Here is a 215,000-nt window from a genome sequence, read left to right on the forward strand (position 1 = left end):
GACAGAGGCCTGGCAGAGCCCCTGGGGTTGGCTCTGCTCCCGAGGAGGCCTTCAGTCAGCCAGCTGAGGGCCCTGGGTGGGAGTGAAAGAGCTTCTCGCACTACGGGGACCGCTCCCGACTCAGCCCTGTGGAATGGCCACTGTCTTTGTTGATCCTTCACAGATGTGGACACCTAGGCACAGAGAGGGTAAGTGAGGTCGCCCAAAGACACACAGCCAGGAGGTGGCAGAGCCCGGCCTGGGCCCAGGCCAGCCAGCTGGGCCCCTGCTCCTCACCATCCTTCTCCTTGATCTTGCAGAAGCCTCTCTGGCAAGGCCTACGTGACTGCAGGTTCTTTTCTACCAGACACAGAGACGATACCACCATCTCAGGTTCCTCAGTAGAATGTGACTCCCTCCTCCGGACAGAGCGAGCGGCGACTTCATCCAATAAGCATGCTACTAAGGGCCCAGACGGACCTTTGCTGTGAACTAGGAAGATGTCATGTCTTCCATCTGTCAGAAAGAGGCCACACGTGCCTTTCATGGGAAACTCACTTGACCCCTATCTGACAGGAAGGCGTCATAACAGGTCGCGTCTGTGAAATCGGAGGTGAGTGCAGCCCTGGGGGTTGTGCAGTGGACAACCTGAACAACTACACATGGTGGCCCCACCCTCCAACCTCAGCTAAGTCACAACAAATGCAGCCTGGACAGTGTCCCTGAGAAAACAAGGAGAGCAAGGCAAGCTGCGGGGAGCTGGTCCCTGGCGTCACACCTCACACTCGCTCTTATGAGGTCACACAAGAAAAGTGCTCCCAGAAACTGCTGAGCGGTCCTCAGCTGCTGCTCTCTTGGTCCATTCGAGCCACTTCCTCTCCCCCTCTCGTCCCCAGGCCCACCCCTGGCAGGCTGCTTCTCTCCACCCAGGCCCTCAGTTCCAGAAGAGCCTGCTCCCCAGGCTCTACCCGGGGTCTGCCCACTGGCTTTGGTCAAACTGCCCGGAGCTCAGGCCCCGGGCCCTGGTGGGAATGTGGGCTGTGGACAGTGAGGTGGCCTGACCTGGGCTCTGCTCTTCACGCCCCACACACGGCTGGGCACATGGCGGAGTCCGGCGACCCTCCAGGCAGCCGCCGGGCTCGAGCCTCACCCACCGCACAGAGGACGGCCCAGCTCAGCGCACTCCCTGCCCGGAGCCCAGCGGGCGTGTGCAGCCCCTCACACTTGACCTCCTCGCAGCTGCCCTCAGCCCAAGCCGTCAGTGGGCCAAAACGAAGCCCTTTCACCAAGTTCGCAGACAAAGCCGACAGCAGCTGAGTCTCAGCCCTGAGGCCCGCAGGGCAGACGGCCATGCTACAGTGTCTCCCCTGCAGGACCCACGTGGCCGCCGTCCAGGACCGTTTCACCCGAGTCCTCATCCACTGCAGGAGTGTGGACTCCGAGAGGCCGCGCCCAGAGCTTCCGCCCTGTGGCCGCCTCTGCCCCAGGACCCGCCCGCTGCTCTGCATGTTCTCTGCGAAGACTTGCGGTCAGTGGACAGCAGCCGCCCTCAGCTCCCGCTGCCGTGTGCCTGAGGGGCGGAGGCCGCTGCGCCTCCGAGGGGTTCACCTGAGCCCCCGGCACGCCATCCCCCACTTCCCCCAAGCGCATGGGGGGCTGGAAGGGAGCCCACCTCTAGGCTACCCGAGGAACTCGGTTGCACAAATGAACGGCCTCCTCGGCCTCCCTCTGGCCCTCAGGGCCACGGAGACAGATGCCAACCTCCCTCAGCTTCTTAAGCCCACCCAGAAAGCTCAAGGTGCCACAGAAACCCTGTGGTGTCCAGCCGCGTCCCAACCCTCCTTGTGGCAAATTCCGTAATGGAGGGGCCCCATGTTGGAGCCCCGGAAGGGACGGTCCACCCACCAAGATTGGTTAGGACATTCTTCTCTGAAACGGGAGGCAAGGGCTGGGGAAAGGGGATGGTCAGAGTGCAGGTCCTGCGCAGACCTGAGGACCTGGCCAGCCGTGCAGGACACAGACCTTGGTTAGGACAGTTAGATGCTGTTATTTTACGACACATTGAATCCAGTGCCTTTCAGACAGACAGCGATTCATCATGAAATCATGATAATGAAATATAACTTAAAACCAAAACTTCGTTACCTTTGGTATCACCCCAAGATGGCTGAAATGAGGTCCAGAGGATGTCCTCAAGGACGAGGTCCTGGGCAGGAAGGTGAGGGGTCCCGGTCAGCGGTCCCAGAGCTGTTCACCCCTGAGAGAGGACGTGCGCCCCAGTCTGTATACATGACCGAGAGCGCTTCCCATGTGAGGTGCTGCCACTGGAGGACCTGGTAATGTCCCCATGTCCCACCCACCCTGAAAGGGATGTGGCCGGGGTGGAGCCCAGCGGCGGTGAGAAGGTTCCCACTGGAGAGTCTCGGGTCCCCTACTCCCTGACAGGACACAAAGGTGAGCAGTCTTCAAAGGATCTTTCAGGTTCATATAAGAAGCGAGTCTCCCATCTGTCTGGAGCTGCTCTTGGGCCACGCCACGGGAATCCCAGAGCACGTGTGGACATGCTGACGAGCCCTCTGACAGCGTCACCCCAGCAGAGGCCACGGCCCCCACCCCAGCAGCTCAGTTCCCCACTCCCCGGGTCCAGCCTGCAGCCTCTGCAGTCCCCTTCCCGCCCCCAGAGCTGGCCAGCTGGGGACGCCCACAGAGCTGCTGCCCTGGCCACAGAGATCTACGTCCCCAGCACCGGGGCCTGCAGTGCCAGCCCATGTCAAGGCAGGATTGTGGCGTCCGTCTGTTTGTCGAACTTGGGCCCAGGAAAGGGCCTCAGCAGCAAACTCCCGGAATGTGCACGGAGCTGTGCCAACGGCCCTGAGAGCAAGCTCAGGAGGCCACTGCAGGGCGGGGCCCACGGACAGGCGGACCAGGGACGAGGCCCTGACAGTCCCTTCTGCGAGGCTGCCGTCCTGTCCTCTTGGTTGCGGCGTGAGGTGCTAGTCACCTTGGCCAGCAGAAACCAGGTGGTGAATGTGGATCTGTGCACTGGACGCCCAGAGTGTCCCTCCAAGTAGAGCCGGACCCTGCTGGGTCTCCAACGTGTGAACCCCCGTCTTAAACAACAGCAGTGGCCTTGGTGACCGTGAGCCAGGGGCCGCTGAGGGGCCCTCACCTGCAGGGAGACAGGAACACAGCCATCTGCGGCTCCGGGCAGCCGTTCCTGCACAGAACCGTCCCAGGAGCCCTGCTGCGTCGGCCTCCACAGGCCTCCTTCACAGGGACGTCACGGGGGCCGGCTTGGGAAGAGGAGGGAGCCCGAGGCTCTGGGCAGCAGTTACCTGCAAACAGGGGTGGGCAGAGTCCAGTACCTAACCACAGCCACCAACCGTGTCTGTGTCTTGTCCCTGAGTGTGGGCACCTGTGCACAGCCATCTCTAGACACCTGCTCACACCCACACAGAGACACACACACCTGCACACACCCACATGCCTACACACACCTTACACAAACCCCTACACACTCCCACACAGAGACACACACACCTTCACACACCCATGTGCCTACACACACCTACAACACCTACACAGAGACACACACACCTCCACACACCTGCACACACCCACACAGACACACACACCTACATACACCCATGTGCCTACACACACCTACAACACCTACACAGCGACACACACACCTGCACACACCTGCACACTCCCACACAGAGACACACACACCTACATACACCCATGTGCCTACACACACCTACAACACCTACACAGAGACACACACACCTACACATACCTGCTCACACCCACGTGCCTACACACACCCACACACACCACACACAGATGCACAGCCCCCCGCCCCACCACGCCACGCCAGCTCCCTGCACCCCGAGGCCCCGCGGCCCCTCAGGCGGCTGTTACTGCGGCGCTGGACGGAGCCCAGCGGGGCTGTGTGCCCTGCCCCTGCCCGGCTACATGGCGCAGGCTTCCGGAGAAACCCAGACGGTGGGTAACAGTAGGGCCTCCTTCCTGTCGGCACTGATGGGACTGGGGAAAGATTCTTTTTCATGCTGGAAAGTACTTTTCCACCTCTGCCATGAGATTTCCCAGCTGTGTTGATTAGTTATTCAGAATTAAATATCCCACCTCAATTCACGGCAGGAGAAGGTCCCCGCCGGCCCTCCCTCCCCTCTTCAGGGTGATGCAGGCTCAGGGGACCCACCGTCCTTCATGCTTGGTCGGCCCTGCCTCCTGCGGCCGGTCCTCATCCTCCTGCCCGGCTGCCCTCTGGCCAGGAAGCTCCGGGCAGTGCCCTTGCTCCCTGGGGCCTCTCACCAGCACCTCTCCTGGCCCGAGCTCCTGTCCCTCCTCCTGATCCTGTCTAACTCAGTCGTCCCACACCTCCCATATTCCTGCGGACACCATCTGTGTCCTGCAGTCAGATGCCCCCCCAGCGTGCCCAGTAAACAACCCCATTCATCCAACGACGTCACCATCTTGCAGAGGTGAAACTGGGCCATAATGTGTAACCAGGGGGTGAGCCCAAGTAGCCCGAGGTCAGACAGAGCCCGTGTCACACACCATGTTGGTGATCAACTGTCACCTCACTGGCCACAACTAAGAAAGGGGGAATGTGGATGGGCCAGGTTGCCTTCAAATGGCGCTGGAGAAGAAGACCGGACCTTCAGAGTGGATCTCGGCCCTGGACAGGCATGGGGTGGCATTGCCTGTGGCAGTCACATTGACAAAACATTCTAGTACCCATTTTGGTGGCAGCACAAGAATCCTAAAGTTCGCCCAAAGGTCTGACTCAATGACTCCAGAGATGAGAAGATGTAGATGCAGGTTTAAGCACAAAGACACTTGCTCTGGGCATGGTGGAGCACGCTGGGGATCCCAGTGCTCAGGAGGCTGCGGCAGGAGGATTGTGAGCTCAAAGCCAGCCTCAGAAAAAATGAGGCGCTAAGCAACCCAGTGAGACCCCGTCTCAAATAAAAACCAAAACAGGGCTGGGATGTGGCTCAGTGGTCGAGGGCCCCCGAGTTCAACTCCTGGTACCTGCCCCCCCCCCCAAAAAAAATAGGCATTTGCTGAGCGCGACTCCAATGGTGAACCTGAGCCGCTAAGTGGCAGCGACCGGGAGGGGCGTGGAGACCAGCTTCGCCTCCCAGGCTCCAACCGCCCCCCAAGGAGTCCCTTCCTGAGCAGGAACACCTCCTTAGGCCAGGCAGGGACGTGCCCACCTCCTGCTGGACAGCTGGGCTGGAGGGCGCTGGGCAGCTCACCTGCCAGCCCTGCGGTTCCCCAGGAACACACCCGACACCCATCCTGGCCCCGGCAACGCAAGCCCTCGGGGTGGGCTTGTACCGCAGAAGATGCAGACCACCTGGGCGCTGGCCAGAGGGGCCGGTGCCCAGAGGGTGCACCCACACAGGGGAGGCTGCCCGGCCGCAGGAGAACGGAGCTCCTGCAGGAGGACCGCAGGGCACGTGACCAAAGCAGGCAGTGGCCCTGGGCCTGCAGCGTGACCCCCGGGGTATAAAGAAGCACACTCCAGTCACTTAGGACCACCCTGGAAAGTCAGGGAGGACACGTGGAACTCAGCCCACAGTGACGGGGGGACACTGAGACACGAGCAGCTGTCGCGTGTCCTTAGCCCCCTGCTGCCTGAGTCCTGTCTGGAGCACCGTTGCCCTGGCCAGAACACCTGTGCCACGCGGCCACCACGGGAGGAACTGCCGGACCAGCAGCCCCCACCCCGTCCAGCTTGAAGGCCAGCGCACTGCTGTCCAGCCAGCTTGGTCGCTAGCCCATGCTCCCAGCACACAGCCCGGCTCACACCAGAAAACAACAACTTCTTAAAGGGAGCAAACATAGTGCCACCTGAGCCAGGTACAGAGCCTCCTCCCACAGAGCCCAGCCTCCACCTGGGCCAGGTACAGAGGCTCCTCCCACGGAGCCCAGCCTCCACCTGGGCCAGGTGCAGAGGCTCCTCCCACGGAAACCAGCCTCCACCTGGGCCAGGCCCAGAGGCTCCTCCCACGGAAACCAGCCTCCACCTGGGCCAGGTACAGAGGCTCCTCCCACGGAGCCCAGCCTCCACCTGGGCCAGGTACAGAGGCTCCTCCCATGGAGCCCAGCCTCCACCTGGGCCAGGTGCAGAGGCTCCTCCCACGGAGCCCAGCCTCCACCTGGGCCAGGCCCAGAGGCTCCTCCCACGGAAACCAGCCTCCACCTGGGCCAGGTACAGAGGCTCCTCCCACAGAACCCAGCCTCCACCTGGGCCAGGTACAGAGGCTCCTCCCACGGAGCCCAGCCTCCACCTGGGCCAGGTACAAAGGCTCCTCCCACAGAACCCAGCCTCCACCTGGGCCAGGTACAGAGGCTCCTCCCACAGAACCCAGCCTCCACCTGGACCAGGTACAGAGCCTCCTCCCACAGAACCCAGCCTCCACCTGGACCAGGTACAGAGCCTCCTCCCACAGAACCCAGCCTCCACCTGGGCCAGGTACAAAGGCTCCTCCCACAGAACCCAGCCTCCACCTGGGCCAGGTACAGAGGCTCCTCCCACGGAACCCAGCCTCCACCTGGACCAGGTACAGAGCCTCCTCCCACAGAACCCAGCCTCCACCTGGGCCAGGTACAGAGGCTCCTCCCACGGAGCCCAGCCTCCACCTGGGCCAGGTACAGAGGCTCCTCCCACAGAACCCAGCCTCCACCTAGGCCAGGTACAGAGGCTCCTCCCACGGAGCCCAGCCTCCACCTGGGCCAGGTACAGAGGCTCCTCCCACGGAGCCCAGCCTCCACCTGGGCCAGGTACAGAGGCTCCTCCCACGGAGCCCAGCCTCCACCTGGGCCAGGTACAGAGGCTCCTCCCACGGAGCCCAGCCTCCACCTGGGCCAGGTACAGAGGCTCCTCCCACAGAACCCAGCCTCCACCTGGGCCAGGTACAGAGGCTCCTCCCACGGAGCCCAGCCTCCACCTGGGCCAGGTACAGAGGCTCCTCCCACGGAACCCAGCCTCCACCTGGGCCAGGTACAGAGGCTCCTCCCACGGAGCCCAGCCTCCACCTGGGCCAGGTACAGAGGCTCCTCCCACGGAGCCCAGCCTCCACCTGAGCCAGGTACAGAGGCTCCTCCCACGGAGCCCAGCCTCCACCTGGGCCAGGTACAGAGGCTCCTCCCACGGAGCCCAGCCTCCACCTGGGCCAGGTACAGAGCCTCCTCCCACGGAGCCCAGCCTCCACCTGGGCCAGGTGCAGAGGCTCCTCCCACGGAGCCCAGCCTCCACCTGAGCCAGGTACAGAGGCTCCTCCCACGGAGCCCAGCCTCCACCTGAGCCAGGCGCAGAGGCTCCTCCCACGGAGCCCAGCCTCCACCTGAGCCAGGCGCAGAGGCTCCTCCCACGGAACCCAGCCTCCACCTGGGCCAGGTACAGAGGCTCCTCCCACGGAGCCCAGCCTCCACCTGGGCCAGGTACAGAGGCTCCTCCCACGGAACCCAGCCTCCACCTGGGCCAGGCGCAGAGGCTCCTCCCACGGAGCCCAGCCTCCACCTGAGCCAGGCGCAGAGGCTCCTCCCACGGAGCCCAGCCTCCACCTGAGCCAGGCGCAGAGGCTCCTCCCACGGAACCCAGCCTCCACCTGGGCCAGGTACAGAGGCTCCTCCCACGGAGCCCAGCCTCCACCTGGGCCAGGTACAGAGGCTCCTCCCACGGAGCCCAGCCTCCACCTGGGCCAGGTACAGAGGCTCCTCCCACGGAGCCCAGCCTCCACCTGGGCCAGGTGCAGAGGCTCCTCCCACGGAGCCCAGCCTCCACCTGAGCCAGGCGCAGAGGCTCCTCCCACGGAGCCCAGCCTCCACCTGGGCCAGGCACAGAGGCTCCTCCCACGGAGCCCAGCCTCCACCTGGGCCAGGCACAGAGGCTCCTCCCACGGAGCCCAGCCTCCACCTGGGCCAGGTACAGAGCCTCCTCCCACAGAACCCAGCCTCCACCTGGGCCAGGTACAGAGGCTCCTCCCACAGAACCCAGCCTCCACCTGGGCCAGGTACAGAGGCTCCTCCCACGGAGCCCAGCCTCCACCTGGGCCAGGTACAGAGGCTCCTCCCACAGAACCCAGCCTCCACCTGGGCCAGGTACAGAGGCTCCTCCCACGGAGCCCAGCCTCCACCTGGGCCAGGTACAGAGGCTCCTCCCACGGAACCCAGCCTCCACCTGGGCCAGGTACAGAGGCTCCTCCCACGGAGCCCAGCCTCCACCTGGGCCAGGTACAGAGGCTCCTCCCACGGAGCCCAGCCTCCACCTGGGCCAGGTACAGAGGCTCCTCCCACGGAGCCCAGCCTCCACCTGGGCCAGGTACAGAGGCTCCTCCCACAGAACCCAGCCTCCACCTGGGCCAGGTACAGAGGCTCCTCCCACAGAACCCAGCCTCCACCTGGGCCAGGTACAGAGCCTCCTCCCACAGAACCCAGCCTCCACCTGGGCCAGGTACAGAGCCTCCTCCCACGGAGCCCAGCCTCTGAGAGACATGTGGAGCCTTTGCTGGGGATGGCGCAGGCCTTCCAGGAGTGCTGTGCCGCCTTTTGTCTGTCCTTCCCTGCTCTGGTGTGTCTGTCGTGGTGGGTGGTAGGGGTCCTTCACCTCAGGGGGGTGGGTGCAGGGTGACGGGGAGAGTCCAGGTCACGCTAGCCCTGGATGACAGTTCTGGATGACACCTGGTGACCACCCGCAGAGCCGAGTAGAATCTGACCCAAAGGTCACGGTGACCAAGGGGACAGACGCAAAGTGAAGGCAGAGATGCCATGCCTCTTCATCCCAGGCCAGCCACCGGGGGCCACCTGCAGGCTCGAGAGAGGAGTCCGTGTCTTCCACAGAAGCAGCCTCAGGCCCCTCAGGAGTAACCTAGGCCACTGTACTCAGAGCCCCCACGTCAGACGTGATCCACAGCGAGGCCAGCAGGAGACCCTCAGTGCGTTGCCCGGTCACGTGGCCACCGAGACCAGGGGTTGTGAGTCCCTGAAGAGCAGGAGCTGGAGGTGTTTGGGCGTCTCTGTACACAGAGTGGGAGCCTCTGATTTCCAACCCGATCGACACCAAGAATCATCCCTTAACAGTTGTCTGAATCAGATCCAAGTTCTGATGACCTTAGTCTTGTATTTTACACTTGATTTGTTCCCCTCAACACACACACACGCGTGTGCAAGTGTGTGTGTAGGAGAGCGGCTCTCCAGGCACTCGAGCGTGCCCGTGGAGGACCAGGTGTTGAGAGGCTGCCTTGGTGCAGCGGGCCTCCTGCTGTTCCGTTTGGCTGGGGCATCTCATGGTGTCCTCTACTGCCCTGCCCCGGGTGCAGCCTGGGTCAGCTGGGTCAGCAGACCTCCATGTGCTGTCCTCAGAGCCTGCAGCACGTGTCCCTGCTGACACGCCTCGTGTCCTCTGGAGACGCGCAGCCCCCACACACACGCCTGCTCAGCCCGACACCAGCTCCTCTGGCCTGAGCAACAGCCAGCGCTGGCCGCTGGGCCCGGGGAGCACTGTGCTGCCTCGGTGCCCTGCTTCCGGCTCCCGTAGGTGACTACACACCAGAGGTGGGGGCAGATGGCGCACCTGCAGTCAGCGAGCCCTTGGCCGGCCACCCAAGCCTGCCCGAGCTGTAGCACAGGACGGCACCCCCCCTGCGCAAGGCTCTGGAAACGGAGCCGTGGGGAACACGGAAGGAAGCACTGATGTACTCAGGCTCCCACCTGAAGCAGCTCAGCCCCAGGCCAAGGCAAGGCCACTTGGCCTCTAGCCACGGCCTCCCCGTTTTTGCTTGTGAGGCTGGGCAAGTGACCTGCCTGCTCGGCATCACCCTCCCCCAGGCCAAGTGTCGAAGCCGAGCCCTCACCTCGCAGGGCCTGCAGGAGCCCCGTGTGCCTGGCACGGCTCCCGCTGCGGGAACCTGGGGAGCGCGGGCGCATCAGCAGGCGGCACCTTGCGCATCCGCTGTGGGCTGTCAGACTCGCCCCGTCTCGGAGATGCTGCTTCCTTGGCTTTGTGACCCAGGCAAGTTGATTGACAGAGGTGACTCCCCACCTTGGCTTTCAAAAAACGGGGCGGTGTGACACCCCAGCCTCAGAGGGCTGCGGCGAAGGTCCAACAGCCTGGGACGCGTAACGCGTGGAGCCGGCATGAAGGGAGGTCTGTGCCCCTGCCTTGGCCCCCACCATCAGCAGCCCCGGGAGCTGGCCAGCTTTATCCCCGTAGGGTTTCAGCACTGGGCCAGGGGCAGGGCTGTGGCTCTCCAAGCTCCTCACCTGAAACTCTGGGGCCAGATGTTGTTGGAGCTCAGAGTCTGGGGCTGGGGAAGGCATCCCAGCACCTCGGGGTGTGGGCCTGGGAAGCCCCAGCGGTCAAGTGCGTAACACTTCCACAAGAAACACGAACATCGCCCACTAAGTGGCATGAATGAAGACCTGAACAGACTTAGGTCCTAGGTCACGCAAGTTGTGGCACCTGATGAGAAAGGTCTCGGTGCTCCGGTCTTTGGGGTTGGGTGCTGCAGACACCGGCTGCCAAGGACAGCGTAGGTTCCAGGAAGCCACATGTGGGCCTCCCAGCTGCAGCGTGGCCCACCCAGTGGGACCAAGACCTGGGCCCCACGGAGCCGTGGAGGCCTGGCCTTCACAAAGAGATCCCCGGGCCCCAGGCTTGCAGTCGGGTGCACTGTGGGGTGGACGTGGGCAGTACTGGGTTCAGGAAGGCCAGGAAGCAGAAGGGACCTCTGGCCATTCCATCCACACCCTCGGTGCCGTGGGCCCAGGCTCGTGGAAGCCCTGGGATCCACACAGTGGCAGGACCACGCTAGGGCAGAGAGTGGGCTCCCACCTTATCACCAGCTCCCTCATTCCTCCAAATGCACCCCCAGCACAAGCCGTGCCCCTCCCGTCTCCCTCAGCCCCACCTTCTAGGGGGATGGTCCTTGCTTCCATGACTCCACCCCCACGGTCGCAGCTGATTGGCCAGTGGAGAGGCATGATCCAATCAGAGTCCTTCCCTGGGACTTTTCCTAGTCAGTGGGCAGGGCCTGCCTCTCTCCAGGACATCCTTAGCCCAAGGAAGGAGCCCAGGGCAGCTCAGGGGCTGGTCCTCTGCACTCGCGGGAGGAACTGTCTGGAGGGTGCAGAGCTGGCAGGCAGGGAGAGGCAGGCGTGAGAGGGACAGATGTTCTCGGGTTGAACTGTCATGGGGACCAGCTCTCTCCTGTCCTCTCTGTGGTCTGGACTTCAGTGGAGCTGGGGAGGGACGGGGGAGGGAATCAGGGTCCTAGTAGCTGGCCAAGCCCAGCTCTCCTGCTGGTCAGTGGCACTGGGTGACAGGAAGCCCCTGCTTCTGTATGGGCCCAGGGGGGGTGCCCTCCCCACCCACCCAACCCCTGTCAGGAAACACTGACCCTGTTGCAGGGTCTGGCTTTACGCGGACTCCGAGTCACAGCTTGTAAAGAGCCCCTGGTGCAGGAGACTAAAGAGCACCATTAAGTAAGTTGTTTTATTTCTTCTGCGACTGAAGGCAAAGCTGAAAATGTGCACGGAGATGGTGCCGAGTAATTCACCAGGCTGAGCATCGCTCCCCGAGGCTCCCAGACGGGTCCCAGCGGTGGTTTATCAGGTGTAACTCTTGAGGGGGAGCCAGCGCCATCCTGGACGGAAGCCAGCGCAGTCACACAGGTCAGGACGGAAAGTTAGCACCAATAAAAGCCCACAGGCCAGCTGGCATCCCCGCCCAGCAGGGCCCTGGAGGAGGCCCGCGCAGTCCCAGTGCCAGCTGCCCTGGCTGGAATGCGTGTCCAGACCCTGTCCCTTGGCAGGGCTCCGGCCCAGTGGAGTTCTGCAGGCCCTCTCCGGAGCGTGGACATGTGTTCCCGGGGCAGGGCCTCACTCCCGGCTGCGTGGGCTCAGGGAGGAGGGGGTGCTCCGGGAACGTCACCCTCGTGGCCAAGGCCAAGCTGCTCCAGGTTCAGCCTCTTAGTGGCCCTAGGAGCAGAGCCTTGGCAAAGCCCTTGGGGCCATAGAGACAGGAACTGGGGGGAACTGGCTTAAGCCACAGAGAGGGATTGGTTTCCAGGTGACAAGGCAGTGCAGAAGACACTCAGGGACTAGACCAGGGACGGGGACATTGTGGGACCTGGTGGGCACAGCGCTCTCTCCTCTTCCCGCCCCTCGACAAGTCTTCAAGCTTCTGTCTCTCACCTGGGCTGTGCCCCCGCCTGCCCTCTCCAGGCCGGCTTGCCCTGGTCCCCGTGCACCCACTGGCACGTGAACACCCCACGGCTCCTGTGTGGTGCCCACCCCGAGGGAGCAGTGTCCTAGTGAGAGGCTTTGGGGGGCCGACCGGAGTTCAGTGTCCCCTAGGCCAGCTCAGGATGGCACAAGGAGAGTCCCCACCCTGCTCCTCTCTCCTCCTAAGGCCACTGTCTGTGGAAAACAACACACTCAACACTACCGTGTGTCCAGCATGGTGCTAGGGGAGAGGCCATGAGAGTCCAGAGGCCTGGCCTTTGCTCTCAGGTTTCCGCCCACCCCATGAGGGAGGGGGCTGAGAGTGTAATGACAGCTGGGTCCTGGCCTCTGGGAGTGCCCCAGAGAAGGACCCCGGGTGCAGGGAGCTGGCAGTGCAGTGGGCGCCCGGGCTACGGAGTCAGGTGAGTCCGTGGAGCTGCAGGTAGTATGGGAGCGCCTGCCAGAGGATGGGTGCAGGCAAGGGCCGGGTGGCCCCGGGCAGCAGTGCCAGCAGTGGGCAGGCCCAGGGCAAGGCAAGGCAGTGAGCCCCACGAGGCTGGGGGCGCCCCACCTCTGGGCAGCAGTGGAGGGCTCCAGGATGCCTCCCACTGTCAGGTGTGGTGTGGATGAGCCACCAGGGGACAGTGCCCCTGGGCCTCCTTCCACGTCCCTCCCACGTGCAGGAGTACCGCCCTGGAGCCCCCACCCTTGGTCCGGGACGCGTGCCAGACTGGAGAGAAGCCCATCCCCAGCAACGGGCCATCCCAGCCCAGGGAACCCCAGACATCAGGACATCCGGTCCCGTACCAGGCTCCAGCTGGGGCCTCGCCCTGAAACAGGAACCCTAAGGCGCCCGTCGGCCCCGGGCAGGTCAGCTCCTGTGCCAGTGCAGGGAAGGTGGGTGGGACATGTCTGCTCACCCAGTGGCCCGTGCTCCTGCGAGGACCCGCTGGCCACAGCCGTGCGGGGTACACACCTCTGTCACTGATGCAGAGGCACAGTGAGGAGGGGGCCCCGGCCACCACGTAGCCAGCAGGGGTGCGGCTAGTGTGGCCTCTCTGCTGCCCCTGCACCGGCAGCTGGGCATGCTAGGTGGCCATGGGGCTCCTGGAGCTCCCTCCGACCTCCACCAGCCCAGATTCCCTCCTACCCATAGGGGCCTGCGAGGCCCATCCTGCCCTGGCCACGTAGCAGGCCTCCGCACCACCCGCCATGCTCACGGCCAAGGCCAGTCCCCAGCCCTGCTGCCCCCTGAGGGGCGTCTCTAGAGTGGCCGTCTCAGTCCCCGGTCTCTGCTCGCGAGCCCGGGGCTTCAGGGGATGAGCTTCCTGTTGGCTGCTGAGTCTCCGCAGCCACCGGATGGCTCGGCCCACAGAGATGTCCACAGGCAGGGGGAGGGAGGCCCAGCAGCCCATGGCCACACAGTGCCCGTGACGCGCTTCTCACCCTCGATGCTGGCTCCTTCAGATGCCCTGGCCCTTCTGAAATGGACGGGTTCTCAGCAGGGATCCAGCAGGATGAGGGGCAGAAGGCACAGCCCAGTTCCCTGCAGTCCCTGGGGGCCCCAGCAAGAGACAGGCCGCAGCCCTCAGCCCTGCAGGGAAGGGTCCCTGAGGCATGGACGAGCCGGGAGCCTGTTCCCTGTGGAGAGCAGAGGACCTGCTCACGCGGAGGCAGGTGGCAGGTGGAGAAGCTTGTGCTGGGGTGAGAGGTGCAGGTGCTGGTGTGTGACCCCCCCTTGGACAAAGCCCCTTGAGAGGGGATTCAAACCCGTCAACCACTGTGTTAGCCCTGGGGCCGCACACAGTAGGTGCTCAGGAAGTCTGAATGCAGTCCACGGGCTGCAGCTGTGTCCAGCAGCTGTGCTGCCCAGGGAGTGGGATGGGTCTGCACCAGCCCCTGCCTCCAGGTCCCGGTCGGTGGGACAAGGAAAGTGGGGTTTTCTGCAGATGCCGAGGCCAGGAGCAGGGCAGGGTGGGTGGGTCAGCTGCCTGGGCCAGCCCAACCCCTTCTGAGGGGACACCAGCGGTCCTGACAAATCACCTAAGGGCCGCCGGGCAGGCTGGTCACTCTGCCCTCTTGGATCCAGGCCAGAGGCCTGGGACGTCCCCACTGTGTTGGGTTTGTGAGCCACCTGCCATGGCCAGTGTCATTTTAACGGGTGCCGCCGAGGACTACATGCATGTCACGTCCAGGACGTGGGACGCTCCACGCCACAGGGGGGCATCCGGAAGCGCATGGAGGGGAGCCACGGGAGGTTGGAAAGATGTCCCCCCGCAGGCCTGACTTTGTTCTCCTCGGTGTCTCCTAAATGAGGTTTGGAATTGCCGTCCTCCCACCTGAGTATCCAGAGGAAATCTACACGGAGAGTGCCCCCTACTAACACGGCGGAATCCTTGGAGATGGGCAAAGAAGAACCCTGGACATCAGGGGATCAGGAAGGTTGATGGCTGCTTGGGACAGCAGGGAAGGGTGCTGGGAACCCCAGGAGGACCTGCAGGGCCACTGGTCCCCCCGGGCTGTGTGACTTGTTCTTTTCCAAATGTTTTTATCAGTGTTGGCGCTGAACATAACAGTGGGCTGCGCGATGATCCAACTGTCACGTAGGCGCTTAACGACTCTGAATATTGCCCGACCCTGGGAGCAATACCAATGATTCTTTTTTTTTTTTTTTTTTTGGTACCAGGGATTGAATTCAGGGGCACTAAACTAAACCCCTAAGCCCTTTTATTTAGAGACAGGGTCTCACTGAGTTGCTTAGTGCCTTGCTGTTCTGAGCCTGGCTTTGAACTCACAATCCTCCTGCCTCAGCTTCCTGAACCGCTGGGATTACAGGCGTGGCCATTGTGCCCAGCCATCCAATGATCCTTGACCACAGAAATGCAGCTCCTTACCACCCCCTACCACTGGATAGCTCCCCCTGCCCCAACTCCAGCTGCCTCCCCCCCCACTGTGAGGACTGATGGGACCATGCCCCAGACCCCCTCCCGGAGACTCCGCGAGGAACGGAAGTCCTGTGCATGTCGGTGAGCGCAGAGGCTTGCAGCCAGGTTCTGCGGCAAGGGGCTGGGGTCTCCCAGTGTTGGCCAGGGAGTGGGCTGAAGGCACTGGGCATGAAGCCATATCCTCTGGAACTCCTCCTCACGGAGGCCACGAGGCAGAGACTGGCCGCGGTGGCAGTTGTGTGGCACCATGGCCTGAGGACGGTGGGCGGTGCTGACAGTTATCCCCAAGTCTGCCTCCCAGGTCGCCAGTCTGCCATCTTGTCATCTGAAGATTGGAACAAGACCTGGAGGAGGCAGGACTGTGACCCCAGCATCACAGCTCTGGCCTCCCACGTGCCCACGCAGCTCCGCCCTCCACAAACCCACGGCAGGTGCTCTCCTTGCCCCACTTGGCAGAGGGAGAAACCAAGGCCCAGAAGGGCAAGTGCCCCTGCCGGGGGAGGAGTGACCAGCAGGCCAGCCTGGAACAGGGTGTCCTCTTGCCCCCGGTGCAGGGGGATGGAGACGGGGCAGGTGGAACCTCACACAGACCCAGCCACCTGGGCTGGGCACGGGCCCTCGCACAGCAGGCCCTACAGGCCCTACAGGCCCGGCTCTGGGCTGAGCGCCGTCTCCAGAGAAGCCCCAGCTCCTCCCCTCCCACTGCACGGAGAGGGCCTCTGTGTGGCGGCCAGAAACCAGCGCCCGCTCCGTGGCACGGGACTCCCAGCCTCCCTCATCAAGAAAGCCCCGGTGCAGCATGAAGCTGCGGTGCCCCGGCTGAACAGGGCTGAGTGCCGGTGGACACAGAGAAAGACAGACATCTGCGTCCTGCCCGGGGACAGCCACGCCAGCCGCCAGGTGCGGGACCAATTAACTCACGAGGCCGGCGGAGGCCCCTGGCAAGGCAGCAGCTCTGAGCCTGGTTTTCCGTTTGCGCAGGAAGCCGAGCCGAGCAGGACCAGCCAACTGATTTTATCGAGGTCCCCCCCAGCCTGAGTGTCCCCGGGTGCTGCCCAGGTCACGCTCACCAGTGCCTCAGGCCCCTGCCCACCTGGGGGCTTGGGGAGAGCCAAGGGGTGCCTGGAGCCAGCACAGGAAGCACCCCAAGGCTGCTCGGGCACAGAAGCCACCTCTGTATGGCGCCTGCGAGCGCCGGCCGCCCGCCCGGCCAACAGAAGGACCTTTCATTAGGCTCCCGGGAGGCCCTCAGCAGGAGAAGGAAGCAGAGCCTTCAAAGGAGAAAGCCCAGCTCTCGGCAAAACTCTGCTTTTTAAAAACATAAAATTTTAATCAATTTTTGTGGTTTCAATAAAAGCAAAGGATTTTGTGGTTTCCCTCAGATTTGTCACCATTTTCCATAGAAACAAAAGCCAATGTTTGAGACCATTTTTCCCGTGAAAGCAGCGGCATTTCTGCCCAGAGACAGCTTCTTGGAAAGACGTCCACAGCAGGAGCCCCGCGGCGTCACCCACATCCGAAGGCCCAGGCTGGGCTCGGAGCAAGGCTGAGTGCCCGGCGAGGAAACGCCCTCCTGACCCCACTGCAGACCCCCAAGCTCAGCGCCACAGCTGGGGTCTCAAAGCCGCGTAGCCCTCTGCTTTCACAACAAGGAAACGGAGGCCTGCGAGGCAGGGCCTCCCCGAGTCCCAGAGGCCATCGGCAGAGCGGTGGCTCAAGTCCAGTCTCCCACCCGTCTGCAGCCCCTGCCCTCCCTCAGTGAGCTGGTCTTTGTGGCCCCTAATGCCTGAAGAGCATCTTCCCTTTCCCAAACTCTAGCACTTCCTGACTCCCTAGCACTGAACTTCCACATCCCTCCGCCTCTCGGACTTGAACTTCAGCCAAAGACTCCACACTCTCACCAAATCTTCCTTTGCAGAATGGGATCAGGATGTTCCAGGAACTTTTGAGGGCTCACTGTGGACAAGCACCCTCTCCTGGATTTCTGCTTCCCTGTGTTTAACACCTGAGAACAACACTTTGCTGCTCTGGTCTTTGCTTTGGCTGCCAGGAAGCTCAGTGCTAAATGGTGTCTTTATTGCTGTGACTGCTATCAGTCTAGGTCCTCGTATCATTTCCGTCTCTACCCTTCACCTCTTTCACTCTCCCTGACTCTCTGGATTAATGCTTTTTATGCTCTGCATTTTTAGAAAATCATTTCCAATTTTTTTATGAAAGTAAGTAAAGAATGCATGCTCTCTCAGATCCCAGACCAAAGTGAAAGAATCACTCCATTCCAGATAGCCAACTGCAGGGAAAACTCAAAAGAAAATACTTAAAAGAACTCCCCTCCCCCCACCCAAAAAAGCCCATGTTAATGGTCAATCTTTCAGAAAACCCAGATTGTCCCTGTGAGCCTTTCCCTACTGGTGACCGGTGATAGCCAGACAGTGGCAACAAAGCATCTCTCCAGCTCTGAGCCTGAACCTGCAGGTCCACCCCCTGCTGGCCCCAGAGTCAGAGCTGAGGGACCCCAGAGAATCCGCCCCAACCCACCGCCCCAGAGAGCAAGTGGCCTATGGCCACAGCTGGAAAGCGGTGAAGTCCTTCCCGGGGCCTCATGTCCCCAGCACAGTGTGCTGGGCTCGCCAGCCTCGCGAGACTCAAGACTAAATCACCAACAGAGGACGTTCTTCCTGGGCCAACCGACAAGCTAAAGGAAAAGGAAAAAAGTATTTCCACTGACTGATCCATGACAGCCAGCGAGCCCAGTGTGCACGTGTGTGCATGTATGTGCATGTGTGTGTGTGTGTGCATATGTGTATATATGTGTGCAAGTGTGCATGTGTGCATGTGTACGTGTGTGTGCATGTCCATGTATGTGTATGTGTATTGTGTGCATGTGTGTGCACATGTGTGCATGTATGTGCATGTGTGCATGTATGTGCATGTGTATCCATGTGTGTCAGTGAATGTGTGTACATGTATGTGTACGTGTGTGTATGTGTGTTCATGTGTGCATATCCTTGTGTATGTATACATGTATGTGTGTATATGTGTGCATGTGTTTGTGTGCACTTGTGTATGTGTCCGTATGTGTATGTTGTATGCATGTGGGTCCTCTATGTGTGCACATGTGTGTGTGTGCCTGTGTGTGTGCCTGTGTGCGTTGTGTGTATGTGCGTGTACAGGGATCTGTTAGATTGGGACAATCCCTAAGTCTTCATCGCTTAAGTCTGGGAACTCATCAGTAAGACAAGCTGCCACCCATCCACAGACGTTTTCTGGGTTCAGTGAATCCTCGACAGGAGCCGGCTAGGCACCAGCACCCAGGGGAGGGGCAGAAACGGCAGGACTGCTGGGCCTGGGAGCTCGGTCCCTCCTCGTGGCAGGGGGAGGAGCCCCGGGGACCTTACTCCTTTCTGACTGAGAGGACGGCTTTGCTTCTGCACGTGGCTGTTTCCGTAAGTGGCTGGAACAAGGCCACCATTCACACTCTGCACGGCACCTGTGGCATCAGAGGCACGTCCTGGGCAGTTGGAGGGCTGGAGGCCACCGCTCCCCTGGGCACGGAACCTTTGCTTAGGCATCCGCTGGGGCCGCGGAGTCCAGGGAGACGGCCTCGGGGACCCGGGCGGGCAGGGGCAGGAGGGGACTGCAGTGCCCGAGCTCTCGTGTCCGAGGAGCCCACTGACTTCAATGAGCTGAGAAGCCTGGTGGGAGAGGGAGCAGGGGTTTGTTTTGTGTGTGTGTGTGTGTGTGTTTTTTTTTTTTTTTAGGAAAATTTTATTGGGAATCTTTTCCCCTTAGGTGTGAGATTTGGCAGGTAGCTGCATTCTCTGATGGACTGTTGAAGACTTGGTTAATTAGAAACGAGCTTTGGGTCCAAGGTAAACATCTTGAGCCTGCTAAGTCTTCTTAGGATGTTTGTCTGAAATGCTTCTGAAAATAGTCCGGCTTTCCATAAAGAAAGATTAACCCTGTTCACAGACGGAGCGGACTCCCTCCAACCCAGCCCTCGCTGCCTGGGTTAGAGGAGGGATTAGTCTCTGACTTTATTTGAAAATCCCAAGAGGAAAAGCCGCTCCAGCCCCCACTTTCTTATCCATGTTTAGGAGAACGGCCCCCAGGCCCCGCCACGGCCTCCTCTTTCGTCAGAGCAGAGGGAGACCTTAAACCAGGGCCGCTGTTGTTGGTGCAGCGTGCCACAGGGAGGGGACGGACAAGAGCGGCCACCTGTGCTCGGGGGACCAGAGCTCAGCAGCCACCCTCCCCTCAAGCAGGTGAAAGGGCCCCGGGCACTTCTGACCACAGAGCCCCACACCGGGCACCCTGCAAGAGGGGGCTGCCGTCCCCAGTCTCCGAGAAGCATTTTGAGAGGGAGGCCAGCCCGTGGGGGACAGGGAGACCCGGCCCTCGGCGTCGGGACCCACAGAAGACCTGGCGAGCGAGCTGTGGTCACCAGTGGACGGCACGTCGGAATCGGAAAGCACACCTCGGGGAGCAGCAGCGAGGTCGCTGGAAGAAAGTCAAGAGTTCAAGAAACGGCCCCCCAAGTCCACAGGGAAAGAGGCCGTTTCGGGCGGGGGCTGGGCCTCGGAAGTCCCCCTCTGACCGTCAACATTTCCTGATCACATCATGTGTTCTAACGCTCAAAAGTCCCCCAGAGACCCCGCGCACGCTGCTGGTGGGAACGTAAGCTGTGCAGCTGCTGCGGAAAGCAGCAGAGTCCTCGGGAAATTAAAAATAGGACTTCTGCAGGATCAGCAGGTCCACCACCCCACAGGAGCTGACGTCAGCACCAAGGCGTCCACACCGCGTGTCCACAGGCAGCCGTCAAAAGGCCAAGACGAGTGGACCCCAGCACCCACCTCCAGGGCAGGGTGGACGGGGGAAGGCGCTGCAGAGCTGCTGAGAGGCGGTTAGGCCTTAAAAGGGAAGGAAACCCTGCCATCTGTGACCACAGGGGTGGACCTGGGGTGGACGGGGCCGTCTGCCAACCGCAACGATCCAGGCACCGAAGGACAGTGACCCACCATCTCACCTGTAAGTGGCATCCAAAACCCTGGTGTTGGTGACACAGAGTCGAACGGTGGCCACCAGGGGCTGGGGTCAGGGAGACTGGCAGGACAGCCACCCGAGGACACTAAGTCTCAGTTACAGGGGAAGAAAGGGCCATCCGCCACAGGACAAGGGGCCTGCATTGGTAGCCATGTCATTAACCCTGAGGTTGCTCCCAGGGCACATACTAAGTGGCCTTGCCCCACACGAGGAGTACACAAAGTAATGCACCCGTCACTCAGCTCGACCCGGCCACGCCACCAGGTGCACAGGCTCCAAAGCATCAGGCTCTACCCCATGAATATATGCAATCTGCACTTGTCCACTTAAGTAAACCGTTTTTGTTGTTGTTGTTTTATTAGTTGTTCAAAACATTACGATGCTCTTGACATATCATATTTCATACATTTGATTCAAGTGGGTTATGAACTCCCATTTTTACCACGTGTACAGATTGCAGATTCTCATTGGTTACACATCCCCGTTTATACACACTGCCATACCAGTGAAGTAGACCGTTTTTACTCTCCTCCACGACGGCACCAGGGAGCTCCCTCTGACGATGGTGGTGCTACGCGGATCTCCAGAGGTGACGTGCACAGAACACGCACACGGACTGGTGAAGTCTGTGCGAGGCTGGAGCCCAGGGCTGTTCCCGTGTCGATTTCCTGGTCTCGCTATTTTACGGCAGTAAACCTGGGATGTCACCATGTGGAGAGCAGGCGGGGGGGCTCAAGCGACCTTACACTCTGTCTTTGCCACTCCCTGTGACTCCACAGTCCTTTGAAGAGTAAGACAGAAAATAACCCCTTCCATGCCCTCCGCTCCCACAGGTCTCCCTCCACGGTGGGCTGTGCACTTTGCACCTTGGGACACTTCCAACGTCACTTGGGTATCGAGGCGGCTGGGCCACGGGGTCTCCAGTGTGTTTCAAGAGGGTCCACGGAGGAAGGCACAGGAAGGGTTCCCCAGCCCTGTCTGCAGGGGAGACTTGCCCAGAAGACGGAAAACCACAGAGAGAGGGCCCCCAGGACAAGGCGAGGCGCCTCACAGACTCCCGGTCCACCGGTCCTTGCTCAGGGGGGCTCTGACCCTGGGACCAAACTTGGACTTGGACTCCTCACTTCATGGCTCTGGATTCAACTTCTCCAACATCAGGGCAATGAGAAAACCATGGGACCAACCACACCAACAGAGGAGCCTCGGCAGGGGACCTCGTACCCGGCAAGCCCTCCATGGCCAGCAGAGCTCAGCCGTCTCAGCATCCCCACCTCCAGTGTGACGCCGGCACACTTCCATAACCCTCGACAGGTATCTAAACATACCTATCAGGTTACATCTAATGAAGTGAACAACCTGATTTTACCAACGGGATAGTCACCAAAATTAATTTTCAGTATATACTTAGGCCAAAAATATGTCGAGCCGGGCACAGGGGCACGGGCCTCTCATCCCAGGAGACTGAGGCAGGAGGATCGCCAGTTCAAAGCCAGCCTCATAACTTTAGCAAGGCCCTAAGCAACTTAGTGAGAGGCTGTCTCAAAATTAAAAATTTCAAAAAGGACTGGGGATGTGGCTCAGTGGTTCAGCAATGCTGGGTTCAAAATTCCCAGTACAGAAAATAATGATGACTCCATGATATTGAGCCCTTCTTAATCTGGGGAATTTGGGAGGCTGGGATGTCTTGGACACATCTCTCCTCCTTCAGCCAAGAACGCAGTTGGGTCCTGTGAAGGATACAAAATAGCAATTGTGCAGAAGTTTCTAAGCCAGCGTACAAGGTGCGGCACATGCGTCAGTAAGGGGCGGGGGCTGCAGTCACAGACCCCGAGGGCTTGGTCAGTGCAGGCTGAAGCCAAGCTGAGCCGCGCCTGGCCTAGCAGGGCAGCACAGACCAACAGACCCTGCAGGAAGCACCCAGCCCGTCCAGCCTTCCGAGCCACACTCCCCCGCGCCTGAGTGGGGCAAGGGGCCCTGTCCACACCCCCACACTCAAGAGGACTCTGAGGGGCGCTGGCCTCCGCCCCAGGGCACAGGAGCCTCCTGCCACGTGCCGCGTCCTGCTGGCCTCTCCTGCTCCCTGAGTCTCGGAGGCTGGATCTTCAGGAACAAGGAGCGTCCACCAAGGCCTCCTCGGGATCAGAGAATGCAAGAGCATTAGGAGACCCACACCCGGAAGCAGGAGGCGTGGGGGGCACGGGAGGCCAAGGAAGGCGGGGCCAGCCGTGGGACCGCCGGTGTCATGCCGGTGTCATGCCGGTGTCACTGCCGGCTCTGCAGAGAGGGGGCCCACCCCGCCCGTCTGCCTCCAGGTCCCCGATGGTAAAATAAGTGTGACCGTGAATCCACTGTGGACACTAGCCGGGGACATCCCGATGAGCTGGGGCCAGCTGCACAGCAGAGCGCCATGGGGAGCTGTCCCCGAAGCCCTCTCTCATCTCCACGTGGAACCAGCAACGCCCAGGCACAGGGTCACCAAAGAGAATGGCTCTGGGTGCCCAGGGGATCCCCAGGCCTCCACCTGCCCACATGGAAACTCCGCTGGACAGTAGAACCTCCAAGTCTGGCCCATGTCGGAGCCAGATGAGAAGCAGGCCCGGTGCTCTCCGGTGGGGGTCACGCAAACCAGGAAAGGGTCCACATTAAAGTAGGAAACACAGGGCCAGGAGAACAGAATGGGCGGATCACGGGTCTGTGGAGTCATTAGGGAAACAGGCAAGATGGCCAAGAGGCCAGTGCGTGGTGACCATGCCATGGACATAAGTCAGATGGGCCCTGAGAACACGGCTTGGGGACGGAGCATAGCAGGCCCCTCCCAGGCCCCAGCAGGGACGCCCTATTCATGAAGTCGATTTTAAAAAGCCACCAGTGCGTAAACAGCTGGGTCAAACAGCGCACGGCCTAGCTCCACCTCGGGGGAGCACAGGAGGAGCTGGGATAGGGCTGTGAGCACAAGATGAGACTTGGAGAGGCCTTGGTGGCCAAGCCATCGCCCCACCACCCTGAGAACCGGCTGGGCCGACGTGGGAGTCTGGCCGTGTCTGGCATAGACAGGGCCGGTTCCTCCTGCAGCCACCAGCTCCAGGAAGCAACCCCCGGACGGGACTCGGAAGGTGAGCCCTGGGAGATCTGAGGGTCAGCCTGGAGCCAAGAGTCTCACGTTCACTGCCTGATTGCACGTCCAAGCCTCACAGCCCCCGAGGGGCGCCTGCCATGACACTGGGCTGATGTTGGCTGTAAAACAAAGAATAGAGAATTGGATATGTCTCCAGCCACACGGCGTCTAACTGGCTCTTTTAGCCAGAGGACAGGTGTAGAGGTGTCCATCCAGCCAGTCAGTAACGTCCAGTTTCTGGGCTGTCTATCAGCTCTCCCCTCGTGGGATAGAAAGGCCACCACTGCTCCGAGCTTCAAGCAATACCCCAAGACAGGATGGAATGGGGACTCCTGGTTCTTACATGGCCCCGTTGAGAGAAGGGAGTGGGATCTTTCTCGGAGGCTCCAGGAAACTTCCCCTCAGGGCTGCTGGCCTAGAAAACAGCACCCAGTCCACTGCTAGACCAACCCCAGCAAGAGGGACGGGATTGCAGTGAGTGGCTAAAGCCAACCAAGGCTTATCCCTGGGGCCAGGAGGGGTGCTCCTGGGGCCACAAGTGGTGCTGCTGCGGCCCTGAGGGGTGCTGCTACAGCCCAGAACCCAGCCAGCTCCGGGGCTGGACAGAAGGGCAATGGGGAGCCTCCTTGATCAAGACGCTGCAGGTTCGAGGGCCACACCACAGGCTGCGGGAGGCTCAGACCCACCAAGACCAGAGACGTGAAGAGGAGAACCCCCCCAGGAGGGAGCCGCCCGCACCCCCTCTGGTGGTGTCACCAAAATCCACAGATTGGCTGGACGCGTGTAACCGGCAGGTGTGAAGGACAGTGAGAGGCCAGGGCCAGCTCCACGTGAGGCCCAGCCCTGAAGCTGCCCACCAGCAATGGCGGGTGAGGGCACCAGCAGTCTCTCACCGTGGATGCGTGACAACAGGAGGAGCCACCAAGCCACGGCCCGCAGCACGGGAGCCACGGACGCGAGGCCCAGCGGGGGAACCAGACGTAGAACCAGGTCTGAGCAGGCACCGCTGCGGCGCTGGGCGTCCAGAGAGGGGGACTTGAGTGGACACGGGGTCTTCAGGGTGGTCACTACTTTCAGACCTGGGGCTGGCCTCACAGGGGGTCACGCTGGGAGAACCCGGTGACCTGGCACAGTGACTGGGGAGCCATCCGCAGGTGTTCGAGTTCCATAAAAGTCTGCTCGAGAGACACTGAAGAACTTGAATCTGAACACGGGGCAGGGCCGGGTCGGCTCGGCAGCGCACACCCCACACGCCCCAGAGTCCAGCCCCAGCACCACCAAAAAAGACAATTCACAAGAAGGGAGCGAGTGCGAAGGCCAGGCGCTGTCATTCCAGCTCCAACATTCCGGAACGGGCGGAACCGTGCACACAGCGGAAAGATCCGTGGTTGCCAGGGCCTAGGGCAGCGGGGACAGGACGGCAGGTGGGCAGGGCCTGGAGCGCACTGGGATGGAGGAGGCCTGTCCTGGTGTGTGGTCAGACCCAGGGATGCTCAGCACCACGGAGCAGTCGCTGGTGCACGGATCCGGTCACGGGGGACAGGGGCTGGAGGGAGTGTGGGAGGTCTCTGGCTCTAAAAAACTCGGCTCTAAAAAACAGTCTATTCATTTAAAAAATAGGATCTCTCCTGGTCGGTTCAGAACCTGAAAACCGTCAGCTAGATCACAGTCTCCGCCAAGGGAACCAAATCAAAGAAAGAACCATCTATGTATCTGCAACAAGCAGGCCCAGGGAATGAGTCGAACCTGAAGAACTCTCAAGCCCCCTAACACGGGTGGGGGCACCGGGTCTCAAGGGCAGGGCCAGGGGGGCCCGGAGCAGCCAACCAGCCAGTGTGCCTCGTGCCACACCCCTCCCGACGGCACCACGGGCCCCGCGGCGCTGGTCTTCACACGGAGCCGGCCTCGCTTGCTCCTGTCCCTCTCTGTGCACGCAGCGCTCTGACCAAAGGAAAATCAGACAGTGCAAACATTTATTCAGAAAAACGGTCTCCACTGTTACCTCCCCAGAGTGCTTGGCCCTGCATGAAAGCCTGGTACACAGGCCCGCTGCCGGAGGACAGGAAATGGAACCCTTTGCTCAATATATTTCCAGCCTTTATGAGGCGGTGTGGGTGGAAACGTGTCAGCTCCTGGCGGAGGCCAGCCTGAGAAGAGCCCCACCCCTGCCGAGCCAGACCAGCACCCAGGGCCCCGGGAAGGGGCACGCGGCCTGGCCAGGGGTCTCGCGGCCAAACAAAATTCTTTGTGACTTTCCTCTCAGCCTCCCAGGGTGGGGTGAAGGCCAGGGTGGGGAGCAGGCAACAGAACTGGGGTGTCAGGAGAGGATGGCTCACTCCCGTGCTGGCCCAGGCCACCCACCAGAGCACATCCCTGCCGGGCCCCAACCACACACCGCAGAAGCTGAGAATGGCCGTCCCCAGGCCTGCCTGGGCCCACTGTCGCACCTCCCCACTTGGTTTGTGTGCTCCCAAAAGCTGTGGCCCCTTCCTGGCCCCGACCTGTGACCGTGGCCTTATTAGGGTCAGGGTCTCTGTGGGCATGCTCAAGATGAGCTCATACTGATTACGCAGGCCTGACCCAATGACCAGTGCCCCTCCAAGAAGGGGGAGACCTGGACACAGGTGCAGCGCAGCCCCACGGAGGCGGAGGTGGAGACTGCCCGGCAGCACAAGCCAAGGGACACCAGAGGCCGAGGAACCCTGGGCTGGCTCTCCCCTCCCAGGCGGCAGAAGACGCGTGGTCCAGCCGACACCTCAATCCCAGCCTCTGGGCTTGGCGAGTGAGAGGAGGCCCCGCTCACCCTTTGTTACCACAGCCCCAGGACGCTGACCACAGCGCACCTGCCTGCGTGGAGGCCGGGGTAGGCCTGGATGATGGGGTCCCAGGTGGATCTCAGAGAAGCTCAGCACAAGCCTTCGTGGGCAGGACAGGGCAGGGCCTCCTGAAACCAGATTGGAAGGACTTGAAGCAACAGCAGGAGAGGCCACTGGCAGGCACGACCCTCCTCACCGACACCCTGGGCTGGCCGTGTCCACCCAGCCCCCCCCACAGCCCACCCCACAGCCCCTGGTGCCCCCAGGAGCTCTCCGCACTGAACAGGGACCGCCTGAGATGCACCTGGATTTCCAAGGGATCGTGACAACCAGAACCCAGCCCCACTGACACCTCCATTCTGGACAGGACACACAGGGTCGCAGGCCACCCGGTGACACCCCAGCCAATGACAGATTGTCCCATAGGATGACATTGGCTAGTGACACATGCCATCTTGGTTGGTGCAAGAGCACTCTGCAGAGTCAGCACACAGCGTCTCAGAACACACCCTGGAACCAGGCCACGTGTAGCTGTGTGGCAAGTCTAGATGGGCACACGTGTGCACTTCCTTACACACGCGGCAGATGCAAACCCAGAGGGACGGAGACATGTGTGCGCGTGCGTGCGCGTGCGTGTGTGTGTGCGTGTGTGTGTGCGTGTGCGTGTGCGTGTGTGTGTGTGTGCGTGTGTGTGTGCGTGTGCGTGTGCGTGTGCGTGTGTGTGTGCGTGCGCGTGCGTGTGTGTGCGTGTGTGTGTGCGTGTGTGTGTGCGTGTGCGTATGTGCATACCCGTCAGGATCTCACCCCCCAAGGAAAAGCCACGAATCCTAATTTGTTTGGGGAAAGGCTCTCCGGGGAGGGCTCCTGGTGATCTTAGGAACAGATGACCGACCGGCGTTCAGGAGCACCCTGGGCAGAGAGGCACCAAGTGTGACGTGTTCCTGGCAAAGTGTCAGCTATACATCTTGGAATTATTTTTTAATTAATTTTAATAATGAAAGGATAAGCTATTGAGTAATTAAATTCCCTGCCTCTAAGCATTTTCACTTAAATGGATCCATTTATTTCATAACTGACTCAATAGAAATTCATAGGCCAAAAATATGAGACCTGAGCTGGTAACCGGCCTCCGACCACAAACCTGGCTGCCGAGGACTGAGCCAGGCCAGCTCTACTCCCCCTGTGGTCCTGGGCAGCTCTGGGCCCCTCCCTCGTTCACAGCTAACAGCCCGTGGGTTTTGCTGGTGGGACTGGCCACAGCGCCCGCGGCGAAGCCCGCCAGCACCGGGATGAGGTCAGCGCTCGCCGCCACCCACCTGCAAGAGCGGGAGCTGGAGGCCGATTCCCTCTGCTGTGCCTTCCTCCTGGACACGCTGGGCACAGGAGAGCACCGCCCACAGACAGAGCGGGACTCCTGGACGGTCGTGCAAGGCCCCAGGGGGGAGCCGGCAGCGGCTTCTGCTTCCCTGTCCCCGCAGTCCACAGTCTTTGACCAAATGGTGAATTCTGCGGGCCTTTTCCCTCCGGCAAAGCCTGGTTTTGAGTTGTGCAGTGGCCACCTTTATCGGGCACTGCCCACACACCCAGTGCTCAGCAGCCTCACAGCCCGGAGCCTTCCAGGGCCCCAGGGGCCGGTGGCGTTACTCCCCACAGGCAGAAGGGGGAGCGAGGCTGGGACGCAGGACTGCGCACCACGTCCTGCCCTCCCAGACCAGCTGCATCTGCTGAGAAAAAGCAGCAATGGACCAGGGGTGAGCACGGCCAGTGTCCAGCAGGAATCGGTGCTGTGGGCCTGCTGCTCCCCACCAGCCCTCAACGCCAGGGCCCCGAGTCGGGACCCCTGTTGGCAGCCAGAGATGGCGGGAATCCTGGTGCCACCTGACAAGCTGGTGCTCACGTGCCCTCGGTTCTGTCCTCCTTTCCCTACCTCCAGGAGCTGTGGGGAGGAGCTGAAGGAAGGCTCACGGCGCCCGCAGTTCAGAGAAGCCGCCTCACGCCCCACACGGCGCAGCCTGGGTCTGCCTCCAGCTTCCGGGGCCACCGGGACTGAGCTCCACGGGGGTCAGCACTCACCCTTCACAGAGGACCCTCAGTGCGGGCTCCTAGGGTCCGGTCCACCCCTCAACTCAAATGCTGCAATTCGAGGACAGGTGCCTGTGGGTGGGCACAGAGGAAGCCCCCTGTGGCTGTGCTCTGCACCTGACACAGCCGGGCCAGGGGCCTGACCCTAGCAGGGCCTCCATGAGAGGAAAGGACGGGGCAGTGGGTAGCGAAGCAGCCAAGGGCACCGTGACCTCCGGGCAAGGCTGCCTGCCAGGAGCTGCAGAGCGCGCCTGAAAAAGGGGCCGGCTGCGAAGAGCCGGGGCTCAGGGCGGGAGTGGGAGGCGCTCACCCGGAAGCCCTCCTGGAGAGTCTCCCTCTCTCCACGTCGTCCCACAGACCCTGATGCAGTCCCAGGTCTGCTCTCGCCTGGCACCACACAGGAGCAATGGAGGTGCTGAGCCTGGCCATTGGGCAGTGGGGGAGGACAGGGCCTCCGTATGGCTCCCTCACTGCTAAGGACGTCCTCTGCCCACTTACACCTGGGTGCAGATTGGGTCAAACCCACCACGCTCCTTCCAGACTCAGGGCCTTTGCACATGCTGTCCCTCACCAGCTGCTGCTTCTCCTGGCCAACACCTTCACCTGGCCAGCTGCTTCCCTCCACAGGTGCACAAGCGTCCCAAGGACACATTCTCTCCCCAGACACCAACCCCACACTCCTGCCACCGAGGAGACCCCTTGCAAACCCCCACCTGCCTGCACCTCCCCCTGTGGTCTGGCCGTGTGTGGCTCCCCACAGATGCCAAGACCTGTATGCCCAGGGCCCTTGGTGGTCGCATTTCCCAGGGTTTCCTCAGTTCTGACACAAATATTTGTTGAGTAAATTACTAGAAAGAAAACAAAATTTGCAAGTAGACGTCTCCATTCCAGAAAGGGCGTGAGACTGGGCGTCATGGCAACATTAGAACAAGAAACGGGCTCCAACCACATTTCTCTTTCCATGAATTCTCCCACTTTCTTGCTTTCTGAATTTATAGACTGAGGTAAAGTGAGCTCACATAAAGGACGAGGCTCATTTTTTTTTAAAGTTTTTCGGTGACTGATGTATTTAATTAACATAAAAATATAGGTACATTATACGTTTTATAAAACTACTAATCCACATGTGCGCAAATTTGCCTCTAAGGACAACTTACTGTTTTACGATACGCTTTCTATATTTCCCCATTGTTCCAAAGTAATATTTTCTGCTATTAAAATATATAATAAAGTTCTCGAGGAAGGGAAAAAAAAACCAGGTCACTCTAAGCAAGTACGAGAGATGAGAATTCCTGCAGCCACCTTCCCCTCTGTCTTCAACTAGGGAAAGTCTGAAATTAATTTTACCTCCTTGATTAAAAAAATACCCTGCAACCGTCACAGACAGGCTTTAAATCTAACTGTACCTGTGGCACCCCCTCAGTTCTCTGCTCAAGACCAAGGTGCCCGGCCACGCAGCCCTGTGAGGACACAGTGGCCCACAGCCCCGAGCCGGCCGGCTGGAGCAGGCAGGGGCCTGGCTCAAAGCTGTGCCCACCGCTCAGGTGGCACGACCCCCTGGCAGCTGCCCCCCACCACATGACCAGACGCACGTGCTCCACACCAACCACCAGAGGGCACCCCAGCACCCAGCTGGCTGGGCAGGGTGGGGCGGAGGCCAGGAGGACAATCCTGTGTCCCTCTAGTCTCCCTGACGGGGAGCCCGGAATGTCTGAGAAGGGGACAGGAAAGCCATCGCATCCTGGGAACCACGGAAGCTCTGGGGCCTGCAGACCATAAAGCAGGAGCAGGGGACGGGCCAAGGGCAGGCAGCCTGGGACTGAAGGGCTTCGTCTTCTGTGCCCTGCACGTGTGACCCTGGGCTGGCCATTCAACTGAGCCTGGCTTCCTCGCCATAAACAAAGGGAAAGGCGCGTCCACAGACCTGTGGGGCTCAGGAGAGAAAGGGAGGGAGACTCAGCCCGGGGGACGGCACTGCCGCTGGCAATAGCACTTCCAAACGGGCCTGTTCCCCAGGGTGTCTGCTGGCCTCCCCTGCAAGTCCCTCAGCTCCTGCAGGCCAGGAGCGCCACGCCACCTTGGTTGGTGAGGACTGATGGGAGGGGACACCAAGTAACAACAAGCACTGGCCCGCTCTGTGGGGACAGAAAACTAAGACCAATGGGCAGAGGCACCTTGGAGCCGCCCAAGCTCCGCCCGGCGGGAGGGAGAGCCAAGGAGAGACAGGCTGCAGGAGAGGGGCTGCCAGGGGTGAGGGGAGCTGGGAGGGGTACAGGAGGAAGGGGCCGCAGAGGAAGGCCCACTGCGAGCAGGTCTGGGTGGTGCAGAGCTCAGGAGGGACAGGAAGAGCCTCCGCATTTGGAAGTCACTGTGTAAACATCTGCACCTCTCAGAAGAGCAGGCAGCAGTGTCCAGTGCCACTTCTCCACCTTCTGTTTGCAGAGCCCATCAGCCTCTGGACCCAGCTGGCCAGGAGGGGCTTTCAGCAGCAGCTTCACCAAGCTGCAGGAAACATCTTGACCTGGCTGGGAGAGGGGGCTGCTCCACTGGGCTCCCCCCTCGTGCTGCCCTGGCTGGCCCCAGAGCTAGAATGCAAGGATGGTTTGTCCACTGCCCCTGGAATGGAACCAGCTGGAGCCAGCTCACATGGGCTCCAGCAGAAGCCGCGCTGTGATGGACAAGGCCGAGAACCTGCCGCTGGCCTGGGGCCTGGAGGCCAGGCTGCACTGAGAGCCCTGAGCCTTCCAGGAGGAGGGGCCAAGCTGACCAGCCTCTGTGGCAGGGCTCCGTGGCACCCAGAGGCTCTGTCTGGAGCAGGAGGAAGCAGCTGCTCTTGCAGAAAGAGCCCTCCGTCCTGCACTTCCAGCAGGAACTTTCTGCCCCACACCCCTGCGGAGCTATGAGGTCAGGGCAGCATTCACCTGGCCCTCAGCTTAGAGGGACCCTGAGGAAGACCCTGCCCAAGGCAAGCTAACGAAACCTGGCCCCTTCCCGCTGCGCTCTGCTCTGCTCTCTGAGGCCTCCACACTGAGCACCACCTTCAAAGGAGACGATGCCAGCCAGAGAGTGTCCCAGTGGGCACTGCCCTGAAGCACGCGGCACCCCCTCCTGCAGATGCCTGGCCTTCCTCCTCCCCAGCTCCACAAGAACCTCCCCCTCCCCTGCTCCCCTCACCCCACAGCCCCTCTGCTCTCTCAGCACGATTATTCCGGCTTTGACTCATCCGCAGCGGGCTGCCAGCTCAAGACCCTGAGCACCTCCATCTAAATAAACCAGCAGCCTTGCACACTGCAGAGGACGGGCCGAGAGAGCGAAGGCACTGACAGGCCGACCAAAACAGGCGAAGCAAACCGTTCAGAGTGGTCTGAGTCCCCCCTGCTTAACAAGGAGCACAGGAGTCAGACACCAACTCCAGAGCAGTGGCCGGCTTTGGAATCCTCGGTCCTCTACTGTGTGATCATAGGCAAGTCCCTTCACACCTCTGTGCGCAACGATGCCACCTCACAGAGAGGGAGCAGCCGTGTAGAGCAGAGTCAGACACGCAGGAGGACAGGACAGCAAGTGGCTTCTGCTCTGACTGTGTCCTTACAGGAAGCAGACAGCAAAGCCTGCTGGAGAACTCTGGAGCACAGCCCCAGCCTCCAGAGCTCGTGGCCTGAGAACAGAAGGCAAGGAGTTAACCCTCTGGCCCCAGGAAAAGGGATTAGCAGCTTGTGTCTGTTCAGTTACTCAGCTCCCTGCCTCTCTGGAGAAAAATATCTTGAAAGATTAGATTATGTGGCGTGAACCACGGGGCCACAGTGCAGGGGGTGGGCTCTGTCACCGCCCAGCTGGGCTGAGGCCCGGAGGACGATTTCCCGTAGGTGGTCCGGGCAGATTTCCTGGAGGCCAGGGGACAGGCAGACAGCCTTTCGGATCCCCCAGGATCACAGTGTGAAAGCACTTTGTAAACCTTAAATTAAAAAACCGAAAGGCCGTGTCCATTCTGCAGACTCAGGCCTGCCTGATTTCTAAAACAGCAGCCCACTGAGCGCTCTCGGAGGAGACGGACCTCCCCGCACCGTTGAAAAGTGTTCGCCATCAAGGAAAATGACCCGGTGGAGAGACAAGCGCCCGAGGAGGTGTTCCGGGCCCTTCCTCCTCTGGACCATCTCCTGTCCGCAGGTGCAGGGCTCTGGGACACGGGAGAAGGGACCGGCCCACACTGCGCTCCCTCAGCCCTCCAAGGCCTGCTCGGGGGCCTGGGCAGGAAAACCACCTGCTCCAAGTTCAAAATCAGCCACTGGAACTGGGCAGACGGGAACGCGCCTCCTGCCCGAGGGCACAGGCTGCCGTCAGGTGCAGGGAGCCCAGGGACACCCGTGTGGGCAAATACAGGACCAAGCAGTGTGGCCGGTCAGGATGGCCAGTCCACGGGTGAAGCCCCCCTCAGCCGGCCTTTGGGGCTTTCCTCTGCCCCTTCAGAGCCATCTGGCCCTGGGCAGCCTCATGGCCCCTCTGGCCTCAGTGTCCTCGCCTACAAAGTGGCAGCACTGCCCCTACCTGCCCCCAGTCTGCCATGAGGGTCCACAGGACCTGGCCCTGGAGGTCGGTTTCCTGTAAACTGTGACTGCGCTCCAAGACAAGCCCTATTGCTGCTGCCCGCCCAGAAGAGGGGTTCTCTCTTCCTCTTGGGGTGCAGCCATTCCTTCACAGGCCCCTGGGTCGCCCAGCGCACCACCCACCTCTCGCCGACTGCTGGAGAGGGTGAGACTTCGTAGGGAGGTCCGCCCTGCTCTGGGCCTGGCTGGACTCCACCCCACCTTGGTCAGGTGTCTCATGGGGTTTTAGGAAACACCGTCTGGACCCAGTTTTGAGGTGCAGGCTAGAGGCCACTGGTTCCCCTTCCCAGGCCTCTGGCCTCGCTTCCCTCTCAGGCTTCCATGCTCTGCGCCCCGTGCATCTGCCCCCCGTCTCCCCAGGGCCAGGTACCAGACAACCAGGGGCAGCCCCGGGCCCTGGAGCTAGGTAGTCCATCCAGTTAGCCCACCCACGGGGGCTGGCAAGCCCACCCCTCGCCACACCTGCCGCCCTACATCTCCAGCTACGGCCACCCTGTCCCCAGTGCAGCCCCTATGTGGCCCGCTGGAAACTTGTGTCACCCGCAGCCTCTGTCCTGCTCCCTCTCAGTGCACGCTGCGTCTCCGGCAGCACCCAGGAGCCCCAGGGATGGACAGGACCCCGCTGATCCATCGCTTACACTGTCCAGTGAAATTCACTGCTGCCTCCGGACACGGAGGAGCAGGGGCAGACGGGCAAGCGAGGACCTGAGGGACAGGGACAGGGTGGCTGTAGCTGGAGATGTAGGGGATGCTGTGTTCAGTGGGAGGAAAGCCAGGTCCTGGCGCCTTGTGCCCGGGCCGTGAGCTCCTCGGTGCTGGGCCTGTTTCTGTTCCCCAGGGATCCAAGGCTCAGGCACCACACCTGGCACATGCACCTCTACGCAGGTGTTGCGATGTTGGCTGACCAAGAAGGCGTGTGCGCGGCGACTCCATGGCCGGGCTGCCACGGGGGCCGTCTGGCTCTGCACACCCGAGCGGGAGGGCCATTGCCTGCAGAGGGAGGGCACCTGGGGGCCGAGTGGTCTCTGCGAGGTTTGCCTGATCTATAGGAATCTGCAAGGTAACAAAGATCGCTCCCCGAAAAGGAGACTCTGCCTCAACCCCTCTGCCGAATCTCAGGAGCTCGGGACGCATTAGAAGAACCACTGGTGACCCGTAATTGCAAAGTAGAATTTTAAAATCCCAAGGACAACGTGGCCCATGCCGCCCTCTCACCTACCAGGAGCAGGGGACCCATGAAACAGAAGAAAGTGGACTATTGTGGATTCTGGTAACAAACCCATGGCTGACGGGAAGGGGCTGGTGAAGGAGGGCCGAAGCCCCCAGTCAGAGCCCCGGCAGCGCCTCTGGGTGGTCACTCGCTGAGATGGTTTGGGTTAGTGATTAAAGCCCACGGGTACAGTTAAGGACAGTCTGGTGTGGAGCCCCTGCAAGGACAAGGACAGGTGGCCCCTTCTCTTCTCGGTCTTTCGAAGCCTGCGGGGACAGGCCGGCTGCCTCTCTTCCCGGGCTGGCCGCAGGTCTGTAAGCGCTGACGTATGCTCTCCTCTCCCCCCACACGCACCTCACACCAAGGAACTCCAAAAACAAGTTGATGCCGACTCGAGGCCGGGAAGGAAATCCCCGACGCCAGCCGCCTTTGAAGCCGGTCCCTGTTTGTTTGTTTTAAAGCTCTGACGGCTCTTCCCTGAGCAGCGGTGAGCCCGTCTCCTGGGCTCTCCATGGGCTTTGGGTCCAGCTGAGCGGATGCCACATCGGCACCAGCACCCAGTGAGCCAGGCTGGAGACCCGCCCCCCGCCCCGCCACCTCCACCCCAGAAGGTGGCACCTGCGAGCCCACACAGCCTGGGACTCCTGTTCAGGGCCCACTTCTCCCCGGAGGCCCTCTGGGTGCAGGGACTCCTCCTGTGGGGACCTGCTCCGTTGTCTTGCCCCGGCAGGAACGGGAGCTGGAAAAGCACCCGCTGTCATCTTAGAAGCTTCTCCATCACCCCATCCCACACTCGGCCACCCAGGACACCTGTCCCAGGTGTACCTGATCCTTATCCACCTCCCTCTCCAACGCACCCCCTTGCTGGGGTTCTGTCTTGGCCGCATCTGCTGCCAGCTTAGGAGAGATCCGGAAGGCTGTCGGGGGCGGGGATGAGAGTGGCTCTGTGGGGACCCCAAGGAGACGCGGAATTCCACGGAAGGCTGGGACGCTCACTCCCGGCAGGCACGGGCCACCAGTGAGGAGGGGTCCGTGGCTCTGGAACGTCAGCTGTCTGCTGGGGACGGCTGTGGCCGCCACATGCTCCGGGAACCACGCTGCACCCTGCGGCCTCGGCCCTGAGGGCTCCGGTGGCCTTTCCATCAGCCAGAGGAAGCTGCTGAGGGCTATGAAGGGGCGCTGCCGGGCAGACCTGGCGCTGGCTGCCCCACCCACCTTCACTCCAGCCACGAGCTGACCTTCTGCCACGGTCTTGTTTCTGCCACTCACCCACGAAGAGTCCCGTGAAATCGGTGTTCTTTTTGTTATTATTATGGTGGTGAAATACAAAATTTGCCATTTTAACTACTTTCAAAGTTTGCCCTTGGGTGGCATTTAGCACATCCCAAGTGGCACAAGCACCATCTGTTCTAGGATTTTCATCCCCACGAAGGGAGCCCCATCCCCTCCAGCAGCCACCCCGTGTCCCCATTCCCCCAGCCCCTGGCAACAGAGGCTGCTGGGTCTCAGGACTCACCTAACCAGCACCTCCACAGACGCAAGTGTGCAGTCTGCGGCCTCCTGAGGATGCAGTACGGGGATCCTGACCAGCGTGGCCCCTGGGGGGTGGCCTCCCTCTTTCAATAGAGGTCTCCCCCAGGCTCACCATGGCCCTTTGCCAAAGGCCGCAGAGTGGACCCCAACAGCATCTCAGTTCTCTCTCTTCCCCTTCAATCGCTGAACATAATAAGCATTTATTCAGCACCTGCTGTGTACCAGGTGCTGGACACAACTGCGAGAGATAAATAAGGTACAGTCTCTGCCTTCCAAAAACACAGCACCAGGGGAGACTTGGGTAGGGCTCCATCTCTTTGAGCCTCTAGCCCATCTGTGCCATGGGGCTACCCTTGACCTTTACGTGGGGCAAAGCGCAAGGCCAGGGCCAGGGTAAAGCAGGAGAGGTGCCCCAGCGAAGTGGAGGGAGAGGCTCCCTCGCAGGTCATGCAGTGCAGGGCCAGCGCCCAAGAGCAGGCCTCACCTTAAACCGTGTGTCTGGGCGCCTGGCTGCCCTCGCCTGGCCGGGCCTGGGGGTGTGCCACACAGAGAGTGCAGGTCAGCACAGGGCACTGCCAGCGCGTGCGACTTCCCAGACAGGCAGAGAGGTCAGGGCCACAGAGCCTGGGAGTGGCAGAGCTGGAGCTCACGTGCAGCTGCAGGCAGCTCAGAGCAGCTACTCGTCCTCGTCCCAGTCCTCGTCCCCGTCCTCGGGGATGAAGGCACACACCCTCAGTGGCCTCCCAGAGTGGGGCATGGCTGGGGTTCACCACCCTGCACCTGTCCCTCCCACAGAGCCCCGACCCACACTGTTGTCGGGTTGTAGCAGGTGCCCACCCTGCTCAGGGGTCAGTGCCACTCGGGGCTGATGTGCCAGGAAGTCATCAAAGGCACCGGAGGAGCTGGGCACCCCCCTCTCACCCAGGGGGCCACACCATGGCACGTCACCTGCTCGCCCTGTCGGGGAAAGTTACTCGGGAGACCCTCGGATGCAGAGGTAAAGGGTGATTGACGTGTGTGACAGCAGATGTCCTGAGAAGATCCAGCGTGACAGTCTCGGTTCCTTGGTACTTGCCTGGCCAGATAGCTGGGAAGGTCAGGAGCTCACTTCTGCTGAAGGCTGGGAGAGGGGTGGGCTGTGGGGCGTGGGCGCCTCAGGCTCTGCCCCGGGGGCGGCCGGGGAAGGCATCTGGGATTAAATATTGTCATCAGGGTGGCCACTGTTCAAGGCCAGGCAGTTCTGGGAGCACGACAACCTGCCACCCCAATCTTACATTCCGGCCCCTTTACAAAAGCCCCCTGTGAGGCCCTTGGAGACCCCTGGCCCGGGGGCCGTGGGCAGGCTGCAGGTTTCCTTCCACTTTCCCGTCTTCCCAGGGTCCACTGTGGAAACTAGGGGCTTGGCCAGGCCTGCCCCTCCCAGCCCTGGTGGAGGGGTCACCGTCAGGGACAGTCAGATTGTGCCCTTGCCCAAGGTGGTTCCATCTCAGGGCCCTTCCTGTCCCCAGATGGGAACAGCAGCCGACAGCCCGATGCCATCGCCTGGCCATCCCGGGTGCCGCGCCTCCACAGGAAATCCCCCGGCCATGCTGACACTGGCCTCTGGACAGATGGACAGATGCTAGGGGCCAGAGACCCAGCTCCAGAGGGGTCCGTGTTCCTGCGCTCGTGGGGGCCAGGGAAGGCGCCGGGGGCCCAGGGCCCCACGAGCGGCAGCCCTGCTCGCCGACTCTGAGAAGCAAGGGCGACCCTGAGTCGGAGCCCTTGCACCTGCGGGTGCAGCAGCATCACCAGGTGGGGCGGGCCTCCAGGCAGAGCCCAGCTGGGGGCTCAGCAGAGAGGAGGTGCAGGAAGGGCCTGGCCCCGACCTCCTGCAAGGAAGGAGCGCCCCAGGCCCCCGCCCAGGTGGCCAACAGCACGCAAGCCGGCGGCAGAGGGGACCCAGGCAGGAATGGAGGCAGAGAGGAGCGATCGGCCCAGCCTCCGGGGCTGGGTGGCTCCGTTCTCCTGGGAGTGGGACCAGGGCCGTGGGGGTAGACAGGCAGCACTCCGCCTGGAGCCCCAGCCCTGCCTATTATTTTATTTTGAGGTGGAATCTCTTTAAGTCGCCCAGGCCGGCCTGGGACTTCTGACCTCCTGCCTCAGCCTCCGGAGCAGCTCCCCACAGGCGTGGCCCACCCCGGGCTCCCTTTTCCACAATCTCAGTCTGAGGCTCGGGGGGTGCCCTGCCTGCGCCACCATGTTGGGGGGAAGATGAAGGCCCCGAGCGGTGGGACTGCATCCTTGCTGGGGGGCTTGCTTCAGCCTGGTTTGATGTCCTCCAGAGCCCCAGCCCAGGGCCACCGCCCCACCTCAGTAAGACCCTCTCAGTGGGCCCCTCCACACCACCCCTTGGGCCCAGCCAGGGGGCCCGTCTCACCCTTGCCTGGCCACTCCCTCTGCTCACAGGCCCTTCCCTGGAGAGGCCCTACAGTCCTCTGATGCCCAGCTCAAGGCACCTGCTCCAATGCTGACACCACAGTCCACTCAGCATGTCCCCAGGGGACCCTCCAGAAAGACTGTGGCCCCATTTCCCTCAGGTCTGTGAGGCAGGCTGGGTCCTGTGGAAGCACCACCAGTGCCCCCCGCATGACAGAGGGCACCCGCCGTTCTGCAACCCCCAGGCCACCCACAGCCGCGGAGCAAGCATCGGCTGAGCCCCTGGACAGCTGTGGCACTGGACTCCCATCTCTGCCTCTCGGGTGAGGAAACTGAGGCTCAGAGTGGTCTATAACTTGCCTGGACACAGAGCACAGGGCACAGGGCACAGGGCAGGCCTGGCGGGCAGGGCCAGTGCCCACGGTCCAGCCCACCCGCCTTCCTGCAGGTATCCTGGGGTATCTAAATGAAATTCTCTTCTGGCCTCAAAACTCAGTGCAAAAACCTGGGTGGAGACCAGGTGACCCCCCCCACCCCCCCAGTGACTGGTCAGGGACACCGTAGCCCCTGGATCTTGAAGCCCCATTCGGAGACAAACCCGGCTTCCGGCGCCGGCACCTCAGGGCCATAAAGTGTGGGATGGCGCCACCTGCTGGCCAGAAGGTGGGACAGGGTGTCCAGCGTGGCCAGCAGACCCACCTCGTGGCCTCCTGGGCTGCTGGGCCTCTAGGTTCCCATGAAGGCTGGCGCAAACAGAGGGCACGAGACGTGGGGAAAGGGGGTGGGCTGGCCTCCTGGGCCTGCTTAGCTGCCGTGGGCATCCAGCCGCTCAGGGCCTCTGAGGTTTCCAAAGGGAGACAGCCAACTGGCCCAGAGAACAGAGGCTGCGGGGCCACCCGGCAGCTGGGGGGACAGCACTGCAGAGAAGACCCTGGCAGGGGACTCCCAGGAGGGGACCCCTGGCTGAGGGACCCCACCATGAGGAGGTTGGGGGCCCCCGGGAAAAAATGGGAGGCTCAGGAGGGGCGGACGCTCAGCACCTGTGCAGGACCAGGCATGGACCAGGGAGCTTGTCACCGAGCAAAAGGAGCAGGGCCCATCCCTGTCCACAGCAGGCCCGCGGGCGCTGGAACGTGAGCCGTGTGCACGTGGGGACACGGCCTGAGCAGCAGGCAGGGGCCTGCCCAGCGCCCGCCCCGGGACACCGAGGAAAGGTGCAGATGAACATGACAACGTGACACATGGCTTATTAAGTCAGGTTGACATTTCCTGGTAATCCCCCCAGAGCTTCTAACAGACGCTGCGAGAGGATGAGCGGCCCCCGAGACAGGCCACTGGAAACTTTCTCTCATTCTTCCCTGGCTTTTCGTGCGGTAAGTATGGATCCAGCCCCGGGGCCATGCCAGGCCCTGCAACAGCCCTCCGCTCTGTCTGACGGTGCTTCACTCTCACGCCCGAGAGGCAGGAGTCAGAGTCTGCATGTGGAGGTATGGGAGTTTGTCCCAGAGAAGTTAACCCACTTACCGCAGGTCACACAGCTTCTCACAGCAGAGCCACAATTCAGGCAAAGGTTCGACCCCAAAGCCCGGGAAGTAAGTGCTAGCTTCCCTGATGGCCCTTCACCGGGAAGGTGGTCATGGGCCCCTCACAGGCAGGCCTCCGGCAGGTTCAGGGGACCCCCGTGGGCAGGCAGGGCGAGCAGGGTGAAGAAGCTCACACGAGGGCACCAACGCCTGCTCCCAGCGGGGCTCCGCTGCCTGTTTCCTCGCCCTGCCTGGCCGAGGTGGGGGACATGCTTCCCCTGCACACGTCACCACGCTCATCCTGAGGACGAGTGGCTCTTCCCAGCCACCGCAGCACCCTGGAGGTCAGGCCTCGGCTCGGATTCCTGTAGCTTCCTGATCTGAGACCTCCCTGGGATTTCACCAACTGCCACAAAAAGCCCTTTAGACCAAAAGCCCTGACCCACACGTTGCCTGCAGCTGTACCCTGTGGCTCTCCGTGGGAAGGTCTCTCCGTCTTCCGGGCCCTTCTCAGGCAGTTACTTTAACGCCCTTGGCTTGGGCGCGCCGGCAATCGCCTCGTGACAAGACTCAGCCTGCCTGACGGGGCAGGACCTCGGGGGGGGGGGGGGGGGGGGGGGGGGCTGTGTCCTCTGGGCAAGGCGTCAGGAGGCCTGCAGGTGCGTGTCCACTACCGGGGTGCCTCTGGCCCGCCCCCGGAACACTGCACTTTCCCTACCTGACACCTTGTGTGCGTGTCCTGTGACTCGTGACGTTCCACCCGCTGGCTTCGGGACCCGCGGGCACTCCTGCCTAGAGCAGTCTCTGCTGCGGAGGCTGCCAAGTGCTGGGTCTGTCAGGCTCTTGAACATCACCTCCTGGTGGCTCAGGAACCCTTCCTTGGGACAGATGGCCACGCAGGACGGGAAGCTGATCCCCTGCTTCCTCCCTGCCCTGCGGTCTGCCCTCCACACGGATGTCACAGCAAGCCTTGATACAAGGACGTCACGACGGCACGGAGCAGGAGTACAGCCAGATCCCTACCTCACACCGCCGCAAAAACCACAGGAGACCAGACCCACAAGGTGGGACTAGAACCTCCATCGCCTGCTGCTTAGCGATGAATCTCCACCACCCTGAGGTTTCAGCGGGCTCTCGGCGGGGCACCAACAGCAGCAGAGATGTCAGACTTGGTCAAACTTAAAAAGCTTCAAAGACACGACCCAAAGTGAACAGAGACGGGGGATATTCACAAGTCAGGCGTCTGGAGGATCCACGGGGGACTCCAACGGCTCGAGGGCTGAAGAACACGCAGGCCGGGCTGTGGCTCTGTGGGACAGCACTTGCCCAGCATGTTCGAGACCCCGGCTTCCGTCCCCAGCCCCACAAGAAAGAAAACCAGAACCAGTGCCCAAAATAAACGCTGGAGGAGGACCCGAAAAGGGATTCTGCCAAGAGCCGACGGACACACGTCAGGACTTCACAAGACCGGCCGTCAGCAGCGGGCCCAGCGAGCTCCACCTGGCGTCCCGCAGTGCAGGGCTGGGGGGACACGGCGCCCTGGAGCCCCACACGCTGCGGCGGGAGGGAAGGCGCCGTTCCCTGGGAAGGGGGGTCACCCAGCCGTCCACTACCCTCACCCTGGGCAGATAATACTCACGAGGACCCCAAAGTGCAGACAACCCAGGTTCCCATCCACCCAGCGCACGAGTTGAACTGTGTCTGTCCTCATGAGGGTGACACCCGCCACCACACAGGTGAGCCAGGAACACGAGGTGTGAGTGACTGCAGCAAGACACGATGCAGTGCTGCAGGTGCGTCCAGAGACGCAGGGAGGCCGGGCGCGGCTGCAGGAGGTGCTGGCCAGGCAGCGGGAGGCGGCTCCTCTCAGGCTGTGCTGCGGGTCAGAGGACTAGGGCCTGCTGAACTGCCCACTGTGACAGGCGACGTGTGTGACATCAGGTCTCCAGGAGCACAGTCACGCGCGGGCCTGGCAGACGGGGCGTCCGGGATGGAGCAGAGGGCGGGCGGTGGCTCTTCCAGTAGGGCCCAGGGGCCATCTCGGAGGACTAGACAGGCCAGGAGGGCTGCTCTTGCCTCCAGGGACAAGGCCCCAGGGCTCCGGGGACTAGGGACGGGCATTTCCGGACATGCCCTGCACTTTTTTCTTTTTCTTTTTGAATATTTTTTCTTAGCTGTTGATCTTTATTTTACTTATTCATATGCGGTGCTGAGAGTCGAACCCAGCGCCTCACACACGCCTACCGCTACAGCACTACCGCTGAGCCCCAGCCACAGCCCCCCAAAAAGACCTTTTGTCCCTGCCAAGGGTGGCTCTTCTCCCGCTCTGTGATTTGGGGAGTGACAGGAGGTGGGCACAGTCTCGGGGACACAGAGCTTCCTCTCCGAGGCTCCCTTACCCTGCGGGCTCTCCCCGTACCTGTGCCCAGCTGTCCTTGCCCCCTTCGTCCCTGCCAGTGGTGCAGATCCCACTTGGGGTCTGCGTGAGGCTGCTCATCTGGGCTTCCGGAAACCTCAGGGTGTCCACCTGAGGAACAAGGTAACAAAACCTGCGGTCACAGCAAGGAGTGGGACGTGGACTCTTCTTTGCGGGCCCAGCACAGGGCCCAAGCCCCTGCTCCCGGTCAGCGCAGGGCTCTGCCTCCTTGCGCCCACGAGACTATCGGAGGGGAGGAGCTGGGGGCAGGCCGGGCACTGCTGGCCAGTCCTTCCCTACCCTGAGTTTGCTCTCTAAAGTGGCCATCTGGAGAGGCGGCCTCTGGAATCTCGTGCTCAGCAGAGCTGGACTCCTACCCTCTCTCCAGGAGGGCCAGGGCAAAGACAGGAAGTGATGAGAAGCTAGTTTAGCCGCGTAGGAAAGGAGGAGGTCAGAGGACGGTCAGCGCCAAGTGAGGTCCACAGCGTGGCGACTCCTCGTCCCTCCCATCTCCAGTGTCCTCGCCAAGGATCCCAGGGGCCGCAGCACCACCCATGTCCAGCAAGGTCGCAGGAGAGAGGGGGTGGGATGGCACGTGAGAAAGAAGAAGGAGAAGTGGCCGCTCTGGCCTCACGCTCACCCGGGCCCCACCCATGTTATGGTCACTGCTCGCTTCACAGACAGAGACCACGGCTCGGGGGGGTTAAAGGAGCCATCTGTGGGCACATGGCCAGCAAGTGGGCAAGTGAAGTCTCTTTCCTGACCCGAAGTCAGCTCCTCCTGTTGGGTCCCAGGGAGCAAGTGGCCCGCCGTGCAATGACAGCTGCAGGAACCGCACGCTCCAGCTGACCCCGGGCAGCATGGAGCCCAAGGTCAGGGCACAGAGCGTCCCAGATAACAGATCTCAAGGACAGCACCAGCACAGCAGGGACCAGCTAGCTGTCAAGATGTCTCTGAGACTGGTTCCCAAGGACACCATGCCATCTGAGGCCTCTGTCACCTTGGGTGCACCTTCGTGTGGCTGCCCCCAGTGCTGACCAGGAGGCTTCTCGCTCACCGTAGGGCAACAGGCGAGGGTGGTCACGCCAGCACATGCACGGGCTGGGCCCATAGGCCTTCCAGGCAGCCTGGGCGGTCACCTCAGATGGCCTCATCAATGATTTAAGGAGGAAGAAGGTGGGACTGCCCACGGGGCTCTCTGCGCCCACGGGGAGTGCAGAACAAGGGAGAAGCTGGACCGTGGAACACACTCTGGGTGTCCTGGAGTGAGTGGGGGAAAGAACCCGCGTTGAGGAAAGCCGACCGAGACGAGGGACCTCAATCTGGTCTTTTCACTCCTTCCAGAGATAGGAAGTCCCAGGCTCTGCTTCCTCCCAAGAGAGCCCTTGAAACCTGTGTCCAGAAAGACCCCCAGAGACCCAGAGGAATCACAGGGACTCAGGTACCAAAGGGCAGGTCCAGGGGCCTGGGCTGCCCAGGTCACACGTCACTCCTGCATCGTGCCCCAGAGACACCACACCAAGTGACAGGGCAACGTGGAATCCAAACAGGTGAGCCACAGGTAGGACCTGGCACCGGGGAGGCTTGCCTTGGTGCTACACGAAGCACACGGACCTGACGGTCGGTGGGCTAGTGGTGGGTGGGGTGTCAGTGGTGGATGATGGACCAGTGGATAGGTGGTCGCTGATGGGTGGATGGATAGGTAGATGATAATAGGTGCATGGATGGATAGATGATGGGTAGGTGGATGGTAGGTGATGGGTAGGTGGATGGATAGATGATGGATGCATAGATGGATAGATGATGGGTGGATAGATAAATAGATGATGGGTAGATGGATGGATGAGTGGATGGATGGATATATGATGGATGGCTGAATAGGTGATGGGTAGGTGGATGAATAGATGATGGGTAGGTGGATGGTAGATGATGGGTAGGTGGATGGTAGGTGATGGGTAGGTGGATGGATAGATGATGGGTAAATGGATGGATAGACGATGGGTAGGTGGATGGACAGGTAGATAATGGGTGCATGGATGGATAGATGATGAGTAGTCCCCCATACACACACGTCATTGGAGTTCTCTGAAATCAACGTCACCCCATGCCATGCCCATGAAGAAGGCAGTAAACAACATGGAGGTGGAACAGCTCGTCACCCAGGTGTGAAATGGCAGGAAGCAGCTCTGAGGACACCACCAGGGACAGAGGAGAGAGGCTGTGCACTGCGGCTACGATTTTTGTGTGTTGTTTGTTTTTGGGTTTGGGGTTTGGGGTTTGGTTTGGTTTGGGTACTGAGGATTGAACCCAGGGTGTTTGACCACTGAGCCACATCTCCAGCCCTTTTCATTTTTTATTTTGAGACAGGTTCTCACTAAGTTGCTGAGGCTGGCCTTGAACCTGAGATCCTCCTGCCTCAGCCTCCTGAGCAGCTGGGCTTATAGGCATGCCCCACTGTGCCCAGCCTGTGGCTACGTTTTTAAAGACCTTTGTCCTTTGATTTTTCAGATTCATAAACCTGTTTTTATACATAAAATGGTTTCTGGAGGGAGGAGGGAGGGGTGGGCATGGCTGGGACAGAGTGGCAGGTGGAGGCAGAGGCTGCTGAGGCACACAGGTGGGAGGCTCTGCCTCACCCTCGTCTCTCAGGGACCATCTGCCTAACCCTGGCCTGGTGGCCCCAGCCCCAAGCCCAGGCTGTTTAACATGGGGGTAAACTCAGGACTGAGCTCGGGCCAGGTTGGCTGAGGACCCCTCATTCCCCGGGGCCCAGGGGCCCATGGCTGGGACTCCCTCAGCTGTGGGCGTCTGAGAAGACAACTGTCTCGCTGGGTGGTGCTCACCGTAGGGCAACAGGCGAGGGTGGTCACGCTCTGCAATGCCAGCACCTTCCTCTGCTCACGGGTCAGCCTAAGGCTTCCTGTTCTAGCATTAGAAGGTGCCCCAGTCAGGGCTGCCACTCTGGGAACGGAGAAGTGAAAAAGTGACATCCCAATCCCTCCAGGGGGTCCCCAGGAGCCCGAGTAGGACACCCACCAGAGACAACAGCGATCTCCAACTCCACAGGCGCCCGGCACAGCGAGAGTCACAGGTGGGCGGGTAGGTGATCAGGTGGGCGGGTAGGTGAGCAGGTGGGCGGGTAGGTGAGGAGTGGGCGGGTAGGTGAGGAGTGGGCGGGTAGGTGAGCAGGTGGGCGGGTAGGTGAGGAGTGGGCGGGTAGGTGAGCAGGTGGGCGGGTAGGTGAGGAGTGGGCGGGTAGGTGAGGAGTGGGCGGGTAGGTGAGCAGGTGGGCGGGTAGGTGAGCAGGTGGGCGGGTAGGTGAGGAGTGGGCGGGTAGGTGAGCAGGTGGGCGGGTAGGTGAGGAGTGGGCGGGTAGGTGAGCAGGTGGGCGGGTAGGTGAGGAGTGGGCGGGTAGGTGAGCAGGTGGGCGGGTAGGTGAGCAGGTGGGCGGGTAGGTGAGGAGTGGGCGGGTAGGTGAGCAGGTGGGCGGGTAGGTGAGGAGTGGGCGGGTAGGTGAGGAGTGGGCGGGTAGGTGAGCAGGTGGGCGGGTAGGTGAGCAGTGGGCGGGTAGGTGAGCAGGTGGGTGGGTAGGTGAGGAGTGGGCGGGTAGGTGAGCAGGTGGGCGGGTAGGTGAGGAGTGGGCGGGTAGGTGAGCAGTGGGCGGGTAGGTGAGGAGTGGGCGGGTAGGTGAGCAGGTGGGCGGGTAGGTGAGGAGTGGGCGGGTAGGTGAGGAGTGGGCGGGTAGGTGAGCAGGTGGGCGGGTAGGTGAGCAGGTGGGCGGGTAGGTGAGGAGTGGGCGGGTAGGTGAGCAGGTGGGCGGGTAGGTGAGCAGGTGGGCGGGTAGGTGAAGAGTGGGCGGGTAGGTGAGGAGTGGGCGGGTAGGTGAGCAGGTGGGCGGGTAGGTGAGCAGTGGGCGGGTAGGTGAGCAGGTGGGCGGGTAGGTGAGCAGGTGGGTGGGTAGGTGATCAGGTGGGCGGGTAGGTGAGCAGGTGGGCGGGTAGGTGAGCAGTGGGCGGGTAGGTGAGCAGGTGGGCGGGTAGGTGAGCAGTGGGTGGGTAGGTGATCAGGTGGGCGGGTAGGTGAGCAGGTGGGCGGGTAGGTGAGGAGTGGGCGGGTAGGTGATCAGGTGGGCGGGTAGGTGAGCAGGTGGGTGGGTAGGTGAGGAGTGGGCGGGTAGGTGAGCAGGTGGGCGGGTAGGTGAGGAGTGGGCGGGTAGGTGAGCAGTGGGCGGGTAGGTGAGCAGGTGGGCGGGTAGGTGAGCAGTGGGCGGGTAGGTGAGCAGGTGGGTGGGTAGGTGAGGAGTGGGCGGGTAGGTGAGGAGTGGGTGGGTAGGTGATCAGGTGGGCGGGTAGGTGAGCAGGTGGGCGGGTAGGTGAGGAGTGGGCGGGTAGGTGATCAGGTGGGCGGGTAGGTGAGCAGGTGGGTGGGTAGGTGAGCAGGTGGGCGGGTAGGTGAAGAGTGGGCGGGTAGGTGAGGAGTGGGCGGGTAGGTGAGCAGGTGGGCGGGTAGGTGAGCAGGTGGGCGGGTAGGTGAGGAGTGGGCGGGTAGGTGATCAGGTGGGCGGGTAGGTGAGCAGGTGGGTGGGTAGGTGAGCAGGTGGGCGGGTAGGTGAAGAGTGGGCGGGTAGGTGAGGAGTGGGCGGGTAGGTGAGCAGGTGGGCGGGTAGGTGAGCAGGTGGGCGGGTAGGTGAGGAGTGGGCGGGTAGGTGAGCAGGTGGGCGGGTAGGTGAGCAGGTGGGCGGGTAGGTGAAGAGTGGGCGGGTAGGTGAGGAGTGGGCGGGTAGGTGAGCAGGTGGGCGGGTAGGTGAGCAGTGGGCGGGTAGGTGAGCAGGTGGGTGGGTAGGTGAGGAGTGGGCGGGTAGGTGAGGAGTGGGTGGGTAGGTGATCAGGTGGGCGGGTAGGTGAGCAGGTGGGCGGGTAGGTGAGGAGTGGGCGGGTAGGTGATCAGGTGGGCGGGTAGGTGAGCAGGTGGGTGGGTAGGTGAGGAGTGGGCGGGTAGGTGAGCAGGTGGGCGGGTAGGTGAGGAGTGGGCGGGTAGGTGAGCAGTGGGCGGGTAGGTGAGGAGTGGGCGGGTAGGTGAGCAGGTGGGCGGGTAGGTGAGGAGTGGGCGGGTAGGTGAGGAGTGGGCGGGTAGGTGAGCAGGTGGGCGGGTAGGTGAGCAGGTGGGCGGGTAGGTGAGGAGTGGGCGGGTAGGTGAGCAGGTGGGCGGGTAGGTGAGCAGGTGGGTGGGTAGGTGAGGAGTGGGCGGGTAGGTGAGCAGGTGGGCGGGTAGGTGAGGAGTGGGCGGGTAGGTGAGCAGTGGGCGGGTAGGTGAGGAGTGGGCGGGTAGGTGAGCAGGTGGGCGGGTAGGTGAGGAGTGGGCGGGTAGGTGAGGAGTGGGCGGGTAGGTGAGCAGGTGGGCGGGTAGGTGAGCAGGTGGGCGGGTAGGTGAGGAGTGGGCGGGTAGGTGAGCAGGTGGGCGGGTAGGTGAGCAGGTGGGCGGGTAGGTGAGGAGTGGGCGGGTAGGTGAGGAGTGGGCGGGTAGGTGAGCAGGTGGGCGGGTAGGTGAGCAGTGGGCGGGTAGGTGAGCAGGTGGGTGGGTAGGTGAGGAGTGGGCGGGTAGGTGAGGAGTGGGTGGGTAGGTGATCAGGTGGGCGGGTAGGTGAGCAGGTGGGCGGGTAGGTGAGGAGTGGGCGGGTAGGTGAGCAGTGGGCGGGTAGGTGAGGAGTGGGCGGGTAGGTGAGGAGTGGGCGGGTAGGTGATCAGGTGGGCGGGTAGGTGAGGAGTGGGCGGGTAGGTGATCAGGTGGGCGGGTAGGTGAGCAGGTGGGCGGGTAGGTGATCAGGTGGGCGGGTAGGTGAGCAATGGGCAGGTAGGTGAGGAGTGGGCGGGTAGGTGAGGAGTGGGCGGGTAGGTGAGCAGGTGGGCGGGTAGGTGAGGAGTGGGCGGGTAGGTGAGCAGGTGGGCGGGTAGGTGAGGAGTGGGCGGGTAGGTGATCAGGTGGGCGGGTAGGTGAGCAGGTGGGCGGGTAGGTGATCAGGTGGGCGGGTAGGTGAGCAATGGGCAGGTAGGTGAGGAGTGGGCGGGTAGGTGAGGAGTGGGCGGGTAGGTGAGCAGTGGGCGGGTAGGTGAGCAGTGGGCGGGTAGGTGAGGAGTGGGCGGGTAGGTGAGGAGTGGGCGGGTAGTTGATCAGGTGGGCGGGTAGGTGAGCAGGTGGGCGGGTAGGTGAGCAGTGGGCGGGTAGGTGAGCAGTGGGCGGCCGAGTGGGCCGAGGCCCTGAGGCAGACCTGGCGACTGGCCCCGAGCTCCGGGCCAAGCTCAGGGCTGACTCCGTGTGAAGCCCACCCCTCTGCCACTCACCTGCAGGGGTGTGGACAGAGTCTCCTGGGGAAGGAGGAGGTGGCTCCAGGAACAGGAGGCGGCCTGCGTGGGAGGCGGGAGGCCCAAGTTCAAGTCCTGCCCTGCCAGCCGCCTGCTGTGAAGCTTTGGCTACGACACCCATGGTGAGGGGGGACGGCGAGTCCCCCACCCTCCCAGATGCCAGGTCTCCAACACGGGTACCTGTGGGCACTCTGAAGGGCCAGGCAATAAGAGCCGTCAGAGGGTCCCCAAGGACGGGGTGCACCAGGCAAACCCAAGCTTCCGCCCTGCCCCAGAGGCCTGGCTGAGCCACCGGGGCTCTTGCCCACCCCAGCCCTGGCATGAGAACCCATCGCAGGGCACTCCCAGGTCAGTCCTAAAGACCTGGGAAGCTGCCCAGGAGCTGGGCAGGCACAGCCCGCCATCTGCAGGCCGCCAGTGGCCCCAGCCCTCACCCTGTCCCTCAGGCACGCCTGATCCCCCATGGCCACACGGGAGCCCAGCTCCTGGTGCCCGCTGGTCAACAGGCCACCCCCACAAAAAACAGCATGGTACTTCCCAGCACAGGGCTGGAGCTCTGGAATTCACTCACTCAATGAAGCCACCATTGTGTGCCGACTGTATACAAGCTCCTGCTGAGCAGCCAGTGGACTCAGTCCAGAGGAGGAGCTGGATGGTCTCAGCAGACCGAGGTCACTGTGGCACACCCAAGTCCAGGAGGGAGACACAGAAGTCCCCAGACCAGGACCAGGAACAAGATCCCTTTGCTTGAGGTGGGTGAAGTGGGGTCTTCTGCCACCAGAGTCTTGACGGGGCTCCTGGGAGTGGGATCGTATGTGGCCACGGCAGGGGCTTTAGGACCAGAAGGGGCTGTTTTGAATCCAGCTCCGTCACTTGGCTGCGTAACCACACTCCTCTCTCTAAGGCCACTTCCCCATCCTTAAAGCAAGATCCACACACAGACGGATAACCCTCTGCCCGGGGCCCACGTGGGACCTCCGCCATTCTGTCCTCTGCAGAGACAGAGCCCAGTGAACACCCGTGGGCATCAGTGCCCGCACGGCAGGACGTGGCTGCTCACAGTGAGGGGAGGAATGTGCAGAGGGTCCTGGGAGAGGGAGGTGGGGAGGCCCAGGTAGCTCCTGACCTCTCAGAAGCACCACGGAGCCTGGACACCAAGAGGTCAGTCCGGGAGGATGCAGGGCTTCCCCACTGGCCACTGGTGTCCTCCACGCACCGCTGGCCCTGCCTGAGGCCTGGGCGAGGGTATAGTAGGTGGAGCTGGGCTCTGGGCCACACTCCTGCTTCATGACCTCTGTGACCTTGGGCAGGTTCCTGAACCCTCCCAAACCCTCATTCCCTCCTCATCCAGGCCCCCGGTTCTCTCCCACACTGCCCAGGAGGCTCGGCCACCCCTGGCTGGTCCAGTACAGCCAGGCCAGCATACCCGAATCTCAGCTCTGCCAGTTCACAATGTGGGGGGGACCACTGCCCTCACCCCAAAGCAGGGATGAGGTTAGGAAGGACAGCATCCAGACCGGCATGTCCGCGGCACCCACCAGACTCATGGAGCATTCTAGAAAGCCACAAAGGCTTGGCGCAGGGCCTTGGTCCATCTGCTGGGGAGGGCAGCCCTGACCACCAAGCCTCGTGTGCACCATCACACACGCTGGCCTCTGGGCTCCTGGGGCTGTTTACACATAAACCTAAGAGGACAAACGCCCATTAAAATCCAGATCTCCAGTGGCCGTGTTTCAAGGGTCCAACAGGCACATGTGGCCGGTGGCTGTCTTGGGAAGCACAGGCGGATATTTCCACCATCAGAGTTAACTGGACAGGGCTGGGCTGCGCACCATTGCTCAGTAAATGGTGGGGGGCAGGGAGAAAGAGGGAGAGGTAAGGGAATGGACGGGTGGACGGGTGGGGAGGTAGACACATGGGTGGACCAGGAGCAGGAAGGTGGGTTGGTGTGTAGGTACGTGGGGGGACAGGTAAAGTTAGTGAGTAGGTAAGTGGTGGGGGGCAGGTAGCAGGTAGGCGGGCAGGCAGGTGAGTGGGTGGGCAGGTGGGCAGATAGATAGGTGCATGGGTGGGCAGATAGGCAGGTAGATGAGCAGGTAGACACCTGGGTGGGCAGGTGGGCAGGTAGCAGGTAGGCGGGCAGGCAGGTGAGTGGGAGGGCAGGTGGGCAAGTATGTGCATGGGTAAGTGGGCAGGTGGGTGTTCTTTGGGCTCCCTGAGGCCCAGTTACTACAGAAACGTGTTTCCCACCCCTGGACAGTCACACCACAGCCACTCCACAGAGACTTTGAGACTGTGCCCTCTCTGGCACCGCAGGCCGCACCCGACAACGCCCGCAGGCAGAGGGTGCAGAGACCAGGTGTGCTTCAGCGGGGACCATGGCGAGTTCGTCACTGCATTGGACAGGACAGTGGTGCGGCCCCAGCGTCACATCCCTGGAGCACAGGGGACAGACCTAGAACAATGGGGCCAAATGCTCCCAGGGTCCTGGAGCAGAGCCGTGACCACAGGCCTGGACACCACCACGTCCCCCAGGTCTGCTGCTGATGACAGAGGGCAAGAGGGCCACACCCACAGCGTGCTATCACTCAGTCACCAAGAGGACTGGCATTGTGACCCACACTCCACCGTGGATGACCCTGGAATCAAGACACCGAGTGAAGGGGCCAGACCCAGCCACGGAGGGCCCGATGCCAGTCAGACGCAGGGTACCCAGCAGGCAGCTCAGAGACAGAGAGCAGACTCCTGGTGCCCAGGGAGGGTGCCCAGCAGGCAGGTCAGAGACAGAGAGCAGACTCCTGGTGCCCAGGGAGGACGAGTGCGCGGTCGGATGGTGACACAGTGAGACCACTTGGTCGCAGGCCTCGGGGGTGGAAGTTACAACACGTGGATTGTGGATCTCTAAAAAGCCGAGGCTGAGACCCACCTGAAGCAGGCCCTCCCCCAGTGGACGTGCTGTGCCTTGGCCGGGGGACGCAGAACCGGCTCTCCTCCCAGGACAGCGGTGGAGAAGGAGCCCTCCTTACTGAGGGAGCCACGGTCATCACTGAAGAGGCCAGCCTAGAGTTTCTCAAATAACTTTTATTGGCTGTGTTCACACCAGAATCTCACCTGATTTCACACCAACTCACTAAATAAAGTCACCTGACCAGTCCCGTGGACGGAATCTGGCTGTGAACTAGATGAACAGGCAGACAGTGGGGTCACAGGCCGCTCCCGACTGCGCAGGTGGCGGAGGCCGCGGCTGGTCTTCTGTGGGTGTGCTGACAGCAGTGGACAGTCCAACTTCAGATCCAAAAATAATGGCTGCAGAGAGAGGAACTGCCCAGCCTGAGACCGCAGCCTTGGTGCCCTCGTCCAGGCTCTCGGGCGTGGACAGCCCCACTGTGCTCAGGGACTCGGGAGGCGCAGCCGCAGAGGAGCAGTCCTGGCTGCACTGCCTTCCGGCCGCCGGGCAGGGCCAGTGGCTCAGCCTGAGCAGCCCGCGCCCGGGAGGGCCGAGGACCCAGCCGCAGGCTGCACAGGGAGGGGGAATGCAGCTGCCACTCCCGTCCTGCTCCCCACTCCCTGCTGGGAAGGCTCTGAGCCCTCACGCTGCCCAGTGTCCACCAGATGGGTAGCCCTGGCACCCCGAGCCTAGCTGGGCACGTGGCTAGAGGACCTCAGGCATCCCCCGCACCCAGCCAAGCAAGGCCTGTTGTCAACGTCCAGCTGATACAGGCCCTTGGGCCCTGAGAGCTGGGCCAGCCAGGCCCTGCCGGAGACAGGTCACCACCACGACGGAGGCCGTTCTGGACAGAATGAGATGCAGGGCTGGGAGGTGGGCAGGAGTGGGCAGGACTCCGGGTACCAGAGCCGGGCGGGCGTTCCTGTGCCTGACTTCCCAGGACAAAGCACGGCACAGTGAGCACGGGCCCAGGCCACCCCAGCCCCACTGCTCACCGCGTGGACATGACGACTCTCAGGAGGGCCTGCAGGAGGGCAGGGAACGGGGCCGGGGGGCCGACTGCCCTCCCCAGGGCCAGCAGCTCATCCTGCTCAATGGCCTGCAGCCGCTGCCACTTGGCCAGGGGGCGCCCGTTGCTGCAGATCCGCCAGCGGTTGTGCCGGGAGCGCACGTCCAGGGGGGTGTCTAGGGCAGGAGGGCTGGGCGTGAGCGGGCACCGGTCCCCCCAAGCCGCCACGGAGCAGGGTAGCCTCGCCGCGTGGCCTGCAGCCTCTGAGGTGCCCTGGGTCACCTCTGCCTGGGATCTGCTCCAAATCACTGTCCAGCAGGGAGGGGCCGGGCGGCCTCAGGACACCAGCAAAGCAGAGCCCTGGGGACAGGCCTGCGGGGACCAGCAGGAGAGCTCGGGCTGCAGGATGCTTCCCCAGGGTCCCAGCGCCCAGAAACCCACAGCCCAGCGACGTCTTCCCAACAGTCCTCGCCCGTGGCGAAGCCAAGAGCAGACCTGCCATGACCCCCGGCTGCGTCCTCCCGGGGGCCACTCGCGGCCACGTCAGGGCCGCCTTCCGCACACCACAGGAGCCTTTCTGGGAGCACCAGGGACCTCCGCGGCGTCCCCTCCTCAGCGCTCCGTTCCCTCCTGCCCTTTCCTCCCCATGGCCAGGGGCGTGGACTGTCCACACAGATGCCCTGGCGTGTAGCCACCACCCGCGCGTGTAGCCGCCACCTGTGCGTGCCCAGGCAGCCCCTGGCGGTACGCGACTCCCGCCATCGTGGGGGGCTCCAGTGTTCACCCCACAGCAGCTCAAGCTTCCACCCTGACCCTTCAGGACCACGTGGCCTGCGCGTGGCCCCGCGATGCTATGGACAGGAAGCCCGCCATGTGAACACGGAGGCACCCCAGCCTGAGAGACCGTAAAGGCACTCTCCTCGGGGACGTTCTGCCACAAAGGCATAGACCCAAGAAGCACAGAAGTCCCGGTTACAAGAAAAATACAGACTCCCTCTCCAAAGTGGACATCAGTTGACTTTGGGACCAAGGAAAGCACCCCCAACACTCAGACCTGTGCCGGACGCTGGAGGGGACGACAGTCCTGTGCTCGCAGGAGCGAGGAGACGTGTGCTCCTGTCCCGCCTCAGGGCCGCCGGCCTCCTGGCTTGGCCAGTTTTGAGGCTAGAATCACGCTCCGCACAACTGCCCGAGCCAGAAGAGCACGCCTGCGGTGGAAACTGACACTGGCCTAACACGACAGTTTGTGCACATGGCTCCACAATTTGCTTTTTTTTCCTTTCTGTGCATTTCTGAGTTGCTGAGGCTGGCCTCCAACTTGTGTTCCTCCTGCCTCAGCCTCCTGAGCAGCTGGGATTACAGGTGTGCCACCACGCCCACCTTGGTGGAGCCCTGTTTTGGGACTCTGCTGTGCATATTTTCCTGGGAGCAATGCCTTGGGCTCTCCCCAAAGCATCCCCAGGCAGTTCACCCGGTCCCTTTCCCTGTTGCCCACAGCTCCCTCCCTGGGAGGCAGGTGCCGTGTTTCAGGGATACCCTTGTGGCCATTCTCCTCCTGAGCACTGCTGGTGGGCACTGCTGCTCACTCCGTATCACGCTCGGGGGTCCCTGCTGAGGATGGGAGCGTGTGGAGAGTCTCCACGAGCCGTTTCTGAGCAGAGCTTGCTTGTAAGGAGGACAGATAACCCCAACTGCCCCACACAGAGGCCGGACAAAGTCTGCTCCTGAGCACTGCTTTTGCCAGTGGGGCAGTACCAGTGGCCAGTACCTGTGTTCGCATCATGAAGACGGCCCTTCCCAGGCGCTCCCCCCCCCCCCGTGCCTCTGGGAGTCCCCAGAGAGCCCCTCACCGTCCCAGAGCACCAGCCCTCCTGTCGGGGGACTCACTGCGCAGAGCCCGCACGGTGCCCCAGGGAAGGACGCCGCACCAGCCGAGCTGGCCGGCCGCCCTCTGCAGGGAACACCCTCAGGACAGGGCAGCCCGCTCTGCAAATGCAGCACAGAGAGGACAGCTTCTCCCAGGCACCAGGCCACTAGACCTGGACACCTACATACGCTCCGTACGCACGTGTGAACACACTCTGTGCAGAGCCCACGACTGTGAGCACAGGCCACGCCCAGCGCGAGCACACGTGCCTGCCTGGCTGGTCACAGGGACGCGGCGAGCATAAGCCTGAGAGCCGCCCTGAGCATCCAGCACACCGTGAAGGGACAGTGAGCACATGGCGGGTCACAGGTAGGAATGTGGGCCACGCCACGATCACGGTACACGCTCATGATCACACGCACGCACGCACGCACACCACGCCTCGGGCTGAGGAGCCTGCCGCTGAAACACTGCAGACCCTGCCTAGCCCAGCAAGGGGCAGCTGCAGCCCCCTGGGACACTGGGAAAGGGCCGCGGGTGGTGCTGACCCCTGGTGGGCAGGGAGGCACAGCAAGGTCCCCTGTTCCGCAGATGTCTGGGGGAGCGCACCCTCCCCTCCCACCACGAGGCTCCTGGGACCCCCTTCCCAGGGAGGGGGAGGTGAGCCACCCGCTGGCCGAGTCACCTTGCAGGGCCTTGAGATTCCGCTGCTTCCTCACCACCTAAAAGACAGGAAGGGGCGAGCGCGTCAGCCCAGGGACCCCCAGAGGGGAGGCCAGAGCCCCCATGCTAGGGCCTGCAGGTCCTCTCTGGGGACAGCCAGCCGGTCCAGGCTGGACAACCAGCATGTGGAATGCAGGAGGAGGGAGGAGGAGACCTCTCACTACCCCAGGAGGAGCGAAGGCCCCTGGGGAGGAGGGCCTGCGTGGGGGTGTGGACAGTCAGGGCAAGAGGACAGGAAGCCGAGGGCTGCCCAGGGCCAGCCCTCCCGCGGCCTCTGAGGATGCTGGGGGTGGGAGAGGAGAGACAGGAGGGGTGAGGAGAGTAGGGGGAGGTGGGAAGAGGAGGCAGCAAGCAGAGGGGGAGAGGGAGGAGGGGGAGAGGGGGAGGGGGAGAGGGAGGAGAGGGAGAGGGAGGAAGGGGAGGGGGGAGGGGGAGAGAGAGGAGGGGGAGAGGGAGGAGAGGGGAGGGAGAGGGAGGAGGGGGGAGAGTGGGAGGAGGGGGGAGAGGAGGCAGCAAGCAGAGGGGGAGAGGGAGGAGGGGGAGAGGGAGGAGGTGGGAAGAGGAGGCAGCAAGCAGAGGGGGGGAGGGAGGAAGGGAGGAAGGGGAGAGGGGGAGAGGGGGAGGGGAGAGGGAGGAAGGGGAGAGGGGGAGGGGGAGGAAGGGGAGAGGGAGGAGGGGGAGAGGGAGGAGGGGGAGAGGGGGGAGAGGGAGGAGGGGGAGGGACCCACGGCAGGAGTGCCACACCTCTGCCCTGCTCACAGGGCCACCCAGCAGTCACCAGAACCCACGCAGGTCACAGGTCGCAGGTCGACCCTCCCTGGCTCTGTGGGGAGGCTCCCGCCTGCACCCCTCACCTCGGCGCCCCCCCAGCCCCACTGCTATGCCAGTCTCTTCTCACCTTCCTCTGAGACCTCAGCCCCCGCGGCACCCAGTATGGCATCACGGCCTTGGTCCTAGGCAGCGGGAGGCGGCCCCCAAAGTGGTGGCACGGGCAGGCGCAGGTCTTGGTGGCTTTGGGGATACAAAACCGGACCATCCTGGGGATCTACCAGAGGAAGGCCAGAGAACGCTCTGGAAGGACACCCAGCAGGACAGACCCCGGGAGGCCCCTCTTGCAGCCCCGTCACAGGCACCCCAACCTCCTGGGCCAAGGAGCTCGGATGCCCCTCTCTGATGACCCACAGGACCTCTGAGGTCTGCCTGCCACCATCCGCAGGACACACAGGCTGCGGCTGGAGGAGCAGCTACATCCTGGGCCTTGGGTCCCCAGCTGGGGCCCTTGGGCACCGGCCACTCTGCATCTCCACACGCTCAGCTATGAAGAGGGCTCTGCTGGCGTTCTGAGTGGACATCACTTGTGATCCAGATTTCCACTCCTAGGGACACTTCCTATCAGAACAGTTTGCACTGCAATGGGCACATGGGAATGTCCACTGCACTCCTGTCAGTAGTGACCACAGCCAGGCACCCTTCTCAGGGGACAAAAACCAACACCCCTCCATCTCTGTCCCTCTCTTCACCATGGCCCCAGATAGCTCCTGTCTGGGGTCCTTTCACCCTGGAGGACAAGGACCCTGCCCACCTGCCCACCTCTTCAGCATGGGCCCATCTCCACAGCAGCTGCTGGACTAGAAACAAACCAGCCTCTGTCCTGCTCCTGAGCGCACTGCCCAGCACTGCCCAGCACGGCCCAGCACTGCCCAGAATGGCCCAGCACTGCCCAGAACAACCCAGCATGGCCCAGCATGGCCCAGCACTGTCCAACAGGAGAGAACAAGAAAATGGACTGAGTTGGGAAAACATTCTGGGCTAAGACAACATCCCCAGAAAGTGTCAGTGAGTCCAGTCAGAGGGTGCTAGGTAAGTGCAGGGGGACGGACTGCCCATGCCCACTGAGACCTGTGCACATGGACACCCGCGGACGTCACTGTGGAAGGCTATGGACTGCCACACAACCATCACATGCTGCCCCCTCCATCAGAGGAGCCTGGTCTCGCCACAGCACAAAGTGCCCTTTCTCAAGGGGCCAGGTGGGCACCTGAGCATGGTGCAGAGCACACCAAGCTCCCGAGCTGGACTTCAGCACAACCTACAGCTCCTCACTTTGAAAGATACCGACAGGAGAATCAGAAGTCAAGCCAAAGACATGGAGAGACAGTCACAAACAGCTGACAAGGGACTTGTAGCCACAATAAATAAAGAGCTCTGAAAACTAAGAAGGAAACAAACAACCCCCTCGTTTAAACCAACAAAGTATCTGCACAGACACTGCCAAGTATGACATGCAGATGGTGAGGCGTGTGGCCGGGGTGGGGACGGGCTCCCGGGAGAGCCTCTGCCTGGTGTGCGCCAGGCCCCGGTTCAATCCCTGGTGCCGCCAGAAGAGGGGGGAGATGGAGAGATCTTTGATAGGCTCAGTCCTCACAGAACACAAGTATGAACTGCAGGCCACCCACACCTGGTAAAGGGACAGACTGGGCTTGGTGACACAGCACACTCGCAGCGCGCTCGCCTAGAGTGCTCAAGGCTCCAGGCTCAACCTCCAGGACCACAAAAAGGGAAAAAATCATGAAAATTAAAAAGTGACTGAGAAGGCAAAGGACCTGGGGCCCTGAACAGCACCGCCACCTAAGAAGGAAGTGGAGCTCAGAGCAGGGACAGCCCAGTGGAAGAGGGCAGCACAGGCCAGGCCCTGGGCTCTGGAAATAAGTCATCGCACACCACCTTCCCATCCAGCCGCTCTACCACTAAGCCTTTACCCAAGAGAGCGAAAGCATCGTCCTCCTAAAGACCCGAGCACAAAGGCCACAGCGGCTGTGCCTGTAGCAGAGCAAACGTGGAAACAGCTGGACATCCTTCCATAGGAGCGTGGTCGCTCCACATGGAGGAGCGCCACTCGGCAGTGACAGTGCCACCCACGCACACGCCGCGTGGCAGAGCCCCACAGTGACGACACGGGACTCTGCGAACACAGCCAGGGCACACTTCAGTTACATAAAAGCCTCGGAAACACAGACCAGCCACCGGACAAGCACATCAGCAGCTGCCTGGGGCCTGGGGCTGGACCGTCCGGCAGACACACACTGCTCTAGGCGGTTTCCCGGGGCTGCGCACGAGCTGCTGCCTCGACCTGCTGCAGTTCTGCTGGGGACGTACGTGCCAAGGCTGACACACTGCACACCCAGGCAGCTTACCCATGTCACCCATCCGCCCACAGATACAGTGCTTTAAAAATCTGTTTAAAACAGGCCGGGTGCAGTGGCCCACGCCTGTAATCCCAGTGACTCTCGAGGCTGAGGCAGGAGGATCGTGAGTTCAAAGCCAGCCTCAGCAATCTAGTGAGGCCCTAAGCAACTCAGTGAGACCCTGTCTCTAACAAAATACAAAACAGGGCTGAGATTTGACTCAGGAGTCTAGTGCCCCTGAGTTCAATCCCCGGTACCAAAGAAAGAAAATTCTGTTTAAGACACACAACTCAGCCAGGCACCATGACACCCATCTGTAACCCAGCAACTCAAGAAGCTGAGGCAGGAGGATCACACGTTCAAAGCTAGCTTCAGCAACTTAGCGAGGCCCTGTCTCAAAATAAAAAGGGCTGGGGGTGTGGCTCAGCGGTTAAGTGCACCTGGGTTCAATCCCTCGTACCAAAATAAGAAAAAACAACCACACACAAAAGTGTCATTCATACAATGCTTATAATCCTGAGGAGGTGAGACCCCTGACAGTCACCCGGGCCCAGGTGAAGACCCTGACCAGCCACCTACCTGCTTTCGAGGTCTCAGGGACAGAGGGACCCAGTACGGCAGTGCTGCCTCAGCCCTGGGCACAGGCCAGTGGCCCTGGAACTTGACCTGGCACTCACAGCAGACGGGCTCCTGGAGGAGAGTGCAGTGGCCCAGGCACACCTGAGCAAGAGGCAGGCAAGGAGGGATGAGGGACGCGGCAACGTGAGCTGAGGCCCTGCCTGGACTAGTGGTCAGGGCCAGCAGAGTAGGGGGGGACAGGGCAGGCGCCCCTACTACAACTCCTCTGACAGAGGCAGGCTGCACGCTCGGGGAGCCCCCCAATGACAGCAGAGTCCACCCCAGAGGACGAGGGCAGCTGGCTGCTCCTGGGGTTCCTCTGTGTCACTCCACACAGGGCTCTTCCTTCTCTAGGGGGAAGGAAAGGGTAGGTAAGAAGTCAGGGCCTGGAGCAGGCCCCCGGGGGTCTCTGGTGCTCCTGGGCTTCTGGACACAGCGAGGAGCGTGAGGGCCTGGGGAGGGATGGTGGGAGGGTCACGGATGCCCCATAACCACACACGGCCCTGTCACGATGCAGCCCTGGACTCCTGCCCTCACTCTCCCACCCCACGGGGTCGGGCAAAGCAGCACAGGGCTTGTTCCCTCACCGAACCACCTGGGGAGTGCACTTCTCTCCTGAAGGTTTGAAATGTGCTCTTCCTAGAAAAGAAGAGCAGGGAGGCTCTGTGTAAACGGGGGCCAGGTGCTGGGAGAGGGTGTGGGTCTGCTGAGCCGGAACTCGGCACCACCCCAAGGGTGAAGCCCCGTCCTCTGAGCTGAGGAAGTGTGGGGTGATGCTGGGGGAACCAGCACCCCCAGCCAACCTGCTTCAAGGCTCTCAGCTAACTTTGCGCCCAGCTGGGCAGGAAAGACCAGTGTTTCAACTCTGGAGAACTTTCCAAAATGGGGCTGCCAGTCACCCGCCTGCCCCACCTAGGGCCCTCCTTATCAGACACCCCAGGCTTGCTGGGCGCTGAGGGAGAATGCCCTCCTCCACAGTGAGCACACTCCAGTGCAAAAGCTGGGCTCCAGCTCGGACAGGATGGTCAGATGGGGTCTCCAGCAGGTGTAAACGGAGCACAAAGCAAAGCCCAATGTCCCTCACAGCCGGATGGTGGAAACCATGTTTCCAGGTTTGGTCACTAATGGAAGGGTCCTATAATTGCTGTTTCATTTACAGTAACAGCTTCAGGTCACTGAGCGCCACTGCCCCAGCTAATGCTCCAAGACAGTGGAGGGGCTGCCCTGCGCCACCCACGCCCCTTCTGTGAGGCCAGCTCTGCTCTTTCCTTGGGCCTTGCCCTATCAGCCACCTAGTCCAGGTGGGCCAAACCCACCGCTCCGGCCTGGAAGGTAGCCCTGGAGATGGGCTCAGAATGGCGTCCCCACTCCCGTCTGCCCCGTGAGCCTCCATCGGGCCGTGCGCTGGACTGGCTGGGAGCCGTAGGACACTGCTTCACTGCGGTGCTCTGACCACGAGGACGCTCCAGGTCTTGGGGGTCACCTTGCGTAGTGAGAGAGGCCGGCCAGAGAGCGAAGCTGGGAGACGGGGGTAGGGCCTGGGTGCACAGCTAAACTCAGCCGCCCCCGAAGACTTTGTGGACACTTCCGGTGCCGTGAGACGTCGGCCCCGTGCTCCCGGGGGGCAGTCACGGGCGCGGCCTCGGGTGGCCAAGCGACGGCCCTCACCCATCATGACGCGCCCTGGCGAGTGCACGGGGCGCAGCGTGGCCGTGGAGCAAGCCTCACGGTGAAGCGCCCCGCTGCCCCCACTGCCCCCACTTCCAACCGCTCCCGCCTGCAAATGGGCCCGCGCCCTGGCGCACGTGCGCCCAGCTGGTGGCTGATTGGCTCTCGCGGCAGGGCAGTGCGGACAGGGCCAGGGAGCGCGGAGCGCAGTCCTCGCGAGCCGTATGCTGCCCTGGCCTGCGTGGACATCGACCGGAAGCCCACCGCCCGCGCCCCAGGGGAGCCCACTCACCCTATCTGCCGCGCGAGCTCGTGCGCCCACGGGGCTCCCCAGGCGGGGTCTCCGTCCCCTGTAAGGAGAGAGGGAGGTTGCAGCGGCCGGCAGGGCTACACATGCAGCCCCAGAAGGACGGCTTCCGGGACAGTGTGACCCTTAGCTGTGTGGCCTGAAACTCCAGTAAGGCTGGGTGCCGCGTGTTCTTGTGCTGAATCTGGCAACCCTACGATGGCCGGAAACCAGAAACCATGGCTGTTAGAGAAATGTCTACTGAGCATCCTGGGTTTGAAGGCTGAGATTTGGCAGCTGTCCTTCAGAGACTGGACGCCCTTGGAAACTGGGGTCCTCTGGCCTGCTTTCCTGTCCCTGGTCTCCCGCCTGCACCCTCACTCTCAGGTGTGTGGCTTGAGTGGTTGCTGAAACAGAGACAGGAGTGTGTCCGATATTTCTGTAAAACCCGATGCCTTCTGCCTCTCCAGTTGTGTTCCTTAAGTTATCTTGAACTCCAATTTGTATTTCTTGCAAATGGTTAGATCTTTCCCCACTTTTGAGATATTTTCAGGCTGGTTATAATACTCAAATTATCTTGGTTGCCCAAAGGGTCATGAGCAAGTATAGCTGTAAGGAGCTACCCCCTGCACTGCTCCTGCCAAAGAACAAACAGGATACTTGCAGGAACTTGTCAGATTTCTGGGCTCCATTATATGACCATTAAGATCATGACCCACGCTGGGTGTGGTAAGGCACCTCTGCAATCTCAGCCACTGGAGAGGTTGAGGCAGGAGGATCAAAAGTTTGAGACCAGCCTCAGCAACTTAGCAAAGCCCTAAGCAACTTAGTGAGACCCTGTATCAAAAAGTAAAAAGGGTTGGGGGTGTGACCCAGTGGTCAAGTGCCACTGGGTTCAGTCTCTGGAAAAACAACAAAATGAGCTTCTAGCCATGCGCGACCTACACACGCGCTCCCCGGGCAGCACCCATACTGCCTGGGCGGTGCTCTTCCTGCTGAATATTTCAGCTGTCACCCCAATGTGTCTGGGTACATGGCTTCTCTGCTATATCTGTTTTTCTCCTGTGAGGAATAAAATATTTGATGGTCTACTTTCTTTTTAAAAAAAATATTTATTTTTTTAGTTGTCGTTGGACACAATACCTTTATTCCATTCATTTATTTTTATGTGGTGCTGAGGATCGAACCCAGGGCCCCGCGCATGCTAGGTGAGCGCTGAGCCACAGTCCCAGCCACTTGATGGTCTACTTTCAAAGCAAGATATTTAGTTTAAAGGATGCACAAGGCTCAGCTTGTGATGGAGGGTCACTGGAAGCCAGTTTGCACAACAGCTTACTAACGTGACAACTGCAGAGAGCGAAACCGCAGCGAGATGTCCGCATGTCCTTGCCTTGCACCAGCAGACTTCAGGATGAGCCCCCACCTTGGTGCGGCCTTGGTACACCCAGGCTTGACAGGTCCAAAGTCAGCCCCCACACACCCTTTTTCAGAGAGATACATTTAGATTGGATTGGTTCAGGGGCCAACTAAAAAGGAAATGAGCTCATAAGGAAATTTAGGCACATTCAGGAAGATTGTAACCCCGCAGGTACTCAGCCTATGAGGAACCGGGGGAGGAACCCGAGTTTCAGGAATGAATTGTTTGGGTAACCAACTTGCAAGACCATCATTAAAGTCTCTCTTCCACTGTACCTTGTGTCTCCAAGTCCATTATCTGGGTTTGGGCAGGGGAGTGTGTTTCTCACATTCCTGGGCCCATTGAAATGTCACTGTCTCCCAGCAAGGCATAGATTCAGGCTCATGCATCCCTGGAAGCTCTGACCCTCACCACAGGCCACTCTCACACCTTTCATGTAAATAATAAGTCATCACTGACCCCATTCACCCAAAAACAGCTAGTATTAAAAGGACCAAAGATCCTAGTTCTGTCACGGATGTGGCAGCTGGAACCTGTGTACATGGTTCATGAAGTGAATACAGCCACCCTGGCAAAATGGCCCTGTTCATAAATCCCAAATGTGTGCATCCATGGTGAACATGCAAGGCAGGTGAGGGCTTATGTTCACCCAACCAGGAACCAAAACTACCCACAGCAGCTTTCTTCCTAACAGCCCCACACTGGAATGACCCGAGTGTCTAGCTACAGGAGAAGAGATTTAAACAAACCGTGACACATAAACACGGAGGGACCCTACCCAGCAGTGGGAAAGAACCCTGTAACCACAGAAGGGCGAAGTGCAGACACAGCAGCCCACCCCAACACGGACACCGCTCACGGTGCCAGATTCAGTACCATGGGGCATCAGCATGCAGGGTGTGAGCCAACGGACGCTGCACCCTCCTGCTCCAGGGGCACTGGGAACCGGGCCTGCACCCCGTCCTCACTCTGCCTCTTATCAGAGGCTAATACAGACAGCTGCCTGTCCTTTCTGAACCTCAGGTCTGTCTGCAGAAGAGCAACGACACAGAGCCAGCTTCAGGAAGCTGTTTGCTTGGCGCTGGGGAGGAACAGGACCTCGCCCGGCTTGGCAAGCGCCTGCCAAGGTGTGAGGCGAGACTGGGCACGGAGACTGCTCAGTCTGCCCAGGCCAACGAGCATGCACACAGCATCTCCTCCTCCCTGGGTGTCTCCTCCTTCCTGCTGCAGACAGGAAGCTGATTCAAAGGACAGCTCAGAGAGGGAAACAGAGAAGCCTGTGGCTACCAAGAGTTTGCCTTCCAGGTTTGTGCTCCAAAGCCCCAGGTAGGGGGAAGAAGAAGCAGAAAGAGTTCTGTGACTCCCAGAGTCATGGGGACCCAAGCCAAGCCAAGAGAAGCTCCTTGATCCCTCAGAGAAGGAGTCACAGGTGCCCCAGGACACACCTCCCCACAGTCTGCCCAGGCAGAGGCAAGGCCTTCTGTATGGATTGTCCCTGGCTGAGAGCAGAAGTGGTGCTCGTCAAGAGTCCTTCACCCCGCCTCAGGCCAGGTCTGTGTCCACTCAGAGAACACCAAGCACAAACTTGCACAAGAGGACACTGGGCTAGTGGCTACACTGCAGCAAGACCTGGCACCTGAGCAGCAGAAGCCACCAGACCAGAAGGGACACTCAACCTGGCTGGATGGGGTGGAAAAACAGGTCTCTGGAGACACGGTACACCTGCCCGTCCCCTCAGCACTCACCCCACTCTGCCAGCTGCCAACTCCTGCCATGCAATGGCTCCTAGCCACCAGAGGGTCTCCTGACCATGTCTAGGGTAGATCTCAGCAATAACAGGAGAAGTGTATAAATGTCCCAGCTTGTCTACACTGGATGCACCTGAGCTGACTCCCAGCAGCCCCCACGAGACTGAGCTCCGCTGCCCACACTGCTGCCCCTCTTGATGATGCCTTTACACTGACCCCTGCTTCCCTACCTCTCCTGTCTCCCTCATCACCCCCCCCCCAAACCTTGAGATGACAGCCTTACCTCAAAGTCTGTTTTAAGGGACTGGAGGCAGTCCAGAGCTAGGGTTGGTTCACTTAGAGACGAAAGCAGTGGCCCTTGGGCAGACCCACTGGGCAGAGGGACACTTGCACCGGCCACTGCTATGCATGGGACACTAGCAGGCTGCAGCGGTGTGGGGTGAACAGCTGCTGATGGGCAGAGGCAGGGAAATGAGCAGAGAGTGAGGTGAGAGCTGTCTTGCTGCAGGCTACAGGGACTCGCGTCTGAGCTTCCAGAACTCCAGCAGGGAAAGTGTGGGGCAGGCTCCCCTCTTATTTCAGAACTGGGCTCCCCAAGGTAAGGCAAGAGGGCTGGTCCCCCGCCGCAGAGGAGGACTTACCCTACAAGGAGGAGCAAGGGGTAAGCCTCTGCAGGGCCTGGGGAGTCTGGGATCAGAGTGGGACCAGCTCCTTGCCTGGATCCAGGACAAGTCCAGAAAAGAAGTCTGCGAATCCGAATCCTGGGGTGGGCTAAAAGTGTGATTTCCAAAGTCCATTCCAAGAACTGTGATTTTAGAACCCTCTTTCCCCTTACTGGGGAGACTTGGTGTGAGCGGGGTCAAAACCCCCGGTGCTTTGTCAGCTGGCATCTCAGGCCGACTGCCCTGGACACGGACTCTGCACCCAGGCCCGTGGTGTCCCCCGCAGGCCGTCCTGTGCAGCCTGTTGCCCAAACCCTACCTCGTGCTCGGGGGGCTCCGGGCATCTTCATGGCCCTTGCTCCCGTCACTCCAGGGCTCTCTTCTGAAGGCCGTGGCACACCCACGCCCCAGTGCCCCTTTGCCTTGTCCTGCCGTCTGCTGGGGGACACAGGGTCAGCGTCATCCTCCTCCTCTCAGAGCAGTAAGGAAAAGCTCGGCCTGCGGCCAGCCAGGCCTGCAGGAGCCCACTGCACCTCCTCACCAGCCCACCCCGTGTTCCCCGGGACCACGTCCTAGAACTTCCTTGAGGTGGCTGAGACCACCCTCCCACCCACCCACTGTCCCCTGCTTGGTGGCCCCCTGTAGGATCTCGCCTTCCAATAGAACTGCGGAACACGGGACAGGAGAGCAGCTCCATGGTGACGAGGCTGTCCACACTGTCCAGCCTGCACCTCCCCTCCTGACCTGAGAGTGGAGAGGCCAGGCCTGAGGGGACAGGGACTCACTCTGTGGCAGGTCTCCCAGGTCATGGTCCAGGTGGCCTTCTGAGTGACTATCTTAAGAAGGGCCATCCAGCACGGTTCAGAGTAAATGTCCTCCTCTGTCACCTGGGTGGCCTGGGCATCCACTAACTATCACAGTGGCTCCAAAGCTGAGCCCCAGGCAGGTGGGACCTGAGGCAGCGCCCATCCTCCCACCCACCCCAGCCAGCGGCAGCTGCCCCCCAGCTCCATGCCTCCAGCCTCAACTTGGCAGCCAAGCCACTCCTGAGCCTGGGGACCCTCCTGGGGCTGCAGGGCGCTGGCTGACAGGAGCACTGGCACTGGGCACACCCACAAGTCCAGGCTTGGCCTCTCTCCTGGCCATAGCTCCCGCTCTGGCCTCCCCTGGTCTTGCCTTGCACTGCTGTTCCCTGCCTGGCTCACCCTGTGTCTCTGGCTGCCCCACTGGCCCTCGACCTTCCCCTCGAGGAGGCCTGGGTGAGTCCACGTACCAGGAGTCGCCAGCGCAGACCTGGGCCGGCTCCCAGGCAGGAGGGTGCTGGGGATGAGCATGGAGTGGCGCCTGGCCCTGGCTGTCCTCAGCCTTCTGCGGTAGCCCCTCCCTCCTCACCGCAGCCCCAGGGTCCTCACCGGGCTCGCTTCTCAGCGCCCCCAGAGCTCTGCGGAGCCTTCAGAGGCGAGCAGAACGCACCGGGCAGCTGAGACCTGGAGAGGGCGGATGGCTCAGCGCAGCCCCGGCACACCAAGGGCTGGACCCGGCTCCAGCACGCCCCCCCCCCCCCCCCCGTTCCACCCTGCTGCCCCTCTCTCCTCCCCAATATTGTTCTTTTTCTGACACTGGGGGTTGAACCCAGGGTTGCTTCACTACTGAGCCACATCCCCAGCCATTGATTTTTGAGACAGAATCTCACTAAATTCCTTAGGGCCTTGCAAAGTTGACCAGGCTGGCCTCACACTTACGATTCTCCTGCCTCAGCCTCCCGAGCACTGCTGTGACAGGCGTGGCCGCTGTGCCCAGCTTTCCCCTGATTCTCTTTACCAGGGAACGTGCCAGGCTCTGAGGAGACACACGGTTGTACGTGGGTGGCCAGCGAGCTCATGCAGAGGTCCAGCTTTGTCGGCCGTCAGGGACGCGCACAGGAACCCCTCGCACTACAAGTCTCTACCACACACTTGTTAGAACGGCAGAAATAAAGACTCCTGAGGCAGCGGGACTTGCTGGCTGGGATGCAGAGCACCAGCGACTCTGCAGCTGGCAGGAGGCTCAAGTGCCGCAGACGCCCCAGGAAATGTGCAGTGGCCCGTGCGAATGGACGCATGGCCTGGCCTCCCTGTTGAAGTAGTGAAAACCCACTGCACAGACCTTCATAGCGCCTGTTCCTAACACGTCCTGCTACCACCAGGCGTGGTGGGGCAGGCCTGTAATCCCAGCGACTCTGGAGGCTGAGGCGGGAGGATCACAAGTTTGAGACCATGCTCAGCAACTCAGAAAGGCCCTACGCAACTTAACAAGACCCTGTCTCAAAATAAAAAAATTTAAGAAGGGCTAGGGTGTGGCTCAGTGGCTAAGCACCCCTGGGTTCAACCCTGGTACTGGGGAAAATCCAACTGGAAAAAAACACAGAACCATTAACAGAAGAGGGAGGGACCGGCCGATGCGCCCCACAGCCCACCGTCACCAGCAGGGAGGGGCTGCCCAGCAAACAGGACCCACCGACAGATGCCCCACACTCGAGGGTGCGCTGTCCCCACAGTGGCGAACGGTGACTTCTGGGGATGACACAACCCTGCTCTTCTGAAGTATAAAGCACAGGGGCACGTACAGGACAGAAAGGGTCCCTCTGTGGAACTCAGACTTCACAGAGGCCAGGCATGACACCCAGCAGTGCTCCTAGGAGGGGCTCTGGCACCGGGTGGAGGAGAGGCGACCGGTGGGAGGGGCAGAGTGAGGAATGGAGGCCAAGGAGGAGGGGAGACTCCACAGGGGTCTGAGGGACGGTGGGACTTTGTCTCCTCGTGGTGCTTTGCTCCCAACCACAGGTGTCCGCCAACACCCACTGGCCCTCCAAGACCCAGCCACTGTTTTGACTCTCCTGTGAGCTGAGACCTGGGAGTCTGTCCTCCCATCACACCTGGCAGAACACCACACCTCCAAGGAGGGGAGGAGACAGTGGTGACAAGCTCCCCAGCCATGTAGCGCCTAGCCAACGTGAGCACACCTGCACCCGCAGACCCCCCAGGCCCCCACAACTGTCAGTCGGTACTGCTCTGGCTGTGTTAGACTGGCGGGGACAGGAGGACTCTCACTGGAGGCCACTGCCAGCACTCTGATTCCTGGGTGACAGCAGGTGACAGCGTTGGTATAGTTGGGCCTTTAGACCTAGGTCAAGGTACAGTGGGGTCACCCCTTCAAGGACAGGGAGACAAAGAGCCAGGTCAGGGACACAGCTTCCCAAGAAGACTCAGGTGGCTGCCTATCTGCCCTGCGGACTTTCCAGTCAATCTAGGAGAAAAGTTCTTTCTTTTGGTACCAGAGATTGAACCCAGGGCCACTTAAATACTGAACCACATTCCCAGTTCCTTTTTAAGTTGTTGTTGTTATCTGACACAAGGTCTCATTAAGTTGCTCAGGCCCTCACTGAGTTACAGAGGCTGGTCTTGAATTTGGGATCCTCCTACTCAGCCTCCTGAGTCACTGTGGATCACAGGTGCTCAAGGTCAAGGTTTGAAAACCATCCAATGGCTTCTTTGTTCATTTCATACTGAGGGCTGGGATCACGCTGTATGCAGTGACCTTGAGTGCCCACCAGAGGTCACACTATAGACTCTCCTGTGGAGCTGAGACCTGGGAGAGTCTGTCCTCCAATCCCACTTGGCAGAACACCACACCTCCAAGGAAGGGAGGAGACAGCAGTGAGCCCTCCCTGGGCTGCCTTCTGGTGGAGCTTGGCCTGGTGGGTTAGCCCCCTCCCCTGGCTGCCTTTGCCTGCCATCCCCACCAGAGGCAAGCCTCAGACAGGAAGCCCTGGTCCAGACTGGAGGGAGGGGGCTGTCCTTGGACAGACCCTGGGGAGCAAGACTCAGCAGGAGGCAGCAGGTGTCCTGGTGTGACACAAAGGGCCCCCATACACACTGGGGCTGTGTTGCTGCTGGGGCCTCCAGTGGGTGTAGTCCAGTGCTGTGCATCGGTGAGCTGCCTGAGTTCAAAAGGATCAGCCCAGGGTAAGGCCAGGTCTCACAAGGTCCCAGACCGGCAGCAAACCTGAAAGCAGAGAAGCAAGCAGCAAGCCGAGCCGCAGTGTCCCCAGGTTCCAGCAGAGGGCGGTGGGAGGGCGGCCAGCTCCTGCCCCAGCACTGGGTGGTTCCTTCATCCTAGAGGGCTCTTGTGGGGAGTGGTCAGGAACAAGAAGAAAACCTCCGGCACTGTGCCGTGAGCTCCTGTCATCTCCTGCCACTGGACCTCCAACTTTCAAGGAAAAACACACCCCCAGATGTGACCACCTCACGGCAGCTACCATCTTGCAAGTTTTTACCTTCTACGTGAATATCCACAGGCAACGCTGTCGGCTCCTCCAGGCCTGCACCAGGACGGGGCGCCTGCACCAGGATAGGGCCTGCACCAGGACGGGGTGCCTGCACCAAGACAGTGCCTGCACCAGGACGGGGCGCCTGCACCAGGATGGGGGGCCTGCACCAGGATGGGGCCTGAACCAGGACAGAGCGCCTGCACCAGGACGGAGCGCACGGGGCTCCTGCACCAGGACGGGGCTCCTGCACCAGGTCAGGGCGCCTGAACCAGGATGGGGCACCTGCACCAGGATGGGGTGCCTGAACCAGGACAGGGCCTGCACCAGGACGGGGCGCCTGCACCAGGACGGGGCGCCTGCACCAGGACAGGGCATCTGCACGTGGCTCCCCACAGCAGATAACTGGGCTGGGCCACAGCCTCTGCATCCCACAGTTAGCACCAAGTGTCTGCAAAGTGGCTGCCACACCTGTGCTCCTGCTTCCCCACCCTGCTGCCGACCCCTGGCGGCAAAAGGCCTGCCACCCTCTCCATGACAGTTTGAACTTCCAGAGAAAACCTCCTCTTCCCAGAAGCCCAGGCTAACAGCATTAACTGCAATTATGACTCCTGGGGAGGTGGGTAGAGCCAAGAAGCTTCCACTGCTGGGTGCAATGTCTGAATTTTTCACTTTTACTTTGATAGCCATGAAGAAAATAAAAAAGATAACCGAGGTCCTCAGTTCATGTGCTGGTGGGGAGCACCCTGCTCATGAGCTTACCCTCAGAAGAGGACTCATTGCTCTCACCCAAGAAGCCCCACTCTCCCCACTGCCTGGGGGCACTAGGTGGGGACAGGGACACAGGAGACACCTCAACTCCTTTCTCCTCCTGGGGAAAACTGAAGCCCTGATGGTCACGAGGCAGTGGAGACACAGCCACCCACCCAGGGTCCACAGCCACGCGTGTCCCACGCCAAAGGCTCAGAGCACACACGGCTTCAGAAATAGTTTATTACTTAACCACACACATCCAGGCGTGGCGTCCAGGGGACGATGCTGGCCTAAGGGCAGCCCTCGACTCCTCCTCCTCAGGAGCTGGGGGGAGGCAGGACGGTCGATGTGTTCTGCTCCAAGCAGGCCCTGCGACCCCAAGCATTCTTGGCCCTCAATGTGTTCTGGCTGGTGTCCCTGAGGACATGGGAAAGACCCTGGGCACGAACACCCTCTCACCAGCAGTGTCTGGCCATCTGCGACCCCCGAAAGGCTGGCCAGAGGCTTATGATAGCGTATGTGGCACAGCCTCATCCCCAAAGCGTGAAACTGAGATCTCCTGCTGCTTTCTTCTAGTTCCAAGGAAGTGTGCCCACACTGCACCCCAATCCCGAGAGGACGAGGAGGACAGAAGATGGAGGACAGCCCGTGCTAAGCCACCACTGGTGCCCAGGACACAGGGAGCTTCACTCCAGCCAGGCCAGTACTCCACGGACAGGACGGTGAGCAGCCTCAAGTGTCTGGGAAGTCCAGGGGCTCCTCTCAGGCCTCGCCAGAGAGCGGGATGCTTGATATCCATGCCCATGGATGCCATGGTCACAAAGAGGACAGCACAAAGCCAGGAAATGTGAGTGGCCTGCAATTCATGAGAACAGGGCTGAGCAGGGTTTTTTCCTCTCCGTGGCTGCTCGTGAGCACTAAGAAGTGAGCACAGTGAGCAGGATGGGAAGACCCAAGCAACCATGGAAAAGGCCCAGAAGGGTCAGGCAGAGCACCAGCTGGCCAGGGGGTCCTCCCCGTCCAGGTCACAGCAGCACACACCTCCCATTTTTCAGTGAAGGGAGAAGTACACTGTACCGACACCACCCCTTGGCTCACTGTGCACAAAGTAGGAAAAGGAGTGGCTCCCAGGGTGCCTGCCAGTGGAGGGCCACTGCTGGACACCCACCTGCCAGGCTCAGTCCCAGGAAGGTGGCCCCAGGAGGAGAGCAGAAGGGGAGCTGACAGCCTGGGGTGATGGATACAGGGCCGTGAGCCACTGACATGTCCTGCACAGGACCCTGTCAGGTACCAGGGCAAAGCAGGAAGGGCCCAGGGAGAAAGGCCTCCAAAGCCACTCGCACCCGACAATGGATGCCGGTGGCTGAACCCAGGAGGACCCACATGCCCCGATACTGCCAGGCCACGCAAGGACTCTCAGGCGTGTGCCTGAAAGCCCCCTCACGTGGCTCCACACGACGCACAGCACATCCAAGTGAGCAGAGGCCCGTGAAGTTCCTCACCCCACACTAGTCAGTCACCAGCTCCAGGCCCTGGAGGACCAAGGCCGTCCCTGGCCCACTGCACCCTCCCACGCCTCCAGGGTGCCTCCTGGAGCCGCTCATCAAGCTCTGACAGTGCTCGGCCTTCAGGACCCTCTCCTGCAGCCAGTGAGCGGAGGGGCCTCCCACGTGGAACCTGTTCCCGTGGAAGCGCGTAAGGATGCAGGGTGCAGAAACACTCCACCCCCTCACAGCCAGGAGAGACCAGCTGTGCTGCCGAGCAGGCCTTACCTTCCAGCTGCTGGCCCTGCCCAGGCCGAGACCAGTGGGGTGGACTTTCGGCCCACACTCCACACACACAGGAGCCAGGATAATAGTCAGGACAAATCACTTATATGCCCAGACACTGGAAGCCACTACGTGACTAGGTTTGAGGGTTTTTTTAATTACACGCACTCGTCTTCAACCAATGTGCTCTTTACAAGGCTGAGGGGAACCTCCGAGGGAGGGTCCCTCAAAGCAAGCCCCAGGCCCCTGGTAAGAAACGCACTCTTGATTTGCCAGTGGTGACTCAGAGCACCCAGCACAGGCCCAAGCAGCCTTGGTGTCCTAACAGCCTGCCGGAGACTTCCTCGCTTGGTAGAGTCACAACTAACAAAGGAAGTCACGGAGGCTCGAGGCTCAACCCTGCAAAAGGTACCGGGAATGGGACCTCGCCTGAGCAACGCTGCAGGCCGCCAGAAGTCATGGGGTGGGGTGTCTCAAGAAGGGCTCAGGCAGCACATGGACCCTGCTGCTGCCCAGGAGAGAGCCCAGCTCCTCCATCTGCCTCTTCCCAAAGAACAGGACCTCTCGGGGAGCCCAGGTGCCGAGGGGCCTTGCCACAGAGCTGGTTCACCGGCTGCTGGAAGCAAAAGAGCTTTCCAGCATCGGAGCTGGGTACCAGGATGGTTGAAAGGCCAGGCAGACGTTGGTCTCCGTGCTTGAATGCCACCACCCTGAGCCCTCTCGTCAGGAGGACAAGTTTGTTCTGAGTGCCAGCATAAGGGCTCAGAGGGGCCAACGAGGACAAGCAGCTGAGAAGAGGTAACCTGGCATCAGTGACCCTGAGGCGGACGGGGTGGACACCAGATCCTGAGGCCTTGGCATGTCGTGCTGCCCTCCAGGAGACACGACGTCACCAGACCTCAGGCAGGAGTCTCCAGGTTGGAGGGTCCCCAGCAGCCTGGCGTGCTGTTCCAGGGGTCAGGTGGCTCTGCAGAGGGGAGCAGGAGGGCGCCTGGCGGGAGCTCACTGCGGCACGGTCCTGGTAGCGGTGACCTTGGTTCTCACGTGGAGCGTGGCGGGGCAGGGCAGAGACCTGCGCGCACAGTGACGATCCCGCTTTCCACACCCTGGTCCCGTTTCACTGACTGGAACACTGATCGGGGAGAAAAGCCTTTCTGTCCAAAATCCAAGCAAGTCAGCAGAGAAAGGAAACTCAACGCAGAGTCCCAAACAGGACCCTGATGCTCCATCAATTCCCCGAGCTCCTCTCTGCACTTACTGTCCCCGTTCACCGTCCCCACGGAGTCCTGCACCTCCTCCTGCCCACCCCCAGGCCCCGCAGTCATGACCACGTCTGCTCCTCGTCCAGTGGGGAGGGAGGGTGGAGCAGAACATCTCAGACAAGAGGGGTGTGCACGTGCAGGGGAAGTGACTGTGGCCCACGCTCCCTAAAGAGGAAGGCCTCCAGCAAGCTCCACCTGGTCGAGAAGATCTCATCTGGTTCATCTGCTCCTGGTTTTTTGGTTTTTTTTTGGTGTACGTGTGTGAGTGAGGGGAGAGAGGGAGGGAGACATGCTCAGCATCTCCTTGGCTGCCAACACCTTACAGGAACACGTTACACGCTCTGCATACAGTGTCTCGGGGCGGGGTGGGGGCCCCTGGCGAGAAGGTGCGCATTCTATAAAAAGGCCGCATTTCAAAGTGCATGCTGCTTCCGCTCCTGGTAGCAGGGCCAGGCTGGCCCACAGCAGGCGTGGTGGTCAGGAGGTAAGGGACTGGATATTCTTGAGCATCTCCTCAAAGGCCTGTGGGGACGGTGCATCTGCATTCCGGAAGGTGGCCTGCACCCGGCTGTACAGGCTGAAGGACTTGAGCTCCAGCCAGACAAAGCCGAAGCGGTCCTCGTCAAACAGGACAAAGACGCCAGGGGTGCGCTCGGGGCTGGTGAAGCCGTGGCCGGCAATGAGGCCGGTGCCGTAGAAACTGCAGAGACAGGGAGAGGTCAGGGAGAGGCCGCCCCCAGAGCACAGCACACCTACCCTGGGCGCCCACCCTCACAGCACGCAGCCCAGAGCTTGGAATGGCCGCCGGCAGCACTGGAAGAGGGCACAAGGGGCCAAGCACTCTGGGTACTGGGGAGCCCGTGGGCAGAAGCCCAGGATCCGATCTTGGGCCCTCGCTGACTGCCATGTCCACCCACACCCCTGCCAAGGCACGGTGCTGGGCAGGGCCCCTTGAGAATTCTGATGCAAAGGACGCATCCACATGAAGCAAGCCAGAAAAGTAGGGTCCTCCATCCTGGGGTGATGAGGCCGTCACACCGTCAACTCAGAAACAAGAGGTGCCGCCTGGGACTGACCACCAGACCTGAGGGTTTGAAACACAGCTCTGGGGGCCCTGGCTCAGAGGCAGAGCGCTCGCCTGGCACGCATGAGGCACTGGGCTTGATCCTCAGCACCACGTGAAAATAAAATAAAGATACTATGTCCACCTACAACTAAAAAATAAATATTTAAAAAAAAAAAAAAAGGACAACAGGGCCGTGGTGAAGCTGGGTGGTGGGATGCTTGCGTTTGATCCCTGGCACCACAAAAAGAAAGGAATAAAATACGTTATATCTCTGTCCTTCCTTCAAGTACTAATGCTGGACAGGTGAGGGGCTGGCCTGCAATCTCCCAGGGCATGGATGGTGCCAGGGCCTCCACCTCACCCAGGCCACACTGAGGCTCCATGGGCCGGGAGAGGAGACCACAGAGCCTGTGTCCAGAGGCTTTTTCAGGAGAGAGAAGTGCCCCCACATCTACCAGGCCAAGGCACTGTGCTCGGACAGCAGGTGCTGTGGCTACACCTCAGACACAAGCCAGCAGGAAGGCACAAGGCCATGCTCCCTGGTGCCAAGGCAGCCCAAGGTTCACACAGGTTGGAGGACCACCCCGAACGTCAGCCAGGGATGGGCCAACAGAATTTCCTGGCCAGCAGGCAGGGCTCCAGGCTGGCCATGAGGGCTGGTGAGCCATGACATTTTACAGCAAAGCCTTCCCTCTTGTGGGGCACGGAGGCCACCCTGGAACACTCGGTGCCTCCCACCACAGGACTGGATTCAGCCACAGGCACACCGGCACCAGGTAAAGCACAAGTCCTGCACCACGTGCGTCCAGGCGCCAAACCCTCCGGGTACTTGGCACTGGAAGACGCCCAGCACCGTCACCGGCGTGGACTCAGCCAACAGAGGCAAAATAAAGTGCCATGTGAGAGGCCGAGGTGAGGGGACCGTGCCCTCAGGACACGGAAGCTTCTCCTTCTGCGACCAGAGAACACTCCAGCTCTGCAGTGGGCCCACAGCAGTCGCCTGGCACAGCTGGCCGTGGGTGCTTAGAGGACGCCCACAGTGGTGCAAGACCTGGGCCTCCCGTGAAAAGGGAGAGGGGACTGGGGCAGGGACCTGGTCCACCCCCCTGGGAGGCCCTCCAGGCAAGGCCCTCGTGTGGGCCCTTCCCAAGCCAGCCACCATCCCTCACTGGAGATGCAGGCTGGCGTCTGTTCACTCTGGTGGCCGCCCACGTCTGGCAGAAACATGACAGTGGGCATGGAGGAGGGGAGACTGCGGGGCGACCGTGGGGCACGTCTGACTGTGCTCACTAGGCAGTGGCAGGAGGTGCCCACGGTGAGCACACAGCAAGCCACGGGACGGGTTCCTTGGGGGAGGGGAGGAGGCCAGCTGCCACCATCTACCTTTCACCTGGCTCTCTGCAGTCCCCACGTCACTGCAGAGGCGCTGGTGGGGCCCCTCTGCTCCTCTCGTGACCAGGAAGCTCGGATGAGGCCCGGGTCCTCCCAGGCAAGGACAGCACACAGAAGCTTCCCGCTAGCCAAGCTGGGGGCGCCCCTGCCACCCGCCTGTGGAGGCCCAGACCGCCTCCCAGCCCAGGCCTCACCACATCCTGCAGGTCCGCGGGTAGTCCTCGTTCCTCGAGCTCACACCCACGGGCAACACGAACGGCTGTCCCTGCCCGGACTGGGCTGGCTGCTCGGCCACAGCTGCTCCACCTCTGGGGTCCCCACCCTCTTCGGCAGGTGCCCCAGGTGGCCCCCGTGCTGACAGCAGCCCCTGGGGTGGGGCAGGGCCCTCGCCGTCCTGCTGCTGCTGCTCCTGCCGCACCTGCTCACGCACCTCCAGCACGAGGCGCGAGAGCTCGTTGAAGTTGCGGAGGTTCTCGACATCGGGCAGCTGAATGCGGTGCCTCAGGTCGATCTCCACCGTCTGCTGCCCAGCAGGGATGTTGGGGTCGCCCTGCAGGCAAGTGGGCATCAGTCAGCAGGGCTCAGTGGCCCAGGGAAACACCGCACACCTCCAGGCCGAGTCGGCGGTGGCCACAGGCGCGGGCACCAGCACTACCCCTTACTTAACAGCAACCCCAACAGTGGGGCTTCACCAGGGAAGAGACAGGGAGCAGGAGGGACATGAGGACACGTGGATAGGGACCACAGGCACCAACACACGTGCTCAGCTGCACTCAGAGACCCTCAGGTGGGAACCAGTCCCCTTCGCAGAGAAGCCCTAGGCCTTCCTGGGGCCTGGCTGCTGGTGGCAGGCCTAAGCACAGGTCCTGAGCCTGACCCGAGACCCTGCGGTCCTGCGGCTCCAAACAAAGACCGCAGGGAAGGGTCACTGCACCCGCAGACGCCTGCCTTGTTTCAGGCCCTGCTCTAGAAGGAGCTTCCTAGGAGCAGAAGGCCACTGCTCCTCCTTCCTGGGGTTCAGTAAAGAGGCTGTGTTTCTTCTATGTCAGGGCCGTCTGCCAGAAACCAACCAACAAGTGTCAAGTGACAGGTGGGGACAGCATGCACGTGGCCCTGATAACATGCAGCCTGCTGGCAGCCCACTCAGGGCCTGAGCGGCTCCACCTCTTGACCGAAGGCCAGGCAAGCTACAGGCGCTGTGTTCCTGCAGAGGGTCCCCACCAGAGGTCCCACAGGCTGCACACCTGCTCCTGGGCAGCTGGGGAGCCCCCTACCCAGTTAAATCAGACACCAGCAAGTCCTCAGCCTGCCCAGGGTCTACGCACCAGTGGAGGCAAGGCCATCTTGGGACACCCACACACCCCAGGGACCTCACGAAAAGGCAGGTTCTGGGTCAGCGGGCCTGTGAGGGGACCTGGGAATCAACACTTCCGTGTTCCCAGGAGGCCCAGGCTGCAGCAGCGTGGCCGCACTCACCGTGATCTTGGTGCCCCTCGCACAGCGGCCGTGGAAGCTGAGCATGACGATCTCTAGGCCGTGACTGCCATAGGTGCCCTTGAAGAGGCCGGGCTTGATGAGGTCGTCGGGGCGGCTTGGCGGCAGGTAGATCCGGCGGTAGGTCAGGCAGTTGCTGCAGGGGAGCAAGAAGGGCGTGGGGGTCAGCTAGCTCACGGCAGGCGTTCAGGCCCGGGGGACACCGCCTGGCTGACCAGTCGCCCTCCAGCCTGCAGGTCAGCTCCCCGGGGCACCAGCGCTCCTCCCCAGCAGCACTGCACAGCTTCTGCAGGAGGAAAGGAAATGCCACTCCTGCTCCGTCACCCGAGGAAAGGAGCCCACGTCACTGGGCAGGGGACAGCACCCAGGCACTGTGACCACAGGCAAATGAAAGGACAAGAGCCCAGCCTCGAAGCCTGCTGGCCACTGGAGTGCCTGGGGCGGCGGGGGGTGCCCGGGGCAGCGGGGGGCGCTGACAGTGGCGAATCAAGACACTAGACACCAAGGTGGGAGTTGGCCAGGACCTCAGGGACCTCAAGGTGGCACAGGCAAGATATGAGAGCATAAGACAGGGAGCTGAGTCATCATGTCCCTGTTGACCACGGCCACTTGCCCCAGGGAGGGCTGATCGCCATGGCAACTCTCAGTCACAGGTTCCATATTCCAATCAGGCGAAAATCAAGTAACCAAAGGGGAAATACAGGGCAAAGTGTCCGAGTAGGTCCAAGGGCAGAGGATCCAGGCAGGCTCAGCACTTAAGGGCAAGACTCCGAGGTCTCCGCCGGGAGCCTCCCTGGCTGCCCTCCATTCTGGAGGCCCACGGAGTGCTGCTGTCACTTCCACTGGATAAACGCACCGCCCTTTCTTCTGCAGGAGTTGCTCAATTCTTTGTTTGAGACTCCAGGAACCGGGACCCAACTGCACCCCCATCCCCCCACCCCACACACACCCCAGCCCCCCAGCCCCCCACCAGGAGCCGGCAGGGCTGCGCCCCCGAGGCCTCACTCACTCGTACTGGCTGGTGTAGATGAACTTCATCAGGATCAGCTCCTGCATGTGCTCGTGGAAGATGTCTTCCAGTGTGCGGCCCCACTCCTCCCTCAGCCACGTCCGGAACTCCTTCCAAGAGAACACAGGCATGACCCCTGTGTGGGCAGGTGGGGGTGAGGGCAGTGACCGGGAAGAGCCGGGGCAGCTGTGGGCCTGGGACTCGCCAGCCAGCCCAGCAGTACCCAGGGAGCCTGGTCCTCGGGCTCCTGGGACAGCGGTGCAGCAGGACACTGGGCCCTAGCCCCCACCACACAAGTCAGCCTGGCCATTGCTGAGTGACACGGGATAGCGCAGCGCAGGGGCCGGGACATCTTCCGTCCAGGCCTGCAGGTGCCCTGGACCAGGCAGAGCGCATGTCTGTAAGTCCCTGGCGCAGCTGTCGTCCTGCAGCCTCCGCCACTCAGGACACCAGTCCTTCACTCCGCTTCTACACAATTAGCCCAATGTATCCAAATCTCCAAGTTCCTGACTTGGTGTTTCCAACAACTACCTAGAATTAGCCCCCAAATGGAGGCAGAAACAGTTCACAGGAAAAAAATCAAAAAGAAAAAGAAAAGAAGCCAGGTGTGGTGGCAGGTGGCTGCTACCGCTCTCAGGAAGCTGAGGAAGGAGAGGGTGGCAGCTCCAAGGCCAGCCTGGGACACTCAGCAAGACCCTGTCTCCAACGTGAAAAAGGAAAAGAAACAAGACCAGGGAGAGTGCTCCGTGGTAGAGCACCCTTGGCTTCAGGTCCTAGGGTCACACCCCAAAAGTCAACCAAAAAAAGAGAAAACCAGCTACAGTTCATAGGTGGCTTTACTGTGTTACTGTCCAGCAATTCTCCGCAGGGCAGCAGGAGGCCAGGGCTACTAAGTTGGCCAGCAATCAGCCCATCTTACCTACTAGCAGCAGAGGGCAGGAAGTTAAATTTTTAAAAATTCTATTTACAGTCGGGCATGGTAGTGCTTGCCTGTAATCCCACGGCTCGGGAGGCTGAGGCAGGAGATGGCAGGCTCAAAACCAGCCTCAGCAGCCAGGCGCAGCGGCGCACGCCTGTAATCCCAGCAGCTTGGGAGGCTGAGACAGGAGGATCACAAGTTCAAAACCAGCCTCTATAACGGCAAGGCACTAACCTTGTCTCTAAATAAAATAAAAAATAGGGCTGGGATGTGGCTCAGTGGTTAAGTGCCCCTGAGGTCAATATCTGGTGTCCTCCCCAAATTCTATTCACGACATTCTAAACACACAGACTTTAGATCCACATCACAGAACAGGCGTAGGACCTCCATCCTGACCCCACAGAACCTAACGGAAAGAAGCAGAGATGGAGGGGTCACACACCCATCCACGGCCGGGGTCGGGGACATGGGCCAGAAACACCCTGCGTGTGGCCTTGCTGAGAGCCACAGCCGAGTCGGAATGGCCCCTGGCATTTTGCCGATAGTATTGGTTGAGAGGTGACGCCAGCAAGCCATTAAGATGATGACTTTTGAGTTCTCGCAGAGTTCCTGTTGAGTTCCGGTTGAGCTCTTGCGGGGATTCCTAAAGAGTTCGCGTTGGTTGGTGAAGTTCCGGTAGGGGGACTTCCGGTGTGGGTGTGGTGTGTTCCTAGAGGAACCGGGTGGGTGGCGTTCGGGAGAGTTCCCGGGGAGTGAGTGTGGAGTGTGCTGGTGGAGTTCAGAAATAAAGTTTGTTCCTGCTTCAGTGGCTCGTGATTTGTGCCCAGCCAGACTGCGGCATGGCCTGGGGACTCACCATGCACATGGGGGAGGGACAGAAACACCCATCCATGGCAGAGACTAGTCCTGCAAGGACTGTGGCTCTCCCCGCTGACCTCCAGGTCCAACGCCCCTCAGATGGCGGCCCATCAGGCACCAAGCAGAAACCCCCAGAACCCACACACAGCCTCCTGAGCAAGGTGAGGGCGGGAGACTGAGACACTCGTCACTGCAGAGCCCCAGCCCTGGCTCACAGCACCATGGAACCACACCGCCAGCACAGCCAGGCCGGTCCTCACTTCTCACGGGAGGAGCCCAAGCCCTCCTGGGAGAAGGAAAGTCTGCGGCCAGTGGTGCTTAGCCAACCAGACCACCCCCATGCCGAAGAGCACACCCGATTCCTGTCTGGGACCACACACGAGCAGCTAACTCAGGGTGGACCACACCTGACTGCAGCAAGACCTGACAAGGGCTACCGCGGTTGTTTTTAATACAGGGGGCTCTATCACTGAGCTACATCCTGCCCTCTTGGTTCTTTCAGACAGGGTCTCACTCCATTGCTGAGGCTGGCCTCAAGCTGCAAACCCCTCTTCAGCCTCCCAAGTAGCTGGGATCACAGGCCACCACACCCAGCTCAGCCTTTTTTTTTTTTTTTAAACAAACTATCTGGTCCAAAGGTTTTTAGAACACAGAAAGCAGCCCCAAAAGAAAATCTTTGCAAATTAGACTTCATCAAAACTAAACCTTCTGGGCTGGGCTTGATGGCCCATCTGTAATCCCAACAGCTCAGGAGGCTGAGACAGGAGGATCTCAGGTTCAAATCCAGTGTCAGCAGGTTAGTGAAGCCCTAAGCAACTTATCAAGACTCTGTCTCAAAATCTCAGAGTGAAACATAAAAAAGGGCTGGGTGTGTGGCTTAGTGGTTAAGCTCCCCGGGGTTCAATCCCCAGAACCAAAAAAAGGAAAAAGAAAAAAAATTAAACTTTCCGTTAAAATGGCAGCTCAACTTACAGGGAAAGACCAACAACTGAACAGATGAGTAACAGGTAAAATGAGGTAATCCAGTGGGAGAAACAAAGATGCAACACACTGTGCTGAGGGTGCTGGAGCCAAGTCCCACCCAGAGGACCACACGAGGGCCCGGTTAGCAGTGGAGAGGCGTTGCGGGAACACCAACCAGAGCTGACGAGCACACAGGGTCTCTGAAGGAGGCTCACTGTCAACTAGCTCCACGCTCAGGAGAATGCAGGAGCCTGCAGTGACGTCCAGTCCCCCCAGGGCTGCCCTGGTGCCCAGACAGAGGAAGTGTGCCCCTCCTTCCTCCCCTTGTCCCCAGAGGCCTCAGCCTGTGGGAGTGGGCAGAGAGGTGGGGCGACAGGCAGACAAGCCAGGCAGTATGTGCACCTGGGGGGACGCCTGGCGGCCCTGCTCAGAGACACCTGAACTCGGGGCACTGCTCTCCACTCCCTCGTGACAAGGCATGCAGCAGTGGCCTCGACCAGCCCAGCAGTACCAGCAGGGCATGCAGGCCCAGCCCGGCTCTCGGGAGCTACCCTGTCCCCAAGCTGGACGGACACTGGTCCACTGCCAGGCAGAGCCTGCAGAGCAGCTCACAGGGAGGTTCCCAGAGATGCAGTGCATGGCCTTCTGGCGTAAGGTCCCAACCCCTGAGAAGTCTCTTGGAAAATGTCACTTTTCACCTGTATGACAAATCACACAAAGTCAAATCTAAAATGAAACAGGCACCTCTGCCATGTTCCATCTTCACCTGCCGTCCACCCAGGAAGAGAAGGACCACACCCACCAGCACCAACATGACAGAGGCGCAGGCGCCACTCACCCCAACTCCCCGGGGTTCCCTGGCCAGTGGGGAAACCAGCAGGCATTCAGAAATGCTAAGAAATGTTCACCCAACAAAGAACACAAGCTGCGGTGAGCTGCTACGTGGGACAAGCTCAAGTCCTATAAAAATGTCTCCAGAGCAGTGTGTCTCAGAGTCTCCAACTGAAACCCCAAGGCATCGCAGGAAACCATGCGCGCTTCCTGCACCGCCACAACCGCAAGGGACACCAGGGGCCTGGGCACTGCACACCCACAGCAGCCCCCAAGCAAAAAGGGCTCAGCCTCCAGCAGGGGAGAGTCCGCAAAAGATATGAGGGCGTGGGCACTCACCCGTGGCGAGGCTCAAGGGCCCTCCCACGCACTTGCCAGCCGCTGCTCTGAAGGAGGATCAGATATGGCCTGGGGCCCGTCACCCGCCTCAAACCTGCAGCCTCCCACATCTGCTCTGCCCGATGGGGCAAGGCCAGGCACGATCCTCAAAAACCAGCGCCAGGCACACGGTCTTCACACACCCTCCCCTCGCGCGGCTCACCTCCTGCCTCCCACCGGACATCCTGTGGTGGTCCGTCTGGTTGCACTTGGTGGAGAACTCGTCCTTCTTCACAATCTTCAGTGTCACAGCAGGGAGCACACACAAGGAACGGTGGGCCGGTCATAACTCCCTCGCCCTCAGCGCCATGCCCACCTACTGGCGCCCCAGCACGGGAACTGTGGGGCAACGAGGAAAAGGCTCCCCCCCAACGGGACTCCCAGCAGGGCCCCAGCAAGCACAGGGGAGCCCTTCCTCCTCCTCCTCCTCCTCCTCCTCCTCTGTCTGTACAGGAGCGGGTCCCCAGCTGTGGAGCATGGCACACTTGGGGACACCTATCACCCAGGATGGCCCTGGGGATGGTAATGGCCAAAAGAAACCTGTCCCCACGCCACACATGCCTACAGGAGACCGGGGTTCTCACCCACCTGAATGTGGCCGTTGTGGGGTCCTTTGTGGCCATACATGCACTCCACCGTGGCGGACTTCCTCTCCATCAGGTGGACTCTGAACAGAGGCTTGAACCGCATGGGGTCATCCACATGAGGGTCGTGTGGGGGCAGGTACATCCAGCCAATGATGAACAGGCCATCCACCTGCACAAGGAGAGTGTGGTCGCCCTGCGCACCCCGCCCTCCTCTAACTTGCCGCCCCTCATCGGGAGCCAACAGCACAGGCAAAACCAGCATCGCCAGCGGGTGAGCAGGAAGCCTGGCCTGGCAGGTCCAGGGCCTGAGGACCTCACAGCTACCCAGTCGGGGCATCAGAGAGCCCAAGGGCGCAGTGAGAGGCTAAAGAGCTGCTGAAATCTGTCTATTCTTCTCAGGCCAGACCCCAGCCAGGGCTGGCAGATGCCACCGCCTCACAGAAGGCAGAGCGCCACGTGGGCAGGTGCCCTCACAGGCCTGCAGACTCACCACCACGTTCAGCAGTCCTCCGTATGGCCCGATGTCTGGCTGCCACAATCCCAAAATGTGCCGGTACCGGTGGAGCACTGGAGGGAGAAGAGGCGAGGGCACGCTCAGGCCCGGCAACGGCGGGAGGGTGAGCAGCCGGGGCCCCAGCCGGGCACAGGCCCCGAGGGAAGGCCTGGGCTCTCGGGCCAGGCCTGCAGGTGCAGCTCTAGAGCGGGAGCCATGGGTGGTTTCCGAGCACTGATCCCCTCCCCGAGCGCAGGAAGGGAAGTCAACCAGACTGGCCAGGAGAGCAGGGCAACAGCGAGGAGGCACCACCATGGCCCGGAGTGCGGGGACCCAGGCGGCCTCGGGTGGGGCCAGACAACTGGAGGGAGAAGGACCAGGGCCAGCCCGAGGCCATCAGGACATTGCTGAACCGGAGGACAAGACCTGTGTGCCTACGCGGGACTCCCTGCGGGGGACTCCCCTTCAGAACAAGCCCGAGTCTGTTCAGCGTACACAGTGAAGCCGGCCACGGGCCGGTCACTCCTGGATGGATTAGTTATTAACAGGCAGGAACAAGCAGGACAAAGAGCCATGAGCACACACTGACCTCCATGAGATAAACGCCCACGAGCAGGCTCAGTGCACACTGAGGTCTGCAGCTTACGGTGAAACCCACCCAGATCTCGGTCAAACCAGGCGTGGAGGCCACACCTGTGATCCCAGCACTATGGAGGCTGAGGCAGGAGGATCCAAGTTCAAGACCAGCCTCAGCAACTCAACAAGGCCCTCAGCAACTTAGCCAGACCCTGTCTGAAAATAAAAATCAAAAGAGCTGGGTATGTGGCTCAGTGGCAGAGTGCCCTGGGTTTGTCCCCATTTCCACACACAGAGTCAACAGAGGGATGACAGGGTGGGACAGACAAGAGGGGGGCGGCCAGTGTCAGGGAAGCGGGACAGAGTGCCTGTGCAGAACCAGATGGAGATGGGCATTTCCTGTGCCGTCCTTTCAACTGTTCCACATGTTTCCAGAATTTCATAAAACACTAGGAAAAAAAACACTACCCAGCAAGACCCTGTCTGTCTCCCCCCCCCCACCTCCCACTTCACTGCCAACAGTATCTAGTTCTAAGAACTCAGCCACTTCCCCCTCAAAGCCCCTGGGCTTGTGATTAAGGGACCTGCCACACACCCTGGCACCTCCAACGGGAGCAGGAGGTGGCCTGTTCTGCTGAGAAGCAGCATCACAGAGCACAGCATCCCAGACGGCTGGTCAGCTTGACATCCTCGCTGGACTCCTGAGCTCTGCTGGCACGAGGGCAGCTGCTTCAGCTTCAACAGCCCCCTCCGTGACCCCTGGGGAACAACCGGTCCCAAGAGAAAGAGGCTAGAAACGGCCTTTCAAAGGAACCTGAACTGCGATCAAGCTCTCCTCGATGGCCACAGTGACCGGACAGACCTGCCCTTTCTTCACCTCTCCGCCTGGACACCTGTCCCTCCAGGTCTAAGGCCAGAAGACAGTGCTGGGGCTTGCCCACCCGCCCAGGACCCCCTAGAGTAGCCCACGCTCATGCACCTGAGGAACACACCAAGGGTTAACAGGACGGGGCGCCAAGCTTAGGAAAGAGTCACACACTGCACTGCGTCACCTGGGGTCAAAAGCTGGAGGAGGTGAACTTCAGAAAAGGCTGCCCTCACACCACTCATGCTCACCACCCCCAGGGCCTCCAGGCCAGCTGGCTCCCTCCCATAGCTTAGGTGACAGCTCCTCCTGCAGACCCCAGGGCTGGCCTTCCCAGCAGCAGGCCACAGAGGTTCTGCAACAGCCTCTTCCACACAAAACCACCTCACCCCGGGCTCATGTCCCCGGGGCAGCCCTGAGGGGCTGTGTTCAGAACTCGTCCCCACCTCCACCTGGAGCAGCACTCTGAAAGGCCAAGGGACTCCCGGCCAAGAGCCAACAGGAAACCCCAGCACCCATGCTCTGGCCCTTCCCACGGCCCAACAGGAAGGGCTGACCAGCATGAAACCACATCTGGGCATGAGGGACAGAAGGATGGGCTGCTGGGAGAAGGTGCCCACAGCAGTCCCCAGCCGGGTGCAGCAGGAGACCCGCAATTATGTCCTCGGGTCTGTTTGCAGACTTGAGGTGCCTGGGATGGATGCCTAGAGCTTCTCTCCCGTCCCAAAGGAAAGCACAAACACACCCGATGGGGTCTCCCACCCACTGCTTCTGCTCTAACCAGGACAAAGGTGGGAGGAAAATCCCAACAGCCAAGGGGCGCACCCTGTCCCCAGCACCCTTCCCCCTGAGAAGTATGTCCCTCCTTCCTTGCTCACCCCCCAGCCAGTGCTGGGGGTCCACGTGGTGGGCCAGAGCTCTGCAAGGGCCTCCCACCAGATACCACTGGAAAGTGCCTCAGGGTCTGGAGTGTCCCTCCAGCTCCTTCCCACATGGTCGCAGTGCTAAGCCCCCATTCCTGTGTCTGCATACTGCCACTGAGACCCTGCAGTCAAAAACACTTTGCTGAAACCAGACAAAGTGGCCCAGGCTTATGATCCCAGGGAGGCTGGGGCAGGAGGATCACAAGTTCAAAGCCAACCTCTGCAACTCAGCAAGACCCTATCTCAAAAAATAAAAAGGACTGGGGATGTGGCTCAGTGGTTCGGAACCCCTGGGTTCAATCTCTGATGATAACCAAAAACAAAAGCCTGCATCGACAGGCGGTGCAAGGGGGTTCCGGGACTGCGGCTGCCTGTGTCTCTGTCAGCCCAGGAACCCAATGGAGTGCTAGGAGGCCACTTGCTATTTAAATATGTCCAGAGAAATGCAACCAGTGCTCACAACAAGGGATTCCCCTTGCTTTTTTCTGGATTTCCAAGTTCCTACAATGTGGTTCTACAACCACACTCGAAGCTCAGGGGCACGGTGGTTCTCCAATCCCACCAGCCAGTGGTCAAGCTCCCAGCTACAGGCAGCACAGGTGCCCGGAGTGACCTCCCAGAAGCAGGGGTCTGCACTCAAGCTCTTCTTAATCCCCGGTGGAAGGCTTCGGAACACCGGCTGAAGGACAAGAGCCCAGCCCAGACACGTCAGGTAACTCCTGAGTCCTGGCTGCCCAGGCTCCCCAGGGGTGGGCTGGAGCTCCACTCGAGCACCACTTGGGCTCCAGACAGACTCCTGTCCCAGAGAGCCAAACAGAGGGGAGCAGAGGACTCCTGGTGCCCGTCCTCTACAGCTCAACACTCACACCAGGCCGGCTGCCAGCAGCAGGGGACCTCTGCTCCCCAGGGCTGGAAGGAACCTGCAGCATGCAGCTGGGCAGAGCGCTGCTCAGTCTCTGACCGCCTCCCACAGGTGAGGGGAGGTCAGCATCCGCACACTGCCTGCTGCTCCTCACACACACGTCTCCCACGTCCCCAGGTCCCCCTGTGCCGTCTGTCGCACCAGGGCCTGGAGGCAGGCTGGGCCCTTGGACCGTCCCAGGGATCCTGGCCATGCACTGCAGGCCTGTCCAGAGCTCGAGGGGGTGTTCAGAACAACTCTTTAGACACACTATTCCTTCTGCTCCCAGTAGGTGTTGTCAGCCATGTCTACTCCAGACAGCCAAAGCTGAGACCGGACCCTCCAACAGCTCAAGTACCTCTGAGCGCTTCTAGAAACTTTCAAATGGCTTTTAGTGCAAGTGATATTTTTAATCTCTTTCTTGATGACTGAAATTCACTCTCCACCTCCACTCAACCACTCTGAGCTAATAAAAAGCGAAAGGGGCACAAATTTTCTGTAACTACATCTTAGAAACATTTCCAGAGCTCTGCAGGAGAGCTTTGCCCTGTGTTTGTCTAGTAAAAGTGCACCCTTTTTTTAAAAATCCACATTTGCTATTCAAACATACTGAATGATAAAGTTTAGAAGTCAACTCACACTTCATTTTAGAAGGGAAAAGTGTTAAGGCTTTTACACTACCCTCTGGTCTGCCTCTGTGTGAACTTTTGCAGTAGCTTCATCAATAAAGGACAGGCACTAAAACGTGCATCTCCAGAGTGTCCTAATTGATAATGCCCCAAACCCCACCCTGGGCGCTGGGCGGCCAGCTCACTAGGGTCTGCTCTGTCAGGCTGCGAGCTGGAGGACCTCCATGCAGCTGCGCTCTCCCTGCAAAGCCAAGCCAGCAGGAGGTACGTACGGCAGGTGTACACGTCTCTGTATCCCATGTGCTCGTAATCGGGGAGGATTCTCATGAAGCGTCCCGACTTCACCCGAGGGTTTATACCTGAACAGACACGGCAGGGAAGGGCTCAGCATGGTCTCGCTTCTCCCTCTTCCTCACCACAGTGACCCTCGTGGACACTCAGCCACCCAGCAGGCCACATAGCACTAGCTGGAGAGGACATCCATTGATGTCCCTTTTCACGGGAGCAGGAGACCTCACCGGGATGCTCACTGCCCCCCGGCCAGAAGTGCATGAAGGGTCCCAGGCCACAGCTCAGTGGGGCCCTGAGTTGGGAGAGGCTATCTAGGATCCTTATATACCCAGCTAAGGTATCTGCCCAGGGCAGGTCTGGCGTCCCTTTGTCCCTGTGGTGTGTGTGTCTCTTGACTGAGGACACTTCCCAGCCCCCAGACTCAGATCTGGCATAGCGAGTCAAGGCTGCCAACTCACTACCTGTTCAGGAACTAAGCCTGATTTTCCTTCAATCCTCTGCTCCCAGAGCCTAACAGTTATCTCCCAGATAAAGCTTCCAAGGAAAATTTGCAAAACACATTTCCTGCATAGGAATATGAAAACCAAAATTTGCTTTGGCCATTGCAGCACAGACACCTTGGTGTACTAAACAACAGGCAGGAAGAACTATTCTCTGCATTTGGCAAACATCTTCAAGAAGCCTGTTGCCCCAACAGCTCGGAATCAGGCAGGAGGATCAAGTTCAAGACCAGCCTCAGCAGCTTAGTGAGACCCTGTCTTAAAACTCTTAAAAAAAAGGTAGAGTGGTGGTCCTGGGGGTACAGCTCAGTGGTAGAGGACTCCTGGATTCAATTCCCAGCTCAAAAAAAAAAAAAAAACTCAGCAAGAAAAAGAAATTCCACGTCCTCACTGGACCCACCCAGTCACGCCACTCCCAGCGACCTCTCTCGTGTGCCCTCCCTGAGTGCAACAGGACACCTAACGCCTGGACAGGGGCCAACACCTGTGTCCCTGCTGGGATGTGGCTGCTGGAACTTATTGTTCTTCAAGAGAAACCTAATGGCCTAGCAGACCTGCAGAGGAGTCGGAAGGTGGAAGGCTGTCCTGTGAGACACTGGGGCCAGCCGCCCGACCACAGTAAGAAGGGGACACGCTGGCACCATCAGGGAGGCCGTGGGGGAGGTAGTGGGCAAGGGCACTGAGCACTCAGCCAGTGCCGCAGTGACCCTGGAAGGCAGAGGACCAGAGCAGAACAGTGGGGTCTGGGGCTCACCTGTCTGGGCACCTGTGGAAGGTGACATGTTCACCCCCCACGGGGCAGCAGGCCCTGAACCTTGGGGAACAGCTCGGGAAGCACCAGAATTGCTTCCTGTGCGGCCCACACTGCTCAGACCTCAGGGTTCTCAAAAATGGGCACAGTGTGACAGGACAGGAGGAGTAGCTTCTACTGTCCTGCAGTACAGCAGGGCTAACTGGCAGGCGACAATTCCAGAAGAGGACTTAAGTATTAGCCTCACAGGGTGCCAGACATGCCAGTTGTCCTGATCTGATCCACGCATATCACATACATGCATTGAAATGTCACACTGTATCCGATACATACACACAATTATGTGTCCGTTAAAATCTACACGACGTATGGGTGGTCACCATGGTGCACACGTGGAATCCCAGAGACAGAGGCTGAGACAGGAGGAGGGCCAGGTCTGAGCCAGCCTCAGCAACTTAGCGAGGCCCTGCCTCAAAATAAAAATTAAAAAGGGCTGGAGCTGTGGCTCAACTGTAGCTCACTTGCCTGGCATGTGTGAGGCACTGGGTTCAATTCTCAGCACCACAAATAAATAAATAAATAAAATAAAAGGTCTATCAACAACTAAAAGAAATACCAAATAAAAAAAATTCTTTTTAAAAGGCTGGCGATGTGGCTCCATGGTAGAGTACCGCCGGGTTCCCCAGTACTGCAAAAATCAAAACATTACAAAATACACATACACACATGAGCAAAGGTGCAGCTCTGTGGTAAAGAGCTTGCCCAGCACGCAGGTGCCCTGGATCCCCAGCAACACTAGATCAATAAGCACAAAAACTGTTATAGAAATAAAAACACAGGTTCTTGAAGACTTCAGCCAGCAAACTAAAAGTGAGGCTCATGGCACACTCAAAACGGGGGACCCAGCACCTTGAGCTCAGCAGCGCCAGGCCACCAATGCTGTATCTGAGGACATGGGGCTACAGGTTGGTTCCTGTCCACACGCATGAGGCCTGGGTTCCAACCCAGCATCACCAACAAAAAGCGCAACATCCAGTGTGACTGAGAGTGGCACCCGAGAAAATGGAAACAGGCCCAAGCTGTCCCCTCCTCCCTTTAGAGCTTACTGCTTCTCAGTTAGGAGGTGACAACAAAGATCGACTCACGTTTTGCATAGACGTCTCGACAAGACACGCCTGTAATCTCCAGCTTCCGCAAGTTTTCACAAACACCATATTCTGCAACAAGAAATGTTAGCCGAAGTTTAAAATCAGGAAATCACAAAGCAACAGAGACAGCTGCGGGGCAGCGAAGGGAGCAGGGGGGGGGCGCCTGCGAGCCTCGGCCTGTGGGGTGGTGCTGCACGCTGAGCCACTGCCTGGTCCCCAGGGAGCCATTCTCATCTTAGCATCACCCCAACAGACGACGACATGCAGCGTCCGTGACAGCGCAGCCAGTAGCCGGGCTCAAACACTCAGGCTCTGTGAATGCACTGGAAGAAATGGTGCCTTGTTCCCATGGAAATGAGGCCACCTCTGGTTAGGGCTCGAGCCAGCGCCAGGGGCCAACATAACCCCACCGTGGCTTGCATGTCATGCCACAAACTGTTTAATGCAGCCATGAGGCTGTCCTCAACTCTGATGAGACGCTGCAAAGGGGCATTGACGCCCTCCTTCCCTTTGCACCAGGCTGTCCAGGTCCCTGGTCAGTGAAGGGGCCCCTGACACCTTCTGCCCTCCCCCATCCTCACACCCTGACCCTGCTGGCAGCACTGCCTTCCGCCCTCCAGCCCTACCACCCAGGGCGTCCCAACCAAAATCCAGGCCTCTGGCTCAGCAAGGCTCAAGAGCATGGTGCCCTGAGTGCATCCACGCCCACAGAGAGCCGCCTGCAGCCACTGCCACTTCCTGTGTGGGTACCGTGCCATGCACTACAGGCATCAGGAACTTAATCCTGCCTGCAGGCCCAGAGTGATGCGCCGTCACCTCCATCTTAGTCTTAACCCTGAGAACAGGTGCAGAGAGGGGTTGTAACTTCCACAAAGGTCACGAGGCCTTCCTCCTGTGAGCTCCTGGCACAGGAAAGGGCCAGGAAAGTCCATGGGCTTCACATTGGCCACAGCTCACGCTTGGGATCATAGGTGTACAGTGTCAAGCCAATGTCCCACAGTACAACCTCTCCAATCCTGACAATGACCTCCAAAGGCAGGACTCTGCCCCCCAGGCAGAAGGGGAAGCTGGTAACTCAGAATGTGGGCATGACGCAGTCCGGGAGCACCCACTGCTGCCCCTCGCCATGTCACTTCTGCCCGTCCTTCCCAGAGGACTGGCCTTTTCTTCTCAGTGGAACAGATGTTATCAGCCCAACACTAGGGCACCAGGTGAACCCTGAGGCTGGCCCAAGTAAAGCCCCAGGCACAGACAGGGCAAGCGGCTCTTTGGATACAGGGGTTATAAAGCTCTCTTTACATACACATATTTTTTTCTGAAGTTATACATGAACATAATACCTTTATTTATTTTATGTGGTGCTGAGGATGGAACCTAGTGCCTCACACGTGCTAGGCAAGTGCTCTACCACTGAGCCACAGCCCAACCCGCTGGCAAAGCTCTTTGGCAGGGTCCTCAGGCCTCCTGCTTCCCATAGCATGTCCCTGCCTGCACACTAGACCCCAGGCCCAAGAGCCGGCAGCTCCATGTGGTCCCTTTGGGGGGAAACCCAGGCAAGGCACACCCTTGATCCAGGTTGCTGAGGTACGGTGGCAACCTCCCTCCCAGAGAGGCCACTCACCACCACACCCAGCAAAATGCCACAGCTGTCCTTTGGAGAAAGAGACTAGGACCGAGAGAATGCTACTGAAAACTCCCAGGCAGGTCAAGCAACTCCCAACTCCAGTCTAGACCCTACCCCCCACGCAGAAATAAAGTGCAAGCCACAGAGGCAACTTCATCTTCAGTACATTTTACAAATTAAAAGCAAGCAGGTTGGGTGGGGGGCGTGCAGCTCAGTGGCAGAGTACTCACCCAGCACATGCAAGGCCCTGGTTCTGCCCCCAGCACCACAAAACAGAACAACAGTAAAACTGTGTTCATGACACTTTTTATTTAACAAAACAGCTCTATCACTTCAACATGCAGTGGGTGCCGAGCACCTTTCTTCTTAATCCCAAGCCTGGGAAGCTGGGGTGTGGAAGCACAGCACGCTGGGACCAGCCACGTCACTCAAGTGCGGAGAGTCGCGCGGGGCTATGCTGTGTCCCAGGCAGCACAGAGCTCAACAATCACGCCCGAGGCGGCGTTTCCCATGGCTGCCGAGCTCAGGCCCATTTGCGTTTCCCTTAGAGCACTAAGAACTCCTAGTGGTACCCCTTCACCTTCTACAACGCAGGCGGGGGACGTGGCTCAGTGGCAGGGTGCTTGTCAAGCATACACCAGCCCTGGTGCAACCCCAGCAGTACCAAAAACCACCTCTACTCGTTCTCTGCACTTCTGCAAGGAACTGAGGCAAAGCAAGCAGTTCCCTAGGAGCCTGCTCCAGGGTATGAGAACAGTTCACACGTGTGTCCTCCCTGCAGCTGCTAGTTTTCCTTACCAGGGTCCAGGGCTCTTGAGAAAACATTTTCAAGTTTAGACATGAAACTTTCATCAATGAAACCTGAACAGGACTCCAGGCAGGGAGGCTGCTCCAGATGAGGCTGAGGTAAGGTGGCAACCTCCCTCCCAGGAGCCACGGTGCTGGGCTCCCCCACAGCCCCCAGAAGTCTTACAGCCAGGCTGCGGGAGCTGGTCCAGAAGTACCCTGACACTGTGAGGCTCCAACCACCAGCAGGAACATGACTTGAACTCAGACACTTCCAAACAAGGAAGAACTGTCCTTTTAAATAAGAACTAGCATTCAGATTTCAGCTTTACTGAATACAGGGAGGGAAGAACAGTATCTCCTGGTAGGCTGGTCTACTAACCACAAAGGAGACCTAAATTTTAAAACCGTGCACTCTATGTTTATGTGGAAGGCTGCAAATAGAATCCACTCATAAACTTTAGCAATGACTTCACCATTACCACAGGGACGAAGTCCAGGGCCTCCTCCGACAGCTGGCCACCAACTACTGAATGCTTTACAGGGATAGCTAAAGACAGCACTGTCAGCTGCAGCCTGCTTTGCCGTCTGTGGCCTCCTGGGGATGAGGCACCTGACACATGCCCACTGCCCAGGATCAAGGACCTGGAAGGCTCTCCTCAATGCTGGAACAGTAATGAAATTTCCTATAGAGAAGAGTCTGTTTCGGGGCGCTCTCAGCTGCCAAGGCCCCTCCGAGTGGAGCAGGGACCAGGTTCAAGGGAGTGGGATTCTGCACTCTAGTGCTGCAGAAGGGAGAGAATGGCCAGAGAGACGGCGGGAGGGACAGTCCCTGGCTGCAGGAGCTGCAGAGGGCAGGCAATCCTGCCAAAATGTGGGGCTGCACCCCAGGTACAGGGAGAGACAGTGGGTCTCACCTTCCATCTGCAAGGGGATCAGCTTGGGGCCTCTGTAAGCCCCTGCAACCCTACATCTGGCAATCCTAACTGGGCACCAGGAACACTCACCCACAAATCCTCACGGGAGGAGGAGGGGCAGCCAGCAGGCCTGGGGCCACCGACTCTGACTCCGAGCCCTACTGGAATCATGTTTCAGAGATGCTGATGCAACACAAGGACACAATCTGTTCTTTCAATTGATCACTGGAGTCAAGATGTTCCCGTAAAGTCAGCCAAGGAAGGACAGAGGCAGCAATGTGACAGGACCCGGCTCCCGGGACCCGGCCTCCACTGGCATCTCCAAGGGGACCTTCCTCTAGTGCGCAGGTGACTTGCCCCAAGGGATCAGAGAGCACCACCCAGGTCTGAGAAAGCCCCTGAAAATACAGCTGTGTCATGCGCATGGTCAGGGAGGCACAGGAGGCCTGGACAGGTCGGGCTGACTCCACGTAGGTCCAGGGGTCCTGGAGGATCTGTCAGTGAGACTGCCCTGGACATCTGGAACTCACCAATGCCCAGAGCCCAAGGCCACCACGATGAAGGGTGCCCCAGCAGCTGGGAACATCGAAATGTCTGCCTGCTGGACCAAGGGACAGCTACGCAAGGCAGCAGCCCTTTACCCAGAGCTGACAACCAGACATGACACATGAACCACAGCCAGCCTCTGAGAGACCTGACCACTGGCATGGTCCAGTTAGCTCTGTGAACCAAAGAGAACTTTCTCACCACAGGATGGGGTGCGGCTCGGCAGCAGGGTGCTCCCAGCACAGCAGCCACCCCTCCCACCAGCAGATTACCCAATGATCACACCACTGCAATGCCACTTCAGGCCAGACTGACCACATCTAGAATGGTGACAGCCACGGCCCCAATGTCCACCACATCCCATGAAGGCACTAACGGACCTCACACAGTGGCAGGGCCATCATCAGCTGCCTCATGACCTTTCCACGCAATGCAAAGATCCTCATGGCACTTACACCACCGCCTGCTCTGGCCCTAAGACCAACGTCTGGAGGCGTCGCGCTGGAGCCTGGGACACCCGGGCCAGAGCTCTGGTTGACTAAGTCACCTTCATTGCTCTCAGAGACCAGGTAGCCAGTGAGAGTTGACCTGAGTAAAAGTACTCACTCCTTTCCCCCCATCCCCCAACCCTAGGAAAACTCTAAGGAAAGAGAGAACCAGCTGCCTGAGAGGTGCCATTCAAACGGGGCAGCAGGTAGCCAAAGCAAAGAGGCAGGTGGGGCGACCGGGGCAGCCAAGCCCGGGTCAGTTCCGAGTGTGGAGCAGAGAGGAGCCACAGAAGGTTCTTGAGCAAGACAACAACCTGCTCCAGGAACTGCACGGACACAACTTCCCAGACCAACGCCCACTGCTTAAAGCAAGCCCCTCTAACACCACACACAGTCCCAAACCGAGAGTCAGGAAACCACTCCATACACTAGTACCCAGCAACTCCCAATGCCCACCTGGGACGTGACATGGGGCAGAGAGGGTCACAAGCTTGTGTCTAGTGTGCAAATGTCTGGGTGCCTGCATGAGAACCTTCCTGCCTAAAGGACAGCCCCCCAGGCGTGGCGGGCGCCCACCAGACAGCTGAATCAGAGTCTGCACTGTAACAGGACGCACACGACAGGCAGAGGGGCTCTGCCCGGGCAGCACTGGCACACACAGGAGGCTTGGACGGGAGGCTCACACCACCGACCTCTGCTTCCACTGCCCCCCACAGCGCCCTGCTGCAGCAATGAGTCTCCTAACAACTTCTGAAGTCGTGAGCAAAGTCCATTTCTTCCCCGTGGTCAAGTGTGCTAAAACTACCAGGGTAAAGCCGGGGGTCCAGGCTGAGATGGCCACAGGCAGCCCTTCCACACCCGTGAGCAACGCTGGGGAACACAGGACGCATGGGCAGGCAGCCCCTCCTGTCCACTGCAGAGCATCTGGTGGTCCTGGCTCCCTGGGGTCTTCCTCCCAGTGCCCGCCTCTGGTCCAGCCATGGGAAGGTCCTGCAGAGCACCCAAGCAGCCCTCTAGGCACAGCCGCAGTCAGAGACACGAGGCACAGGAGTCAGAGGTCGTCACCCCAGAGGAGCCCAGGGGACAAGACTGCCATCACCAAGGTCCCAGGTGGGCCCTGGCCCAGAAAGGACATGAGGGTCACTGTGGTTGAATCCAGCTTGTCCTCTGACGTCGTGTTGAAGTGCGACCCCAATAAGGGTGTGTGGAGCGGGTCAGTCTGCTCCCGATGACTGGTTTCCTCAGGCGGGTCCACCAGCAAAGCCAGGTGGCACCCTGTGCACCTCAGAGGACCCCTGCCAGACGTGGCCCACGCATGGCTCTGGACCAGCACATGACCTGGAACCAACAGACCCACTCTGTGCTCTTCTGTCACCAGCAGAAGACAGGCCAGGGCAAAGTGAGGACAAGGACAGCTGGACAAGCCTGGGACTAAGTCCATGAAGAAGGTCCACACAGGCTGCGATTCAAACACTCGCAGCCTGGGCCCCAGAGGCCCGGGGCCGCCGCATACGGAGACCTCTGCCCCGCTTTGTAGTTTTTCTCCCACTCTCTGAAAAAATATAATTTAGGGGGCGGAAGCTAAAGACTAAAAGCAAGACTCCTCCCTCTACAACACCCCAAGCAGGGAGGGCAGCGAGGAGGGCCTGGCTTGGCCGAGCGGGAGGTCTGGGCAGCCAGGGAGGCGCCCGAGCACCGCAGAGCAGGTGGGCACTGGCCTCACTGGCTCCGGCCCCACGTGAAGAGGGACCCTGAGGACAGCAGGGGAAGTCCCTCTGCTCCCCTGACTGGAACCAGGAGCCAGCAAACAGGTCCTCATCCGTGGATGTCACCCTGGAGAGGGAGCTCGGAGGCACTGCGAGCAGACAGGTGACAGCCACCTCTGCAGAGAGAGGGGACACACTCTGAGACAGAGGGCTGCTCTCTGGGGACCTCCAGAACACCTGAGTGGAGGACCTAAAAAGCCGAGAACCAACCCTGCATGAGGAGATGCGGCCGGAGGCACAGACGGTACACCAAGGGGAGCCCAGAGGGGACAGTCTCCCCAGGCCAGCGAGGCAGGGGCTGATGAGGGTGCAAAGCCCCAGCACCAACGGGGGTCCTCTGTGGCTACACCAGCACCAAGGGTGGGGAGCTTAGGGGAGGGACCACGGCAAGTGCCCCAACAGGAGCCTGTGCCCTGAAAGGCCCAGGCACTGTCCACCCGGGGTGGGAGGCAGCACCTGGGGGCACGGGCTGCAGGGGGAGGCAGCCTCCCACAGCATGCGCACAGGGGAGGGCAGAGCCCAGCACAGGCGCCGCCCACCAGAAGACACCCCATTCGGCATGCCCAGGGGTGGACACTGCCTGGCTGACGGGCAGCCTGCAGCTCAGGGGTCCTGCTCTCTCCCTCTCACCCCTGCAGTGTGTGCCAGAGCTGCAGACTGATCTCAGTGCCATGGGTTAGAAAGCAGGGCCCAGCCGATGCCATGGCCCACGCCCATATCCCAGCCACTAGGGAGGATCACAAGCTTGAGGTCCTAAGCCACTCAGAGGTCGTTTCAAAATAAAAATCAGAGAGGGCTGGGAATGTAGCACAGTGGTACAGTACTTGCCTAACATGCACAAGACCATGAGTTTGATCCCCAGCACTGAGGGAAAAAATTATAGTCCATCCAGAAATCTTCCAAAAATCTACTTTGAAGGTGGGTGTGGGGGGGCATGCCTATAATCCCAGTGGCTGAGGAGGCTGAGACAGGAGGATCCCGAGTTCAAAGCCAGCCAGATTCGGCAACTTAGCAAGGCCCTAAGCAATTTAGCAAGACCCTGTCTCTAAATATAATACAAAAAGGGCTGAGGATGTGGCTCAGTGGTTAAGCGCCCCTGAGTTCAATCCCCAGTTCCAAAAAAAAAAAAAAACACTCCTACAAAAGAGTGCCAAAGCCAGGGGCTGGGCTGGGCTGGGGCTCAGTGGTAGAGCACTTGCCTTGCGTATGTGGGGCACTGGATTCAATCCTCAGCACCACATAAATAAATAAAATAAAGGTTCTGTGTCCTACAATTAAAAAAAAGAATGCAAAAACCAAATCCTAAGAGGCCCCCTATGTCCCCATCACACGCCCGGAACGCGTGGACGCGAGCAAGAACGCTGAAGCTGCCTCAGTGCACAAGGCACCTGGCCTCACAACCCAGTCCCCACAAAGGGGTCCTTCCCTGGGTGGGAGGAAGCTCCTCCAGGGGAGCAGACCCCTCCTGCGCTACAGGAGCCACTGGCAGAGGAGGAGCCCTCGGCGGAGGCCTTGTGAGCCCAAAGACACCCCTCCCTCCTGAACCTGGGAAGCCCTCTGCCAGCTGCCACGCCCCGACTCTGGAACCATCTCACCTGCACTGTTCTCCAGTTTGGAGACTGGCTGAATTCCCGGCTCCCCCTCCTCCATCACTGGGGGCCAGCATCCATCAGTGGAGGCTGACTCACAAGCCCAACCCAAGCAGCCTCTAAAATGGGAGGAAGGTCAGGACAGACATGGGTCTGGAGAGGACACTTGCGCTTCTCCATGGCCCCATGATGCCCTTTCCAGCCAGAAAGACACCCAGCCCTCAGATGCATTACGTAACCCCCTTCCCAACAGCATGAGCAGGAGGAACAGCTGTGCCCAGGCCTTGGCCAGCTGGTCCACTTACATGAAGGAAGGAACAACCTCCACTTAAGGCCTGCCAGGCAGGTACTTTCTAACTGGTGGTGGGAATGGAACCTGGGGCCTCCCAAGGTAGGAGGCGCTTGACCACGGACACACTCCCAGCTCTGATCTCTTGATTCTGAGACAGCACCTTGATGGGTTGCCCAGGCTGGCCTTGAACTCGGATTCCACCAGCTTTGGCCTCGCCAGCCACTAGGACAGTTCACTTTCTTCATTTTTTTTTTTTATTTTTAGTACCAGGAACTTAACTCAGGATGCTTAATCAATAAGCCACATCCCCAACCCTTTTTGTTTTATTTTGAGTTGCTCAGGGGCTCATTAAGTTGCTGAGACTAGCCTTGAACTTTGCATCCTCCTGCATCAGCCTCCTGAATTGCTGGGGTTACAGGTGTACACCACCCACCTGGGATAGTTCACCTTCTTAAAGTTAAAAATAAAATAAAAACAGTGAGTCTTACGAAGCTTCCCCTCAGCAGCAGCACTCCCTTTGCCCTCCCTCTCTGCCACGTGAAGGGTGCCATTTCTCAGCAAAGCCTCACACAAGAGTCAACTGGTGCCAGCTAGAACGGCCCTCCTTCTAAGCAGCAGTGTTCGGGAAAAGGGTCACTGGAGTCCTAGGACCCTCCTGTCCCCCAGGACGTGGGCTGGCCTGGCCTTTCTCTGTTGTGTCCTGGGTAGCTGTTGCACAGCTGATGACCCTTCTGCCAGAACCTTGGCTCAACAAGTAACCACTCAACAGAACCATAGGGTCCCTGCACCTGGTTCCAAGACCTCCTCCTGGGATGAGCCTCCAATATCAATCAGCCATGGGTAACAAGCCCTGCTCCTCACAATTCACATCAGCCAATCACAAAGAACCAAAACAGCATTTTCTTCCGCCTGCAAAACAAAATTGAGTATTGAGTTTTTGTTTTGTTTCTGGTTCTGAGGACTGAATATAGGGGTGCTCTACCCCTGAGCTACATTCCACCCCCAACTTTTTTTTTTTTTGCATCAGGGTCTTGTTTTGCTGAGTTGCCCAGGCTGGCCTCAACTTGGAATCCTCTTCCCTCAGCCTCTGCAGTCACTGGGCTCCAGGTATGTACCCCTGTGCCTGACGAAGTATTGGTTTTCCAATTTCCATTTCTGCAAAAAGATCACGATATTAGAAGAAAAGACTATTTCTCACTGTGATAAAATTGACCAGCTTCAGAGCTAACGGCAACATTCTACACACAGCATTCCAGGTGGCATGGAGAGGTTACCATCTGGGAAGAAACAGGCGAGTTATACACTGGGCCTGACACAGCAGGCACGAAGCTGAGAGGAAACCCTCGGGTGCACCCTCTGAGTGGAGTTCAGTGTAGAGGGGGAAATGAATGTGGGGGTGTTTCCTCTTTTTAAAATCTTTTGCAGTTCTTTCAATATTGTGAAGTAGAGAGGGCCTGAATTTTCAAAACTCACTAGCCTTGGGCAGACTTCATAAATATCTCCTAACTGTCAAAATTAGCTCCTTTTAAAATTCCCAGCCAAAGGGTGAAGTATCAGCTACAAAGGGCCTGGTCGGGGCGAGGTCAGAGCACACACAGCTGGCCTCCGCCCTGGGCTCCCGGACAAACACCCACTTATTTATGGCGCTCTGCACACAGCACAGGAGGACCAGCCAAATGAGTGACGCATCAAAAAACTGTTTACAGTCAGGTGCGCGCTCATGCCTGCGATCCCAAGGAGGGAGGCTGAGGCAGGAGGATTGCAGGTTCCAGGCCAGGTGGAGCTGCTTAGTGAGACCCTGTATCAGAATTTTTAAAAAAGAGGGCTGGGGATGTGGCTTAGTTGTAAAAAGCCTCTGGGTTCAATTCCCAGTACAAGAAAAAAAAAAAACTGTTTACACCCTGAACACAGGGCTGGGCTTGGTTCCTTCCACAGGGAGCAGTCCCTACTTGCTCTGTGCTGGCCCCAGCACCAGGATAGACCTGACTTAACGGCAGGACTCTCACCTGTGCAGAGAAAGACCGCCCCCCACCAGTTGTCCAGACACCAATTTTAGCCTGAGTCACTTCACCTGCTAACATATGGGGGCCAGCAAGGTCAAGGTCCTATGGAAACAACCCATTTCCTATCACTTATGGGACACTGGGGAGTCTGAACTTCTCCATGAATGATAACTATCACAAGTAACTATTTCTTCTTAAGTACCTAGTGTATTCCCCAGCCCCAATCATCCTATCCTTTTAGAAAAAGCTCTTAAATGTGTCTTGTACACACCTGAAAGTCAATCATGGCCCCCAACCCTCAGAAGCCATGAAACCCAGGCCACTTCCCACTCCCAGGAAAACACACAAATCAGTCTCACTCATTCTCAGGAGAATAAAAAGGGAAAGGACCCCTACATTCTGTCAGGACACTGGGCTGGGACAAGCCTGGCCATCTGCCCTAGGACTGGGACAAGCCCTGCTGTCCACCTAACTGGCCTCAGTGCACCTACCACCACCAAATGTCCAGTCCAGGAGAGATAAAGTCTTGGGACTCAGACCAGGCCTGTCGCATACACAATTCCTGTGCACATTTACACACAACTGGCCTGTCTCAGAGAGACACACACAATACCAGGTGGGACTGCCAGCCAGCCAGTTTCTGACCTCGTGGGATGGAAATGAGCTGCCAAAACAATAGCACGGAACTCTGAAGATTCGGCTGTCCACTACACTCTCAATCATAAGGTGCAAATCATATACAAAATTTAGAATCTATAAGTTTTGTTTACAGTTTGAAATTTTGCAGGCTGGGGATGTGGCTCAGTGGTAGTGCTTGCCTGGAAATGGGTTCAATCCCCAGCACCACAAAAAAAAAAGGAAGTCAAAGTTTGAAATTTTGCAAAAGTCATTACAAATGAAGGTAAAAAACGAATGTCTACAAACAACTACAGAAATATTTTGCAAATTATTAAACCTATCCAAATTACCTGAATAAAACCTTTAAGTCAATTTTTTAAAAAAGAAAAAAGACTGGTGTGGCCAATTGTGTGTAAATGTGTGCAGGAAGGTACTTGGGCTGAGGCAGGAGGATACCAAGTTCCAGGCCAGCCTCAGCAACTTAGCCAGACTCCAGAAAAATATATTCCAAGGGAATTAGTTCCTCATTTAATCCAGTATCTGTTTTTTGTTTGTTTGTTTGTTTGTTTGTTTTTAATGGTACTAGGGACTGAATCCAGGGCTTTACCACTGAGCTACATCCCCAGCCCTTTTGGATGCAGGGTCTCATTAAGTTGTTCGGGCTGGACTTGAACCTGCATCCTTCCTGCCTTAGCCTCCCGAGCTGCTGGGATTACAGGTAAGTGCCAATACACCCAGCTTGTTTTTCTTTTCTTTTTTTAATTTCTAAAAATGAATCTTCTAGTGTTATCATCTTCTAGTGTTATCATCTTCTAGTGTCACCTGAGTAAATGAGATGTTCTGTTGGCCTGAGCCTCTGGAGCCCCCAGAAAGCTGCCTGAGAGCCACCACAGTGGGAAGTGGAGTCCTGAACATAGGCCCTCAGCTTCCTCCTGCGACTTCATCAGAACCTTGCACATTTCCACTAACCATTCTAACAACCTGTCCTGGGCGGCAACTCGGTTATTCTGTGGCATGTCTCTGAATTTTCTGATTACACAAGGTAGGGCTCACCAGGAAAGGGAGAGTAAAACTTTCTTTGCCTCAACTTTATAATGCAGCAATAAACTGCACTTGCCCATAGCTGACAAAAAACTATTATTGAGAGCTGGGCTTGTGGCTCAGTGGCGGAGCACTTGCCTTGCACATATGAGGCCCTGGGTTTGATCCTCAGCACCACATAAAAATAAATAAGTAAAATAAAGGTATTGTGTCCATATACAACTAAAAAATGTTTAAAAAAACTATTATTGACAGTTCTTACAAATTTTCAGGGCAAAAACAAGCTAAGAGAAAAATAAAACAAGAAAAAGATACAGTAAAAATACAAGAAAAAGATACAATAAAGATGCATTGCTAGCAAACTGCTACCACTTAGGGATGAGGGTTTTGGGTGCTTCATCTTACTCAACTCTCAAGAAGATACTTCCCACCAAATACATCACTCAGACTTGGGAAGGTATAGCAACCTGTCCAGGACCTGGCAGCAGATAAATGGAGCCTGGCACAACCCAAGTTGGCTAACTCCAAACCCAGGGCCTTGGCCATTATGTTATACAACAAAGATAGAACAATCAGCCCACTGCCAGGAGGTTTTGGGAGAAGAGGCCTTCTCCTGCAGACCTGTGGTGCAAACTCAAATAGGTGGGTAAGGTAGCAAAGGTTTCATCAATGCTACCCAACGGTTACATTTTAGCAAATGCACTCCAAGAAGATAATCTCACAAGTTCTAAAATATACACATAAATCTCCCAAATTTCTATAAAATGCACAAAGCAATTGTCAAACCACAATTTAGGACAAGGAAAAAATGGAAAACTTCAAAGTGTGCCAGTTAGGATACAGCTTATAGCTATTATGAATGGAGTGGACACCACAGAGTCCTACTGCAAACTGCCTCTAAGTAAAATGTGCATGACATGACTACACCCATGTATGGAATGACAAGCTTTCCAAAATTTTAAGTCTTTAACAGTACAGGTCTCTGATGACGCTTCCTTTTGCTGTTCCGCAGCGTCTGGAAGTGGTTTGTTTTGTTTTGTTTTGAACAAAATATGAGAGGTGATTGCACATCAGATGTCTTTCAAGGTTGAAGTTCAGCGAGCCTTGAACTCTAGACTGTCACCTAAAGTAGCTGCTGCTCCCTGCCCTCACTCCTGCCCCCAGCACCCTGATAAAACGCACCCAACCAGCCTGAGGACAAGGTGGCGGCCTTACGCACACACTTGGCCAGTCACCAGCAAGAGCCCCAGATCTCGGGTGTCTCTGGCTCTGCGCCCTGGGGGGAACGGAGGCAGCCAAGCCCTCTGAACCTCCTGGGCCCTGCTGACAGGGACACCAGCCCCAGCTCTCACTGGCCACTGGGGCTCAGCGGCCTGGACCCACAGCCCTCCCTGAGCCCCCAGTGTGGGCAGCGCCACGGCCGCACCCCACCACACCTCGAATCTGCGACAGATCCCGCCCCGACCCTCCCGGCGCGGCCCCGGCCCCGGCCCCGCCCGGCGCTCACCCTCCCGGCAGCGCCGTCTCCAGATGGTGTCGGTGTGCAGGATGCGGCGGAACTTGGTGCAGACCTGGGCCAGGCTGGGCAGGTCGGTGCCGGGCAGCGAGGCGAAGATCTCCACCAGCAGCTCGGGCGGCAGCTCCAGCAGCGAGCAGCGCGGGGGCGAAGGCGAGGGGCCCGCGCACGGGCCGCCCCCCGTCCCGGACGGCGGCGCGGAGCCCGCCTCGATGCGCTCCTCCTCGGGGTCCGTGTCGGGTTCGCTGTCTGCTGCCGCCGTCTCCGCCGGGCCCCGACGCTGCTGGCGACGCCGGCATCCGCGCGCCGGGCCCACGCCGCAGAGCCGAGCGCACACCGCCATGCCCGCCCGCAGGACGGACGGCAGCACGCACGCTCAGCGCTCCGCGCACGCGCGGCCGGAGCCGCCGCACGCCGCACCCGGGCCTGGCCACGCCCCCCGCTGCTCACCGCGCCCCGGGCCTGGCCACGCCCTCGCCGCACGCCGCACCCGGGCCTGGCCACGCCCCCCGCTGCTCACCGCGCCCCGGGCCTGGCCACGCCCTCGCCGCACCCCACACCTCTTAGTGGCGCGGGCCCCGCCTGCGAGAAATCCCGCTGTGTGGGCGACCTGGACCCCCGCCAGCAAACTGGTACCTGAGACCCGGGAACGCAGGACCCCAGGACCCGGAGGCCTGCGGCCCCGAGGCTCGCGAAAAGAGTCACCGCTGTCGGAAACAAAAGGATGCGGTTGCCCCGTGTGAGGATCGAACTCACGGCCTTCAGATTATGAGACTGACGCGCTACCTACTGCGCTAACGAGGCTCCGTGGCGGCGGCCCCGCGCCGCAGACCTTGCAGCAGAGCAGGCCGACCGCGCGGCCTCCCGCCGCTGGCCAGGGCTCGGCCCCGCGGCGCTGGCGGCGCTGGCAGCTTGGGCGTTCGAATCTGCCCGACGCCGGACTGACCCAGCAGAGGCTCTGCCGCCGCTGTGCGGAGAGGGGCGGCGCGGCCCTGCGGCTGCGGGCGCACCTGCCCGGGGCTCGGCTCTGCACGGCGAGCGGAGCAGGCCGCTGCGCACCCGCCGTAGCAAAGGCGCCCGCCCGGCCGGGTCTGCAGTAGTCGTAGATGGACGGCGCGCCTTACTTTGCTTTTTTTTTTTTAATCCTGTGCTGAGGATCGAACCCAGCGCCTCACACGTGCCCTGCGAGCGCTCTGCCCTGAGCACAGCCCAGCCCGCTCGGTCGTGCGTGTGTGTGTGTGCCGTGGATTGGGCTCAGGGCACTCGGCCACTGAGCCACACCCCAGCCCAGTTTTGTATTTTATTTAGAGACAGAGTCTCACTGAGTTGCTTAGCGCCTCGCAGTTGCTGAGGCTGGCTTTGAACTTGCCATTCTCCTGTCTCAGCCTCCCAAGCTGCTGAGAATACCGGCGTGCGGCACCGCGCCCTGGTTGTTGTCTGTTTTTAATTTGATATCATTTTACCTGCTGCGTGGGCATCTGCAGTCCCAGCGTTTGGGAGTCCTGAGGCAGAAGAGCATTGCTCGAGCCCAGGAGTCTGGAGGCAGCCTGGGCAAAATAGCAAGACCCCCTCGCAAACATGTAATAATGATTTTAAAATTTAAAAAAAATTAAATTAGTAAAACTTAAAACGTGAGTATAGCTGCATGGATTGTCACCCCCTCTGGGGTGTAGGAGCAGCCTGGCGGTCAGATCACAAACAGTAAGGCAGGTTTCCCGGCTAAAAGCCGCGTACAGGTCCAGTCCAACCTGCCATCTCAGCCCACATGACTGAAAACAGTATCTAAAGTGCTTCCTGCACACTGTTGACTAGATGTTTTTCCTTCACAGAATAAGTTAAAGCAAGGGGCTGGGGTTGTGGCTCAGCACCACATAAATATAAAATACAGATATTGTGTCCACTTATAACTAAAAAAATATTAAAAGCAAAAGCATCATGTTGCTCACTTACTGAAAATCATATGATGGTCCCACGGACAGAACCCAGCCCCAGTTCCAGGTCAGGCCTCTTTCGTGGCCCCACACACACCCCTGAGCATTTCCCTAGGTTTCCCCTCCACTGCAGAGCCCCCAGTGGTCTGGTTGGAAACATTGGCTTTCTTTTCGGCAGCCTCAGTGGACATACCCGTCACCGATGCCCACTCTTAGTGAGTGTTCACTGACTCAAATGTTGTTTAAATGGAAAAAAAAAAAAAAAGGAGCAACCTGGCTAAAAAGCTGGAATTGAGAAACATGAACCAAGTACGTGGAGCTCATCAGCCTTCTGACTGGTGGATCACCAAGCAGGAAGTCCCAGCTAAGGAGAGAGGGTAAGCAAACAAGCAAGACCCTGTCACAACTATTTACAGAGGCCTGGCCATCTGTGTGCTGTGTCCTGTGTGTCCCAGTGAATTCCAAAGTACAGGCGTGACCAGTGCTGTCAGTTCATCAAAACAATGTCAACATCCATCCACCTATGGCCTGCTCTAGGAGCTGGGTGTAAGAGGATTAATAAAACACACTTTTTCCCCTAGAGGACTTCAAGTTTCATAAAATGAAAAATAATTCAGTTATTTTCATCTTTAGAAGAATGGTCATACTCGTCTATATTTATAATTTGAGTTACATAACTTGGCACTTAAAAAGAGACATATACACACACATATATGTGTATTTCTGTAGATGTGTGTACTTCATCTGGATGATCAGAGAAAGGGTATTTCAGGATGTGACATTTCTAATTGTAGGAAGAAAGAGCCCAAGGCCCTGGGTTCAATCTCCAGCAAACACACACACACAAAAAAAAAAAAAAAAAAAAAAAAAAACACGTTTTTATTATTTTTTTCTCAATTAAAGGAAGAACTGAAGTTAACCAGAGGAATACTTGTTCTAGAAAGAAAGGGCAACTAGTTGTCCATGGCTAAGTGAGTATTCACAGCAAGACAAGAGAGTCTTCGAGGCAGTGGTCTGGACACAGCCAGGAAGGGACAGATAGGCCAGAGGTGAATGGGGGAGGTCTAGCCAGAGAGTGACCGGCCAGAAGGCATTCTCCTGGAACACCAGGCTGGCCACAATTCGGGGCACGCATGACACAGCGATGACAGGCGTCGGGGGAACCGGCAGGGTTGCCGGTGACGTGCGGGATGCAAACCTTCTGTTTAGGTTTGATATCTGCTACACAGAGGTGAAAATGCTAAGCAGCACGTCAAATTCATAACTCCACAACATTATTATGACTGCTTGTGGCAAAGTTAATACCGTAAAAAGTGGACTGTTTGAAAGGAAGGGTGTAAGTAGTAATAGTGCATAGGAAGTAGGCGTGAGGAACAGGCCGGGAGCACAGGGTTGGAGGGGGAAGACCGGCTGCAAGGACGGCAGCCGCAGCCTCCCCAGAGACGTGCCAGGAGCTGCCACTGGGAGGTCCCACTCGGAGGGTGCTGACCTCGCAGTGCAGGGTCCACTAGGAGGTCCCACTCGGAGGGTGACCGCGGCCGGCCTGGACCGCGCCGAGCTCTCTCCCCAGCCCCGAGGCACTGAGCGAGCCTGCGCCCCCTTGACAAGGAACCAGGCGGGTGCGTTCTTGGGAAAGGAGACGCAGGAGTCCTTTTGTCCCAACACCGTGACTCTGCAACAGGGAGGGAACTGGGTTCACGGGACGGAAAACGTCAGCAAAACAGCAGAATGTGGGCGGGGCTCATCCTTCAGTTGCCTGGAAAGTCGCCGAAAGTAGCACTTCTTCCACCGAAGCGTTGCCCCGGGCCCGCCCGGTTCCGGACGCCGCAGCACAAACGACCTGGCAGGCAGAGCTCGCCGAGGCCGCCGGCGCCGGGCCGAGAGGCTTGTTTGTTTACTTGTTCCGAGGAGCGGGGGTGGTGCCGTGACTGATCGGACGGCTGGCCAATAGCCGCGCAGACAACAAAGCCGGTGGGCCGTGTCCTCCAATCAGAGACAGGCGGGGCGGGAGGAGGCGGCGGGCCAGCCCTGAGCGCCTGGGAGCCGCGCGCTCCATCTTGAGTGTGGCGGGCCGCGCAGCGCACCTGCCGCTGGCTGCTGGTGCCGGGCCAGCCTGGGTCGCGTCTCCGCCAAGTGCCCCAGCTTCGCAGGCAGTTTGCGTTACGTGGTTCCGCCCACGGTATGGCCGTTTCGTGGTATGAAAAAAAGAAACCGGGTGCGGATTAATGAAAGCTTCCTCTGCCTGGCTTTCTAGAATGTGCTATGGACAGTATTAAAGCACCACGAAATTCCTAGAGAAAGCACTGGATGAAGTAAAAGAAAGACGTGTTCTACTTTATGGGGACTCTCTCAGGGGGCAGTATTACTTAGATATGAGTCACTCAGTGCGCATGCTAGGAATATACAACTCATAACGTTGCCATTCCAAATAGTTCTCACCTAATTAACCTTGGATTGAACCTCGGTCTTCGGAGTCACGTGGAATGTGTCACCCTGCTCAAGTGCACTTCTGTTTGGAATTTTACATGATACTGTCTCTTTGTACGTGAATAAAAAACCATCATAGGTGTGACCTCTATACTGTTGACAAAAGTGTGCTATTTTTACTAAGTGTGCTGCTGGCTATTCCAGGGCCTCACACCTGCTTGGCAAGCACTCTGGCCAAGGTGCCCAGGCCGGCCCGGATCACCATCCTCTTGCCTCAGTGCTGCCCCAGCATCAGTCACCTTCGTGCTCCTGACCACTTTGGGTCGTCTTGAGAACTGTGGAGACGTTGGTTTTATATCAGGGTTGGATAACAGGTTGGGGTAGAACAAAGCAGCTTTGCCAACGTGAACTTGGAGTTTCAAGAACAGAAAGAGTAGCCCTCACCTACCACCACCCGGAGCTCTGGCAATGAACCTGAGGCCCGAGGCCTGAGGGAAGAGAGAAAATCCCTGCTTCCCTCCCCCACCTCCATCCGCCAGATATCGACGTTTTTTTCTCTTGCATTTGGAACAGTTGTCCAGCAAGAGAAAGGAAAAACCCATCTCTTGCAAAGTGGCAATTAAGCCAAGAAAGCACTTACCAGTCCATAGTTGCTCACCAGTCAATCATAAGAGTCCAGAAAAAAAATCAGCCAGCAGTCAGTGCCTCACCCCACGGCCTCTGGGCACCGGGGACGGAACCCTGGAGCACGCTGCCTGAGCTTCACCCGGCCGCACTTCTTGTTGTTTTGACAGGGTCTTGCTAAACCGCCCAGGCTGACCTGGAACCTTCAATCCTCCTGCTCCTGACTCAGCCTCCTGAGTAGCTGGGATCACAGGCATGCACCACCACACCTGGCAAGAAAAAAGATCTTAGTTTATTTAGATTGGTCATTTCAAATTTATTTGCCTTGTAGAGACAAAAACAACGGAAAAATGACTCCTTTGCTGGGTGTGGTGATGAGCACTTTAATTCCAGTGACACAGGAGGCTGAGGCAGGAGGATTCCAGGTTTGAGGCCAGCCTCAACAATTTAGCAGGATCCTGCCTGTAAATAAAGTAAAAAGGGTTAGAGATGTAGCTCAGTGATAGAGCACCGCAGGGTTCAGTCCCCAGTTCCAAAAGAACAAAACAAAAGCCATACACTCTTAAAAAAAAAAAAAAAAACAAAAAAACAGTATGGTGGCACGTGACCATAATCCAGGTACTCAGGACTCTGAGGCAGGAGGATCGCAGGTTGGGGGACAGCCTCGGCAATTTAGCAAGGCCCTAAGCAACCACTGAGACCCTGTCTCAAACAATGAAAAGGCTGGGGACGTGGCTCCCCGGTTGAGCGCCCCTGGTTCAATTCCTGGTAGCAGAGGAGAACAGGGGGTCGGGGTGTTGCTGGGCGGAGGAGCGCCTGCCTGGTAAGCGGGAGGCCTGGGTTCCTTCCCCAAAACCCGCCCCCGTCAACGGAGCAGGGGCTGCCGAGGCCAGGCCTCCTCGGGGCCGAGCGGAGGTCCGGGGAGCGCCCGCGTCCAGCTAAGGGCTGCCCTGGGAGGCCGCATCCTCCGCCGGCCCCGGGGCCGAGCCGCGGGCAGGTCTGCGCGGGAGCGCGCCCCCGGGTCCCGCCACGGCCCCGCCACGGGCCGGCTTCAGGGCGCGGCGCGGTTACTTTGTGACACACCCCGAAGGGGCTCGAGGAAGGCCGGGCACCGAGCCAGCGGCCTCGGAGCACCAGCGCGCGGCGGGGCGGGGCCGAGGCGCGGACCCCGGGTGACCCGAGGACCAGCCGGCCCGGACATCGGCCCGCGGAGGGCGCCGCGGGGCCTCAGGACGGAACTTGATGCGGGCGCCTGGACCGGCTGGGTTGGGCTCCGCCAGCGTGGGCCGGGGCGACTGGTGGAAGGGGGACACCGGCGCGCGGAGAAGGAGCCCGGAGGCGACCTCCGGCGGGACCTGCCCGGCGAAAGGACGCGCCCCACCTTCTGCCATGCGCACGCGCAGTCGACCCCGAGCCTGAGCTGCGCGCGGCCCGCGACTTCCGCCACGCCCGTCATGGCGGCCACAGGGGCCCGGCCCGGCCCCGCCCCCGATGACGCGGCGTGGGTCACCTGACCCGGCTGCGGGCCGAGGAGACACAAGGGAAGTCGCCGTCGCCAGAGTCGGACCCGCAGCCGCCGAGCCCGGGACCTCCAGCATCATGCCGTCGGAGAAGACCTTCAAGCAGCGCCGCACCTTCGGTGGGAGCCGGGGGACCGCGGACGGTGGGCCGGGCGGGCGGGGAGCGGGGGCCACAGAGGCTGTGGGGTCGCGGGGGCTGTGGAGGCCGCGAGGGTCGGGGGGTCGCAGGGGGCGGCGGGGACCGGGGGTCATGGGGGTCGCGGGGGCCGGGGATCGTGGGGGTCGCGGGGGTCCTGAGTGCCAGCTGCCGTCGGGGTCCGCGGGCTGCAGCCGTCCCGCGCCCTCTCGCCTTGCGCAGTGGCCGGCGACGCTGGCGCCCGAGGCCCGCTTCCCCCCGCGACGGGGTCGTCCCGTCCCCAGGGGTCTTGGAGTGTCGCTCCCAGGCCGCGAGGAAGAGCTGGAAGCGGGGACCGTGCGAGGCTCGGTCTGCGTCCCGATGGTGGCCGCGCCAGTTCGCGATCTCCGGTCTGCCTGGTCCCGGGGGTTTTCTCCTAGGTCACCCCTGTCCCCGACCCGTCTCAGGCCTCTCTGTCACTTTGCAGAAAGGTGCCAATATTTGGAGACCCGCCTTGCGCCGCGGCCCCGGGAAGGCGGGGGTCCAGGGGCCCCCGCCATGGAGCCCGAGACGCTCCCCCGTCCCCGCGGGCGGGCTGAAGCCCAGGTGGAGGGAACCAGCTCCGCGCTGCCCCGAGGGTTCCCTCGCGGAGCGGATCAGGGCTCGCCCTAAACCGTCCCTCCCTTCTAGTCTAGTCGCAGGGTGGGGCCCGGGAGGTGGCGCTCACCGCCAAGGCCGCTGCTCCCTCAGCTCCCACAGGTAGCCTTCGATGTCCGCCGAGGATGTGCGGAGTGGGCCAGGGCGAGGTCAGCAGTGTGTCCTTGCAGATTTTAAGACACAAATTTGAAAAATTAAAATTGAGCAAATAATATTGGATTCAGTCTTCTCAAATGTGATTTCACTCCATTTTCTTCTGGGTGCCCCAGTTTATTTAGCGAAAGATCTGCTTTGCAGGCACTGTTCAGCCGAGACGTTACTGAGGATGGCAAACTTGGGTCTCAGGCTGCACCTGTGGAAGTGTTTCTCCATGGAAGGGTTGTTGGTGCAGAATAAATAGTGGACAGGCGGACTGCCAGAGTCGTGCCAAAGTCAGAGGCACTCTGAGAACACCGCTCAGCCATGCAGAGTCTGGGGACCGTCATGCTTCCCTCTTGCTCAGTGAAGCCACTCTGGAGATGGTGAGAGCAGAAGGTGCTGCAAGTGCTCTCTGGGTAGAACAGGCACACTCCTGCCCTCTGCCCTCAAGGCTGCTGAGGACTGGAGGGTGGGTCTCCTTGTGCCCTTGGAGTAGTTCACATCCACTGTGCTGCTTTTCCTTCAGCTCCTGTTATTAACTGTTTTTCTTCTTATTAACCGTCTTCTCAGTGCAAGGCTGGGAGTGGTGGGGACAGGGGTAGAAGACTGAGGTGGCTGGAGCAGGGCCCCGGCTGTCCCGCCAGTCTGCAGCGGCAGATAGATAGTAAACAGTCATTAAAGTGCCAGGAAGAATGTGGCGTGAAGGCATTCCCTCCTGTGTCGGTGTGCTGGGTGACACTTGGCCTCCTTCACACCGTCTCCTCACAGGAGGGGGCTCCAGCTGCAGGCCAGTGGGTTCTTCCATGTTCCCCCACCTCAGCCAGCTGTGCAGTGCTTTCCTCCGCAGGCAGTCCTGGTCCCTTTGTGCCTCTTTTCCACCTCTAATGGAGGTCGCCTCTGTTTTGATTTTGTGGTTCTGGGGATTGAGCCCAGGGGCACTCTCCCACTGAGCCATACCCTAGCCCTTTTTTCCCTTTTTGAGACAGGGTCTCCTAAGTGGTCCAGGCTGGTCTGGAACTTGTCATCCTGCTGCCCTGTCCCCTCAGGTCATTGGGATTACAGGCTAGCACCATCACACCTGGCTCTTTTCATTTTTGGTGCTGGGACTGAACCCACAGCCTTGCACACACCAGGCGAGGGCTCTCCCATTGAGCTGCATCCCCAGTCCTGGACCCTTTTTTAAGAAAAGAACCTTTTTATTTCTTCCTTTCTGTGCGTACCCAGATAGACTTGTTTTCTGGTGTTTTAAAAGAAATCCCCTCAGCCTGAATGTTTCCATTTCTGTTTTTTTCCACATTTTTTATTGGTGCATTACAGTTTTTCACGTGGATGGGAAGTGCTGTAAGGTATTGGTACAAGCTTTCTTTTTCTTTCTGTCTAGCTTCAGCATACAGCTTAGAACCCTTGACCTGCTGAGTTTGGCTTATTTCACTTAACATGGTGATCTCTAGATCCATTCATTTTCCTAAAAGTGATATAATTCCATTTTTCTTTATGGCTGACAAAACTCCATTGTGTGTATAGACCACATTTTCTTTATCCATTCATCCACTGATGGTCACCTGGGCTGGTTCCAGTTTGGCTGTTGTGAGTTGTGCTGCTGCCAACACTGGTGTGGGTAGGTCACTGAAGTAAGATGGCTTTGATTCTTCAGGGTAAATGCTCAGGGGTAGGGTGGCCGGACCATCGGGCAGTCCTGGCTAGTCTTCTGAGGTGCCTCCGTGCGGATTCCTACAGTCGTGGCACTGATTGACAATCCCGCCGACAGCTTCCGTGTTCCTTTTTCTCCATGTCCTCTCCAGCACTTATTACTATTTATATTCCTGATCCCACTTTTAGTTTACCACTATGAGCTTTAAAGTGTGAATATGTCCTCGAGTGTGTTGAGAGCAGTCTGTTAGAGTGGATTAATTGAATTGAGGTTTCCCTGCGTCCTGAAGCAATCCCCACTGACGACTTGGAGGGTGGACGGGAGTCAACCTGGAAGGCCAGCACCTCTCTGGGGAGGACAGATGGGGAGCCCCTCACCGGGAAATGGAGTGGTTCAGGGTGGAAGCTGTGAGGCTCACTGTTTTTGTTTTTTGTAGTCTTTTCTCTTGGGTCCGCTCTTAATAATGGCTGAGTGCATCTTGGCCTTGCTGCTTGCTCTGTGGGAATGCATACTCACACCCAGGGGTTCGCAGCTTCCCTGTCCACGGAAAACACGTTTATATTTAATAACTTATCTTAAGTTGATTTTAAAATATGGGAGGGGAAAGCAGAACCTCTGTGCTCTACTTCAATAGATTTCATAAAAGGTGATGCTGAAGTCTTTTTTACATCCAAATGAAATGGGCAGTATTGGAATGAATTTGTGTTGGTAGAGCAAACCCATCTTTTTTCTGGAGCTATTTCCTCAAGAAGTTCATAACATTTAATTGCAAATACCATGAGAATGAATCCTATTCAAAATTGAGGTCATTTTGTAAAGGTTTGGTTGAAGGTTTTGGGTGATGCCATCTTGATCCTGTGTCTGTGCACTGCTTTGGAATGTCTGTGCTCCATCCTGGGGATAGAGCACACACCAACACTGCTGTGCCTTGAGCGGCACCCTGCCCACTTCCCGCCCTGGAGTCGGGTCTGCCGAGAGCTCCCACGACCCTAACCCAGTCGCACAGAGAGCCTGGCACAGTTGTTGAAAAGTAGAAATAAGTGATTATATTGAAAGGGAGAAGTGAGATTCTTGGAAAATATTCAACAGAAGGCTTTGTACTTTAAGCTTTGATTTCCTTTAGGTACTGAGCAAAACTGTCAAAAACTCAAATAATTCAAGTACTTTTCCTTTCCATATTCCTTTTTTCTTGCGCAGTTTCTTTTCCCTTAGGTGCCATATCACTGAAAAGCTGGAATTGATAAGAGAAAACCTCTCTGAATAGTTTGTGGTTCATAATGGATTCCTATTCCAAATTGAATCATGAAAACTGAACAAAAATTGATTTTAAGCTGGGTGTGGTGATTACACCTGTAATCCCAGCAGCTCGGGAGGCTAAGGCAGGAGGATCGCGAGTTCAAAGCCAGCCTCAGCAACTCAGTGAGGTCCTAAGCAACTCGGCGAGACCCTGTATCTGATTATTAACAAAGGGCTGGGGACGTGGCTTGGTGGTTAAGTGCCCCTGGGTTCAGTCAGTGCTCATGCCTCCTCCTCTCTTCCTCTCCCTGCAGAACAAAGAGTAGAAGACGTGCGACTCATCCGCGAGCAGCATCCCACCAAGATCCCGGTAGGTCCTCGGGGAGAGGAGAAAGTGACCTGCATGCCCCACTTGACAGGGCCTCTTCAGGGGTCCTCGGACACAGACCCCGTGTGCAGCCTGGGTCACATTCTTCCTGCTAATCTTATTTCACTGCCTTAATGTCTCACACTTCACAAGCCCAATGTACTTATTTGAGAAGAGAGGGAGAGGGGGCTGCAACCGTGGCTTTTTTCCTGTTGGGTACTGAGGATGCACCAGGGCCTACGTTGCGCCCTGCCAACTTCTTCTTTTGTTTTTTTTTTTTCCTTTGTTTTGTTTTTGGTACTGGGGATTGAACTCAGGGGCACTTAGCCAATTCCCAGCCTTTTCTGTATTTTAGTTAGAGAAAGTGTCTTGCTGAGAGTTGCTGAGGCTGGTTTTGAACTTGCAGTCTTCCTGCTTCAGCCTCCCAAGTCGCTGGGCTTACAGGCGTGGGCCAGTGCCTGTGGCCTAGCCAAGCCAACTATTTAATTATGCCAAGACGTCCTCCCTGTCTTCTACTGGAGGCTTGGCCAGGTGACTGCTGGGGAAAGTGGGCCCTGGGCTTCACCAAGACTGCTGCCTGCAGGTGCCTCAGGGGCCCCTCCCTAGTCTGGCTGCCTGCAGAAGGCGGAGACCACCTGCACCCTCAGGCGCTTCTGGTGTAATTGCTGCCTGCCCAGCAGTGTCTCCTAGCTGCATCCTCTGGTGGCAGACCTTGGATGGGCTTCTGGGCATAAGGTCTAGAGCAAAACCATTCAAAAAGAGCCACCTTTGGTCCAGACAGGCCCAGTTCAGGCCTCGGCGCAGAGTTCCCAGGGGCTTGTGGCTGGTTACTAGGTTTCTGGGAGGAGTCCTGGTGCCCTCCTCTTAACATGGCAGAGGAGCCCAGATGTTGCACGTGTTCCCATGACTTGGGTCCCTGGGTGCCCAGTGTTGGCTACACCCTCTGCCACCAGTCCCTCGGCTCACTTGGAAAGAAGCTCACCCCACTGCCAGCTTCTAGGTAGTCTTAGTTTCATGTGTGACTTTCTCACTGGTCAGTTCATACTGAACTGAGAGGGGGAAGATGGTGCATCTGAGGGTTGGGCCCCGAGGGTGCACAGCACTGCCGTATAGAACACACTGTGTCTCCCTGTGCTGGGTGGACATTGCACTTTGTCGTCATGCTCAGGGGTAAGGAGTCACCCCAGGCGTGAGCTCCCCAAGCAGAGCCCTCCTAGATCGAGGGAGGCTTTTGTGGATTTGAAGCTTTGCTCTGCTTTTGAGCACCCGCGGGTCTGCACACTGGCACTTGCTAGCAGCTGGAAGCAGACAGCTGGCCAGGAGCCCTCCAGGACTTTTGCAGCCTGTACACGCTGATGGCCAACTGTCCTACTGCAGCACCGAGTTCCTGGCACAAACTCTTGTCTGCACTTCCACACTGGGGACACCTGAGCAGGTGTGAGCCAAGCTGTCACGGGTGGTGCCTGGAAAACAGAGCAGTCAGAGAACTCTGGCAGCGCAGCTTCAGACCCTCTGTGCAGATGCCCGGGAGCAGAGGCTGACCCCGAGTGAACTGCTTCCTGGGCCACTCTTCAGACCTGGCCAAGGCTGTCATCCCATGCTTTCCCATCTCTCCCCAGTTAGACAAATGAAAAGGACAAGAGCCAAAACGTGGCCCCGCAGATCTTAGTTGAAGTGTCCTCGCTGGGTGGTCAGCCAGGCCTGACCTCAGCCGCAGCGCTCCCTTAGCAAAGGCTGCCGAGGTCCTCACCTCATTCTCTCATCTCTTCTGAGCCAAGACCAGAGCCGTCACTGCCTCGGGGTCCTCCACGGCCGTGTAGACCCAGGCGCGTGGTGTCTGCACACTGCTATCTCCTTGTGGATGTCACCTGTCAGTCTTTTTCTGGCTAGGCTGATTTTTTTCCTCTTGCGTGGTGCTGGGGATGGAACACAGGGCTGTGTGCGTGCTCCGGATCCTGGCAAGAGAGGGGACAGCAGCCCAAGTGGCCTCCTTAGGCACAGAGCCTGATGTGTCCCCTCTGAGGATCTGCGTGCAGATGAGCATTTACGTTAAGAGTCTATCCTGGTCTCTCTGCCATTGCTGTGACAGGTAGAAGTACCATGTAAGGAGAGAGTCTTTGGCGCTTGGTGAATGCAGATGGTGACAAGGCTCAAAGGCCCATCTGTGGTGGGATTGTGTAGCAGCTCAGAACTAAAAAAAAGAAAACTTTCCTCTTGGAAGTGTGGCGAGAAACTTAACACGTTAATATCAGTCCCTAACACGGAGCCGTTTCCTTGCCCGTGTAGTTCCACGTACTGTAGCTTTTGGTATATTGTTCTGGTGCCGGGGATTGAACCCAGGTGCTCTACCACTGAGCTACATCTCTAGCCCTTTATTTTTGAGTCAGGGTCTTGCTGAGGTGCTAAGGCTGTCCTCAAATTGTGATCCTCCTGCCTCTGCTCCTGGGTCCTTGGGATGACAGGCGTGTGCCCCTGTGTGAGGCTGAGGGTCTTTTTCTGACGAGGTGCTGATTTTGTATGGCTCCCAATTCAAGCAGAGCAGCTTTCCCCACCTGGTGGTGGCCCCGGTTCCTCTAGGGTTCCTCTACCGCACATCCCGCCAGAGACCAAGACAGAGCCGGGAAGCGCTCGCTCGCTCGCTCAGGAGAGCCGTGCCGAGCCTGCAAGGCACGTGCCCGCTGCGGCTGGGAAGCATCTGCCTTTCCTGCTGCTGGAACGTCGCCTCTGGCTTCTCTAGGTGATAATAGAAAGATACAAGGGTGAGAAGCAGCTGCCTGTGCTGGACAAGACCAAGTTCCTCGTGCCCGACCACGTCAACATGAGCGAGCTCATCAAGATAATCAGGTACTGCTGCTTTCTTTGTCTCATACTCCTTGAGTGGCTGTGTCCACTTTGGGTTCTGCCAGCCTAACGAAACCACTGAGTTCTTCCCTGTTTCTCAGGTGGGCCACCTTGGGTCCCTTCTGATCCGTCCATAGCATCTAGTACAGATGTTGTTTCTTTAAAATGTCACAGTTACTAAAGTTGGGTTCAGCAAATGACTAAAACAAATGTCGACACAGTCATCTGTACGGGCTTACATCCGTTTTTCTCAGGGCTGTGTGGACGGCATCATCCCGCCTTCGGTGGGGTGCAGGGGATGGCACCCAGCGTGGCATCCTGGTGCCCACCAGCCTGCTCCTCACGCTGCAGGGTGGGGAGAGTGCTCAGGAAGGGCCAGCTGGTCTGCGAGGGGGATGCTGGTCCTACTCAGCTAGACGCAGCAACCGCGAGCTCTTCCACCTGCGCTTCTGTGGTGTGAAGGTCCCCGTGAAGGCTGGCGTCCCCTCTTCACGTGGCTTTCTTTCAATAGGAGGCGCCTGCAGCTCAACGCAAACCAGGCCTTCTTCCTCTTGGTGAACGGCCACAGCATGGTGAGCGTGTCCACGCCCGTGTCGGAGGTGTACGAGAGGGAGAAGGACGAGGACGGCTTCCTGTACATGGTGTACGCCTCCCAGGAGACGTTCGGGAGCGGGTTGGCCGAGTAGACCAGGACCCTGCGTCCAGCTTTCCAAGCCCTTGCCAAGGAGAAAAAGGGATGTCGCCAACTGAGACTCGTGAGCTCACCCAGTCACAGGCCATGGGGCACTTGTGTTCCACCTGGGAGCTTTAGGGGTTGTTTTTGTATTTCAAGCAGAAAAACGGAGCTACAAGTGAGCACACTCAGCTTTGGGAACCTCATTATTTAACCTAGGCATCTTGTCTTCAAATTTTAGATGTTTAAAAATAAAATACTTTGCATCCTAAGTTGCCAATAAAATAGACCTCCAAGTTATTTTAATGCTCTTCTGTCCCCAGTAGGAACGGGCAGGGCATTCAGGTTGCCCCGTCTCTCCAGGTCCTACAAGGGTTTCCGCTCAGCTAGAGCAGTCTCCCTAAGGGGACTCTGCACGGGCCCCAGATGCCTTTGCTTTCACAGAACAGGGCCAAGGGAGCTGTGCAGAAAGCACGGATGCACAAGGCTCAAGGTTCCCGTGTCCCAGCTGCAGCATGCCAAGAGTCCACACCCCCGTCCGAGCCAGAAAGTTCCCTGGTCTCCTCTCTGCTTAGTCAACACAGGAAGTCACCACTGCTCAGTAGGAAATGGGCCCGGAACTGAACTGTAGATCTAGTTTCTTAAAGCCTGTAGAGTAAAGGGGCATTTTTTTTTTTTTTTTCTATTTTGGGTTGTCCCTGTTCTGAGACCTGACTGGTGCTTGCTTTGTAAGTGACCAGCAGTGTGACCGCAGCATGCCCACCGCCCTTAGGACACAGTAGAAACCAGAGTGGTGGCCAAACAGGACTGGCACTCAGAGGTGATCCTTTGCCTTTTGGCTTAAAGCCACAGATAACCTTTTTCATGGTTAAGTGTGTAATTAAAACGTAATTAGAAGTTGTCAAATCCCATTAGGGTTCCCTCACTCTACTTGCATGTCCAGTGGGAAGCAACCCTCCAGATCCAAGCCCCTAGCTCTTCTGGCTGCCTGCGTGGGGCTGTCTCCCTTCCCTTCATCAGGTCACAGGCACCCTTGTGCCTGGAGTAACCCAGCAAGAACTGCACCAGCAGGAGGAAAGGCCCAGGGCCGCGCCCGCTGCCTGGGCTCCTGGTCACGGGACCCCACCCACTCCCTGCTGCATTGTCTATTTTTACATGATGAAAATTCTCAAAGCCTGTTGTTCCCATCGTATCCACCACTGTACCTGGGATTCTCGGGACTACTGTGTGAGCAGTCAGATGTCTCTAATGCTGCTTTAAAAAAAAAAAAAAAACATGCTCAGAGGCAACCTTTGTTCTGGGGTCTGTAAGCAGATGCATTTCCAGGCATTGAGTGAATAAAGGTAACTGTCATCAACGCTCAGGTCCGTGGGTCTGTCTGGGAACCCGATCGCATGCAGTCAGCACCTTGCGCTGAGAAGCATGGGAGTGCTGATGGAGGGACGCCTCCTGCGGCTTCTGTGTCTCTGGTCAGGGCCTGTCGCTGGAGAACCTGGGGTGGGCCTGCATCAAGAGGCGGCGGCGGGGGCGGGGGGGTGTCTGTGGGAACAAACACCAGGCAGCATAGACTGGCCCAGCACTGTGGGCAGCTGCTGGCCCCTAGGCAGCTCTCCTCTCAGACAAACAGTGGCCACCATTCTTAAGAACTCTGCCCCAGGTCAAGGGTCCGTGCAGGGAGAGTACCTTGGTCCGCTCTGGCCGCTGCCATGGCCAGAGGGGCCTCCCAGGTGCTCTTTCCATGGACAGCCAGTGGGCGCCAGGCAGCCCCTCCAGCAGGACTTCAACCAGGGGCAGCGCTTGAATATGGGTGGACATGAGTGAGACCCAGTGTCCACGTTGTCACTCTGGGAAAGAGATGGAGAGCCCTGGGGTGGACTGAGCTGTCTGAAAGGATGTGTGTGCTGTGTGCTAGGATAAGAGACCCGATACAACTGCTGAGACTTTTTTTAAATTTTTATTTTCAGTACATTAAATTTACTCATAAAAACATTCTAAAAATGTACAATTTTTCCTTTTTAACAAAGTATAATAAAACATAAAAACCCCAAAAACAGAATACTTGACATTTACAATTCAAAATCAAATTAGCGGAATATTAAATATTTACAAAACTATATCTTTTAAAAATATTTATAAAGTTACATGCAATTTTGTAGAATTGACAAAAGAATGGCTCAAAAATGGGAGATATTCCTTCATTCCTAAAAAGAAAGCATGTCCAATAGAAGCTGTGGAGGTTTCAGTCTCGGCACCAACGCCTCATCTCTGCGCACAGGAGGAATGACCCGTGTGGCCACCGTTCCCTCCCCGTGTGAGCAGGGTGGTGGCCGGCCTTGTGGCCTTCACCAGCACAGTAGGTGGTTTTCTGGAGTATTGCAAGAGCGGACCAGAGACCTCGCTCAGCCTGGGACTGTCCAGCATCAGCCTCCTCAGACCCATGGCTTTCAGTGTCACCTGACATGTTCCTTGGAAGTCACCTGCATTTCAGGAAGCACAGCCAGCTGCTCAGGTTCCACAGGAGCATCCTTAGGGACGAGGCTGAGCAGGGAGACGGTTCCCTCATGGCCGGCATTTACCTGGAGGTGGACTAGATCAGACAACACTGGGAAGTGGCGAAGGACGGGAGGGGTGCGGAGAGGGCCCGGCGGCCTGTGCCCACAAGGAGCACCACCAGGGCCCGATGGCAGAGAGGGCAGGCACGCTCCACCCTGAATGAAGACAGGCCCCAGCTGCGGTGTGGACATGCTGGCCTGTTAACACCCAGTCACTTGTGCGCTCAAGAGAATGCTCTGTCTTAATTGTCATTTTAAGTGCTAGCTCCCATTTCCTCAGTGCTCTTCAGCAATTAGGAGTTTAACGTTAAACACTTTCCAATTTTCCATATTACTGTGAAATAAAAATTAGAAAACAAGGTATAAAATCGAGTATTTTGCTTTAAAAAAAGAAAGGTTAAACAGTTCTATCCTGGCACTGTTCTACTTGGATCTGGACATTCCACTGTCTCCATTCCTGGAGCTAAAACGCAGGGATAGAAGCTTGAACACGTGGCAGGCTCCGAAGAGCACAGGGCCACGCTCGCCCACCCGGTTGGGGCACCGGTTTCGGCAGGGTGGCTCCAGAGGGCCAGGATGCTGTGGTTTCGACCGATGGTGGAGTACTCCGGTGAAGTGCAAGGTGCTCTTCGGGCTTACTGACTTTGGTTGCTTTGGAGAAAGATTCATCAGCCAGCGCTAACTGCTAGCCAAGGTCCTCGTGTCCAAGCACGGCTGCACCTGGCACGGGCCTGTGGGTGGGCGGGATTCCCTCTGCGCGCTGCTCTCACGCTGGGTCTCCTGGTTCCTGACTGCGCAGCCTCCTGACGACCTCACACCACACACTCACCTTCAAAGACAACCGGGGTGCTCCGAGGCGGGGACCCAGCCATGGCAAGGTCAGGACTGACGCACCGCACACTGAGTGTCACACTTCAGACGGAAGCTTCTATTCTAAGTTTTTGTTACATTGGGGTTAACCTGTAATATTTATCAAAACAGTCCTAAGGGTAACAATGACACTTTCATTCCACTACACTGACACTAAAACAAAAACTTAAATAAGGTTTTCTTTTGCTATGAGACAGTTTTCAACAATTTCACTATGTTGAAATAGGATTTATTTAAAATATTTCTTTGTTTAAAAAACCAAAAAATTTAAAAGTTTGGCTTTCAGCACATATCCAGGCCGCTGTGACGGCCTTCAGAAGTATTAAAATCGTAAACATCGATGAACACTCTAGTCTTCTTGAACACAACAGGACCAACTCCAGTCTGGTGCTCTTTAAGGCAAAGTTGTGTCAGCTCTTGATATTTGATGTTTGTAGTGTTGGGCTAAGAGATCTGTGAAGCCTTCCCTAACAGCTGTCATAAGAGGCATCACCGTTACTTCCAGAACTGTATGTAATACTGTGTACCATGAATAGAGAAGAATACAGAGGTCTGTCAATTCTGCATTGCATAGAAATAAAACTCTACTAAAATAATACTACAAAACTACTAAAAGCCTTTCATAAAAAATGTAACAACTTTCTGCTTTAGTTTCCACAAAGCCAGGAAACTGATCTAAAATTTGAAGCCTCATACTCAAATGCCTTACATTCTAGGGCATTCTTTTGATTTACACTAATTTTGTATGAAGCTGATTGTCCCATTTCAATACAGAATGGTCTGAATATTGTGATTTTTCTTCTCAGTATTCAACTGGAAAATCCCTGGCAAGACTCTGCCGACCAACGTTACTATTGAAGGTTAAATAATGTCACATGAGCAGAAGATTCCCTTTATCCTCGAGGGCTAAGTCCCCAGATGCTTCCATTCCAAAGGGCTGAGATGTGGACATCTATAGCAAGGGGCGCTATTTCCTACTTAAAACAGGACTTCTCCCAGTCCCAGGCTGTGTCTGGTCTGTGCTCTCTCTGTCTCTCTGCCTTATACTGAAGTTTTCCAGGCAATTTTTAACGGAATTAGCTATCAATACACAGCCTTAAAAAAAAAATTAAAAAAAAAAAAAAAGTGACAGGAGAGGTCAGATCTTCTGCTCATGAGCCATAGGACTGGACTGCTGTTGCAAGGTCCCACTATGTGTGCACACATCAGCAGGAAGCCCTGGGGCCGGGTCCTTGGAGCCCATGTGAGATGGTGACGATGAGCAAGTGGAGTTGGGAACGCGACCCACAGAGCCGAGCTGCTCTGCTGCTGTCTCTGTGGAGAGCGGTTCGGAGCCGCCTGCGGTGCGGTGGAGAGGGCCAGTCTCAAGCCTCAGCAACGACTCCTGGGACTTGGACCCTTAGAAATGGAGCTGAGAATGAACAGTTTCCACTCACTAGCATCGTTTACATCTGTCTGCAGGAGGAAGGACGTACTAAGACCTGGCTGCATGCTTGGCACGTACCCACTGTGCCAACTCCACCCGCAGCCAGGTCTGCCCTGACGGGACTCAGGAGTCTGCAGAGGGCTACGTCAGGTACATTCTTCTGTAGTGCAATCCTTAGAAATCCCAGAGATTAGTGCCTATCACTTTAGGAAAAAAGTAAAGCAAAACAAAGTTGACATTTTCCCTAACCCAGGGGTGTCGAGTCCATCTGGGGGACCCACTGGAGGACCTGGACCTGCAGTCTGATCAGGTCGCGCGTAGCTGCCCTGGAACTGTGTGAGCCTAGAAGGACCAGCGATGCGATGTTCTTTGGGAGACAGGAAGTCTCTGCACTGTAGCCAGGGTGGAGGTGGACAAGTCACCGACACGGGCACGGAGGTGCCCCGAGGCAAGTCCTGACATCAAGCTCCAATCTAGGATTTTGGCAATAAAATTGGGTTTGATGCACTTCTACACTAGATTTTCTATCCAGTCTAGTAAAGTAAAGCACCTTTGGATTAAAAATATTAAGCTCAACAGCAACTAGACGTCTCAGTTTTGTATTTAACTTTTCTTATGTCTCCATGGCTTAATAATGTTCTGTTGCCAGAGAAAAATATCAGTCTGTGGAGTCCAGACTTTCTGCTGGAGGGGCATATTTCAACCTAAAAGTACCTGGAGAGAAAGAAAAAAGAGGCAAATTTGAATCACTGCAAAATCACAAGACCACCGACCTGTGCCGTGGCCTCCGGAGTCTCCAGGCAGGACTCTGGGGCTGGAGATGTGGACAGCCTGACCAGCTTCTCCCACCCCCCCACACAATGAAGTCGTTTCACAAGTCTTCAGACCCACCCAGGGACAGAGGGGCTAGAGAAAATGGGGAGGCCCGGCCAGCTGGGCATGCCTTAGGAGATCCCCGAGGTGGGGGTGGTGCACAGGATGCAGGTGCAGAGCCCACGGCCACCGCCCAGCCTGTGACTGGACCTCCCAGGTTACAGGTGCTGGTTTCTGAAAGCTCTCTGGGTGGTGAGGACAAACAGGCAGGTCTGTGCAACCTCAAAAGAAGGTGCTGGAAATCTAGAGAGATGGTGACTTCTCAAGGTCGCACCTCATGGTCAGAGCTGGGACCAGCTTTCCCAGTCCCCAGGTCAACCCTTCCAAAACACATAGCAAGAATAAACCTGGTGTAAAGAGTACGTCAGACCCACGTGAAATCAAGGACTAGAGGAAATTAGGAACACAAAAGCAAGGCAGGCAAGAGGGACAGCCTGGCGAGACACCACCCGCCACCAGCACACAGCCACACCCCAGGCGCAGACAGCAGGGCGGCAGGGCCCCTGGGTCTAGACTGCCACGTCCTAACCACTCCCACGGCAAGACCCAGAGCCCACAGGGCCCCAGATATGAGGAAACACTCAGAGCCAGGATACCCCTCTGGGGCACTTACAGCATCATTTACATCTTCATGCTGTTTCAAAAAGGTTTTAAAAATTACTTTCAGCTCTAAGACAAAGAAGTTTAATCCAGGGGCAGTGGCAAATGCCTGTGATCCCAGCAACTGGGAAGCCTGAGGGAGGCGGATCACAAGTGCCAGGCCAGCCTGGGCGACTTAACAAGACTGTTTCGAAATAAAAAGAATAAAACGAACAGGGCTGAGGACGTGGCTCAGTGACACAGCGCTTAGGTTCCCTCTCTAGTACCACACACAGAGACACAAATAAATAAAACTAAAAAGAAGAGAGGTGACTATTATTTTCATAAAGCCGAGCACGTGCGTCTCTCCAGTGGTCTGCAGCACCTGCCGGCCGCGGGCAGTGGCTTGCCCTGGGATGCCCAGCTGGGTGCAGTGCCCAGGGGGCACGTGTGTTTACCTTGCCGGTTGAAGTCCATGGACGGCTGCTTGCAGTCCTGGGCGCGGTGCCCTGTGGCCCCGCAGTTGTAACAGGACAGATTCCCACTCTTTTTGTGACTGGAGCCGTTGCTGCTTCCCACCAGTCCCTGGGTCTGGTAGACCCCTGCTGTCCCGGCCATGAAGTTCTGCATTGGTGGCACAGCAAATGTGGACTGCCCGCCCAGGACAGGGTCGGGAGTCACGCTGCCGCTGTAGGGGGCGTGCACAACGGGGAAGGTGGAGCCGCCCCCGTACTGCTGGGGGCTGACGTAGCCATTGCTGCACACGGGGCTGAAGGGCAGGAACGGGAAGGTGAACATGGAGGGCCCGGAGAAGGGGTGCTGGAAGTAGCTGGCGTAGCTCACGGTGAGGCCGCTGGAGCCGCAGCTGCCGCTACACCCGCAGGACGTGCACACCATGCAGCCGGGTGGGGGCGGCGCGGGGGCCGGGGGGGCCGGGGGCTGCTGATGGTGGTGGTGGTGGTGGTGACTCTGACTTGAGGAAGGAATGTTTCCTGCAGAGCCACCACCACTGTAGAAGCTGCTCTCAGGGGCGGAGGAGAGCGCGGGGCTGGAGCTGGGGGCGGGACAGCTGGGCAGCGTGGCCGCGCTGGCGAAGGAGGTGGAGGGGTGGCTGCTGGAGGAGGCAGTGTTGCTGTTGGCACAGAAGCCACCCTGCAGAGGGCCCACGGGCACACTGCTCACTGCGGAGAAGGCAACTTTGGTGTTGGCTGTGTACAGAGCGGTCCGGGGGTTGATTATTGCAGGCGGCACGCTGATCTGCACGTTGTTGGGGCAGGACGTCTGCCCGGAGACAGCAGCGTCGGCAGGGACGGAGGATGACAGCAGCAGCTTGATGGGCGGCCGGGCCACGTGCAGGACAGTGCTGGGCGTCCCTGTGGCAGCTGTGCTGGTCTCCACTGCCAGTGCTGGCTGCTGCGCCGTCTTCAGCACCCTGTCCAGAGTGGCTGCGTGCACAACTTTGGCCCGGGGCCCAAAGGAGACAGTGGGTGACACGGAGCTGCCCTCTGAGAGTCCGGAGAGGACCTGCACGGGGGGATGGGGCGTGGACGAGGGCAGGGTGTCGAGCACAGCACTGCCGAAGCTCTTGTCCACTTTAATGCCACTCCTCGGGCCAGGCCCTTTGCCCCTCTCTTCCAAAGACAAGAGCGAGTGCACGGAGGACGAGAGGAGCTTCCCGTCAGCGCCCCCTCTGTCCGATTTGTGCACTGCACTCAGCATTCTGATGGGTGCCAGGTGCGAGGCTGTGGGTAACAGCTGTGGGGGCAGAGGGTGGTGGCCTGCCGGGCCGCAGCCAGCCTCGTTTTGCACAGGCAAGACCTGGGCCGTGGGTCGGGCAGAGCTCGAGGGGAAGTGACTCAGCAGCATCACGGGCTTCTCCTTATCACAACCCTCTAAGTGCACGTCCACACCTGGGGATAGAAAAGAGCAGTCACCGCCATGCGAGCCAGGACAGGGCGGGCAGCATAGCTGGTCAAGCGGGTGCCTTACGTCTGTCGGTCTCCTCCGCGCTGTCTGAGCTCTCTTCCCGCGCCTGCACACCCATGGGGCTGGAGGAGGAGCTCGAGTACTCCGAGGAGCTGCCCTCCCGGGGCATCTGGTGGGTGGGCGGCTCCACCTCCACCCGCAGCTCTGCGGAGAAGGCACAGGTCACCTTCAGGGTGGCATCCATGTCCAGCACAGGGGGCTGGCAGAGTGCCAGCCAGCACCAGCCCACTCTCAGCCACCACCCGGAGGTGAGCCCTTTGGGCACACCCAAGAAGGCAGGGACAACTGCCACCACAGTCGGAGCCTCCCCCTCCCAACTGCCCACGGCCTTGTGGGGAGGTGGGCAGCACTTAGGGCGGTGCCCTGCTCCCCACAGACCACGGAAACATGTCTGCAGGGCTGGGTGCTGCTGGCCTCCACAGAAGACCAGGCTGAGCAGCTGGGAACAGACCTGGCACCTGCCCTTCCCTCAGGCTACTCTTGCTACTTGTACTGGGAGAAGGAGAATCTACTCCACCCTGTGACAAAGAGCCACCGCACAGGTGTCCCAGCCTTTCCCAAAGAGGGAGGGAAAGGAGCACGGCTGGGGGGCTGGCTCCTGTGGTCACGTGAAGACGGCCCCGGGCAGGTTCATCCTGGCCACCTCCCGAGCTCCTGTCAGCTTCTACCCACACGGTTTCAGGCAAGTCCCCATGAGCCTCCCTCCTGTCGTTCCTGGTCCCCATGGAAGTCAAACAGAGAAAGGCTGGCCTGTCTTCAGTGGTGGGCAAGCATGGCGTGAGGCACCTCGCCACCTGCACATCAAGGGCGGCCCAGCTGTGAGCCCTCCGCACCTGCAGCATGGCCACCTCGCCCGGCCTGCACGGGCCCCACGTGGCTGGTGGGGGGCACTCGGGCCACTCCGCTGCTGGTGACCAAGGTCGGGGCCGAAGAGTTCAGGCACCGCCGCTCCGACTTCTCCCTGCAGAACAAGGTACAGGAATAGTGAGTGTCCATTTGGGTTCCTGGTTCCCACACTACCCTCGGACCTCTGCTCCATGAGACCCACGCCGAAGGCTAAAAGGGATTCTGATTTTCCTGCCATGCCAAGGCCACACCTTGGCATGTGGTCACCTGAAGACGGCCCCGGGCAGGTTCATCAATTTTATTGTTTTTTTAATGAATTCATTACCATTATCATCACATTATTAAAATATATACTATTATCATTATTGTGCTTTCTTTTGTTTTTGCAGGACTGGGGATTGAACCTAAGTGCTATATCCCAATCCTTTTTATTTTTTATTCTGAGACAGGGCCTTGCTAAGTTGCCCAGGCTGGCCTCGAACTTGCAGGCCTCCTGCCTCAGCCTCCCGAGTCACTGAAGACATGTTTAGAAAACCACCTCACGCTTACTTTTCGAGCTCCAGCTGAGTCTTGAGCTTCTTCTTGGCGCCCATGGTCAGGGACTCAAACTTGTTGAGGTCTTCCTCAGTAAGGCTCAAAAACTTGCATGGGAGAAACCAATTACAGAGTTACCGAGACTCGGAACCGGAAACCAAGGACTCGGGGCTGAAAGTGACATGGCCGGGGCCTATTGACACATCAAGCCTATGCCATTAACAGAGGACTTGGGGACAGGACATCGTCCCCTCACTAAGTGACCTGGTGTGAACCATCCACTATTCCACACACCTTTTCAGCAGAGACCTGGGCTTCTGCTTACCTCCCGCACAGATGCCGCGTGAGGGGCACCTCTGCTCGGCACAGGCCAGTCACCAGCATGGGTGAGCTACGTGGACAAATGACTGGAGAAGTCACAGTCCCACCTGCTACAGAGCTGCCCCTGGCAGCAGCACCCCACCCCCCGGGACAGCCCTAGGGAGACACGGTCCCCTGGGCACATGCCAGCCTCTGTGGCGGGGGCAGCAGCATAGGCAGACGGTCCTCCCTCAAGGGCACCTTCCCCTCTGCAGGGTCGCAGGGGCCGTCCACGGGGCAGCAGGTACTCTAGCTCTCACCTCGCACCACAACCTGCTCTGCAATCTAGCCATTTCAACCCACAGGCTCAATGAGAAAAACTTAAAACTGATCAGTCATCTCTCTTTTGGGCGGGGACTGAATCAGGGGTGCGGTACTACTGAGTTACATCCTCAGTCCTTTTTATGTTTTTTTGAGACAGGGCCTTGATAAGTTGTCCAGCCTGGCCTTGAATTTGTGATCCTCCTACCTCAGCCTCCCAACTGGCTCAAATTACAGGGCTGTACCACCCCCCCCCAGGTCATAGGACCTCATTTTTAAGACATTTATAAATCCAAAACAGAGTATTACAAATATACTTAAAACTTGATTTTGCTTTGTAGTAAAAACTTGATTTCTAGGTTCAATAGCTGGGTTTTGGACACATGAAACTTGCAGCTACCAACCTGTCCTGTCCAGCGGGGGGAGTTCAGAGTCCAGATACCTTGTATGGGTTAATTTAATCAGTGGCATGCAGACTAGAAACACTTCAGAATCTTTAACAAGGGAACAATGCTCCTGATCCACTGCTCTATTATAAAAACCAATCCTGTGAATATGCCTCAAAGAAGCTGCATCCACTGCTCGAGGCCTGCCGCATTTCAGTGGCTGGGCTGAGGGCATGGGCTACACAGGATGTGGACAGATGAGGGTGGTGCATACGGTCCACAGCGGGGCTCTGCATGGGGCCACGCTGGTCTCAGGTGCGGTGGGTGGATCCCTGGAACTACATATGCAGCGACCTGCCTGTTCACAACAGATCCGGGCCGCGTGATCTCTACCTTAGTCCTTCCTCTCCACATGACCTCCAGGGGCAAGGTCAGGATACAGGCAGCTAAAGGAGCACTGACCACACGGGCACAGCCCACACGGGAGCCTGCGTACCTTCTCCATGGTGAGCTGCTTAAAGACAGGGTAATACTTGTGTAAGCGCAGCTTCCTAAGCCAGTCTAAAATTCCATTTTGCTCCTGGGGCTGAGGGGCCTGCAGACTGGAGGGCATCAGGATGGCAGGCGGGGCGTCCACCTGGGCCCGGTAGGCGAGTGCCGAGCCCGCGCCCCCGGCGTGGGAGCAGTGAGGCAAGGCAGCAGCTGCGCTGGCCGAGTGCTGCAGATGGTGCTGGGCGCCGCTCTGGGAGGACGGGATTCCGGCCACTCCACACACAGGCCTGCAGGACAGGGGACAGGCAGGGGCACAGAAACACTGTTTTCCAAGACTTCAGCGGCACCGGGCACTCTCCTGATGGCCCCCACTCCTGCCCGGCACACGCTGTCCGCCTACCATAAACTCTGGAAATACCAGCGCCCTCTCTAGCCCCCACCTCAACCACCTGCTTATGGTGAGACTGCTACGGGGTGCCCTGTGTGCAACAGAAACACGTGCACCCACATACCTGTGTGCACCCACATACCTATGTGCATGCACATTGTGTACATGTCCATCACCAACGACCTCTGGTTGGGATGCCTAGTTTGTTAGTCAAAAATAACAAGAAGGTACTGATAGACCTAAACCCACACTGACTACTCAGCACTTTGAGGACATCATGAATCACACCACCTCTACCCTAGTCCTCGCGACGTCGTTCAAGACTCAGACTGAGAAGGACCTCACTCTGAAACTGCTGGCACAGTTAGAGCCAGAGCAGGTGTGAGGTGGGGTGGCTGTCCCCGCTCACCTGCCAGACACTCCCATCACAGCACCCACTTTCGGAAGGGAGGGGTTGCCAGGACCTGCAAGTTAGAAAAAGACGTGTCGGAGAAATTCAGACAACGGGAATGTTTATGTTTTTCTGAATCATTTTACAAACTCACTTGGACTTTGAAGCTGTTGGGTGGGAGATGAAGTGCTGAAGAACTTCTTAACGTGGTCATTTTTCAATACATGAGAAGGCAATGAAGCCAAATACCTACAAGTTAAGCAAAGGGGCTTTATCATCAAAAAGGCACTAACGGTCACTACTGGGGGACGGTCTTAACTTTCAATCAAGAAAAATAGATATTTGAGAAAAAATAAGCAGCAGGTCATAACCCACATCCAGCCTGCTGTCGGGAGTCTTCCTCGCTAGGCCTGCGACGTGAGCAATGAAAGCAAGCCTCCACCCGCTGCCCCCTGTGTGCGGCCAGGTCACAGGACATGAGGATGGCGGCCCGGGAAGCAGGACAGCAGCTCCTTGCACAGCACAGAACCCACGTGACGGGCGGCGTGCACTGAGTGGCCGCACACGCACGACATTCAGAGGCTCTCAAAGGCATAGTAAGGGGTGGTGCAGGCTTCAAAATCCCTTCACTCATCCACTCAAAGTCTCCCAGAGGCTGTTCAGAGCCTTCAAAGACTGAGGAGAATCCTGCAGGCAGCGGAGACCCACCTGGGGGCAGCCGCGTGGCCAACGGCTTGCCCAGGCCCCCGAAAGACCTAGCCAGGAGCCTCACCCACCTCAGGCCCGCTTCCAGATCCACGTGGTTCCTCTCCACGTAGAAGGGGTCTGATCCAGCCAGGCAGGGAATGAGTTTCTCCAAGTTCTCTTCAGGGCAGAGCTGAGACAACTGAAACAGAGGACAGGCCAGGAGGGACATCAGAACCAGCCACACACGCAGAGCTCCACCCAACAAGCGCTCGGGCAGGGGCCAGTGGTCCTCTGCTGGCAAGACAGGACTGACACCAGTCAAGCCATTTTGGCATCCTCCATGCACTTACGGAGCAGAAAGACACTGCAGGACATCCCCAGCCCGCAGAGCCTGACAGTCCCCTGGCCCTTCCTTTCCAGGAGCCCTGCAGAGGCTGGGAAGCAGGATCACCTGCTGGATCCAGGGTCACACAGGGACCACCCCTCAGGAAAAACAGGACCCTCAAGCCATCGTCTCCCAGTGGCCCAGCATGAGGAAGAGGGGCTGCCACACAGGCAGAACAGAGGAAGACGGCCGCGATGGCACATTCCCCCAGTTGAGCAGGTCACATGTGGGTGGACAGACCCCAAGCAGGAGAGCATCCTCATTCAGGAGCTCTCTTCCAAAGAGGCTGGCGACGCACAGACCAGACCTCTGCGCCTCCCCTGGCCTCTCTGTCCAAGGCAAGAGCCCTTAACCACAAGGGAGGGAAGAAGTGCTCCTGGCCCGGGGCCAAGCACGCATCTAGCCTCTGGGCTGAGATGAGGAAATGAGCTCTTGCCTCTGTCACCAGGCCACAGGGAAGGGCCACTGCCCTGGAAGAAGGGTAAAAGCAAACGCCCTCCGGCCCTGGTGGAGGGGTACGAATCTCCCACCAGCCCAGGACCCTGCCCCACACAGGGCAGCAGCTACTGGTGGGGAGAGACGAGGGTGCTGAGGAGGGCGTGACCCCGCGGTCCAGGACAAAGGCCCACACCCGGAACCGAGGCTGGGCTGCGGAAGAGGGCCCTCCCCCCACAGGCCCCACAGGTGACAACAGCTGAGGGTGGAGCAGGCCAGGTAAGTGGCCCTGTGCTGGAGCTGCCCAAGGGTGACCATGGTGACATCCCCAGGGCCAGCTCCTGAGGGCCTGGCAGGAAAGAAGGCCCACTGCAGGCACAAGTGCCACTTCCTCAGCCTCACACTTGCCACCAAAATGCCCAGTGACCAGAGGTGCAGGGCACAGGGGAAAGCCAAGGGGCTAAAATCAAGACAGAGCTGGCCAGGCGTGGCGGCCACCCTGTGATCCAGCTGAGACCGAGGCAGGAGGATGAGAGTTCAAGGCCAGCCTCAGCAACTTAGTGAGACCCTGTCTCAAAACAAAATCTAGAAAAGACGAGGACGCGGCTCAGTGGCAGAGCGGCCCTGGTGCAGCCCAGCACCAAACACTGAATAGGAGACACAAAGCCATCACCAGGGCCAGACTCCAGGGGACCCAGACCAGACCCGAGCAGCCATGTGAGCATCCCACAGGACCGTGCCGAAACAGGGCGCCTTCCACAGAGGGCTGGGCCATGCCACAGACAAGCAGGCGAACAAACAGGACACGAGCCTGGCCCGAGAGGGGACACAAACCCAACAGGCTCCATGCAGCCAGGACAGGGTGAGGGACACTCAGCAGATGTCAGCACTGAGCACGAGAAACTGTCCAAACTGCAACCCGGAGCCAGCCCAGAGCAAGGACAGCAGAGGCCTGAGGAGGGGACAGGAGGCCCCCAGAGCCAAGGGAAGGTGCCGAGCAGGAACCTCTCAGAGCACGTTGGAGGCGGTGCAAACACCCCGCGACCAGCCAACGGTCAAGGGACAGAAGTGACTACAGAGGAGTGTCTGCTGCACAGTGGGGAGCGGGGCACAGGGCACAGGGGAGGAGACGCAGGGTAACGTGCGTTCCCGGGGATGGATCTGGGCCTGCGTTCCTGCTGCCTGGTGGGCCGCCAAACAAGCACCAGCAGCATCTCCCACTCCGGCAGTGAGGGCGTGGTCCGCGACCCAGTGTCCTCCCCAGGGATGGGCCTTGCTTTCACAATGGAAGTGCAAGAGCCACTTCGGAAATGCCCTGGATGTGCCACCCATTGTTGAAAGGGAGCAGAGGGTCGGTCTGACACTGGCCCAGGCAGGGGTCACCACCGTGGCCCTGGCCAGTGCCAGAGAGCGCGCTGCAGCACATGTGTGTGCAGGCCCAAGGCGTCTGTTAGCAGTGATGCTTTCTGCTCAAAAGTCACTTGTTGAAACAATTTAAAAATGAAAAGGGAGAACCCCATGTGTAAAAGTCAGAATGAGGGGCATCTGTCTGCTCAGCCCCTGAGCAGGACCCTCGCCCTCAGTCTGTGCCCAAGAAACCTGGGTGGAAAGCAGAAGCGCCCCAGCCGCCATGCCAGGGGCAGCTCCGCCTGTCTCCCCAGCGCCAGGGCTCACTGCTGCAGCCTGTCCAAAGCAGACCCCCGACTGCTGCTCACAGGACAGAAGGAGACCCCGCAGTCACGCTGCAGGATGCGCAGCTACTGGGAAAGGAGCCCTTTGTTATAGGAGCCTGAATCACCTTACCTTTGAAATAAATTCAGTCACTTCTGAGGAAGATTTGGTTACTGATGTTACTGAAGAATCAGACCACAAGACCTTAAAAACAAACAAACAAACAAACCTTAAAAACAGACGTCACATCCTCAGTTCACGGCACACATGACCAGGTGTTGATGGTGGCACAGGGTTAGCAAGCACCTGGGGAAAATGGAGCATGCAGGCCTGCTCCCCTGGCCACCAAGAGGAGCGTCACACGACTCGCCCCCAAGCTTAGCATCCTGCTTTATGCAATATTCAAAAGCCACCACAGGGTGCCAGCCCGGGCCTCAGCCTGCTCTGCCCACAGCAGGCACGCTTCCTCCAGGGGCCTCCACGTTACACTGGGTGCACAATCAGCAATTTCCCAGAACTCGGCCCTTCACCTAAAAGCAAGCATCCGGGCTGCAGCAGGTGCTGTAGACACAGGGACACCATGAGTCCATTGGGTCACTGGCAGAACCACGGGGGTCACATGTAAGTACATCCATGACTCCAGGACTCCATGAAGGGGGGGCAGTACAGGGACGGGGACAAGTCAATTTGGAGAGTCAAGTGGGAAGACCCAAAAGAGCTAGCTGGCAGAAGGTCTGTGTGCCCAGTGGCCAAATGTCTATCCTGAGTGCCTTCTTCCTGCCCAGCCCATGGCCCATGGCCAGCCTGAACACAGAGCCCCAGGGAGCTCCTGTCATGGTCTGGTGGCTCGTGTCATCCCAGGTGAGACCAGTGCAGCTGGCTTGGGTACCACTAGACCTGAATGAGGGGCACTTCACAGAGAGCAGCCCGAGCTGACATGCTGACTTTGAGTGGCCACAGGGATCAGACAGACAGGGCAGCCTCGGGGAGACAGAGGTGGCCGAGAGTGAACACCACCAAATACAAACTTCACCAGGTCCAGAAGCACTGGAGGGCCCAGGCAGGCAATAAAACGAGCCAGTGTTTCTCGTAAAATTGAGACACTGCATTTGCCCTGGTTCAGAGCAGAGAACTCAACTGTCACCCCACTGTCACCATTCCGCCCAGCGCCCGGAGCTGAGCCTTGCTGCCTGGCTGGGAGGGCCTGGAGGGCTTCTCCAGACCACGGGTCCCACCAATCTCTTCCCGCCACATACGCCATCATGCAGTGCAGGAAAGGAAGGGCCCTGGGCCTCCCAGAGCACGCAGTCCCCACACATGCCCCAGCCTGCCTGCTGCCAGGCGTGCCCCCGGCTGATGCCCTGGAGGGAAGCTGGGCTTGCAGGCCCCACCCGCGAGCTCCCCAGCCCTCGAGCTGCGCTGCACCTGCGTACAGCAGGGCCAACACCTGTGCCCCTGGGAGGGGCTGGCAGAGCTCTGCTGCCCTGCTGGGGGGGCTGCAGTCAGACTCCTCCTCCTGCTCCCCACCCACCCACGCCACACGGAGGCAACAGCCAACACAGATGCGGTCCAACAGCCACACGACAAGGCTGGCACGGACGTTCATGTGTAAAGTGACAATTTGCTCCACACGTAACACTACTATTCTCAACGAGTGCCCAAGGTGGCCACAGAGGAAACCCAGCAGAGCATAGGGCACAGAAACCTACATCTGCAGGGGCGCTGCACAGCAGCCCACCACCCCGGGGCCACCTCGGCCCTGACGCTTGGCCCTGCTGCCCACTCAGCCCACAGCAATGAGGCGGGCAGCCCCAGGAGAGCCATAGAGGCGAGAGACGCATGCCACATCAGCTGACCTCTGTCACCCAGCCCAAGACCCACCGACCACTGGCCACAGGGCTCCCCGCTGCCTCCTGAGAACCAGAGTGCAGACTGACACGATGGGAGGTCACCCGACACACGGACACGCCTGGGCTCCGTCACACACAGGGCCTCGCTCTCCTGTGTCACTTCCCCACACAGCACCACCCTCTGGAGCCCCATTCTGCACCAGCAAAAGGCCAGCCAGATGCCCCGGGGGTGCCCTGGTCACAGGCCCTGTCTACAGCTCACACTGAAGCCCTGGGAGAGCAGGCGGCCCAGGGCCCCGACTGTCCCCAGTCCCAAGGGAAGGGTGAGGCTGACCAACAGAACTAAGCACCTGGAGAAGGCAGACCCTCTTCTCTTGTGAAAAGCACAAAACACCCTTCACGTTCTCAGAGCCACAGGACCCAGGAACGGGAGGCTGGGAGCAAAGGGCAGTAAGGGCCTGTTTGGTTCTGTCTGTTGTACCAGGGCCTGAACCCAGGAGCTCTTGGCCACTGACACATCCCCAGCTGGGTTTTTAGTTTTGAATTTTGAGACAGGGTCTTGCTAAGTTGCTTAGGACCTTGCTAAGTTGTTGAGGCTGACTTCAAACTCACGGTCCTCCTGCCTCAGCCTCCTGAGCTGCTGGGATCACAGGCGGGGGCACCACCGTGCCTGGCTGAGCCAAGAGTTTTCTGAAATGAAACCCAGGGCAGCAGAAGGGATGGAGATGAGGTGATTCTCCTCACAACAGAGCACAAGACCCCAGAGACCCCAGACGGACAGGGCAGCCTCAGGGAGACAGAGGGAATGTGGGGGGCCACACACAGACAGCAGGAATTCCAAGCAGGCCAGCAAAGGAGAAGAGAAAGACCAGAAGTCACTAAGGGAAGGTCTCCACGTATGGACCCAAGTCTCAGGCTAAGAGCCCGACAGGATGTATGGGGCAGACCTGCACCAAAGCTCACCTCCCGGAAACGCACCCCTAGGACTAGAGGATCCCAGAACCTCCAGAGTGTACAGAAGTGGCCACGCTCGGCCCAGGGCAGGAGCCAGAACAGACGCTTCTCCACGGCAACCCCGCAAGGCAACCAGCAGCAGAGAGCAGAGCTCCAGCTTCCTGTAGATGATGGCGGCCAGCCTCAAGTCCATTACCAAGCGTCAGGCTGGACATGCAAGGAGCGCTCCAACAGGAAGTCTCACAAAAGGGTCTTACCCCTAAGTGCCCTTCCCAGACACCACCAGAGCCCTCCCAAAACACAGACCAATCTCAGAGATCCAGGGTCAGGGAGAGCAGGCTCCTGGGACAGAGCTGCGGACGCTCTCAAGCCGCGGCTTGCCTCTAGAAGCACCTGCACCTGGACTGAAGAGGAGCCGCAGGAGGCCAGGCAGCTGTGGCGGGCGGGCGGGCAGGCGGGCGGTGCTGCGGGCCTCCTCACTAACAAAACCCCAGGCAGCCTTGACCCCAAAGCAGCACGAGGCCCTGTGAGAAAGCAAGAGGAGTGGCCCAGGCCTGACCAGAAGACCCTCACAGCCATCCACATGTCGGCCATCCAGATGTCGTCCAGCCATCAAGGCAACATCAAAGCCAACATCTAAACCACACACGCGCACACACACACACACACACACACGCACACACACACACGCGCGCGCACACACACACGCGCACACACACGCGCGCACACACACACACACGCACACACACACGCGCGCGCGCACACACACGCGCATGCACAGTCTGATATAAAACAAAAACTCAATCACAAAAATAGCTGTCAAGACTCATCCTCTGCTGCTAGGATGAGACATTCAGGAAGTTAACGCTTTGAGATGCAAAATGGACTTTTAAGGTGCTCTCCTACTGAGCTTCCTCCAGCCCCTCTTATTTACTTGTCTATTCTTATGTGGTGCTGAGGGTTGGACCCAGCGACCCCCGCCCGCCTCCAGTGCCAGGTGAGGACTCCACCTCTGAGCCACAGCCCAGCCCCACCTCCAGCCCTTGTTGTTTTAAGGCAGGGTCTGGCCAGGTTGCTGAGGCTGGCCTGGAACTCGTGATCCTCCTGCCCAGCCTCCTGAACAGCTGGGGTCACGGGTGCACCTCCGCACCCAGGGCTCTCCTTCCTAAAGTGATCAGTGACGATTCCTTCAAGTCAAAGCAGCTCCTCAGGCACCACAGGTGTCTCAGACGCTGGGACCCTTCTGCGTCTTTCTCCCTTTTCATCACGTACAGCAAGTGAAGTTTCTCTTGGACGGTTTCAGCTATTCCATTATTTTTTCTTACGGTACTAGGCATCGAACCCAGGGCCCCACACAGACCAGGCGAGCGCTCTTCCACTGAGCCGCACCCCCAGCCTGGCTGAGCGATGTCATTTCCTTAATGGTGAATCTGGACAAGGTGGTAGCACGTAGTCACTTCACATGTGCACAGTTACGAATTTCATATTCAAAATATTCCATTATTCACTTTTTGCCCGCAGACTGGTTTCCTAAAGTAACTGTCAATACAGCGTCACAGGACAAAACCAACCCTGTGGGACAGGAGGAGAGAGCTCATTCCCACAAGAGGCAGACACGTGTATCTTGAGGTGACCCAAATCCATTGCTGACACCTTCCCCCGCAACAGAACCTCTTCCTGTGTGCCATTGACAAAGCCATGGGGCTGGCCGGGGACACTGCCGGGGGCAGCGAAGATTCTCCAAGAGGAAGGTGCTTCCAACCCCACTGGACTTAGCCAAGGCCGCCACCCTGAGCTCCTGGTGGTCGGCTCCCAGGTGACACTCTTCGTCCATTCACAGCACGGCTCCTTGACGCGACAAGCTGCTTACCTTCCATGAGAGTCCTGTGGGCTGCAGGGAAACCCCGACTCTTCAACAGTTCTGAGAGCATGTAGCTAGTAGCACACGACCCCAGCCGCTCAGGAGGCTGACCCCAGGCCGGCAGTACAAGGGCAGCCTCTGCCACTCAGCGAGACCCTGCCTCAAAGTTTAAACAAGGGTTGAGGTGTGGCTCAGAGAGAAGGGGCTTGCCGAGCATGTGCAAACCCTGGGTTCCATTCCTGGTGGCACCCCAAAAAAAGGAAAGACAAAGTTCCAAGCTAGAGTTGACAGTGAATACCACAGGTGAGATGTGCCACCTGCATTTTATCAGGGGCCACTCGCAAAGCCACCCACGCCAACAGTTAGCAGACCATTCCTGGAGGCCTCCCAGTCCTTCCCCAGGAAACCCAAGCCCTCTGATGGCCGAGACAGGCCTGCCTTCTCCGGGATCCTGTGGGGACACTCCTGCGTGGCTCCCACCGCACACCCTGCTCAGAAGTTGTATCCTACTTGGTTGGTTCCACACCGTGACAACTCACTGGCACTGCTGACTGCTCAGCAGCTCATGCCTGTGTGTGGCGGAGAACACTCCACGTGGGGACAGAATGCGACATCTGCTTGTCCGTTTCCTGGAGACAGTCACAGCTCACAGCTGGTCCTGGGTGCCACGCAGAGCTGTGACGCGGGCTGAGCCTGTGTGGAGCTGGCACTCACGCTGTGTGTCTGTGGCTTTTTTTGCAGGGCTGGAGCTCAAAGGCAGGCCTTGTGCCCGCCAGGCCAGTGCCCCGTCACTGAGCTGCACCCAGACCTTCCACTTTTTAAAGAAGCCGCCAAGCTGCTTCCCACAGTGCCCACAGCGCCCACAGCCTGGCCAGCAGCACAGCCAGACTCTTCCCCCTGGTCCTTCCAACAGCCAGGGACGCCCTCTGGTTCTGACAGCACTTGCAGTCGGTCGGCGCCCGCCGTCTGACCGCTGTTCCCGCCGCCTCCTGCACGCCGTTCCCATCTTTTGTCCATTTTGTCTCACCGTTGCGTTCCGGGGCTCTTTGTATGTTCCGAATGCCACCTTCATGGGACCTGGGAGGCGCCTGTCCTTTCGTCCTCTTCCTGCATCACACATCTGTGCTGAGAAAATGTCTCCCGGTTGGTGTCACGAGGTTCCTGTGCCTGCCTCTTGAAGCTGCGGGGCTCAGGGCCCAGGGGGAGGTGGAGGTCGGGCTGCGTCCCACCCCACCTTCCTGTGCCAGCGGCTCTCACGGGTCAGACCTGAAGGCCTTCCTGGACCTTCCCGGGGGCCTGGCCCTGCGCCTGGCCCCTGGCAGTCTCCAGAGGCCCAAGGCAGGGTGCTGCAGCTGCACCAGCAGGCAGCATGGACCTCCAGCTGCGCCTTCTGGTCACGAGTACTGACTACGCCAGCCCTGCACACAGCTCTCCTTTTTCTTTGGCGCTGGGGACTGAACCCAGGAACATGCTACCACTGAGCCACACCCCCAGCCCTCTTTTGTACTTTATTTAGAGAGAGAGTTGCTTAGCACCTCCTTATTGCTGAGGCTGGCTTTGAACTCAGGATCCTCCTGCCTCAGCCTCCTGATCTGCTGGGATGACAGGCGTGGCCACCACCTGGCCCTTGAATTTTTATTTTGAGATAAGGTTTTGCTAAGTGCTCAGGATGGCCTTGAACCTGTGACGCCTGCCTCAGCCCCAGCCCCTGGGACCACAGGGGTGCTGCGCTGTGATGTGGTGGACACACAGCTTTTCAATCAACTTGTTCACCACTAACACAGAACAACCCCACTGGGATGTTTTTGGGTTTTTTTTGTGGGGGGGGTTGCATCAGACCAGAGGAAGCTGAGTGGGGGGTGTCGGGCCATCTTCTTCACAGAGCCGTGGCCTCTGACCACTGGGGGCTCTGGTGACCAGGGGAGATGCTGGAGGTCAGCAGCAGGCGTCCAACTCTTCTGTGTGACAGGGGACTGCCCCTGAGACACATGAAGATGAAGGGGACACCATCAGTGTCCCCCTGGAGCACAGCGCTCCTTCCAACAGGACGGGACAGTGTGTGCCCTGTGAGTACGCCTCACCAACAGTGCAACAGTTGGCTGGGCTTGGCGCTGGGCACGGCCCCCCCTGGACTCCGGCACTCGTCCCAGACGTTTTCAGGTCTTGATGAAGACCCCCTTGCTGTGCGCCTCAGATCACTACCCACAGATGCAGCCTGGCTGTGCTCCCTGGGCAGCTGGAGGAAGCACTGCCCTCTGAGCACAGGGCAGAGGCTGCCAGGAGCCGCCGAGCCTGCTCCTCAAGTCCTCCTCTTCCGCTTAACCCTCTGGGCAGCAAAGTCTTTGGCCACCCACGGGGCAGCGTGGGAGCCACGAGGCGAGCACAAGCAAGTCTGCCCAGGCAGCGCACAGGCGTCCGGCAGGCGGGGATGGCGCAGGTGGGCAGCTCCTCTTCAGTCAGAAGCACCGGGAGGAGGTGGCAAGGGCCCCACCCTGTCACTGAAGCTCAAGTCTTCCCGGGAGAGGAAGAGGCACATTTGTTTCTCGACGTCCCCAGTTCTCATGCCACGTGGCCCACTTTCCTTGCCACAAATAATCATATCGTGGACTAGGGAAATCAAAGCCTGCCACGACCAGCCAGACGGAGAGGGTGAGCTGACTCTCCCGCGACCGCGTCCCACACCAGCCTGCTACACACAGTGCGCGCTGAGCCTGGCCGTGCATGCCCGAGGAGGACAGAAGCCAGGGGTGCCGCGTCCTGGACACCCAGGAGCCCAGGGCTCCCGCAGCCTGCTGGCCTGCACAACCCTGACACCCGGAACTCAGGGGCTCTGCTGGCCAAGGCTCAGTGCCACTGCCACAGCCAACAGCCTCCAAATCCTAAGGTCCCCCTGCATTTTCCAAGGACCCCTCTGTAGCAGAGGAACCAGGTCTCATAGTGCGGACCTCACCAGTCCCACGAGGATCCGTCCCAAGCAACAGCCTCAGGGTGTATGACACAGTCACAGTCCTTGAAACCCCCGTGAACTGCTTACAGTGCACACACGAGCACCAACACCGCCCTCACTCCTGAACACTCCATGGGCTGCAGGCAGGTCTCCCTGACCAGCTGGTCTCCTGAGACCTCACGCCCAGTAGGTAACAGAACCCGACAGCGGCACCATTCACCAAAACCTTCCCAGCCTCTTTCACAGCTGAAAAGGTCCAGCAGCTGCCTTCAGGAATAGTTCTCTCTCTCTCTCTCTGTACCAGGGATTGAACTCAGGGCCACTGGACCACTGGAGATGTCTGAGCCACACCCCAGCCCTATTCTGTACTTTATTTAGAGACAGGGTCTCACCCAGTTGCTCAGGCCTCGCTGTTGCTGAGGCTGGCTTTGAACTCGCGCTCCTCCTGCCTGATAGTTCTTAAAAGAAAGATTGAAAGGTGACCTTACTCCCCCTCTTCATGCTGCCTCTTGCGGCCCAAATGGACACCTGAGGCAGAGCTAAGGGGACACGGGAGGCTGAGACAGCTCACCAGGAGGCCGGGACCCTGGGCACTCTGAGAGCTGAGCCTCCACCTCATCACACTCTACAGCAGGTGCCCAGACTCAGACCCCGTCTGCCTCCAGCTCAGGTCCTTCATGTCCTCCGCCTGGAGCCAAGGCTATGCCCCAGAGGACAGAGCTTCCCACCCGACTGCTTGGGGCTGAGCATCGCCCTCCACTCCCCAGGGCCCAAGGTTCACAAGACAATGTCCTCTCTTTGCTGAGGGGAGGTGGGGGCACAGAAGTCCAGCTACTGTCCCCATCACACTGTGACAGAGGCAGTACGGCTCCAGAGCCCTGCCCGGTGCCCACCTGGGGGTCTGCGGTGAGGAGCCGACCACCAGCCCTGGGGATGCCCACCTGGTCACTCCCACCGCTTGGCCCACCTCACTCAGTGTTTGTTCTGGGCTTTTACTCAGGTAAGTGGGTGCCTGTTGGTGGCAAAGGTCTTGTTCCTATCCCTTGGAGGAGAGGGAAAAAACTTGGCATCTTACCTCAAAGGAACAGTCAACATTTCTGTCACTGTGTGTGTGTGACAATCCCTTCAGGTCTATCTTTTCAACACTCACTGCAAAAGTAAACAAACAGAACAAAAGCAGAATTACAAGGTGAAGAGAGCTCGAGGCGCAGCCCCGGTGGGCATCCCCGCGGTGGGCAGCTGGAGCCTGAGATCGCCAACAGGCCTCCCAGCGCCCTGAGGCAGAGGCCAGAGCACACCGGGAAAGGAAGAAGGGCAGGGAGCCTGGCCGCAGGCTGCGTCCCCCATCACCCGCCAGCCCCCAGCAGGGCCACCGCCCTGTCCACCCTGTCAGTCCCACCTCAGGAGAAGCAGGGTTCCACACCAGCCCAGGGGCTACTACCCCGTCCTCAGAGACAGCAGGGGGCGTGTCCAGGGGACCCAGCCATGGGGAGCTATCAACTTATCACTCTCTTGCTTCCTCCCTTTCCAAAGTTTGCTCTCCTCAAAAACAAAGCAATACCATTCTGTTATGAGCATCATTTCTTTCTTCCTTTTTGGGGGAGGGGGAATGTTTCAGGGATTGAATACAGGGGTGCTCTGCCACTGAGCTACATCCCCAGCCCCGCCACTGTTTTTTGAGACCCCCAGGGTCTCACTAAGTTGCTGAGGCTGGCCTCCAACTTGTGCTCCTCCTCTCTCGGCCTCCCAACTGCTTAGAATCGCAGGCATGGACGTTCCCCGGTTTTGAGCACTACTTCCAGGGATCGTCTGCTCAAGACCCCAGGTGCTGGGGCTCCCACTCCCATCCTCCCCCCACGCCTCCTGCTTCTGCTGCAGACACTCCTGTTTCTCAAGCACCCTTCTGAGCTGGTGTTTCCTCGGCATGATAGTCAGAGAAGGCGACCCGCCCCCAGGCAGCTAGGAGAGACCACGCAGAGACAAGGCTGTGCCGAGCTTGAAGCCCCTTCCCATTAGCTTCTGCCACTGCCGGGCCACGCGGCAGGTGCTGCTCGGGAACCTACACCCCAGTGCTGGGGTAGTGAAGAAAGGAACCGGTGGCCTGGGGGTGCTGGTCCCTTCCTGCCTGCTTGTGGCAAGCCCCCGACTCAGCCCAGCTCTGCAGGGTGGTGTGCACTGTGGGACGCGCTGAGCTCAACACGGGCCCTGCAGGAAAGAGCTCCTCTGCACAGGAGAGCGCACCCCCCTCAACACAAGGCCACACCTGAGGGCTCCCCTGCCAGAGGGGCCCAGAGTCCTCACCTGACCCCGACCACCTCAGGGCACGGGCAGGCTGCAGCGGGGGTTTCCCCAGAGCACTGACGTCACCCTGACCAAGCTGTTCAGATCTCTGAGCACCAGGAACCACGTCAGTGAGCCTAAGACACGCAGCCGGCGTCTGTCCTGCCCTGAGCGCCAGCGCGTCCCCACGTGAGCAGAGGAGCCCACTCGGTGTTTGCCTGAAAAGAGGCATTTCAGCCCCAGCCAGAGGGCAGCGGGACCTGCTCCCTGGAGCCTGCAGGGGAGGCTGGCGGCCCACTGGTGGGGCAGGCTGGAAGCGCTCCACTTCAGAGCCGCGGAGGCACTTCCAGGGTGAGGCCGGGCTCCAGAGCGCTCGCCTTGCACACCAGCACCACAAGGAAGAGAGGCAGGACGAAAAAGGCCATGGTAATCAAAACAAAAGGCAACGTGAAAAAACCCTTCTTAACTTAAAAAAGAAAAAAAATCACAGGTGAGTAACATGAATACAATTCTGTTTAAAAGACAAGTGAGGGCTGAGGTTGTGGCTCAGTGGCACATGTGAGGCCTTGGGTTCGATCCTCAGCAAATAAACAAACAAGATAAAGATACTGCATCCTTGTATAGCTAAAAAATGTTTTTAAAAGGGCAAATGAGTCAGGTGCGGTGCCGCACGCCTGTCATCCCAGCAGCTCCGGAGGCTGAGGCAGGAGGATGGTGAGTTCAAAGCCAGCCTCAGCAAAAGAGAAGCGCTAAGCAACTCAGTGAGACTGTCTCTAAATAAAAGCAGAATAGGGCTGGGGTGTGGCTCAGTGGTCAAGTGTCCTGGGTTCAACCCTCAGTACCAAAAAATCAAAAATGAGAAAATAAAAGTGCGCGAGTACTTTTATTTGAAACTCACGCCTCTCACGCAGTCAGCACCCCACCTAAGAGCCCGCAGGCTAGGGTACTGACCAGGCCAAGCAGGTGGCCTGGGGCCAGTGCCTCAACTCTACCCTAGGCGTGGCTCCGGGCATGCACCTCTCACTCCAGGGCCTGGGTCTGCCTGAGCTCTGGATCACTGGCCGCCCACACCTGCTGCTGGCCAGGCTCAGCTGCGCAGGGTTGTCACAGCCCGCCACCAGCAGACGGGGCGGCTGGGGCGAGCCAGCAAGAGCCCCGCGTAGCAGGTGCCCGTGTGCAGGCTGTGGGCACATGTGGCAGCTCTGACAACCCCAGGGATGCCCTCTGACTTATTCTGGTTTTCTTCCTTTCTTCAAATAACCAAGAAGGCCTGATCTTCAAGCCCCACACCCAAGTCTCCACGCGCTCGTCCAACAGCAGGGTGAGGAGTGAAGAGCAGTCCCCGGTTTAACTGGTCGCAGCTGCACTTACTTTGTTTTTGTTTTTCTTTTTCTTATTTCTTTTGTTCCTGGGATTGAACCCAGTGAAGCTTAACCACTGAGCCACATCCCCAGCCCTTTCCATTTTTTATTTTGAGAATAAAATAAAAATCAGAATCTCCCTAAGTTGCTCAGGGCCTCGCTAAGTTGCCCAGACTGATCTCATACCTGCAATTCTCCTGCCTCAGCTTTCTGAGCCCCTAGGATCACAGACACGCATCGCCACACCCTGCAAGCTTCACGTGTTTAAGTCCACAAAACAGCAGCCTCACGCTCAGGGCCGGAGCACACTGGATGAAATGCACAGCTTAGGCCCGGGGAGACGGCAGGGCTCCTCAGGAGATTGCGCTGAACACGCATCGAACACGGACTGCCCTAAAATTCAACTGAACGTCCTTTGTGGAGTGGGACAGTCACTCCTGCAGGCTCACAGCCCCACGCTCTGGTGGCCGGTGCCCACCCCTCACCTTGCTGTGCAGCCTACCACGGGGCAGCCTGCCTCAGCAGCTGTGCGTCCACCTGAAACGCTTGCAGGTGAACCAGAGCCACCCACAAACCGAGCTCAATCCGCCATGATGGAGGTGTCCCGGGTCACGGTCACCTCTGTAGGGTGAACCCCAGATCTGCATGGAGGCGAGGCCCGTGAGCACTGCAGGCTACTGTACTGTGCACCTGGATGCTGGCCACCGAGAGGAGCTGTGGTACAGGTGCCACGGGCAAGGCCTCGGTCAGGCTGACGAGCGCGGCTCTCTTCCGGGCAGTGGAGCACTCTGACGGCTGGACAGAGGGCAGGCCCTCGGCAACCCGGGGTTTGCAGGGGTGTCAGGGAGCGCAGACCAGGAGTATCCTGTGGTCACTGGCCACACCTGATGAGGCTCAGTGGACTGGGCCACCAGAAGCCTTCCCTGGGGCTGCACCCTGGGGCTGCCAGGTTCTCTTCTGAGCACCACCGCCCCTCCCCAGCCTGTGCACACGAGCACGGTGTCTGCGGCCCACCCCGCTGCCTTCCTCTCACAGTCACTGTTGTATTCTGATCAGTTCCACTAGATTCAAAACAGCAGAACAGAACGTCCCAATACACACCTGGGCCGCGAGTCCCCAGGGAAAAGCAGCCCCCAGAGGAGACCTGAGCGGGACTCATCTCACAAGCAGAGCTGAAGGAGGCCCAGCAGCTTCGGTAGAGCTGCGGCACTGGCCCCAGAGCAAGCCCTCAACCCCAGGCTCAGCTCTCCCACCACCGGCAGCCCTGCCCGCCCACAGTCCATGGAGCACGGCTGTTGTGATGAAAGTCTTGTCCATCATCAGCCGGGTTCCCAGCAAAGGGGCCTGCCTGGGACGCCCTCCACAGCAAAGCTGGCCTTGCAGCACCGACCGACCGGCTCGAGCCCACCTCAGGGGAGCAGCGTCACGTCCACCTGAACTAAATCGGGCTGCTGGTGCTTTCCTCTTGCTTTATGGACAAACGTGTTTCAGAAACACCTAACTAAATGTGATCTGCAAACCCAGTGCCGGGCTGGGCTGTGGCTCCTTGGCAGAGCGCTTGTCTGCATGTGCGAGGCACTGGGTCCATTCTCAGCACCGCATATACATAACTAAAACAAAGGCCTACTGACAATTTTTTAAAAAACTTTAAATAAAATTAATTAATAAATGTCATTATTAACTAATTTTATTTTGTTAAAAAAAAAACAGTACTGGGCTAAGGTGAGCAGCAATGGAAGCCCCGGGAGCCCAGACACTGCGGGCTGGTGGGGTCCCCGGGCAGGTCCAGCACGGCCACTCCACCATGCTGGCGAGGCTCGCTGCTTTCCGCCATCCTCCCAGGGGCACTGTATGACCACAGCCTGGTCTTCTGGCCAGAAAGGGACTGCAAGTGCTGGGGCGGCAGCGGCCGGCGGGGTGCGAGTCCAAGCGCCTCACGCTCCAGGCAGGCCGCCTCCAGACCTGGACCTAGGGCCTGCCACAGGGAGGCCCAGGCTGCCCACCAGCAGCACTGCAGAAGCCTGGGACACGGCACCAGGGTCCACGGCCCGCCTGGTGTCAGAACAGTCAGATCCAAGCCACCGGATGGCTGCAGAGGGCGGAGCGCCACGTCTTCTGCAGGGCGTAAAGGAAAGCCAGCATCTCACGCCTTCACACTCGAGAAGAGCACTCGAGAAGAGCAACGGGATCCACCACTTAGGCGGCCAGAGGCTGGAACTACAGGTAGGACGCCCAGAACTATTATAAGGTGCCCAACAAGCAGGGCAAACACCTGGACGTGAGAACAGGCGGAAAGCCTCAAGACAGCAAGACCACAGGAAAATCGTAGAACTGGATTTTTTTCTTTAACTCGGATGGTGGTGGGAATAATGAGCAGCAAACAGACCAGATCCAGGACACATGCTAAAGGTGAAGGGGAGCAGGGCCCTCTCACTGCTGGAGAAGCTCATTTCCACCACGGGGAAGGGAGCCCAGGGTGGGCCTGAGGCCAAGGACTAGGTGGGATGCATCCCTACGCACACGCACACACACACGCACACACACACATACTCGCTCTGCCTGCAGCCTGGAGCAGCCCCTTCACTGCAGTGGCACACCAGAGCTGGCAGAAGGGCCCGGAACACCTTGCACACCAGAAAGCAAGGAAGTACCCAAAGAAGGACAGAACAGGCTTAAAAAGACACAATGCTTAAAAAGTCAGCTTGCAGGGGTTCCCACAGTCCAACTTGGGAAAACATCCACAGCAAAGGGAAACCCAACAGGCAGTGCCGGCTACAACCTTCTGAACTCGACAGAAGTCCTAAAACAGGCAGATGAACCTGCCAGTGTGGACCCACCACTAAGAGGGAGATGAACCCGCCTGTGTGGACCACCACTACGAGGAGATGAACCCGCCAGTGTGGACCACCACTAAGAGGAGATGAACCCGCCAGTGTGGACCACCACTAAGAGGCAGATGAACCCGCCAGTGTGGACCACCACTAAGAGGCAGATGAACCCGCCAGTGTGGACCACCACTAAGAGGAGATGAACCTGCCAGTGTGGACCACCACTAAGAGGAGATGAACCCGCCAGTGTGGACCACCACTAAGAGCAGATGAACCCGCCAGTGTGGACCACACAGGGCACCTCCACTGTTCCTTCTGTGTGGCTGATGCTGAGAGCAGAGGATGCACCAGCTCCTCCTGGCTGACTGTGTCCCAGTGTCACCCTCCAGCAGTCATTCCCTCAGACCTGCAGGAATTTTTTGGTGTGGGTTTAACTGGAGTTTTCTCTGATGCTTTATTTCCACAAAGTCCTCCAAGCCACAGTGTGTAGGCTAGGGGACCTGGGATCATGTCCACTGGGAAGACAGGTGGACTGAGCCCGGTGAGAGGCCCAGCATATCACTGGCACCTTGGGGACATTAGGTGTGGCTGTTCAGATGCCAAAACTTAATGATTGTTATAGGAGACTTATTTCCAAAAGTTACAGTTAATTACTGATGATGTTTGGAAATCGATCTATTGTAAAAATACTTAGGGATTAGTTACTTCAAACATCAAAAGTCTACATTTTACGTTTTCTTTTTTTTTTTTTTGGGGGGGGGGTAACAGGTTTGAACTCAGGGGCACTGGACCACTGAGCCACATTCCCCAGCCCTATTTTTCATTTTATTTTGAGACAGGGTCTTGCTGAGTTGCTTAGGTCCTCACTGTTGCTGAGGCTGGCTTTGAACTCTCCATCCTCCATCCTCAACCTCTCACGTTGCTAGGAATACAGGCGTGTGCCACCATGCCCAGTGACATTGTCTTTCTTATAATTGAAATATTTCATTTAGATAACAAGGATCACCCCAGACCAAACTTGCCCACTCTGGTACAGTCTGAAAGGTATGAATGTATTTCATGTTCTTTTTATATATATATATATATATATTTTTTTTTTTTTTTTAATTTTTAATATTTATTTTTCAGTTTCCAGCGGACACAACATCTTTGTTTGTATGTGGTGCTGAGGATCGAACCCAGGCCACACGCATGCCAGGCGAGCGCGCTACCGCTTGAGCCACATCCCCAGCCCGTATTTCATGTTCTTAAAGGTTTTAAAAATACAGTAGGGATATGTGACTGAGGCCATGATGCACCCCGGTAATCCCAGTGACTCGGGAGGCTGAGACAGGAGGATGGAGAGTTCAAAGCCAGCTTCGGCAACAGCAAGGAGCTAAGCAACTCAATAAGACCCTGTCTCTAAATAAAATGCAAAATACGGCTGAAGATGTGGTTCAGTGGGTGAGTGCCCCTGTTCAATCCCTGGTACCAAAAACAAACAAACAACAACAACAACAACAAAAACAGAACATGTGACTGAGTCCTAAAAGATCCACAAAGAGCAAAGAACTACTACCTTTCCTTCTCAGAAAGACCTGTCAACTGCCAAATCAGAGCATCAGGGGAGGCCAGGGACCAACTCTGCTCCCCCAAGGCTGGCAAACCCACGCTCCACGAGGACCACGGGAGCAGCTCCACGCTTAGAATAGCGGAAATGCTATCTCAGACTCAAGGGGAAGAAACGATTCTACCAGGGGAGGAAGGAGAGACACCAAAAAGAGTGCTTCAGGCCGAGCCTGGAGGAGGTGTGCACTCCCTCCCGCACAGACAGGGAGGCCGGCCAGCCAGCCATATTCTGGCCAAGAGAAGGCAGCGACAGCGAGGCCAAGTCTTGCGTGAGTGGGGCAGAGCTCACCCTGTATCCCATGGGTCTCGTTTTCCATCTTTTAGTTTGGGGCGAATTTCACATCCAGCAAATGCAAACGCCCTAAAAGTACAATTCAGGAAGTCTGGGGCAAAGGTCCGCCTAGAGCCAGGTCTCCCCTGCAGCCGGCAGGACAGCAGCCTCGAGCACTCCACTCCAACAACACAGGTGACCGTCCCCTCCCAGCCCAGCTCCACAATGCATCGACCACACGGCAGTCTGCTCGTGCGTGGCCTCTCCTACTCCGGAATGGGTGGCTGCATCTCGCCTGGGGTGAGCTGAGCCTTCAAACTTGAGTACTGGTCGGGGCGCACACTTCGCTTCTCTGGAATGGCCCGTGGGGGTCCAACTACAGGGGCAAAGGAGCCCCAGGGGCGGGGCCTGACCGGGCTGGCACACTGGGCAAGCACATCTTGCTTTATAAGGTAGCCTCCAGCCGTTGTAAATGCTTGCATCCTCCTGCTCCCCAGGTTTGCATCAAGTTCCTGGTGTTGCTGGCCAGGTGCCTGCTGCTCCCTTGGTCATTTCTGTGGAAGCGACCATGCGGCACTGAGGCCTTAACGGGCACTTCCCTGATGGCTAAGGACGTTCCTTACCTCTTACTTCAAGATCACACCCTGACTCTCCTGGACAGAACTGTGTTGTGTCTAGGTCAACTGCACAGCTACCTGTGTCCCCAACACTCTACCGGCCTGCTGGCCTAACCACTCTCTGTCGGCCTGCAGACAGCCTTACCACACACTCCCTGTGGTCACACCCACCCACCACCTTCCTGACCGCCACTCGGGCCTTCCCGAAACCCTCTGGGCTCTGGAGCAAGCTGCCCTGTCTGTACCCCATGCTCCCTCTTCCGCTGCACCCACCTTGGTGGCATGGAGCATCCCTGTGCTCAAGAACTTCTGCAGACAGTCTGAATGACAAAATTTTACCAGCCTCTGGGCAAATCTGAAAATGGTTACTGTGCCTTCAAGCATGACTGATACTTTAGTTACAGAATTTTGGAATCAAAGTCATGTTCACTGTGAACTGGGAAAGTCCCCACGGTCCTGCGGTGTCCCACCCACTGTGGGTCTGGTGCTGGCTCCGTGCACCCAGCAGGGGCCTCTGAGCTCCCCTCTGCCACATCCCACCTCCTCTTTCCTGTGGATTGGCCAGACAGGGGGGTCCTTTCCTTGGGATTCCTGCTGAACAGGGGTCTCCCTTGCTGGACCTGCTGCTGCAGTGTCTCCTGTCCTGTACTCTAACACCCTGGGCGAGCGTGGCCTCCTGACACTGCCAGGATTTGGCTATCCTGCAATCACATGCAGGTCCTGGGAGCTCCTCCTCATTCCCCAGGGGTTCCTTGATTCCTGGGGTACGGCACTGGGAGGGCCCCAGGGGATCCCAAGTATGGTGTCCATCCAAAGGCCAGCTGTACTTCTGCGCCCAGGGCTGCTCCCTCTGTGGGGCTGCAGCTTTGCCTCCCTCTGCAGCTGCCCGTGCCGCAGCCCGGCTGCCCGTGTTTGCACTTGGCCTGGGACTCGCTGCAGCCACAGAAGGGGCACGAGGGCAGTGTGTGGTCCGCAGCCAAGCTTAGGAGGCGTCCCGGCTCCCACTCTCCCTGCTCCCGCCGTGAGGAAAGCCTGCTCTGGCTAGGCCCTGGTTTAAGGAGGACAAACCACCCTGGCTGCCACAGTCCAAGACCAAGACCTATGAGGAAGATGTCATCGTGTTTGCCATGACACCGCTAGGTATTCCCTCTCAGCAGAAGCTGACCAGTGCAGCCCACTCGCGTTTCACCCAGGTGTGGTCTGAGCGTCTTCCCGGGCTACCTGAAATCCTTTCTCTGGAACTGGACACACTTTCATTTCCTGTGAAGGTCAGACGATGACCGGGTGGAGGAAGGGAGCACACAGGTGGGGGCGATGAGGGGAATCAGAGCAGGCAGCCCCACTGCAGGGAGAGGCCAGGCAGCAGGCAAAGCCAGAGTCCTTGGGGGCCGCCTGCGGGACAGGAACCCCACCCAGAAAAGGCGCAAGGCCTCTCTCCCCAGCATGCTGGGGAGTTGAGCACACCCAACAGCCCCAGGAGGGGTCCAAACCAAGCAGCCTGGGCCCTTCCTAAATTCAATGTCCAGGAGGACCTGGTTCCAAGCCCATGGTACCCTCTGTGCTATGAGAAGCACACTGCTGCCCCCTTGGCTGTGCGTGTGAGATACGGAAGACTGACCCCAGTGCATGGTGCCTGCTGGACAAGTGCTCTGCTACTGAGCTGCACCCCAGCCCTTTTTATTTTAGACAGAGTCTCACTGAGTTGTTGAGGTAGGCCTGAGGAACTTGTGATCCTCCTGCACCAGCCTCCCAGGTAGCTGGGATTATAGTTGTGCACTACCATTCCCAAAGGCCTGGTATCAAGATAGACCCTAGACCTAGACGTGGTCTTGAAAGAGAATGTTGCAGAAAGCCAACGTGTACCAACTTGAAGGGTGAGTGAGGCAGGCCATCCCAGAAATACTGCTCTCACACTCACCAGGCATGAGCACATGGAAACGACAGTCGTCGGAAGCCAGCCTGTCCACAAAGGCTCCAGCGGACAGAAGGGATCATCACAATATCGACATCCCTCTTCGGGACTGTCAGGGAGGACTGAGCGAGGCACACAGGATATGCTGAGGGGAGGGGCGGGGAGGAAGGCCAAGGGCACCCTAACCCAGCCGCACAGGCACTCCTGAAGGTCTAGCCAGGGCACACTGGCCGCAAGTCAGACACAGGGACCAGGGCCAGCTCTCGATTTCAGCCCAGGGGTCTTTCAGCAGATAATGCTGTCGCCTAAGGGTCTGCTCTTGTAAATGTCTTCACTGAGATTTTCAAGAGCAGACGTCACACTGGGGCTCGGGGAGGATGGCACCTGTAGACAAGGAGTCTCTCTGAACACTTCCCCCGACACTGAGAGGTGGCAGCCTTCTCCAGGTGTGTCCTTCAGGGGCTTCCAGTGTGCTAGGGTTTAGGTGTGAGGTGTCAGAAGCCCACATGAGAGACAACAAGAACGTTCAGAGAGGAAACAGCTGGCTTAGGAGAGCCTTCACTTAACCAATCATAACCTTGGACCCTGAACGACGGAGTCAACTGACTGGGAACTGAACCTCTGAGACCATGAACCCCAGATAAACTTTCCTTCCTTTACGTTGTACTCGTCAGGTCTTATTGGTCATAGCAGTGAAAAATCTGACTAAAACAGAAATTCATACCAAGAAGTGGGGTTGCTGCTGTGACGAACCTGACCATGTATGTGTTCAGAAGTTTCTGGAATTTCTGGGAGGAATTTTAAAAAGTTGAGAAATGCAAGCTAGAAAAGCTTCCAATTGTTGTAAGGTGAACTTAGTGGGCAATTCTGGTGGGAGCTCAGAAGATGTGAATGCCAATAGGACTGTGGACAATAAAGACTGGGTTCATGAGGTTTCAGTGAAGGAAGACTATTGGAAACTAGACTAAAGGGCATTCATGCTACGTTTTAGCTAAGAAGTTGTCTGGATTTGCCCATGTCCCAAGACTTTCTCTGAGGCTGAATTTAAAGGTGAGTATTAGTTGATCTGGTACAGGAAATTTCAAGGCAGCAGAGCATTCAGGTGATGGTATGGGTATTGCTGGCACCTCTTAGCCAAGTTTGCTGTGATAGTCAAAAGTGATAAACAGCCAGGCACAGTGGCACACACCTGTAATTCCAGCACCTTGGGAGGCTGAGGCAGGAGGATTCTGAGTTCAAAACCCGCCGCAGCAATTTAGCAAAGCCCTAAGCAACCTAGCAAGACCCTGTCTCAAAATAAAAATTGAAAAGGGCTGGGTTAAGCACCCCTGGGTTCAATCCCTGGTACAAAAAAAAAAAAAAAAAAAGTTGGGGGGGGGGGGCAAAAAAACAAAGTAGGAAGATTTGAAAATTTTGAAGTTTGGCCAGAAAAGTGAGGCTAAGAAAGTTGTGACTGTTGAAGGCTTCACGGCCACTAAAAGATGCTAAATACTTTACCCAGAGACAACAGGCTAGATGGCTTGAGGTCATCTCAGGAACTGGAAACGCCACCCTCATCTCAGGCTTGAGAAGAGACCAGTGGGCACCCTGTTGTCTCCCTGTGCTCAGCTCCCAGGAACATGGAGGCTGCCGCAGCCACGGCCCCAGGAAGCCTGGCTCCTGCTCAAGACGGCAGCAGACCTCGGCATCACCACCTGGGGTTGGCTTGGCAGGATCGGAGGACGCTGGGGTCGGGAGTCAGGGGCTTCTACTGGGGTTTCAAAGGAAGCCTGAGAGGCAGGCCGAGCGCAGGAGGCTGGCGTCTCTGCAGCAGCCCCTGGGGGGTGAGAGGAGGAGAAGGAACGTGAAGCTGCACGGAGACCTGAGACAGGAACAGGGAGGCCACGGAGGGAAGCTGCAGGGACAGGAGGTGCCAGCAACAGGGAGGCCACGGAGGGAAGCTGCTGGGACAGGAGGTGCCAGCAACAGGGAGCCCACGGAGGGAAGCTGCAGGAAGGGAGCGGACCAGCCGGGACCCGGGTCACGGGGCAGAGCCGGCCAGCCCCGTGCAGAGGGACGGCAGGCCTGTGCCCAGATGCTGGAGGGGGACTCATTTGGACTCCGGTCCTGCTTTGCTCCTACCCCTTCTTTCTGTGCCCCTATTTCTCTGTGTGGAATAAGAATGTGTACTCTGTACCTTTATATGTTGGATACACGTAGTTTGTTTTTTATTTTTACAGGATCTCGCGCTGATGGCCTCGAGTCTCAGTGGAGACTCTGAACTTGGATGTCCCGGCAATGCTGAAACTGCTAAGACTATGGGGTCTTAAAAATGAACTAACGGGGCTGGGCTGGGGCTCAGCAGTAGCGCACTGGCCTGGCATGTGTGACGCACTGGGTTCGATTCTCAGCACCACATACAAATAAAGAAAATAAAGGTCTATCAACAACTAAAAATATTTAAAAGAAAATGAATCAAATGTATTTTGCATTGCGAGATGGGCATGAGCTTTTGGGGCAGGGGTGACATGATCGATATGGTTTAGATATGAGGTGTCATACAAAAGCTCGCGTATGAGACACAGCAAGAGTATTCAGGGGAAATGACCAGATCCTGAGCGTTACGACCCCATCAGTGGATTAATTCACTGCTAAGGACTAACTGGGTGGTGACTCTAGTAGCCAGGTAGGGTGTGGCTGGACAAGGTGGACCAAGGGGTGGGGGTGGGGGCACCTGCCTTTGGGGTTTATATTTTGTCCCTGGTAACTGTCCCTCTCTCTGCTTTCTGTGCCATGTCCTGAACTGCTTTTGTCCCTCACAGTGTCCCTCATGATGCTCCATCTCACCTCAGGCCAGAGCAATGGAGTCAGCTGACCATGGACTGAGACCCCTGGAACCAGGAGTCCAGATCCACTCTCCCTCCTCTGCACCGTCCTGGTCAGGTCTTTCTGGTCACAGTGGCAAAAAAGCTGACTGAACACAAAGCTTCCTGGTGAAGTATTTGAGCTGTACAGGCCCAACAACAAGAAACCACCTCCACCATCCCAGAACCAAGCCCCAGAGGCCACTCTGAAGGCGGTAGGACTGGAGACAGAGGAGGAAGAAGACACAGAGCCAGCACCAAATGCCCCTCCCCAGGCACCCCAACTCAGGGCTGTCACATGTGGGTGCGGAAACTGCTCCCAAAGCCCTTCCAGAAGCCTCCTGGGAGCCAGTTTCACTTAAAAGTCAAAGTATCCTGAGAAGTCTCAGCTGAAGACTGTTCCTGAAATCTCGTCCCTTTCCCACTTCCATGTGGTGGGGTGTGGGAGTCTCGGGCAGGCAGCTCTTCGGCCGCCCTCACTATGCACTGAGGAAACCGACCCATCCTCGTGCGTCTTGCCAGGACACACCAGGTCCCACCCAAGCCCCGCATGGCGCGCTCGGCGTCTTGCCATCCCGCAGCCCTGCACTGACTGGGCGCTCCGTTCTCCAGAGATGGCGGGAGAAGCCACGGAAGTCCACAGTGTGAAGAGAAAGTGAGAAGTCACCCTGAGGGGCATCGGGCGACTGCCTTCTCCCCGCACACGGCCAGAGACACGGTCTGGACTCCAGGCCTCAGCAACGTCACTTAGCTGTTAGCAGGACAAACGTGCTACTCAGTACTCGTAAGTACTAGGCACAGTGTCAGCCAGAAGGGACACAAAGTCGAAAGGTCCCCAGAAGCAAGGCCTACCCTGACTTCAAAGAGAAGGGCCTGCTGGGGGCCAGGGGCACAGGGCCAGGCCAGGGCAGGACACTGTGCTGCCCCATGAACACGAGAGGCAAGTGTCACACAAGATGCGACTGGGACGGGAAGTCGAGAGGGAGACAGGCAGCAGTGTGGTGGCATGCAGGCTGCAGCTAGCCCGGGACCTGCCCGCAGGTCCTCCCTGCACACGGCCATGAGCGCTCCGCGCCCCACTACCTCACCTAAACAGAAGGCACACTGGCTCCCTCCTCCCAGGACTGAGGCCCAGACGTGCACGCAGGGTTCCAGCTGCAGGCAGGGGCTGCCATGGCTCAGAGGTGGCCTGGTCCCTTTGGAGAGGAGCTGGGTGGGACAGGAAAACCCGCAGGCGGCAGACGTGAAGGAGGCAGGGAAAGGAGCAAGCAGCCTGTGGGGCCAGACCTGCCAGGTCTCCTGAGGACGAGACCCTCAGGCAGGGGAGCCAAGCTGCCTGAGGGCCCAGCGCGGCAGCAGTCATGAGCACTGCCCACTCCTCCAGTGCAGTGCTGGAGGGTCTCAGCTGGACTCCAGACCCCGGCGTCCTTAGACAAGACCACTCAGGGGGACTGGGAGGGACAGAAGGGAGCTCAGGGCCACTCCATCGGGGGTAGACAGGAGTGCCGGAGAGAAAGCCGAGGGCCGAGAGGAAGGGCAGGCACAGGCTTTCAGGAGACCAGGGGCACAGGCCCAGGGACACTGGCACGTGGGGGGGCAGAGTTAGGGGAGGTCGCAACGTCAGGTGAAGACCCACCAGGTGTGCCACCAGGAGCCGCTGCAGCTCTCCCTGACAGCAGCGCCAGAGGCCCACGTGCCGGCGTGGGGTAGGCTCGTTGGGCCCCAGCCCTCTGGGGTTGGTGAAACCACACGGTGGAGAAGACCCCACGGAGCCAAGCTACAGGTCAAAGAACAGGAGAGACTTTGCTTGCTATCTACCACATGAAAGAGGGAGTTTTGACCTTGTGCAGCCAATATCCCCTGCCCTAAGAAAAACACCTGCAGGAGAACCAATCAGGCCCACAGCGTCGGCCACTTGTCACGTGTAAGGAGTCCACCTGCAATCACTGACCAAAACAGGAAAGCTCAAGAGAAAAGTAGTCTCTGTCCAGGGACACTGAGCCAGACCACCCAGCTGCTGAAGGTAGCAGGCCAGGGCTGGGAAGTGGTGATCACCACCACGCTCAAGAACCTAGAAAATTTAAAAAGTGTGACAATAAAGAAATGGATAGGAAACGGCTCAGCCTGGCACGTGTGAAGCACTGGGTGTGATCCTCAGCACCACATAAAAATAAACAAACACAAAATAAAAGGAAAAAGAGTTTAAGAAAGAAAAAGACAGGAATCTCAGCAGAGGAACCAAAGCTCCACGAAAAGCACCCAACAGAAGCTCTAGACTGAACGGCACAGCAGCCGGCGTGACCCCACCAGGCCCCGCAGCAGCCGCACGAGAAAACAGCACCGCGCCTCCAGGGTGGACGGGCTGGGAAGGCGGCAGGCCGCAGGGTCTAAGAGACGCCGCCAGCTCCTCACGCCTGGAACCGGAGCCTCGGTGAAGAGGGGAGCCAAGCGAGCGAGCAGGATTTCAGGATGGCTGAAAGCTGCCCCAAAGTCAGTGGGAGACAAGAAGGAATGACGACAAGAACACCCTCTGGGGATGCTGGAGGCAAGCCAGAGCCGGACGCGGCAGCGGCCAGGGAAAGAGCACGTGGCCGTCGCCACCGAGGCGGAGGAGAGCGGGACACCCACGCGAGGTCTTCGACTCTCCACCCAGCATCTCGCCCTGGGCCCAAACGAAGTCACAGAACAGAGGCCATCTTAAGTAGGCGAGCACTGGAGGGCCAGGCCAGCCAGCTGCAGGGACAACGGAGCCCAGCGCCAGGAGGCGGAGGGCGGCCCAGCAGTGAGCAGACCTGCACCTCCTCCAGGTGCGCGGAGCTCTAGCGCTGCACCACACAGCTGCGGCCCCGAGGGCAGGCCACGCCTGGCGCCCTGGGCCCATCTGTACAGCCTGGGCAGCCGGAGATGTGCACCGTGCCCGGCCAGCACAGCTGGGCCTCGCGAGGACCCGTCTGCTCCATGGAAGAGCCCAAGTGTGAGGTGAGGTGGCCTCATCCCTGTGCCTCTATTCACATTTTCCTTAGGGAAGCTGAGGAAGCAGTCACTCAAACAGCTGTGTCCTAGGGCTCCACGAGGACCCGGGCTGAGGGAGGCTGGCAGGTGGGGAGCACTGGCTTCGATCCTCAGCACCACATAGAAATAAATAAATAAACAAAAAATAAAGGTAAAAGACTTTAAAAAAGAAAAAGACAGGATCTCAGGCACTGGAACCTGGGACCCGGTGCCCCTAGCAGCAAGGCAGGCCACCAGCCTTCAAAGGTCAGCGACCACTGCCCAGCACACACACGGCCCTGGGCTCATCCCCAGAAACGCAAAAAATTTAAAAATGGGGGAAAAAAAATAAATGAAGGGGCTAGGGTTGTGGCTCAGCAGTAGAGCATTTGCCTAGCACCTGCGAGGTGCTTGGTTCGATCCTCAGCACCACATAAAAATAAAGGTACTGTGTCCAACTATAGCTGAAAAAAAAAAGAAAAAAAAATTATATGAAAATAATAAGAAAAGTAAAACGAAGTTCAGTAGAACTCACTGCAAAATGCTCTGAATTTCCTTTGTGTGTGGAAGTCCCCAGCACAAACCTGAACAGAGAAAAGAGCAACTGGCACTGCAAGGTCCTCAGCCCCCACCTCACACGGAAACCTCATGCTGCTGGCCAGGTGGCCCCAGATTCCACTCTAAGTCCTGCCCTTTAGGACTGCGCTGACCTGGTGGAGTTGGTCCTACACAAGCACAAGACAGCTACGGTTCAGGCTCCAGGCTATCTCCTGTTACGATTGCGCTGTTACAAACGCAAAAGTCTCAGTGGCACAAAACAAACCCAAACGCCTCCGTGTGAAGGTAGTACCCCCAGACCGATGCCCCGAACTGCAGAGCCTTCGGAATTCCAGCTTTCAAGAAGGCAGAGGGGCCCGAGAGCACAGAGCCCCAGGTACGTTGCCCAGGGCCTGGCTGACTGCTGGATGGCAGGAAGGGAGGTCACAGGTACCCTGGGTCCAAAGAGCAAAGCCCCAAGATGTCCTCCCTGGGTCATTCTCCAAAGAGTCTCCTCCTCAGGCAGAGCTCTGGGCTTCCCTGACAGCAGACGACTGAGCTGGGAAACTGACCCCAGTCTGCAAGGTCCTCCCAGGCACCCGCTCAGCACGAGCACAGAGTGAGCTGTGGCTCTCTGCAGCGGCAGCTGGTTGCCAGTGGGTACCATCTCCGTGGCGAGAAGCAAAGGGGAAAGGTCACAGTTCACCCCAAATGGGAGCGTGGAGCATAAGCTCTGGGCTTGCCTCCCAGCTTTGCTGTGGCCCGGCTCCCGTCTGTGACGTGGGATGACAGCCTCCTCAGGGACTGCGGCTAGAAACAATGTGTGGTCAGGGTGCCAGGCGATGAGAAAGGTCCCGAGCCAGCCGGGTGGCACCTGGAACCTGGGACCCTGCCTGCCTCGAGCAGCAAGCCAGCCCCCGACCAAAGCTCCCTGCTCTGCCACAGGGAAGGCGTCCCAAGGTCTGACCTAAGTGAAGCCTGTCACTTTAGACTTCCAAAGAGGCAGAGAAAAACCCAAACACAAGTGGACACAGAGAAGACGGGGAGGAGGCCGTCAGCAGTGAGCTGCAGCCGAGAGCAGCGAGGTAGACCGCGAGGGTGACTCAGGATGCCAGGTTCTGCCGGCCAGGACCTGGGGCTGCAGGGGGGGATGCTGTGGAATCCAGCGGCTCCGAGCACTTCTGTGGAGGGACACGAGGGCCTCATCAAGATCAGCCTCCAGCTCCTGCCCTGCCACAGCTGCTGTCGGGACTGGCTTGTTCCCATGGTCCCTGCCTTTCGGCACCAAAGTATCAACACAGCAGCCATATTTTGAAACTATATATCTTTTTTTTTTTTTAAGTTGTAGATGGACACAAGGCTTTTATTTTATTTCTTTCTTTATTTGTTTATAGTGGTGCTGAAGATGGAACCCAGTGCCTAACACCTCTGCCACTGAGCCACACCCCAGCACGAAAACTATGTATCTTTTAAAAACCCAACTACAGTACAGAAGCAGCCACCCTCCGACCCCAGGCCGCACTGCCGGCGGGCAGAGGCGGCGCTCCAGGTGGCCCGTATCCTGGAAGATGCGCAGGAGAAGGCAGAGCCAGTGCAGCCGCTCCCATGCTGGCTGCCCAGGTGACTCTCCATGCCGGCTCTGGAGTGCCACTCCATCACCAGGATGAGGAGACACAGGAGACTCTCGGCCAAGGGTCACAGTCTCTCAGGAGGACAGCAACTCAGACGACTGTGACCAAAAGGCTAGGACGTGGCTCAGGGGCAGAGCAGCTTCCTAGCACATGCAAGATGCTGCGTTTCCCCAGCACCACAGGAAAGTGAGTGAAAGGCAAAACTAGACCACGCAGCTGCACAGGACTCCAAGGACAGGGTCCCCCCGCCTCACAGTGCTGCCACAGGCCACTGCCCACGCCCCATGATGCACTCACACTACAGAACACGGGCAGCTGCCAAGGAGCTGCTTCTCCCCTGAGCTGACCAGGCCGAGACCAAGGCAGAACAGCTCCATGACCAGGTGGGCACAGGGCTCTGTGGAAACACACGCTTACCACGCTGCTATGAGATGAGACCCAGGGACCAAGAAAGCAGAGAAGGAAGTGCGCAGCCTGCCCCCCACAGCTTGCCATGCACAAGAGACAAACATGTTTACAAACGGCAAGGGGGACCCTGCCGGTCACAGCAGGGCCACAGGACACAGGACCCAATCAGGACACGCCTCCTCATCTCCCCTGGCAGTTCTGCTCAGACCCCGGGGACCATCTATGGACCTGCCTGGTCCCAGGAAGCGCCTTCTCTCTCTCGGGCATCTGTGCTACCCACGGCCAGTCCGATCTACAACAGCGTGGCTCTGTGGCTCTCTGAGGGCTGCAGAAGTCACACACTCAGCCACAAGGACCAAGAGCCTCCTGTGAAACGCCCCCACAACAGCCCCACCAGCTACCGAGCTTCATGCCCTGGGCTACGCTGCCACACCAGGGGCCATGGGGCACAGGTGCCCAGAAGCACCCAGTCCAGGCAGGGGGAGGACTCGGCATGGCAGGAGGTGGCAGGGCACCACACTCTAGGCCACTCGGCGACAGCACTGCTCCAGAACCCAAGGCTTCCTCTGGGCTGGAGGGAGCTGGGTCCCCTCTTAATAAGCACAGCAGTGTGCGAAAGCATGCTCAGTGTCACCTGCAGAATCAGAGACTGCTCCCTGACTGGGCCCGCAGCGGGCACCAGCCAAAGGCCCGAGAGACGCATCACCACCCAGCGCCCGCGCCCGTGCCCGTGCGAGCCCAGGTGACCCACCTTTGCCGTGCTTCCCCACAGGCCTCTTGGGCAGCGCCTCCTCCGTGGAATGTGCCGAGGTGTGCAGCGCCTTCTCCAGGCTGTTGCCGACGCCGTGCAGCGGGGCCTCCGGTCGCGGAGCCATCTGGGGAAAGAGACACGGCCATCTTACTTTCTCCATTTAGCTAACCTGGAATGACCTTCATGCCTCCGGCCTTGGTTTCGATTTTTTAATAAAACAGGAACCACTACTGTAAGGATAAATACTTCCCAAGAAAGACAGAACTTCCACCTCTCCATTCCTCTCCACCAGAACTGAACAGCCCAACCACAGGGGCTTGTCCTGGGCCGCGGTTCGCCTGACAAGACAGAATCCCACAGCCCAGGGGCATGAGTGGTAAACCTCCAGCCGAAGCAAAACCTTATTTTCATATTTCTTCAAACAAAACCCTTCCCTAGAACACAAATGACAACAGGACCGGACACTATCCGCTACAAACCTTGAATGACATAAGACGTCTAAAGGCAGGGAGAGAGCAGCACCCCGCGGAGCTGGCTGGGCAGCGCGAGCAGCCGTCTCCAGTCTCAAGGGCTGGTGAACCAAGAGCCCTGGGGAGACCCGTCGAGACCCAGTGTCTACACTGAGCATCTGCAAATAGCCTCGGCCCCTACAGACAGACCCAAAGACACAGCTGCAGGGGCCCGACTGGAAAAGCCGCACATCCCAGGCCAGGCGAGTTTTAACTTCGTGGAACTCCGTAAAACAAATCCCAGGCACACAGCCTCCTCCAGAGAGCCGGCTCTCTGGATAACATCGCAAGGCATTATCAAGAAAGTCAAATTTTTTAACACTTTGATAATTCATTTTATACTTTCATAAGCTTACTTTTGCAGATATAAAATGAGAGACTTCCATTTGATCTTTGGAGTCTTTTATTCCATTGAACATCACTATAGATCTTTCACTTCATAGCACAAATTTGAGAAAACATCAAGAACCTAGCAGTCTGAGATGTCTAAGAACCAAGTGTCAGTAGGTTAAATGACATTGAAGTAGGTGTCAAGTTCCAACATCTAATGTGACGTGAAGGTGAAGGGTTTTTTACATATAAAGCATATTTTTCTGACTCAAATACACAAATGTAAAAATCAAGTGTTTAGGTTTACTTGATAGAAGTAAATTCTTTAGGTTCACTAGATAGAAATTTCTGTAAGTTCTTTTGTGCTGCGGAATGTGACCTCACTGTACACTGAAACACAGGACTTCACAAGTTTAGATACTTTAAGTAGAATAATCAACTGTGGAGGAAAACAAAAGTAAGTTACATTTTACTGACCTCTAGTGACTTGACAGGGCGGGCTCCTCCAGTTCAGAAGACCCCCCCTCAGCCAACGCCTGAGCACTCCAGAGGTGAACCCTTCCCAGCAACCAAGACAACCAGCAAGCAGAGGCGGGGCACGAGTCCACCCCAGGAGAAGCCAGCTCATTCCCAACAGGAAACACGGGCCTGGGGCAGCACGGAGGAGACCTGAACTCTACTGCAGCCAACTGGGTCCCCTGGCTGCTGGCTCTCCACCTGCAGGCTCTGCTACCCACTTGGTGTGGAGCCCCAACACCTGGTCCCAAGAACGGAGACAATGGGGCCAGTGTGGCTGGCCAGCAGAGCAGCACCTGCCCAGACAGGAGTGCAACTGACCCCGACCCCAGGCCTGAGCAGTGGCCTTCAACCCTGCTGTGCACTGAGCCCTGAGGTATGGGCACGCAACCAGGCAGGAGCTCTGGGAGGCCTTCTGTGCTCTGTGCGCAGTGCCAACCGATCGTCAGGCTGACCCAGGCACAGGCTTCACATGGGGACAGCACTGCTTGCCCACAGGGACGGCAGGAAGTGCTCCCCGAGGATCAACAGGAAGGCCCAAGGCTGGTCCCCGCCACAGCCCGGAGCCTGGGGAAGCTGCAAGCTGCCCAGTCAGACCACACGCTTCCCTCTGATGCGAGGAAAAAAAGGAAACACTGCAAAACCACAGCCACTGGACGCCACGCGTGTCCTCCTCAGCATTTCCCAAAAGCACTTCTTCTCAGCTTTGCAGACGTCCATTCTTCCCAACGGCCTTCGTCTTCTCTGCTCCTTTGTTTACATTAAAAGCTGCCTTCACTTGCGATTCCCAGAAATGCTGTTTTGGGTTATTTTTGGTCAGGCTCATTTGCCCACGTGACCCACGCAGCTCAACTCAGATGCTCTCTGACTCACGCTCGCCCACACGCCCGTCGGCAGCTGGAGGTGCAGGAGACGGGCCTGACGGGTCCCAGCACTGCCTTCCGTTCCTGCCCAGAGGCCAACAGACCCAACTCCCCCTGGCCAGACGTCCCCCAGCTCAGATTCTCTGGATAAGTCTCCTGCTTTGTTTCCAAGGGAATGACGACACGTGGCCCTGTACCGCTGCCAACCCTCCTTCTCCAGGGCTCGCCCCGCCACGGCCCACTGAGGTCCTGCTGCCTGCCCCTGCAGCCGGGCCCACGGATCACCTTCTTCCCAAAGAAGACACTGTGTCCCACCTGCCGGGGCCTCTGCACTAGCTGTTCCCTGCCCTCCCGTCCAAACGCACTGGTCACTGTGGCACAGAACTTCCTGGGGTCCAGCAGGGGCAGGGGCCTGTGGCGTCTCGTTTTGCTCACCGCAGGATCCCCTGAACTGAGAACAGGCCTGCCAGGAAGCAGGTGCCAATCTTTCTGTAAAATACATACCATCCAATTTGATCAGGGTAAATAAAGAAGCACCTCCACTTCAAAGTCAAGTTTTCATAATCTCCATCCTGGCCCCCCAACACAGGCGGGTCTGCCGCGGAGCAGCCACCAGGTACGCAGGGCACATTCCACCTGTGGTTCCAGGGCTGCCACACACCTGGGGTGTCCTGTGGGATGCGGTCTAGACACCTGGGCTCCGCAGCTCCCCTGTCGTCACAGCTGTGGAGATGAGCGGCTGCCCCCAACCTCTAGGTGCAGAGTGCCCCTGGGGGGTGGTAAGGCACGGGCTCCAAGCTGGGTCTGGGGGGTTGCAGTTCTACATCTCCAATTATTCCAGGTGATGCGAACCTTGCAAGAGCATCTCAAGGTAAACTAGAGCGTGGTGGCCACACAGACACTCAGAGCTGGACCACACTGCCTGTGCCCAGTGCCCTGGGCAGGATCCTGGGGTCATGCGTCACCCTCAGACTTAACACCTTCTGGAATGCTGGCGACACACCATGGGAAGAGAACACTACGTGAATTTCATCAAAGCTTTGTGTTTAAAATTCACTTTAATATTTGTGAACCAAAAGCACAATTTGTAGAAATTTAATTTTTAGCAGTCCATTTCATTTATAAATAGAACATGCTAACAGACACTGGCCACGAAAGACAGGATGACCAGGGCTGGGGCCTCCAAAGCCGGCTGTCCTCCACCAGCAGGCATCCAGAGGCCCCGGAAGACGGCCACAGGCTGCCAGAGCCAGGGTCTCAGCCTCCTACTGTGCTGGCCACCCTGGGGCCATCCAAGGACATCTACTGACCCTTCCCCACAAATACATTCAGATGCATGATATGCGGATTGCAAGCCCAGGCAGTGAGGCTGGGGACAGTTGCCTGAGCTCCTCCACCACTGAGAGCAAGTCCACGGTCACCTCCAAGGAGCACTGGGCGATGCCTCACTCCACAGTGACCCAGATGCCTGTGATCCCACTGTGACAGGCCACAGCACTGCTGGGACTGCTGTGGGTTTCTGTCTGCTTTCATAATTGCAGGAAATGCTAGATTCCAGTTACAGGCTAGAGAAAACACAACTGTGGCCAGTCCCCACCCCCACAGCCAGGGCCCTGCTCAGGGGCAGGGAAGCTGGCTGGGTCATGTCCTTCCAAGCTCCAGGGGTCACAGCAGGTTGGCCTAGTTTGGAAACAGTCTCCGAGTGCTGCGGGCACATCTCCCATCAGGGCAGGCTGCTGTAGGACACCCTCAGCAGGTGTCCTACCTACCATGGGAGCCTTCCTGGCCCAAGCCCTGGCCATTCCCCTCCCCAGGAGCACTGGCCACTGAGCCAGACACAAGCATGTCACAGGGGAGTCCTGATAGGAACATCCCTGCCGTCTCTAGGGTCCAGGTTCTTTTCACCTAAAGACATGCATGTGGATTCTTCCGGTTCTTCTGATGCCTGTGAACAGCTCTCTACCACCAACTGCGGCGGTTCAAAACTCGATGTGATGTGATTCTCATAACTCCTCCTGTTTCCTTTGTGGTTGTTTGGGCTTTGTTTTGTTTTGTTTTGCAGTTCTTGGAACTGAACGAGGGGTGCTCCCAGAGCTACATCCCAGCCCCTGTTGTATTCCGAGACAAGGTCTCAGTTGCCCAGACGGGCCTTAAACTTGGAATCATGTTTTTATCCTTTCAAGCAAGAAGTCTGATTTTCCATTATTCTCTAGGCCAGAGTTTTCAACTGGCAGCAGCTTTGTCCCTGAGGGGACATCTGTAGACACCTGGGTGGTCTTAACTGGAGATGGGTATTCTACCGACATCCGCAGAGGCCAGGGACACTGCCAGCCTCCCAGGAAGCCCTGTGCATGAAGAGGGCAGAAGCCCTCCCCTGGGGCCAGTCAAAGCAGCCTCCACTGTCCCAACCGCAGCCAAGTCCAGCCCAAGCGTCCACAGGCAAGTCTGTCCCCACTGTGTCATGCCCAGGCAGCCCTCACACCGAGCACAGTGCCATCCATCTGAAACGCAGCAGCATGCCTGCCCACTGAGTTCTTGAAGACGGACCTCAACACGGACCCTTTGTGATCTGCCAACTGTGCCTGAAAGGGGGTGGGCGGGCAGGCAGGCAGAGGGTGGGCAGGTAGGCAGGAGGGCAAAAAATGCATGAAAGTGGCACAGAGAAGTTCACGCAAACCCTGGCAAAGCAGCAGCCACTCTTGGCCGGCAAACCTGGCTGTGCTGCGCGGTGGGACAAAGCGCTGAAGGGATGGGCGCAGCACACAGGCCACCCTGTCCGCAGGACACAGGCTCTCCATGGGAACTGCCACCACACCACCCGGAACATCAACACAGGGACCAGCTGCAAAGAGCCAGATGCCATCCTCACACTCCCAGGGACATCTGCGCAAGGTCACTGAGACAGCACCGTCCCACTGTGGGACAGGAGGACAGGTGCCATCGTGCGACTGGTCCCACACAATGACACCCGCACGCTGGACACAACCAGTTGTGAAGGGGGGAGACAGGCGGGCCCAGCTGAAGGGACGGGGAAGACCCAGATTCCAAGCAGCTGCACACGGCGGGCCCGAGTGTAGGACACTGCCGGGCCACAGAGGAGCGTCACGGAGAAGCCCCATGGGGCAAGGACGCTGCACAAGCTCCTGCCTGCTGTGCGGGAGTCCACGCAGCCCGAGCAGCAGCTGCTCTGCACACAGGTCACGTCATCCCCACGTGACAAGGAGGCACACCAAACCCAGCTCCTCGCCTCACCAAGGCTGCGTGGCCAACGCTGGGGACTGCCCCTTGGTGGCACAGCAGAATACACCCCAGGGCCTGCATGGCAGCGGGCAGGGCCGCTGGCATGCTGAGGTGCTGATGGGAGCCTTCCTCACACACACCTCACGTTCCCCTCTGAGCCCAGGTGTGGCAGTGCCTACCTCACCGGCTTCGGGGAGGATGAACCGTACGCGCTGCGGGGCCTGCTGACTGGAGAGCAGCCGCACGCCTGCCTGCTGCGCTCAGCTCAGGAGCACCCTGCGGGCAGCACACACAGGGTCTCCCGGTGAGGCCCACCACAGCCCGCAGGCTCTTCTGGGTGCTGGACCTCTGCCTCTGGCCAGGCAGCAGATTCCTAGCTCTCCAGCCTCCCACCTGTTCTTGCGTGGCCCAGGGGCTTGAGCAGGGCACCAAACAGCCACCCAGGGTCCCATGTTCCCATAACGGGATGCAGAGCTCTCTCTTCCTCCAGGCAAACCCACTTCAATACAGCCTGGCTCTACCAGCACGGTGCAGTGGCACAGCCTGCCATCCCAGCAACTTGGGAGGCAAGGCGGAGGATCTCGAGGTCAAAGTGAGCCTCAGCAACTTAGTGAGGTGTAAGTAACTCAGCAAGACTCTGTTCTCTAAGTAAAATATAAAAGGGGCTGAGGATGCAGCTCAGAGATTAAGCAACCCTGGGTTCAATCTCTGATACGTAAAAAACTTAAATCATTTTTAAAAAAAATAAAAAAGAGCCTATACCACGACAGATGCATGTCTGCGCCAAGACCAGCGACAGGTGGAAACCCGCTGCCCAGCCTGCAGTCCAAGTTGGGCTCGGCACACGGGCAGCGGTCTCACCCTCTCAGCAGGCAGGCGTGATGCCACCCACAGCAGAGGCAGCTGGCAGCACAGACGTCACTGCCATGTGCCCACCTGACCCCACTGAGGAACCTGGGGCACAGGCTGTGTGCAAGGAGACCCAGACAGCCTGGCTGAGGGCGGCACCTGCGCAGGCGTGTTAACCTCCCTGCCCTCAGAACGCCTCTCCAGTGTCCCAGGAGAGACTCCAGAACAGCCCGGCCGTTCCCAGGTGAGGCAGAGGAGGGGAGCACCGGGAAGAGGAAGAGACAAGAAGGAGCCAAAATGTCAACAGCACCACCCTCCCAGTGATTCTCGCTTTGTATTTTTCTGTTTTCCAACCTTTCTACAAACAACAGTCACTCCTTTTTATAACTGGGGAAAAGCCCGTGATTAAGTCACACGGGCATTTCTGAAATGGGAGCCCATCCGCCACTCGGCCCTCGCTGCTCTTACCAGGCTGCAAGCTGTGTCTGTGTTGGGGGGTGCTGAGGGGAGCCGGGGCTGGGGCCACCTGCCAGCCGGTCACATACTACAACCCGCATGCCAGGTCTCCCAGCAGCACCTGCTACACACACCTAAGTCGATGCGAAAAAACAAATAAACAAGCAGAAAAGTGACATGTAAGCACTTTACTAAAATAGTCATTATGTGTCTCTAAAAACCTGAACAAGGAAACAACTTAAAAGTGAAAGCTGTCTGCGGACACAGGCCAACCCAGAGCCGAGGCTGCCCAAATCAGACTGTCCACCTAAAGACCTGCCTTTTACGGCGTCTGCAGCTCTCAGCTCTCCTCGTTTCAGACAGCAGGACGAGGGGGGCGGGTGCCAGGCACACCGCAGCCCTGCTGGTGCAGGGGATCCGACCCCCGCTGCCCCCATCGAGCCCTGTGGCCACAGCTCCAGGACACCCCTCCAGAGCCTCTGCAGGAGCCGAGGCAGCAGCACCCCGCGTCTGGGCCCTGCCACACTTGGGAACTCTGCCTGGGGCCAACCCGTGTCCCAAATTCTCCACCTCAGTAGGACAATGGGACACATCTTCCAGACCAGCCACCCCAGGACTGAAGAATGGGCCTGCAGAGCACCCTCAGCAGAGGCCTGGGCACAGCACTTGCATGCAACCACAGCAAGTAACCGCCCTCTCCATACCCGTGTGTCCACATCTGCAGCACAGCGGGCTATAGCAGCTGGCACAGGGCGTGGCCCCAAGGTACAGGACCTGTCACATGGAACCTGCTCCATCCACTGCTACACAACTCCAGGCAGGGACACCACAAGGACAGAGGCAGGCAGGAAGAGCCTCTGCCCAGCGCACCAGGGTCATCCACTCACCACTCCAGGGCCTGTGTTTTCTACTCCCAGCCAGGGGCAGGGTCAGAGGAAAGCGGCACCACAGCTGGAGAAAGACCAGGCACTGCCGTGAGGCGCCACAAAACACGCAGGGGACACACAGGACACGCTACAGGCCAGCGTATGGGAATAAGCTGATGGACACTGTGACACTGAAGTGCCCCAGGAGAAGCTGGGGGGAACCACGCGCCTCCCAGAACAGCTGTGGCTGGGTGGCTGCCATTCCCGGGCACTGCACCTGCAGTGGGCACAGTGGGCACTCCCTGCCGGCACATCCAAGACCATGACACTGGGACAGACGAAGCACGGACTGTCACTGCACTCATCTGGCCAGCGCGTCCCCCCCTTCTCCTTCCTTTCCCTGGCTATCTGCCCCTCTCTCTGAGATGGGGTCCCGCTGTGCTGCCCAGGTTGGCCCCAAACTCCCAGGCTCACACAATCCTCCTCCCTCAGTGTCCTAAGTAGCTGGACTTTGGGCACATGCCACCGCACCCAGCGCAGAAGTACGTTCAAATACTGGGGTTTTCCTGGAGAAACTGGCTGAACCACAGTAAATAAACCACGCATAATGACCCTTTTTGGTTTCCAGTACCAGACTGGACTACCTGAGAAGGACCATTCAAGCAGCCAGCTCACTAAAGCGTGAGCTTGTGGCCTCTGGGGACAGTCCCTCTGGGGCAAAACGACACCCTGCAGGTTCCTAGGACCAGCAAAGATGGTCCATGCCCAGAGTGACCAGCAATCCTGCCCAGGGTCAGACCAGCCCCCTGGCGCTCTGCCACACAGGCAGAGATCAGGAAAGGGGGGGGGCTCCAAGGATGCCTCAGAAAAGACAGGCAGGTCACCTGTGATGAGACCGTTACCCCCACAGGCAAATGGCACCTGTCCTCCCTCCTCCCACAGGTTCACCCACATGGCTACCTCTCCTCATCACCGAGCACCACGAGGGGTCAGAGATCTACAGAACAAGCTCATCCACATTCTCCAAATGGACCCTCTGACTCGGAGGCAGGAACCTCATCGCTTCTCTGCAGCTCCTTCCCCTTATGAAAGCCCCTCCAGGAGGGGAGAAGCCCCTTCCTCAGGGAGAGCTGGGCCCTCCGAGAGCACAGGGGTGTGTTCAGCACCGCCTGCGGGCCACAAGAGCAGCTGGCCCCACCACGGTGATGCCAGCAGCGGTGCTGACCCGTCCCAGACGTCCACAGCAAACCCAGCGGGCCGAGAGCAAGCGCAGCTTAAAGTGGACAGGCATGAGCACCTGGCGGGCTTCCTGGTCTGCAGGCTGCGCCCAGTGTCCATCAGAGGAACAGCCGGAGGGCCAGGAAGCCCGCCAGGTGCTCAGGCAGCACAGTGAGGCCTCCCTCCCTGCTGGGAGGGACACCCAGGTCTGCCTGTGAGCCCTAAGGAGGGGCACCACACAGCACAGACAAGGACAGCATGGACATTGCCAGCTGTCCAGCAACACCACCGGGAAGGACTGCAGACCAGCCCGCCAGTCCCACCCCCGAGGCCAGCAGGAGGAGAGCAAGGCCCCAGTGCCCACCACACGTGGTTCCCAGATCCACGACACAAATCACACTTCCCAGACACACCAACAAACAAAGGCGCGACCCACAAGCAGGAGGGCTGCTGAGCTGCAGCAGCACGCAACGGGCTTTCCGGGCTTTACGCTGGAGACTTCACAACTAGGAAATGCTCTGTTCAACCGAGAACCACTGATGCGCTGAACGCAGTCTGGTGGAAACACAAACCCAGCAAACCCGGAGATGGATCAAAGGAGCCAATCTGAAGGACAGCGAGAGGCCAGGAGAGGACAATCAGGGCCTGGGACCTACAGGCCGTGTCTGCAGCGCACACCTTCACCACAGCCCGGGGACACCCAGCACAAGCCAGCCAGGGCTCAGGCCCCAGGTTCAGAGACACCCAGACACCTCCAGGGACACCTGGACACAGCACAGTCAAGCTCTCACATGCCCAAGGCAGACAGACAACCTAAGTCTGACCCAAGACAGCGACAATGACACAGGGACAATAAGATGCCCTGGGTCCAAGGCCGGCTACGGCCACACAGCTGTTTGAAAGAGCTACAAGAACACATCACCAACCCCAATCCTGCACCCGTGACAACACTCCCCAACAGCAGGGCACAAGCAGACCATGTCCTGACCCAGGAATGCCCCCAGCCCACGGGAACGGCAGGGAAGGCTCAGGACGAAGGGTGCGGTGGCAGGCCCTCCAGGGAGAAGACAGGGCGGGGTGACAGTGGGGGCCGCACTCTCCCCACGACTCGGGAAGCAGGCGGTGGGCCAGCCCAGGTGAAATGCAGCCCACCCTCAGAAGGGCCTGGAGGCAGGACCGGGTCAGCCTCAGGCCAGCAGTGAAGGCTGCAGAGAGGGAAGATGGGATTCTGTGGTCCACTAAAGGAAGCGTCTGGAGCGAGCCACGGAAGCAGCACAGGAGGAGGGACCTGATGGGTGAAGGCGGGACTGAATGGGGAATGGAGGGACTTTCTGTCACAAAGGTCCACACACTTGTCAAAACACAAATGACCCATCCAAAACAAGCACATTTCCCTAAACCTAACTTTTACTTTAAATGAGACAACTGCAGAACACTGGAGCCCGGGGTGAGAAGCAGCCAGGGCCTGGTGGCCAGCGGCCACACCCTCCTCCACCTCCCAGTCACGGGGAACTGGTGCCCTCCCCTCCCCTGCCTCGAGACGCCCCTCTCACCCCACCACGAGGTGACGTATGTGGGTACCTATGCAATCTGTCTTCACATAAAGAAAAAAAGCCACTTAGCAACACCATCTTTGCTTAACTGTGTCCCCTCACTCACCGCTGAAATGAGACAGGATAAATCTGACCACCAACAGGCCAAGCATGCGGACGTGCTTGCGGGCAGCATCCTGTCCCTGCCTGCCTCATGCTCTCCCAGGTGAGAGCCTCCCAGGCCCCACACCCAGGTGCTGCGAGTGTGGGGCCAGCAGCTGCCTCCACACCAGCATCAGGAGGACAGATGCCACACAGGGCGCCCGGCACCTTCCCCTCTGCACCCCAAGGGCTTGCCGAGAGCTGCCCACGGGGCCATCGCGACTCCCATGCCTGCACGTTCTATGCAGATGCCCAGGGACTGAGGAGGGGCTGTTTTTCCCCTCCCCAACAGCTCAACCCTTCCAGACCGTGGTTCCCGAGGGTCTTAGTCAGATTCACCGTGAGTCGGGAAGGCACCTGCAGACAGGAATTCTCTAGTAACTCTGTTGACATCTTTATGTAAACATCCCTAATATCAGGCAAGGACTCTCCCTTCTCATCTGTGAATCCAGATGTTAAAGTACACGAGCGCAAGCAGCTACGGAACAGCAGGACAGTCGCTGCACAAAGACAGAGACAGACCAAGTGTCGGCCACAGCGTCCAGCCCTCCTCCTGCTGCAGTGCCTGACATCAAGGCAGAGACCAGAAAACGGGGACCACTAGGTCGTGGGACTGGGAGAGTCGCGGTCTGGCTCACGACAGAGGAGCACACCTGCTCCCACAGCACATGGACCCAGGGCAAGGGCCAGTGGAACAGGCAGAGGTGAGCATCTGCAAAGGCTCGGGCCAGAAAGAGGAGCGGGAACAGCAGGAACTGCAGGTGAGGGCAGGGGTGCAGAGGCCTGCACAGCACATCTCACCAGACCACTGCAGGGGTTCCAGGGACGTAGTGAGAGTGGGAGTAGGGCCAGGGCACAGCGGCCACAAAGGCCAAACCCAGGACAAGGTCAGAAGCTGGGCATGTCACTGTCATTTCTAAAACAAGTTAAGGCACCAAAGTTCTGGGGTAATTTGATTAAAAAAATCAAATAGAGCACCTACAAAGTTGTTCCTTACAGAATTTATCACTGACACGAACTCAGTTCTAACAGGGATGTGACCCTGGCTTGCATTCCAACGTGTGCTTGACCCGGGACAGCAGTTACACTGGGCTGGGGTCATGCCTGCTCCCTGAACGCTATTTTAATCCGTGCCCGGACTCCCTGGCAGAATGCCCCAAGGCCAAGTGTGCCTACAAGAAGCGTGCCATACATGTGACTGTCACACAGTGTGGATGGGAGCGAAGGCAGGGGGAGGAGCCAGGTCTGCGGATCTGAGCGCACGGCTGAGGCCAGGACGTGCGGTCAGAAGGACACACCTGTGAGCAATGCGGGACTCGGGCCACTCCAGGTGGGAGACCTGGCTCTGCGAGTGGGGAGCGGGGAGAGCGGGCTGAGGGCGCTGGCCTTGCCCAGCCTCAGCCACCTGAGGCCTCCTGGGAGCTCGCTCTGGCTGGTAACATGGGTTTGTTTTTTTCTTTTCTTTTTTTAATCAAGCCACATCCCAACCAGGGGATGAGAGACAGGGTCTCGCTGAGCTGCTTAGGGCCTCACTAAGTTGCTGAAACTGGCTTTGAGCTCACGGTCGTCCTGCCTCAGGCTCCGTGTCACTAGGATCACAGGTGTGTGCCACTGCACCCAGCTACGTGGACGGTTTTAATTCATCTATGAGACTGGCAAAAATCACAGCTGAAAACATCACTGATTACAGAGCAAAGAGGAAGAGAGGGAAGAAGTGTGAGGAACACTACTGTCCATCCACAGTACAGGAAAGCAAACTGGACCCAGGGACAAGAGTCCAGGGACGCTGGAGAAAGCCAGCCACCACCAGGAGCCACCTGCAGCCACACTGATGCAGAACAAAACCCAAAAGCCTCCGCAGAGACTCCAGTGTACAGCAAGTCCAAGAGAGGAAGGGAGCAGAAACATCCGTGACCTGACCAGTCAGAGTCCAGGACACTGAAGACAGGCACCATGACAGGAGGCAGCCCCAGCCCTGGGGGGAGAAGAGGGCGCTTGACAGATGGCACAGGGCACAGGGCCGGTCACCCGGCAGAAAACATCAACCTAGCTTTGCACCTCACAACAAGCTACCTCCAGCCGGATCCATTTCATGTGCAAAAGGCGGCAGGCAAGGCTGGAGCACGAGACCCACAGGAGGTGCCTTCGCAAGCGAGCTGGTGATGCACGGCAACTCACGCACACACGGAGCAACAAGTATCCCACATGAAAACCACAACATGTGACGAACGCCACTCCTGCCACGAAGCCCAGAAGTCACACAACGAAGACTGGTACACACAACCTTAAAAACTGCATGTCAGGGGCTGGGGCTCAATGTGAGGCCCTGGGTTCGATCTTCAGCACCACATAAAAATAAATAAAGGCCTAGAGACAACTAAAAATATTTAAAAATAAACTGCATGTCAAAGTCACATTACAGGACTGCGGGAGAGGAGCCCTTGCAACTCCCAGCACTGTCCCTGAGGAGCTTCAAGGGCTCTGCCACACAAAGACGAAGAGCAGCAGAGGGAGCAGGGCACAGAGCCCGTGACACCTCCTGCGTCACCCTGAGGGATGGTAACGTAGGTTTGCTTTCTTCTTTTCTTGCCACCTGGCGATCCTTCCTTCCACCTCTGGACCTGCACCCAGGTGATCCACCAGTCCTGGCTGCGGGGGAAGGCCACCGTCATGTCGTGGAGGGCATGCTCATGGCACACAAAGGACACCACACTGTTTCAAACAGTAAGATGGGGACCCGGCGTCCATAGACAGGACAGGGCAATAACACATCCACACAGGGCAGCCATGCAGCAGGACAAGGACGAAGGCGTCTCCAGGGAGTTCCACGAGGCACTGTGTGGTCTGCGAAGAGGGGACCGGATGAAGGGGGAGAGGCAAGAACCTCGGGCTCCTCTGGGCAGCTCTGAGGACTGAGCCGGGGTGCTCAGAGCATCAGCCCTTCAATCTGAGACAGGGTCTGGCTAAGTCGCTGAGGCTGGCCTCAAATTTGCAACCTTCCTGCCTCAGCCTCCCGAGTCACTGAGATCACAGGCGTGACCACCACATGCCCAGCCAGGAACCTGGTTTTTAAGCGCACAATCAAAGCCGCCCAAGCCCAGGTAAAGGACCAGAACACTGCCTGGCCCCAGCTTCTCACCAACACCCTTCGTACCTTTGCAATTTCTCACCTGATCCTGTGACCTACCCAGAGTTTTTCTGAAGAAAGTACTGAATTCCCTTGATTAGAACCCGCTTTAGCCAAAGAGGTCAGAGAACAAAGGGCGGTTACAGCGGACGGACGGACGGACGGACGGGCAACTGAGGGTGGGAGCTGGGGGGGCCTACGTGCCGTCCAGGCTGTCCAGAGGTACGTGGGAGAAGACCTGCTGTGTCTGGCATGCAGACTCCACCTGCCGCATCCCCGTGGCCCACCTGGAAGTGCAGACTGACGACCTGTGAGAGGGGCGGGGTGCAGCAGGCTCTGTTCTGCTCTAAAGCCTTCGGGGAACCAGGAACACATTTATGGGCCAAGCAGAAAAACAGCAGCGGTCAAAGGTTGCTGAGGGGGAGGAGGAGGGAAACAGGAAATGGCAAGTTTGGACACCTGACCCTGCAATGTCCCTGAGGAAACAGGAATGGACCAAAACAGAGGCGAGGCGAAGGACTAGACTTAGATAAGGAATAGCAAAGAGCACTAGAGGCATTTCACAGGCCAGGGTTTCCTAGGAGCCTGGAGAAGGTCCATAAGATCCAGAGCAGGACGACGGGTGGGTGTGCAGGGGCAGGAGCATGCCACCCCAGCCCCTCCGTCCCTGGCAACCCCATGGGCGCCACATTCTAGCCCAATCCTGCCCCCAGTACTACCCACAGCTGTCAAAAGACTGACTACTTGAAAGGTACTATCTTGCCTTGGTCCTGTCCCACCTCAGATAACTGCAGACCTCTTTGACCAGAACAAGATGGAGACTGCTAACAATCTACCTGTTTTAGTAGTTCTTGAGCACCCCTTCACTTTCAATATCAGTGTTTCTACAAAGGGTCAGGTCTCTCCACAACCAAAACATCTGCAGAGACCAGAGGAAAAACCACCTGGATAAAAGTGATCTCTAAACTGTCCAAGTTAAGGCTAAAGTCCAAAGTCAGCCTCCTCCCGAGATCTAACTCATAGCCTCAGCCACAGTTCCTAATCCCCTGTGAGGCCACCACCAGAACGAGTGCCCGGGCAAGGTCTGTTTCTAAAACCTAACCCCACCAACGGGGGGTACGAAAACAGAATTGTTTTTCCTAGGCCTAACGAGTAGTTAGCGTGCTCTGTCTCCTCTGTTTTAGTCGCAGTCTCAACTCAACAGACACAAGGCCAAAGCAAGCTGAGGTCAACAGTGGGCTCGTCTGCCCCCCTGTGCAAGTGGCACGTTACTCATCATACGTAAGTGACGCAAACTTCCCGTCTCACACACAACACCCAGAACACACTGCACACCAGGAGCCGGGCCTGCTGCGGGGGAGGCGAGCGCGCCAGCTCACATGGAAGGCAGCGGCCTGAATCTACGGGAGGGCAAAGGACAGCAGTGAAACAGTCACACGGTCCAAGCCATCAGTCCAAGCCATCGTGTGGCAGAGGCAGGGCTCTGCAGCTCCAAGATGGGAGCAGGCTTTGCTGTCAACAAGAAAGCAATTAAAGCTGCACTCCAGGATGCTCAAATGCCTCCGCCACGTGCCTCACTCTAAAGACAGGGCAGTCCTTTAGACCTGTGAAGGCATCCCCTCCTGGGAAGCCCCCAGTGAGGCAATGAGACAGACCTAAGGTCAGGGACTGGCCGAACATCAGCTGCCCAAGGAACCCGTGAACACTGGAGACGGTGCCCGCAGGTCCCAGCTCCCCCACAGCTATCCGCGGCAACCTCAGCTGCTGCACAGGACATCTACTCCCGTGGAATGCCAGGTGGCCTGCAGCTGCAAGAGGCAGGGTTCAGAGCCAAAGGAGAAACCCGTGAAGCCTCTTACGCCTCACACGACAGCCACAGGACAAACTGTCCAATGCTCCACCTTTGAACTGCAAGGTTTTAAGAGCTCACGAAAGCAGCACGTGTAAGCTCCGTTACCTTCGACAAAGATGATTAGCAGGTTTAGTCACAGTATCTGTGTAAATCGAAAACCCCCACAGAGCCACACTGGGCACACATGTGTGAACCAGAGCAGATAGTTCCAGAAGCATACAGTTTGACAGACACCCAAGGGAGACCACTGGCCCCAAAGCACCCCTGCACCTTGCACTTGGAGAACCATCTTAAAAATGCACACCTCATCTGCATCAGGAGGCAGCAGGGGCAGCTCAGTGGGCACAGGGAGGCCCAGACCTGGTCTCCACCCACTGCACTGTGCTCTGCCACCTCTCCCCGAGTGCCACACGCACTCAGGACAGAGTCGCACAGCATCTACCCAGCAACCTGCCAGGCAGCAATGGATCACAAGAAAGAGGTCCCTCCCTAAAGACAGCTGTGTGCTGACTGCTCCCAGGGCCATCAGTGGAGCCAGGTCAAAGGGAGTCAGCCATGAGAAAAACCTAAAACAGAGCCCGTGAAAACCCAAACGTGAGGCACTCAGGAATGAGCAAAGTGTGCATGAACTTAGTGTAAACAAAGAACAGTCCTCAGCCACAAAACAGAGTGAGGAGCTGACACGGGCCACCATGCAGAAGGCCAAGGAGGACGTGATGCTCAGTGACGGCACATGGGCCAATACACAAGACTCCATTCATATAAATCACCAGGAGACACCTCCATGGGGAGAGCAAGGAGGTGATCGACCAGTGCCTGCTAGGAAGCGGGAAAGGAGAATGGGTACCAGGGTCTCTTCTGGGTGACACAAATGATAGGAGGCCACACAGTGGCAATGGCAGCACAGTCCGACTACACTGAAGGCAGGCACGACTACACTGAAGGCAGTGCACGAGGTGAGCCTGCAGTACGAGGTGAGCCTGCAGTACGAGGTGAGCCTGCAGTACGGGAGCTCGCTCACACCCGCCACTGACCAGAGGGCCTGATCTCAAGCTGTTTCCAAATCTCTGGCTATTTAAATAAAAACAATTAACAGTGGTGGGTCCAAACCCAGACTCCTGCGTGGTAAGACCCTGGAACACCCTGTCTGAGGAGCCACCTGTAGCAGTTAGCAGACACTCAGCGCCGTGAAGTCACTTTCCTCTACCACCACTGTTACTGTTATATTTTCCTTTCTGCAAGTAAAACACCTGCTTAATTTAAGAAAAGCTCTCTGCTTCTAATCTTCTTCTAGAAATTCTTTATGCAACAGCATTTTTAAAGAAAAACAGTGAATGTTTAGAGAAAAAATTGCAAATAATGAATATCAAAGAAAACACAGAAGAAATAAAAATTTATATAAGACAGAGAACTTATGAAGCAATCCAAATTTTTATGTCTAAAAGAAAAGGCACAGTCTCTAAGCTCAGAGTTCAAGAAAGAACGCAAGGAGGCCCTTCCTCAGGGCGCTATGTGCAGAGGAACTGAGAGGAGGAGACCCTGGTGGCTGACCTCACCTGCCGCCCACTCCAGGCAACAGGGCTCCTCAGCATCAGGCTCCAACCTTCAAGTCATGAAGGAGCAGGAACAGCCAACCACAGTTCCATGGGGCAGGGAGGATACAGGGACAACCAGAAACCGCACTTGTTTTCAAACAGGCAAACAATGCCCTGACTTATCGTTATAACCTTCATTATCAAAGCTCAAGTAGGATTCTCCAACTTTCCAGAGATGAACCAAAAAAACCATCCAAAGCAACTCTTCAAAAATCCGTGTAAAAAACATCAACATCAACACTCACAGCAAGATACAAACATTCAACTTACGCAGAGCGCATCTCTGTAAAAACGAATTTCAACAGCCGGGCAGTCAGGGAAGAGAGGGAAGCACCGGGGACCATGGCTGGGCCTTACACTTGTCACTTGAACAGTCCTCAAGGCAGGCCTGCTGCAGAGCCACCAGGAGACGCTGAGACATGGAGCTTTCTGGCAGAGGTCACAGAAGCTGCTGAGTTCAGTGCTCAGGGCCTCCAAGGGGGGAGGTGTGTAGGAGGAATAGATTACCCCCTCATCTCATCAAAGAGATTCCTACTTGACAAAAACGCTCTCTTATAAAAGACATTTTTGTTCCAGATTTACTTCACTGCCCGACAGAAGAACCCTCCTCCACTGCCTTCACAGTGGGATGCATCGCACACGCCACGCAGCCCCTCACAGAGGCACACCATCAGGGGCCAGCGCGGAGACAGGACCAACAGCAAGGGGAGGCCGTAAGTACAGGCGAGCGACAACTCACTGGTCCCTCGAAGCTGACCGAGCTTACTACCAGCAACCACACTTCCCAGGGCCGCACTCCTCCTGTTCATGTGGACGCCATTTGTCTGCCTGACACTCAACATGGAATCCAAGAAAGCCACAGTCTCGGGGGAAGTGCCACCAAAACGATTCAACAGCAATAAAAACCAACACATGGACCACAACCACTTCCTAGAGGAAGGCGGGGGATGAAAAGCCACAAGCTCAGGCCCAAAGGACTCAAAGGACCCCACTCACTGACAGTCTTCCCCGCCACTCCACAGAGGCTGTCCTGTCAAGAGCTCAAAGACGCTGCAGAGGGCACTGGGCAGACTGGCCCTGGCTGACCCTCCTACCTTCCAAAGAAACCCAGGGTGTAATCTAAGGCACCACACTTGGTCACAGAGGCCTTTTCTCCAACAGCAAAATTTTGGCCCTGGGCTGGGGGCGGGGTACAGTGTGATAAAAATGGTGTGAGCCCCAAACACTTTGTATTTAAGCACTTTCAAAACATTTAAACAAAAAGTTTGCATTTCTGAGTGGATGACCTGAGCTGCCCTTCCTTTTCAATGTGGAGACGAGATCTATAAGTTAACCTAAGACCCTGGGTTTCCATCCCGGGACAAGGTGGGTGCCAATAATAACTCTTGAGCAGGATGGAGTCCAGGCTCCAAAATCTCTCATACAGTAGCCTGGTTCTTGACAACCAGACACGCACATCCACAGCACGCATGCACACACAGATATACACAAAGCACGCACACACATTTACACGTTCGCGCGCACAACGTACTCCTAGTATTCGCGCGCGCACACGCGAACCTGCCACGACCTGCGCGCACGCCCGCCCGCCCGCCCGCCCGCCGCAGACACCTGTGCCGGGCAGGCCCAGCAGCAGGGACCAGGCCCTGTGGCAACCAAGGTTCTAGCGCCTTCTCAGCCCCATTTCGCCCTGACTTCTGGCACGGACAGAATCCTTCCTTTTCTGGTAATAAACACCAGATTTGGAGAAACCAAGGCGACACAATGTACTGTTAATCTGTCATCCAAGAGCCCGATTAAGGGGACAAAGGCTTTATCGCCTTTCCAGAAATTATGTGAAACAGGACAAAGAGGCCAGAAACTCTGACCGCAAGCGCGCTCGCTACCCTGTCGCAACCCAGAGGGTCACGCAGAGGGTGGGCAACTAATGTTTGGGATGCGGGCTTGGGACACCGGGATAAGGCCTGGGATAAGGCCTTCGGATGCGAGATGAGAACTGGGGATAGACTTGGGGTCCCAGATGGGGGCCAGGAGTGGGGCCTTAGGGTGCAGATCTGGGGTGGATTGGAGCCTGGGGTGCAGACGTAAGTACGGGCTTGGGCGCAAAATCGGGATGGCCTCTTCCAGTCATCATCATCCCCCTAAGCACGGGCATGCACGCACCTTGTGGCAGGCTGGACAGGTGGGCAGAGCGCCACCGGGCCCGGGAGCGCTCTTGCCCCCGGGACCTCCACCGCTGCTGCCGCCGCCGCTCAGGCTGCTCTGGATTTGCGTGAGTTCCTGGCGCAGGACCTGCTTCTGATGGAAACTGAAAGCCGGGTGGTTAGAGGCCATGGTGAAGAGCAGCAGGAACTCATCGCCAGTACGGCCCTCGTTGAGCTGCAGCCCGTAGTTGTGGATGATGGAGTCGATGTGCGTGAGCGTGCGGTAGAGCACGCCCGCCGCCTCGCGCTGCTCCGAGCCCAACAGCGCCAGCGACACTAGCAGCTTGCTGCGCACCACCTCGTCCGTCAGGTTGGTAAGGCTGCCCAGGTCGGCCGGGTTGTTGGCCTTGATCTCCGAGTCGCGCAGCGAGTGGTAGTCCTTGCGCGCCAGGTCCTCGAGGCACGAGCCGAGGAAGCGCAGCTCCAGCGGGATGCACAGGTCCAGCAGGCCGCACAGGAACTCCACGCGCTGCGGCGACGGCAGCTCCGAGAACCAGCGGTACACGCCGTCCCTCTGCAGCGGGCAGCGCTTCTCCACCATGCTGCCTCCCGCGCCGCGCCGCGACCCGGGGCCGGGGGCCGCGCGGGGGCGGCCGGGGGGTGCGGGGGGCCGCGGCCGGGGTGCGCCGGGGCCGGGGGCGCGCGTGCCGAGGCCGGCGCTGGGGCTGGGGCTGGGTGAGGCCAGGCGGGCGCCGCGGGCCGCGCCGGCGCCGGGGCGGGGGCGGGGGCGGGGGCCGGGCGCGCGCGGGCCGGGCGAGCCCCCCGCCAGGGGCCGGCGGGCGGGCGCGCGCGGGCCGGGGGGGCCCGGGGCGGCCGGGACCGGGGCGGCCGGGGGCGGCGAGAGGCCTCGGGCCCCCCGCTCACGGGGAGGCTCCCTGCCCGCGCCCGTCCCCAGTGGCGGCCGGTGCGCGGCGGCGGCGGCTGCTCCTCGTCGTCGTCGTCGCCCGGGAGGCGGCCGCCCCCATCTCCCCCCGCGCCGCAGGGTCTGTCACTGCGGGCCGCCCCCCGACGGAGCCGCCCCGGCCATGCCGCCGCCCGCGCCTGCGCCCAGGCCGGCCGTTAACCCGGGCCGCGCAGCGTCGCCGCCTCGGAGCGCGGGCCGCGGGCCACTGCGGGCTCGCGGGCGCGGCGGAGGGATCCGGCCGCAGCCGCCGCTCGGCTCGACGCTGCCGCGGACGGATCGGGCCGAGCGCGGCCGCCGGGCCGTCGGAGCCGAGGAGCAGCGCGCTCGCGCACGGCGGCGGCGGCCAGCACAAGTGGGCGGGGTGGTCGCCTCTCGCGACAGCCCGGGCCGGCCGGGCCCGCCCCCCGCGCTGATTGGCCCTGCCGCGGATCCTCGGCCCCGGGTTGTTCCAGCCCCGCCACCCGATTCGCCTGCTCCTCGGCCACGCCTCCGCAGGGGCTGTCGATCACGCTGGAACCGCCCCCTCCCGCCCCTCGGCGGCCGGCGCCACCCGATTGGTTGGCCACGGTTGGCGAGGCGGAAAACCCGGGGCGGATTTCTGGTCGCTTTTGTTCCCGCAGATTTGCGCGGAGCCTTGTTTTTGGGGGAAAGCCAGGAGCTGGGCCTTCCTGCTTTATTCCTGAGCAGTATCCCGGGAAGGTGGCGGCCGTCTAGAAAGAGCTTCTGGAGCGGGGCTCTGGAGACCCGCGTTCCAATTCCCTATCTGCCCCTGCTGAGCTGTGTGACCTTGGGCAAGTCACTTGGCCTCTCTGAGCCCTGGGCGCCTCCCCGGAAAAATGAGGGTAATAATAACCACCACAGGGGGCTTGTGAGAAGGTGGTGAGCTCACAGAGGGCCGGCACCTGCATTTTTTAGGCGGCCTGCCTGCCTGGGGGTGGGGTGATGGGAGGAGTAAGTCTTCTCCAAAAACCTTGACCAGAGGAGACTATCGGTCGCCTATCATCAGTCCATCTTCTTTCAACGGGCCACCTCCTCGGCCTGTGGGACAGAGAAAATGCAAACACATGGGCCAAGGGTCAGAGAGAACCTGGCAGGAAGTACCAGAGGGTTGCAGCCACTGCCCCGGGAATTTGCATCGGCCCGTACTGTGGTTGGGGGAAGGGGAGCCCCGCGGCGTCCCACCTCTTGATCCCACAACTTCAGGATCCTCCACTTCTAGAAACTCAGGACCGAGCGAGGTGGGTTCCCCCGTGCCCTTCCCCCAGAAGATGTCCTTTTGACGTCCTGGCGATCTAGGCCCGGCCCATCTCCTTTGTGGCTGCCAGATGTGCCGGCCTTGGGGTGCCCTCTGGGCAGAGCCCCCAGCCTGGTTCTGGGGTTCGCTCGGGGGTGTTGAACAGTGAGTGGGTTCCTCAGGGCACGGTCCAGGGTGCTGAGAACTTCTAGGGAAGTTCTCTCTTGGGTCCTCAGACGCACCTGTGTTGGGGAGGCCTGTTGGTGAAGCAGCACCTTCTCTCCTGCCCCCACCCACCAGGCATGTTTCCCAGGAGCCACCCCAGGGCTCTCGTCAGGCTGGGAGAAGAGGCATGGAGTTAGAGCCAGGTGGCTTCCAGCAGCACAGGTGCCATCGGGGGACTGTTGGGTGCCCCCCACAACCAGTGACTGAGTTACTCCTTGTTTTCTTGGGCCTTGTTCTTTTATGGGATTCCAAGGAAGTGGTCACATTCCAAAATCTAAGATCTGAGTAAGCACAGGAACAACTTGTCCTCTTGACAAAGGAGGCCCCCCTGAGTGGACGCATCTTGGACCTTCTCACTGCCGGAGGCTTCTCAAGCCCAGCCCCAGGGGCACCATGCACACCTGGATTCCAGTCCCAGCTCTGGCCTGGCCACTCATTCAACCCCTCTGAGCCTCAGTTTGCTCATCTGTGAAAGAGAGCCAGGAACCAGTGGCCAGCTGCGGCAGAAGTCAGAGTGCTGACCAGAGTCCCTGCGACCTGAGAGGGCAGAGGCCTGCCTGCAGGACCCCTGGTCCAGGTCCACCCAGCTCCCAACGCCTTCTTGTTAATTCTTGCTGTGCAGTTTGATATTTAATGTCAAACTGAGATGAATAGCATCCCCCCAAATTCCTTGTCCACCTGGAACCTGGGACCTGACCTTGTTTGGAAACAAGGTCTGTGTGAATGTAATTAAGGTAAGGATCAGGAATACAGTGGATTAGCAAAGGCTGGAGATTCAAAGGGACTCTTCTTACAAGAGACAGAAAAGAACCTGCAGAGATTTAGGGGGAAGGCCACTTGAAGACAGAGGCAGAGATTGGAGCCAAGGGGTCGTCGATACCCAGGCCACCGTGCACCCCAAGAGGCAGGAAGGGTCTTGCAGAACCTTCAGGGGGAACTCAGCCTGCTCACACCTTGGCTTTGGACTCCTGGCCGCCAGAGCTCTGTGGAAGGGTGAATCCTTTATTTTAAGATCCCCCCCCCCACTTCTTTGCGATCTTTCTTTAGAGCACCCACAGGAAACCAATTCAGTGTCATATCCCCCTAAACTTCAGTTTGGCTCCACTTAATTCAGCTCATAATGGATATTAAATCCTTACCCTCCAAGATCAGACCTCTCTATTTCAGGTTTGGGGGTCTTGGAAGGTAGGTTGCACACGGATGGGAGATGACCACCTCAACTCCTTGCCTGAGACCATTCGTCCATCAGCTTCACCTCGGGAAAAGGGTGGATGGCCTTGAGTCTCTGGATGCTGGTGCCAGGTGCCAAATGCCAGCCCTGCAGCCCAGGGCTCCATCCCCAACAGCCCCTGCCACTGGGGCTCTGGGGCTCTCTCTCACCCAGCTCTGCACACGCACAAGGTGACCCCTGACTGTTTCAGCATTTCCCCACCTGCTGCCCCTTCTGCAGAAGCCACTGGCGTTGTGGAGGGCTTGGGGATCCTGGGCGGAGACAGAGGGCCCTGGGCTCGGGCCCAGGTCAGAAGGTGTGCACACCTCCAAGCCAGTTCTGGGAAAGCAGGGCTGCAAGGAGAGGGAGGGGGCTGGGTGTGCAGAAGGGAGCACACTGCGTTGAGTTCATTGGGCATTCGGGCCCCAGCTGCCCTGGGCCTGACTGGGCAGGGGGCTGTGCTGACAGGACAGGAGTCCCTGTCCTCAGAGCATGATCTAATCTAGGGCAGCCAGATATGTCTATCTGCATCTTTTTTAAGTTTTAAGTGGACACGATATCTTCACCTTATTTTTATGTGGTGCTGAGGATCGAACCCAGCGCCCCGCGCATGCCAGGCGAGCGCACTACCGCTTGAGCCACATCCCCAGCCCCTGTCTGCATCTTTAGTCCTTGGCTACCTCTGGGCACAAGACTGTGGGGAGAAGGGGGAACTGTCCCTTCCATAGGCTGGAATGCAATATAACTTGCTTTATTTTTGAGAGCAGAAGCCACAAGTTCACCCAGATGATTATTTTATAACAAAGGCATGACACATATGTATGGGGTTGCTTCTGGTATCTGAACTGACAGTTCTTACTCCGATGGTTGCAGGTGATGACCAGGAGGGACTATAAATCAATCAGCCTACTGTTCCAAAGTGCAGAGTCCTTCCCTGACACCAACACCTTGTTTCTCCTCTAACTGGTCAGAGTCCAGCCCAGGAGGAAACCTGGGGAGGCCCAGTGGGGACTGGGACAAGAGAGGCAGAGTTGAGATCAGTGCCCTGTGAACATGGTGTCCATCATGCTCCCTGGAGGACATGGGGAAGCTCCCTGCACAGATTGCTACTGAATTTTCCTGGGGTGCATCCTCAGGGTGTGACCCCTGGGGATCCCTCTTTCCCACGGCCTACACCCTGCTCTGTGATGATTCTCGTTCCCTGCCTGGGCTCCTGGCCCCTCGTGTGGTCACCACCTTGACATACAGCAGGTCCCGTTACCTCCATCCTTATTCCCATTTTATGGGTGTGGAGCGGCCAAGGAATTTGCTCAGGCCATGCTGTCTGCTCATGTTGGAACTGGAGCCTGACCTAGGTCAATGATCCACAGACTCTGTCCCTCCCGAAGGAAATCACAAACAGGACACATGGTTCATTTGCTATTTCTGCAAACTGGAGACTCCAAAGGTGTCTTATTGGTGCCAGTTTTTCTAGCCATGATTACTGACAAAGTCCACCTGCAGTCATAATTGGGCAATTGTCCCCAAGTGATGCCAAGCCCTGGTTTCCACCAGTGACAGTTTTATCCACAGCAGTCTGGGGTGTCTAGTGTTGGGCTGGATGCCATTTGTCTCCAGTGGGCATCATCTGGGCTCTTTAAAATCGAGAATCCTAAGCTGATCCCAGAGAAGGAGGGGCGCTCCCTGCAGTGCGAGCCTTGGAATCTGCATTTGTGCTAGCAACCTGGTGGTCCCGACACACACGTGTGACAGCAGCTCTTGGGGCATGGCTCTGCTGCTTCCAGCCCCCTAGGCTGCTTTAATTAACAACAGCAATCATGATAGTAATTAGAGTTTCCTGTATACATGGTGGGCCTGATTACAGATGGGGAGTGGAGGCTGAGCAAGGGTAAACCATCAACCCGAGGCCACCAGCCGGTGGCTCTGACTTTCACCATGGCATGCGGCAGACCCAGCTGTGGTGGGTGCCTGTGGCTCCTCCTATGGCCCTGCTTCTTGCACCACAGCAAAGGTGTCCTCTGACAGTCAACAGGCGATCCACTGTGCTCCGCGTCCAGTGGTCTGTTTAACTTTCCTTTTTATTATAGAAAATTCCAAACATGCCCCAAAGGTAAGGAGCAGCATGGTGACCCCTCACCATGGGGCAGCTTCAGCAGGGACAAGATCGGTTTTAGAGCCCAGACCATGCAAGGAAGCCCAGTTGGCCCAAGCCCTGCCCTGGCCGCCCTCCTATGTCCACCGGGCTCTCCTATGTCCACCGGGCGCGCTAGGGCCACAGGTGTGAGCTCCAGCAGACCCAGAGGACAGTCCCCTCCACTGTGGTCCTGCTCCTACTTGTATCACACATTTTCTTTCTGAAGTATTTTCAAGTAAATAAGTTAGGGGTTTAAAAACCTATATATTGTCGTTTTGTCTGTTCACGAGGCAATACATGCTCCTTGTAAAGATATCATACCTCACTGAGAAGTAATAGAAAGTCACAAAAACACCTTCTCAGTCACCACCAACTTAAAAATGTTCTTCTAGACAATTATATATTTATGTGTACATACTTTTACCAAAAAAAAAAAAAATGGTAAGAATCCTGGTTACTCTATGAAAGTAAGACAGTGCTCCGTATTTGTGAATTCTCAAATGTCCTTCTATGTCTGTGACTCTACATCATGGCCTGGAGGACAGCTTGGAATCTGGTTGTCTATGTAAACCATGGCCTACTGACCATCCCCTCGTGATGGGCAGCCAGGCTGAACCACATCTGCCCCCTCTGCTGGCTTGCAGGGGTCAGAGTAGTATCGAGTTTCAGAGCGTTATGAGAAGATGGAGAGTCAGTCCCACTGCCCTCCCGCGAAGCCACATGCCTTGCTGGAAGTGTCCAGAGGAGATACATGCAGATTCACTGTGGTGAAAAACACATTCCAAAGGCAGATAACGTACTGTCTGGGCAGCAAGGTATGACTCCGGAATACCGAGGTCTCTCTTTAAACAAGCACACCAGAGCTCAGCCAACCCGCCACTCTCCCTCCTTCCAAGTAGCTAAGCAGAAGCTGATACTCTTGTTACAATGAAACGCATCCCGTGAGGTCCTCTAAAGCTGTCTCCAGAAGCTGTGTGAGCAAGGCTGGTGTGCACTGCAGGCTGCAGAGCCCTTGTGCCTATGGGTGGGCGGATATCTGGAAATAGCCCACGCCACCGGCACATTGCAGCAGCAGAATTGACTAGATCTACTTTGAGCAGAAACAATTATCAAATGATAACAGGATCTGGGGTCTCTGACAGGGTCAGAGAACCAGAGGGGATGTCACTTTGTATCTTTAAGTTGCCTGTGCATGGTTGACTTTTTTTTTTTTTTTTTTTTTTTTTGGTACTGGGGATTGAAATTGAACCCAGGGTACTTTTACCACTAAGTTGCACCCCCAGCCCTTTATATATTGAAACAAGGCCTCACTAAGTTGCTTAGGGCCTGGCTACATTGCTGAGGTTGACTGCAAACCCGTGATCCTCCTGCCTCAGCCTCCCAAGTTGCTGGGATTGTAGGCATGCACCACATACCCCGCTTCCTACCCATTTTTCAATCAGGTTTTTGTCTCGTTTCCCTCGAATTTTTGATTTTTCATCCTTTAGGTATTAAGTCACATTATCCCTTTATCTACATTTACATTGGAAATGTTCTTTCCCCATCCATCACTTGTCTTTTGATTCTGTTGATGGTGTTTGTACCATGAAAACGATGAACTTTAATGTCATTACATGGGTTCTTCTTTTCTTTTATTCCATCGGGATCTGGAGTCACGGTCAGACAGTCTTTCTCTATACCCAGCTGGTGGACTTTCTTCTGTTGGTTCCTTTTTCTACATTCTGACGTTCACTCTTAGAGATATCTGCTTTCAAAATCCATCTTATTTAAGTTCCTTGACTGAACCAGGCATTGCCAATTAGAACGCTGTAGAGCCAGCCGGGGGCAGGAGGCAGTAGGTGAGGAGGCCTGGGGCCCATCACAGGTTAAAACCTTTTTTTTTTTTTTTAAGGCCCTGAGAGGCCTTTTAAATATATGTTTATTTCTTTATTTTTATGTGGTGCTGAGAATCGAACCCAGTGCCTCACACATGCTAGGCCAGGGGTTACCGCTTGAGCCACATCCCCACCCCAAAACCTTTTTTTTTTTTTTTTTTAGTAGTTCTCCAGGCTGCTGTGAACAAGTGTCACAAACTGGGACTTAAAACGGTGGACACCAGCTCCCGCTCTGGCCGCTGTGTCTGACACCAGGCTGGCCCTGCTGAGGGTCTGGGGACACCCATCCCAGCCTCCTCGGCTCGGGCACACTGGCCATCTCTGGTGGCCCTCGGCTTGCAGATGTGTCACTGCAGTGGCCTCCACCTCTGTCCTCACCTGGCTGCCTCCAAATCCCCCAGGCCCAGGACCTAAGCCTTGCTGTGTGGAGAGGAGATAAGAAGTACCCGCCTCGCAGAGGGCTGGAGAGCAGGGCAGAGGGCCTGACTGCCCGTTGCCGCCCTGCCCTGGGCAGCAGGGACTCCGCAGGGGGCCAGGGACCGTAACAGCACTCACGCAGCCCGTGTGAAGGGGAGGCAGTCCCCGCGCCTGCGACGCTCTCGCGATGCCCAGCAGGCACCTCCCACCTGAGTGCGTGCGGACCCGCCCCCTGAATTGGCTCCACTCTCCAGAGAGAACGCGTTGTGGTCCCCCTCTCTCCCCGAGTGGGTTGCGCACATGGGGGCAGTCTGAGCTCGCGGGGTCTCGCTCCTCTGGGGCGCACTCCGGTGACAAAGGAGGGGCGCTGGGTCTCATCCTCATGGGCGGGTGACAGCACGGGGCGTGGAGCCAGAAGTCCCTGGCAAAGGACGGACAGCAAGCAGCGAGGCTGGGCTAGAGGTGGCCCCTGGCTGCTCCTTCTGCCCAGCGGGGCCTGGGCGCGTTTTTGGCACCTAGAGCAGGAAGTGTGGAAGCGCAGGGCACAACGTCCTTTCACGCCTCATTTCACCCCGGTGACATGCTTTAAAATCAATAGATCATTGTCCTCACCGCGCAGAAAGCGATGGCCCGTGGGGAAGGCTCCTGGATATTGATGGGCTGGGCCTCAGACCAAGGGCTCCGGGCTCCTGGCCCCTGGCGCCGGTCGGCAAGCGTATGGCCGTGGCACTGGCCATGCAGGTGAATCTGGCACTGGGGCGAGAGCCTCTGCCAGCTGCAGGCCCCTCCAGCCACACTGCAGTAGTCCCTGCCGCCATCTGCAAGTAGAACCTCCCCTTACCCTTCCACAGCGCGGGAAGTCAGCCTGGGAGAGCCCACTGCCCAGTGCAGAGAGCCAGAGCGCCCGGTTACACAGTCTGTGTCCCCTGCACCCACTGACCCTCGTGCCATCGTGGCTCTGGGACACCTGTGTGGATGTCTGTGTGAGACGCGTCTGGCCTCAGCTCAAGTCCTTGGGAGGGCTGCTGCCCTGACATCTCCTCGCCCACTGCCCCGAATGGCTCTGTGTGCCCTGCACACCTTCAGCTCTCTGCCCCCTGCCCACGTGCTTTCCTGTAGGGTGGCATTCCCCAGGGCTCCTGCGGGGGCCACTGGGACCGTCACTGGCTGTAAAACACCATAAAGTCACAGTGGTGTGTCCCCACAGAAGGCCAGCCCAGTGCACACACACACACACACGGGGCCTGGTGAATTCTACGCTCTTCAAGTGCAAGCCAGTGGGATGCTGTCACCTGGATTTCCTGCTCGAGAGATGCTGTGAACAGCATCAGTTGGAGCTTATTAAACAATTGCCAATCCCACTCTGCAACGCAAGAAGGGTCAGCTGCAGAGTGCTCATAAGGCTGACCGGGGTGTGGCCGAGAGCTGCAGGATATCGTGCCCCTGCACAGAGCTCAGGCCTCCAGCTAGAGCATGCAGTGTGCGCACCAAGGTCCCCGGAGACGCCGTGGTTTGCTGTGCTTGCTTCTCAAGGGGGAACCCGGAGCCCCAGCAGTTTGGTGGGCATCTAGGAATTAGTGGGACTTAGTCCCTGTCACAGCCCTTGTCGCAGAGGATGCTTCTGGTCACATGCCAGGTAGTCCAACTCCAAGGATCAGACGAGACGACAAGGAACCCGTTCCCAGGAGGTCCTGAGCCGGAACTCATCCAGGACGCCGCCGCGGAGCCCGCTCTGCCCGTCCTGCCGCGCTGCCTCCTCGGGGTGCCGCCTCAGCCCTGCTGGTCTCCTCTTGCTCTCAAGTGGCCAGGTTCTTCCAGGCCTCACCCAGCACCCAGCAGCAGCAGAAAGCCTGTCTCTCTTGGGCATCCATTTTGAGAGGCAACTCTCCCCGAGCCCCCTCTTCAGAAGCCCTCGTGTGTCACTGGCTGGATTATGTCACCTGGGTATGCTTAAGCCCACCGCGGACTAGAGGAGCAGGTTGTTGGACCACCCCTGACCCCTCAGCCAGCCTCTCCTGAAGGCTGTGGCTGTGCAAGGGGCTAGGTGACCACAGGCCAAGGTCCTGCCCACAAGCGGGCACTGTGGCGGAAGGTCCCCCACCTGCACGAGGGAAGCGATGTGACAGGTTTCTGACCCCAAATCCCTGTCCTCTGGGTCTCTCCACAGCAGACGGGGCAGGGCTGACACCACAGGTGTCACCACCCTTCCCTGTCACCAGCCTCGCAGGAGTGCTGCTCCATGGGCCACTTGCCATGCGGGGTGCTGAGGGCTCCCGATCACTTCTTCCAGGCAGGGCCGACAGTGGCCCAGGGCCTCCAGCTTGTTCCAGCTCCATGTCTGCCCGCCACGCCCAGCAGGTGAAAGGTGGCCAGTGGGTGGTGGGTCGGGCAGCCTCTCCTGGCGCCTCTCCCCTTCATCCGCGGTATGAGGCTGAGGGAGCGAGGAGCCAGCATGGCCCAGCATCATCGGAGGAAGTTTGGGGCAGGCTGCAAACTGACCACAGCTGGCCCAGGACAAGGACAGCCAAGGACCAGGCGCGTCGCCAGGGGCAGCACTGTCCTCTCACCATGGCCTCGGCACCGCCTGGCCTGGGCCCGAGGAGGGTGTGCCAGAACACGCTGTCCCTCTCCAGCAGGGGCTTGAGGCCGTGAGTAAGGGGCAGCAAGGAAAGCCCAGGGCCCTGGAGACTTGTGTCCCGTCCCCCGTCTGTGAGACCGGGTGCCGCTAGTGCTCTCCTGCCTGGCTCCCCCTGTTCTGTGGAATGGGACCACACGGCTGGGCACCTCGAGGACCAGGAGGTACACGGAGCACCTGACACGCAGCTGGCTCCAGAGAGGGGGACTCCACTGTCATTACCCCTGAACTTGGGCCAGGACAACGGGGCCAGGTCCAGGCTCCTTGGTGAAGCTCTTGGGTTTGGCCATCTCTGCCCACTTCTCACTTATTGGCGTGTGGCCTGCGTCGGCCTGGAGTGGTGACCTGGCTCTCCCACAGCCTGGCACCTGCGTGTCCTCTGCAGCTCGACTTTGTGATCCCCTGGGGAGCGGCTCTGAAGTCCTCTGAATGCTCCCACTTGTCCAGGACTGGAAATGAAAGTCTGAGGGACTGACGTGTCCCCCGGCTGGGTGTACGAGTCCTCACTGTCACCATAACAAATGCGTAAGCCTTCGTTGTTTAAACAACACAAACTCTCGACCGTCGTGGGGGTCAAGGGTCCCAAGTGATTTCCATGAACTGAAAACAAGGTGTGGGCAGGGCAGCGCTCCCTGGAGCTCTGGAGGGGGACAGCGGGGTCCTGTGTTTCCTTCATCTGGACTCCGCCTGCACTCCTGGCTCCTGGCAACTGGTTCCAGTGTGTTTCCTGGTTCCTGCCTAGACTGTCATGTTCAGAGAGCCAGAGTCCACCCAGTGTCCAATGCACATGCTCAGCCCTGCCTCCACTGGACTGTGTCCCTCTTTTTAGGACTCCTGTGCTTTGATCGGGCAGGCCTAGACAGCCAGGACAATCCCCTCACCTGAAGATCCTTAATTTAATTACACCTGCCGTGTCCCCTTTACCAAGTGAGGGTCACGTCCACAGATTCTGGGAAGTAGGACGGGGACACCTTCCGCCTGCAACAGTGGGCCCAGAGCAAGCCTGCCTGGAAGTGACCAAACCTGCATTAGATGCCCCCTGCTCTCCACACTCCAGGGTGGCACCAGGCCGGGGTGCAGCTGATGGGCTGAGGACTGTGCTGCCCAGGGAGAAGGAGCTAGGTTATTTCTTTTCTTTTTTTAAAAAAATTTATTCTGCTTTGTTATATTGACAGAGAATTCATTTCGATTCATGTTGCACAATTTTTCATATCTCTGGTTGTATTTGTGTGTGTGTGTGTGTGTGTGTGTGGTGCTGGGTATTGAACCCATGGCCTCGTGCCTGTGAGGCAAGCACTCTACCAACTGGGCTGTGTCCACTGCTAGATTATTACTTAAGACTAAGAATGAGATTGGGCTTCACTCACCCTGCCTCTGGGTGGACACTGGCTCTCTCTATATGACAGACCAGGCAGGAACCAGAAAACACAGTGGCTGACTTGGCAGAGAGGGCACTAGCCGGTGCCGAGGGACTGAAAGGGCAGCAGGGAGCCCTGTTGCCCCAGGCTTGGCCATGCTGTGGATGGCCACTGCTCACCAGTCACCCAGCAAGCCTGTGGGAAGAGAAGGAGTTTCACACCTGAGTCCTGTCAGCTGGCTGCTGGCCCTTGGAATATGGCGGAATGCAGATGTTAAGTATCACTTTAGCAAAGTGGGTCTGCTTTGCTGACCCTGAGTTGGACGCATGCCTTACACAGACTCCTGCTAAGAAACAGTGCAAAACCCCAAACACCACAAATCACACCCAAGTGGAGGCCAGGAAAATGGCAGAACCAACCATCTTCTTCCTGAGCCGGGCTCCTCATGAGACACTTCCTGAAAACAGAGACTGCCATTCAGTGGATCAGCAAAGGGGTCAGCACCCGCACCCGCACCCAAGGAGTCTTCCAAAACACAGGTGGAGGGTGCAGCGTTGTCAACCCTATTCCTCACCCCACGTTCCTATTCCGTCTTCAGATATGAGCCGGTAATGATAGAAACCATCACAATTAGCACTAAGAAGAGTGGTTCCATCTTTTACTCAGCATTTTAAAAATCCCCGCGTTGATAACAAAAGTGCATGGTACCAGCATAAAAACAGACACACAGGCCACTGGTACAGAACAGGAGGCCCAGGGACAAGTCCACACACCTCAGTCCCCTGACCCCTGACGAAGGAGCCACACACTGACCTGGAGAAAAGGCAGCCTTTTGAACACACGGGACAACTGGTTGTCCACATGCAATGAGGGAGCCTGGACCCTCACCTCTCACCCAGCACGAAAATCAACTCAAATAGATGGGAAACTAGGCAACTCCTAGAAGAAAACGTAGGGTCACCACTCCACTTTTAGACACAGGCAGTGTCTGGAATACATAAAGAACTCAGAAAACTTCACACCAAAAAATCAGATAACCCCAATTAATATATGGGCAAACGAATTAAAAGACTTCTCAAAAGGAGAAATGCAGTTAAGGAAATGCAAATCAAAACCACACTGAGATTTCATCTTACTCCAGTCAGAGGCTGCATCTAGAACACAAGTAACACTAAAGGCTGGTGGGGGGGAGCACTGGACACTGTGGGTGGACTGTCAGTGAGCACAGCCACCATGGACGTCAGTGTGGAGGCTCCACCCCAGGACCCGGGGACACACGCCTCAGGGTTTCGCTGAAGGATCAAGGACATCCTACGTGGGACAGGGAGACAGCCCACTGGGGTCCCAGCAGCACAGAGCGCAATAGCCGAGCTGCGGCACCAGCCTAGGTGTCCTCACAGGATGAGTGGACAGAGAAAACGGGGTACATACACAGTGGCGTGTTCTCAGCCATAAAGAGAATGAAATCGTGGCATTTGCAGGGAAATGGATGGAACTGGCGATTGTCGTGTTTGCAAAGTCGGCCAGACTCAGAAGGTGGGGGACACGGGACCTCTCCTGTATGCGGGACCTCTCCTGTATGCGGAACCTGGAGAGGAAAAGGGGAAGGAAAGTGGGGTGGGTCTCCTGGAACCAAAGGAGATCAGGGAGGAGAGGGCCTGGGGGGAGGGAAGGCCTGAGGGAGGGGGCTGCGGGGGAGGGACGCTGCCACCTCATGTTGTCACGCCGGGCGCAGGTACAGTCACGCAGCACGGAGCCCCACCAGTGCGCACCACTGTGATGCACCAAGTTAAAAAATGGGAAGAATTCCCACTTTGATAGGGGCTTCCTGTTGTGCCTAGAAGATGAGAACCGGGATGCGTCCACAGGTTGCACTGCAGGGCTGGGCTGGGGCTCAGGGCAGAGCGCTCGCCTTGCACGTGCGAGGCACTGGGTTCGGTCCTCAGCACCACATAAAAACACGAATAAAATAAAGATATTGTGTCCACCTACAACTAAAAAGTAAAAATAAGTGCACATACTTCACATGCAGTCCTCGGGAAGTTTCTGAGGGTCCATGATCCAAACGCTCTGGAGAGGCAGTCTGAGGATCCGCGGCTGCTAGCTGGGGGGAAGCCAGCGTCGGATGGCAGCGCAGACACGCTGGGCACACGAGCAAACCCATCCCACGTGGAAGGCACCCTAAGCAGAAAGTGCATTTAATGAGCACCACTGTCCACCAGAGAGTGTGGACAGGCTGTCAGCCTCCAGGTGACAGAGCTGAGGCAGGCTGGGCTCACTGCTGCTGCCCGGGGACAAAAGACAGCCTGGCCCAGGGAAAGGTCAATTCAGAATAGAATGGTGTGGCTTCCGCACCATGGTGAGGGTGAAATTACAGGCAGGAGCCACTGCACGTGCTGGGTGCTCAGTGTTTCCTGCCATCGAGGAGTGCAGGAAGGGACCGCCAAGGTGCAGAGATGGGGGACCGCCTCTGTAACAGGAGGGGGCTGCCCGGCAGGTGCACTAGAATCCAAAGGGTTCCGTCCTCCCCAGAGCACGGGTCCTGCAGGGTTGAGTTGGCAAAGGAGCTTCCAGCAGCCAGGCCGTGGGCGCAGCCGGGGCCTCCCAACCCCGTGGGGAGTGTTGGTCCCGAGGACTGGACAGCTCCAGGCAGGGGCTCTTCTGAGCGTCTCATGAGCGATTCGCAGGGACTCCCTGAATTTCTGTACATTCCACCCATAAATGCCAGGGACCATGTCTTTACAGGGAAGTCTGTACTTTTATCAGATCCTGAAGGGTTCCGAGGCTTGGGGGTTTACAGGAGCCACGGTGTGACCCAAGCTTGGACAGGGATGTTGCCTGGCTTCCGAGCCTCAGCCTCCCCGATCTATACCTTGGGGACAGTCCTGCCGATGCACAGGTGGGGGGTGCAGTGCCCGGCCCTTGAGGAGCCTGCTGGGGTAGCTGTGCCCAAGACAGTGACTCCTCCCCAGGCCCGGGCTTCCCTGAGCTCCTGCTTCAGTGTCCCAGCAGCCTCCTGGTTTATTTGGGGTAGTTTCTTGGGGTCTCCTGGAGAAAGAGGGTCAGCTCTGCCCCAGGAGGTGGCCCTGCCCTCCCTGGGGGGGGGCTCCCAGCTCCCGTGGCTTCCCAGCCGAGAAGCGATGCTGCAGGGTGACTTCCGAGGACGCTGACAAAACAAGACCCAGCCCCAAGGCAAGGCATCCAGCCCCGCGCAGCACCAGGTGCCTGGCCTTGGCTCTCCTCCCCGGCCTCCGGGGGCCGAGCACCACCCTGGCACACCTGGGGGCAGGGCTGGTGGCCCAGCACTCCCCACTGGCCTTCCCAGCCCCGTCATGGTGCTCAGGTCACGAGACACGGTGCTTCTTCGGGACTCCCCGGAGGTCCTGCCTCCAGCCCTAGGTCTCTGGGGTGGGGTGAGGGTTGGGGCAGGCACTGTGGTCAACACGACCAAGAGCAGCACCTCCCTTGGATGCTCTCTTGCTCCTTTGAGTTAAACTCACCTGTGCTCTTAAAAATCACCTCTGTTCTGGGGTCAGAATGAAGGGTTTGATCCCAGCTCCACCAGAGATAGCTGTGTGGCCCTGGGAAAATTGGTCCATCTCTCTGAGCCTCAGACTTCTAGTCTGCAAATGGTGATCCCCAGCGTTCCTGTCCCAGTGGGCTCTTGGGAGGCTCAAAGTGTGAAGTGCTGATGTGGGAAGATGCTGGCAGCTACTGTTGTGTTAGTTGTCCGGGTACAACCTCAGGAAATCAGAAACAGAACAACACCAAGAAGAAAACCCGAGGTGCTCAGAACCCCAGGACCTGTGCCCACACTTGCCGGCTTCCTGGGGTTCCTGGCTGTCTCTCCCTGCGTCCGAGTACCCATCTTGGGCCCCTTCTGGGTAGAGTGGAGCCTTTTCTCTTAGCCCACTTCCCTCCAGCTGAAACCTACGTCCAGAACGTCCCCTCTGAGCCCACACTGGCCACGGTGTACAATTCACACTCCAGTGTTTCTGAAACAGGAACGTGTTTTGGAACCAATGTCGAAAGAGGCATCTCGTCTCCTCCCCCTGAACCAGGGCCTCGCGGTCCGAGGTACCAGCCTAGGGGACGAGGGGTAAGTCCCAGGAGATGTCTGCAGAGGCCACCTGGGCTCCCCAGTGCCACCGTCACCCTGAACGGCCTGGAGCTGGGACCCTTCTGCTCCTCCCAGTCCTTCACTACTGACTGCTGACCGCTTGGCCTGGCAGGAAGCACAGTTCTCTGGGATCCTGGACTCAGTCGCAGGAGGGACGAGGGGCCTTTGGTCAAGACCACGGCCAGCCTCCCTCCTTACAGTTTCAGGCCAGGCTGAACCCGAGGTCCAGGGAGGGACCTCAGCTCAGTCTGGGGAGGGGAGGGAGGCCCCTCGGGCATCAAGGTGTCCAGCACCGAGGCCTGCTGAGCAGGGCTGCAGAGTGGAAGCTTTAGCCGGCTGTCCCCTCCGTCACGGAGCAGAAGGCACCAGGAGAGGCCCTCCTAGCGCCAGGGACAGATTTCCCACAAATCACGTGCTCCGAGGCACAAGAGGGTGCCTCGTCCTGTTCCGTCTTAGGCCTGCATTTCGGGCGGCTGCAGGTGGTGGGCACTGCAGGTCAGCACTCCTGAGGGGAGGACAGGGGACATGGCTGCAGCAAAAGGAAGGGGCTGCCTGCCACTCTGGCAGGGAGGCGAGGGCGGGCGCTGTCACGCCCACCGCCTGACATCCTGCCTGGCCCCCCCAGCAGCGCTGACTTTGTGGCCACACACCCCCAGCTCCTCCTCCTGCGGCACAGTGTGACCCTGAGCTCCGCCTTCCGTGCTGGGTCCCTGCCAGTGGCTGGTGCTGGCTCAGGGGTGGCTCTGGCCACCACGACGGGGGAACCCTTCCACAGCAGGCTGGACAGCTAGCGACACTGCCCGCTTTGGAACGCCGCAGTGAAGTGGCAGCAGACAGGGGTGGGACGTCACAGCGCAGGCCTCAGCCACTGCGCAGCTAGGGCTTTGGAGTGGCCCACAAGAGCGAAGGCTCTGGTGACCATGACGGGGCAGAGGTAGGGCTGGCTGAACAGATCCGAGGGCTCACAGGATAGAAAGGTGACCGCCAGACCATGGGAGGGCTGCAGGGGACAGGGGTGGGACAAGAACTAACGGCAGCCTTGGGGGGTGGTGTTTCTGCTGGGACCAGTGTCTGCCCCTCACGGAGGCACTCAGACCTCTGGTTGTGGGGTGCTCTGGACAGGCTCAGGCCACCAGGGTCCTCCGTGCAAAGGGCCAGGTCCTCACAACTGGAGCGACTCACTGTCCTTTCCAGATCCTGGCCCTCGGGCCAGGCGCTGCTGACTCTGGTTACACAGGGCTCTGGGCAGCCTGCGCCCCAGGCACAGGGAGGGGTGCTCAGCAGAGTGGGGAGTGTGAGTCACCACGTCTCCCAGCCAGGCCAGGGAGAGGCTGGCAGGCAGTCGGCGGCAGCCATCCACCAGCGGCCGAACCTCGGCCCACCAGAGGCCAAGTGGCTCCCTGCCCCTCGGCCCCAGGAATCCACCCCCACACAGCCCCGGGCTGTGGGCTCCGCCTGGAGGAAGGCCCTTCTCTGGGCTCCTCCAGGCTCCAGCTGGGCCTGAAAGAACTGGGATTCTGCAGTCAGAAGCCACACGTCCGCGTCCTGACTTCCCGGAGGACCCGGAAAGCCATGCTTCCTCCTTTGTTCTTGGGGATGGAGCCTCCCTCGCAGGGTTATTGAAATGGTGCCCGCCCGGCGTGTCAGAGCCTGGCATGACACCGTGCCCAGCCACGCGGCTGTGCTGCGTCCTGGACCCAGCCAGGAACGTTTCCGTCCTGAGGGCTGGTCCCCTCCCCCTGCCCTTCCCTGGATCTCGGCCATTTCCCCAGATGCTGTAAAATGGATGCTGCCCTCGTGGGAAGGAAGTGTTTTGGCTACTTAAAATCAAACCAAACGAGAAACTGACCTTGACCTTGCCTTCCAGGGGAGGGCAGAGCTCACACAGGGTGCTGCTGGCCCAGGTGCTCTCGCCAGTCAGGGGCAGAGGAGGACGGTGGCTTCCATGCATCAGTTACTGCTGCCAACAGAGTGTCCAGTCCAGTCCTGGCTCAGTCGAGCACTTGAGGAGCTCAGGACTCTTGGCTGTGGACGACAAAAATTCAGCCCTGATCACTGAAGAAAAACCGTGTGTGTGTGTGTGTGTGTGTGTGTGTGTGTGTGTTGCTGGGGAAAAGTGACATTATGTGACTTCCAAGATGGATCTTAAGGGACAGCACGGCTGCTACCTGGTGTGCTGTGTGGGCCTGCTGACCCTGGGGAGCCAGCAGCCATGCTGTGAGGAAGCCCAGCCAACCTCTGCGGAGAACCTGCAAGGACAGGCCTGCATCGCGAGGCACCGAGCGTCAGCTGCCAGAGGAGAGAGACCCTGAGCCTTCCGATGACGCCAGCCTCTGGCCATGGCGTCCCCCAGGTGTGGCCCCAGACAAGGCAGAGCAGAAAGGTCATCTGGGTGCGCCTTGTGCTGACCGCGGAGCCCCCCAGCAGGGCTGCCATTTTCTTCTGAGGCTCCCGCTGGGGTGACTGGTCATGCAGCCACATCCCTGCACCACAGGGTGGCAGAGGAAGTGCCCCTCCCCTCCCAACCTCCACCCATCAGTCCTTACAAAGCGTTCAGTCTCGGTGACAGTCACAGCCCTAAACCACTCACCATGCTGGGGAGAGCTCTGGCAGGCTGGGGAGCTGGGAGACGGGGGAGGGGACAGAGAGTCCACCTCATCAGGTCCAGTGGGAGCTGTGGGGAGTCACCAGGGAAAGGGGGGCCTGGGGGAAGGACATGTCCAGGCCCACTTGGTGCAGACGGGCAGGTCTGGGGCTTCCTGAGAGCTGCCCTCAAGAAGACTGCATTGGTGGGCACAGGTGATGCGGGGTGGGGACAGGAGCGGCTGCTGCCCTGGCAGGCGTGGGTAGGGGTGGAGACAGCGGGAGAAGACGTGGGCACTGATGCAGTGCCCGCTTGCACGGCCCCAGTGCTCCTGGAGGGCCCGCGCCACTCAGCCACATCAGTGCTCAACATGCACTCCATTCAGTGGGACTGTGCCCCTCGGAGGGCAGGGGCACATGATGGTGCGCATTCATGAGGGTGGCATTCTCACTGCTGGAACAAAGGCCAAGCCAACAGTGGCTTAAACAAAATAGAATTTTGTTCCTTTCTTGTGAAACACCCTCGATTAAGCAATTCAGGCTAACAGGCTACTCTGGTGCTCTTTTATTTTTATCTTGTTGGTCTGCCATCTTCAGTATGTGGTTTCCATCATGAGATCTAAGCTGGCTGCTCCAGCTCCTGCCAGCACGTCTGCATTCCAGCCAGGTAGAGGGAATATAAGGACAAGGCTAGGAAGTTTCACTCAGCTTTCTGCTTATCACATGGCCATGTCTAGCTGCAAGGGAGGCAGGGAGATGTAGTTCTCGGCCAGTGGTCATGCACTCCAAGGGTTCTAAAGCTGAAGAAAGATGGAGTAGTGGGCTGGGGATGTGGCTCAGTGGTAGGGCACCTGCCTGGCAGGTGCAGGGCCTGGCATTCTACTCCCAGGGCCACCAACCAAAAATAAAAGGAAGAAAGAAGGGGAGGCTGGAACCGAACGACAGGGGCAGACGTGGCCTGAGACACTTGAGCCTGAGGCTGGAGGGACTGCGACACGAGAGGCAGCGCGGTGCAGTGGCGGGCGTTTGGGCCCCACAGTCACATTTCCGGGAGGTGTGACCTTGGCTGTCCCTTGGTTAGCTGGAACTCCTCACCACTGAGCACACTTCTGTTTCTGGGGCTGGCACTGTAGCTCTCCAGAGCCGGATGGTTTCAGTGACGACGTTTTAGTTGACGTTGTGCGGAAGCCTCTTGCAGCTAAACGGCACCCGGTGTTCAGTGAGAGACAAGTGGGAAGGACAGCGCCCTTACAGAGTGAGTGAGGTCATCGCTGCAGCAGAGGACGCGTGTGCTTGCCCATGTGCACCCGAGCAGGGCCAGGACTGCGGGACAGCTCCACGCAGCCACCGCGGCAGTCACCAGTGTGCCCGTGGGGAGGGGCCTGTGGGGCTGGTGCTAAAAGAAGGCCCGGGTGCCGTCCAACCCCCCTCCCCGCCGTGGGCAAGGCGCAGAAGCAGCCAGCCTTCCCCCTGTCACACAGTGCTCAAGCTCCCAACCCCAGCTCAGCCTTTCTGGGGACAGTGGGGGTGCCCAGAGGGAGAACAGCTCACTCATCTGCTCTGTGGCACCCGCCTCTGTGAGCTTCCTGTGGCCGCCCCAGATGCGCCAGGTGCGGCGGCCACGGGCTCGGACCTGAAGACAAGAAGAGCGTGTCCCCCTCCCCCACGCTGAGGCCAGAGGACTGCTGTGACCCTGTGGCAGGGCCACGTGCCCTCCGAGGGCTCCAGAGAAGAGTCCCGCTCTGCCCCTCTGCTCCCGGGTCTCCGGCGGTCCTTGGCGCCCCGTGGCTCGCGGCCTCAGTCTTCTGACGGTCCTCCCTGCCTGCCTCTGGTGCCCTCTCTGCTGTGAAGAGTCCCTCCCACTGTGTCCCCGTCCACCCCCTCCATGCCCCATTCCCTGGCAGGGGCACGTCCGGGGCCCTGGGTGCGTGTGGCTCTTCGGGGACAGCTCTTGGCTCTGAGCGCCTCCGGCTGCAGGGTCCCCATCCTGCCCAGATGGAGTCTGACCCTCACCTCCCACTCCTGCCCTGTCCTCCTCCTGTCCGCTCTGCAAGGGTCTCTACACCAGCCATTGTGAACAGCGTCCCACTGGGATGGGAGGGCGGTGCCTGCCCGGAATGTCCCGAGCTGCTCTTGGAAGAGCCTGGGGAGGAGAGGAGGGATCAGCCCCGGGAGCAATGATTAACAGGAGAAGTGTCACGAGGCAGGATCTCACTCGACCTCGTGGAGATTGGCGCCCAGAGCCTCCGGGGGCTGTTCACGGGTCACTTTTTCCTTCCACTAAAACCACAAGGAGGAAACGTCCCCGGGGCACGTTGGCCAGTTGAGGCCCGAAGACTGCGGGCACAGAGTCAGGCCGCCCGCACGCCTCGCTCTTTTGAGGGGGAAGCAATGAACACGGCAGGTCTGTTGTTGCTGAGAGTCCAGACCCGTGGACAGAGGGACGGAGGGGGCCTCGTGGCCCCGGGCCAGGCTCTTGGCAGCCTCTGACCCAGCGGCCGCAGGGCGGGACGCTGCATGGGGTTGTTTAAAAGGTGCCTGTGCATGGTTTTCTGAGACCCTGGGGAAACGTTAGCTGAGGTCCCGTCTGATCATTCTAAGGCTGGAAGGGTCTGGACCTCATCGGGCCAACACGGTCTTCTATAGCATTTTATCAATCTAAAATCAATTTCATAGAAAGCATAACCCTGCACACATAATAATAATAATAATGATAATAATGAATTAATAATGATATAATGCCCTCCTGTGAATAGAAAGTGACCAGGAGAGTCAGCCACAGCAAACGGCTGGATGCCAGGAGGGAGGCGAGGAGCCGTCCACTTCAGAGCGGGTGGCATGGCGGGTTGCCGTGCCGAGGGAGGCTCCCGGGAAGGCTGTCGCCGCCACGTCCCCCAGGGGCTGGGCGACTCTGCAGCCTTGCAGCTGCCCCTCATTTTCCACGATGCAGAACAGGGCAGTGGCCGCCCGGATGGGAAAACGTCTTCTTCACGCGGAGGCTGCTTTCCCGGAATAGCCAAAGTGTAACTATGCAAAGAGCAAACAAAGAAATGGGGTTCGCTCCAGACCACAGTCCTCAGGGGATGTTTGCTGGCGTCAAGTTCTGGGACATCAGGAAGCCGGAAGTCCTGGGCTCTGGGGGCTGTCAGCTCATGGAACCCCTGCGAGTCTCCAGAGCGCCCCCTGGGGGCAGCTGTGCCCCTGTTGGGACCAGCGACCTGCCCTCGGGTGGTTTAGGGCTCAGAGAGGGTGCTCTGCAGTGCTATCATCACCAGCTGTGTGGCAGAACCTGGCGTCCTGCCTGGGCAGGGACTTGAAGGCACAGGAGGCGGCCACTTTAGCACAGCTTGTTCCCTCCCTCAGTTCCTGCGTCCTGATGAGCAGGGCTACCTCTAGACAAGAAAAGCTTCTATCTAGGCTAGTGGCCTGTGGACGAGCATGGGGAAGAGGAAGAAATCGACCCCATTGCAGGTTGCGACAGAAATGTTCAGAAATGTCTTGAGCATCGGGTGGTCCCGGGCCAAGTCCCAGCTGCCCAGGCTGTGTGCCCCTGGGCAAGTTACTCACCTTCTCTCCGAGCCTCAGGGCTCTTCTCTGTAAGGGGGGTCTAATATATCCCCCCAACTCACAGGGTGGGAGTCCTCAATGCGAAAGACGCACATAAAACACTCCTTGGCACAATCCCAGCCGTGGACATTCCCGCGCAGAGAGCGCGAGAGGCTCACATAGATGCCCCAGCCTGGAGGGAGGGGCTCGGCAGGGAAACGCTTTCCCATCTCCTCCTGTTGGTGGGTTGGCTTTGCAACTCAGTGGCTTCAAGTCCACTACAGCTGTGCAGCCATCACTTCTGTCCAGCTCCAGAACATTCCCAAGAACCTGCCCTTCCCCTCCCCCGCCAGCCCCGGGCAGCCCCAGCCACTGTTCTGTCCCCAAGACCTGCCTCCCCTGGGCCTGTCCTGTGAGTGGAGTCCCCACAACACGGTGTTCCGAGTCCAGCTGCTTCCACCGGGCCCTGTCCCCGAGGTCATGGTCCATAGCAGGATCAGCACACGCTCTCTCCATGACTGCATCGTCCTGCAGGGCTCGCGCGGACCTAGGCCTCCTCAGTGGGTGGGGAGGTCCGTCCTCCACTTCAACGGAAGTATGAGGGTTCATACTGGGAGGCAGCGAGCCTCCCGTGGAGCTGCTGTGGTGACCGGGAGGTCCCCCCAGCTCGTGGGAGACAGTGCAGGAGCATCCCAGGGGCAGCGATGAGACGGTGGGGGCTGTGGCCTAACCTGCAGGCCGATCCTTCTGATGGTTAATAACCTGAAGGACTCCTGTCCTGGGCGGTGACTGAGGCCGGGGGTCTGGCTGGCGAAGGCCGTGTGCCCTTGGGGACGGTGGTGTGCCCTTGGGTACCGCGTTTGGTCCCTGGCGCTTCTCTCGCTCTCTCTCTCTGCTTCCTGGCTGCCACCAGCTGAGCAGCCGTCCTCTGGTCAGGAGTGGAGCCCTCACTGCCTCCACACGAGCCAGAGCAAGGGAGCTGACCAGCCGTGGACCGGACCTCGGAAACCGTGAGCCTTGAAGAGACCTTTTTGGTCCCAGCAATGAGAAGCTGAGTTACGCCGGGGCTCATCCCGACCTGCACCCAGGAAGCCCGGGTGACCTGTCCAGCACACCACAGGGCAGTGTGCGCTGTCAGCGGGCCTGAGTGGCCACAGGCCAGAGAGATGGGGAGAGGGTCACACAGGACGGTCCAGGAGATCAGCCCAAGGTGCTGCCACCAGCCGCAGCTCAGTCCTGGGTGACATGGATTCAGAAGCAGCGTGCCCTCCCCATCCCGGCCTCTCCTGAGGCCACAGCCAATAGACCCTGGGATCTGCTGGGAGGGGGGACGTCCTTCCCAGTGGAAGCCACACCTGGACGATGCCCTCTTCCTGGGTGTTCTCGGTCTCTGTCTCTCTGTCTCTCTCCCACACACCCCGCCTCCAACTGCAGCGCTGTCACGCCACTGGGTGGAGCCAAGCCCGAGGGCAGAGTCTGGGTTCCCGGTGGCAGCGTTGCTCTGGGAACCACGTCGGGGCAGCCTGCTTCTGGATGCCTCGTGAGATCGCCGACATTTTAATCCAATCTCCTGTTCGTCGCAGCCCCGCTGACCCTGGGCTACGCCCGCGTGGGCAGGGAGGCCAGGGAGGCTTGAGCTTCCAGAGAGGGCAGAGGGCAGCTCAGAGGTGAGCCAGGAAAAGGCCCCAGGTCAGCGGGCGGCAGGGGATGGGCAAAGCAAGAGAACCTGAAAGTCTGAAGGATGCTGAACCGGCTAACGAGGCTGGGCGGGGCTTAAGGTCACCCAGGTGGAAACACCAGGGCCGCGAGCCTCCCAGAGCCCACAGCACGACGCAGACCCTCCCAGGAACGGACGGGGCGAGCGGGGGCATCCCCACCTCGTTCCACGAGGCCAGGGGCCCCTGAGGTCCAAACCCGACGGAGCCAGGCCAGAGCGCCCTCCAGGCCAGGCGCAGAGCCCCCAGTGACACGCGGCTGCTCCTGACCCAGGAAGGCAAGGACCATCTGACCTCAGGGACAGTCCTGCTGCTGTGAAGGAGGAGGGCCTGGTGCCCACGGGGGCCGTCCTTGCGGAGCAGGGAGAAGTGGCTGGGACCCCCTTTCTCCTAGAGAAGAGCCTGGCGAGGTAGGAACAAAATCAGGCCTCCTCAGGGCATAAGGCACCCCAGCCCTGAGAGCCTCCTTAGCCTGCAGCCTCTCTGCAAGCAGAAACGAAGGAGAGTGACCATCTGGCCCAACACTGCCCAGAGAGCTTCCTGCAGAGGCCTCGGGGCTGGAGAAACAGCACTGCATCATTCCCAGAGAAGCCGTCCACCCCAAAGCCTTGAATCTTCAGAAAAAAAAGCATTAAAGTATCTCACAGGGTCTTGTCCCTAAGAGCCAGGGGACGGAACTGTAGGAGTTCGACTTAGACCAGAGCAAAGCCACCTCAGAGTGGCCGCAGCACAGCTGTGCCCAAGGCCAGCGTTGGCTCAAGAATGTGGGGCATCTGAGCCTCATGGTGGTGCAGAGGTCCCACCTGGCAGGGAGCCACCTCTGCCTGGTGTGCCCTGCAATCCTCGTCTTCACGCTCCTGGCGGGCCTCCCCCGGTGCCTCTCCTGAGTCCCTTCTAAGCAACCTGGTGTGCGACCGATCGGCTGGACACCAGGGCCGCCCGCCTGGCCCCGGTGGCAGCAGGTTAGCGTTTCCGTGCAACGTGGCTGCTCCTCAGTCTCGCCCCCCAGGAGGAAGCTTCCGGAGGTGGCTCCCCCCTCAGCACCTACAGCCAGCCCCTCTCCTTCCAGATATGCCAGCTGCCTGCAGCCCCTGAGCCCGTGGGCATCAACAAACAGAAGTGGGAAACTCAGCAGGGCTTGCGGGGATGGCTCGGCTCTGTCTTGCAACTTGGGTCAGGATGAGTCGGCGGCTGGGAGCCAGGTGGGCCTGAGGGTCCTCTCCCTCCCAGGTCTGGGGACACCTCGGCTGCGGCCGTTGGCTGAGATGCCCCTTTCAACGTCCGCCTGGCGCTGGCTCCGGGTAGTCTGCTTGCTGGTTTTGGTGCAGGAGGATGAGCCCAGGGCCACCAAGCCACGTCCCCAGCCCTGTTTATTTCTCACTGTGGGACAGGGTCTCTCTAGGTTGCCCAGGCTGGCCGTGAGGCTGCCGCCCTCCCGCCTCAGCCTCCCCTGTTTCTGGGACTAGAGTTGTGGCTGCTGTGTCCAGCTCTCACGGGGTCACGTTGGCCACCGTCACAACGCTCCCAGATTCAAGGGAAGGAAACGAGACCCCATGATGGAGGGGAGGAGAGGTGAGACCCGTTGTGAGATCACAGCGGGGACCTGTCAGGTGTGGGTCTGCGATGTCCCTGGAGCTGCTGTGCCAGGCCTCCGCTGGGGCGTAGGGCGAGGACCAGGACTGGACCTCTGGAGCCATGAGCAGAGTTAACCCGACCCCGCAAGTCGTTTATGCAGGTGTCGGTCACAGCAACGAAAAGTGACCAACAGGTTCCCTCCTGGCCGAGAGGAAGTGGGAGAGGGAGACGGGACAGCGAGAGCTGAGGTGCTTCCTCTTATAGGGACTGTCACAGGGCCACCTCAAAATTCAATCAAAACGAGGGTGTTTCCAGGTGAGTCACCTGGGGGGCCCACGGCGCAGCCCGCGGCGGCAGGGGTCAGTGGTGGGTAGCCGAGGAAAGCTGGGAACAGAGACGGACACGCAGTGTGAGTGCGGCCACCACCAGCAGCGGCAGACGCGGTGTGGGCCCTCTGCGGAGGCTCACGACACCCGGAGGTGGCAGAGGACTCCAAGCGCAACGGGAGGCCGGGTGAGTGTCTTCCGCTCTTGGTCTTTCCACATACCGTCCTGTTGCCCTGGGGCCCATGAGCCCTGCTGCCCGCCTGGGCGTCCTCCTGCCTTGGCTGGCCTGTCCCTGCGCCCGCCCAGGCCTGCCGGGGCAGCCTCGCGGTGGGGAGCCTGGAGTGCTCGGGGAAATGTCCCTGGAATCTGGGAAACTTCTCATCAGCTCAGGGTCAAGCTAACCACAGACCCTGGCCAGGTCGTCCCCAGGGGCTGGCGAGCACCTCCTCAGACTGGACGCCGTCCTCTCTGCCGGAGATGCAGAAACGTCAAGCTTGTGAGATGAGGGTCGCCCAGGCCACCTCTGCTGCCTCTCTGTTGCATCTGATGGCACTTGACATGCTCCACGGTGAGGCACAGGCGGGTCTCACCTCCCTGGAGCCATTTCTCTGTCCCTCCCCCTTGGCCAGCAGGCGGGCTCCGCCTCCAGTGCTCTCTCAGCACCGGGCGCCTCCCCTCCTCAGGGAGCACAGGGTCCCCTGCCGCCCTTTGCCCAAGAACCATTTCCCAACAGCCTGAGCACTGATCCGGAACCAGAGGCTCCCAGGGGGCCAGGGACATCTGGCTGCACCGCGTTGGTCTTCGCTGGTGCTTGGACGCAGCCCCAGGGCCGGGCAGTGCTCTGATCTGCCGGCCGGGCGCCCCGAGAGCCAGACCCAGCAGCTTCAGGACTCAAATAACTGAAGACCAGGATCTGGGCTGCTGCGTGGCTCAAGCCGCGAGCGTGAGCCAGGGGCGTTTGTGGGGAGCAGAGCGGGCTGCCAAGGGTTCCCCACTTAGGACACTTGTTCCTGAGCCCCTCAGCGGGCAGGAGGTGGCATCTGGGGAGGTCCAGTGACCTGCGCATCAGGGAGCCGCAGAGTGGGTTTGGCCAGGGCCTGCTGCCCGCGCTCCTGGGTGCCCGGGTCACTCCCGCTGCCCGTCCCCTCCCTCTCCATCCTGGCTCCTGTCTTCCATTCACGAATTCATATTTGAAATTCAAAACCTGCAGATGGGGAGCAAAGGCAGAGGACAGTTCAGACAGCTGCCCAGGCCGGCCTCTCTCTCACTGCAGGGACCGGGCCCTCCTTTCCAGAGGCGAAGCCAGCCGTGCCGGGAGCGAGCCCGGTCCTGGAGTGCGTGCAAGACCCTGGTCTCTTCTGACCAGCTCCTCCTAGACCCCAGGCAGCGGCCCAGGCCCTGGCCTGCCCTCGCTCCTCCCCCGACAGCCTTTGGAGACTGTGCGCTCCTCCCAAGAGCGCTGCTGCTTTGCCTGAGCCTAGAGCTGCACTGTCCCCTCCTCTTGACCAGAGCCGTCGGCTCTCGGCCTCCAGTGCACACGGGTGGACACGCTGCCCTGTGCCTCTGCCCAGCTTGTCAGTGCCCTGGGCCTGCATAATCCCCAGAGGGAGGACAGCTGCTCCCAGGCCAGAGGTGTCATCTGACTGCCGCCAGGGGACAGTGCCTGCCGGGGGCCCCCAGGGCTCATTCCCCTGGGGAGACGTTGAGTCCACTTGGCTCCCAGTTGGCTTCAGAATCCGGCTTTCTCAGCCCCTGGCCCTGGGACTTGAGCCCTTCGCTAGAGACACTATTAGAAAAAGAAAGGAAAACAGACAACCCTTCAAACATGGCAGGCAGGGCAGAGGGAGCCCAAGACCAGGAGCCGGCTCCTCCTACCCGACCCTCTGCCAGAGCCCCCGAGCGCCGAGTGGTGCCTCCCTGGCAAGACCAGAAGCAGCAGCGGTTGGCATGAGCCCTGGCCTGCTCAGTCCCCAGGTCACCAGGAGGGGTTGTGTCCCCTCCACTCTCCCACCCAGCCAGGAAGCCAGCTCCCATCATTGTCGCTGAGATCCACAGACGAGATGGGACGTCACAGGTACTTTGTCCAGAGCAGAACCTGCCTCCCAGGCAAGGCCACTGTGCCCAGTCGGCCGGGCCAGAGCCCAGCCAGACTCGGGAGCTGGGGCCTGAGCCCGCTGTCACTTCCGAGCCTGGCCATGGAGACTGACCGCGAACCGCCCTGCCGAGCCCACCCCACTCACATGGTTTGACTGATCTAAAAATTATTTATAGACCTGAACTGCACCGAGACTCTGTGCTGTTGCTGTGGCAACGGGGTATGCAGCGGGCTCCCAGCTTTCCGGGGCCAGAGGAGGCCGTGAGGGGCAGCTCCTAGCAGGAGCCCTGGGTCACTCTGGCCATCAGAGGCATGGGGATGACAGGCTGGTGCTGCCTGTGGGAGCCTGGGGTGTGAGGTGTGCCTGACCGCAGGGAACTGCCGGGTGCGTCACGCCCAGGGTGTCCCAGCCGGAGGTCACAGCTGGGCTTCCCTGCCCCCACGGCCCTTGGCTTTGGGCTAAGGCCCCCACATGTCTCCACTCGTGAGGGTGGCCAAGAGCCAGGGCAGGCCGCTAGTGCTGGCCGTGGTAGGTGCAGACACACCAGAGCCTTGGGACAGAGAAACGGGGAAAGGGATCCAGGAGCCTGGGAGGAGCCAGGCAGCATCAGCCGCGCGGTTCAAATCGATTCTGCTCCAATTGGCTCACGGGGAGAGCAGCTCCCTAGCTGGGGATTTGAGGGACGGTGCATCTGTAGATTGTCATCTATTCACCAAACGCCCCCATGCTCTGGGCCCGGCCATCTGGGGTCCTGAAGTGCAGCGTGCAGCCCCTTCCCGCAGAGGCACGCACCGCGGGGGGGACCACGCTGCACCAGACCCAGGTGGTGCCGGCCTGCGTCCCCTGTCACCCACAGACAGGACCCATCCCCCCCAGCCTGGTGTGCGCCTGGCAGGTCGTCTGCAGGGGTGCACACAGCTCCAGCTGCCCGTGAGCTTAACCCCCGTGTGTGTGAGTCCAGCGTCAAGCGTGTGTTGGGCAATAACTGGGCAGCCAATTCCCAGCGTCCATGCTGCAGAGCTCAGGCCTTCAGACAAGGGAGTCCCAGTGCTGGCGTAGCTCCTGACCTGGGGCCTCCCGGTGCTCCCCAGGCACTTTCTGCCACGCCCACGGGGCCCGCTAGGTCAGGACACCCCGTCCTTTCGTGGTGGGCACTGCCGCGTAGAAGCCCTTTCAGGACGGCCAAGGGAAAACTTTGCTGGCTGGTGCCCACCCAGGCAGCCCGGGTGTGGGGCGGTGGAGAGTGGAGGGAGGTGGTTAGAGGAGGGTGGTGGTGAGTGGAGGTTGGTGACCGAGTCTGTGGGGCAGGGAAGTGGATGTCGCCTTGGGGGGCCTCCTGCTGGGGCCTCAGAGGCTGGCCGGCTGCAGGACAACGGGAAGAGTCTGCCTCCAGGTCCACTGGGGTTGCTGGTGGAACCCACTTCCTGCAGACGTGGGGCGGAGGGCCTGGTTTTAATACTGACTGTCAACTGGAGGCCACCCTCAGGCCCCTGCTGCGTGGCCCCTCCAGGCAGCCGCAGTGCCACTGTCTACATTAAGGCCAGCAGAAGGGCCCCTCGGGCCCCAGCCACTGAGTCGGAGTCTTACATGGCGAGACGGTCATGGGTGCTGTTTCTTTTGGCCAGAGGTTCACCTCAGGCCCAGCCCAGGGATGCATGCCACACCCCATGTGTGACAAGACTCAGATGCCTGCTGTGTGACCCTGGGCAAGCCCCCCACCTTCTCTGTGCAGCAGAGCAGTGGAGATTGCCATGGCTCCTTAGCTTCTGCATGGAGCTGTTTCCCTGGGTTCAAAGGACACGCTCAGCCCTGGTTCTTGGGATCATGGGAACTTGCCCAGCTGTAGCTGTAAGAGCTGACCCTGGCTGAGAGCTTGCACCTGTCCACTGTAGCACACGCACCATCTGGAAGGCACTGTCCTCACTTTATGGACGAGGGCACCTGGGGACTGAGGGTCAGACCCTTCCACCTGACTCAGGCCACACCCGTCCCTGCGCTGGGCCTTCTCTCACTGGCACTGCCCGGCTCTCCTGGAGTTTGACTTTGGGGCAGCACAAGGAGGTGGCCTCCTCTGACCGGGTGGAGAGCTGCAGGACTTTGGCGGGGGCCCTGGACCCTGCCCTGGCCATGCCCCCTGCTGCTTCCATCAGAGCCATGTGGAGCCAGAGGGTGGGGCAGGGTGACTTCCCAGGTTGGCCCCAGCTGCGGACACGCTTGTGAATCTTGATGACACCCTATTTTGAGGACAACGGTCCAACCACAGGACACAGCTGTCACTACTGGAAGTGTCCCCAGCACCTGCTAGGACATGTGCTACGATGCTTTGTCAGGCTTCTCCTGGGACATCGCCACTCCACTCACAGGGACGGGGCTTGCCGGAGAAAGGTGGCCCACGCAGCTCCCTGTGGCACAACCCCAGGCGTGGGCGGGCGGGGGCCCGAGGAGGGTGCCACAGGGCTGCCGCCACCGCTGGGCTGAGGGACCATGGGGGCGGGCAGCGCTGCTTATGGAGTAGGTCCAAGGACGCGGGGCCACCTGGGGGTCCCGGTGTGCAGAGGGGCTGGGGCCCCCTGGTGAGGAGCCAGAATGCGGTGCTGGATGGGAGAGCGGGGGGACCCGGCATACCAGGGGGTCCTTAGGAGGGGGAGACAGGCGTGCACGCGTGTGTGAGCATGCGGGGGGTGTGGGGCTGTGGTGTGAGGCTGTGGGTGTGCAGGGGTGTTTGGTGACAGTGAAGGTGAGTGCCTGTGTGTGAGCACGGTACTCAGGGTCCCCACGTGCAGGCCACTGCCAGGTGGCTCCCCCCAGGGCTCCTCCCTGTCACAGCATCAGAAAGCTCTGCCTCGGGACCCAGGCCTGGGTGGGCAGGGGCAGTGGGGTCCCAGCCTCTTTTGCCTGAGCTCACTGACCCCGAGGGAAGGACACATTCAGGGTGCAGGCAATGTGGGCACCCTGCGCTGCGCCGCCCTTGCCCAAGGGAGTCCACCTGGTGCACTACTCTGGATGTCCAGCAGATGGCGTGGCCTGGGCCGGTTGCGGCAGGAGGTCTGGCCGACCCCCCTTGGTGCAAGTGAGGAAACTGAGGCTGGTTCCCCTTCCCCTTGCACACAGGGGAATTCATTCCAGGTCCCATGTCTGGGGGCCCTTGCTCTGTGCTGGGGGCTGGGAACCAAGTGAGCCAACCTGATGGACTCTCCGAAGCTCGTTCATCTCGAGGGAAGAGGAACACGCTCCACAGGGATCACCTGACCCTGAAACACTGCTGCTCACCCCACACCCCACACAGTCTGCCGTAGGACCCTTGCTTGGCCACCTGTGTCCCCTGAGGCTGCGCCCTTACCTCCATGTGCCTCTTGATCCTCCCATACCACAACCCTCTTGAGAGTCCAGCCTCTTCCAGCTGAGTGGGCAAGGTCCTTCTGCGTGGACAGAGTGTGGGGCGTGGGGTCTGCACAGCCCGTCCGCAGCTCCACCCTGCTGCAGCCGTGTGGCCCTGGGCGAGGGCCTCTTCTCCTTCACTACGAGGTGTGATCATGATTGTCACAGTTCACCTGAACGTAGGTGTCCAGACACTCTGCAGGGGTCCTGGGTCCCCTCCACTCAGGGCCTCGATGGGCCTATCCCTGGTTTTCTTTTTTGAGGGTGACAGTGTTTAAGTTGCGTTCCCCCAAAATATGTTCAGGGCAAACCCCAGAACCCGCGTGACCTTATTAGGGAGTAGGGTCCCTGCAGAAGGGCCGGTGGAGAGGGGGTCACACTGCAGCAGGGTGGCTCTGCCCTGACCCCACCGCCGGTGTCCTTACAAGAGGAGTGAGACATGGAGACACAGAAGGCCACCTGAAGAGAGACCAAGGCTTAGAGTGAAGTGACCACAATCCGAGGGACACGCAGAGCCCCAGGAGCTGGGGGAGGCAGGAAGGGAGCCCAGAACCTGGGCGGGAGCAGGGCGCCATGGCACCTTGGCCCTGGACTCGTCTCCACACGGTAAACACCCGTCTCCGGCTCTGAAGCCTCCCAGCTCTGGTCCCTTGTCACAGCCAGGAACTGAGGGCCGGCTCCCCGGCTCCCGTCTCCTCTGAGGCCCAGCCGGGCAGGTGTGTTGGCCTGGGCCAGGTGGGCGCCTCTGGGCTGGGGAACAGGTGCTACCTGCAGACCTCCGCGTGGGCGCTTGGTGCACGCAGCGCGTCTGTCCTCCCGGCCTGGCCGCGGGGGCTCTGTGATGCGCCTGCGTGGTGCTCCAGGTGAGACTGGCGTTGAAGCAGTGGCCAGTGCTGGAATCCCGTCGTGGCCCCTCACAAGTGCTCAGCTGACTTCACCTCCGGGCCCCGCTTTCCTGCTCTGTGCTCGGGGCTGGGGAGACCCACCTGGCTCCCAGGGCATCTGTGAGGACGAAGCCAGACCCTGCTGTCCAGCGCACAGCAGACCTGGTCAGAGGCCCCCCCAGGCCTTTTCCCTGGCTGCTCCTTGCCAGAGCACCCTCGCTGCCTGTCCAGGAGGTGGGTATGGCAGGGCAGGGAGGCCATGGGCAGAGGTCCTCCCCGTGCAGACTGCCCAGCCCTAGGTCTCTGGCCACAGCTGTGATTATCCACAGCTGATGGCCAGCATTCCCCCATCCTGCCAGGACTTTCAGGAAAACAGCTGGATGGCTGGTGATTCCCGGGCCCTGCCCTGCATGGCCGTCCTGGCCAGCTGGTCCCTGGGCTCTGCAGGCTCAGAGGAAGCCCAGCTGCTCTCCAGCTTCAGGACAGCCCAGCTGTGGGCCATGGCCTCAGTGACCCTGCAGACCCCTCCCAGCTCAGCTCTGGCCTGCTTCCCTTCCAGAGGGGGCAGAAAGCAGAGCCCCAGCCCACTGGCCCGGGGGTCGGGCAGAGCCATGGCCTCCCACAGGCGGGACATTCTGGAAGCCGTGTGGCCTGAAGAGTCCCTGCCAGCGCCTCCTGCCTGGCCAGGCGTGGGGTCACAGGCGGCGACCTCAGACACAGCAGAACTCCACCCCGTCTTCACCAACCCTGGGGCTGCCGTTAGGGTGAGGAGGCGCCGGTCTCAGGGACTGGCCAGGCCGTGGCGCTGCGGCTCACAGACCGAGATGGGGCTGTGTTGGCCAGTCGGGCAGGGAGCTCCCTAGAACCATCCGACCCCAGCCCGCCAGGCAGGTGCTGGCACCCTGCTTTGCAGAGGCGTCCTTGGCTGCTCGAGGTGCCGCGGCTTGCTGATGCAGACGTCGGGTCACTCGGTCTTGGTGCAGACTGCTCCCCCTTAGGCAGCGGCCCTACTCACATTTTGTCTGTGCACCGAAAACATTGTTCTGAGAAAGGATGCGCTTCACCAGAATGCCAAGGGGCCTGGCACAGAAAGGCTGGGGCCCTGCTTCACAGGGCGCCAGAAAACAGCAGCCGTGGTGAGCAGACCAGAGGCTGCCCCAGCTCCCTCGGACACCCAGGCTGCTCCGGCACCCAAGTGAGCTCTGCCGGGCAGAACCTGACTCCCGGACGGGGCCCAGGAAATGCGTCCTCACAACTGGCCCCACCCCACTGCCTTGGTCAGCACCGTCAAGGTTGTTGGATTGAGTGTCCTGCCAACGCCGCCTCAAGACAAGCCCCCAGGCCCCACTTCTGGTGAGATTGCTGCCCGGTCACCTCTCTCATTTAAATCCTGGAGCAGCCATGGCCCTAGAGGGGTGGTTGGCAGTGTGACCAAGTCTGGGCTCAAATCCTGGCCCCGTGACATTCTAACAGGATGACCCCAAGTGGTTCCCCAACCGCTCTGGCCCTTGCCTCCCTAACTGTAGACAGATGTAACCACAGAGCTTGCTTGACCACAGATCTGTGAGCCACCCACCCACCCATCCATCACCCGCCCACCCATCCGTCCTCTACCACCTACCTGTCCACCAACCCACCATCCTCCCACCCAGCCCTCCGTCCCTCCATCATCCACCGTCCACCATCTCTCCCTCCATCCCACCCATCCGTCCCTCCAAGCATCCACCCATTCATACATCCACCCACCCATCTTATGTCTCATGTTTTTCCAAACCATAACAATCCCCTTAAATAGTTCAGCATGCACATCATTCACAACGAGGTCTCGATAGTTCAGAAAGCACGAGTTTACTTCTGGAAACGAAGATGACCCAGTCCTGCTCCTGGCCTCTGCCCACTCCCACCTGCAGCTCCAGGCTGCGGGCGGGCTCCCAGGCCAACAACGGCAAGGCTGTCCTCTTCCCCCGCCTGGATGCCGAAGGCCCCTCTGTGGAGGAGGGTCGGGGACAGAGTGGAGCTGGGGTCTCCAGGTCCTCTCCTGTCAGAGCTCTCCAGGGAGCCTGCCTGCGCCTCTGGCTGGGGAGTCACCGCGGGCTCTGTCCCAGGGCCAAGCTCAGCACCTTGGGCCAGCTGCTCCCAGAGGTGGCCAGCTCCCTGTCACTGGAAGTGGCCAAGCAAAGACTGGAGACAGTGGGGACAGGAAGGCGTTACAGAAAGGGGTCAAAGTCAGAGCAGGGCCTGAGTGACATCAAGTCTCTCAATGTGGCGCCTTGACGTCTGGGCTGTCCTGTGCTCTGTGGGACGTTTTGCAGTGTTCCTGGTCTTGACCGCTAGGTTCTGAAAGCACGTCCACTCCCCGCAACCAAAATGACAACCCAAAGTAGCAGCCGTCGTGACCAAGTGTCCCCTGGGAAGGCCTGCCCTGGTTGGACATCTAAGGTAGGGACATTTAGGGACCCTTCCTCCCCCCGCCCCATAGGACTGCACCCTTCCTGTTGCTGTGGAAACAGGTGAGTCTCTTGGCCTCCTTCTCCTTTGCTGGCCTCATTTATGCACTCTCCCCACCAGCAAGCCCCAAGTGGGGAGCCCAGGGGACAGTGACACAAAAGGCCCGCCCTCTCCTCTTCTCCGGGGTGGACGCAGCAACATTCTGGCCTAAATCGAGGATTAAGAGAGAAGGTACCATGAAAACCCTAGCGATTGCCGTGCACCGTCCACTCGGGCTCTCAGGACTGTGAGGGGCAGCCTGGGGTGGCAGGAGGGCTCCTAAGGGAAGACCCGGCAGTGGGGCAGGCGCACAGGTGGGTGGGGTGAGGCTGCCCCTGTCAGTCACAGCGGGGAGGGCCACAGTGTCCACTCTGGGCTTTGGGTGTAGCCCAGGCTGCTCGGCCACGGCACCTGAGTTTTAAAATGGACGCGTTTCACCTCTTCCTCTCCCCCTGCTCCTCCCTAGTCTCAGGGAAACAGGTCGCCTTTCTTCCCCCCGTCGGCGGAGCTCTGTCCCTGAGCACACACCCACAGGACCCCAACGATCCAGACTTTGGGTTTGGCACCAGAAGATCTCAGAAAGACTGTCCCCCACATTAACACGGGAATCACACTGCAACAGTGGACCCGGGAATGTGGCCTTTGAGCCACCTCTTTAACAGCCCCGGGTCCTGCTGATGGGCGGAATCAGCCTCTGGGACAGGAGCCCCTGTGGGTCTCCTTTGCTGGCAAAGCCACAAACCTGCTCTTTCCTTTTTCTCAAAGCCCTGTGGGGTTGCCCAGAGACCTCAGGCCCCTGGGGGTTTTAAGTGCGATGAGTGACCAATACGGGAGTGAGAAGAAGGCAGAAGTGGGGGGTGGGACTGACCGCTGGAGATGGGGTGGGCTGCCAAAGTGGACAGAAGGTAAGCGTTCGCTTTACCAGAAAAAGGAAAAGGGCGACCTGTGTCCCTGAGACTAGGGAGGAGCAGGGGGAGAGGAAGAGGTGAAACACGTCCATTTTAAAACTCAGGTGCCGTGGCCGAGCAGCCTGGGCTACACCCAAAGCACAGAGTGGACACTGTACACTTCCCCACTGTCCATTTCTACAGTCCGTTTCTTTTTCCCGCACAGGATCTGTTAATTGTGTATTTACCAAGAAAAGCGATTCCTCAGCCCACACGTTCATGTTTCATCGTCCGGAGCACAAGTCAGCGCAGACTCTAAGGCCCCGATCCGGGAACACTTCATTGGATCACGTTCACCCTGAACGTCACCAACCTCCTCAGGTCCTCAGACTCTCCCTGGGATCCTGATTCCTACAGGAATCTGCATTCGCCTCTCTCTGGCCTCAGCCACACGAACAGCAGCGACCCCAGCAGCCCCGAACGCTGAACCGGGACCCTTGGCCCAAAGACCCAAGGACCTGAGGTTTCCTCCAAGTGCTGGAAGCCGTGGCAGTTTTGTCCCCCACACCCACGCCCTTCCTGGGAGACGAGAAGAAATCTCTACCTTCCATTTCTGTGGAAAGATGGGAGGTAAGCGGTTCTAAGGGAGAGGAGGAGACAGGCTTGGCCCCCAGCCCTGGGGTGTGGCCAGGCCTCCGGGAAAGACCTCTGCCTGCTGAGGTCAAGGTTAGGCCCAGAGCTGGACAGAGCTGGGAGGGCTGACCCCAGGGCGGAGCAGGCTGCGACAGCTGGAGAGGGAGACCAGAGTGGAGTCTGCGGGCCTCCCGCTGGTTTTCACGGGCTGCCTCTGTCTCTCCCTCAGG

The 215,000-nt window shown here is 58.7% G+C and overlaps 4 protein-coding genes, 1 long non-coding RNA gene and 1 other non-coding gene across 8 annotated transcripts; 1 reads left to right on the top strand and 5 right to left on the bottom strand.

Moving 5' to 3' along the window:
• Positions 1-51,436: 51,436 nt before the first annotated feature.
• On the bottom strand, positions 51,437-60,040 carry C18H16orf95 (chromosome 18 C16orf95 homolog). Its single transcript, XM_071604203.1, has 7 exons — positions 59,964-60,040; positions 59,256-59,286; positions 58,609-58,749; positions 55,743-55,889; positions 54,807-54,843; positions 52,241-52,562; positions 51,437-51,604 (listed from the first exon to the last, which is right to left on the bottom strand). The coding sequence occupies exons 1-7, from the start codon at positions 60,038-60,040 to the stop codon at positions 51,586-51,588; spliced, it is 774 nt and encodes a 257-aa protein (XP_071460304.1). The 3' UTR covers positions 51,437-51,585.
• An 11,353-nt stretch (positions 60,041-71,393) lies between these two features.
• Positions 71,394-102,681, bottom strand: Fbxo31 (F-box protein 31). 2 transcript variants are annotated; one of them, XM_027933007.3, is made up of 10 exons: positions 102,270-102,681; positions 89,090-89,161; positions 86,675-86,761; positions 82,506-82,582; positions 82,017-82,184; positions 81,592-81,666; positions 77,480-77,589; positions 76,453-76,606; positions 75,171-75,526; positions 71,394-73,218 (listed from the first exon to the last, which is right to left on the bottom strand). In XM_027933007.3, exons 1-10 carry the CDS (start codon positions 102,619-102,621, stop codon positions 72,996-72,998), a joined length of 1,674 nt encoding a protein of 557 aa, XP_027788808.3. In that variant the 5' UTR covers positions 102,622-102,681; the 3' UTR covers positions 71,394-72,995. The 2 variants fall into 2 exon arrangements, with proteins under 2 accessions (XP_027788808.3, XP_027788807.3); XM_027933006.3 differs by lacking the exon at positions 86,675-86,761 and having other exon boundaries at positions 102,270-102,679.
• A 328-nt stretch (positions 102,682-103,009) lies between these two features.
• On the bottom strand, positions 103,010-103,082 carry Trnam-cau (transfer RNA methionine (anticodon CAU)). The gene has a single exon. It is a non-coding gene; the product is annotated as a tRNA-Met (tRNA).
• A 1,991-nt stretch (positions 103,083-105,073) lies between these two features.
• On the bottom strand, positions 105,074-108,709 carry LOC139702787 (uncharacterized). The gene is made up of 2 exons (XR_011705366.1): positions 108,344-108,709; positions 105,074-107,722 (listed from the first exon to the last, which is right to left on the bottom strand). It is a non-coding gene; the product is annotated as an uncharacterized lncRNA (long non-coding RNA).
• A 67-nt stretch (positions 108,710-108,776) lies between these two features.
• Map1lc3b (microtubule associated protein 1 light chain 3 beta) lies at positions 108,777-116,730 on the top strand. Of its 2 annotated transcripts, none has more exons than XM_027933070.3 (4): positions 108,777-108,923; positions 112,892-112,947; positions 115,682-115,788; positions 116,297-116,730. In XM_027933070.3, exons 1-4 carry the CDS (start codon positions 108,860-108,862, stop codon positions 116,469-116,471), a joined length of 402 nt encoding a protein of 133 aa, XP_027788871.1. In that variant the 5' UTR covers positions 108,777-108,859; the 3' UTR covers positions 116,472-116,730. The 2 variants fall into 2 exon arrangements, with proteins under 2 accessions (XP_027788871.1, XP_027788872.1); XM_027933071.3 differs by having other exon boundaries at positions 108,780-108,899.
• A 1,666-nt stretch (positions 116,731-118,396) lies between these two features.
• Zcchc14 (zinc finger CCHC-type containing 14) lies at positions 118,397-179,090 on the bottom strand. Its single transcript, XM_027933325.3, has 13 exons — positions 178,509-179,090; positions 159,231-159,354; positions 140,268-140,341; positions 131,713-131,784; positions 129,179-129,288; positions 128,557-128,651; positions 128,421-128,475; positions 127,628-127,910; positions 126,140-126,231; positions 125,578-125,705; positions 124,748-124,888; positions 123,217-124,668; positions 118,397-122,020 (listed from the first exon to the last, which is right to left on the bottom strand). Exons 1-13 carry the CDS (start codon positions 179,088-179,090, stop codon positions 121,965-121,967), a joined length of 3,264 nt encoding a protein of 1,087 aa, XP_027789126.3. The 3' UTR covers positions 118,397-121,964.
• Positions 179,091-215,000: the final 35,910 nt, after the last annotated feature.

The sequence above is a fragment of the Marmota flaviventris genome, chromosome 18 (assembly GCF_047511675.1).
Source record: "Marmota flaviventris isolate mMarFla1 chromosome 18, mMarFla1.hap1, whole genome shotgun sequence".
Taxonomy (NCBI): domain Eukaryota; kingdom Metazoa; phylum Chordata; class Mammalia; order Rodentia; family Sciuridae; genus Marmota; species Marmota flaviventris.

Coding starts and splice junctions, on each gene's coding strand:
- C18H16orf95 (XM_071604203.1), bottom strand. CDS start 60,040: ATGGAGGCTCACGGGGCAGACGGGAGTGGGGACGCCATTCTGAGCCCA. Junction 58,750..59,255: donor TTCAAACCTTCAGGAGAGAA/GTGCACTCCCCA, acceptor CCTCTTGCTCAG/GTGTGCCTGGGCCACTGCAC. Junction 52,563..54,806: donor GAATCTCAAGGCCCTGCAAG/GTGACTCGGCCA, acceptor CCTGCTGGACAG/TGATTTGGAGCAGATCCCAG.
- Zcchc14 (XM_027933325.3), bottom strand. CDS start 179,090: ATGGTGGAGAAGCGCTGCCCGCTGCAGAGGGACGGCGTGTACCGCTGG. Junction 159,355..178,508: donor CCTGTCCAGCCTGCCACAAG/GTGCGTGCATGC, acceptor CTCTTTCCCCAG/ATGGCTCCGCGACCGGAGGC. Junction 124,669..124,747: donor CGCGGAGGAGACCGACAGAC/GTAAGGCACCCG, acceptor TTCTATCCCCAG/GTGTGGACGTGCACTTAGAG.
- Map1lc3b (XM_027933070.3), top strand. CDS start 108,860: ATGCCGTCGGAGAAGACCTTCAAGCAGCGCCGCACCTTCGGTGGGAGC. Junction 108,924..112,891: donor GAGCCGGGGGACCGCGGACG/GTGGGCCGGGCG, acceptor CTCTCCCTGCAG/AACAAAGAGTAGAAGACGTG. Junction 115,789..116,296: donor GAGCTCATCAAGATAATCAG/GTACTGCTGCTT, acceptor TTCTTTCAATAG/GAGGCGCCTGCAGCTCAACG.
- Fbxo31 (XM_027933007.3), bottom strand. CDS start 102,621: ATGGCGGTGTGCGCTCGGCTCTGCGGCGTGGGCCCGGCGCGCGGATGC. Junction 82,185..82,505: donor GAGGACTGCTGAACGTGGTG/GTGAGTCTGCAG, acceptor CTCCTTGTGCAG/GTGGATGGCCTGTTCATCAT. Junction 76,607..77,479: donor ATCTACACCAGCCAGTACGA/GTGAGTGAGGCC, acceptor GCTCCCCTGCAG/CAACTGCCTGACCTACCGCC.